We start from the raw sequence: 228,895 nt of genomic DNA on the forward strand, positions 1-228,895 counted from the left end.
CAGCCATCCAGGTCTGCTGATAGTTTACTTTACCTTGTGATTCCGTCCTCCAGCCAGGCCACATCCCTTTAGGGGTTGTCATAACCATACAGCTAAGGGTAACCTAGAATTCCTCCTTACCTGTAAGGGGTTAAGAAGCTCAAATAACCTGGTTGGCACCTGACCAAAAGGACCAATGGGGAAAAAAGATACTTTCAAATCTGCGCAGGGGGAAGATAAGGCTTTGTTTGGGCTCTTTGTTTGTGTGTTCACTGGGGAAGCAGAGAAGCATCAGGTCAGAAAACTCCTTCTCCTAAAATCATCCTAAAATGAGTCTCAATAGTTCAAAAAGAGTAAGTAAGTAAGGCAAGGCGCGTTAGATTATCTTTTGTTTTTAGCTTGTGAATTTTCCCTGTGCTAAGAGGGAGGTTTATGCTTGTTTTTTTGTAACTTTGAAGTTTTGCCTAGAGCGGAATCCTCTGTGTTTTGAATCTGATTACCCTGTAAAGTTACCTTCCATCCTGATTTTACAGAGGTGCTTCTTTTACTTTTTTTTCTTTATAAAAAAGTTCTGTTTTTTAAGAATCTGGTCTCAAGCCTCCCCAGGAAAGGGGGTGAAGGGGCTTGGGGGGGATATTTTAGGGAAACAGGAACTCCAAGTGGTTCTTTTCCTGAATCTTTGTCTAACTCACTTGGTGGTGGCAGCAGTACCCATCCAAGGACAAGATAGGATTTGTGCCTTGGGGAAGTTTTTAACCTGAGCTGGTAGAAATAAGCTTAAGGGGTCTTTCATGCGGGTCCCCACATCTGTACTTCAGAGTTCAGAGTGGGGAGGGAACCCTGACAGGGGGGAATAAGAGTCCAACTCAAAAAAGAGTCCACTGCCTCAGAGCAGATCTTTGGTCTGAATCCTGACCCCTTAGTACTTCTAGACCTTGTATCTGGGTCCTCCATGCAGGACCCCGCCTCCCATCCCCTTCCCTTGGTGAGCCTGTAGGGACCCAGTCCCTGCCTCCACCCTGGATCCAGCCCAGGGACCCAGCAAGTGGGTTTTCTGCCTCATCAGCCCTCTTTCTTCTTCCCTCAGCTACTTCCTGAACCAGCCCAGCTTGGGTGCAGGGGCTCGCCTTGTCTGCATCCTGCCCTGGGGCCAGGCTCGTGGTCTCAGCCGCTGCCACAGCCAGGGGTGCTGGAACCGTTTTTATAGTGGGGGTGCTGAGAGACTTGAAACCAAACTGTTAATGATGGAAACCATTTCAAGCCAGGGGGTGCGGCAGCAAAGCATGAAAACCAAACTAACAGCAGTAGAGCCCAGCACCATGCCTCCTGTCCCACCAGCAGCCTGGCCATCGTCCTGCACCCGCTGTGTGCAGGAGCCTGACAGCAGCTGGGCTCCCCTCTGGGAGCTGAGGGGTAGAGGCCTGATGCCCTCCCAGGGCTGGGGTCCTCTGAGCTGGGCTTCTCCCTGGTAAGCATCTCCTCCAAACCTGGCATCAGTCACAGGTGTGCAGGGCGGGGCTGCCCGATCCCATGGCTGCTCTTTAACCCCTTCCTACCTGCTGTGGGGTGTCTGTACCGCATCAGACCCTCCCACTCCAGCAAGAGTCAAACAGTGCTCAGCGAAAGTTTGTTTGCACACATGCAAAGTGAATATGTAAATCATATGTTGCATCCGATGAAGTGAGCTGTAGCTCACGAAAGCTCATGCTCAAATAAATTGGTTAGTCTCTAAGGTGCCACAAGTCCTCCTTTTCTTTTTGTGAATACAGACTAACACGGCTGCTACTCTGAAACATGTAAATCACAGGCAGTGACTCATTCCTCTATAGAAAGAAGGGCTCCATCTGGCAGCAAATTTACGTACAATGAATAATTTGAGCAACTATGCAGGTAGGCGTAGCTATTCCTGAAAGAGTCCACGTGCGGACAAGCCCTCTTACTGATGTTGCTTATTCCTGTATGGGAAGGAGAATAAGTTGTACTGGTATAAGGCAGCTTTATACCAGTATAACTGTATCCACACATGGGATTGTACTGGTATAACTATATGAAATCGCTTCCCTAGCCAACATAGTTATACTAGTACAAAATCTGTCTGGGCCAGCCTAAGACAATCTCTTTGAAGTCATGCAGGAGGGTTTAACCCTATATCTTCTCTTATTTTTCATTGGCAGCAATGGATCTACAGTATTTTACACTAGCTGAGGATCTGGCCCACTGTGTGTAGCAACTATGGCTAAGATACAAAGTCTGAGGAACTTAGTTTGAAAGCCATTTAGTTTGACCTTTTAGAAAGGTCATGTGTGAAAGAGGGTTGTAGTTGTAGCTCCCTGGCTCCTGGTATTGACTTACAGCAGGACTTCCTTCACCAATAGATAGAGTTAACAAAAGGACTCCAGCCTCTCTTCCTACAGGCTAATGGTACCCTACATTATTCCTTCAGCAGTGAGCTATTTCTGCCCACAGTGCAAGGGTAAAAAGAATGGCATTTGGGGAGAAAATTAGGGTCAGGCTTTCCAATGTCACTGAAGGTTAGAGCAGGTGATCACGATGGATAGGTTAAACAAGGCTTTCATGAAGTAGTAGATGGTCAGTTTATTGTCCTTGGAAACATCTGTTACCGATGGACTATAGCAAAAAAGAGGTGTCTGGGAAAAGAACTAAGTTCTAATAAGGGGCATGGGAGTGTCTATTTGCTTTGAAATAAAAAAACAATAAGAAAGTAAAGAACCCAAATAGCACTCACTAGTGCAGAACAGCCAGCATGTGTTCATCACTAACAGCCCTGGCCATGTTTGGGCAGCTCAGGAGATGCCGCACTAAGAGCAGTTTTCCCTCTGCCTTACCTGAGGCCCAGCATGAGTTCTGTCTACCATCGACTTGGGGCAGCGAGCCCTTGGCTCCAGAATTCACTTCCATCGGTTGAAGAGAGACCACATTTGTTGATTAGTAATGCTCCTCTTTTCTGAGCCAATCCATGGACAAATGACTGGAGGGGGAGAACTGGGTGCATGTAAAGGAGACAGGGATGATGTTTGTTACATTCCTTAGCTGTGTTACCCAGGGTTTTCAGAACCCAAAGCAGTGGTAACTTAACTGTTTCACTCCAGGCAGTGTCAGGAATAAATCAGTGGGAACACAGCGCTTCTGGCTGATGAAAAATTGTTACAAGTAAGCAAGCTCTTACCTAAAAACTACAATTTATTAGATTTAAGCACACTAGAACATAAGCAATAGGTTCAGAACACCCCAAATCATTACCTAGAATTTGAGATGGTGTTGAGTAGTTCACAGCAGGGCCGCGATGGCCGGTCACTTCCCTGCTGGGGAGTATGGTTTCAGAAAAGTCTCTCAGGATCCTTTCAGAGAACTGCTCCAAAGTACACTCTATTGTCTAGCCTTTTTATAATTAATTTTTACAAAACATACAGCTCATAAGGACACATCATAATGTCATCACCTCTCCTGACTTCAATAAACTACTTATCAACAAACATTCCTAACAATAAGAACGGGGAGTACTTGTGGCACCTTAGAGACTAACAAATTTATTTGGGCATAAGCTTTCGTGGGCGAAAACCCACTTCATCAGATGCATGGAGTGGAAAATATAGTAGGAAGATTATATATATATATATATATATATATATATACACACACACACACACAGAACATGAAAAGATGGGGGTTGCCATACCAACTCTAATGAGACAAATCCATTAAGGTGGTCTATTATCAGCAGGAGAAAAAAACTTTTGTCGTGATAATCAGGGTGGCCCATTTCAAACAGTTGACAGGAAGGTGTGAGTAACAGTAGAGGAAAAAATTAGCACAGGGAAATAGTTCACAAAACTATTTCCCCATGGTTCCCCTCCTACTGTTACACCTTCTTTTAACATCACTGTTAAAAACCTGTGCCTTATTTCTAAGTGTTTCCTAAGCTAGATCAGAAAGCAGCTCTTTCAGAAAGGCCAGTCTGGATTTGAAGACATCAAGAGATGGCAAATCCACCATTTACCTTTGGCATTGGTTCCAATCACCATCACTGTTAAAAACCCGTGACTTATTTCTAAGTGTTTCCAAAGCTAGACCAAACCAAGATCAAGCCTGTCTTGTGCCATAATAAAGCCTGTTCCCTAAACATTCCCTGTGCAGGAATTTGCACACTTAAGTTTATTGTCTTAAAGGAGCCCTGCAAAGGATTTTTAAAAAGCTGGGTTTGTGCCTCTTTGATGGATAAAGGGGTGGTGTCAAATAAAAGATAAGGGATGTGTAGGTGAGGGCTTTGCTTGTTTTTTGTTATGTTAGAAATACCACCTTTGGACTGCACTTTGCTGAAGGGGTCTCTGAGGGTGTGTCTGGCAAGCCCTGATACCTCAGGCCATGTCTACATTGGGGTTTAGCACTGGTCTAGAAATAGACTGTAGCATACCCCCCTTTCCCCGCAACACTGGTGCAAGTTACTATTCATACTAGTGCAGCACATTTATGCTAGGGATTAGCACCATCCTGGAGTCTGCCTGCACCCTGCCGGTTAAGAGAAAATGGTTAAGGAATGCTTTAGAGGGGGATTTTTTAAAAAAAGTGTTATTGGGACTATTTTTGTATCCTTCCACCAAGGGCCATATTTACATGATTTACAACTGTTAGGAAAATCTGCAGCAGCTACAGGGTGGAGGCTCAGCTCCCAGAATATTGGACTACAGAAAGGCGCTGGTACTGTGCTGAGAGGGATCCATAAAAGCCTGCTAATGAAAGCCAGTAACAAAAGCTTGAAGGCCCTTCTGGGGCTAGAAATGTGCTGGGTCCCCAGCAGGACACTGAGGACCTCCCCTTTCTGGAGCTAAGAAGATCTCAGTTCCTAGTTCTGTGAGGTCACCAGGTAACAGAGTCCAAAAGCCATGACAGTCTGGTTTCTATACAAGCCATTACTGGCCTGGGGTTGTTTGGCCTGACCTGGCTTTTGAGCAGGGGGGATTTGTGCGGGGCGGGGGCAGGAGGGAGGAGAAGAGGGAATTCCACGTAAGGAAAGTGGAACATTTTCGCAGGCAGGTCTTCAAGCAGCAGCAGCGGTTTTGCAGCTGCTCAGAGGTTTGGAATCTTCCAAGCATGAAAAATAAATGTGTTACTTGGCGATCAACTCCCAGTACGGGGTATACAACCTCATCTGTCTTCTCTTCTCTCTTGTCCCTTTGCTTCCTGTCCTTTCCATGGCTGCCCTTGCAATAGAGTAACTCCTCACTTAAAGTCGTCCCAGTTAATGTTGTTTTGTTGTTAACGTTGCTGATCAATTAGGGAACATGCCCATTTAAAGTTGCGTAATGCTCCCTTATAAGGTCATTTGGCAGCCGCCTTCTTTGTCCACTGCTTGCAGGAACAGCAGCTGTTGGAGCTGCTGGTGGGGGCTTGGAACCAGGATGGACCATCTGAGGAGAACCCTCCCCCCCCCCCAAGACATTCTTGTTAAACCCTGGATTTGTGCTGGAAATGGCCCACCTTGATTATCATACACATTGTAAGGAGAGTGATCACTTTAGATAAGCTATTACCAGCAGGAGAATGGGATGGGGAGAGGTATTTTTATACACACAAAGCATGAAAAAAGATCTTCTACACTTTCCACGGTATGCATCCGATGAAGTGAGCTGTAGCTCACGAAAGCTCATGCTCAAATAAATTGGTTAGTCTGTAAGGTGCCACAAGTACTCCTTTTCTTTTTGCGAATACAGACTAACACGGCTGTTACTCTGAAACCTGTCATTATGCAAGGCACTGCATTTAGCCGTATGGAGTGGAAATCTATCAACTGCATGAAAAAACTTGTACAGATACAGACAGACATCATCTTCCTTTCCAAATGCAAACAGATGGACATCGTACCAAAAGGACTGAAGGTAAAAAATCCATTACAATCTACATACCACACAGACTATGCTGACAGCTTGTGCCAAACGCTCTCAAAGAAACTGCGGAACCACCTGATCAACATCCTCTACAGCAAACAGGGAAAGATTAAGAATGAGCTCTCAAAAATGCATACTCTCATAAAAAACCAACCTTCCACACAAACTTCCTCGTGGCTGGACTATACTAAAACTAGACAAGCCATTTACAACGCACACTTTGCTTCTCTACAAAAGAAAAAGGACACTAAACTTTCTAAACTACTACATGCTACAAGGGGACACAGCAATGGTTCCCTCAACCTACCCAGCAATATTGTTAACCTATGCAACTATACTCTTAGCCCAGCAGAAGCAGCTGTCCTATCTCAGGGCCTCTCCTTCTGCCCCTCCACCCCCACAAACATGATACAGTTCTGTGGTGACCTAGAATCCTATTTTTGACGTCTCCGACTCAAGGAATATTTCCAACATACCTCTGAACAACATACTAATCCACAGAGACCTCCCTACCAACGCTACAAAGAGAAGGATTCTAGGTGGACTCCTCCTGAAGGTCGAAACAGCAGACTGGACTTCTACATAGAGTGCTTCCGCCGATGTGCACGGGCTGAAATTGTGGAAAAGCAGCATCACTTGCCCCATAACCTCAGCCATGCGGAACGCAATGCCATCCACAGCCTCAGAAACAACTCTGACGTCATAATCAAAAAGGCTGACAAAGGAGGTGCTGTTGTCATCATGAATAGGTCGGAATATGAACAAGAGGCTGCTCGGCAGCTCTCCAACACCACTTTCTACAAGCCATTACCCTCTGATCCCACTGAGAGTTACCAAAAGAAACTACAGCATTTGCTCAAGAAACTCCCTGAAAAAACACAAGATCAAATCCGCACAGACACACCCCTGGAACTCCGACCTGGGATATTCTATCTACTACCTAAGATCCATAAACCTGGAAATCCTGGGCGCCCCATCATCTCAGGCATTGGCACCCTGACAGCAGGATTGTCTGGCTATGTAGACTCCCTCCTCAGGCCCTACGCTACCAGCACTCCCAGCTACCTTCGAGACACCACTGACTTCCTGAGGAAACTACAATCCATCGGTGATCTTCCTGATAACACCATCCTGGCCACTATGGATGTAGAAGCCCTCTACACCAACATTCCACACAAAGATGGACTACGAGCCGTCAAGAACACTATCCCCGATAATGTCACGGCTAACCTGGTGGCTGAACTTTGTGACTTTGTCCTTACCCATAACTATTTTACATTTGGGGACAATGTATACGTTCAAATCAGCGGCACTGCTATGGATACCCGCATGGCTCCACAGTATGCCAACATTTTTATGGCTGACTTAGAACAACGCTTCCTCAGCTCTCGTCCTCTAATGCCCCTACTCTACTTGCGCTATATTGATGACATCTTCATCATCTGGACCCATGGAAAAGAAGCTCTTGAGGAATTCCACCATGATTTCAACAATTTCCATCCCACCATCAACCTCAGCCTGGTCCAGTCCACACAAGAGATCCACTTCCTGGACACTACAGTGCAAATAAACAATGGTCACATAAACACCACCCTATACCAGAAACCTACTGACCGCTATTCCTACCTACATGCCTCCAGCTTTCACCCTGACCGCACCACACGATCCATTGTCTACAGCCAAGCTCTGCGATACAACCGCATTTGCTCCAACCCCTCAGACAGAGACAAACACCTACAAGATCTCTGTCAAGCTTTCTTACAACTACAATACCCACCTGCGGAAGTGAAGAAACAGATTGATAGGGCCAGAAGAGTACCCAGAAGTCACCTACTACAGGACAGGCCTAACAAAGAAAATAACAGAACGCCACTAGCCATCACCTTCAGCCCCCAACTAAAACCTCTCCAACGCATTATTAAGGATCTACAACCTATCCTGAAGGATGACCCAACACTCTCACAAACCTTGGGAGACAGGCCAGTCCTTGCCTACAGACAGCCCCCCAACCTGAAGCAAATATTCACCAGCAACCACATACCACACAACAGAACCACTAACCCAGGAACCTATCCTTGCAACAAAGCCTGTTGCCAACTGTGCCCACATATCTATTCAGGGGACACCATCATAGGGCCTAATCACATCAGCCACACTATCAGAGGCTCATTCACCTGCACATCCACCAATGTGATATACGCCATCATGGGCCAGCAATGCCCCTCTGCCATGTACATTGGCCAAACTGGACAGTCTCTACGTAAAAGAATCAATGGACACAAATCAGATGTCAAGAATTATAACATTCATAAACCAGTCGGAGAACTTCAATCTCTCTGGTCACGTGATTACAGACATGAAAGTTGCGATATTACAACAAAAAACCTTCAAATCCAGACTCCAGCGAGAGACTGTTGAATTGGAATTCATTTGCAAATTGGATACAATTAACTTAGGCTTGAATAGAGACTGGGAGTGGCTAAGTCATTATGCAAGGTAACCTATTTCCCCTTGTTTTTTCCTACCCCCCTCCCCCAGACGTTCTTGTTAAACCCTGGATTTGTGCTGGAAATGGCCCACCTTGATTATCATACACATTGTAAGGAGAGTGATCACTTTAGATAAGCTAAAAGAAAAGGAGTACTTGTGGCACCTTAGAGACTAACCAATTTATTTGAGCATGAGCTTTCGTGAGCTACAGCTCACTTCATCGGATGCCTTTAGATAAGCTATTACCAGCAGGAGAGTGGGTTTGTGTGTGTTGGGGGGGGGAGAAAACCTGGATTTGTGCTGGTAATGTCCCAAGTTGATTATCATACACATTGTAAGGAGAGTGATCACTTTAGATAAGTTTCAGAGTAACAGCCCTGAAACAAACAAAAACAAACAATTTAATACTGGTACACAGCAATGATGATGGTTTCAGAGTAGCAGCCGTGTTAGTCTGTATTCGCAAAAAGAAAAGGAGTACTTGTGGCACCTTAGAGACTAACCAATTTATTTGAGCATAAGCTTTCCTGAGCTACAGCTCACTTCATCGGATGCATACTGTGGAAAGTGTAGAAGATCTTTTTATACACACAAAGCATGAAAAAATACCTCCTCCCACCCCACTCTCCTGCTGGTAATAGCTTATCTAAAGTGATCACTCTCCTTACAATGTGTATGATAATCAACTTGGGACATTTCCAGCACAAATCCAGGTCCCCCCCCAAACCCACTCTCCTGTTGGTAATAGCTTATCTAAAGTGACCACTCTCCTTACAATGTGATAAGCTATTACCAGCAGGAGAGTGGGGTGGAGGGAGGTATTTTTTCATGCTTTGTGTGTATAAAAAGATCTTCTGCACTTTCCACAGTATGCATCCAATGAAGTGAGCTGTAGCTCACGAAAGCTTATGCTCAAATAAATTGGTTCGTCTCTAAGGTGCCACAAGTACTCCTTTTCTTTTTGCGAATACAGACTAACACGGCTGTTACTCTGAAACCATCATCATTGCTGTGTACCAGTATTAAATTGTTTGTTTAAAACTTATACTGTGTGTGTATATATACACAGCCTTTGTCTGGTGAAAAAAATTTCACTGGAACCTAAACCCCCCCCCCCATTTACATTAATTCTTATGGGGAAATTGGATTCACTTAACATCGTTTCGCTTAAAGTTGCATTTTTCAGGAACATAACTACAATGGTAAGCGAGGAATTACTGTATAAACCCATCTGCATGTTAGGCATGGGATCCCACTGATGTCCCATACAATACAAACCACACTGTCAATGCTTAGAACTGACTCACCTTGACCAACCAGGTGAAAAGGCCCTGGGGCCTGCAGGAATCAGAGCAGCAATAAAAGAGACAGACAAAGCCTCAAACCCAATAACAAGTATTTTATTTCAATTACAATAAGCGCCACAATGAATGTTGAAAAAACAGTTACAAAAAAATCCCTCCTTTAACATATAAATAGTAAAAATCCCTAAAAGTCCTTCCCTTTGTCTAAAGTATGATGGTGCCCCTTGCTGGAGGAAAACAGACTGGAACCCGTTACTGTCAGCAGTTTCCTGTTAAAATCTAGGAGGGAATATTGAGCAGCCCACAGTCTCTATAGGCTCTTTCCAGGCCAGCTCCCTTGATGTCTTGGAAGCACAGACTGAAGGGACTGGCTTCCTTTGCTCAAATGGAGGCTGTGCTCTGAAAGCTCACAGTCCTGACCTCCCTGTTCCCTTTCAGCTCTTTGAGTTGACAGCACATCTTGAAGCGATCATCGGGTTCCGGTACTCCAGTAACCCATCCCAGATTGGTTTAACTGTGAGACTAGACTGCCTGGGAGGAGCACACAGGGTTCCATGATAGACAGCAGAAGAAATCATCCCAAGGCTGGCACTGGGTGAGATGTTAGGACTCTGCCTAACAAATCTGCTGTGTGAAAGGCCTCAAGCCACCTAGTTAGCCACAGAGCTCTCCCAGCACTGAGCCCCGCTCCGTGGGCTCACCTTGGGTAGTTTGCTTAGGAAAATCCTCCCTGCTCTGCACTGGAAGCTGTGAGGAAAGAAAGGGGCAGACATGGAAAAAAATTCCCCTAGCAATGCAGAAGAGCCACATGCAATGCTGGACAACTTATCTGGCCACGGTGCCCAAGCCCACAGGCTCACATGCAGATAGCAGGTAGTGTTGTGGCAATCCTGTGGCTAGGAGACTGCCAGACAGGAATTTAACAGAAGCCCATGGGGTGGGCCTGAAACGAGGCCATGGCTTTTAGGGAAGAGACAGGAACACAGCAGGAGTTACTCTGCATTCATGATCTGAAATCTGGACAAATGCATTGCCTAAGAGCAGACGAGGCTCTTCATAGCTAAGCCTACTCTTGGTCGCTCATGGCCTATTTTCAGCGCTGTGAAGCACCTGCCCCTCATGCTGAATGAAATGGGTACGGTGGGTTCTTGGTTCCTCTAACTATCAGGCCACAGGCTTCTAGGCTCATTAGGCATACTTGAAAGAAAACCTGCCCCACTTGCCCCAGCAAGACCATCAGATCTGTGCCTCTGCCCATCCAGAATGACTCTTCCAGCCCCTGCCAGATCTCCATTTAGAAGGGGGTGGGGACTAGCTCTTCCATCTCCCAGACAGCTGAGAGACATCCAGCCTCTACAGTCCTACAATGTGCTTAACCTTTCCCAGCTTGCAGGGCACTGGGGTTCTCTTGCATGTAGCAATGACTATGGTGAGCCTGGCTAATACCTGCAACACAGTAAGTAGGCCAACCTGTGACCCAGCCTTCTCAGTATCAGAATCAATTGAGGACTCCAGCTCCACAGTGCTCACACCAATGGCTACTTTCCAACGTCTTGCTTATGGGAAAGGAGGCATTTCAACTTGGAAGAATCCAAGGAAGCGGCAATGAATGGGACTGGATGGAAATAAGAAGAAAGGGAGTGAGATGAAGTAAGTCAGACAGACTTGAACAAACTGTTTTCCCTGGGGGCCATGGCACCAAGAGCTCCCCCATCACCTTCCTTCCATAGCTCTTGGAGTTTTAATGCTTTTTGGATTCCCTTTTTCCCATTCAAGATTGGGATTTGTGCAGACTCTGAGCCCGGAAATGTGGGCTGAACTCCATGCTGGAGCAAACGTGCATATACTCAGGCTGTTGTGCCAGTTCAGAGGGAGGAGGCTGCTTTCACAGCTGAAACTGAACATTTGTAAGGCCCTGGAAGGGCTCTAGGCTGGATTTGTCATTGGGCACTACCCAGGGTGGTGCATAGCCAACATCCACCCCTCTCTGAGGTTACTGATTCCCACCCTTTTTTCCTATGGATTGCCACTGTGCACAGAAGAGGTAAGACTGGCAGTCCACCAGGCAGTCGAGATGCGGGGGGAGGGGGGGATTTTGTGGCTGGGATGGTAGAGGAATGCCCAAGGAACCACCACATTCCACATGATCTCCACCAGCCCAGGGACCATGGGGTCCTGTGGTTACAACTATGCCCTTATGGAGCTGCTCAGAGGGGATGCTAGCAGTATTGTTAAATAACTGGCCAGCTGTTTACACAGGAGAGAGGCCTCAGCTGTCACAGGACCGTGAGCTGTCTGAACAGAGCCGTTTCCCCAGCCTGCCAGCCAAACAGCAAAACCCAAGGAGACTTACATCTGTACCTGACCAAAGCTACACTGTGCAAGGCGGGTTTCAGCAGTAATAATGATGACATGCAGAAGGTTGGTCTATGCTTGGGCTGTTCTAAAGCAGTAAGACAAAGAGAGAGCTCATAATTTAATAATCTAGTGCAGCCGGCTGCCTTCCTCTCCCTTTGTATCCAGAAGTTAAAGATGGCCCAAGAAGGTTTAAAGTTACAATGCAGCTTTCACTATACCCAAGTACAGCTGCCTGGAGACAAGTTAGGTGGTGGTTGGGATCCCAGTGTATCCAAGTCACAGCGTGCTGCTCTTAGCTTGCTGCAGGGGGCAGGAGAAGAGAGAGGAAACACCTTGTCACCAACTCAAGACAGATGGAAAGTTTATAGAATGAATGAATCTCTCTTTGGTTTCCTGTTCTGAGAGACTTTTTGTAATGGACCTTGTACATCAGCAGAGCTTAATATTGCTTCCAAGACCTGCAAGCATTTGCCTGCAAATAAAGCTCTAGAGATATGTTCAGGGCCTGTCACCCAACGATAAGTGCATGCGCCTCTCTCATGGCACTTACCCTCACCGTCTTCTACAGCTGCTCAATTCCAGCTAGCTACAGCTGGCTATTGCCGTCCTGGCTCTGAACAGACTCTTCCAACTGTGCACTGGACCAGTGTCCACAACGGACTAGAAGGGCAGTTCTTCAATCTTGTTAGCGACCCCAGGGGTTCAATAAGAATCCTGGTCTCCAGGGCTGCAAAGTTAATTTGTTGCCTCAGTGACACCCTTCGGTCTCCTGTGTTTCAGTGGAATGGTCTCTGCTGAAATTCTCATATCTAGTTGCACTACTTTTTAAAAAAAGTAATAAATATACTAATCCTTTTGCTTAAGAAAAAAAGGCTTTTAAATGCATTTTCCCTGAACTTTTCCAGTGTATTTCATAATGTTCAAAAATATTTTCCCAAAAATATATTTTAAAATATTTTACACACACACACACACACACATATATATATATGTATATATATATATGCACATGTGTCTCTGGAGAGATTAGCGTATGTTGGACATATTTCGATACACAGTCAAACCAGTTATCACTTTCATCAGTGGGTCTCCCTTTATCAATTAGAAAAAGTCTTCAAGCCTGTGACAGGACAGGGGCTTAACTGTGTATGTGTAAATATGGGTCAAGGCATACAGACACATGCATATATACACACACCCTATGCAAGGTTTTAAAAAAAAAAAGACATTTCACAAGTGAGTGAGATTAAGAAAGGTTTTCACAGTAGATAGAATCGCAGATGATACCTAGAGCTCAGGGATCCATTCCTGCTGAGAGCTTGACAGTTCGTTGAAAGAAGAAACTGCCCTTTGAGCAGAGAGCCTGGGAAATTCAATTCTTGATGAAGGAACAATAAACCAAAAGTTGGTTTCCACTATTTCCTGGTCCTTTTCTTTTCACCATACTTCACACTTCTTCTGGGGGTTCATTGGGGAGCCGGGAGGACAGTGGAAGTGCTCAGAGAACTCTTTGGAGTTGGAGATGGTACCAATGACTCGGAAACGTGATGGACTGTGGGGGTCAGTGATGAGTCCTTCGTGGGAGCTCTCCGGGGTGCGAACCGAACACCAGACCTGCAAATGCAAGGGAATAGGAGTTAGCTCAAGGGCTTCATTATAGCTGAAAAGTGTCTCTGTCCCAGCTATCATGACATATGGAAATCACAGATCTTCTTAAATAGGAGGAGTTTATTATAGGAAACAACAACTATTGATACAAACAAGTTTCCATGAAGCTTGAGTACCAACTTGGTCTCCCTTGTTTACAAGCAACCACACACTGGATCCACACATTGCACACACATCTGGAGGATGAATAGTGTATTGTAAGTAACCTTATCATTACACCAGCAAAGGGGCTTCACCCAGAGACTTCAGCAACCTGAAGTTGTTCTATCTGCAGGAGTGTATATCTTACTTTGCTGCAAAATGAGCATTATACTTGTCAAAATGCATCAAACAGCTGGCTTGTCGAGTCTGTTATCTTGCCTTTTACCAGATGCTTTATAGCAGGGGCGGCCAATCTGTGGCTCCGGAGCCACATGTGGCTCTTCAGAAGTTTTAAGATGCGGCTCCTTGTCTAGGCACCGACTCCGGGGCTGGAGCTACCAGCGCCAACTTTCCATTGTGCCAAGGGGTGCTCACTGCTCAACCCCTGGCTCTGCCACGGGCCCTGCCCCCACTCCACCCCTTCCTACCCCCTCCTTTGTGCCTGCCATACCCTCACTCTTTCCCCTCTTCCTCGAGCCTCCTGCATGCCATGAAACAGCTGATTGGGAGGTGCGGGGAGGTAGGGGGAGGCACTGATCGGTGGGGCTGCCAGTGGGTGGGAGGCGCTGGGAGTGGGTGTGGGGGGAGTTGATGGGGGGCTGCTGATGTATTACTGTGGCTCTTTGGCAATGTACACTGGTAAATTCTGGCTTGTTTTCAGGCTCAGGTTGGCCACCCCTACTTTATAGGAAGGCAGGCTTTCCACACTGACTGTAATGCATCTCTCTCTTCACAATACATCAAGACTAATATTTGCTGCACTCCTCTGCCATTTGAGGGGTCAGGAATCAGGGCCTGCAGCACAGCCAGTCTCTGGGCAACCTAATGAGTGCAGCTGACCTGTAGGAAATTGCTTAATTGGCTATGCCACCTGATTGGCTGGAGAAGTCAGCAGATTGGCTCGTAAGCCTAACAGCAGCAGCAGTTCAGTGGTTGCTCAAAGCACTGGCCCATGACTGAGATAGCTCATGCTCCTTCCTTCCCTGACTCCAGGTAATCCAGTTTTGACCCTCAGCTTTGGTTCCTGACTCCTGCTCTGACACTAAGCTCTGACCTCTGGTTCATGATTCCTACTGTGACCCTCGGTCTGATTGCGCACATCTCAGTCACTCATGTGGGGACTCAGTTCAGGAAAAGGAATGCCCTAGACCTTTGAAGGGGGTTTGGGAGGAGGTGAAGATGGGAGGGGCACTACCACCCTACAAAGTGGAGTCTGCTGTAAATTGCATTCCTGCTAACCCAGCAGCTGGAGCCACTGCTATTCCCCAGCTCACACAGTGCACCTGGAGACAGAACAAAGGGTTGTGGGATGGCAGAGACTCACCTGGGCGAATCCCACAAAGAAGAGCTGGTTGTTGGAGAGGCCAAGTGTCGGCAAAGCCTCCTCATTCCCATTCTTCTTCACCCAATTTTGATAAGCCTGTAGGCAGGAGAGAACAGAGGCTAACCTGCATCAGTAGAAGTACATAGTGGATGGAGTTAGAGGATGAGAGACACTCCCACTGCCTTGTGGGGGTACAAAATGCTGGTCCAGCTAGCCATGGGGGCATTAACCCTTAATGGACTAAACCAGTCCAGTCTCCATGGCATATGCTGGCAGGGAGGGAAATGTCAGCATTGCAGGAGTCTCCCCTGTGCCCATTTTCCATTTGGTCACAGAAAGCCAGAGACAAATCTAAGACAGCCTTAGGGGCTGTGAAGGGAAGAGAAAGCACAAAATAAACCCACCACTAGAGCTGAGTAAATAATTGACTTTTGGTTCAGGGGCTGACATGAAAAATCTAAAACAAAAATCTTTTCGGGTTGAATGAAATGTATCATTGAACTCTAAAGAATTTCCCCCCTAAATTTTTTGTTGTGGCTAGTTTTTGGGGATTATTTACCTTTAAAAAAAAATCTAGCTAAATTTCAACATGAAGCATCAGTCAAACTGCTTTGTTTAGAAAACGCTGAAATGAACCGATTTGACTCTTTCATTTGTTTTCAGCTGAAACTATTTGCCAAATTTGAACCAAATCTGTGAATAATTTTGGTTGACCCAAAACTGTATTTTTTGGCAAATAAATGATTAAACCAAAAAGTTTTTCCTAGCTGTACCCGTGACACCCAGGATTATGTCTGGCCTACAGGAAACAAATCAGAATGGGGATCCATTGAGGTAGTGTGACATGTCAGAGTTACACAGGGAGAAACTTGTATCCAGTCAAGGCAGACTCATCACCTCCTACCACATTTGCTACATTTGCCATTGCCAATGGGAGAATCTGGAGAGGAGTTAAAGCCTCTTCCAGTTAAAATGGTCAGGTTCTTCCTTCCCCTGAATCTCCTTCAAAAGCCCTCTCCTGCACATCCACCCTCTATGGGCTGTAGATTGTCAGGTCTACAATTTCCTGGTCCAAGGACAGCAGATCCCAAATCCAAGAGTCACCTGAAGACTTATATATGGTCATGGCCCACCCCCTTCCACAGATAGGACAGTGCCTAGAAAAGGAGCTCAGAATTTTACACTTTCTTAGAGCAATTCACCTTGCCATCACTGTACTACCAGGAATCTCTCTCCAGCTATAGCATCAGGAGAAAGTCTAGGACTACAAAAGGATCCACACAGCCATGGCTACAAAGAGAGATATCAGACTGTGCCTGTACTAGACTCCTACCCGATACGCAGCTTTGAGGCCCCCATTGTCAGCAATGTTCTCTCCCAGCGTGTGTTTGCCATTCACTGCCTCGCCGTTCACAGTGTAGCTGCTGTACTGTTCCACCATGCACTCAGTCTGCTGCTTGAAGGCCTCCACAGAGGAGTTCTTCCACCAAGGGCGCAGATTTCCATCTTTATCATACTCCCGCCCTGCAGAGGAGCAGACCAAGTGAAACACTGGAACTAGAAGATACTTCATCTGAGACGGCCTTTGGCAGAACCAAGCCTGTGTGTGTGGTGGGGGTGTTGTTTGAGATTAGAGCACACAATCTGGGGGCTTGGAGATGCGGTGAGTATACTAGCAATGGCATGGCCTCTTCAGAGAGGAGAAGCGAGTTCTGAGACCTCCTGAACTTATTGATCGTTATTTTATTGCACCACCATAAATTCCACAGGAAGAGATTGCGAACAGCTCTCTGTCCAGTGCAACAGATCATCACAAAATGCTTTTGGCGTTAGTAAGACACGCTCTTGTGACAGAGCGCAGGGTGCAAACAGCTGAGCCTGCATTCTGATCACTTGAATAATAATTAGTTCCCCAGTAGGAAGCTGATGGGGTAATTACGCAACCAGGCTGCCTGGCTGAACCAATTACCCTATCAGCCCTGGGCGATAAGTGGCGGTACAGCAAGGGGAAGGAAGGGGAGAGGGAGGAACAGGGCTAGTTGAGTCTTGCCAGACAGAGGTTCGGAACAAGGAGTCCTTGGTGACCCTCAGGCCCTGGTGAGAGGGCCAAAAGCCAGTTGAATATTGAAAACAGGCTGTTGCACAAGGACTGTTGTGAAATTGGTGCAGGAACACAAAATAAAAAGGCATGGTGAAGGCACAATCAAAGGAGTCAGTGTAGTTTCTGTGGGGAGAAGCTAGGAGAAGGGTCACACCCCATGACAGCCTGACTGTCCCATTTTAAGGCTTTCACCATTAATGAGCCACATGTAGGTTTCCTCATTCTGGCAGAAAAGCAGCAAAGAAAAATTCCTCTTGCCTTCTTTCAGCTAGTTAGATTTTTCCACCTCAGAGACTGGGCAGAGTCTCAGATGTCAAACATATTTAGTCATTCTGGGCCAGATCTGTACCTGGTGTAGCTCCATGCAGGTCACTGGAGTTACACGAGGGATGGCTCTGGCCCATTCTCACAAGATCCGCTTTGAGAAGGCTCTTTGATACAGGGGCCACCCGAGTTTAGTTTTGACTCCTGGCACTGGAAGCCTTTCAACAAAGAGGAGAACAGAGCTCCATCAGGAAGAGGAAGAGGGAGAGAAAGCAACAGGAAATAAGGTGTCTTCAGGTTGCCCACCTTGGTCATCAAAGGCATGAGTCAGCTCGTGGCCCACAACGACGCCAATGCCACCAAAGTTCAGTGCCCTGTGTGAGAAGGACAAAGAGCATTAGGATTCGTGCTTCACTAAGGCCATTGCCTACTAATGTCTGCACATAGGCCCTGTGACTCTACCCACCGGAGCATTAGGGTAGGGGAATTGGACTAGGAGGCGGCTTTCACTTGGACTATGAGCTGCTCCTCATTACCCCACTTTTTTGCTCTTCTTGCCTTGGTTTCCCCCGCGGACAGAAAGAGTCCTAAGGAGACACCGAGCCCCAGGCATGTTGAAATTGTTACATCTTTCTATTAACGCCAATTGCAAAATTAATCTGCTGCACTGCCAACCTCCATTAAACAGCTCTATGGTGTTTTCTGTAAATGACTGAAGTGCAGAGGGAAATCTGAACCTATTTTTAAAAAGTCCCCTTCATGTTCCACTGGGGGCAGCAGACAGTTCCAGCAATGGGACCTAGGAGAAGCTATGAAATCCGACGAAGTGGGTATGCATCCGACGAAGTGGTTATTCACCCATGAAAGCTTATGCTCTAATATGTCTGTTAGTCTATAAGGTGCCACAGGACTCTTTGCCACTTTTATGAAATATAGAGTTGATCACAGAGCCCCTCAGGCCGTTGGACACCCAGACACAAGGATAAATGTTCTGTGGCTTCTCTAGGCCCCAAATGAGCCACTTTGCAGCTAGCCAGGCATGTTTATTTCCATGATACCATTAGACACAAGACTGTATGAGCCCATAATGTTGCATGTCTAGCAGGTGCCAGCATAGAAGAACTAAGAAAGTGAAGGTGTGGCCTCATCCAGACTGGGAATCTCTGGGGATGGTGCCTTTCCTCAATTTTGCTGGGTTTCCCTCCATCTTGCACAGACCTGTCACTAGGCCACCTTCTATTGGTCTGTCCTACTGTTCTATTGGACCTGGCCAGAGAGATGCCTTACCTGTTAATGGGGAGGGCGGCACATGACGGGGAGGGGTCAAAAATGGTTGCGAATCCCTCACTGTCTCCTTAGGCAAGAGGTCTGACAAAAGGGGGAACCTTAGACTAACTCGGGGGGAAAGATCCAGATCCTGTGCTGAAAGAGCACACATCCACCAATGTCCCTGGCAAAGCTGGCAGCTGTTTGTGCACTGGCATCAAGATCCACGGAGTCTCCTAGCACGAGTCTGGCAGAGCCAGTGCAATCTCTCTGAGCCCCAGCATTCCTCCCCTGGCTGTTTTCTAGCCCCCAGCTCAGGAAAGGACTCTCTTTAGCTACTGATGATTGCAGACCAGGATACAGAGCTGTGTGAGGCACCCACCACCTTCCAACTGGGCTGCTGCCAACAGAGTCCCCACTCCCCATCCCCCTCCAGCTTAGGGAGGAGGGTGGAGTGGGGGAAGAACACTGGGAGAGGGGGGCAGCAGATGAGCAAGAGGATGTTCATACTTGGGGGAGGTGCGGGTGTAGAAAGGAGCCTGCAGGATCCCGGCTGGGAACACAATCTCATTCTTGGTGGGGGAGTAGTAGGCGTTCACTGTTGGAGGGGTCATACTCCACCTGCAGGAGACAAAGGGGATTCTCATTACAGCCAGGCTGGAAGGTGCATACCCCTCTCACGTTGGGAGATTGGCACAAGGCACAGGTATTTCCTGGCCTCCCCCACAGTTCCCTGAAGCTTCCTAGGATACCTAGCAACTACAGGAACATATATGGCAATCAGGGCCATGGGCAAGGACTGCAGGATTCACTGTCGCAGACCAAGGAACAGGTCAGAGACAAAGAACCACCGAGTCTTCAGCCAATGAAGAAAGCTGCAAAAATACGGATGCCTGAAGAAAGTGTAATACTCCTACTGTCCACGAGAGGGAACCAGAGCACTAAAGTATTTTGACCAGATGGGGATACAGATGTCAGCCAGTCACATAACACACACCTCCCTCCTAGTATAACTCTTGGGTGGGGAGGTCTGAGCAGGGAGTTCCTTGCTGGGCAGGCTTGTTGCATCATCTCTCCCAGGTCCTTGCCTGCTCACTTCTTTTGAGAAAACAGGAAAGATATTTACAAAAGACTGTAAAGCTTCTGGAGCAGGCACAGTCTTTGTTCTACATTTGTACAGCACCTAGCACAATGCCTGGGGTTCCTAGGTGCTCCCAAAATACAAATAAATTAATAATAATTATTCCTGCACTCTCCCTGCTCTCAATGATATCTCCAACAAACATGGAGGGGAGATATGCATGTGTCTGTAGGTTAGGGTTGGTTGAGTATGCTGGTTTTGCTGAGGAAATAGGGTTTTAACTGTATTATGCAGCTCAGAGATTTTGTAAAGACTATGTAGGCACAAGGTGAAGAGAAGGTGACTCACCTTGTGCACTAACTGAGGTTCTTCGAGATGTGTGTCCTGGTGGGTGCTCCACTTCTGAGGGCAGTGTGTCCCGGGGCTGTCAGTCGGAGATTTTGTCAGCAGTGTCTGGCTGGGGTGCGAGTGCGCAGTAACTGTCTCATGGCGGCACCGATGCCTCTTCTGGCACGCGCATGCCCTGACCCCCCCTCAGTTCCTGCTCTACCGTGGAGCTGATTCTTACTCCAAAGCAGATGGGAGGATGGTGGGTAGTGGAGCACCCACAGGGACAGACATCTCGAAGAACCTCAGTCACTGCACAAGGTGAGTCACCTTCTCTTCTTCATCCAGTGGCGTCCCTGTGGGTGCTCCACTCCAGGTGAATGTAGAGCAGTGCCCTCACGTGGATGGAAGGGGCTTCGGAGTTGATTGCGTAGCTACTGCTAGGACTGTGCAGCCTAATTCAGCATCTGCTCTCGAGCTAAGCATGATTGCGTAATGGTCGGTGACAGTGTGTTCGAACGCCCACATAGCTGCTCTGAATACGTCAAGGACGAGCATGTTGTGCAGGAATGCTTCCAACCTGGTATTCTATGATTCTATGAAAAACCATCTACTTAAATCCAAGCTTAAACTAACTATTAACAATAGAAGTACTATCCTAAATATCTAATCTAATCTAAATCTAATTTTTTTGCTACAGGTAGGGACACTGCTAACGGACTCCATCTAAAGCCAAGGATGGCGTCAGCACCACCACAAGACAGCCACTGTGCACGTGCGCCCCAACCAGACACTGCTAACAAAGTCTCCGATGGCCGGTGCCGGGACGCACTGCCCCTGAAGTGGAGCACCCACAGGGACACCACTTGATGAAGAAGAGAGACCTCAGCTGAGTTCCCAAGGCTCTAATGGATGTAAATCAGACCTTAGCATTATGCTTGATTTTTGCGGTCTGGAGAAGAGAGGTATTCTAGAGGCTGCTCAGAGCTCTGTGCACCATTGGGGTGAGGAGCAGTTTGTGAGTAGTATCAATAGCAGCCCATGGGAGAGCAGAAGTACTCCTAGGTGTTCCAGTTAGCAAACGGACCAGCTATACACGTGTTCTGAGCACAATCACTGAAACTACGGAAAGGGATGGATTTTTGTTTAGCTATCAGCGGTTCTGGAACTGGATGCCGTAGAGATTTTAGTCCCTAGATCAATGTGCTGTAGCATCATTATGGAAGAAGCCAAACCTAGTTACTGGTCAGACGGTGGCTAAGTTACACAGCACTGGGTCCCCAGGTTGTGTAAATGTGTTGAAACTAATTGTATAATCTAGGGCCTAGAGTATGTCCCCACGTCTCAGAGGAGACTCCCCCAACCCCTAGCAGGGAAAGGCAGGGCAGGGGAGGACTTACTGGTCCCGATTTGGAGGTTTCCGTAGTTGGTCAGCGGCCACTTGGGCAGAGAAGTTATAAAATTGCATGACGTTCTCGAAGTAGAGACTGGAGACAGCTTCATACTGCAAAACCCAAACCCATCAGTCCTGGAGAGAGAGCCACCAGTGTGACCCGAGACCAGTATCCCCCGCTGTTACTGTCTGCACCCTGCAGCTGTCTGGCTAGGGGCTCATACAGTGCCCATCACTACAGTATCTGAGTGCATCGCAGAGTGGCATCTGTACCTTGCACACAGGTCTCAAAGGTTTGCAATGGGCAGCTGTTCTTCTGTCTCTAGGCATCTAACATACAGTGTCCCTCAGGGCTCAGTCTCACCCCGTTCGTAGGAATGCTGACATTTGGCCATAAGACAGCACGAGGACACACTGCAGACTCCAGGGCTGTCCATAGACAGATAACACCCAGCTCCACTCTCTTCCCAGCAAGCCCTGACCAAAGAGTTCGCTCATGGACTGTGGGGACGACCTAGACCAGTAGTTCTCAACCTATTTATATGCGGCCCAGAAAGTGTTAGCTGGGCTGCAGGTTGAGAAACACTGTGCCCCCCACCCATAAACCCCTATGCTCAGTGCCCTCAGACCCCTCCATAGAATGAGCCAGGAGTGGAGAACTGGGTAGGGGGCAGGGATCCGGACCCTGGCGCGTGGTGACCATGACCCCCGCTGTGGGAGTGGGTGGGGGGCTGCTAGGACCCTGACCACTGGACCCCACCATTGGGGGTGTGTGTGTGGCAGCCAGCTGCCTGGACCCTGAGCCCCGCCGTTCAGCAAAGGGGCTGGGAGTGCGGACCCCTGAGCCTGCCACGTGGAAGGGGAGCCAGCAGCCCGCCGGGTGGGAGGGGAGCCAGGAGTCTTGACCCTGAGCCCCATTGCGCGGCAGTGGAGTTGGGAGCCTGAGCCCCATTGCAGGGGGCTGGGTGGCAGCCTGGCTGCCCAGGCCCTGAGTCCCAATGCGGGCGGAGAGAGGAGGGGAGGCAGCCAGGACCCTGACCCGGACCCTGCTGGGACCCTGTGCCGTGCCATGCAGGGTCGGCAGGGCAGCCCAGCTGGGAGCTGGCAACCCGGAGCCCGCTGCCTGGCAGGACAGCTGGGACCTGGCAGCCAGGAGCCTGCTAGTAGCCTGGAGCTCACAGCACACAGCCTTTAGCACACAGCTGAGCTGGGCCGCAGCTGTGTGCTAACTGGGTCGCGGTTTGAGAACCGCTGACCTAGAGAGATGTGTCACAGCTTGCTCAGCCCCAACCCAAATAAGACTGAGATGGTGCTTATCACGTCCAGAACTGGCTAGAACCACAGTGATTTCCAGTGACAGAGCTAAAAGGCAGGGAGAGGGGCAATCGCCTTGTGGTGTGTGTGTGATGCCTTTCTACGAATATTATGCACTTGACAAAAGGTGGATGACATGAATTTTCATACAGGGCTGGGGAACGAACCCACCCTGCACTCATCTGGCCGGGGCAGCTTCTGTCACCCTGGGCTGGGCCCAGCTCCCAGCTCCAGGCGCTGTGACATGGCTCATCAAGCTGCTTGGCACTGCGACCCTGGAACCAGGTTGCAATGCCACTCAGTCAGATTTGGCCCAGCCTCCCGCCCATCATTACAGAGGTGTGGCTGGGCCAAACCTGAATGGTGCTGCACCCCCTTGCACCAGGTCGCAGCGCCAGGAGTGGGGAGCTGGGCCCAGTCCCAAGGGACTGAAGCTGCAGGTAGGGTTGCCAACTTTTTATTGGCAGAAAAACAAACACCCTTGCCCCACGCCCTGCCCCGCCCCTTCTCTGAGGCCATGCCCCCCGCTCACTCCATCTCCCCTCCCTCAGTCGCTTGCTCTCCCCCAACCTCGCTCATTTTCACCGGCTGGGGCAGGGTGTGAGAAGGGTGAGAGCTCCGGCTACGGACTATGGGGTGGGACTGGGGATGAGGGGTTTGGGGTGCAAGAGGGGGCTCCAGGCTAGGGCATGGGATTGGGGTGCAGGAGGGGGTGATGGTTTCGGCTGGGGGTGCAGACTCTAGGGTGGGGCCAGAGATGAGGGGATGCAGGAGAGGGCTCCAGGCTGGGGCAGTGGGTTGGGTGTGGGAGGGGGTATGGGCTCTGGGCTGGGGCTAGTAATGAAGGGTTCAGAGTGCGGGAGGGGGATATGGACTGGGGCAGGGGGGTGAGGAGTCCGGTTGGGGGTTGGGCTCTGGGGTGGTGCTGGGGTTTGGGATGCAGGAGGGGGTTTGGGGTGTGGACTCCGGGCGGTGCTTACCTCAGGTGGCTCCCGGAAAGCTGCCAGCATCTTCCTCTGGCTCCTAGGCAGAGGTACGACCATGTGGCTCTGGGCGCTGCAGGCGCCGCCCCCTCAGCTCCCATTGGCTGTGATTCCTGGCCAATGGGAGCTGCTGAACTGGTGCTGGGAGTGGGAGCAACGCGCAGAGCCCTCATGGCTATCCCTCTGCCTAGGAGCCAGAGAAAGATGCTGGCAGCTTCCCAGGAGTTGAGCAGAGCCAGGTAGGGAGCCAGCCTGCTCTGCCAACCGGACTTTCAATGGCCCAGTCAGCAGTGCTGACCAGAGCTGCCAGGGTCCCTTTTCGACCAGATGTTCCGGTCGAAAACTGGACAGCTGGCAAGCCTAGCTGCAGGATTGGCTCACTCCCCAGCTGCACCCCTGCCGGGGCCTCCCTCCACAGTGGGCTGGGATTAGTGTGGTGGGCTGGGGCAGAGGATGCAGCTGTGGATGGCTGGTGCCCCCGCAGCGGGGCCAGGAGGAGGAGGCGGGAGTGCACCCATTGACTAGGGAGGCTGCATCTGCCGCTCAGTCCACTGGATGGCACTGTTTAGAAGGTGAACTGCGTGCATACCAGTCTGTTCAGTTTACTGTAAGTAGCGAGCTGCACCTTGGGTAGTTCTGTGAGATTTTTAGGCTTAGGCTGCTGCAGCCGAGAAAGCACCATGAGCTGTTGGCTGTGCAGCTCAGGCTGGTCAGAAAGGCAAAATGGTCAATTAACTTGTGTACTGGGGAACCAGGAGGTTCTTCTCAGGAGTGAGGATGGTTTTAAAAAACTAAAAGCCAATAGACATAACAAAGGTGTCATTGTCCTGTCTGGTGGAGCCTGCCAATGACCCATCAGTCCTTGGATTGCAAAATCTGGCTTCACCACTGGTGACATCTACAGAAGGCATTATCCTGCCAGGCTCTCAGTTGCTCAGAATTCTCTCCAGGATACTCAGCTTATAGCAGTGACCAAAAATACCCAGCGTGCTACAGGTTTCCCTATCAGCCATGTAGCCAACCAACAATCCTTGTGCTGGTCACCTTGGGCTGGGCTGCTGCAATGCACTTTTACTGGGGTGGACACTGAACCCAGCATGTCACCACCCACATGCTGGCTGCCAGTACTACCCTGGGTTGATTGCAAGCTCCTTGTGTATAGGCCACAATAAACAAGGACACAGCTGCACTCAGGAGAGCTGTTCGCACAAAACCCTGGAATGTGCTGCTGACAGAGAGGAGGTGGAGTCTCATGGCCTTCAGAATGGAGGTTAAGCTGCACCATTTCACAAAGGAGTTTCCCGGTTAACCAGGTGAGAAGTCCTCTCCACAGGGCACAGGAAGTGGAGAAGAGTTTCTCCTTTTAGAAGGAACCCAGTCTTAAATTCATCAAGTGCCCAGATACTGCAGTGATGGGGGTCATAAACACATGCAACAATAATAAGAGAGACTTTGGCAATATTAAGTTTCTTGGCCGCAGATCAATTGGTTTAGGACACATTTTGAATCATGGAGGTTTAATTTTGAGGCTGGTCTATTTGTAAGGGCTACTGTATCAGAATTTCACATGGGGCAGAAGTTTCCCCAGTGGATTCTTACAGTAGGGGGCAAGAGAGGAGCAGTAGAGGAAACTCAGACATGGGAGTGTGTAGCCAGTCAACTCACATCATGGAACACCTTGTCCAGCTCCTTGGGATCCAGGATAAACTTGGGGTAGCCAATCATGTCATAGATTGCATCTGCCTGGGTTGAAGTTGGAAAGAGAGAAGAGTAACTTATAAGGGTTGCACAAGGCTGTTCCTCTGATCTGTGCACATCCTGTGGGTTTGTTCAGGGTAGGTGGGGAAAGAGTCCAGCGTGACCACAGGGCTCTAATTCCAAGGGCTATCATACATGGTAATCTCAAGGTCCTTACTTTCCATCCAGATCTGTGTCACTTCCCACAACTCACTTTTATTGCTGAAAATTATTTGCATCAGATATGCAGGCTCCTGGAACCATGGCCACGGAGAGGGGGGTTTACATGGATGGAAGGGATCCCACAGCATTTTTAACTTTCTTGCATGAATAATCGGTGTCCCCCTCATTTTGAGTCTTTTCTATGTGTCACCTACTGGAGCCTAGCCTTGTTAGGCAGAGAGGTCTACACACGTTTATGGGATCACAAATCTTGGGTTATTGGGATTTACAATTTACGGTGTTTAGACTATCATGGCCCTGGACCCCCGCAGGCTAGCAAGGCAACAGCCAAGGATGGGTAATAAATACTGAAAACAAATTAATGTGAGAGCTCCCCAGCTCTGAGGAGGCAAAAGGAAAATGCCAAGATCTGCTTGAAACCAGTTGGAATCTCATGGTGGAAATGCTAGGGGCTGTACAGAGCTCCCCCAAGGCACAGAGTGAGGGGAGACTGTGCCTTGCTTAAACACCACTAGCCTTCTCCTTGGCAGATTTCCTCGTCTCTTCATCCATCCACTGCAGAGTAGCCAGGCTTTCCTCAAAGGCAGTTTTAATCTCTGTAATCATTTCCTCGGCCTAGACAAAATAAGAGGTCTTGTGTCAGCTGGAAGCCCAAATATTTACCCTGCTCTACAGGATCAAAGACTAAGTAAAAGTCTCTTGAAATAGCTGTGGGGAGATAGAACAACCTCCACCAGACCCAGCTGTAGACAGGATGTGAAGGGCCCAGATGGTTGGGGTGCTGTCCAGAATTCACTCCTAAAAATATGACCTACTTTGAAACTGGTAGATTGCAACAATGAACTAGTGGCTTGGTTCTTGTTTGGGACCCACACGGAGAAGCAAACGCCCCCCACAGCAGAGCTGCTGCTGATGGGAGAATGCCGCTGCAGGAGACAAGAAGGTCAAGCTGGCCCAAGTGCCATTAGGCGCAATGGGGGCTGGTGTACGTGTGTGTTGGGCTCTGCCAAAAGAAGGACAAACGTAGGTCAGAAAAAGAAAGTGGGTTTTGATCATCTAGCCAGGAGGCTGTCAGGATGAGGGGAGTTAAGTAGGTCACTGAGAGCATAAGGGACATTATGGAGGGAGCCTTAAGTCTGCAGCCTCTCCAGCTTTGGTGAGATCTGCTCCTAGAGCATGGCCTGTAGCCCTGCAGCATGTAATGACAATCCGGCATGTCCATTTGGGACAATGTCCTCAGTCTGCTGCACTGGATAGTCTGGGGATGAGATAGATGGTCCCTTTCCAAACAGAAGAACTGCCAGTTCTCCCAAGAAATGGCATGGAGCAGTGGGTAGGGCACAGGATTAGGAGCCAGAGGATCTAGGTTCTGCTCCAGCTCTGCTGCTAACTCACTGTGTGACCTTGGACCAGTCATGTCCCTCTGTACCTCAGTTTCCCCATCTAGGAAATGGCAAGAGCTCCCTGTGAAGTGATATAGAAATACTAGGGATTTCTCTTCTCCCCATTATACAGGTTTGGTGGTGGCAGTCGTTGGCAGCAGTTAGTTACTGGAGCTGTGACTGATTCGGGGCACAACACCAACCCTTTTCCTCCATCCCCAGACACAGATTTTCCAGAGGCATTTATGGGGTCCACACTGTGCTGTTGTTTGAAGCTTTAAACACCATGTTGGGGAGTTTCACTTTCACATGCAAGGTGACTCGAGAGACAGTAAATCCATCTGGCTCTAGAGTCACTCCTCACTGGCCTGTGAGCCAGCCCAGTAATCCAGTAGGAGGTGGGGACGTACTATTTTCTTGCTGTCCTCTGCAAACGTGGCTTTAACAAACATGGCTCCCAGCGCAAAGCCCAGGCTGTTGTCTGTGTCGCTGACGCAGAACTTCCAGCGTGGCAGACAGGTCTGTGGGGGGAGAAGAGCAATGATTAAACCAGTTACTCCTGCAGCCTGCCAGACACAGGTCTTGCAGAGAGGTCTCTAACACAGGGCTGGGAGCAGTGGGTTAAACAGGAGAGGGTGCTTTCAGTGCACCAGCTACGGAGCAGGAGCTGGGGGTCCTGCTTAGCCAAACCAGGGAAGGAGAGGCACAGAAGGGGGGGCTCTGTGTGTGTGGGGGGATTGTGTGGGGACAGAAGGGCACTTGTGCGTGTGTGTGGGGAAAGAATACTGCTTAGCCAAGGCAGGAAGCCAGGCCTGCTGACAGCAATTCTGGGTCCCAGGGCAGAATAGTCAATGGGCCCCCTCGCACACACAAGCCGCGCCTGCGCGGACGGGGTCCACCTGAATTTTGGGTGGTGCCCAGAGAACTGCCAGCTCTGCTGATGGGTGCGCTCTTCCAGCATGGCCAGGGCTCCCACATGCCTGCCCGGTAGGGCTGCCAACGGTCTAATCGCGCAAACCCAAAGACCATTGCCCTGCCCCCTGCCCCTTCCCTTCCCTGAGACCACGCTTCGGCCCACCCCTTCTCTGAGGCCCTGCCCCCAGCTCACTCCATCCCCCTCCCTCCGTCGCTCACTCTCCCCCACCCTCACTCACTTTCACCAGGCTGGGGCAGGGGGTTGGTGTGTGGGCTCTGGAAGGGAGTTGGGTGCAGGAGGGGGTGTGGGGTGCAGGCTCTAGACTGGGTCAGGGAGTGAGGGGGTTGGCGCTTACCTTGGGTGGCTCCCGAAAGCGACTGGCACACCCCTCTGGCAGCAGCTCCCAGGGGGTCCTCCGTGCACTGCTGCCTGCAGGCTCTGCCTCCACAGCTCCCATTGGCCGCGGTTCTCAGCCAATGGGAGCTGCAGCGTCGGCGCTCAGGGCGGGGGCAGCGTGCAGAGACCCCCCCTCCCCAGGGACATCAGCTACTTCTGGGAGCGGTGCGGAGTGAGGGTGGGTAGGAAGCAGGTTTAAATCGCTCGGGACCCTGGGCAATTGCCCCCTTTGTCCCCCACTGTCGGCGGGCCTGCAGGAAGCAGAGGGGATCTCGCCTCCCACTCTCCCTTACTTTAGCCATGAGAGTTTCAGAGAGACACTCCCATCACTCAAGCCTGCTAAGGCCTCTCTTTTGCGCCCCTGAGATGGTCATTTCTATGCCCTGCTGTCCCATTCCTTCCTCCCACCCTCCCACCATGGGACTGGGTGAGTGCCTGCCCCCCAGGACCACATGAGGCCCAGAGACTCCCCAGTCCTGCCATCTCCTTCCCCTCCACGGTGCAGATAAAACCAGCCTCACGCCTTGTCCGAGTGCTTCAGAGGCTGCTCTTATCTCAGCATGATAAGAGCAGTCACCCAGGTGATCCTGGATGGATTTGCAGTTCAGCCAGGCTTGGCCAGACTGCAAAATAACTCCTCCCTCTTCCAGGCATCTGGTCCTAACCGCTTGCCTGGGAAGAAGTCAGGGCTCCAGGGACTGTGAGTGGGCTGGGAAGTCAGTTCACAGGCTGGTTGGAGGAGGGAGCGATCCTGCTTCACTCTTACAGTGGTATTCGGCAGCTCTGTGGTGCAACCTCCCCCACTTCACAAAGAGCTCAGTGCAGTGGGTGGGGACACTATATCTTTGGACAGCTGGATCCATTGTGAAACGACTGAGGTGGCCTCCGCCAGTCTTTAGTGAGGAGGCAGAGGCAAGGCAAGTGACTGCATGGGGCCAGGCACCCCACCCAAACTCTGCAACTCTTGGGCCAGCACTCTCTACAGCCAGCAGCAGGGAACTGCCCTGTGCCAGGCCTTCCCACAGCGGGGAAGAAATGGAGGAATTTCTGCCCTTTCCTCCATGCAAACAGCTTGCGGCCCGGCCAAATTAGAAGGGCAGCCCCATGTAAACGGAAAGCCCATGTCTCCTCCTACGTATGGATGAAGCTGTGGAGCACCTCCATCACCGTGGGAAGTGGGAGCCCTTTGGAGCGACCTGCTAGGCTGAAGGAGAGCAGCCTGGAAGATTTTAAGCTAGGAGGCACGGTGATTTGGGGGTGGGGACAGAAGACTGTCTTGGGTAGTGACGCATGTTTTGTTATGTAGTTTCTCTCCCATCTCCCCCTTGTTCCCCCACAGACTCGCCTTCTTGGTCCCATACATGACTTCCATGAACTTCTCCTCTGCATCCTGGAAACGCTGGTCCAGGAAGGAGCTGGTTTTTCTCACCAGGTTCCAGATCATGTAGCTGTTCAGAAGGCTTCAATGGAAGAGAGAATAAAAAGATTTTCTACAAAACATGGAAGTTACCAACTATTCTATGGAGTCAAGCCCCCCCGACCTTTGTTGTTCTGCTCTACAAGGGGGTCAGCCATTTGGTCCCTGTGACAGGGTGCTGGGAATCAGCCACTGACCCACTAGCTCTCTGGTCACTGTTTAATCAGTCAGGCCCACTGCGAGGGCCTGATTAAGGAGAGGAGTTCCCCATTACCAGATCAGACTGGGGGAGAGAAGCTAATGAGCTAATTAGCCCATGAACAAGGAGACTGGATAAAAAACACAGGAAGGAAGTGCAAGGAGAGGAGAAGCAGAAGAAATAGCGGCTAGCAGGGCCTGACCAAGGGGAGTTCTCTGGAAGGAGGGACCAGTTCCCCGCCCCCAGCTTCTGGAGAAGGGGTTAGAAAGTTGAGATATGGTGTATAAAAGTGTTGAGATACTGCTTTGTATGGATGGAGGAATTAAAACACTGCAAATAAACTACACAGGGGTGTTTGCGAGGAAGAAGGTCTTTGCATCGGCAGTCAGATGTTTGGCTGCATGTGTGTTCTCTCTGTGTGCCATTCCACCTCTGCGCAGACAGATTCTGTGACCTTGCACGCAGACAGAGAGAGCTGGACATCTGCCCACAGCCTGGCTTTTGCTAACTTTGCTTTATATCAGCAAAGCTTGCCCACTACTTTAGTTCAGGCCTCATACCAGACCTCTTAAACAAGGGCTTATGTCTTAGGCTCTCTTTCTACTACAGCAAAAGAAAGAGGGTGGGAGCACTCGATGCCCTGGCACAGTATCTGGTGCCCTAAGGGGGGATTCTGCTCTTACTTACAGTGTCCCAAAGTGTCCCAAAACCTTTCCGGCCCCCCTCCCACAAACATGGCCTCCTGATGCAAACGGCACAGAACACTGGTAGCACTGTGCACGGCTGCACTTGGACTCCTGGGTTCCAAGGCCACCTCTGGCTGGCCAAGGCCTGGTCTACACTACCAAGTTAGGTCGACTCAGCTATGTGAAAAATCCACACCCATGAGCGACATAGTTAAGCCGACCCAAATCCTGGTGTAAACAGTGCTAGGCCAACAGAAGAGGTGAATTACTCATGCCAGTTGGAGAACCCCTGCTGCTGCTGTAGGTAGCGTCTACACTGAAGCACTACAGCGGTGTAGCTGTGTCACTGTAGCATTTCAAGTGTGGATAAACCCAGCATCCCTGAGGGAGTGGCTAGGGTATGGCATGATACTTAAGGCTGTGTCATAGAATCATAGAACATCAGGGTTGGAAGGGACCTTGGGAGGTCATCTAGTCCAAGCCCCTGCCCCAATATTTGCCCCAGATCCCTAAATGGCCCCCTCAAGGGTTGAACTCACAACCCTGGGTTTAGCAGGCCAATGCTCAAACCACTGAGCTCTCCCTACCACTTATGTCAGCAAAACTTAAGTCACTCAGGGGGATGAATATTCCACCCCCACCGAGAGACATACATTATGCCGGCATAGCACTAGTGTTCACATTGCTATGTCAGCAGGAGAGCTTCTCCTGCCAACATAGCTACTGCTGCTCGTTGGGGGTGGATTAATTATGTCGATAGGAGAGCTCTCTCCCGTCGGCACCGAGCAGCTACACGGGAGACCTGAGAGCAGTGTAACTCTGCCACTGTAAACTCTCTAGTGTAGACACAGCCTAAGGCTACAGGAGAGCCTCTCCTGATGACATAGCTTCTGCAGCTTGCGGAGGGTTTTTTTTAATGCCAACGGGAGAGAGCTCCCTGTTGGCATACAGCCTCTTCACAGACACGCTGCAGCTGTATTCGTACAGCTGGGCTGCTGCAGCACCGTATGCATAGACATACCCCGAATGGCACCTTGCTCCGTAAGCCCCCTCTGATGTGGGAGAGATGTGATTGGTGGAGAGGTTATTGCCATCTCTTGCAGGGTATAACAGTATCGTACCCTAAGTGTTTCTTGGTATGTGGACTGGATCCTGCACGATGTTTCCTATACCTGCATTGCCATTCAGAGGTAAGAGCTCTCACCATCTGTCCGTGGCTTGGATGAGGCTGGAGACCTGCTCCAAGTACTCTTTGGCATAGACCACCACTGGCTCGGATTCATTGAGTTCCACCGGGTAGAACACAGTGGTGAGGAAAGGCATCCAATTGATAGCTGGCGCCAGGTTCTGGAAGAGAGGCAGAGGTAAAGAACTATATATTGCCCACCCAATGAGACACAGCGCACAGGAGGCAGGGCTAAGTTACCTGGACAGACTGTTAGCCCAAGGGCCAGTCTGCAGGGCAGCTATGATCCCTGGCTATATGTGTCCTTTAAATACACCTTCACTCCAAAGGCATGAATTAAAGCACGTGTTTTACCTTTAGCTTCACTGATGTGTGTCTGAAGCCAGGCGTGTGAGGGAGGAAACAGCTGTTGTGTCAGGTCAACCATGGATGGATCTTATTTTGAGAACATGTCTTGCAGTTGGGGTCAGATGGACTAGGCTGCTCCAGGGTCTTTAGCTATGGTCCGAGGACTCCTCCAAGAGGAACCTGAACTGGTAGGCAGTTTCAGTGAGGAATAGACCATAGCTCGCTGCCACTGCATGCAAGATAGATGTTTTTATAACGGATTGCTGTTGTTCTAAATTACTGATGACTTAAATTGGTCCTGTATGTCCAGGATCAGCCAGCTGCCTTCCCTTTTTATGCAGAGATGCAAGCTATTATCCCTCAAGAGTGAGGAAAACACGTCCCCCTCAATCTAATGTCAGACTGGAGAGAGGTTACCAGTGGAGTTCCTCAGGGATTGGTTTTGGGACCAATCTTATTTAATCTTTTTATTACTGACCTCGGCAAAAGTGGGAGTGTGCTAATAAAATCTGCGGATGATACAAAGCTGGGAGGTATTGCTAATTTAGAGAAGGACCGGGATATCATACAGGAGGATCTGGATGACTTTGTAAACTGGAGTAATAGTAATAGGATGAAATTTAATAGTGAGAAGTGTAAGGTCATGCATTTAGGGATTAATAACAAGAATTTTAGTTATAAGCTGGGGATGCATCAATTAGAAGTAACAGAGGAGGAGAAGGACCTTGATGTATTGGTTGACCACAGGATGACTATGAGCCATCAATGTGATATGGCTGTGAAAAAAGCTAATCCGGTCTTGGGATGCATCAGGCGAGGTATTTCCAGTAGAGATAAGGAGGTGTTAGTACTGTTATACAAGGCACTGGTGAGACCTCACCTGGAATACTGTGTGCAGTTCTGGTCTCCCATGTTTAAGAAGGATGAATTCAAACTGCAACAGGTACAGAGAAGGGCTACTCGGATGATCCGAGGAATGGAAAACCTGTCTTATGAAAGGAGACTCAAGGAGCTTGGCTTGTTTAGCCTAACCCAAAGAAGGTTGAGGGAAGATATGATTGCTCTCTATAAATATATCAGAGGGATAAATACCGGAGAGGGAGAGGAATTATTTAAGCTCCGTACCAATGTGGACACAAGAACAAATGGATATAAACTGGCCATTGGGAAGTTTAGACTTGAAATTTGATGAAGGTTTCTAACCATCAGAGGAGTGAAGTTCTGGAATAGCCCTTCCAAGCAGTGCAGTGGGGGCAAAAGACCTATCTGGCTTCAAGATTAAACTCGATAAGTTTATGGAGGAGATAGTATGATGGGATAACATGATGTTGGCAATTAATTGATCTTTAACTATTCATGGTAAATAGGCCCAATGGCCTGTGATGGGATGTTAGATGGGGTGGGATCTGAGTTTCTACAGAGAATTCTTTCCTGGGTATCTGGCTGGTGAATCTTGCCCACAAGCTCAGGGTTCAGCTGATTGCCATATTTGGGGTCGGGAAGGAATTTTCCTTCAGGGCAGATTGGAAGAGGCCCTGGAGGTTTTTAGCCTTCCTCTGTAGCATGGGGCACGGGTCACTTGCTGGAGGATTCTCTGCTCCTTGACGTCTTTAAACCATGATTTGAGGACTTCAATAGCTCAGACATAGGTGAGAGGTTTATTACAGGAGTGGGTGGGTGAGATTCTGTGGCCTGCCTTGTGCAGGAGGTCAGACTAGATGATCATAATGGTCCCTTCTGACCTTAATATCTATGAATCTATAATGGGTTAATCAGAATTTGCAGTTGAGTTCCCTTGACAACTCCTGCTTCTAGAGGTTGAAGGGGACAGAATTATTTCCTGTCTTGACCTCTCAAAGGAAAAAAAAAAAGATGTAATAAATCCAGAATGGTGCAAATGGAGTGCTCAAAGTGGAAAGTGGAGTAAACTTATTCCCACTCCTCTAGGAATAACAACAATTGTAATGATGCCCCCAGCTGCACCATTAGTAGGGATTGAACCAGGGACCTCTTAATCTCAGCAATCAAGCCTCTACAACTTGAGTTAAAGGAGCATCTCTTTTAGCTCAACAGCAGACACATAAACTTTTAGAGTGGATGAGCCCCTGGCGGGGACAGAGTCACACTGTGTTAGTGAGGGCTGCAGAGCTCCTACACTCCTCTGTAGCATTTTTTGTCTGTTGATCTCAAAACATTTATAAAGGAAGGTCAGTATTATTATCTCACTTGTACAGATGGTGACACTGAGGCACAAAGGTCATGCAATGGGTCATTGACCACACTGGGAATGGAACTCAGGTCTCCTGTCTCCTTGGTCTCTGGGCCTCACTGTCTCTCAGAGCAGCTTGTGGCTGCTGGAGGAATCCCAACACCCTCACTTTTATGTACCCAGCTGTTAGTAACAAAAGCTTGAAACCAAATCTTGTATGTCGGTATACTTCTACTTCCCAGCAGATGCTGGCAGAGAGAAATAACATCTGCAAATGGGGATACTGACCTGTGAGGCTGCAAAGTGCTAGACAGTAATCCCACCTAGCTCCTAGCTCCCTTGGCATGGGAGAGGTATGAAACCTGTAGTTTTACTGGAGAAGAGTGCCACGCCCAGCTTGGTGCATTCACTGTGTTGATACACAGCGTCTCATCAGGCTTTCAGGCGAAGGATTCAGGGACCCAGCAAATACCAGCCACCAAGAAGTTAGTCTTGGGATGCCATGGAGATGTTGATCGTCCAGCAGCACCCGATTATCACAGGTGATCCTTGTCACACGTGCGCAAAACTGTGCAAACAGCTGCCTCTCAACTGAACCAGTGGCAGATGGCTGGGTTAACGGCAGAAAAAGCGCAAGGCAAGAGGCTATGTGTAAACAGTGTGCAATGCTGGCAGCATGTCACCAGGTCACCTGCTGCAGATCAGAGGAAAAATATGCCCACAGAGCAAGAGAGTCAAAGATGGAGTCCTTCATCAGCCCAGAATAGCCAGACTGCAGCACATTCCAGCTACGGCTCCTACCCCACCCCCAGCACACTCCAGTACTGGGGACTGCATAGGGCCAGTCTCCTAGCCCTTCACCATCAGGGAACCTGCCACTTTGAAGACTTCAAACACAGGGGTGATTTGAGTGGAGTGCTGGTAAGAGACTACAGGTCTGGTCCTCTAGGCAGCAAGCTCAGATTCATTCTCCAAAGAGAGAATTCTACCAGGCGAAGTTTAGGCCTAGAGGAGCAGGAGCAAGGTAACAGCAGGCTCTCCAGAGTCATGGGGGTTTGATATATTTAGCCAGGCCCTCAGCATGGAGAGGCTTTGAGAGAAAACTCTTGCTGTTCACGCAGTAAAGCAGAGATCAGTTAGTTAGATCTTGATGGGGCAGCAGGGGTCGGGAGCAGCAGTCTGCTGGGCAATAGATCACAGCACCCTGGCCCAACATTTCAAACACAGGTGCCTACGGTTAGGTTTCCAAGTTCAACCTGAGCTTCCAGAACATGTTGCTTGGTTCCCAGAAGGGCTCAGTGCTTTTTTGTGAATTGAGGTGGGTTTTTTTTTTTTTTAAACTTTCTCAGCCTTGGGCATGAGCTGGGTCAGTGAGACCAGTGTGCTGACACCAGAGTCTCTGAAAAGTCTCAGATCCAGGGTTATGGGCTGACACCAGAGCATTGCTAGGCATGGGAAGGCAAGGAGGTGGTGGGCCTAGCAGTCACATTTGCTTCTGGACATAGACGGGTTCACACGAACATGATCTATAGGTTGGTTTCTGAACCATTATAGAAGAGAAGCTGTTAGTGTGGTTCCCGGCTTGCACGGTGCATGTTCTGCAGTGTTTCTCGCCCCAGCACAGTAGGAACACTTTGGTATTGGCAAAGCGTATCCCATTGCCAATGGCAGGCTACCAGCATCAAGATCTAAATGTAGCTGGCCCCCCCCATTCCCCAGCGAAGCCCTTCCACCTCCACTACTGCCAAGGACCTGCCTCTGCCTCTCACACAGAGCGCGTGTGTGCCGCTGCGGCCTTCACCTTGAGCTCTCCGGCTGTCACTCTGTGGTAGATCACTTCCTCATCCCTACGCTTCTCCTGAGGGATGGTGATGTTGGCTAGTGCTGTCTCAAAGTCCAAGATCTGCTGCATCTGCTGCCGGGTGGCCTCCTCATCTGCCCCTCCCAGGAGCATGCCCAGCTGCACCATGTAATTCAGGTACCCAGTAAGTACCTAGACGCCCGGGAGAAGAAGATAAGGTGATTGGCCCTGCTGTTAGTTGCTGCTCCTGGCTGGGAATGAGAAATGAGGGAAAGGCCTGAATTCATTCCCCAGGGCTCAGCCTGAAACCAGTCACCTGTAGCAGCCCTGCTAGGACAGAGACAACAGGCCAGCTGGGTACTGAGCAATGGAGAGACTCTCTTCCCTGCCTATGTTTAATCTATTATCCACACCAGGCTAGAAATAAACCCTCCCTGCATAACTCCTGTCCCATCCCCCAGTTCCAGCTCCCGTTGAGATGACTCTTCTGGCTCAGAGGGCTACTTTTTGTCTCCTCCACAATGCATAGCTGCTAGCTTGTTTTCCTCTCCCTTTTAATTTAAGATCCACTAGTTCATGAGGATGGAGCATGGAGGTAGAGCAGCAGCCACAGTTAGGGAAGTTATATGGCTGAGCAGTGAGGTCAGCAGTTAGAATCCCATCTCCTCTAAAATGCCAGCATTGTGTCCCATCTTGCCCCTGGAGCTGGCCACCCTCCACCCATGGGGAAGGATGGGTCACTGATGGTGGCTCCTGGGCTGAGAGTGAAGGTGAATAATATGCACAAATTTCAGAGTAGCAGCCGTGTTAGTCTGTATCCGCAAAAAGAACAGGAGGACTTGTGGCACCTTAGAGACTAACCAATTTATTAGAGCATAAGCTTTCGTGAGCTACAGCTCACTTGATTGGATGCATTCAGTGGAAATGAAGTGAGCTGTAGCTCATGAAAGCTTATGCTCAAATAAATTGGTTAGTCTCTAAGGTGCCACTGGTCCTCCCTTTCAATATGCACAAAGACTTTCTGGTGCTCAAACAGATGTATCTTGCAGAGCATAGGTGTTAAGTAGTCCTTAACTGCTATACTGAGTCCATGCTTCAAGGAAGACCATGAGAGGAGATGGACGCTTACCTTCTCGTTCTCCGTTTTGTTCAGGTAATAATCTCTGGAAGGTAACCCGAGTCCTGACTGGTCTACCTGAAAAATAAACAGAGCAGGAGTGAACAGGTGCACAGCATGGAGAAAGAGAAGAGTGTGGCTAAGGTACGAGCAAAACCCCTGTAGCCAAGTGACTTGGCTCTCACTACAGGGGGGCACTATTTCACCCCAGAGAAACAAGACCATGCAAAGTGAGGAAAGGACCCTCTCTCAGGAATGAGGCTGTTGCACTCACCTGGATGACGTTGCTGTTGGAGTTCTTGGAGTCAGCACTCACGTAGATGGAGAAGAAGGGTGAGGTGTGGTAGTGTGCCGTAACCTCCTGCAGGGTCTCGTTGAAGTTATCTTTGTCCCAGGCGCCCGTGATATTCCAGCCACCAAGCTGGGAAAGGAGAATCCCAGACAGATGGGTGAGACAGGGCCCTAGATGTGCAGAGGAGGGGTCTTGTTTCCTGTGAAGGAGATGGTGCAAGGGACTGGTTGCACCACCTAGAGCTGAGCAAAGAAAGGAGACAAACTCTTGGGAGCATGGATCGAACACTGACTGTCAACTGGATTTTTAGTGGCCAGATTGCTGCTTTCTGCCTTGAGGAGTCTATAGCCTGACTCCTCTCCTGCTCCTGCCTTCCTATTCAAAGCAGCAGGTCTTGAAAAATGAACAAAGGTACAGTCTACATTTCTCCAAAGATGGGACATACTGAGGCAGTGCTTAAAGTGCTGTGGTCACGGACATGCGAAAACAATTCTGAATAGCCAGCAGTTGCTGAGGGGTGCACGATGTCAGTAATGCCTGGGGACCCCTCCCTCTGATTAAATGCTTCCCTCCTTGCCTGCCTCCCAAGGAAGAGCAGCCAATCACAGCTGATTGAACCATGTTGAGCTCTTCCCTGCTCCCTCAACAGCTGACATTTGTTCTCATGGACGAGGATGGGGGTGCAAAAAGAGCCCAGCAGCTCAGGGCAGCTCCCCGCTTCTACCTCCATCCCTCCTGTGAACAACAGACTGGCTCCTCTGCTCCTGGCCCCCAAACTGCACCCAGCCTGGGAAGGGGCAAAGGGGGTGAAGAGCTGCTGGGGGAGCTGAGGTGAGGCTGTAGGGGACAACTGATGTAGAGGCAGAACTGATGGTGGGTCTGGAGGAGGCAGAATGGCTGTGGGGGCTGCAGAGCACAGGGTTGATTTGGGGCAAGGGGATGGGCAGATATTGATGATTGACCCCCTGGGTTTTTCAGACCACTTTAAGCACGGCAATCAGGTAGCCAGGGTCCAAAGTTTTTCTTGACTCTCAGTAGTTATGCAGGGTGAGATTTTCCAAAGCACTCTGCGTTGGCCATCAATGGTAGACCTCCCTTTCACTTTAATGGGAACAGAGATAGAACAGTGCTGCTGCGTTTGAAAATCCACACTTGGGCATAGATGTTCTCAGAATCATATTATCTATTGAATTTAGAAGCCAACATTGTCACGTGGAAGGTTAATAAAGAAGCTGGATCTTGATTTAATGTAGCTCCTACAGAAAAGTGACATTCTGGGCATTTTTTACTGCCTCCTGCTTGCTCCACCACATAAGTTTGTCTCAGAGCAATGCTGATCTCACTGAGGTTTCAGATACTAACATTTAACTAGAAGAGAGTTTGCTAGATCAAGCCAGTGGGAGAAACATTTTCAAGCTTCCAAAGGGAGTTTTACAAAGCATATAAAGTACTGGCAAGTGACCTTTGAGCTAGTGGAAGGGAAGTTTGGGATGTTAAGGTGTACTGATTGGAAACTGGCAGTAATCTTTTGGTATTTGGTTAAATACAGAGTAACTTGGCATTTGTTTGATGGGCTGCCTTAGTGCCTTAGGCCATTTGGTCTTCATTGCATATTCGCCATCCAGTAATGGAAGCTTCATGGAGAGACCAGACCTCATTCAATCTCAGTTGCACAGCTGGCTTCTGGAGGCTCTGAAAGCAAGAGTGGAAGAACTACCGCACAGTGTGTATTGGACCCCATCCACATGAACAAGGTTTAGAGCTTTATTTGTACCCCTGGCCTGTGGGAGGTGCTGGAGCAGGAAGAGCTAGGCAACTAGGCAGGTAAGAGCAGCCTTTTCTTTCTAATTAGTGAAAGACACTCGCTCCCCTGCCCTGCCAGCTTTATGGATCGATGCCATCCGCAGACCACTCAGTACGGCACCCACTTCAGTTTTGCCAGGAAGAGTCCATGTCCTAGGTGGATACATGTCCTGTTGGACAGTGTCCTGAGGAGAAAGGTGGGGATGAGTCTCCCTCTTCAGACCCATTGCTGACTTGAACACTGAAGGTACTGGGTGAGATTTTCAAAGGCACAAATGGCAGCTAGGTGTCTAACTCCCACGGCCAGTCAATGCGGGATAGGCACCTAAGTGCCTTTGAAAATCTCCCTCACCATTTGCACCCTTGCATGGCTCAGCCTACCTGCTGTAACATCTACCAAAGCCATGGAAGATGCAAATATCCTGAACTGAGGTTACTCTAGGGTAGCCCTTTAGGAGGTGATCTCCCCGAGGGTGGAATGGCCCACATAGGCCATCTGGACACTAGGAGTAGTCCATGCCCATGATACAGAGAGGTAAGACAGACATTCCTGTTCCAGGCCATTTACCCTGTACTGCACAATTATTAGAGATGCAAACCGACTGTCTTGCAGTTTACAACCAGAATGGGACTTAACATGGAGATTCTGGCAGAGAGAGTGTCTGGGAGCCGCGGTGGGAACCTGCAGCGATGCCAGTCCCAGCCATCAGTGCTGTGGGAACTGGTGTATGAATGGTGGAACCCCCAGCCTCTTCAGACACTTTGAGTGGAGAGGGATTACCTTCTCAATCAGCTCCATCAGTGGTTTGGCCTTCAGCTCCTCGATCTTGGTCTCGTTCATGCAGGACTGGTAATAGCGCTGGGCCTTGCGCTCGGCCTCGCTGGACACGTTTGATGTGGTGTTTTCTGTAAGACAAGCCAGGTATGGGGCTAGGAAGACTCCATCTGAGCCAGAGGAGGGATGCCGATGATTCCCGGTCACCCCAAGCATTGCTGTTTAGGAGGGACAGCCTGTACTTGGTAAGAAAAGCAGTGCTTAACTAGTAATGAAAGAGGAGCCGGGGCTCAAGCAATTTTTTTACATTCATAAGTGATCCAGCAAGCCCAGAGATGCTGGGGCTCTGAACTGCCAGGCCCAGAGGTTAGGGTTGCCAACTTTCTAATCACACAAAGCCGACCCCCTGCCCTGCCCCTTCTCCAAGACCCTGCTCCCCCATCCATACCCCCCCCCATCACTCGCTCTCTCCCACCCTCACTCACTTTCACTGGGATGGGGGTTGCAGTGCGGGGAGAGGGGAGGTGAGGGCTCCAGCTGGGGGTGTGGAATCTGGAGTGGGGTTGAGGATGGGGGGTTTGGGGTGCAGGAAGTTGGGGTGCGGGAGGGGGGTGAGGGCTCTGGGATGGGGCTGGAGATGAGGGGCTTGGGTTGCAGGAGGGGGCTCAGGGCTGGGGCAGGGCGTTGGGGTGCGGGAGAGGGTGCAGGGTCCCGGGAAGCGGCCACCAGGTCCCTGCAGCCCCTATGTGCATGTGCAGCCAGGGAGGCTCCGCGTGCTGCCCTCGTGCCCACATGCGCCGCCCCCTCAGTTCCCATTGGTCACAGTTCCTGGCCAATGGGAGCTGTGGAGCTGGCACTGGGGCGGGGGCAGTGCGTGGAGCCTCCCTGGGCACTCATGCACATAGGGGCCGTAAGGACCTGGCGGCCACTTCCGGGAGCTGTGTGGAGCTAGGGCAGGCAGGGAACCTGCCTTAGCCCCGGGCAAACCATTGCGCAGCGACTGGACTTTTAACTGCCTGGTCATCAGTGCTGACTGGAGCCGCCAGGTTCCCTTTTCAGCCAGGTGTTCTGGTCAAAAACCGGATGCCTGGCAACCCTACCAGAGAGGTGCCAGGACTATGTACTGCCAGGGGCAGAGGTGCCAGGGCTGTGAACTGCCAGGCCCACAGCTGCCAGGACTCAGCCCTGAACAAATTAAGCCCAGAAGAAAGGTAGCATCCCCACACTGTGTCTCTCTGAAGAGCTCTCCCAGATCAATGAAAGTATTTCCCTCTCCCTCAATATCCCCATTTATAGCTTTCAAGTGCTGGCAGGGCCACAGTTCTCCAGGAAGGCTCTCTGTTTTCCAAAGGTCATCTCTGATTTGGAGTCCCCAATCTTCCACCTCCTCCAGCTTCAGAGACTGATCCTTGAGAAACAATCCCCCATTGCTCCCATAGGCCTTGCCTACACTGAGCGTTTTTGAAGTCCCTCCACTCCCTTGCTCTAGCCCCAGTGGGAAACCCCCACTGCCTTATAATGATCATTCTGGGGGGAAACACCACGGGGGTAGATACTCAGGACTGCCAGCCAAAGTAACAGACCTCCTCTGCAGCCGGCAGTCCTATATGCTGTCCTCAGCAGTCCCTCCTGCTGAGAGTCACAGGGACTGGAGCAGCCAGATTAAACAACAGAGATTATTCCAATAACCCAGGATGAGAGGGAAACTGCTCCCATAAGCCTGTTCTCATCTCGGTTTCTAGGCAGCTAGTCACATACACAGCTGAAGCCCATACACTGCTGGGTGCAATTGTTTCCCTTATGGAACTCAGCATCCAGAGACGAGGAAGAGGTGGGGCAGCGAAGAGGATGCTAGCCAGACAATAGGGCAGATGTAATCAAGTCAGGGAGTCCCCATCATTCAGCGGCTGGGCTTGGCACACATGCATCCCACATGCAACCCCAGCAGTACTTCCGGTGACTCCCTGGCCTGTAGACAGCAGTCTGCTAGGTGAGCCTCCCCTGCAAACACCAGTAGGGGCTGGGCTAAGGCCTGTATCAGCTGGAAGGTGCTTTTTGCATAACAGAGAGTGAGCAAGATGCTGCTTGTAAAGGGAGCAGCAAGAAATAGTTTAGAAGGCCCTTCTGGATGGTAACCTGCTGGCTCCGACAGAAGGGAGGGCAGAAGGACACCTGACACTGAAGTCACCACTTGTCTACTGGAGATGGAGATGCCCAGTGTTCAAATCTCTTAAAAGGCCCCCTCACTAGACTCATCCATAGAAAAGGCAATGTAGATGGCAATATCTTACACAGAAATAATACTGGGGTGACTTCCTACTCAATTACCTCTACGCTGGGCCCCAGCTCCAGATCTATCTAAACATGGCACTGCGGGCTGTTCTGGCATGATCCACCATGAGCTACGCAGCTGCACTGAAGAGGAACTCAAGTGTGATGTCCCCCTGAGAACTCCTATCAGCGTCAGAGGGGAGAACAGGTGACCTGTGATGGAAACCTGCTTGACTGGAGAGGGTGGGAGGAAAGCACTCTGACTGAGCAATGGGGAGTCACTTGGAAGGGTTCTCTGGCTCCAGGGGTGAAAGCCGCTCCCAATCGTGCTCTCCCTGGCGGAAGAGAGCACGGGAAAGTGGATTTCCCCAGCCTGTGCTAACCCTGCTACTCAGCACAGCAGGCAACGGTGTGAATCATGGATGTGCCGACGTGCGTTAAGCAATAGCTGCATCGGAACCTGCTTACACTTAACACAAGCCTGGCCCGCACTGAAGAAGGCCTTCGTCCGCTGGAGCTGGAAGAACAGGAGGCATGTGGCAGGTCTACAGAGGTGTGGGGCAGAGGGAGTTATCAAAGCTGTGACAGTGACAGATCTCTCCCTGAGGGCTGAGAAGGAAGTCAGGGAGACAGTAGCCGAACACTTGCACATCTGTGTGCTACAAAAACCAAACACAACCCACTTGTGTGAGCTGGAGAAAGCCAGAATCTGGGAAAGGCTCTCAGAGCCCAGGGAACGAAGTGCCTCCATTGCCATGGGAACCGTTCCCCAGCACCAGGCCCACGCCAGCTCCTTTGCCTGGGAAGTGGCAGTTGAGGGAGCAAAAGCTCCATGCAGGAGCCCTTTGTTGTGTTGTTTCATCTGCTACTGGAGATGCACCAGGGCATTTGAAGTTCAGCAATTCCAACCTGCCAAAATGGGGTGCTCATTTGTGTCTCCGGCTGCCTGGTCCCGCCTCCACACACTGCAGTGGCGGGGCTCGCCCTTTGGAGAAGCCAGACCAGGAAAGCAAAACAAAAGGCCTTTCCCAGAAGCCCTTGAAAGTTCTGCAGATGGGCTGGCTCCCGTTGCTGAACTGACTGTAAGCGCGCTGTGTTCCTGGGGCTAGGTTTCTTGTTAGCTCTCATTTATTTGCATAATAAGATCCCCAAGTCTGCAAGCAGCTCCCTGAAAGACAGATAATAAACTCTCCTTCAGGCCAGAGCAAGATACTTAGGACAGGCCTTAAAAAGGAAGCCATAAAAGGGTAGGTCTGCTCTGAGCAGCCATCCACTAGTCAAAGAGACATGCACCCACACACTTTCTCTCAGATTTAGGACCTACAGTCTGGGCAGCTTTATAACCAATTGGAATCCACCAGGGAACATCCTTTGAATAATCCAACCTCTCAACTATGAAAGATTTTAAAATTAAATGGACAAAGCACTAGAACACACCCTACAGGGAACAATTTTGCAGTGGTCTTTCTGGACTGGATGGATGGCATGGCCCAATAGATGTTTGCTGTTTCTAGCTTCTACAATCTGTTAAGGTTCCCTCCCTAGAACTCCACCACTCTGTCAACCTAAATCCGACATCTGGGGGAAAAAAAACGCACAGGCAGGTCCTACTGAATACAGGACTGCAGCCTGCAAAGCAGTGATGCTGTCCACTATGATCTCTACATCCTTTTCAAACATCAGAACTTGAGATCCTACTGCAATGCTGTGGCAAAAAGCACTAATAGAATCCTTGCCTGTATCAACAACCCAGTGAGTCAGAGCTGGGAGGTAATTTTACCTCTCTATACAGCATTTGTGAGACCAATAATTGAATGCTGCATCCAGTTCTGGTGTCTACGTTTTAAAAAGGATATTGAAAAGTTGGGAGAGGATATAGAGCAGAACCACAAAAATGATTAGAAAGCTGGATACAATGCCTTACAGGGAGAGATGGAAGGAGCTCCATCTGTTTAGCTTATCAAAAAGAAGTGACTAGGTATGAACAGCTTCACAAGAAGAAAACACCAGCAACGAAGGGCTTTTTAATCTAGCGGAGAAAGGCAGAACAAGAACAAATGACTGTAAATTAAATCCAGACATATTCAAATAAGAAATAAGGCACACACATTTAACAAGAAGGGTGATTAACCACTAGAACCAACTCCCAAGGGGAGTGGTGGATTCTCCAATTTAAATCTGCAAATCAAGACTGGATCCATTCTGGGAGATGCTTTAGTCAAACCCAAATTATTACTCATTACAGGGGCAACTGAGTGGAATTCTCTGGCTTGTGTGATGCAGGAAGTCAGACTAGCTGATCTAATGGTCCCTTCTGGCCTGAAATCTATGAAAATAACTCCACTGGCCATAGTGCAGGCAGCCCACAAGAAAGGCTGATGTAAGACAGAGTCCATTTAGCTTCAAATTCTTTTAGAAATTGCCTCACACCCACCCTTCCTAAGGTAGGACAGACAATCAGCAATGAGGACAGTTAGGGGTGGGGGAGAAAATGTATCAAAAAGGATATGAACAACGGAGAATGTAAATGATTTAAATGCCCCCCAGCCCTCCTTTCAGGCAAAGAGGAGATTTTTTGTGTTGTAATTAAGTGAAGCATTTAGTTTAAGAACTAATCTAGAAAATAAAGATAGTGAGAACAAGAAGGCTGTAGAGCAATACTGTCAAGGTTCCTTCCCCACTCTGAACTCTAGGGTACAGATGTGGGGACCTCCATGAAGGACCCCCTGAGCTTATTCTTACCAGCTTAGGTTAAAACTTCCCCAAGGTACAAACTTTTACCTTTTGTCCTTGGACCTTATGCTGCCACCACCAAAGTGTTACACAAAGAACAGGGAAAGAGCCCACTTGGAGACGTCTTTCCCTGCAAAATCCCCCAAGCCCTACACCCCCTTTCCTAGGGAAGGCTTGATAAAAATCCTCACCAATTTGTATAGGTGAACACAGACCCAAACCCTTGGATCTTAAGAACAATGAAAAAGCAATCAGGTTCTTAACAGAAGAATTTTAATTAAAGACAAGGTAAAAGAATCACCTCTGTAATCAGGATGGTAAATACCTTACAGGGTAATCAGATTCAAAACACAGAGAAGCCCTCTAGGCAAAACCTTAAGTTACAAAAAGACACAAAAACAGGAATATATATTCCATTCAGCACAGCTTATTTACCAGCCATTTAAACAAAACAGAAATCTAATGCAATCTAACTAGATTACTTACTAAGTTCTAAGACTCCATTCCTTTTCTGTTCCCGGCAAAAGCATCACACATGGACAGACCCTCCCCCCCAGATTTTAAAGTATCTTGTCTCCTCACTGGTCATTTTGGTCAGGTGCCAGTGAGGTTATTTTAGTTTCTTAACCCTTTACAGGTAAAAGGACTTTGCCTCTGGCCAGGAGGGATTTTATAGCACTGTATACAGAAAGGTGGTTACCCTTCCCTTTATATTTATGACAAATATAAATAAGAATAATGATTAACAACTATAATAACAGAATCCTCACCCTGTAAGGCTATGTTTACTTGCAATATATGATTCAATCACTAGATGGCTCTGTGTGATGCAAAATGTTTCAAACAGGGAGCAAAAGGCAGTGGTAAATAACAGAGATCAAGCTGGAACCCATTAATAAATGCATCCCATCTAAGATGAATTGTGGCTACATTCTATATATTCTTAGGGCTCTATCCAGCAGAGAAGAACTCACATCGCTTTGTGCATGCCACAGCCTGTAACAGTCATGGAATCAGTGGGTTTGTATGTATGGATACAACAAAAATAAAACCAAATAGAATAAACTGCTGTGGATTACTGGAACTCTGTGGGAATGGAGTAACCCCTTGCTCCTACCTTCCCCCTTTCCGAAGGAGTTGCCTTCCGCAACCTAGCTAAACTTTGAGATGCTCGTTTGAGCTGTGCAGCACCTGCCCCCTGTAGGCACCAGGCATGGCTAGTAGCCTCAGCTGGGATGGATTTCTTAGTGGCTAATCCCAGTGACAGAAGACTGACAATTAGGTTCCCAAGCTAGCTCTGCCTTCCTGCTGCCTATTCTGAACTGGTTTCCTTGCTACCTAAAATTTACCCTCAAGCCACCCCGATGGTCCCAGTCATAACAGTTTGTGATCTGGGGGGCATTTCTTGCCAAGCCCGCAGAAGCTATGGAACATAGACTGTGTAGGTCTAGAGCAGCAGTTTTGGGACAGCAATGGGAGTCTTGTCTCCAGCACATGTGTTTGTTATTAGCACTGACGGTTTCATTTAACATTAGCAGGTTGGATTTCTCCGATGGCTGCAACCGCCCTGAAATGTTATAACTAATGTTTTGCTCTGTTGTGTAACTGAATTTTGTTTTAAATTAGAGATCTGCAGTGATTACACAAACCCCAGATGCTACCTGGAACCTGCCTGCATGTTTTTACTATCTCAGGTCCCTTTAAATTAAAAAAACAATCCTATGCAGAACTGCTCTGCTTGATGCTATATCCCTTTTCAGTCCACTTGGTATGTGGCATATCCACTGTGACCCTGACACTAAGTGCAAAATGTACCATGCAGTCTGCAATGGATCAGAGACGAGAGGAACACAGACCTGTACCACATCTCTCCAATGAAGCAAGAACTTCCTCACTATCCTCCTACAGATAATTATCGTCAGAACCAGCCTGGTTCTTTGAGTCAATAGCATTGATAAGGACCCATTTGTTTGCTCAAAGTCTGCACAAACACTGCCCTGAGGGCTGCAGCTGTACAGATGCAATTTTCCCACTTCTCCTTTCACATGCTGAGAGCATGCAGAGATCAGCATGGATCTATGATAAAGCCCATGGAAGCCATCAGCACCCAGCTGCAGGTAGCTCTCTTGTGTCTGGTTGAAAGTCACTTCCCTGTTTTTCTTTGGCAGCCTTACTCTTAGCACAACCCCTTGGCTCAGAAAGCTGCACCTGGCAAGGAGGCGTTGTACAGATTAGAAATCAACAGCAAAGTCATGGGCAGTCACAAAGGCTTGACTTTCTCTGCTGGTGGGACCTTTAAGCCAGCTCAGGTTCATGCCAGGTAGAGCCACATTATGTGGATACATGCCACCAAAAGCCAGCACTCCATATCCCCCAGCCCCAATAGGGCTTGGCTGCAAATGTAACCTCATGATTGGTTAGACATTAGGAAAAACTGTCAGGGTGATTAAGCACTGGAATAAATTGCCCAGGGAGGTTCTGGAATCTGGAGATTTTTAAGAGCAGGCTGGACAAACACCTGTCAGGGATGGTCTAGATAATACTTAGTCCTGCCATGAGGCAGGGCACTGGACCAGATGACCTCTCAAGGTCACTTCCAGTTCTACAATTCTATGATGGGAGCCTAGAATGGGGGCTATTCTTTGGGACAGATGCCAGCTTTGCTGTCACCAGGGGCAACAGAGATGAACCTCTTCTCTCCTTGAGCCAATTGTACTGCCTCAGCAGGGACATGTGTTTCTTGCATATAGTCACTGTGGTTTGCACTCATTAACCCAGTGGTTCTCAACCAGGGATACACGTATCCCTGGGGTACGCAGAACCCTTCCAGGGGGTACATAAACTCAACTAGATATCTGCCTAGTTTTACAACAGGATACGTAAAAACCACTAGGGAAGTCAGGAAAAACTAAAATGTCATACAGACAATGACTTGTTTATACTGCTCTATGTACTATACACTGAAATATAGGTATAATATTTATACTCCAATTGATTTCTTTGATAATTATATGGTAAAAATGAGAAAGTCAGCAATTTTTCAGTAATAGTGTACTAAGACACTTTTATATTTTATGTCTGATTTTTAAACAAGTAGTTTTTAAGTGAGGTGAAACTTGGGATATGCAAGACAAAGCAGACTCCTGAAAGGGGTACAATAGACTGGAAAGGTTAAGAGCCACTGCATTAACCCACCCATTAAATCACGGGGCTGGCTAGACTAAGCTTGTGCAGCTCACCGCTGAGATTTTGTGCTTGTTTAGTCGTTTATTATAACATCCCCTGTCCGCACCTAACCTTCCTCTCTGCATTTCCCTTAGGAATTCCCCATCTCCCTCTCACTGCAAGTTATCCCTATCCTTGGGCAAGAAGTTTTCATCATAGAAAGAGGGGGATGCTGCAAAGCCCACTCTGTTCCAGAATCAGAGAAATGAGGGCTACAGGGAAGCATGAATTACTCTTTCCTGTCCACTACCCACTTTATTAACGGGGTCAAGATTCTGCTCTTGGTCAAACTGGCTAGCGAGTCACTCTGGGGAAGCTTGCAGGGAGTTTTAGAGCAGGAGGAGAGAACATTTGAGCAAGACCACTTCTGGGTTTGCTGCTGCAAGTGATAAAAGTTCCTCTACTATAATGTGGACCTTGTGACCATGTCTGCAGGATCCATGCTAGGCTGGAGGTCCCAGGAGGAAGGCAGAGTTATCATTCTCAGTCTGCAGAGACATGTAAGAGAGGCCCTTTCCCCAGCCAAAAACCTGGCAGCAATTCTCCTCCATTCTCCAAGCCACCTCTGTGGACTGGTGGAGCGAGTGAGGCTGTTGCAAAAAGGGCTGTAGGACAGGAGTAACTCCCAACTGAGCACAGGAGAACCTCTACTCCTGACACCGACAGCACCTTCTCTGCAGGAGATGTGCTGGGGCAAGCCAAAGTAGGGTGCAGGTGGCCAGAGAAAAGGGGAGACGGCCAGAGTGGATTTGTGCCCTGTCGTTCTATGCTCCTACAAAGAAAGCTGCATGTGGTATTGAAGTAGCAGCACAAGTTGGGGCAGCCCCAGGGCCACATGACCTGTCCCCAAATCCTGTATAGGGGAGACACAAGCAGCCTCCCCTCTGAACCTGCACCAGCATCAGCCATAGTGAGCACTGGGCATTAGCCTGAAGAGACTCTAGTTTTATATGCTGGGAGTTCAATCCAAGATACCTGACTACGGGAGAGGGATAGCTCAGTGGTTTGAGCATTGGCCTGTTAAACCCAGGGTTGTGAGCTCAATCCTTGAGGGGGCCATTTGGGATTTGGGGCAAAAATTGGGGATTGGTCCTGCTTTGAGCAGGGGGTTGGACTAGATGACCTCCTGAGGTGCCTTCCAACCCTGGTATTCTAGTGATTCTAATGACTAGCCTGTGCTGGGGGCAGGTCCTGTCTCAGACTAGCTCAATAAACAAAACACGGTTTGATATTAGGGTTTGCAAATAATGATTGAGGGAGGGATAGTCCAGAGTTAGTGATTTTCCTAGATGTCCAAGGAGCAAGTGTCTCAGCCATGAGGGCCCTGCAGCCATTGCTACCTTCTCAGCTACCCCAGCAAAACTGAGTCTGTATCACTGTGTAGTAAAGTTGCCTGCTAGAGCTGAATGTGGGACCTGAAGTGGGGCAGAACCGCAGCTGTGTCTCAGAACTGCAGGCCTCACACCCCACCTACGTGCCCACATGAAAATGGGTTTGTGGCTGGTCAGCTGGGGCAAACCCATCAAACACTGGACTCTTGTGTGTGTGTGTGTGTGAGCACAAGCTAGGCCTGGAATCCAGAGAGGAGCCCTAGAATGCCCCACAACAGGGGCTCAGGCTAACGGAGAGTGGGCTTCCTACCGGGCCACTGAATTTCAACACTGCTTCGGGTAAGAGACAATGACCTCCGTCCTGGCCAGATACCAAGGGGCTTCCTTAGCCAGGAGTGTCTGGAATCAAGGACAGAAGATCCTGGCCTGGATTGTTATTCCCCTCAAAACAAGTTGGCAATTCCACATTTGGCTCCCGCCTGGGTTAATGAAACAAAGAGGCTCTCTCCGCAGTGAGGGGGCGGGGCCTCAAACTCACTCTGCAAACTCTCCTCTACCCTAGACAAAGCAATGAACACAAAAGACAAAAATCCTGGGGGCGTAAAGAAAAATAAACACTGGAAAGATCTGGTTTCCTGGCTGAGCCCACAGACGCCACATCTGAGCTGCTGGATCACATCCTGCCCTGGCTGGAACTGGCACCGGAGAGAGGCTAACCCCTCTGCAGGCTGCTGGCACACAGCACGTGGCGAGCACTCCCTTAGTGTGCAGACAGGGAGGTGCCCGAGTTCCAAGGGTTAGATCAGAGGACAAAGCCCTGGCAGAATTACAGAGAGCTGCACAGGGGGAGCGCCATGTTTTATGGGATCCTCCGTAGCCCCTTGCTCTTCAACACTCCCATCAGGGGGCTGGAGGAAGCTCCCCTGCAGATTGGCACCCCCACTGCTTCAGAGTTTCTTCCACCAGCACAGGATTCTCAGTTCCCCAGAGACACTCCCATCTCTCTCTTGGGCAACTTGTCTCACTCACCCAGGTTCACAACAGACAGGACTTTTCTACTCAGTAAGGGCAATCTCTCTCATCACACCATGTCCTCAGTGCTGCAGTGTGCAAAGCCACTCATGCTGGATCCACTTAATTTAAAAGAGTGAGGGCTGGCAGTTGAGCTTTCTTAGTGAGGGGTCCGCAGGTCTGAAATAGCTTGGATATTTGGATCTTCAGGGCATGCTGCACAGTGCATCTATACTATATCTATGCCTCCAGGAACCTTGGGACATGTTGCAAACTTCTGTGCTGGGTGGGTTAGATCTGTGGGGGGCGGCGGGCAGGGGAGAGGAAGCTGTGTATTTTCTAAAAGATTCAGATCTCTTGGGTCTTGGTGTCAGGGGGAAGACAGTATACTGCTGGTTAATTTTAATTCTGTTATGTGTCAGGGCACCTAGTTCTTTGAATAGGGGCTACTTTTATTATTATTATGGATAAGCTTTTGTCATGGTAAAATTAGGCAAAATTCACTGATCAGCCATGGTAAAAATGTACAAAAATCAGGATATGATCAGAGCAACCAAAAATCTCCGCTGAGCGTGGAGGCATTGACACTGACTGACCTACAGGCGAGATGGCCCGCCGAGGTGAGTCAGAGGGCGGAGGTGGTGCTCCCTCCCTGAGCCCCACTGCCAGGGGCTGAGACTGAAGAACTCACGGACATCTGTTAAAGTCATGGAATCTGTGACCTCTGTGACCAAATCATAGAATATTAGGATTGGAAGAGACTTCAGGAGATCATCTAGTCCAATCCCCTGCTCACAGCAGGACCAACACCAACTAAATCATATCAGGAGGGCTCTGTCAAGTCGGGCCTTAAAAACCTCTAAGGATGGAGATTCTACCACCTCCCTAGGTAACGCATTCCAGTGCTTCGCCACCCTTCTAGTGAAATAGTGTTTCCTAATATCTAACCTAAACCTCCCTCACTACAACTTGAGACCATTACTCCTCGTTCTGTCATCTGCCACCACTGAGAACAGCCTAGCTGCATTGTCTTTGGAACCCCCCTTCAGGAAGTTGAAGGCTGCTATCAAATCCCCCCTCAGTCTTCTCTTCTGCAGACTAAATAACCACAGTTCCCTCAGCCTCTCCTTGTAAGTCATGTGCCCCAGACCCCTAATAATTTTTGTTGCCCTCTGCTGGACTCTCTTCAATTTGTCCACATCTCTTCTGTAGTGGGGGGGACCAAAACTGGACACCATACTCCAGGTGTGGCCTCACCTGTGCTAAATAGAGGGGAATAATCACTTCTCTCGATCTGCTGGCAATGCTCCTGCTAATGTTCTTAATTATTGTGGAAACCCAGCAGGAGCAAAAACCCAAGCCACTGCCCTCTTATCAACTGGCAGATAGCATCGCAATCATCCTCCCCTAACCCCCCACTTTTGGAAGTAAAAGATCCAGGAGCCATTTGAATGCAAGGCAGAGTTTGCTTCTGGCAAAGTTAGCACTGGGAAATGATGCTGCAGGGCTGGTCCCACCCAGCTGCAGAACATGCACTTTCGAGAGGTGGGAAGAGATTGTTTGGCAGCGCTTGCTTGGTTCCTGGCCCATCTTACAGCATGGGAGAGCACTACCCAGTTACTACAGTTCTCTTGAGGCAATGTTGTAACCTTCACCTCTCTCAGAAGGAGTAGGATCTTTATTGGGACCAGCCTATCCAGGTTCATGGAGATGGCAAGTCAGCACCCCAAGAGTCACAAGGAAGGATCAGCCGAGGGGCATCGCCCCAGTCCCTGGATTCCTGCTGCTTTTCCGCTTCTGCTTGTGAATGGCCACCTTGCCTCACGGGTGGTACATAAGAAGACAGACACTCACCTAGAAGGTGCTTCATGATGGCCTGGTTGTGCTCCCAGAGGTTGTTGAAGGTGCCCCAGCGCGAGTGGCCATCGGGCACGGGGTTTCCCTTCATCCACCCACCACAGGCATATTTGAAGAAATCCTCACAGGGGCTCACTGTCCGGTCCAAAGAGCTCAGGATGGAGCTGGTCACGGAGATGCAGGCTTCCGTCAGACATGACTTGGACGGCCCTGGAAGGGAAGGGGCAGAACATCAGACCACAAGTCACCCTGGAGGCATCCGAAGTTTGTCCTGCTGCCTTGGGTTGAAAACAGAGTTCGCTGGAAAGGCTTCGGCATCAAGGTGGGGCAGAGTCTGAGACAAACCCAATGGGACAAGACACTTCCGGTGTCTGGGCACATGTACAATTGGACCTTTTGGCTACTTCTCTTGGCAAGTGAGTCTCATTCCTCATTTCCTCCCTCCTTTAGTTAGGGTCTCAGATCCCTTAAAAAAAGGGAGTCGGGGCTCCCAAACTATCATACAGCAGCTCACTGAAGGGGCAAGCAATGCAGGATGACAGGGCTTAAAGTCCCTCTTATTTTACCATGGTGCCACTTCCCACCAATGCCAGGGACAATCTGGCTGACTAGAGCCAGGGGAACGTTGTCCCTAAATTCACATGGGTGGAAGAGTTCACAAGTTCTTTACACATCTTGAACTAGGTCTGCAAAGCAGCCTTTATTTCCCTCTGTCCCACCCAGAGGAGTGCAGTGCTAGTCAAAGAGTTGCCTGATGCCCCAGAGAACAGAATCCTCCTTTCAGCCATATTTGTCAGCATCTCTCAGCCCTGCCCCAGAAAGGCCCTTGCTGCAGGGGAAGGTGTTTTAGCCTTCATCCCCATTTCAAATCCGAGGCCTCTGAGTCTTATAGCAAGGATGCCGATTGTTGCAATGGATTTTGTGATCTGACCTGCCCATGAGGAGCTCAGCTGTAACCCCTGGCTCACTTCTGTAGCAGCTGCCATCAGTGCTCTTCACACAGTCACCCTACAGCTACCATACATAGATCTCATGCAAATGAAGGACTTACTATCTCTGTACTGGAATCCCAGGGCTAAGACACAGGCCAAGAGGCTGAGTGCTAGAACCACGATCAGGACCAGGAGATGCTTCTCAATGTGAGTGCGTTCTGTCCAGCAACTCCTGCTGTTCCCAGAGCCACGGAAATTTACCTAGGAAGGGAAAAGGAAGAATCAGTCCAATTACTCTCCCACACCGATGACAGGAATGTCTACACCTTCCCACGAGGTCAATATCCCTTGAACTGGGGCTACCAAGAAAAACATCCCCCCTCATATTTTTCTGTTTCTATAGAATTGTATTTTAGGTGATACTGTTCAGATCCTGCCCCCCCCAGAAGACGTGCCAGTGATGGAAGGTAACTGGGGTAGTTTATTTAAAATAGTCTGAAAACTCATCGCTTATTTCTAATGCCACAGGGACTGTGCTACATGCAGACAGTGCTGCACTGAGATTGCTATGAACAAGTCTCTATCAGGTCAGCAAAGCTCCAGATTCTTTGGGGAGTGTTGATAGAAGGAGGGGGAAGAGCCCATGTAAAGGAACTCGAAAGAACTCTGCACTAACCAGAAATCCTAACAGGAAGGGAGGCACAATCAGAGGAAATGCACCCAGAACACTGGAAATTGGAATATTTCAAGACGTTGGCAAGTCTAGAGCCATCATCACCTGTTCCCAGTCAGACATGTGTTTGGGTAGTTTTCATCAGCTGGGTGAGGAGGAGCTTGGCTGGCACTTGGAAACTTCAGGCCCAGCTCCCTTGCCCAGCAGGTGCTCCAAGCCAGAGATGGATGCACTTGTGTGTTTTGTTACCTCCATGCTGTTACCTAAACATTTCCATTTGACTGGAAGTCAGATAAAGGAAACACTGGAGAATAGGATGCACAGGATGGCTTTGCAGAGCTCCCTGCTGGTTCATGAGTAACTGATTAGGCAAATCCCTTTACTTCAATGCAATGGAAGGCTTTATCCTAATGTGGGCCACATAAGACTATAGGGACAGGGTATTTATGGTGCTGCAGCACTGAATAAAAAATCCTGGAGCCCAGAGATGGAAGAGACCTATTAGGGCAACAGTGTTCCCAGGCAGTACTGTTCCCTATAGTACTTCTTCTGTTGTCACCCCTAGTCCGGGTGGAAGGTTGATCTAGTGGCTTGATGCTCAAGACATGGGTTCAATTCCTACTGCTTAATACATTTGCAAAAAAATATCCAGAGTGAGTAAATCCAGGGTTTTGATTTCACACCAGTGCAAACTATTTCCACGTCACCTGCCCGGGACTGAGCTCTGCTGGTGGGCGTAGGGGTAGTGCCATAGGGATCACTACAGCTCTGCTAACGTATGCCAGCTGAGGAGCTGACCCACCGAGCTTAACTGTGGAACAGAGTTTTTTTTAAAAATCCCCTGTTGATTTTCTTGACAGTACCACCTACCCCAGAGGGGAAGGATGATCCAGCGATTAGAGTGCTGGCCGGGGGGGGGGGGGGGCAGGTTCAACTCCCTGTTTTGTCACAGGCTTTCTGTGTCACCTTGGCTAAATCATTTAGGCCAGGGCATGTCTACACTACGTGCAAAGGTGACCTCTTAACTCAGATGAGCTAACTGGGGTTAAAATACACACTAACTTGGCAGCTGGAGTTCGATCTCAGGCTGCCCTATAGGTTTTAACTGGAGCTGCTAACACACATTAAAAGCAGAGATGCTGCATCTTCACTGCTATTTTAACCTGAGCTGGCTAACCCGAGTTAATAACATTCCTTTTTTTTTTGGTGTAGACATGCCCTTAGTCTCTCTGTGCCTCCATTTCCCATCTGTACAATGGGGATAATAGTCCTGCCCACACAGGTGTGGGAGGATAAATAAAAGGTGGCGAGATGCACAGATGCTGTGGTAACAGAGGCCATAGAGGCATCTAAAACAGGCACTGAGAGTAATTGTCTTGGGCTGTCATTTCCTATGCATGACTGTGTTGGGGGAAATATAGGCTTATTCTTTGGGGCTCCCCTTGGATTGGCCACCCCTCAAACAGCCACATCAGTGGGGCTCTGGTCCATCTGCTCCTAAAGCCCAGTTTCAGGTGGTTTGCCTCTTTAAGAGACGCCCCTGCCTCTCCTCCAGCAGCTGAGACCTGCCACACCTGCACAACTGTGGCCCAGCTGCCCAGCTTGGGTGTGGGAAATCTGCTCCTCCAGGGCCCTGCCTCTCCATGCCAGTAGCCACTGCACCATCACTATGCCAGCTGGCACTCCTCCAGACAGTTCGGGGTGGGAAGCACCTAGGGCAGCGAAATACCGTCTAGTGGGCTTAACATTTGCCCTGCCCTGCAACATCTACCCAAGGTGGCAACTCTGGCAGCACCCTCCAGCTGCAGAAACCATCAGGAGGCAACAGGAAATGCAGGTGAGGCAGTAGCTGCTCTGACACTGAGAGGACCCGTTTCCTCTGGCCGTTGAAGGAGCAGTGTTTGCAAGACCTGAGGACTGCAGCCCAGCGGGGAGCAAAGGGGCTTTCCCTGGGGAAGGGAAGGCTGAGTCTTCAGTGTTTAAGGTCAGAAGGAACCACCACATCATCTAGTCTGACCTCCTGCATGTCACCACCAGCCATCTTACACCCAGCCCAACCACAGGAATCAGACCCCTGTATTACAGCCCTGCAGACTGCAGGCTGCTCAAACACACGGCTCTCCTTGGGCTTGTCGGTCTGAATCAAGTCTGTTGACCACTCAGTGAGTCTGAGACAGACTCTCCTGGCCTGCCGGAGGAAAGGCAAGGCCTCAATATGAACGGAGGGAGGGAGGGAGGCAGGCAGGGGAGAAGAGAATGGCATTCCCTTGGAATTGACCAAGTCCATGTTGGACTCAGAGCAACAAGACTGTTGATGGTTTTGAGTAGGGAGGTTTATTGCCAAGTTGTCTGTTTGCTCCAGCTACGGCCACCTGGCTCCTGACCAATGGCACCTTTGCTTTAGCACTAGACCAAGCGACAACACACTGCATTTGTGAGAGCAGGAATGGGTTACAGACTACGCTTCCCATCCCACAAGCTGGGTCTGAATTCACTGTCTTAAGCAAGGTATGGAAATAACAGATCTCAGTCCTAGAGGACTACATCCTGTGAGGCAACCTCATAGGTTTGCTAACACAGCACGGAGAGCTGCAAAGGAACTGGCTCAATCACAATTCTGACTTGCCCCTTAAGTACGACAAAGGTTGTTGCAGAAAAGGTCGATATCCCTAGCTATGCATGAGGTGCTTGTGGAGAATGATAGAATCATAGAAAATTAGGGTTAGAAGAGACCTCAGGAGGTCATCTAGTGCAACCCACTGCTCAAAGCAGGACCAACACCAACTAAATCATCCCAGCCAAGGCTTTGTCAAACCAGGCCTTAAAAACCTCTAAGGAAGGAGATTCCACCACCTTCCTAGATAACCCATTCCAGTGCTTCACCACCCTCCTAGTGAAATAGTGTTTCCTAATATCCAACCCCCACCGCAAGTTGAGACCATTGCTTCTTGTTCTGCCATCTGCCAACACTGAGAATAGCCTAGCTCCATCCTCTTTGGAAGCCCCCTTCAGGTAGTTGAAGGCTGCCCCTCATTCTTCTCTTCTGCACACTAAATAACCCCAGTTCCCTCAGCCTCTCCTTGTAAGTCATGTGCCCCAGCCCCCTAATAATTTTCATTGCCCTGCACTGGACTCTCTCCAATTTGTCCACATCCCTTCTGTACTGGACACAAAGAGCCAGAAAGGGAAGCCAAACAATCAAGCTTCATGGCTCAAGCTGGGTAAAATGCAACAATAGCCGACAGTGTAAATGGTGAAAAAGCATGTTAGTGGTTGAATCCCAAGAGCGTTCAGTTCTGACCTGACTCTGTTCCCATTTGGCAAGTCTTCCATTGACTTCAGGGGAATGCTGAGCACTCTTGAGGTCCTGACTCAGGTTTTGGAAGCTGAAAATTTCACTCCAAGGTGAAAAGAACAGGAGTACTTGTGGCACCTTAGAGACTAACAAATTTATTTGAGCATAAGCTTTCATGGGCTACAGCCCACTTCATCAGATTCATGCATTGGAAAATACAGTAGGAAGATTAGGACATAATCATAGGGCCTAATCACATCAGCCACACTATCAGAGGCTCGTTCACCTGCACATCTACCAATGTGATATACGCCATCATGTGCCAGCAATGCCCCTCTGCCATGTACATTGGCCAAACCGGACAGTCTCTACGTAAAAGAATCAATGGACACAAATCAGATGCCAAGAATTATAACATTCATAAACCAGTCGGAGAACACTTCAATCTCTCTGGTCACTCGATTACAGACCTAAAAGTCGCAATATTTCAACAAAAAAAACTTCAAAACCAGACTGCAAAGAGAGACTGCTGAATTGGTATTAATTTGCAAACTGGATACAATTAGCTTAGGCTTGAATAGAGACTGGGAGTGGATGGGTCATTACACAAAGTAAAACTATTTCCCTATGTTCCCCCTTCCTCCCCCCCCCCCCCACTGTTCCTCAGACGTTCTTGTCAACTGCTGGAAATGGCCCATCTTGATTACCACTACAAAAGGGGTTTTTTCTCTCCTGCTGGTAATAGCTCATCTTAACTGACCACTCTCATTATAGTGTGCATGGTAACACCCACTGTTTCATGTTCTCTGTGTATATAAAATCGTCCTACTGTATTTTCCACAGCATGCATCCGATGAGGTGGGCTGTAGCCCACGAAAGCTTATGCTCAAATAAATTTGTTAGTCTCTAAGGCACCACAAGTATTCCTGTTCTTTTTGCGGATACAGACTAACATGGCTGCTACTCAGACTCCAAGGTGAGTTTAGTAGTAAGGAGAAGGGCATCCTCTAGCAAATATGGCTCCCCCAGGGTCCCTCTGAGAACTTTGCTATCTCAAATATTTCAGGATGCATACAACATGGAGGCATTTGTTGCAATGCCATCGTTAGGGTTGAGCACAGTTTTGCACTTGAAGCAGGAATTCAATCTCTGTGTGGTGTATTCTCCCCCAGCATAGAGCACTTAGGCCTGGTCCACACTACAAAATTAGGTTGACTCAGCTGCATTGCTCAGGGGCGTGAAAAATCCAACCCCCTGAGCAACATAGTTAAGCCGACCTAACCTCCGGTGTAGACAGCGCTAGGTTGAGAGAAAAATTTTTCAGTCCACATAGCTACTGCCTCTCGGGGAGGTGGATTAACTACAGCGACGGGAGACGCCCTCCCGTTAGCATAGGCAGCAGCCTCCTCTACACTGAAGTGCTGGCACTGTGGAGCTGTGGCGTTTCAGGTGTAGACAGGCTCTGACTGAGCACAGAATGAGTCTGGTAATGAGTCAGAGCTAAATAAACAAACTGAGTCCTACAAGAAATTTAGCATCTCACAGCTTCTTATGGGACGGGCATAGGTAATTCACCTCTCCAAGAGGCGATAGCTAGGTGGATGGAAGAATTCTTCTGTAAATCTAGCACTGTCTACACATAGCCTTAGGTCAGCTTAACTCTGTTGGTCAGGGGCATGGATTTTTCACACCTCTGAGCGACATCGCCGGGTCAACCTAATTTTCTAGAATAGGCCAGCCCTGCAGCAGTCTTCTTTGTCCCAAGTGATCTTAACAATGGATTAGCACAGACACTTCAAGCTTTCCATATAATTAAACTAAATTCAAACCTTGCGCATAGGCTATATTGTAAGAAATTAGGTTGTAATTAAGCTATTTAACTATTGTATCTAATTCTTCTGATTATGTAGTCTCCAGACAGGCTTAAGTGGTGCCACTGTGATAGAGGTAACTGAGCCAATCACCCCCTTTCCTCTCCAGCTAATTTGCATCCAATAAACCCTATTGGTTGTAATGACTCTCTGGTGTGGTGACAGGACATGTGTCAGGAGTTCTTACTGGTACATATTTTGGCCTCACTGTCACTGCTCTTTTAAGGATTGTGGCAGTACACTTTACTGGGCACAGGTGTCTGCCTCAGATCTACTGGGAATTGAGTCAGCACTGCCAGGGAGACTGAGGCAGGAGTGTAGCAGGAGCCCTTAAAGTACAAAGCCAATGGGACTCAGAGACTGGGCTTGCCCTGACCCCTCTTCACATAGCACCAGCCTCACTAACACAGACCATCAGTCACTGGCAAATTAAGGACCAAATTCCCAAGTATATTCCGGTTGGGGTGTTGCTCTGGCTCGTCAGGGGTAAACCCCAGTAAACTGGCTAGTGTGTGCTGGCTACTCAGTACTGCTTTTGTGCACTGCTGAATCTGCTCTTAGTTCTATCATTTAAAAACTATTAAGGTTGGCAGTATGTAATGTTAGTCGATCAGAAATGGCACATGGCAGACCTCCTGTTGGTTTTCTGTTCAGTGTTAATGTATGACATTTTTAATAATAATAATAAAAAAAAGGAAATTCCCAGACCACAAAACCCAAGAACCACGTTAAGATGGGATGAAGGCTGAGTGTGTGCATTCTATGTAGTGTATTTACATTGTCAGTTCTTTTTGTTCTGTATTTGTACTAGCGTGACCAGACAGCAAGTGTGAAAAATCGGGACGGGGTGGGGGTGGAGGGGTAATGGGTCCCTATATAAGAAAAAGCCTTGAATATTGGGACTGTCCCCATAAAATCGGGACATCTGGTCACCCTAATTTGTACAGCTCCAAGCCCCATGGAGTCCTGGTCTGTGGCTGGGGCTGCTAAGCGCCACCGCAACACAATAACTAATTGAGTGTATGTATCAGTAACTGAAGGGTAAAACACATTACAGGGATGTTATAAGTAACTCAACTCAAGCTAAAGAAAATATTAATTAAAGCTACACTTAAAAGAAATCTAAACTCAACTTTCATTCAGGATTTCTAATACTTGTTGTTAGCATAATTACACAATCCCTCTAACATTCTTACCCTAAATTGATGTACTGTCAAATTTAACTCCACCGTGTGTGTGTGTGTGGCTAGTCTCTGCAGCCATGCAGTGCTGTGTGTAGGAGTTAGGAATGGAGAATTGCTGCACTGGAACAGAGCAGTGTCCAGTCTCCACCTGTGGATAAGGTTATTGATCACCTTAGCATTTTGCATACCAAGTGACACAAGGATTGTAACCACAGCCCTGCAAGAGGCTCTCCCCCCCCCCCCCCCCCCCAACAGATTTTGACCACCAAGGAAGAGACATTACAAGCAAAAAAAAGTTTGAGGCACACCAACTCCTGCATCATTTAATCAAAGCAGCCATGTGATTTTATTGTGGCAAGCCCTGTCCTCCTTTCCCTCTCCACCTCCTCTCTTAGCTTGGACTGAGAGCCCATCAGGGCAGGGGCCCTTGTAAAATGCCATGCATGTTCATGGTACTGGAATATGCTGGCTTTTAGCCAAGTGTCTGAGGCGCTGGACTCCAGCCAGATCTGATTATTCCAAGAGAAGAATATCTTCCTGTTGTTCAGCTAAGAGTTGGGAGAGGACAGGGAAGGAAGCAGGTGAAAGATATGCAAGTTCTCTGGAAAACTGGCCTTTAGCTACAGAGCCCCTTACTCAGAGCAGAGTTAGAGGCATGTTGTATCTTTGATGTGCATTAGTGTGTCTCCTCAGTTAGATAGGACATTCCCTTTCCAGTCAGACAGGAGCTGGCCACAGGTGAAATATCTTTGCACTGACCTATTGTACAGCTGAGCTCCTGCTAAGCAGTCAGGCCATTGTCCTCTGCAGTCTGCATGCCTCAGAGATGCAGCAAGGAATAAACTTCAGAGTGTGGACAACAAAAGTTATGCACCTCTGACTCAGCACTGTCTCGCAGTTGATGTGCACAGCACAGATACTGTAGATAACAGTAGCAAGACACCCAAGGTTACAGCTCCTGGCAGCAGATGAACGTCAGCTCGCTTTCTGCCCTGGAGCCTGGCAGCTGCAGAAATTCACTGGCACAATGGGATGTTTAAGTCCCTACACAGTCACTTTTCAAAGAGTTTCTCCATTCTTCATTGTTTTGGAGGAACTAGACCGAGATTAGAGTAATCTCCTTTCAGGAAGGGGTAAAGATTAAGATGCAGCAATATCTCATGGCCCACCCCCACCTATTAACAGGAACAAACTCTGCAGGCAAGGGCCTGAGATGGTGCATGGGAACAAGGGAGCTGCATTCAGAGGGATGGGCAGGAGAAAAGGTCAGACAACACTAGTACCCAAGGAGCAGTGCCAGCCACTGATGAGGGTGAAGGGTCAGAGAAACACCGCTGAAGCAGAACACAACAGAGGCCAATAAAAGGTAACAGGAACAGCCACACATAATGCATCAGTGAAACCTAGCACAATAATAGCAAGAAGCACAGCGATGCCATTGTAGACTGCAATCTCAACAGAGATTACACAAGCTATGCAAGGCCTGGTTAACCCTTGGCCAGAGACTGAGATGCCCAAGTGCTACAGGAAGTGTCATTGGCTACCATCTTGGCTGACACACCAGGATTGAACCAGGGACCTCCAGAATTAGAGGCCTAAATGTCTACAGTTTGAGCTAAAAGGCCAGGCTCTAGGGACTGTAATAGACTCTGAACCTCTGAGGATCAGGCATGGGTGGGAGGGGGGACATGGCAGACTCTTCTCCTGGAGCTAGTGCTCACCTAGGGCCCCTCACAGTGCTAGGGGATGCTGTACTGCAGGAGGGCTCTCACAAGAGATGTGAAAAGTGAGGCACTGGCTCATTTATTTTCAGTGAACACTTCTACTATTGGAACACTCAAAGGCCTCAGTCAGGATCAAGGCCCCATTGTGCTCCGTGATGTACAGAGAGACAAATACAATTCCTGTTGTGGAGGGCTTACAATCTTGAGGATCAGATATTAACTCTGGTATCATGGACTAATTACAAATGGGAAGTTACCAGCGCTGGGCTATTTGCTGGAAAAATGTTGCCAATTAATTGAGCCTCTTCCCCATTCGCAGGTAACTTGCAAGCAGACCAATTTTTACAAGTTTTTGTTCAATTGACACTTTACAGAAATATACTGGAGCTCAGCCTGTGTGGACAGAAAAATATTTGCTGCTGATTATCTGTAGGGCATGAAGTCACATTAGGTTATTTCTTCTCTCTGTCTGAATGACAAACTAATGGAAGGGATGTGGGGAGAAATCCAAGATGGTGGCACTTACAGCTTTTGTTCTGTCTCTGTACAGCCCCTAGCACTATAGAATCCTAGGCCATGACTGGGGCTCCTCAGTGATACAATAATACAAGCAAGAAATAATTACAATCTCTGGTGCAAACACATTTGAGGATATTCATGAGACTTAATCTTTCTTTGGTTGTTTGCAAGAAAGTCTAAAGTGCCAATAAGGATTGTGTATACAGTTAACATTACTGATCCAGATTTCTGGCTGGCTTCGGTGGAGCTGTGCCAGTTTACACTTGATGGGGATCTGGACCAGTGTTTTTATTTAAAAAACATCCACACCTTTTTGTTGTATTTGTCAAGTGCTAGTAACTTTCTGCCACTTTAAATTCTCCCACTGGAAGTTTCTGTTGGATACAGAATACTTTTCCTCCTGTTCTAAGTAATGCTATGCTAAGTTTGATGACTGCTGCGTTCCACTCCAGAGGTGGGTGCCCTTTTGGATGAAGATATTTCTGAATTGTGTGGATGTTAAAAAAATGTGAAGAAAATTTTGCCATGGACTTGGATGAGAGCAGGATTGGATTTTACAGGCTGGAAAATACTTTGGGATGCAAAGAGCTACCTAAAAACAAGATCAAGAGAAGAGCTGACAAGGCATCCCAGGGTATGTCTACACTGGAATAAAAGACCCGCAGCACAGCCGCGGCTGGCCTGGGTCAGTCAACCCCCTCTTCTCATGGGATCCTGGAGCCCAGGCTCTAACCCGAGCCCAAATGTCTGCACAGCAATTTTACGGCCCTGCAGCCTGAGCTCTGCACGCACAAGTCAGCTGACCCAGGCCAGCACAGGTGTTTAATTGCAGCATAAATGCACCCACAGAGGCTAAGGAATTCCTTTCCCTTGTACTACAGCACTTTCCTTGTCTTAGTATTCCAGTTCTCTTCCTATCTCCTTTGATAGGATGGGTCATTTTTAAAAGTGACAAATAGTTGTCCCCAGGCATTGTAACCTGGCCACATCTGTTCTGAATCAGAGAAAAATTTACTATTATATTCCTTGGAATATTATTATATTGCTTAAAGTACTACGGGGGGGTTGGGAGCATCTGGCTATCTGCAGTTCTTACAGAGTCCAGCTGTGCAGGTCTCTCACATGGTGTGCTCAGTTGCTCCTGATTGTCACTAATTAGTGCTGTATTTTCACGGTGCTAGTAGCTACGTCCTCTTTAACTGGAAGTTAGTAGTACATGAAAATGCTCTGTAGTCTCTGCCACCACTATGTGCCGACTGAACTGAGTTACTGCACAGGTAAGTGGCCCAGAATAGTGTTGTAGAAACCAGGCAAGGTAATAACAAACTTCATCAGAACTTTATTTTTAAAGTGGAAACCTCTTTACCAAGCTGCTGCCGCAAACTTGGTAGCTCTCACTCCCCTCCCTCCCCACTTCCTGTTCCTGTCCTTTCAGACTCCCAATAGCCAGTGCTCCCAGTTCTAATAACTACAAGCAGCATCTAAACACCACATTCCCTCCTCTCTTAAGAAACTCTCCCAATTAAAATAAACATTGTTCTAACCACAGGAACAAATATGAAACAAGACACTATATTGTTGGCAGAAATATTATACTGAAAACACTGTAGATACTACATAACATAGTCTCTAGTCCAGACAGGTGGTCGTCTGGGTCGGACAGGCTGTCTCTCAAGCCCCGGTTCCAGTGCAGTGTCTTGTTGTGTTGATACTATGGTGAAGTCATCCAATGCAGACTGGGTATTGGCATAATCTCCTCTTGGTGCATAGGCAGGTGCAAGATAAAAAGCATTCCATACGCGCCCATCAGAAAGTCGATAGGTGTAAGGTCCCTTCTTCTCTATGATTTTAAGAGGAGCTGTGAATTTATGGTCCCCTTCGTGTAAAATTCCACGTTTTCATATTCTAATGAAGAAACTGCACTCCAAAGTGAGCTGTAGCTCACGAAAGCTCATGCTCAAATAAATTGGTTAGTCTCTAAGGTGCCACAAGTACTCCTTTTCTTTTCACTCAAACTTTGGTTTCTTAGCACCCCACCGCTTGTCTGTGAAAGCCTTATACTTTACTTGGTTCTGTTCAACTGTTTTTCTCACATCATCCTCGGTTGAGGCATCAGGTCGTGCCTTTAACAATCCAGCAACGTTCAGTTTAGTATTCATCTGTTTCCCATGCAGTAACTCTCCGGGTGATCTTTGCGTTATGGCATGTCGTGTAGCCCAGTATGCTTGCAAGAAATCAGTAGTGAAGGTTATCCACAATCGCCCTTCCAGTTTAGCCATTTGCAAACTCTCTTTCAAACTTCTGTTAAACCATTCGATTTCCCCATTGGCTTGAGGGAAATATAGGGATGACCTTCTGTGTAAAATGTTCCCCTCTGCTAGAAAAGTTTCAAACTCCAGGGAAGTAATTTGACTACCATTATCTGAAACCAGTTTTTGGGGTTACCTTCCCTGCTAAAAACTGAAGAGAGGAACTTAATTACTGTAGCAAAAGAGATTTGCAATGTAAACGCTACCTCGGGCCATTTACTGAAATAGTCTATTGAAGTGATGGCATAACAGCAGTCAATTGGAGCAGTATGAAAGGGTCCTTACAATGTCAATTGCCACTTTTCCCCATGCAGATTCAGGAAGAGGAACAGGCTGTAATGGAGGGATACATGTCACTGCTGTCTTATCATGCATTTGGCAAGTGACATGGGATTTTATGAGTGCTTCAGTTTGAGAGTCCATCCCTGGCCACCAATACAGATCCTGTAGTCGTTGTTTGGTTCTGACAATTCCTTGATGAGTATCGTGTGCAAGGTGTGAGTTTTGACTGTAATTCTTCTGGCACAAGGAGCCGTTGTGTATCTCATAGCACACAGCCATCAAGCAAAGAAAGTTTGTCCCAAACTCTAAAATAAGGCAGCAAAACTTGGTCAAGATTTTTAGGTTACTGGGCCATCTCTTTGTTAGAAATTCCCGTAGTTTTTGTTGAATTGGACATGCAGAACAAGCAGCTTGAAATTGTTCTTTTGTAACTGCAGTGAGAGCGTTGTAATAAGTGTAACCACTACACCCTCATCCTCCGGTGGACCATCTGGTGAAGGCAAAGGCAGGCGAGAAAGGCAATCGGTGACCACATTTTGGTTTCCAGGCTTATATTCCAGTTCATAATTGAAAGAGAGTAGTCTTGCAGACCACCTAGCAATACGATATCCTGCTCTTCCCAGTCCTTTCATGGTGAGCAACATAGTCAAAGGGCTGTGGTCTGTGCGCAACTTGAACGTGCAGCCCCCACAGGTAAGTTCTCCATTTTTCCGTAGCCCAGACACAAGCAAGTGCTTCTTTTTCGACTGTAAAATATTTCCTCTCAGCATTACTTAGTGTCCTTGAAGCAAATGCAACAGTCCTCTCTGTGTTGTCCTCATGAAGTTGTGTGAGGACAGCCCCAAGTCCACAATCAGAAGCATCAGTAGTTACAATTGTTGGCAATGCAGGACTGAATAGTGCAAGTACTAGACTATCCAATCAAGTATTTCACCGTTTCGAAACTAGCTTGTTCATCCGTTAGCCACGCTAACGTTGAACTTCTCCATAGTAATTCTCGTAACGGTTCAATGAAAGAAGCATAATTGGGAATGAATTTTGTATACCAGGAGGTAAGACCCAAGAAAGAACGTAAAGTTTGCAAATCTGTTGGAGGAGGAGCATTTAAAATTGCCAGGATATGATCTGGATCAGGTTTTAGTCCAGCCTGTGAAATTGTATGCCCCAAAAAGGAGAGCTCAGTTTGTCTAAATTTGCATTTGGACCTATTGAGCTTGAGACCTGCTTTGCTGATGCAGTTTAGTACAGACTGCAGGTTATTGTCATACTCCTCAGAAGTATTTCCAAACACGATAATATCATCCAGATAGCACTGAACTCCATGTTGATTCTTCAGAATCAATGACATCATTGTTTGGAAGGCACCTGGGGCAGATGCGAGACCGTATGGAACATGTTTAAAACTAAATAGTCCCTCATGTGTAATAAATGCTGTGAGGTCTCCACTATCTTCATGCAACATAACCTGGTAGTATGCTGTCATAAATATAAAGGGAAGGGAAAGCACCTTTCTGTATACAGTGCTATAAAATCCTCTTACCTGTAAAGGGTTAAGAAACTCAAGTAACCTAGCTGGCACCTGACCAATAAGGAGACAAGATACTTTCAAATCTGGGGGTGGGCGGGGAGAAGGCTTTGTCTGTCTATCTGTGTGATGCCTCTGCCCGGGGACAGATCAAGAAAGCAAGCAATTCAACTCCTATAGTGTTAGTAAGTAATCCAGCTATAAAATGCGTTAGATTTTGCTTTTGTTTTTGACTTGTGAAATTCGCTATACTGGAGGGAATGTGCATTCCTGTTTTTGTGTCTTTTTGTAACTTAAGGTTTTGCCTAGAGGGATTCTCTACGTTTTGAATCTGACTGCCTGTGAGATTATCTTCCATTCTAATTTCACAGAGGTGCTCCTTTTACCTTTTTTCTGTCTAAAAAAGTTCTCGTTCTTTTAAGAGCCTGACTGATCTCTCTATGATCCTAAGACCCAGGGATCTGGGTCTGTGAATTACTTTGTAATCAGTTGGTTAGGATATTATTCTCAAGCCTCCGCAGGAAAGGGGGTGTAAGGCTTGGAGGAATAGGAACTCCAAGTGGTCCTTTCCCTGATTCTTTGTTAAATCACTTGGTGGTGGCAGCGTACCCCCCAAGGACAAAAAGTTTGTGCCTTGGGGAAGTTTAACCCTAAGCTGGTAGAAATAAGCTTAGGGGGTCTTTCATGCGGGTACCCACATCTGTACCCTAGAGTTCAGAGTGGGGAGGGAACCCTGACATATGTGCTCTGCAAATCAAGAGTAGAAAACATCTTTGCTCCACGGAGTTCTGCAAATACTTTTTCTATGTGAGGAAGAGGATGGCTATCAATCACAATAGCTTTATTTGGCTCCCTTAAGTCCACACAAAGGTGAATATCGCCACCCTTCTTCTGCGTCACTACTGTAGGTGAAACCCATTCTGAGGAGTAAATCTCTTCAATAATGTCCTTTTGAACAAGTTTTCTAAGTTCCTCTGAAACAGCTTCCCTGACTGAAAATGGTAAGCGCCGTAACTTCTGTCATACAGGCATCACATTATTGCACATTTTAACTTTATGCAGAAATCCATAAGCACAGCCGAGTCTCTCCTCAACCTGGTGTTGGGTCCCAGCTGAAACTGGTGTGTATACCACAAGAGTGCTTTGCTGAGGAAGATCAATTCGTCCATTAACTACCCTGCGATTTAAAGAAGCCAATAAATCTCTGCCAAGGATAGGAGTGCCTTTGTGGACAATGACAGGTTTCAGAGTAACAGCCGTGTTAGTCTGTATTCGCAAAAAGAAAAGGAGGACTTGTGGCACCTTAGAGACTAACCAATTTATTAGAGCATAAGCTTTCGTGAGCTACAGCTCACTTCTTCAGATGCATATCGTGGAAACTGCAGCAGGCTTTATATATACACAGAGAATATCTGTGGACAATATTTGTGGACAATGTAGAACTCTGCAGTGACACAGCAATCACCAAAAGTAACTATTGGTGGCAGGCAGCCATGTACTGGAATATGGTTTTTCAAATAGCACACCAAGTGAAGTTTGGGTTCAGTAAGAAGCACATCTTTAAAGTAATGCAAATAGATGGAATCAGGTCGTATAGATACTGCTGAGCCAGTGTCCAACATTAGCTAACTAGAGTGTGATTTGCCTGAGGGTATGGCGGAAATGTTTACAGTGCACTTTATTTGTTCTGGAATATGTGCAGTAGTGATTTTGTCCACGCTCAGCACAGTAACATCTGGTATTGTAACTGCATGCACCTGTTGATTGAACTGGCTGCTGCGACATACTTTAGCAAAATGCCCAATCTTTTTGCAATGATTGCACTGAGCTACTTTTGCCTGACATCCTGTGTAGCTTGCAAGGTGTTGTGGGGATCCACAGTGAAAGCATGCTTTTACTGTATTTTGAATTTGCTGATCTGGTCAATTTTCTTCTTGTAATCGTTTGTCTGCAGCGATAGTGAACTTTTCTGCAAAAGGAGTCACAGCCTGGACTCTGCCTCCTATATCCATGCTCATTATTTTGGCTTCAGCTGTAGCTGACTCAATCTGAGTAGCAATGGTTACACTAGAAGAAGCAATAAGTTGTGGTTCTAGAAGTAAACTTTCTCTTACATGAAGCATGGTTGTTTTCTCAATGAGCTGGTCTCTAATCATCTCATCTGTCATATTCCCAAAGTCACAAGTTACCATCAGACTCCTCAGGGAAGTAATATACTGCATTATAGTCTCTCCTGTTTTCTGCTCACGCTGGCAAAATCTGTAGCGATTAGCTACCACATTCACTTTTGGCACAAAGAAGTTCTTTAATGCAGTGAGTGCAGTCTCATATTTATCATCTGCAAGGGGAAAAGTGTAAAATATGTGCTGCCCTTCTGCTCCAAGGCAGTGGATTAGCAGAACACGCTTTCTTTCTTCAGAAATCTCTATAGCACTGATTGCAAGCAGAAAAGTCTCAAACATATGGATCCAGGCAGTAAAAGTAACTGGAGGCTCACCTGGGCTTTGCAGAAAGGGTGCAGGTGGGTTTAGAGGCAGAAGATCCATCCTCATCACCAAAATGTTGTAGCAACCAGGCAAGGTACTAACAAACTTCAAAAGGACTTTATTTTTCAAGTGGAAACTTCTTTACCAAGCTGCTGCTGCACCCTTGGTAGCTCTCATTCCACCTCTTCAACTGCCCCCCCCCCCCCCGCTTCCTGTTTCCTGTCCTTTCAGACTCCCAACAGCCAGTGCTCCCAGTTCTAACAATTACAAGCAGCATCTAAACACCACAAATAGGCAATCAAACCAGTACGTCCACAACATAATGTTTATGCTGCAGCTAATGTAAACCTTTGGCATAGATTTGAATAAAGCTGTTTCCAGCAGATCTGCCTTCAACTAGCTCCTAAAGACAGACTTTATGGCTGTTTAGATGCAGGAACCCTGTCACACCCAAGCTTGTAAGGCACAATACAGTTTAAGATGATTTACTGTGTGGAGACTGAGCAATTTTTCCATACCATGTTGAACTCCTGGAACTGACAGAAATTCCTGCCTTTTACCATCTGCACACATCAGAAGGGAGACAAGTTGTGACTGTCTCTCCACTGAGCCTCAAGCTTAACTTAGAGATGCTGTTTTACATACTCAGAGGCAGCGATTCTTAACTTCACACAGAACCAGCATGGTCTTTTTGAGGCTTGATTGCCACAGTACCTCTGAATTAGTTGGTCCCTGTGAAATGTTGGCTCCACATCCTTGGTAAGTGGTTCTGATCCAAACTCCGAGGGATCACACTAGCTACCGAGAATGACTGGAGGCATCCTGGGGTAGCTTGTGCATGCGGCTGCAGGGAAATTAGAACCTTAACTTATTAATTTTATTCCTACCTGTGTACCATTAATTCAGACAAAGGATGGTTCTGAGTGTTGCTGCACTCACTCTGGGAACACGTGCCTCCTCTGTGCACCAGAATCTGCACACACTTGTGTATACAACATTTTTCTAAGCAGCATGCAACTCCTTGGCAATAGGCCCAGCCCAGTGCGGCTCTCCTAAAGATGGATAGGTCTATTTCTCTAAGTGCCTTCTGAAAAAATGATCTCTTCCCTGATAACATCCTCCATTCTTGACAGGCTAGAACACACACAGGGCAGCCCCAAAGCCAGTCCCTTCCAGCTGTTTAACAGCATGCACCACTCCAACACATCCACTTTGAATGAAGAAGAATCCTGCGTCCAGCTGACCCTACCGAGGAAAACTGAGGCTGGCTGTATGAAATGGCTGCAGTTAGAACGGGCTGGGGCACTGAGAGGAAGGATGACCCAATGATTTGGGTGCTAGTTTAGTTCCTGCTCAGCCCTAGATTTTCTGTGTGACCTTCTGTGACATTATCTGATTAAAATATGACCACACAGATCATTGTTGCAACCACTGTTATATATTTGCAACAAATCTTGTACAAAATGTGGCATGTAAAATGTCTATGAAAAGGTTATTGGCTGGTTATGATTACGCTATTGGTTATGAATATTGGCTCTATACCTGGATTTCAAATGTTTGCTCCTGGGGTAATGCCCACAAGGTAGTTAGCCAGCACATCTTTGAGGGACTATTCAAATTAAGTAGCTCATCAAGAAACACTTAACGGACAACGGACCATGTGAGATGCCCATCTACACTGAATGGACTGTCCCGCAAAGATGCTTTTTGAGGTATAGGTAATGGCTTCTGCAGTGTCCAGACCTTCATGCGTGGATATGTGACTTGCCCATGTGACTCCAAACACTATCTTGTCACCTGTAATTTTCCACTAGTGTGCTGAGGGCTTTGTTTGAAACAATGGGTTCCCTCCACATGGCAGGAGATATAAAAGTCCGTGGAAACCCCTCCATTTTGCCTCTTTTCTGCTCCAGCCTCTGGACTATGAATTTATACTAAGGGGGCATTCTAACCACTGGACTGAGGACCTTCCAATGATTTAGAAGCAGCCAGAGACTTGACTTAAGCCAGCAGTTTATCCAATCACTGCTACAAGCCTGAACCAAGAACTTTGCAGTTATTGTATGTATTTGATTCCTTTAACCAGTTTTAACTCTCACGTTTGTTTCTTTCTTTCTATGAATAAACTTTTAGATTTTAGCTACTAAAGGATTGGCATCAGCATGATTTTGGGGTAAGATCTAAGTTATATATTAACCTGTGTGTGTGGCTGGCCCTTTGGGATCAGGAGAACCTTTTATTTGATGAGACAGGTTGAAAAGAACCACTCCCTTTAAATCCAGTGGTGGTGATATAAGAACTGGAATAATGAAACTGCTTTTGTGATTTCCTGTTAGCCCATGTGGTGAAACAGAAGTTTACTTTTGTTGCTGACTTGGTATATTTTATGGAAGAAATAACCACCAATCTTGGAGTTTATCTGCCCTATTTCTCAGCAGTTTGTCCTGAATTTGGCATCCTCAGTTGTGATCCCCTGAGGCATGGTTACACCTTAGCTCTCTGTATTGCCCCACCGCACAGGGGTGTGCAAGGTGTGACAAAGTTCCAAGCCTGTATTGGTGGGTTCTGTACTTCCGGGTGGATTCAGTGACCTCAGAAATTCACTAAGGCTCCAATGTGACCTTTCTTTCACAATGTAATGGCAAGAGTCTCAGCCTATTGACAGGTTTCAGAGTAGCAGCTGTGTTAGTCTGTATCCGCAAAAAGAAAAGGAGGACTTGTGGCACCTTAGAGACTAACAAATTTATTTGAGCATAAGCTTTCGTGAGCTACAGCTCACTTCATCAGATGCATTCAGTGGAAAATACACTGGGGAGATTTATATACGCAAAGAACATGAAACAATGGGTTTTACCATACACACTGTAACGAGAGTGATCAGGTAAGGTGAGCTATTACCAGCAGGAGAGCGAGGGGGAAAAAGCATTTTGTAGTGATAATCAAGGTGGGCCATTTCCAGCAGTTGACAAGAACGTCTTTCCACTGAATGCATCCGATGAAGTGAGCTGTAGCTCACGACAGCTTATGCTCAAATAAATTTGTTAGTCTCTAAGGTGCCTCAAATCCTCCTTTTCTTTTTACAGCCAATTGAGTTACTTTCATCACAGGCCAGTATGGGAGCTGGGAAGGGGAAATACCCCACAGTCTTTGTTGCTCCGTAGAGCTCAGAAGGCACAGTTTGGACCTCCTGACTGGACCGAGTCCTGCTTCCCTTCTCCAGGGGATCTCTGCAGAGCATGGGGCGGGGCTGGGGAAGAACCCGGGTCCACCCTCTATTCCGGGTTCCAGCCCAGGGACCCTAATGGTAGCAGCTGTTGGTGGATTTCCCTTCACCACTGCAGCTGCTTTGATTCCCTGGGCCACTTCCCCTGTGGTCCCCTTTTCCTAGCTTCACCCTCACCTCCAGCTCCTTTCACCTAGACTCCCCCAAAGGGGCTGGAAAGGAGAGCTTTTAAGCGATATGAGCGAGACCTTGCTTGGTTCCAGCTGTCTCCATTACCTAACAGCCTTAACTGACACTTTGCCAATTAATTGGGGTCAGGTGCTGGCATTAGCCAAACGACCTTAACTGGTTAATTGGCATCAGGTGTCTTGACTGGCCTGCAGTAGCCTTTGTTCAGCTATCCAGGGGACAGGGACCTGCTCATTCTGAGGCTGATATAGCTGCCTTCTACTACTCTCTCATCCTTCCGGTCTGAGTCTCTCACAGAGGATAAACATATTCAACACTGGGAGGTGCTCTGATACTACAGTGGTGGGAGTCATAAATCCCTTTGATAGACAGGGCTGACACCTGCAAGAAGGACCATGGTCAGAACTGGTCCTCCAGCATCACAGCACCCTTGTACCGGCTGCAGCATCAGTTCAGGGCTGACGCAGAGCCCTGCACACTGAATCACCACAGCACTTCCTGCAGCACCCGGACTCTGCTGGACTCGGAAATGCCCCACTAGCCCCTGGCAGCAGCCAGGTTCTGTAAGTGTCACACTTGCAGCGCAACTCAGACCTGTATTGTCTGTTCACTGCTCCTTTGCTGAAGGAGATTCAGGGCTTGGAGTGAAGAGGGGTAGTGTATCGAGTGGTGGAGTTCAGCAAAATCCCATCGGGCCCAGCCTGGGAAACAGGGCAGATGTAAGAGGGGTTTGTTTGACAGTTTCAGACCTTGGTATGTAGTTGCTGACTCTGTTTATTTCAAGGGATCAGGAAGGTCAGCGAGGACAGCATCACAGGGCAAGCTAAAAGGGAGACCGTACTGGGTTCACTCAGGCAAACGCAGGACTTTTTCCTTCTTTGGAAAGTTCCTTTAGACCTGTAACAGGTCATTAGCATTAATGCCTTGTTTTCACAACTTTTCAGGCCAGAAGGGACTGATCTGATCGTCTAGTCTAACCTCCTGCAGAGCCCAGGCTGTAGAATGTCACCGAGTGATTCTGTGTTGTACTGTGACCTGTGGTTGGGCTAGAGTATCTCTATAGTAACAACATCCAGCCATGAGTCAAAGTCTCCCAGTGCCAGAGGATTTACCGCATCCCTTGGCAAGTTATGCTGATGGTTAATTACCTTCACTGTTAAAAATTTACATCTGATTTCAGTGTGAACTTTGCTGGCTTCTACTTTTAGTCACTGGATATTAGTATGCCTTTCTCTGTGTGGTTAGAGAGCCCTCCAGCATCAGAAACCTCCTTGGTGCCTGTAGACAGCGATCAGGCAGGATGAAACTATATTTACTGTGGGGCTAATCTCGTCCTTCCATTAGCCAGGGACCCAGCAGATGGTGTGGAGTTAACTGAGGGTAGGTGGGACAGCTCAGGAGGGCGAGCTGGCACAAAGCACACACTCTGCTGCTCATCTCACCATGGACTAGGCTCTGCTCTGCCCCTCACTGCACTTCAGCTGGGCTGCACCAGGCACCTGTCAGGTCAAAGCTTCAGCCCTAGGGGGTGTGTATTGTGCACAGACAGGGCAGACTGATAAGAGTTTCTAGGAGTTCTCACATCACCACTCCTCTGGCTTGCCTGCCTCACAGCCTCTCCCTAGGGGGCCTGGCAGGGCAGCCCTATTTGTGACACCAGACATTGGTGGAGTCACACCCAGGCTAGAGTTAGCCCCCAAGTGTTTGTGTTGAAGTCACTGTGTCTAAGGCTCCCGACTGCTGACAGACACAGCCCTGGGACAATGGGGCTGGGCCGGAGGTGATTGCTTAGGATGGAGAATTCAAGAGAATATCTGCCAGGGCAAATCCCAAAAGCAAAAACTGCCTGTAAAAAGGTTTCAGAGTAGCAGCCGTATTAGTCTGTATTCGTAAACTTAAAAAACAGACTCCAATGAGAGACTGCTGAATTGGAATTAATTTGCAAACTGGATACAATTAGCTTAGGCTTGAATAGAGACTGGGAGTGGATGGGTCATTACACAAAGTAAAACTGTTTCCCCCTCTCCCCCCTCCCCCCCCGTTCCTCAGACGTTCTTGTCAACTGCTGGAAATGGCCCACCTTGATTATCACTACAAAAGGTCCCCTGCCCCACTCTCCTGCTGGTAATAGCTCACCTTTCCTGATCACTCTGGTTACAGTGTGTATGGTAACACCCATTGTTTCATGTTCTCTATGTATATAAATCTCCCCACTGTATTTTCCACTGAATGCATCCGGTGAAGTGAGCTGTAGCTCACGAAAGCTTATGCTCCAATAAATTTGTTAGTCTCTAAGGTGCCACAAGTACTCCTTTTCTTTTTGCCTGTTGAAAGTGTTACTGGTTCAGACATTTCCTGGGCTCAGATTCAGTGAGTCCCCGCATGTCTCTAGCCTGGGCTATCTCAGGTACAGAGCTCTAACCCACCTGACCAGGTCTCTGCAGAGCAGAAGACCAGGCTCCGCCTGCAGCCAAGTTTAAACAGACAGGCACTTTCCCTAGCTGTGCTGCAGCCCTGCGAGAGCAGGCCAGGTGCATGCACAGTCAGGAAGCAGCCTAGATAGAGAAGCACGGTGAATGGGGCTTCCATGGTCACAAGGTAGAGGGGAACAGAGGAGGGTACAGCGGGCCCATTCTGACTTGCTACATCACTGGAGGAGAGAGTTCCTTTCTATCAGCAAGGCACAAGTTCCCTGCACATCCCCCTTGCTCACGGTATGGTGGCAGGACAATCACTGGGGGAGAGAGAGGGCTGTGTTTGGAATGACCTTACAGTCACATTGCTTGCAAAGTGGAGTATCACGGACTGGATAGCCTACCTGGATTCCATTAGGGTAAACTTCCCCTTCCCCGATTGAGTCCATCAGATCTTCCTCATCCAGCGTCGCCCGCTTGTAGGTGGACATCTGAAACGTCAAATGGAGAACAGATTCTCTTAGCATCTCCATGGCAAGGAACATTTAAAGGCATCAGCCAGACAGACACTGCTTTGTGAACAGGGCAACTCAGACATCAGCTCAGCCCTTGCAGGCTGGATCTTCATCTCCTGTGATCTTTGCTCAGACTAAGAAGCTGGTGATTCCAGAGCCATCTGTCCAAGTGTTACCAGGTAAGTCTCTGAACAAGGTTAATCAGGGCAACCTCCCCTTTCTCCCTGGATCAGCTCCACAGATCCTTCCAAGAGAGTCGAAGTGGAATGGCACCTGAGGCAGCAAGAGAGGCTTTGGCTGGGACATCTGCCCAGCCAGGTTGTAAGTCCTCCTTTGTGCTGAATCCAAGTGACTGAGATATAAAGTTATTGAACAATTATAATCTGAAGAAATGCAAAAAAGGCACGAGAAAGGCAGCCCACCCACAGGCCAAACCACCCGCCCCCATGTCTCCTCTGAAGCCTTCCTCTGAGCCTTAAGTAAACTTTCTCTTTCAATGGGAAGAAAGACTCCTGTGCAGAGAGGGGCTGCCGAGCTCAGCCTGGGAACATCAGACATGCACGTTTCAAAACACAGAATCAGGGAGCAAGTCAGAGAACAGGAAGTAAAATAAAGTCTGCCTGCGTTTGTAAAGCTGCATTCCACAGCAGGAGCCAACGGATTGTTCAAAACTTTCAGAGGCCAGCCTCCTTTCCTCATTGTTGGCTCCACCGGGCCTCAACTCCATCTCTATCCTGCCTTATCCTTCCTGCTTATCTAACACACCAGAGCTGCTCTCCAGTGAGGAGAACAAGGGACAGGCAGAGGGGATGGTCAGAGAAGCAGATGGTTCTTGCAGCCATCATCATCCAAATGATATACCAAGAAATAATCATTTCATTCACATGCTGTACCTTTCCATGTAGTCAAATGTGCTGAGTGTGCCATGCCAGCCTGGAGCTTGCACCTGTGCCTAGGGTGACTAGATGTCCTAGCTGGCTCGATTGTCCCAGCTTTGAGGGACCACCCCCAGAGGGTCTGAAACTGGGGCAATGCACTGGATTCCACTGAACCAGCCAGGAGGGCATCCTTCCACTTCTGCCCAACTTCTCCAACTCCACCACTACTGCCTACCTTTGCAACTGTTGTCTACCAAATCTAGCTGCTACCCAAGCAGCATCCAGTCCACTCGCCAAGCCACCCCTGCCTTTGCCCCAAGCCTTCCTAAATGCAGTAAGGTGTGCCCTGTCTTCAGCTTTAGAGGTCAAATCCTGGTGCCCTAATCTAGGCTCCCTCATTTAAATTCTTGCCCCATATAGTCCCCATCCATACATCTATTTAGAGGCCTCCAGACTGTTGCAGTCTCTGAATGGCTCTAAGTTGGCCCTGCCAGAATTAGCAATGTGTTCAGCCCCAAACCCTGGATCTGAGCATATTCAGTATCTAGGCTTTACAGTTCAGGTTTATCTCTAGCCTGACCCCCCCTTTTGAGGGGACTGGAAATGCATCATGACTGAGGTCACAGCAAGTAAGGGGCAGGCAAGCCAACAACTTATTACTGGATGCTTATTGTGGGAAATCAGGGTATGAACCACAGGGTATGTGGAATGACTAGGATGGGATCTTTTGTAAGGACACCACAACCTCAGCTCAGGTTTAGGAGCCTGCACAGGAATTTGTGGAAACTGAGTCCCTGTGCACAAGGGCAGAGCACAGTTGTTTCACTCCAACAAGATGCCATGCAAAACTCTAGAGTCCTGAGTGAGGTCTTTGGGTTTGTTCAGGCTCCAGGCATGACTGAGAGGCCTGAGTGCATGAACCATGGGAGACAAAGGGTGCCTTATGCCTTCTTTGCATTCCTCCTACGTGGGCCTATCTACAGGTCAGCACAGCCTCAAGCATATGTTAGAGCAGCCCTGAGGCTGCTCCAATTTAGCTCTGCTTCCCCAAGAACCAGACAATATCTGTAGCACTGTGTGTTCTGCCCATGCCTCCTTCTCACCCTTGGCCTGCCCCAAAGGTGCCCCTTATGCTAGAGCCTGGAACAAGGGCAGATCTATGGCAGTGGGAGAGTCCCCTTGGAGGATGTTTCCAGCCCCTTTACTCCACCAGAGCCATGAAAAGAGGCCTTAGCAGGATCAGGAATCTACCTCAGAGGGTGCAAGGAAAAAACCCAGCTCCCTCCAGAAGGCCCCAAGGCCATGTGCTGAAACCCCCACTGGCCTGCCCCCCGCTACCCCAGGTTGTATTTCCACACAAGTCTAATTGAAAGTCTGATTCCCTCTACAGTGTTCTCACCTCTTCCCCCCACGCAGATACTCAGGGTGAAGTTGCTCAGGCCCCAGAGCACGGGTGGGGAAGGGGAGATTGTGCTCCACAGCAGCACAGAAGGCCTGAGTCTCCACTGCCCATAGGTAAGTATTCCATCTGCTTGGGCCAAAGGAGGGTGAAATGCTACCTTCCAATTTGTTATGGTTTCACCTGCCGTTTGGCCAGCTGTCTCCAGGAGCTGTAAGGCACAGGTCAATCGAACTCACTGACCCCTCCCGGCCCTCGACCCATGGCCCTGGCAACACAGGTGTGTTGGCACTAGACTGCCAAGTAGGGTTGCCAACAGTCTAATGGCACAAACCCAAATATCCTTGTCCCACCCCCTGCTCTGCCCCTTCCCTGACACCCCTCCCCATTCACTCAAACCCCCCTCCCTCCATCATTCACTCCCCCGCACCCTCACTCGCTTTCACCAGGCTCAGGCAGGAGGTTGGGGTGCAGGCTCTGGGAGGAAGTTTGGGTGCGGGAGGGGGTGAGGGAGTTTGGGTGCAGGCTCTGGGCTGGGGGTTGGGAGCGGGTGAGGAGTGCAGGCCCTGGCTGGGCGGCACTTGCTTTTGGGATCCACCCAAGGTAACCAGCACATCCCTCTGGCAGCAGCTCCTAGGCAGGGGGCCAAGGGGTCTTCGCACGCCACTGCCCCTGCCTGCAGGCAATGCCCCTGCAATGGGAGCTATGGAATCGGTGTTCAGGGCGAAGCAGCACACGGAGACCCCCTGCCCCCCAGGGGCTGCAGAGACGTGCCAGCAGCTTGTGGGCACGGCAAGGAGCCAAGGCAAGTAGGGAGCCTGCCTTAGCCCCGCTGTGCTGCTGGACTGTTAACGCCTAAAATCTCCCGGTTTGGCTGCAATAGCCTCTGGGAGATAGAGCATGATTTCAGGAGACTCCTGGTGAAACCGGGAGAGCTGGCAACCCTACTGCCAAACCAGCGCACTGTTCCACTCGCCTTGTGCTGCAGCAATGCCACAAACACCCAAGCTCCAAGACTCTCCTCAGCCTGTAAAGCCCTATTACCACTGGGTACTGAGTAGCCCTCTTGGTTGGGGAACTGAAATACATTTCCCCAGTGCAGGAAGGAATCACAGCCAATTGCACAAACAGTGCTACTGGGATACAGCTCTAGCAGCTAAGGGGTTAACCAAGAAATCTAGTCTGACAACAATCTACTGGTCATGTTTTGAAACACTTCTTCCTCCCTTTCCACATGTCTCACAAACACTCTCCTTCTATATTAAACAGAACATTCAAACACAAGCCCTGCCACAGCTGACCTTGCTCATTCTTTCTAACAAGCAGCTGCTGCCACTTAGCCTCTTGAAATATCCTGCAGGATACTGCACCTGGGTTTTAATTCCTCAGTCAGGGACTGGTGCTCTCCCAACAGCATTCCGCATTCAAAACACTGATAAACAGAGGCCCCTGCAAGGTCACATACATTTATGAATTGGCTAATACAAATCTAGAGTAATATACTCCTACATTTCAACTGTGTCAGTTACAACTGTGAAGTTAATTGAATCCACCTATCTGAAACTCTGTGAATACTACCAGAATCAGGGTATAGGAGGGAAATGTTTAGAGATCAAAGGAAAACACAGCTGGAAATGAAGCTGGGGATATTCCAGGTTTCTGATTTACGATACAAGAATGTTTCAGGGTAAGCAGGCCAAACCCACCAAACAGCATGATGGAATCATCTGGACTGTGGACGCTTCTTGCTGCCACAGATCCGAAGTCTGCAAGCTGGCCTATGAGGGCTGACTCTTACGGACCTCCAGTGAAGTCAAGAGGGGTCAGCCCTCGGCAGAGCTTGCAGAACTGGAGCTATAGAGGGGAAATCCTCAACTAGCTGCTTTGAATTGCAGAGTTGAATCAGAAGGCATCAGTTACACGCTCCTGACTCTTGAATACATCTTTGCACCCTGTTTCAGCATTCAAATACTGTCTCTGAAATGGAGTGAGCCGATCACTTAGAACAAACAGTGTGTGATGGAGTGTGCAGGCCTTCTCTGCTCCCTGCTGGAGACATTGCTGCCCTGACACACCCACCCAAAGGAGGAGTGTCACCTGCGAAAGAGGAGTGGGCAGTGAGGTTAGATCACCGAGCATCATCATCTAGACAAGCCACGCAGGGTAGAAAGGCTACAGCTGCAGGAGGGGTTCCGGGCTGCGGCTGAGGGGTTTGGGATGCAGGAGGGAGCTCTGGGCTGGGATTGAGGGGTTTGGCGTGCAGGAGGGGGCTCTGGGCTGGAGCAGGGGGTTGGTCTGCGGGGTGGTGTGAGGGCTCTGACTGCGGGTGCAGGCTCTGGGTGGGGTTGGGGATGAGGGGGTTGGGGTGCAGGAGGACACTCCAGGCTGGTGCTGGTGCTTGGGGCAGGGGCAGTGCACGGAGTTCCTGGCTGCCCCTACGCATAGGAGCCGGAGTGGGGATATGCTGCTGCTTCTGGGAGCCGTGCAGAGCCACGGCAGGTAGGGAGCCTGCCTTAGCCTCGCTGCGCTGCTAACCGGACTTTATACGGCCCGGTCAGCAGGATTCACCAGAACCCTCAGGGTTGGTTGAAAACCAGATGCTTGGCACCCTAGAGCTGCGTGAAGCTGGGACAGGAGAGGAGGGGCCTGGGGCCTTCAGTTAAACCATGTGGCAAGCTGTTTATTTGGTCGTGGCTGCCATTTTTTAATTGAGTTTCAATTAATTGTTACTGGACTCGAAGGGGCTCCCTGCTCAGGACACCTTGCTCCTGGGCAGCTTTGACACAGTGCTTCTCTTCCATGCTACCTTTCATCCAGTTTTACAGATAGGGAAACTGAAGCATGGAGGCTAAGTGACTCGCTGGAGGTCACAGATTGGGGCCCTGGCCCACTCCCATTGAAGTCAGGGTAGGTTTTGTCACCAAATTTCGTAGGAGCAGTTTGGGGTCATAAATCAATGTCAAAGCAAGAGTTAGGACCTAGGTTTCCCAGCCCTATGTGCTAAAGACCCCAAATGGCTGCCTCTGTCTTTATAGCTTAGAGCTCCATTTCAGTATTGGGTCTTTGTGTAGCCACAGAGGAACCACTAGAATTATAATGATATGACTTTAAATTATGGACGGAAGAGGAAGGCTGTTCTTGGGGTTAATACATGGGGCTCAGGAGATCCAAGTCTCTACCACATGCTCTCTGTATGATCTTGGGCAAGTCACTTAGTCTCTCTGGGGCCCAGTTCCCCATCGGTGAAATGGTAGTAATGAAACTTTCTGTCTCCCACCCTCAGCCTACATTGTCTGTTCAGACTGTAAGCACTGCAGGCAGGGACTGTCTCTGTTCTGTGTCTGTACAGTGCCTAGCACAACGGGGTACCAATCCACGGCTGGGGCTCCTAGGCACTGCCAAAATACTTAGGCACGGTGCTTAGCACAACAGGCCCCATCTCAGCAGGCACTTCTGCAATATTGCTTCCAAATCATGATCTTGCAGGTAGCTAAAATTCCTGGCATTTAATCAAGAGTGACATTTGCATGTTGGCATGAAATGAGTAGTGCTGTGAGGAATGACCTACATAGATACCACAAGCTAGCTAGCCTGTAGCTGAGGAGTTCGAACCCAGATGCAGTATACATACATTGCCAGTAGCTATTTACTGAGGTGGAACTGAATCAATTATAGGGAACTACGAGAGAGATTAGAGGCATGTATGTAAAATTATTAAGGGTTTGTCTTTCTGGGGAAACTGACTGGAAGAAGTGGTATAATTCGAACACTATGGCTAGGCCAGTACAAAGCCCACGTGGACACTCTATTCTGGAATAAAAGTGAATTTTTATGTAGTTAAGATGAGTAATTATGCCAGAATAAAGTGTCTTTTATTCGGCTATGCCAGCGTAGCTATATGCTATGCCACTGTGGCTCCAGCAGTACGTTTCCCTGCATACACAAGCCCTACAGCTGAATGAAATAAGCGCTGCCAGCAGATCGAGGGACGTGATTATTCCCCACCTATTCGGCACTGGTGAGGCCACATCTGAAGTACTGCGTCCAGTTTTGGGCCCCCCCACCACAGGAACCCGAGTTTCTAATCTGCCAGTGGATGCTCCCTGCCCAGCTCTGCCCAGGCCCTGACCCCACTCCACCCCTTCCCCCAATGCCCCACCCCACCTGCTTCTTTCCACCCCTGCCCCTCCTCTTCCTGCCCTCGCCTTGCCTCTTCCCCGCCCAGTTCCATCCCCTCCCCTGAGTGCGCTGTGCCCTCGCTCCTCCCCTCTTCCCCCAGCACCTCCTGACGTGAAACAGCTGATCCATGGTAGGTGGCAGCGCTGGGAGGTAGAGGGAGATGCTGATCAGTAGGAGCCATTGGCAGGCAGGAGATGCTGAGAGGAGGGCTGCTGGTGGGTGCTCAGCACCTGCCATTTTTTTCCCCATGGGTGCTCTAGCCCTGGAGCACCCACGGAGTCGGAACCTCTGCCCCCCCCCCCCCAACAGAAAGGATGTGGATAAATTGGAGAGTCCAGCGCAGGGCAACGAAAATGATCAGGGGGCTGGGGCACATGACTTACGAGGAGAGGCTGAGAGAACTGGGCTTGTTTAGTCTCCAGAAGAGAAGAGTGGGGGTGGGATTTGATAGCTGCTTTCAACTACCTGAAGGGCGGTTCAAAAGAGGATGGAGCTCGGCTGTTCTCAGTGGTGACAGATGACAGAACAAGGAGCAATGGTCTCAGGTTGCAGTGTGGGAGGTCTGGGTTGGATATTAGGAAACATTATTTCACTAGGAGGGTGGTGAAGCACTGGAATGGGTTCCCTAGGGAGATGGTGGAATCTCCATCCTTAGAGGTTTTTAAGGCCTGGTTTGACAAAGCCCTGGCTGGGATGATTTAGTTGGTGTTGGTCCTGCTTTGAGCAGGGGGTTGCACTAGATGACCTCATGAGATCTCTTCCAACCTTAATCTTCTATGATTCTATGAAATCACTGGGGTTTTTAAAGCCTAAAAGGCTGTTTCTTTCATAGTAGGGAATCCTTGTGCTTTTGGGAGGGCTTGGAGTTAAGCATTAACAATGGTCTCTGCATAGGCTGCTGTCTGGAAAGTAGCACCCACTCAACATCTAGGAGGAATTCCCTGTCAGCCATGTGCTAGAATGGATCCATTAGATCAGATGGAGCCCATGGAACTTTCATGATGAAATTAAATATATGCTGAACAGTCACAGCCCTTTTCATGTGCCCTTGGGGTCACTTCCGTTCTCCGGTTGGGGACACGAGGGTATTTTGGGGTTGTTCCATTCTGGGTAGTGCAAACAGGCGGGGTTGGCTGGATTCATCCCTGTGTGAGTGCTGGGATGGGGAGAAAGGGAGAGGCTCAAACTGCCTTCTATTCTGGGGCTGCTGGAGCAAGTTTGGCCCACAGCAAAGGCTGCAGCAACCCCCTCCCACCAAAAAAAAGTTGTGCTCCTGTTTCAAAGGGACTCTGCAGGGGTGGAGAATTGTCAGGGTGGCCGATATGTCCTAGTTACACCCCATCCTGCTCCTTTTCGCTCCAGCTCGCTCTCTACAACCAGGGCTTCTGAGGAGGGAGCATAGGATCAGCTCTGCCCTGGGCAAAGAGGCCTCGTGGGACAGGGTTATTCCTGGGGAGGGGGGGATAGGAGCTTTACCCTCCTGAACCATGATAATTGGGTCCTAGTGTCCTATCTTCACTGTGAATTCTCACTCAGTTACAACAGGCTAAGCCTCCCACATGGCTATATCATCATTCCATACCATCGACTGAGCTATGGGGTAACAGAGTGGTACAGCCCGGCAGCTGGATAGGGCCTACTCTTTGCTTCCCTGCTCCGTGAGGAGTCTCTCACACCTGTGCCAAGTACTCGCCATAGCAAGCTCTTTGGGGCACAGGCTGTCTTTTTGTTCTGGGTTTGTACCAAGCCCAGTGCAATGGGGTCTTGATCCATGATTCTGGCTCCTTGGTGCTACCACAATACAAGTCAATTATTATTACTAATAGGAATGGGAGCATTTCCTCACTTTGCACAGATGTCAATGACAATGCAAGGTGAGGGCAGTGAAGACTCTGGCTGGTTCAGGATCCTTGCTCTGAGGAGCATACGGTCATAGATGGTGCAAGTCAAATGAGACATGATCTGTAGCACACTCCCAGCCTTAGGCCAAAATCTGCAGAAGTGCCCAATGATTTTGTGGGCATTGATTTTTGAGAGCCCCATGGGAGATGCTATAGGCTTTATGTCTAGAGGTGCTGAACACCTACAGCTCCTGTTGGCTTTCATCAGAAATGCTGCTTCCCAGCCCCTCTGAAAAGCTGGGTCCAAGAGGGGCTTACATTAAGCCCTCATAACACAAGGCATCCCAAATCAGTGGCCACTTTTGGTCCCCAGGAGTGCATTGTTGTGTCTCTTACTCCAGGATCCAGTCACTAACCATGCATATTACACCCCAGCTTGGCACTCTGCAACTGAAGTTATGTTGGGCCCATTGTAGCTGGGGCCAAATTGGGAGAGACGCTGTTGACTCCATCAACCAAAATATCTTCAGGCTGATGTGAGACTCCCCTGAGCATCTACCCAGAAAATTACAATTGGAGAAAGTCAGAGATGGGAAGATCTGGTCATCAATTTGCCCTTCTCCCGACACTTTTCCAGCCACTACATTTATCTAAGCATGATGTCCTCTCCAATTCTTTGGCATAACTGATGAAAAAGCAAATATGACCCCTCCAACCCTGCTGTAGCTCAATCAGAGGACCTGTTTCTTCTCTCTTCCAAGCCAATTAATCCCTCTTTCCTGCACTCTGCCTTGCAGCCATTTGTGATCCCCGCCCTCGAGAGAGAGCAAGCGGAAACCTCTCCCATTCTGACAGGTTTCAGAGTAGCAGCTGTGTTAGTCTGTATCTGCACAAAGAAAAGGAGGACTTGTGGCCCCTTAGAGACTAACACATTTATTTGAGCGTAAGCTTTCGTGAGCTACAGCTCACTTCATCAGATGCATCAAAGCTTATGCTTATGCTCAAATAAATTGGTTAGTCTCTAAAGTGCCAAAAAAACAACGCTGACACTTCTACAAAGCTGTTTTTTCCTTGGAGTGGCAGAAAGGCACTTTCCATTACAAACAGAAACCTAATGCTCGGTTTCCCCTCCCTCTGCATAACGGTTGAGAGAGGCAATTCAGTTCAGCTACATTATTTTATCGTCAGTGCCTATCAGAATCTTGAGGCACATCTCCAGCAAAACTGCTAAACAGGACAGTTGTAGCAAAGAGGCTCAGCGAAGCCCTTTCGCCCACACTCAAAAAATCAACCAGCTACATTCTGCCTCCTCCATACACAGCCAATAGCATGGTCTGCTGGACAGGGCACGGCATGGGGCCTCAGAGACTTAGCTCCTAAATGGCTCTGCCAATAACCTACTGTGTGACCTTGGACAAGTCAATTCGTGCCTTCATTTCCCATTTGCCCAGGGATGGGTAAACTTTTTGGCCCAAGGCCCACATCTGGGTGGGAAAATTGCATGCAGGGCCACGAATGTAGGGCTGGGGCAGGGGTTGGGGTGCGGGAGGGAGTGCAGGAAGGGGCTCAGGGCAAGGGGTTGGGGTGGAGGAGGAGGTGCGGAGTGCAGGAGGGGACTCAGGGCACAGGGTTGGGTGCAGAAGGGTGTGGGGTGCAGGAGGGGGCTCAAGGCCAGCAGTTAGGGTGCAGGAGGAGGTGCAGAGTGCAGGAGGGGACTCAAGGCCAGGGTGCAGGAGGAGGTGCAGAGTGCAGGAGGGGACTCAAGGCATGGGGTTGGGTGCAGCAGGGGGCTCAAGGGAGGGAGTTAGGGAGCTCAGGGCAGGGGGTTGGGGTGCAGCAGGGGGTTAGGAGGCTTAGGGCAGGGGGTTGGGATGCAGGAGGGGTTCGGGGTGTAGGCTCTGGGCTGTAGCTGCTTACCTCGAGCGGCTGCGGCGTGCAGCGGGGCTAAGGCAGGCTCCCTCCCTGCCTGCCCTGGCCCTGTGCCACTCCCAGAAGTGGCCAGCATTTCCAGCAGTGGCTCCTGGGGGTGGGTGGGGCAGGCAGCTCCACCACACGCTACGCTTGCCTGCTGGTACCATCCTGGAAGCTGCATTGGCCGTGGTTCCCTGTTCCTGGCCAATGGGAGCTACGGGGGGCGGTGCCTGCAGGTGAGAGCAACGCATGGAGCCCCTGCTCCCCCTCACTCCCAGGGGCCGCAGGCATGTGGTGTCAGCCGCTTCCGGGAGTGGCATGGGGCCAGAGCAGGTTGCCCCATGTGGCTTAATCAACCTTGTGGGGCTTGTGATGACCCCACATAGGTACCCGTGGCCAGTTAAGATGAACGGCATAAAGACCATTGCATTGGTGGACTCCAGGACTGCCATCACGCTGGTGTCAGGGAAACCAGTGGAATAGGACCAGCTGTCTCGGGCCAAACACACAGGGATAACCTGTGTACATGGCACTGTCAACTACTATCTGACCATCCCTGTACAAATTGAAGTTCAGGGGAGTACCATGAGGGTGACGGTGGGGATGGTCCCTAAACTCCCATATCCAGTCCTCATAGGATGAGACTTCCCAGGGTTTGGGAATCTACTTTCGGTGAGTGAGTCCGAGGAGGGTAATGACCCCAGGAGTGATACTGTGGCCCCAGTATGTAGCCCTCTCCCATTTTTCTCTGAATTTGCCCAGGACTTGTTCTCTGCAACTGGGAAGCCCTGGAAAACTAGGCGAGAAAGGTGGGCGGACAAAAGGTTGGGAACCAGGCTCTTGGCTAGGAACCACTAGGCTGTGCTCATAGGGAGGCAATCTCGTCCCACGGGCAGGGGGGCAACTCAGGTTGAAGACGAGCGAGAAGCTGGACCCAGTTCTGCTGATTCCAACCCTGGAGAGGAAACAGAAATAGGTCCCCTTGATTTAGAGCATATTGGGCCCTCATTTAGAAATTCTGGGCAACACCAAGCCAATGATCCGCTGAATGGGGTTCCAGTGGAGGGGAAACACAAAGACCCAGGGCCATACTTCGTGATAAGAAGGGACCTATTATAAAGAGTAGTCCAAATGCAAGAGCAAGAAGTGGAGCAGCAGCGCTGTGCTTGTTGTGCACCAGAGAGCAGTGTTGGACGTAGCTCACAGCCATTTGTTTGGAGGACATCTAGGGATAGAAAAAACCCTTGACTGAATCCTACGAAGGTTCTTTTGGCCAAGAGTTTATATGGAGGTCTGACGATATTGTGCCTCCTGCCCAGAATGCTAATTACACGGCCTATGACCACACTTAAGGGCTCCTCTAGTACCTCAGCCAATTATTGAAGTCCCATTTGAGAGGATAGCCACGGACCTGATAGGCCCACTGAAGAAGTGGGCCTGAGGCCATCAGTGTGTGCTCATTGTTCTGAACTATGTCACCCGTACATAACACGATGTCCAAGACCACAGCGAAGGAATTAATTCAAATTTTCTCTAGAGTAGGGATACCCACAGAGATCTTAATGGATCAAGGAACCCTCATCATCTCAAAATTGATGAAGGACCTGTGTGCGATGCTCCACATACAGGCCCTATGAACGTCAGTCTACCATGCACAGACTGACGGCCTCGTTGAACACTTTAATAGGACACTGAAGAACATAAGAAAAGTGGTGAGCCGGGAAGGGAAGAATTGGGATACCTTTCTACCTTACCTGATGTTTGCCATAAGGTAAGTTCCCCAAATGTCCACGGGGTTCTCCCCCTTTGAGCTGCTATTTGGTCACCATCCCCATGGCATACTGGACATTGCCAAGGAGGACAAGAACAGCCTAATCAGGGGAGAAACATCATTGAACATGTGATGCAGATGCAGGACAGGGTAGCCCAAGTCACTCCCATCGTGCAGGAACACATGGAGAAAGCACAAGAGGCTCAAGAGACCTATTACAATGGCTGAGCAAAGGTGTGATCGGGTAATGGTGCTGGTGCCCACAGCTGAAAGCAAGCTCCTGGCCAGATGGCAGGGGCCATAGGAAGTAATTGAAGCCACTGGGGAGGTAGACTATAAGGTATGACAGCCTGATCGCCAGAAGCTGGAGCAGTTCTACCATGTCAACCTGTTAAACCCTGGCAGGACGGAGGAGCTCATGTGGTCACCCTAGAGACACCATCCTTAGAAAATAAACCACAGGGGCAAGTGAGAATATCCCCTGAATTGACCCCTGAACAACTGGCAGAAGCCACCAATATAACTGAACGAAATCACGATGTGTTCTTGGAGAAGCCAGGCAGAACCACTGAAGCTCATCATCATATCATCATGGACCCCAGAGTAAAGGTCAATGTTAAGCCATACTGGATCCCAGAGGCGAAAAGAGGCGATCAGGACCGAAGTTAAGAGGATGCTGGAGCTAGTAGTCATTGCGGAGTCCCATACTCAGTGATCCAGTCCAATCGTTCTGGTACCTAAGCTGATGGCACCATGAGATTCTGCAATGATTTCCAGAAATTAAATGAGGTGTCCCAGTTTGATGCCTATCTGATACCTCGGATAGACGAGCTAATCCACCATTGGGAAAAGCACGATTCCTGTCCACCCTCGACCTGACCAAAGGTTATTGGCAAACTCCTCTGGCCAAGGAAGCCAAGGAAAAGACTGTCCTTTTTTTAAATGAGAAGGATTGTACCAATATACTGTCCTCCCTTTTGGATTACACGGGGCTCCTGCAACCTTCCAGCGGCTCATGGATAAGCTGTTATGTCCACATGCCAAACATGCAGCTGCTTACCTCGATGATGTAGTCATACATAGCCCAGACTGGGAGAAGCACCTAGAAAAGGCGGAAGCAGTACTGGATACCCTGAGGGATGCGGGTCTCACTGCAAATCCCTCCAAATGTGCAATAGCGCTAGTTGAAGCCAAATACCTCGGATACATCATGGGAAGGGGTGTAGTGAAGCCCCAACTGACTAAATTAGAAGCAATACAAAGTTGGCCCCGACCAATGTGGAAGAAACAGGTCAGAGCTTTTCTGGGGATAGTAGGGCGATTCATTCCCCACTTTGCTACCAGAGCATACCCGTTGACGGACCTGATAAAAGCCCGAGGCCCAGACATAGTGAAATGGACCAGCGCAGCTGAAGAAGCCTTTACAGATCTGAGGACTGCCCTCTATAGTAATCCAGTACTAGTAGCGTCAGACTTTGAAAAAGAGTTTTTACTACAACTGGATGCCTCCGAGGTCAGATTGGGAGCCGTACTTTCTCAAATGCTAGGAGAGGAAGAACATCCAATCCTATTCCTTAGTAGGAAACTCCTGCCCAGAGAAAAAGGTATGCCATGGTAGAGAAGAAATGCCTTGCTGTAAAGTGGGCCATGGAAACCCTACGCTACTACCTACTCGGATGGAGATTTACCCTCATTACTGACCATGCCTCCCTAAAATGGACGCACCGGAACAAGGAATGAAATGCAAGGGTAACAAGATGGTTCCTGTCGTTGCAGCCCTTCCACTTCCGAGTGCAACACAGAGCAAGGATCAAGCCTGGCAGTGATGATGGTCTATCAAGGGTACATTGTTTCTTATCCCAAGTAGCCCAACCCCATGGTGTTAAGCGGGGGGAGGGATATGTGACAAAGTCAGGCCAGACGGCTGCAGGAGGGTCTGGGAAAACACGTATGTTAGCCCTAGACTGCTAAAGGCCCTTTTTCCTACAAGCTGGGAAGGGGTTACTTCAGTCAATTAGGGACACCTGAGTTAAGGGCTGCCTGAAACCTGTTAAAACCTCTCTCCTGGTGAGAGACAGCGTGGGAGAGGACAAACGGCTGCAAGGCTGGAGGCAGCAGGGAGATAGGCTTCTCCAGTGAGAGAAACTGCGCTCCTCCACACCGGGGAAACACCCAAAACCTGATGAAGTGAGCTGTAGCTCATGAAAGCTTATGCTCAAATAAATCGGTTAGTCTCTAAGGTGCCACAAGTCCTCCTATTCTTTTTGCGAATACAGACTAACACGGCTGCTACTCTGAAACCCAAAACCCAGTGCCTGTTTAGGGGAAGGACTGACACCCTGGGGCCAGCGACAGGACAACACCTGACCCCGTGAGGAGGCCAGGGAAAGGTATTCCCCTTTTGTTTCAGTGCATTATAGACTTTTCCCCTTTGTTTGGCAGAGGAGCACTCCTCAGGCCTGCCCTGAGGCCTACCGGGCAGGCTCTGAGAAACGAACTCCGAAGAGGAAAGACAGACACGCTCCAGAGTGGGGGGCTGATTTACCCCAGGCCCTGTCCCTGCCAGAGGAGGGGGAGCTAAGTCCAGCAAGGCAGAAGGGGTGCCTAGACCATCCTCATCGACGTCACGGTCTCCCTTGAGAACAGGATGCCGGCCTTCTGTGAAGCCCGAGCTTGTAAGCTGGAAAAATACGCCCCCCTGGCCGACACCCTGAGAGCGAAGGGCTACGAGGTGCAGATGGACACCCTTATCATCGAAGCCCTGGGAGCTTGGGACCCCTGCAACGAGCATGTGCTGCAGACCTGTGGGATCGGTCGATGCTACGCATGGCTCATAGAATCATAGAATATCAGGGTTGGAAGGGACCTCAGGAGGTCATCTAGTCCAACCCCCTGCTCAAAGCTGGACCAATCCCCAACTAAATCATTCCAGCCAGGGCTTTGTCAAGCCTGACCTTAAAAACCTCAAAGGAAGGAGATTCCACCACCTCCCTAGGTAACGCATTCTAGTGTTTCACCACCCTCCTAGTGAAAAAGTTTTTCCTAATATCCAACCTAAACCTCCCCCACTGTAACTTGAGACCAATACTCCTTGTTCTGTCATCAGCTACCACTGAGAACAGTCTAGATCCATCCTCTTTGGAACCCCCTTTCAGGTAGTTGAAAGCAGCTATCAAATCCCCTCTCATTCTTCTCTTCCGCAGACTAAACAATCCCAGTTCCCTCAGCCTCTCCTCATAAGTCATGTGTTCCGGTCCCCTAAACATTTTTGTTGCCCTCCGCTGGACTCTTTCCAATTTTTCCACATCCTTCTTGTAGTGTGGGGCCCAAAAGTGGACACGGTACTCCAGATGAGGCCTCACCAATGTCGAATAGAGGGGGACGATCACATCCCTCGATCTGCTGGCAATGCCCCTACATATACATCCCAAAATGCCATTGGCCTTCTTGGCAACAAGGGCACATTGTTGACTCATATCCAGCTTCTCGTCCACTGTAACCCCTAGGTCCTTTTCTGCAGAACTGCTGCTGAGCCATTCCGTCCCTATTCTGTAGCTGTGCATAGGATTCTTCCGTCCTAAGTGCAGGACTCTGCACTTGTCCTTGTTGAACCTCATCAGATTTCTTTTGACCCAATCCTCTAATTTGTCTGGGGCCCTCTGTATCCTATCCCTACCCTCCAGCGTATCTACCTCTCCTCCCAGTTTAGGGTCATCTGCAAACTTGCTGAGGGTGCAATCCACACCATTCTCCAGATCATTTATGAAGATACTGAACAAAACCGTCCCCAGGACCGACCCTTGGGGCACTCCACTTGATACCGGCTGCCAACTAGACATGGAGCCATTGATCACTACCCGTTGAGCCCAACAATCTAGCCAACTTTCTATCCACCTTATAGTCCATTTAACCAGCCCATACTTCTTTAACTTGCTGGCAAGAATACTGTGGGAGACCATATCAAAAGCTTTGCTAAATTCAAGGAACAACACGTCCACTGCTTTCCCTTCATCCACAGAGCAAACAAAAATGTTTAGGGGACTGGAACACATGACTTATGAGGAGAGGCTGAGGGAACTGGGATTGTTTAGTCTACGGAAGAGAAGAATGAGGGGGGATTTGATAGCTGCTTTCAACTACCTGAAAGGGAGTTCCAAAGAGGATGGATCTAGACTGTTCTCAGAAGCAGCAGATGACAGAACGAGGAGTAATGGTCTCAAGTTGCAGTGGGGGAGATTTAGGTTGGATATTAGGAAAAACTTTTTCACTAGGAGGGTGGTGAAACACTGGAATGCATTACTTAGGGAGGTGGTGGAATCTCCTTCCTTAGAAGTTTTTAAGGTCAGGCTTGACAAAGCCCTGGCTGGGATGATTTAGTTGGGGATCGGTCCTGCTTTGAGCAGGGGGTTGGACTAGATGACCTCCTGAGGTCCCTTCCAACCCTGATATTCTATGATTTTATGATTCTAACTGAAACCATAAACTCACTGAACATTAAATCCCACCAAATGAGGGTAAATCCATCCTCATCATCATTATACTCCACACCTGTACATAGCCATTATATGAACAACATACCCTCATATTTCAATGTCTGTACTTTGACCGGTTAACCTTTTACCCCCAATCGGCGAGACTGCAGATTATTTATTCCTTACACCATCTGATCCTAAACCGAACTTTTGCACCCCTTGATAATCTGTACCTTATTCCCTGATAACCAGAAACTTCTACGCTTAAACTCTGTACCATTTTTTTTAACATCATCTTAATAAAAGTATTAAATCTGTTAACACACACACACACATCTGTATGCATCATGTTTTGGTTCTATCAACAACGTAAGTCCAGACTCTGTTAGCAGGCAGGCCCCGAAGACAGTAGCTTTGCTTGTGTAGATGGACTCTGACTCAGCGACTGGTCACATCCCCTCAGCCAGGCAACACAATAGCAGGAACCTCTATTTCAGAATTCTTGAGGAATGACAATTGAAATCTACGTGTGCTGAAAACCCACACATTCCAAAGATCTCGAGTCTCGGGGCCAGTTTCCTGTAGACTTGCTGTGTGCTCCAGGATATATTGTATGGAAGCAAATGAAATGAAAGCTAAGTTCTGTGTTCCGTGTTGCAGAATCCCTTCCGCATGTCCAGTAAATCACTGCACTTCTGAGTCTGGAGGGAGACTGAAACAACATAGCCAATACAGTGCTGGATCTCAATGCACAGATAAGGCCTAATTATGATATGGCATAAACACAGTTAACCTCTTCGCCTCTGATCATTAGGGCAGACTGTATGGTCAGTTTCCAAAGGACATTCACTGTCTGATCTGAATAGAAGAACAACATGCATTTTATCTCCATTTCCAACACCAATATAGGTCTCCCATCCAAACCTAAGCCATACCAAAACCCACTTAGCCAATGAGGACAGACACCAAATGGGGGTGGAGAGTGAAAAGGACTAGAAGCACCTCTCCAAGCAGAGTTTTGAAGAGCACTGGCTGCTCCTTTCCAGACAGGCAGGTTTATTCAGGCTTAAGATGGCAGACAGCATAGTCTAATGGCTAGGGCATGGGACCTAGAGTTGAGGAACCTGGGTGCTGGTCCCAGCTCAGCCACTGACTTCCTGGGTGATCTTGGACACGTGGCGTCCTCTCCCATCCTGTGTGTGTCTTGCCAATTTAGACTGTAAACTGTCAGGACAAGGGCCGTTTCTGCAGCAGCCAGCAAAATGGGGTCTTGTTTGTGTGCCTCAGGTGCTACTGTAGTAAAAAGGAGGGAAACCTCTTCAGCAGGAGCTAACTTCTCATTCTAAGTAAGGGTCCCTATGTCCTTCGCAGTACATCACAAGTAATGCAGCAGAAACCCCTGAATGATGTAGCAGTGATCAGTCCTATAAAACCAAGGACTAAGATACACTTTCTACTGGCTCCTTATCAACTAACACAGCTTTAGAGCACTCCTGAACCAGCACTGACCTCTGCCCCAGGTCTTGTACAATCAGTACTGCAGTCCTTTCTCCCTCCTTTGTCATTTATTCATTTTATATTAGATCAGTTTTATATTGCCACTATATTTTCAATGTGCTGGGGATTTTTGTACTGGCAACACAACTGCATGGTCCAAGTCCTCGGGAGGGAGTTAAAGGGATTGGGAGCTGGACAGAAGGCATTTGAGGGCTTTGTTCTGCGGGAAGGGATTCAATTCCTCTTTCCTTTTCAGCTTTGGAGCAGGAGTGGAAGTAGGGGGCTTTGATCTTCGGGTTTAGTGGGCAGGTGGCAGACAGTGGTGGTGGCCTGTGACATACAGGAACTCACTGATTATCTGGTCCCCACTTGATAGATCCTGCTCTGTATACTGCCACTCCTCATCTGCCTCATCCCCAGCAGCATCCCTCAATTTACCTCTGTCCCTCACAAACCTGCCATCCTCATTCCTAGGCTGTGAATTATTGACAAGAGAAATGCTGACTCAGGGGAGCCGGGGTTACAGAATGGAATCTCAATAGACAAGTGAGCTCCCCAAGTTAACCTCCCTGCAAGTTCCAATTTCTAAAGATGGGCCAGTTCAGAGTAAGAACCCTTTCCCCTTTAGAGCACACGTCACTAGAGGATGCAGCATCTCAGCTCTCTGGACAACAGCTCAGATGTGGTTCTCAAACTTCATTGCACCACGACCGCTTCTGACAACAAAAATTACTACACGACCCCAGGAGGAGGGACTGAAGCATGAGCCTGCCCAGGCCCTGACATTTTAGGCAGGGGTGAGGCAGGGGACGGAAACCAAAGTTCAAGCCCCACCACCCCAGATGGCCCAACAGGGGGACCAAAGCTGCAACCCAAGGGCTTTAGCCACAGGCAGGGGGCCTGCAAGCTGAACCCCATCACCTAGGGCTGAAGCATGAGCCCTGCCACCCAGGGCTGAAGCCCTGGGGCTTGGACTTCAGCCCCAGCCCTGGGTGGTGGGGCTCACGCTTCGGGCTTGGGCCCTGGGCGGTGGGGTTTGGGTCCTGGCCCCAAGCGGTGGGGCTCGGGCTTTGGCTTAGGCCCTGGAACCCAGCAAGTCTAACACCAGCCCTGGCGACCCCATTAAAATGTCCCGACCCACAGTTTGAGAGCCCCTGGATTAGATGATCATAAAGATCCTTTCTGGCCTGGATCTATGACAGCAAGCGACGTGGTTTAGGATCCTCCAGAATGGTTGACACATCTCCTGTTCGTCTCACTACACACGGATGTCATGGCTGCAAAAGAGGAATTATCTGTGACTGCAGAATTTTTAAAATTCTGAAGCCTGAGCAAGGAAATATAGAAATTGGAGTTTGGGTGGATAGGCAGGTGGGTGCATGGGGATAGAGGAAGAGAGATACAGATAGAACATATATGATGCAGACAAGAGAGCTAGGCAACTAAAGATAAAAAAAAAAGGAAAGAGAATCTGCCCCACTGGGGTCTCGATCGCTGATACTCTGTGACTCCTCCACGAATTTCCAGTGGAAGATACAGCTGAAGTGGCACCAACTCTCTATCCTGTTGGCGCTTGGGATCTGTGAATCATTGCCTCAGCCAGCCAGCTACCTGGGGACTTTGCCAGCTCCCCGCCTCAAGTTCTCTGAAGTGGAAAGGTGAGTGGGTATTTGTCATCCATTAATTCAAACTAGCCCTGTCAGCAGCTGTTGCAAGAGACAGAAGCAATTATGCTGGTCGAAGGGTCATGCAGCGAACAGCGCCGGGGAGGGATGTGCTGCCGTCACATCGCTGGGCCTACTTGCAACTCCTACAAGTGAGCTTTCATAACCAGCCTACAAAATAATTAGCATTCTTGGCTCTGGATTCTGCTTTGTTACATTCTGTTACATATTATTATTATTCCTTTGTGCCCTGCATCTTTTGGCTCCTGTTCAGCTACACAATTGCACAATTAATAATTGGGACAATACTTCCAGATAATGAAAGACATCAGAGACCTGTTTTTAATTAGCCAGAGGCATGCATGCTATTGCGTGCCTATATTTGTATATGTATTTCTCCCCACAAGCCATGCCAGATGACTTCATATGCAAATGGCCAATTAGGTGCCCTTGTGCAATGCACAACCATGGGAGGTGGGTGTGCAGTCGCAGGAAGCGTGCAGGTATTATTTCCTCCAAACCTTGGGCCATTTTCTTTAAAAATTTGCCTCCCGGGGACTTGAATTTAAACAAACTAGGGAATTGTATTTCTGAGCCACCAACTCAGAAACAAGCTGCAACAGCAGCTGTCAGCAACTGTTTTATTTCAGAATCTAAATACATAATTCATTTAGTTTAAGTGGCAGTAGAAAGGTGAGGAAGGAAACAGCTGGTTTGACAACTGACCCCTTGCATTCCTGACACGGAAGAGATGAACTCCATCACAAGCTGACAAAGTTCCTTCTGTTCTGTGAGAGCAGGGGTGCCACATGTACAGTACAAAGAGGACTGCAGCTTCCCATCCTCCATGCAACGACAGGGCAAGGCGGACAAGGATGATTTACTGTAGTGCGAGTTCAGATGGAGCCCAGCTAGGTCTTCCATGTCAAGTTGAAATACATGTTGAGCAGAGTCCTTGCTGTTTGAATACACTAGGTAATACACTCCATCGCTAGCTGAAGAACATTGTATGTTAGATCTCCAGGGAGAAAATAATCTACCAAAATGCAACAACATGTAGATAATACCACAAAACTTTCTACAACATCCTGTTCTCTATTAAATTAAATTAATAAGCTTAGTCTATAAACATAAATGAACCTTTCTCAAATCCTGCGATGTCAAATCACACCAGCCTCAGTGGAGCCAGGACTAACACAATAATAGTTATACTTAAGGCTATGATTGTCACGGAGGTCACAGAACTCACGGAATCCATGATTTCCAGAGACCTCCATGACTTCAGCCCGCGACAGTTGGGAGCTGCAGGGACTCCCTCTCTCCCCCAGAACTCCAAGCCACTGCAGGTGGCGGGGGGATCCCAGAGCTTCCAGCGGGGGTACCCTGCAGCTCCAGGCTGCCATGGGCAGCGGGGCCCCTGGAGCTCTGAGCTATGAATAGACCCCAGAGCTCCCAGCCACCACAGGCTGTGGGGAACCCTGGAACTGCGAACCCCCATGGTTGGTGGGGCCCCCAGAGCTACGAGCAGGGGCCCCGCAGCTGCCCGCCTGCCAGAGGTATGGGGACTCTGCAGCTCCCCATTTTGTCACACATATTTTTAGTAAAAGTCACAGACAAGTCACTGGCAATAAAGAAAAAATCATGGAAGCCTGTGACTTGTCCGTGACTTTTACTAAAAATATCCATGACAATCTTAGCCTTAGTTATACTGCTATTTTTACATTATGCTTTTTAATCAGTAGGTCTCAAAGCCCTTTACAAAAGACATCAGTAGCATTATCGCACATTACAGATTGGGAAACTGAAGCACAGAGATGCTATCTGACTTGTTCAACACATAGCAGGCTAGTGGAGAAGAAACTAAGGTTTCCCCGAGTCCTAGGCTAGTGCACTATTCACTAGGCAATACCGCCTTCCTAGAGCTCTGCTTCTTCAAGTATTAAACATGCAGGACTTTAATGGTTTTACTCAAGATCTCTCCCTGCTGATAGTTCTAGTAGCAAGTCTCTTATGTGTCTTATGGCACGGCAACACAAAAGACTATTAAAGACTAAAGGTTTGTTTACAACTGAACTGCTTAACTTTAAAAAATAAAAAAAAGACTTCTAATTTATTTTCTCTTCCTATTGATCTTCTGCATCCAATAAAATAACTCACATATGCAGAGTTCAGCAGCAACGTGAGTGCATTAATGTTATTGAATTTGCAGACAAACATGCATGTAAAACCAATCAATACAAATGAGGTTTAAAAAAAGAAAATCAACGGCAGGATTTAGTCGCTGGTCAGTCCTGCCAACAAGCCGTTTCGTGCCGTTAGTAAGGGAGATTTAAGCACCTGATGTATTTGCAAACGACTGCAGGGACAGTGGTCAGTCTCCTGGTCAGTTACTAAACACCAGGCATCACAGACTTCAGTGACCAGTGCAATAGCTGCAGACTGCGCCTTACAGGGCACACATGCAGCAGTTTCATTTACATCAACGGCTGAACTAGCCTGTGACCCAGAAGCTGTGGAAACTATTTCATGGATTGCGGATGGGCGAGTGGAATCAAATTTGACAAGCAACTTCCAAGTGAAGGCATTGAGCGCACTGCCCGGCAGGTTGAAGGCCAGTGAGATGATCACCAGTTCTGGGTAACAGGCAAACACTCAGCAACCCAGACTGCTCAAGTGTGGCTCCTGGACATACCTTTCCATCCATCAACCAGGTGAACTCCCACGTGTCACAGAAGGGGCTCTCCCTTTCCCCAAAGCTTGGTGCTGCATCCCTTCCACTTCTACTTTCCGACAGGGATAAGGGATGGGTCAAACAACTTGGATATCATAGGTGGGGAGTACTCAGCGCTGGACCGCCTTTGCTCCCATTGAAATCAATGCGAATGTTCACATAGTGGAAGAAGAGCTAGGGCAATAGTGAGCACTTCTGACAATCCCAACCTCACTGTAACAGATTTATTTGCCCAGACAAACTCTTTAAGCCCAAACATTGGCTAACATTTCTGCCTATAGCCATGCACGATCAGGCTCAGACTGCAAGCTCAGGGGGGCCTTGATGCTCAGTGCATGGACCAGAGCCTTCCAAAAATAACCCAAGTGGATACAGAAAGAGGTGGTAATTCATAGGTAATCCTAGGGTTGCCAGATGTCCGTTTTTTGACCGGAACACCTAGTCGAAAAGGGACCCGTGTGGCTTCGGTCAGCACTGCTGACTGAGCCGTTAAAAGTCTGGTCAGCAGCACAGTGGGGTTAAGTGAGGCTCCCTGCCTGCTGTGGCTCCACGCAGCTCCTGGAAGCAGCGGCATGTCCCCTCTCTGGCTCCTACAGCTCCGATTGGCCGGGAACCGCGGCCAATGGGAGCTGCGGGGGCGGCATCTGTGGATGGGGCAGTGCGCAGAGCTGCTTGGCTGTGCCTCCACATAGGAGCTGGAGGGGGGACATAGCTCAAGCAGTTCCCAGAAGCAGTGGCAAGTGCCACCCAGAGTCTGCACCCCGATCCCATCCCGTGTCCCAACCCCATGCTGTGATCCACCTCCCACCCTCCAAATGCTTCAATCCCAAACCAGAGCACCCTCCTGCACCCCAAACCCCTAATCTCCAACCCCACCCCAGAGGCAGCACCCCCAGTCAGAGCCCTCACATCTAAAACCCCTGCTCCAGCCCTGATCCTCTTCCTGCCCTCCGGACCTCTTGGTCTCAGCCCAGAGTACACTCCTACACCCCAAACCCCTCATCCCCAGCCCCACTCTAAAGCCCGCACCCTTGGCTGGACCCCTCAGCCTCCACTGCACCCTCCTGAGCCAGCCCAGTGAAAGTGAGCGAGTGACAGAGGGAGGAGGGATGGAGTGAGTAGGGACAGGGCCTCAGAGAAGGGGTGGGACAGGGCCTTGGAGGAGGGGCAGGGCAGCGGGCGGGGCAAGGGTGTTCGGTTTTGTGCGAGTAGAAAGTTGGCACCGTAGGCGATTCTCTTGCCTGTTTCAGCATCGAACCAATGCCCAGCATGCTAGCAGAGGTTGTGTTGCTGCAGGAGCTATCTTCTGGACGAGTAGGTTTGAGATGAAGTCTGTAAGAACGTGCCTTTTTACGGCTGTCGAAGAAGCGACTGAGAGCCGCCCATTTTGCTGAAGCAAAAACAAAAGGCCCCATTTGCAGCAAAGGTACAGCTGCATGAAACTGGGTGGTGTCAAGTCTGCACCGTGTTTGTTGAATCATCTCTGTCTTTTTCTGGTTTCGATTAATGCCCGCTGGCATTTGTGTTCAAATTAACCCCAAAACTTCAAGCAATAACAACTCTGCAGAGGAGCTTGAGGAAAGTTCCCCATGAAGGCAATGGGGAAAGAGCACACTGTAAGGATATCTGCACTTTGAGCTGGAGATGTCATTTCAACTCAGGTACACATAAACTTGCTAGCTTTGATCAATGCACTAAAAACAGAAGTGCAGCTACAGTGTTATGGGTGGCAGCATAGGCTAGTATGACCCTGCACCCGAGGTACTTCCTCGGGCTATTACCTTCCCTGCCGCACTGGCTACACTGATATTTTTAGTGCTCTGACTCAGACTTTAAGGCCAGAAGTGGTTCAGGACTATTTAGAAAAGCTGGACGTGCACAAGTCCATGGGGCCGGATGCGCTGCATCCGAGAGTGCAAAAGGAATTGGCAGATGTGATTGCAGAGCCATTGGCCGTTACCTTTGAAAACTCTTGGCGAACCGGGGAAGTCCCGGACGACTGGAAAAAGGCTAATGTAGTGCCCATCTTTAAAAAAGAGAAGGAGGAGGATCCTGGGAACTACAGGCCAGTCAGCCTCACCTCAGTCCCTGGAAAAATCATGGAGCAAATCCTCAAGGAATCAATTCTGAAGCACTCAGAGGAGAGGAAAGTGATCAGGAAAAGACAGCATGGATTCACCAAGGACAAGTCATGCCTGACTAATCTAATTGCCTTCTGTGACGAGATAACTGGCTCTGTGGATGAAGGGAAAGCAGTGGACGTGTTGTTCCTTGAATTTAGCAAAGCTTTTGACACGGCCTCCCACAGTATTCCTGCCAGTTGAAGAAGTTTGGGCTGGTTAAATGGACTATAAGGTGGATAGAAAACTGGCTAGATTGTCGGGCTCAACGGGTAGTGATCAATAGTTCCATGTCTAGTTGGCAGCCGGTATCAAGAGGAGTGCCCCAAGGGTCGGTCCTGGGGACGGTTTTGTTCAATATCTTCATTAATGATCCGGAGGATGGTGTGGATTGCACCCTCAGCAAGTTTGCAGATGACCCTAAACTGGGAGGAGAGGTAGATACACTGGAGGGTACGGATAGGATACAGAGGGCCCTAGACAAATTAGAGGATTGGGCCAAAAGAAATCTGATGAGGTTCAACAAGGACAAGTGCAGAGTCCTGCACTTAGGATGGAAGAACCCAATGCACAGCTACAGACTAGGGACCGAATGGCTAGGCCGCAGTTCTGCAGAAAAGGATGTAAGGGTTACAGTGGATGAGAAGCTGGATATGAGTCAACAGTGTGCCCTTGTTGCCAAGAAGCCCAATGACATTTTGGGATGTATAAGTAGGGGCATTGCCAGCAGATCAAGGGACATGATCGTTCCCCTCTATTCAACATTGGTGAGGCCTCATCTGGAGTACTGTGTCCACTTTTGGGCCCCACACTACAAGAAGGATGTGGAAAAATTGGAAAGAGTCCAGTGGAGGGCAACAAAAATGATTAGGGGACTGGAACACATGATTTATGAGGAGAGGCTGGGATTGTTTAGTCTGCGGAAAAGAATGAGTGGGGATTTGATAACTGTTTTCAACTACCTGAAAGGGGGTTCCAAAGAGAATGGATCTAGACTGTTCTCAGTGGTAGGGGATGACAGAACAAGGAGTAATGGTCTCAAGTTGCAGTGGGGGAGGTTTAGGTTGGATATTAGGAAAAACTTTTTCACTAGGGGGGTGGTGAAACACTGGAATGCGTTACCTAGGGACGTGGTGGAATCTCCTTCCTTAGAAGTTTTTAAGGTCAGGCTTGACAAAGCCCTGGCTGGGATGATTTAGTTGGGGATTGGTCCTGCTTTTGAGCAGGGGGTTGGACTAGATGACCTCCTGAGGTCCCTTCCAACCCTGATATTCTATGATTCTATGACCATCATGATCATCTAGTCTGACTCCTGCATAGAACCCCATCTACCCACCTCTGTAACAGACCCATAACCTCTGGCTGAGATACTGAAATCCTCAAACCATGATTTAAAGACTTCAAGTTATAGAGTATTCCCCATTTACAATAGTTTATGGTGATCAGTTAGACCCTGAGCATGTGGGCAAGACCCACCAGCCAGACACCTGGGAAAGAATTCTCTCTAGTAACTTAGTGCCCTCCTCACCTAGTGTCCCATCTCCAGCTGTTGGAGATATTTGCTAATAGCAGTTATGGATGGGCCATATGCCATTGTAGGCAAGCTCATCATACTGTCCCCTCCATAAGCTTACCAAGTTCAGCCTTGAAACAAATTAGGTTTTTTGACCTTATTATTCCCCCTAGGAAGGCTGTTCCAGACCCTCACTCCTCTGATGGTTAGAAACCTTCATTTAATTTCAAGCCTAAGCTTCTTGATGACCAGTTTATAACCATTTGTTCTTGTGCCAACACTGGCCCTTAACTTAAATAACTCCTCTCCTTCCTTGGTGTTTATCCCTCTGATGTATTCATGGAAAGCAATTCTCTCCTCAGCCTTCGTTTGTTAGGCTAAAACAAGCCGAGCTCCTTAAGCCTCCTTAGTATGGTAGGTTTCTCCATTCCTCTGATCTTCCTAATAGCGCTTCTCTGCCCCTGTTCCAGTTTGAATTCATGTTTCTTAAACATGGAAGACCTGCACTGCAAACAGCATTCCAGATGAGGTCTCACCAGATATCAAAATGGTAATAATACGTCCCTATCGCTACTGGAAATACCTCTCCTGATGCAAGCTAGGACTGCATTAGCCTATTTCACAGCTGCATCACATTGGTGGCTCATAGTTATCCTATGATTGATACACCCAGGTCTTTCTCCTCCTCTGTCATTTTCAACTGATATGTCCCCAGCTTATAACAAAAATTCTTGTTGTTAGTCCCTAAGAGCATGACCTCGTACTTTGCACTATTAAATTTCATCCCATTTCTATTACTCCAGTTTTCAAGGTCATCCAGATCTTCTTATTTGATATTCTGGTCCTCCTCCGTATTGGCTATACGTACCAACTGTGTGCCATTTGCAAATCTTATTAGCATGCTCCCACTTTTTGTGCCACGGTCATTAATAAAAATGTTAAATAAGATTGGTCCCAAGACTGATCTTTGAGGAACTCCACTAGTAACTTGCCTTCAGCCTGACAGTTCACCTTTCAGTATGACCCATTGCAGTCTTACCTTTAACCAGGTCTTTACTCACCTATTAATCCCCATCTTCTCCAGTTTAACTAATAATTTCTCATGTGCAACTCTATCAAATGATTTACTGAAATCCAGATAGATTATACCTACTGCATTTCCTCTGTCACGAAAATCAGTTCTCTTCTCAAAGAAAGAGATCAGACTGGCCTAGCACGATCTACCTTTTGTAAAACCATGATGTATTTTATCCCAGGTATAGGTATTTTATTTACTCTCTCACAATACCTTGCATATAACTGAGGTCAAACTAACAGGCCAGCGGTTTCCTGGATCACTTTTCTTCACCATTCTTAAATATAGGCACTATATTTGCAATTCTCCAGTCATAGGGTACAACCCCCAAGCTTACAGGTTCATTAAAAATCCTTGCTATTGGGCTTGCAATTTCATGTTCCAGTCCAAGCAAGCTGTTTGAGTTTCGTTTCCACCTCCAATGTGGTAATTCTACTCCCATATTGTCATTTCCATTAACCACCTGCCACTGTCCTTAAGCTCCTCACTTATGGACAAGGATAGCTCAGTGGTTTGAGCATTGGCCTGCTAAACCCAGGGTTGTGAGTTCAATCCTTGAGCAGGGGGTTGGACTAGATGACCTCCTGAGGTCGCTTCCAACCCTGGTATTCTATGATGATACCCCTATTAAAAACTGAGGCAAAATATTTATTAAGGTGTTGGGCCAGGCCTAGATTATCTTTAATCTCCACCCCATCCTCAATGCATAGCAGTCCCACTTCTTCTTTCCATGTTTTCTTTTCATTTATACGGCTGAGGAACCTTTTACTCTCGTTTTTAATCTCCTGTGCAAGTTCCAGCTCTGCTTGGCTTTTGGAAGTTCTCACTTTTTCCATACACTTTCTGAATGCAAGAGGTAGCTTTCTTTGCTGATCCATTCCTTGTAGGCTTTCTGCGTTCTTAAAATAACCTCTAAGATGCTTGTTCATCCAGTTTGGGCTGCAACCCTTCCCTACGAATTGTTTGCCCTTGCTTGGGATATCGGGTTCAGGTATTTTTTGTAACTTTGATTTAAAGTAATTCCAAGCCTCCCATACATTCAGATCCATAGCATTTGTCCTCGCGTCTGTATCTGGGAAGTTAAAGTCTCCCATAATCACACAATTCCTGGTAGTGTTTATTTCATTAAAATATTAAAGAGGTCTCTATCCATATCCAAATCAGATCCTGGGGGTCTATAGCAGATCCCAAGCACTATCTCTGTGGAGCCTCTGTTACCATTCTTCCCCAAACTGAATTTTATCCAAATAGATTCCATTGTATCCATTCCATCATTTCCTTAGTCCACTGTGCCTTTAATATACAATGCTACTCCACCACCCTTACCTTTACTTCTGTCCTTCCTGATCAGCACATACCCTTCAATATCTTTGCCTGCGTCATGACTACTGTTCCACCAGGTTTCTGTTATCCCTGTTATATTGGGTTTCACTTCCTGCACCAGGAGTTTTAAGTTCTAGTTCCTCCGTTTTGTTACCCAGGCTCTTTGCACTGGTGAACAGACAACTTCATTCTTTCTGCTTGGCCTTACCCAGATTCCTCACCCGCTTAGGTACAGTTATTTTACTGCCAGTATCGCCTACCTGACCATTCCTGTCAAGTGATCTTGGGATTTTCTCCTACCTCTGTTGTTCCTTTCGCCATTGCTGTAACCCCTCTCACTTGATTTTCCTCCTCCTCAACATTAGGATCAGGCATGGAGATTACATGAGCATCTTCCAACCATCTCCCCCAAATTCCTAGTTTAAAGCTCTTTTAAATTAGCTGTACCAGCCTCCACCACAGCCTCCCTACTTAGGTGGAGTCCATCCCAAGAGAGCAGCCCTCTGTCTGTGAATACCTCCCTGGGGTCAACATCCCAAAGCCCTCCTTGTAGCACCACTGCCTGAGCCATCTGATGATTATCATAATCTTGTCCTGCCTTCGTTCCCTCTTCTAGGGGCAGGCAGAATCCCACTGACGATCACCTGAGCTTCCATTTCTTTAAGCATCTTCCCAAGCCTGGCATAGTTTCCCTTGATGTGTCCCAGCGAGAATTTAGCAGTATCATTTGTTCCCACATGAAGGACAATCAGTTGATTCTTTCCTGCTCCCTTTAGGTTCCTTTTCAGTCTCAGGTTCACATCTAATATCTTAGCTCCTGGCAGACAGCACACCTTTCTGTTCTCCAGATCAGCTCTGGGTTTCACGCCAGACTGTTTTTCTTAGTAGGGAGTCTCCAATCATGAAGATTTTCCTGGTGTTGGTGTGATTCTCCAGCCTTCCCTCTTCTCTTCTCAGCAAGTTAAAGAAGTATGGGCTGGATGAATGGACTATAAGGTGGATAGAAATCTAGCTACATCAATGGCTCCATGTCTAGTTGGCAGTTGGTATCAAGCAGAGTGCCTCAAGGGTCACTCCTGGGCCAGTTTTGTTCAACATAGAATCATAGAATATCAGGGTTGGAAGGGACCCCAGAAGGTCATCTAGTCCAACCCCCTGCTTAAAGCAGGACCAATTCCCAGTTAAATCATCCCAGCCAGGGCTTTGTCAAGCCTGACCTTAAAAACCTCTAAGGAAGGAGATTCTACCACCTCTCTAGGTAACGCATTCCAGTGTTTCACCACCCTCTTAGTGAAAAAGTTTTTCCTAATATCCAATCTAAACCTCCCCCACTGCAACTTGAGACCATTACTCCTCGTTCTGTCATCTGCTACCATTGAGAACAGTCTAGATCCATCCTCTTTGGAACCCCCTTTCAGGTAGTTGAAAGCAGCTATCAAATCCCCCCTCATTCTTCTCTTCTGCAGGCTAAACAATCCCAGCTCCCTCAGCCTCTCCTCATAAGTCATGTGTTCTAGACCCCTAATCATTTTTGTTGCCCTTCACTGGACTCTCTCCAATTTATCCACATCCTTCTTGTAGTGTGGGGCCCAAAACTGGACACAGTACTCCAGATGAGGCCTCACCAATGTCCAATAGAGGGGAACGATCACGTCCCTCGATCTGCTCGCTATGCCCCTACTTATACATCCCAAAATGCCATTGGCCTTCTTGGCAACAAGGGCACACTGCTGACTCATATCCAGCTTCTCGTCCACTGTCACCCCTAGGTCCATCAATGGCTCCATGTCTAGTTGGCAGCCGGTATCAAGTGGAGTGCCCCAAGGGTCGGTCCTGGGGCCGGTTTTGTTCAATATCTTCATAAATGATCTGGAGGATGGTGTGGATTGCACTCTCAGCAAATTTGCGGATGATACTAAACTGGGAGGAGTGGTAGATACGCTGGAGGGGAGGGATATGATACAGAAGGACCTAGACAAATTGGAGGACTGGGCCAAAAGAAATCTGATGAGGTTCAATAAGGGTAAGTGCAGGGTCCTGCACTTAGGACGGAAGAACCCAATGCACAGCTACAGACTAGGGACCGAATGGCTAGGCAGCAGTTCTGCGGAAAAGGACCTAGGGGTGACAGTTGACGAGAAGCTGGATATGAGTCAGCAGTGTACCCTTGTTGCCAAGAAGGCCAATGGCATTTTGGGATGTATAAGTAGGGGCATAGCGAGCAGATCGAGGGACGTGATCGTTCCCCTCTATTCGACATTGGTGAGGCCTCATCTGGAGTACTGTGTCCAGTTTTGAGCAGGGGGTTGGACTAGATGACCTTCTGGCGTCCCTTCCAACCCTGATATTCTATGATTCTAGGATTCCTTTTCCGCAGAACTGCTGCCTAGCCATTCGGTCCCTAGTCTGTAGCGGTGCATTGGATTCTTCCATCCTAAGTGCAGGACCCTGCACTTATCCTTATTGAACCTCATCAGATTTCTTTTGGCCCAATCCTCCAATTTGTCTAGGTCCTTCTGTATCCTATCCCTCCCCTCCAGCGTATCTACCACTCCTCCCAGTTTAGTATCATCCACAAATTTGCTGAGAGTGCAATCCACACCATCCTCCAGATCACTTATGAAGATATTGAACAAAACCGGCCCCAGGACCGACCCTTGGGGCACTCCACTTAATACCGGCTGCCAACTAGACATGGAGCCATTGATCACTACCCGTTGAGCCCGACAATCTAGCCAGCTTTCTACCCACCTTATAGTGCATTCATCCAGCCCATACTTCCCTAACTTGCTGACAAGAATACTGTGGGAGACCGTGTCAAAAGCTTTGCTAAAGTCAAGAAACAATACATCCACTGCTTTCCCTTCATCCACAGAACCAGTAATCTCATCATAAAAGGCGATTAGATTAGTCAGGCATGACCTTCCCTTGGTGAATCCATGCGGGCTGTTCCTGATCACTTTCCTCTCATGCAAGTGCTTCAGGATTGATTCTTTGAGGACCTGCTCCATGATTTTTCCAGGGACTGAAGTGAGGCTGACTGGCCTGTAGTTCCCAGGATCCTCCTTCTTCCCTTTTTTAAAGATTGGCACTACATTAGCCTTTTTCCAGTCATCCGGGACTTCCCCGGTTCGCCACGAGTTTTCAAAGATAATGGCCAATGGCTCTGCAATCACAGCCGCCAATTCCTTCAGCACTCTCGGATGCAACTCGTCCGGCCCCATGGACTTGTGCACGTCCAGCTTTTCTAAATAGTCCCTAACCACCTCTATCTCCACAGAGGGCTGGCCATCTCTTCCCCATTTTGTGATGCCCAGCGCAGCAGTCTGGGAGCTGACCTTGTTCGTGAAGACAGAGGCAAAGAAAGCATTGAGTACATTAGCTTTTTCCACATCCTCTGTCACTAGGTTGCCTCCCTCATTCAGTAAGGGGCCCACACTTTCCTTGGCTTTCTTCTTGTTGCCAACATACCTGAAGAAACCCTTCTTGCTAGCTGCAGCTCCAGGTGCGATTTGGCCCTCCTGGTTTCATTCCTACATGCCCGAGCAATATTTTTATACTCTTCCCTGGTCATATGTCCAACCTTCCACTTCTTGTAAGCTTCTTTTTTATATTTAAGATCCGCTAGGATTTCACCATTAAGCCAAGCTGGTCGCCTGCCATATTTACTATTCTTTCGACTCATTGGGATGGTTTGTCCATCTTTATCAATGATATGGATGATTGGATTAATTGCACCCTCAGCAAGTTTGCAGATGACACTAAGATGGGAGGAGTAGTAGATATGCTGGAGGGTAGGGATAGGATACAGAGCGACCTAGACAAATTGGAGGATTGGGCCAAAAGAAATCTGATGAGGTTCAACAAGGACAAGTGCAGAGTCCTGCACTTAGGACGGAAGAATCCCATGTACCGCTACAGACTAGGGACCGAATGGCTCGGCAGCAGTTCTGCAGAAAAGGACCTAGGAGTTACAATGGACGAGAAGCTGGATATGAGTGAGCAGTGTGTCCTTGTTGCCAAGAAGGCTAATGGCATTTTGGGATGTATAAGTAGGAGCACTGCCAGCAGATCGAGGGACGTAATCGTTCCCCTCTATTCGACATTGGAGAGGCCTCATCTGGAGTACTGTGACCCGTTTTGGAACCCCACGCTACAAGAAGGATGTGGAACAATTGGAACGAGTCCAGCAAAGGGCAACAAAAATGATTAAGGGGCTGGAGCATATCATTTATGAGGAGAGGCTGAGGGAACTGGGATTGTTTAGTCTGCAGAAGAGAAGAATGAGAGGGGATTTGATAGCTGCTTTCAACTACCTGAAAGGGGGTTCCAAAGAGGATGGATCTAGACTGTTCTCAGTGGTAGCAGATGACAGAACAAGGAATAATGGTCTCAGGTTGCAGTGGGGGAGGTTTAGGTTGGATATTAGGAAAAACTTTTTCACTAGGAGGGTGGTGAAGCACTGGAATGTGTTATCTAGGGAGGTGGTGGACTCTCCTTCCTTAGAGGTTTTTAAGGCCTGGCTTGACAAGCCCTGGCTGGGATGATTTAATTGGGGATTGGTCCTGCTTTGAGCAGGGGGTTGGACTAGATGACTTCCCGTGGTCCCTTCCAACCCTGATATTCTATGATTCCCTCCCAGAGTTTATGTCTGCTGCCCTAGCACATAAGGTCCCTATTGCTCCTATTTAAAGAGCAAACCCCTGCTGGAGACCTAAGCAAGGGCAGTTAGTATCTGTCTGGAGTTGCCTCCCTTTGTCCAGCCATCAGAACCTGAGTCTCCTGCTTGTGTATTGCCATGGACCTTCTCTCCTGCAGCCCTGGCTGAGAGAGGCTTTGCACAAATCAGCTTCAGCGATCTCATTTCAAGGCCCTAAGAACTTCAGTGTGACCCATCTCTGCCATGTTCACTCATGAACCCGCCCTGCCCTGGTACTGCTTTTCATTACAGTCCTGGCCTCCCTTGACCCCATTTGCTTTACAGGGCATCCCTGTATTGTATTCCCTGCACCGTTGTATTCCTACTGTGATGTTTGCAACATTTCCCTGTGGGCTGGTTTCCTTTCTCATCCATCATCTTAACGACCCTCCTGGGAGGATGTGTCATGTCCCTTTAAATCTGTGCCAGGGAGCTGGGCATGACAGCAGCACAGGGCCCCAGATCCATTTAGCCTCCTCACATCCCTTGACTTCAATGGAAATTAGGAGCCTACATACCTTTGTGGATCTGGGCCAGGATGACTATCCCCTTTAGGAGGGGGCAGGGTTCAGTGCAGCTGACTGATTACCTGCTGTCCAACTGGGCTTCAGGGAAGGCGCTTGGACCTTATAAAAGGGGAAGCAGCTGCAGACGGGGATTTGCAGATGCCTGCAAGCATAGCAGGGAGCAAGAAGGCTCCTAAGTCAACAGGGGGAAGACACCAATGGCCTGTGGAAAGGCCAAATTCCAGGCAAGAGGTGATGGGAGATCGACTGTCAGGGAGGAGGGACTGAGCTAGGCCCTGATGAAAAAGGAGTGAAGGCTGTAGTTTGAGTTCTCTTTTGAAAGACGCTGTGCAGGACTTAATAATTGGATCCCAGAAGGGGAGTGTTTTGAATTATCTGGACTGTGTGGCCCCGAGTAAAGGGGAAACTAAGGCAGGCTCCAGCAGAGCCACACTAGCCTGAAGGTGGCGCTACAGGGCATGCATGCCCTTTGATAGAAAGGTTCTAAGCTCTCCAGGGAAGCAGAGCGAAGGACAGAGCGGCTTAGGGCTAATACTGTTTTCCTTATTCTAACAGAGTTCCTAGTTCAGTGATAGAAGAAAGCAGCTCTTCATGTGATTCTTTACCATTGTCCTGGCATAGATGTAAGAAGCAGGGGACATACTCTCCCAGATGCAGATTCCCCTCCCCTGGCACAAGGGGCAGGAGATGCCTTGAACTTTGCCTTGTGGAGCTTCCTGATCATCACTTCATGGAGCAATGGGGAGAGCTGCTCCCCTTGCAGGCCCCTAAGCTAGCAGATCTCCTGCTGGGCTGTAAGGAGAGCACATGCCACCTTCCCCATAGTAACCCTTCCTCTGCCACTGGCAGACACACTCTCTCCTGGAGGGGAGGCTGTGGCTGCTAATGCCTCTTAAGGCAGCAAATCCAGTTTCTTGCCAGAAATCAGTAAGGTGTAAAGGGGAGCAAAGTCCAAGAGCAGTCACTACCAGAGCCATCCCTAGGGTACGGCGAATCAGGGCGACTGCTCTGGGCCCCACTGGCCAGCGCGACTGGCTGGTGTGCATGGGCGGTGCGTGAACCCAGCCCCACCCCTTCTGCATGTCCCAGAACCCATGGCCCCCCACCACTGCCACTGGCCCCCGCCCCAGGCTGGCTAGTGCCCGCACCCCCACCCCCCAAGTGCCAGAAGGGAGAGCGGCATAGCCCAGCCCCCTGGAGCCCAGCAGCACTGCTGAAGCAGGGCCCTGGGGTGGCAGAGTGCGGACAGGGCCACACCTGGCTGTCTGGAGAAGCACTGCCTCCCTCAGCCTTTCTTATCCGCCGCCCAGCAGGGTGGGTTCCAGAAGTGACGGATTCGTCACTTCTGCCCCAGGCTCCGTACCCTGCCCCCAGGAATGGCCCTGGTCACTGCCCCTCCCAGAAAGAGAGGGAGTTGAGAAGTAGGGCTAGACCCAGGGTCTCCAACTCCCAGCTGGCTACCCTAACTACTGGACTACAGTGTCAGGCTCACATTCACTCGCTTTGGCCCAGTAATTAGTTAAACATTTAGTCACAGTGGAAGAATCATTGGGCCAGAGAGAGGGAGAATGGGTCTGTAGTCAATCACTAGGGCACCCACCTAGGGGGCAGCAGACCCTGGGTCCAGGCCCCCGGTCCAATTGCTCGTTCATTATTTATCCAGAGTGGGACAGCTTCAGCAGGAGAGAGTGAGGGAGCCCCACAGCAGAATATCCCAGAACCCAGTAGTTCTGAGCTTGCACCTGAGAGGACTGGGAGACCTCTATTCAAACGCCTTCTCTCCCTCAGACAGAACGGGGAACTGAATCCGAGGCTCCCACATTTCCTTCCTTAGAAGTTTTCAAGGTCAGGCTTGACAAAGCCCTGGCTGAGATGATTTAGTTGGGGATCGGTCCTGCTTTGAGCAGGGGGTTGGATTAGATGACCTCCTGAGGTCCCTTCCAACCCCGATATTCTATGATTCTATGATATGAAATCAGTCTTTGGAAATAGTTATTTAATGTAGCTCTAATACTCTCTTCCTCTTCGGGTTTCCTTTGAAATATTGAAAGGCCAAAGGGGAGCAGCTTCCCTACCACAGGCTCTCTGCTGCTCTGTGGCATCAGAGGGGGGCAGAACAGAGGACTGCAGCGAGAGGTCAGGCTAAAGAATGACGAGGTCACAGTCCTTGCTCCCAGGCAAAGACAGTTTCCCTCCTGTTTACTGTTGCACAATATCCTTGCCTGATGGCAGTAATTGACAACATGGAAGAGTAAAGTAAGGAGATATTTTTAGCTTCTCTTAATGCAATTTAGCAGGTGGAAAAAAGGAAGGAACCATGTGGCAGCCAGCTCTCCTCAGACCACCAAGTGCCTGCAGACCACAGTTTGAGAACTGCTGTGATAGGAAAGAAGAGCAATCAGTCTAAGACACATTGCTTTCCACTTAATGACAGGTTTCAGAGGAGCAGCCGTGTTAGTCTGTATTTGCAAAAAGAAAAGGAGGACTTGTGGCACCTTAGAGATAAATTGGTTAGTCTCTAAGGTGCCACTAGTACTCCTTTTCTTTTTTCCAGTTCATGACATTCTGCAGAATAAGATCCACCCTGCAGTTTCAGCTGGATACAGTCCCCTTTGTTTTCGTTCCTAACAGTGGACTATTCGCTGCCATGCCGGGCCCCAGAGGAGGCTGCCTTTCAGCAGTACATGAAGCGGCTTATTAGTGTCTTTCCTTTCCTGGAAGAGCTGCCGTTTCACAGAGTAGCAATTCGTGGGTAAATGGTTTTTGGTGTGCATTGGGTTTCTTTAGGACAAGTGGAACTATAGAAATCCAAGATTACTACTCCCATTGTCATCACTCCCAAATTATAAAACCATCCCATTCCAGTACTGGGGAGCCCTAGCCTAAAGCCAATGGGACAAATTCATCCCAGATGTAACTGCACTGACTTCACTAGAATAACATCAAGGATAAGCCACCCTGGAGCCACTTTTACAGGCTCTGAGCCTTGGTTTACACTACAAACTTATGTCTGTATAACCACATTGCTCAGGGGTTTGAACAAGCAATGCAGTTATACCGACCTAACTTCCGGTGTACACAGTACTATGTTAACAGAGGGCTTCTCCCATCTACATAGCTACCGCTTCTGGGAGAGATGGCGTACCTCCGCTGGTGAGAGAAGCCCCCTTGACTCTCATAGATCTACGCTTTAATGTCCACTCTGCTAGAGAATCTGCCTGCCATAGCGGGACACCTTGGACATGCAGTCAGTACAAGGGGAGCTGCCTTTGTTTAATTCTGCTCAGAGGACTCTTACGCACCAGAGCATGTTAAAACTGGGCAGCTGTTTTTCTGGTTGTTTCCACTGCAGTTGCGGATACATGCAGATAAGCTCACGCTTTCTCAAAGGGCTGCTTCCCCTTTCTCCTGTGGGGGAGTTACACTTCTGCCTTTCTGATGCTGGGCTGTTAGAATCATAGAATATCAGGGTTGGAAGGGACCCCAGAAGGTCATCTAGTCCAACCCCCTGCTCAAAGCAGGACCAATTCCCAGTTAAATCATCCCAGCCAGGGCTTTGTCAAGCCTGACCTTAAAAACCTCTAAGGAAGGAGATTCTACCACCTCCCTAGGTAACGCATTCCAGTGTTTCACCACCCTCTTAGTGAAAAAGTTTTTCCTAATATCCAATCTAAACCTTCCCCACTTAGTCTGCAAGTAGCATCTCAAAAGACCACCATTGTACAGTGTCACTGGAACTATGGGAAGTGAGAAGCCACAGCTGATGCACACTGACACATGGCTTCAGCAATTAGTGAATGGGGTGAAAACTAAGGCAAAGACAGGGTGGGCATTTCCTTGAGGTTTAAAAATACCCTTCCTAAAGGGCTAATCCTGCTCTTCCTCCTGCAGTGTCCAGACCCGCCCCGGAACCCAAGTGGTCCATTTTGCCTGCTCATCCATCTGGCTCCAAGGAGTTCTGGTATCTCTCTGCATTGGCATTTGTTACACACTCACCGCTGTGTTATCAGAGCACCAAACTGGGCTTATGCATCCCAAGCACAAGTACCCCAGAATGAGCCATTTCATTAAAGCACCCCATTGAATAAATGACACTGACTGGGTCCCTCAAATGCCACTTTTGGGGGACACCTAAAAGAAAGTGACCAACGCACCCATCTGGAAGGAGACCCCCTAGCGATGCCTTCCCTGATGGAAGACCGATCAACAGGTTCTTACAGATACCTGTACACTCCCACTGACTTCACTGGCAGCACGATTTGGCCCTAAATCCCTGTTCTAAATCTGCCCAGAGCAGCTGGCTGCCTGTTGGATGATCCCTCCCAAAGCAAGTCTTGATCCATTTCCTAGCCCCTGGTGGTGTCATGTGCCTTAGCATCAGATCCCATAATCCTCACATGTGCAAAACTCCCATTGACCAGCAGCTGCTTCATTCCCATCCTTCCCACATTCCATTATTATTAACTTGGTTTATTTTGGTGGTGTCTAGGGACCAACCAAAGCCAGGGCGCCGTTGTTCTAGGCACTGCACAAACCTGCCCTGAAGAGTTCACAATCTCCATAGACGAGGCAGGCAAAGGGCAGGGGAAAGGGGTGGACATACAAGCAGTGACATAGCCCAGCACATGCCATTCAGTGACAGGGAGATTTGCCAGCAAGAGGGATGTGTGTGCTCAGCCCCATCCTTCCAATCAGATGATAATCCCACCATATAACTGCACCATGGAGTCTCAGCAAATGAAACCAACCAGACTGGACAATGCCAGGCCCCCTGGAGGAAACCCCTTTCACCAGACAGAAGCAACTACACTGCTAACCCAGCGTCCCCTAGGCACCAGACCCTCTTCCCCAGACGATTTTTTTAAAAGGTTAAAAACAAGAACAATTCCGTGAAGTCAGAAGCTGACTTACCTCTTGCCAATTCAGCCTGGAGGCAGCGGCAACGGCCTGAGATGATTCTTTCAGATGGAAAAGAGTCCCAGGAGACTCTTTAAAAGAACTCTCGTGGAATATTGGGGGAAGCACCAGACCTCAGAGGACTGTGCAGCTTGTATATGCGAGCCCCTGCTGAAGCTTGTGTTAACAGAGCCCAGCCCACACACTGTCAAGGTGCAGCTGCGTGAGAGCGTACGCAGGAGAGGTTCCCTTTCACTGAATCACTTCCTCTGCTAATGATTGCCTGATATCCTCTGAAGCAGAGAGAGGATGCTGGGGGTTGGGCTGTCGAGATTGCACTTGTTTGTAAATGTTCTTCCCTTTTGGATGGTTCTGTGCATGTTACACAGGAGCTGTGTCTGTGAGAACCCAGTACAGAGCTCAGAGCCTTCAGCACCTGGCAGGATCTCATTCTCCAGGGTGCAAAGTAAACAATATGCACTTTCCAGCTGTCTGAACAATCATACTGTAAAGTGGACTTTAAAGTGGATCCAGTGGCTAGAGTGTGCTTGGGCTTTCAGAAAGCCTTTGACAAGTGGAGTTCCCTCACCAAAGGTTCTTATGCAAAATAAGTTGTCATGGGATAAGAACGCAGGTCCTCATGGACCAGTAACTGGTTAAAAGATAGAAAACAAAGGGTAGGAATAAATGGTTAGTTTTCAGTGGAGAAAAATAAATAGTGGGATCACCCCAAGGCTCTATGCTATTCAACATAGTCATAAATTATCTGGAAAAAGGGTGGCAAAATTTGCAGATGATACAAAATTACTGAAAATAGTTAAGCCCAAAGCTAACTGTGAAGAGTTACAAAGGGATCTCACTGAACTAGGTGACTGAGCAACCAAATGGCAGATGAAATTCAATGAATCAATTAAAACAGATCATTTTAAAAGGCCAGGCAGCACAACGGCTAAGGCGGCTTCCCGCCTGCTCCGCTTCTGGAAGCGGCCAGCATGTCCCTGCAGCCCCTGGGGGGAACACAGGGAGGGACACGTCTCCACATGCTACCCCCGCCCTGAGCTGTGGCCAATGGGAGCTGCGGGGTGGTGCCTGCAGACAGCAGCGCATGGTGACCCCTCCGGCCCCGTCTAGGAGCTGCTGCCAGAGGGGCGTGTGGGTTGCTTTCGGGAGCCACCCGAGGTACGCACTGTACCCCTCACTCTCTCCCACACCTCAAACCCCTACCCCAGCCCAGACCCTGCGTGCAAACTCCCTCCTAGAGCCTGACACCCACACCCCCTCCTGCACCCCAACCCCCCAACCCAGAGCTTGCGCCCGAACTCCCTCCCAGAGCCCGACCCCTCCCCCCTCCCAAACTCCCTCCCAGAGCCTTAGGCAGGTGGGGAGGGAGGCGGGACTTGGACCTGTTCTGGGCACCACCAAAAATTACACAAACCTGCTGCCCCTGAACACAGCCAACCAGTGGAACTCATTGCCAGGGGATGCTGTGAAGGCCAAAAGTATAACTAGGTTAAAAAAAAAAGAAATAGAGAAGTTCATGGAGGTTAGGTCCATCAATGGCTATTAGCTAGTGACACAATCCCATGCTCCGGGTGTCCCTAAACCGCTAGTTGCCAGAAGCTGATACTGGACAACAGGGGATGGATCCCTTGATAACTGCCCTGTTCTGTTCATTCCCTCTGAAGCACCTGGCACTGACCATTGTTGGAAGACAGGACACGGGGCTAGATGGGCCATTGGTTTTTCCCAGTATAGCCGTTCTTACGTAAGGGGAAGAAATGGATTGTGCCACTTTTTGCTTCTTTATGGCATATAAAAGCTCCTTGGAAGACTGAAACAAACCAATTGTTTGTTTTTTGGTCTCCATGAAGAAAATGGAAAATCAGGTCTTGTTTAGCCTAGAAGAATCTGTGGTAGCTAGAGAACTAGTGAAATATGTTGTTTTGTTCATATCTATTTAACTCCAATGTCTAATTAACACATAGGATAAATTCCGTATCTGCCATTGTTATTTGCAATGGTGTTGTAGCCATGTTTCTCCCAGGATAGGAGAGATACAAAGTGGGTGAGGTAACTTTTGTTATTGGACAAGCTTCTGTTGGTGAAAGAGACAAACTTTTGAGCTCCACAAAGCTCTTCTACAGGTCTGGAAAAGGTAACCCAGTGTATCACAGCTAAATACAAGGTGGGAGACATTGTTAAGCATCAGGGTTCAGAGTAGCAGCCATGTTAGTCTGTATCTGCAAAAAGAAAAGGAGTACTTGTGGCACCTTATAAACTAAAATTTATTTGAGCATAAGCTTTCGTGGTCTACAGCTCACTTCATCGGATGCATACAATGGAAAATACAGTAGGACGATTTTAAATACACAGAGAACATGAAACAATGGGTGTTACCATTCACACTATAATGAGAGTGGTCAGTTAAGGTGAGCTATTACCAGCAGGAGAGAAAAAAACCTTTTGTAGTGATAATCAAGATGGGCCATTTCCAGCAGTTGACAAGAACATGTGAGGAACAGTGTGTGTGTGTGTGTGGGGGGGGGGAGAATAAACATGGGGAAATAGTTTTACTTTGTGTAATGACACATCCACTCCTAGTCTTTATTGAAGCCTAATTTAATGGTGTCCAGTTTGCAAATTAATTCCAATTCAGCAGTCTCTCATTGGAGTCTGTTTCTGAAGTTGTTGTTTTTCCTCCCTTCTCTCCTGCTGGTTATAGCTCACCTTACCTGATCACTCTCGTTACAGTGTGTATGGTAACACCCATTGTTTCATGTTCTCTGTGTATATAAAATCTCCCCACTGTATTTTCCACTGCATTCATCCGATGAAGTGGGCTGTAGCTCACGAAAGCTCATGCTCAAATAAATTTGTTAGTCTCTAAGGTGCCACAAGTACTCCTTTTCTTTTTGAGGAGTCTGGTTGTCGCAGTTTGCCTTGTTATGAAGGAGGTCAGGCTAGCTGATCACAGTGGTCCCTTCTGGTCTCAGAACTATGGAATTTTGGGTCCCCATGCCCAACCTGAGACCATGAAAAGCTGGCCCCTTTAACATATCTTGATTTCAATGAGCGTTAGGACCCTAAAGACCTCCGAAGATCTGAGCCTTGGGCTGTGTCTCCAGAAACCCCACAGAACTTCTGCTCAGATTCCAGTCAGATTCACCAGCCTGGGCCTCTCCTCTGAAGTTTCCCCGAGAGCTGTGTAGAGCATGGAGTGGCTAAAAGCAGAGGGAAATGCTGACCTTGTGGTGTTTACACATTGTTATTTCTCCTACCACCTTCTCCTCCTGGCTAGAGCACTGCGATCTTGGCACACCTTTGGCTGCCTGCAGCGCCCACATGTTTACAATCATGTGTATGTAGCAAGTGTATGAGGTGGATCCAAAACATTCCCTGGAGCAGGTGATGAGCAAATGATTCCATTCTTAAAAACAGCAAAACATGTGGGAGCTGGTTCGTTCAGCAAACCCAGGATTTCTAAAACACAGAGCATGCGGCATACGGTCACCCTAGACCAGTACTCTGCCATGCTTTCAAGGCCAGAGCCTGCTCTCAGTTACACAGTAGAAAATCTGGAGTGACTCTGCCAAAGCCTATGGAGTTATTCTGAATCCAACCCCATATGGGAGTCAGCAAGGAAGAATGGTCTGGTAAGTTAAAGCACTGGAGTCCAGCTTGGATTTCAGACTCCCTGCAAGACATGAGGCAAGTCACTTAACATCTCTGGGCCTCAGTTCTTCAGCTGTAAATGGGGATCACAATATCCTTTTCTCCCACCCCTTTGGCTTGTCTATTTATAGTCCATGAGCTCTTCAGGGCAGGGGCTGCCTCACTCTGGGTTTGTGACCCACCCCCCCACCACACACACACACACACACACAAAATGGAACCCTGATCTTTAGTTGGGACCTCTAGGTGCTGCTGAGATACAAATAAGATTCTGCCCTTGGTGTGCTGGAAACCAGTGCAGAATGGGGGGGTATTAGAGTCTGATTCTGCTATCAGCTCTAAACCTGCACTGGTGCAAAGTGGTTGATAAAGGCCCTATCAGCGTGCAACCACCATTGATTTCCATGAAGTTACTCCTGATTTACAAGGACATAAATGGGAAGAAAAATCAACCCTGTGACTTTGCATTCATTCATTTTTAACTATGCAGCACTTTCCCTGGTTTTGCAGCTATACATCAAATTCCAAAGTCATTCTACTTCCCTCTCCCATCTTGGGATCCTACATCCAAATACCACAATTATGTGGGTGTTTGTGCATGCGGCCACACTTTCACTTCTCCTCCCAACCTCAGTTTACTCATCTGTACGAGTTTGTGGGGCACATGCATTGTGGGGCTCAAATTATTAATGTTTGAAGAGCACTTTGAGAGCCACTAATGAAAGAGGATAAATAGAGGGCTATTACTGTACTGTAATAACAATGTAAAGCAAATACCACCTTGATTTCTTTAGTGCCCAAAACTATTCTTGGTTTATAGATTTGTGCCTTTAGTCTTCCGTTTGTTCTAGGCTCTGGTAGCCTTGGCTTAATCATCTCTTCTTCCTATCTCATGAACCTCCCAAATCTTCTACCCCAAATCTTTTCTAACCCCACACTTGCCCTTCCTCCTAGCCATTCACTTCTTTTTAAAATTTAACTAGAGCCCGTCCTTTTCCCTTTTGCTTACCATTAGCCCTGCATTAACAAAGGAAGCTATATTTAAATGAAAGTACTGCACTGAACTTCTCTCTCCTTTAGTGGGCTTGCTCTGGCTGAGCAAAGAACTGATAAGTAATCCAGGATAGGGAGGAGTGGAAGGAAAATGAATTATGTGAGGCAGTCATGCACTAGGGAAACACGTTTGTGGCACCCCAACTGGAGTGGGGTGCTCAGACCTGCTTAAGTGTGCGCCTATGTTGCCTCTTAGTGGCTGCAATCCACAGTCTATATACCTTAATATTACCACCACTCAAATAAAATCTCCTTTAGCATAAGTGCTAGAGCAGCGATTCTCAAACTGGGGTTCAGGACCCCTCAGGGGGTTGAGAAGTTATTACATGGGGGGTCGTGAGCTGTCAGCCTCCACCCCAAACCCTGCTTTGCCTCCAGTATTTATAATGGTGATAAATATATTTAAAAGCATTTTTAATTTTAAGGGGGGGGGGTCACACTCCATGGCTTGCTATGTGAAAGGGGCCACCAGTACAAAAGTTTGAGAACCACTGTGCTAGACGTTTGTGCTCTGGAAGAAAAGCCTCTGAGTTCTATGTATGCTGCTGTATATGACCCAGTTAGCTAGTGAGCAGTGTCTGTTGTTTGAAACCACTGATTTAGTAAAGGAATGGACTATGGACCAAGTTAAGCAAGTATGAACTAGAAAAGGGGTCTCAAACACGTGGCCCAGGCGCCGACTCCACCGGCAGCCAAGCTCCCCTCACCCCTCCCTGCCCGAGGGTGCCACGTCCCTGCTCCTCTGCCTACCTCCCAGTGCTTCCTGCCACCACACAGCTGTTTGGTAGTGCTCAGGACTTTCCAGGAGGGAGGGGGAGGAGTGGGGACACGGGTGTGCTCAGGGGAGGAGGTGGAGAAGAGGCGGGGCCGGGGCGCGGGCGGGGATTCATGGACTAGATGAGCAGTCAGAGGTATGAAGTTCAACATGTATGATTCTTTGCTGTGAGTAGTTGGGAAGAATGTTTGTTAAAAGTGGCAACATATTTTGTATGAATAGTTACTTTAAAAAGTTCCTGCCATTACAGCTATGTTGATAGACTGTTACTGTAGATCATCATCAGTGTTACTTGACCACATAATAAAATATAAACACCTGTAACTATTCCTTAAAACCCCTCTTCACATTACAGTTTTAAAAAAGTTAATACATTGACTTTTAATAGCATAGAATCATAGAATATCAGGGTTGGAAGGGACCCCAGAAGGTCATCTAGTCCAACCCCCTGCTCAAAGCAGGACCAATCCCCAATTAAATCATCCCAGCCAGGGCTTGTCAAGCCAGGCCTTAAAAACCTCTAAGGAAGGAGAGTCCACCACCTCCCTAGATAACACATTCCAGTGCTTCACCACCCTCCTAGTGAAAAAGTTTTTCCTAATATCCAACCTAAACCTCCCCCACTGCAACTTGAGACCATTACTCCTCGTTCTGTCATCTGCTACCATTGAGAACAGTCTAGAGCCATCCTCTTTGGAACCCCCTTTCAGGTAGTTGAAAGCAGCTATCAAATCCCCCCTCATTCTTCTCTTCTGCAGGCTAAACAATCCCAGCTCCCTCAGCCTCTCCTCATAACTCATGTGTTCCAGTCCCCTAATCATTTTTGTTGCCCTTCGCTGGACTCTCTCCAATTTATCCACATCCTTCTTGAAGTGTGGGGCCCAAAACTGGACACAGTACTCCAGATGAGGCCTCACCAATGTCGAATAGAGGGGAACGATCACGTCCCTCGATCTGCTCGCTATGCCCCTACTTATACATCCCAAAATGCCATTGGCCTTCTTGGCAACAAGGGCACACTGCTGACTCATATCCAGCTTCTCGTCCACTGTCACCCCTAGGTCCTTTTCCGCAGAACTGCTGCCTAGCCATTCGGTCCCTAGTCTGTAGCTGTGCATTGGGTTCTTCTGTCCTAAGTGCAGGACCCTGCACTTATCCTTATTGAACCTCATCAGATTTCTTTTGGCCCAATCCTCCAATTTGTCTAGGTCTTTCTGTATCCTATCCCTCCCCTCCAGCGTATCTACCACTCCTCCCAGTTTAGTATCATCCGCAAATTTGCTGAGAGTGCAATCCACACCATCCTCCAGATCATTTTATGAAGATATTGAACAAAACCGGCCCCAGGACCGACCCTTGGGGTACTCCACTTGATACTGGCTGCCAACTAGATATGGAGCCATTGATCACTACCTGTTGAGCCCGACAATCTAGCCAGCTTTCTACCCACCTTGTAGTGCATTCATCCAGCCCATACTTCCTTAACTTGCTGACAAGAATACTGTGGGAGACCGTGTCAAAAGCTTTGCTAAAGTCAAGAAACAATACATCCACTGCTTTCCCTTCATCCACAGAACCAGTAATCTCATCATAAAAGGTAATTAGATTAGTCAGGCATGACCTTCCCTTGGTGAATCCATGCTGGCTGTTCCTGATCACTTTCCTCTCATGCAAGTGCTTCAGGATTGATTCTTTGAGGACCTGCTCCATGATTTTTCCAGGGACTGAGGTGAGGCTGACTGGCCTGTAGTTCCCAGGATACTATATTACTCTTCATTTTTTAACTATACTTTTATATCGTTGTATGAAAAGGTGTCAGTGATGCAGCCCTCGGGCCAACGTACTAGTCCTCATGTGGCCCTCATGGTGATTTGAGTTCGAGATCCCTGAACTAGAAGATCAAAGGCCAAGAACAAACATTTGTGCTGGACAACATTCCATGGGAGGGTCTATGTGAGCAGAGAAAGCTCAGTCCCCATCCCATGAGAGAGTAACCAATGTCACAGGACCAGCGGGCCTGCTTCTCACCCCGCGTCAGAGTTAGTCCATTGATTTCAGAGGAGCCGCTCTGCACTTGCACCAGGGAAGTGAAAGCAAACTCAGGCCCCGAGCATCCAAGTTTCTTTCTCTACTTAGAACTGGGGTGGGAGGCTGCAGGCAATTAAAACATAGTTCCAGTTAGCTTTTTAAAGTCCTACAGCCCTGGCTGTTTTGCCAAACACAGAGTCCTAAAAAGTCTGATAATCTCCATGGCTCCCCATTTGTGGGGGCCCTGCCACACGTCAGCCCAGCTTATGAAACAATGTGCAAATGTCATTTATTGGGAGTTTGCTGATGTTGGAACAGCCTGTTCCGCCCTGGTTCTGCTGGGAAACATGAGCAATTTAATTATCAACTGGAAACATGGGCCTGAGGAAGCCAGGAAGCCCAGCCGACTCCACCCCCATCTTCCAAATGAGCCATTAGGGCCCTGGCTTTCTCATCCTCCCAATGCTTGTTCAATCAGCCTGGATTGTTGCATTGGGAAGCTTATTCCAACTAAGCCACTTAAATGCTTCAGCTTCCTTAGAGACGGGGGACAAATATTGCTTTCTCTTGTACCCACTACATTCCTGCTGAGCTACCAGCAGAAGCTTGGATCTTAAAAGATCGTCATCTCCCCAACATAGTGGAAGAGGGAGTGTGGTCCAGTGGTTAGAATGGGCAATGGGTGAGTCAGGACTCCTGGGTTCCATTCTTGGCACTGTCACCGAGTCGCTGCGTGAACTTTGGCAAGTCACTTAACTGCTCAGTGCCTCAGTTTACTCATCTGTACGAGTTGAGGGGGGGAGGGAAGTGTGTTGTGAGGCTTAAATTACGAAATGTTAGAAGAGCACTTTGAGAGCCACTGATGAAAGATCAATAAATAGGGGACTATTATTGTACTGTAATAACAGGGTAAAGCAAATACCACCTTGATTTCTTTAGTGCCCCAAACTATTCTTGGTTTATAGAATTCGGCGTTTAGTCTTCTGTTTGATCTAGGCTCTGGTAGCCTTGGCTTAATCATCTCTTCTTCCTATCTCATGAACCTCCCAAATCTTCTCTCCCAAAGGACCCAGAGTGGTGTGACTCTTTAGTGAGCTACAACTCACCCTCTAGTCCCTGCCCCATTTGAGTTGCCATCTGCTGAACCTTTCCATCAACACAAGCACTGTCAACCATTTAGCTAACGGGATTCAGAACAATGTAGTGACTTCCAGTTGCCCTCAGTTAACGTAGCCCTTCTGCAGGGTGCAGATCATCCCCCACCACAACCAGGATGGGTTATTTGTTCAGATCAAACAGCTGCTGACAGATTCACAGTCTTGGCTATCAAAATCCCCATTGCTTAATGTTAAATGTTTGTAGCTTAGAAGGGCTATCAAGGGGTGTGTCAACAAACTGCATCACCAACAGCCTGTTTATTCCTTTGGGGCTCACTGCTGAGCGCCTCCCATCAGTCTCTGCTGTTTTCACTTTACACATCTCCTCTGTCCCAGCCGGATAATTTGGATAAGGAGCTTCTCTGCTTGCATATTACAGAGGCACTCAGATGTTTCAGTGATGAGGGCTATGAAAACCTACACTCAAAACCTGCTTTAAAGAGCTAAAACCTGAGATCCTGACACAGTTCCTGACTAGGCCAGACTCCTATCAACATCAGATAGAGCTGTGCTTGAGTAAACAACATCGCACCTGTAACACAGACTGAACCTGGGGACCTCGGAATCTAAAAGCATGAGCCTCTGCTAACTACCGCTGCAGCAGACTTATCAACCTCTCCATGGGACCCAGCCACCACTTGACAGCGAAGGAAAGTTTCAGTGCAGTTTAGGCTACACACTGCAAGCCTCATGCTTGGAGTGAAATTCACACTTACAAGAAAATTGTTCCCGGGGGGGGGGGGAGGGGTAGGAATACCTTTGCTCTCAGAAGCCTTCAGTATACCACAGACCCCTCTATTGGGTACGCTAATGTAGTATGTGCTGTTTCAACTTATGTTCACTGCCTCTTGTTAATTCCTCCCCAATGTCCTATTAGTTAGGTCCTATCCCTTTAGTGATTCTTGTTCTGTTCCATGGCGCACACACACATGGAGAAGTTAGATAAAACATAGAATACTCTTACTAGAAGGTTGTAACATAACACTACTGTATTTCTTACAATTCAGAAGAACCACCACCAAGAACCCAAAACACAGGGAGAGAAAAAACAGACTGCTCCCTAAGGGACCACAGCACAACTCATCCCACTTTTCAGGCTTTTTTCAGACTGACTGTTGCAGTGCTCCCAGACACTTCTCCACAGAGTCACCTAGCCTACAAACAGGACCAGAACCTCACCCCCATCCCGCCTCCCCGCATTCTTAAAGCGATAGCTTTCTATGCCAACACAGACCTCAATATACCATAATGCTGTAACTAGTTACATGTCTAGGTATTTCCCGCTCTTCTCTGATTCATGGCCTCAGCCTCCTTCCACGCAGACTGTGGCTCCTCAGCTTAGTCCCCTGCTGACCTCTTTCCAGTTTTAAGGTCAGCATGGTTGCCAAATGCTGCTGCTGAACATGCGCTCCCTAGCTGAGAGCTTCTGGGTGGGCTGCACTGAGTTCAGGTCTGGGTGAGATGAGGCAGCCATCCAGCCCCTGTTTTGGAAGGTTGATGGCTTTGTGTGTGTCCCTCTCCTTAATCCAAGGCACTAAGATTTTGCATTTTCCTATCATCTCTGTGCTCACAGGCAGCCTCACAGCACTGACTTTACTCTCAGGGCTCTGATTCAGCCTGCTCTGGGCTCAGTGTAAAACCTGAGACAGATTCCTTGAAGGGCAGAATCCTCAGTGTTTATTCCAAAGTCCTGCTCAGGAATCTGGAACAGAGAAGTCCAGCCAAGACATTACAAGTGGCTATAACATGGAGAGTGGAGTTTATGGTGGGATACATGGGAAGGTCCTAGATGATGGAGAGCACCTCCGTGCAAAACATGGGCTGTTCAGGCTCCCAAGTGGCACAGATATTGGCCAGATGACGTCTCTTAAGATATTCCTAATGCACCCCTCACCATGCTATCTGGACACCCCATCAGGTTGCCCTAGCAGTCACTTTCTCTTCATTCCCTCCTGTTCCCAAAAGGGGCCACTGCTAGATGTCACCTCGCCCCAGATCCCACTTGCTACTTTGGACCCGCCACTGCCTGAAGTTTCTTGGCCTCTAGATGTTCTTACCACATGGGAATCTGCCCGTGCTCGGTTAGCCTTTAAGGTGCCACGGGACTCCTTGTTGTTTTTGTGGCTACAGATAAACACGGCTACACCCTGATGCTTGTCCATGCTGTCACCTGCTCCCAGCCACCCCTGCACACTCCCCCCGACAGACCCACGCCGCTCCTGCGTAGCGCAGAAGCACAGAATTACCTCAGCCCTGTCGTGCCTGTTCCCGGAGCCCTCGTCCTCCTCCCCTCCGGCCTCCCACACGGCCCATCAACCCCGGCACCCCGGCGCCCCCTCCGGCCCATCAACCCCCGCACCCCGGCGCCCCCTCCGGCCTCCCACACGGCCCATCTACCCCCGCACCCCGGCGCCCCCACACGGCCCATCTACCCCCGCACCCCGGCGCCCCCACACGGCCCATCTACCCCCGCACCCCGGCGCCCCCACACGGCCCATCAACCCCGGCGCCCCCACACGGCCCATCAACCCCGGCGCCCCCACACGGCCCATCAACCCCGGCGCCCCCACACGGCCCATCAACCCCGGCGCCCCCACACGGCCCATCAACCCCGGCGCCCCCACACGGCCCATCAACCCCGGCGCCCCCACACGGCCCATCAACCCCGGCGCCCCCACACGGCCCATCAACCCCGGCGCCCCCACACGGCCCATCAACCCCGGCGCCCCCACACGGCCCATCTACCCCGGCGCCCCCACACGGCCCATCTACCCCGGCGCCCCCACACGGCCCATCTACCCCGGCGCCCCCTCCGGCCCATCTACCCCGGCGCCCCCTCCGGCCCATCTACCCCCGCACCCCGGCGCCCCCACACGGCCCATCAACCCCGGCGCCCCCACACGGCCCATCAACCCCGGCGCCCCCACACGGCCCATCAACCCCGGCGCCCCCACACGGCCCATCAACCCCCGCACCCCGGCGCCCCCTCCGGCCCATCTACCCCCGCACCCCGGCGCCCCCTCCGGCCCATCTACCCCCGCACCCCGGCGCCCCCTCCGGCCCATCTACCCCCGCACCCCGGCGCCCCCTCCGGCCTGTCACATGGCGCTGCGAGCGTCCGCAGCCCAGCGGCCCCCGCGGGCCGAGCCCGGGGTCAATGCCCGCAACCGCCCGCGAGCCGCCACTCACCATGTCGAGCCTGCAGCCGCTCTCTTCCCGGCAGCGGGGGGTGGGCTGGGCTGGGCTCGGCGCCGCGCTGGACGGGGCCGGGGCCGGTCGGGCTCCGGGGCGGGGGCGAGTCCGGGCTCGGGCCGGGCTGCGGGCTCTGGGCTCGGGCTGGCCGGGGTCCGGGCTCGGGGCTGGGCTCTGGGCTCAGGCTGGCCGGGGTCCGGGCGCGGGGCTCTGGGCTCGGGCTGGGCTGGCCTGGCTCGGGGCTGGGGCGGGGCGGGACTGGCCGGGGTCCGGGCTCCGCACTGGCCGGGCTCGGGGCGGGCTCTGGGCGGGACTGGCCGGGGTCCGGGCTCGGGGGCGGGGCGGGCTCTGGGCTGGGGCGGGACTGGCCGGGGTCCGGGCTCCGCACTGGCCGGGGTCCGGGTTCGGGGCTGGGCGGGACTGGCCGGGCTCGGGGCTGGGGCGGGACCGGCCGGGGTCCGGGCTCCGCACTGGCCGGGGTCCGGGTTCGGGGCTGGGCGGGACTGGCCGGGCTCGGGGCTGGGGCGGGACTGGCCGGGCTCGGGGCGGGACTGGCCGGGGTCCGGGTTCGGGGCTGGGCGGGACTGGCCGGGGTCCGGGCTCCGCACTGGCCGGGGTCCGGGTTCGGGGCTGGGCGGGACTGGCCGGGCTCGGGGCTGGGGCGGGACTGGCCGGGGTCCGGGCTTCGCACTGGCCGGGCTCGGGGCGGGACTGGCCGGGGTCCGCACTGGCCGGGGTCCGGGCTCGGGGCGGGGCTGGCCGGGGTCCGGGCTTCGCACTGGCCGGGCTCGGGGCCGGCTCGGGGCGGGGCTGGCCGGGGTCCGGGCTCGGGGCTGGGACGGGGCGGGACTGGCCGGGGTCCGGGCTGGGGCTGGGGCGGGCTCGGGGCGGGACTGGCCGGGGTCCGGGCTCGGGGCTGGGGCGGGACTGGCCGGGGTCCGGGCTCGGGCTGGGGCGGGGCGGGCTCGGGGCGGGACTGGCCGGGGTCCGGGCTCGGGGCTGGGGCGGGACTGGCCGGGGTCCGGGCTCGGGCTGGGGCTGGGGCTGGGGCGGGGCGGGGCGGGCTCGGGGCGGGACTGGCCGGGGTCCGGGGTCCGGGCTCGGGGCTGGGGCGGGACTGGCCGGGGTCCGGGCTCGGGCTGGGGCTGGGGCTGGGGCGGGGCGGGGCGGGCTCGGGGCGGGACTGGCCGGGGTCCGGGGTCCGGGCTCGGGGCTGGGGCGGGACTGGCCGGGGTCCGGGCTCGGGCTGGGGCGGGCTGGGGCTGGCCGGGGTCCGGGCTGGGGCTGGGCGGGGCGGGCTCGGGGCGGGACTGGCCGGGGTCCGGGCTCGGGCTGGGGCGGGCTGGGGCTGGCCGGGGTCCGGGCTGGGGCTGGGCGGGGCGGGCTCGGGGCGGGACTGGCCGGGGTCCGGGCTCGGGGCTGGGGCGGGACTGGCCGGGGTCCGGGCTCGGGCTGGGGCTGGGGCTGGGGCGGGGCGGGGCGGGCTCGGGGCGGGACTGGCCGGGGTCCGGGGTCCGGGCTCGGGGCTGGGGCGGGACTGGCCGGGGTCCGGGCTCGGGCTGGGGCGGGACTGGCCGGGGTCCGGGCTCGGGCTGGGGCGGGCTGGGGCTGGCCGGGGTCCGGGCTCCGCGGGGCGAGCGCTCGGCGCGGTCCCCTTCGGGCGCAGGAGCTCGGCCCGCCGGAGAGGCGGCGGCGCTGGCCAATAGGGCCGCTGCTGAGGGCGGTACCTGGTCGGAGCAGCCAATCAGGCAGCGGGGGGTTGGGCTTCCTGCCTCGGGCTTCTCGCTGCCGACGCTGCCCGGCAGAGGCCGGAGGTGGGCGCCTGCTCCCGGGTCAGGGCGGCCGGGGGCCCCGAGGGGAGCAGCCCCGCCCCGCTCCCCCCTCCGGTGCTCGCTCTGCCCCACCTCACTGTCGGGCGGGGCGGGGGGCAGGGGCAGGCTCTGGGAGGGAGTTTGGGTGCGGGAGGGGGCTGGGGCAGGGGGTTGGGGTGCGGGAGGGGGGCAGGGGCAGGCTCTGGGAGGGAGTTTGGGTGCGGGAGGGGGCTGGGGCAGGGGGTTGGGGTGCGGGAGGGGGGCAGGGGCAGGCTCTGGGAGGGAGTTTGGGTGCGGGAGGGGGCAGGGGCAGGGGGTTGGGGCGTGGGAGGGGACAGGGGCAGGCTCTGGGAGGGAGTTTGGGTGCGGGAGGGGGGCAGGGGCAGGGGGTTGGGGCGTGGGAGGGGGCAGGGGAAGGCTCTGGGAGGGAGTTCGGGTGCAGGAGAGCACTCACAGCTGGGAGTTGGGGTACAGGAGGGGGCTGTGGCAGCAGGTTGGGGTGCAGGCTCTGGCCGGGCAGTGCTTATCTTGGGTGGCTCCCAGAAGCAGAGGCAAGGTCTGGCAGCAGCTCCTAGGTTCACGGGCTGCTAGGCAGCTCTGCACACTTCCCCTGCCTCCAGGCACCACCCCACAGCTCCCATTGGCCATGATTCCCCATTCCCAGCCAATGGGAGCTGTGGAGTTGGCACTCAGGGCGGGGACAGTGCGTAGAGACCCCCTGGTGGCCCTGCACCTCAGGGCCGCTGTTGGGCATGCTAGCCACTTCCGGCAGCAGCACGGAGCCAGGGCAGGTAGGGAGCCTGCCTTAGCCCTCCTGCGCCACTGGACTTTTAGCAGCCACAATCTCCTGGATTGCCTTCAGTAGCCTCCGGGAGATCAAGCCCAATTCTGGGAGACTCCTGGCCAAACTGGGAGGGTTGGCACCCCTACCTCCGGCTGGGGGTATGGGTTCTGGGGTGGGGCCAGGGATGAGGGGTTTTTGGATGCAGGAGAAGGCTCAGGGCTGGGGTTGGGGTGCAGGAGGGGGTTGGGGTCTGGGGTCCTGTCGGCGCTTACCATGACTCCGAGGAAGTGACCACCAGGTCCTTGCAGCCCCTAGGCACAGGGATGGCCTGCCCTCACGCCCCCAGGTGCCACCCACACAGCTCCCATTGGTCGTGGTTCCCTGCCAATGGGAGCTGTGCAGCCGGTGCTCAGGGCGATGGCAGCGCGTGGAGCCTCCCTTGCCACCCATGCGCCTAGGGGCTGCACAGACCTGGTGGCTGCTTCTGGGAGCTGTGTGAAGCTGGGCAGGCAGGGAGCCTGCCTGAGCCATGGGCCCCTGCTGCGCTGCTGACTGGATTTTAACGGCCCGGTCGGCAGTGCTGGCCAGAGCCACCAGTCTTCCTTCTTCGACTGGGCGTTCCGGTCAAAAACCAGATGCCGGCAACCCTACCCTGGATCAGAGCCACACATGGAGACAGTGCTGGCGCTGCTGGAAAATTCACCCAGTGGCATGGGAGGGGGTGCCAAGAGCCATTGAACCACGCTGTAACCCCTCTATGTGATGGAGCCCACTTCAAGCCATGGGGTGCTCCTGCACCCCTAGTTCCAGCACCCCGCCTGTGCCTAGGGCTTGGCCTCACCTGTCGGCCTGATTCCCTTTGACTTTGTGCCTTGGGTCCCTGTTTACACCTCGGGAGGGGCTGGCTCGTCCCCGGTCCCCAAAGGCTGCACAGTCAGGCCCAGAGTCTCTTCCCAGTCATAGCTTTATTTTCCAAACAGGAGAATGGCATAAAACAATTCCTGAGCCCCCCTGGGCTACAGCTCCCCCAGGGGCTCCCCTTTATCTCTCTTGGCACCCCCTGCCTCGGGGCCTTTGTCAGGGTTCTTCCTTGTCCTGAACCCAAAGCAGACTTTTCGCTGAACAGCGGCTCCCAGGGCTTGCTGCCTTGAGACTTTCCCTCCAGCTGATTTTGATTGCCTCCCTTCCCAGGGGACTCAGACTTACCCCTGCTCCTCCTCCTTACCCATAGCCTGGATTTTTATGGAAAACAGCTATCTCCGCCTCACCCACATCGAATTCATGACCAGGGCTGGCTGGCTACCCTGTTCTACACCCATACACAGCAGGTGAAATGCCACCACTCGTGTGAGCAGAGCCCTGCTCGGAGAACATTTCCCATGCCCTTTGCATGGATCTCAGTGGTGGTGCAGGGCAAGGCAACCAAGAATCTGGGTCATTGTGTCTTCAAACCTGACAAGCTCCTCTGTATTTGGACCCCACACCTCACTTGCCACCAGGTGCTTGTCTGTCCTGTTCTGGTCAGGCCTCTTTCTGTACTCTGCTGGGACACTGCATGTTGTCATGGAAGAACTCTCGCTTCATGTTGCAGCTTGATAGCACTCGTTGGTGTATTCTTACATTTTTGTGCTCCATACAATTTAACAAAGCTTTCCCCCTGACAAACAGCCCCTTTCCATGATAGAACATTAACAGAGCAAAGATTGGAGACTAGTTTTTAACAAAATGGACCAATTGTTACCATTTTTGCAGCATGGAAAATTGTTGGTGGAGGGAAGTGCCCTCAAGAACCCTTTAGAGTTTCAAGGAGCTCATCCCCAACCTTTGGATGGGGCCAGCTGTCTGGATAATTTAAGAGAAACAATTCTGTAAACACTGATATGTAACTTTTACTCCTTAAAAATTAGCCATAATTTGCCTTAAAAGCAAAGGCAGAAAATCAGAAACAATCCATGCCAGAAAATGGAAATCCTAGCGATCCCCAGATTCTTGATACATTGACCATGGCGATGCTCAAATGCTTTATTGTGCCAATAACAACTATAGTGCTGAGCTCTTATGTGGGTCTGTTTGGCCATAGATCGCTCAGCGCCTGATCCAGCAAAGAGCTGAGACCTCTCAAAGCCCAGTGACCTCAGTGCCCTATATAAATAGGTATTGTTACCATTCCCATTTTTCAGATCAGGAAAGTGAGGGTCAGTGAGGACTTTGTCGGGGTTGGGTCCCAAGATGTCCCAGCTCATATAGCAAGTCAGATAGAGACCCAGGAATTGAACCCAGGTCCCTGGATTTCTAGTCCTGCACCTGGTCCAAACTACATCCCAACACAACTGAAAATGAGGAATCTGCCCAAGGGAGTGTCATGCTTGTTATTGCAAAGCCAATGGCTAGACACCTCGATCCTTCCACAGGACAACCACTAAGTGGGACAGTCTGAGACCCCAGGCTGATGGCTGGCCACTGTTCAGGCTCAGGGAAGGAGAGGACTTTCCAAGATTGAGAAACTCTATTGGGATAGCCAGCTATGCCTGGGGGAGCCAAGTCACCTCCTGTTTCCACTGCACTCAGCGGTCTCCCCTTGTGAGATGGCTCATGCTTCATTGCTGCTTCCCACCCCATTTGTACTGGGGTAATAGGGTGCAGCACCTTATGGCAATTCAGTGTAGTGCGTTTTAGCTTCACTGATCAGGAGGATGTGATGACTTTTTTTAAACTGGACTCTGTGCCATACAGTGGCCATTATGCCAGGGGCTGGATTGTTTCCTTGGTCACAGGAGGTGCATCAGGAGTTGACCTTGGTGTGAGAGCAGAACGAGGGCTATATCTACCTCCAGTGTCTCTGAGCACCTCACAGCTTTTAATGTATTCACCCTCACCACACCCAGGGCTGGCCTTAGGGAAATGGCGCCTTGGGCAAATGCGTATTTTGGCACCTTCTTTGAGTTTGCGAACAGCAGTGTGCGGCCCAGGGCGGGGACCAGCTCCTGGCCCCAGAGCCTGGCCGAGCTGCAGAGGGAGCCTTGACTCCCCCGGCCATACAGCCCCGACCGCCTAGCAGAAGGAGAGCGGGTGTGCAGCCACCGCCCATGCCTGCAGGAAGGGGGAACCCTGGGGCTGGCCTGCTGGCTCTGCAGGGGCGAGCCCTACTGTCTTCCCTTCCTCACTATGCTGGCAGCTCTGAGCGGCATCATCTGCCCCCTGCCTGGCCAGGGGCTACAGTCCTGGGCTAACCAGCACTCACCGCCACTCTGGTGGCCCAGGTCAGCTAGCTTGCAGCACTTAGACAACACCCCGCTAACCACAGCGCCCTGGGCAGTTGCCCATGTCACCCACCATCAGACTGGCCCTGACCACACCCCTATGAGACAGGGAAGGGCTATTATCCCCTGATGGGGAACCAAGGCACAGGGAGTCTAAGTCATTTGCCCAAGCTCACACAAGAAGTCTGTGGCAGAGCAGGGAATTGAACCCAGTACTCCTGTGTCCCAGGCTAGTACTCTAACCACTGTTAGGGCACTTTCCTTATGTTATGTCTCTCCCCAATATTTTCTTCTGTCTGTGCTTTCTCCTTTGCCATTTTGTTTACAGAGGCAATGTGCACACTGTGCTCTCTCCTGACGATTGTACTCTGTCCTTTAGTTGGTTGGTTTCCCTTAATCTAAAATAAAAGCAGTTTAGACTGGAAGTATCTGATTGCTCACTGTGCATGGAGAAAAAAAAAAGAAATGATCTGGAGGATGGCGTGGATTGCACCCTCAGCAAGTGTGCAGATGACACTAAACTGGGAGGAGTGGTAGATACGCTGGAGGGTAGGGATAGGATACAGAGGGACCTAGACAAATTAGAGGATTGGGCCAAAAGAAATCTGATGAGGTTCAACAAGGACAAGTGCAGAGTCCTGCATTTAGGACTGAAGTAGGGTAACCAGATGTCCAGATTTTATAGGGACAGTCCTGATTTTGGGGGGCTTTGTCTTATATAGGTGCCTATTACCCCCACCCTCTCTCCCGATTTTTCACACTTGCTGACTGGTCACCCTAGATGGAAGAATCCCATGCACTGCTACAGACTAGGGACCGAATGGCTCAGCAGCAGTTCTGCAGAAAAGGATCTAGGGGTTACAGTGGACGAGAAGCTGGATATGAGTCAGCAGTGTGCCTTTGTTGCCAAGAAGGCCAATGGCATTTTGGGATGTATATGTAGGGGCATTGCCAGCAGATGGAGGAACGTGATCGTTCCCCTCTATTCGACATTGGTGAGGCCTCATCTGGAGTACTGCGTCCAGTTTTGGGCCCCACACTACAAGAAGGATGTGGAAAAATTGGAAAGCGTCCAGCGGAGGGCAACAAAAATGAGCAGGGGGCTGGAACACATGACTTATGAGGAAAGGCTGAGGGAACTGGGATTATTTAGTCTGGAGAAGGGGAAAACTACAGTGACCTGGCAGAGGGCCAAACCATGATGAGGAAGCAGTCGAGTCCTGAAAGAGAGAAACAGAGAGAGAGGCAGAGTGAGCACCTGCAGGAACAGGCCTCAGACTGGCACAGGTTATCCCCAGCCATGGCTACAAGGATGTGCTCATAGAGTGAGGAGAGCACCCCAGGACACTCTCCTAATAGAGATCCACACCTCAAAACTCATACTTGCTCAGATCAATGGGCTCTGCAGCATGCCTGAAAGGCCAAGAAAGCAAGTGGATTCCAAAGTCATGGGCCTTTCATAGAGAATGCCCTGCCGACAGCTCCCTCTTGTTTCGACTGAATCCCTGGGAACCACGAAGATGTGGAGAGAGAGGCATTTTTTAGGTAGGCAGTTCCCGGGCCATTTAATTTATGACTTTTGTAGCCCACTGCTAACACCCTGAACTCCAGCCACCAGTGCAGAGCCCAGAGTCTGTGTTCTTTGCCTTGGTGATATCTTGTGGTAGTGAGTTCTACAGGTTAACTTGCATCATGTATATTATGTGTTCAAGGCAAGAGACTTCACTTAACAAGCAAGCTGCCACATCCTGCACCTTCCCGCTGCAGCTCCCAAGCTGTTCCGAGGTGCAGCCCATTGTGCCATGCACTGCCATCAAGATACGGATCCAGTGCTTAATTTGTAATGAAAGAGGCCCTGGAGCTCTAGCAATATTTTAACTTTTATAACGGACGTGGCAAGCCCAGAGGTGCTGGGGTGCAGCCCTGGCAAGCCCTGCACAAATTAAGCCCTGTATGGATCCTGGCAGCAAAGTCCCTGTATCTGAGAGAGGTAGCTATGAACTTCTCACCACATGCAGGTGAAACGTAAGCCCAGCCTGGTCCCTGCTCCTCTGGTCATCCAGAAACATACTAAACTGGTACTAAACTGGGAGGAGTGGTAGATACGCTGGAGGGCAGGGATAGGATACAGAGGGACCTAGACAAATTGGAGGATTGGGCCAAAAGAAATCTGATGAGGTTCAATAAGGATAAGTGCAGGGTCCTGCACTTAGGACAGAAGAACCCGATGCACAGCTACAGACTAGGGACCGAATGGCTAGGCAGCAGTTCTGCGGAAAAGGACCTAGGGGTGACAGTGGACGAGAAGCTGGATATGAGTCAGCAGTGTGCCCTTGCTGCCAAGAAGGCCAATGGTATTTTGGGATGTATAAGTAGGGGCATAGCGAGCAGATCGAGGGACGTGATCGTCCCCCTCTATTCGACATTGGTGAGGCCTCATCTGGAGTACTGTGTCCAGTTTTGGGCCCCACACAACAAGAAGGATGTGGATAAATTGGAAAGAGTCCAGCGAAGGGCAACAAAAATGATTAGGGGTCTGGAACACATGACTTATGAGGAGAGGCTGAGGGAACTGGGATTGTTTAGTCTGCAGAAGAGAAGAATGAGGGGGGATTTGATAGCTGCTTTCAACTACCTGAGAGGTGGTTCCAGAGAGGATGGTTCTAGACTATTCTCAGTGGTAGAAGAGGACAGGACAAGGAGTAATGGTCTCAAGTTGCAGTGGGGGAGGTTTAGGTTGGATATTAGGAAAAACTTTTTCACTAGGAGGGTGGTGAAACACTGGAATGCGTTACCTAGGGAGATGGTAGAATCTCCTTCCTTAGAAGTTTTTAAGGTCAGGCTTGACAAAGCCCTGGCTGGGATGATTTAATTGGGGATTGGTCCTGCTTTTGAGCAGGGGGTTGGACTAGATGACCTCCTGAGGTCCCTTCCAACCCTGATATTCTATGAAACAGCCAGGAGGCTCCCAGTGTATTCACACACCCTGCACCTGATGGCTAATGCTTCTTTACTCCATAGCTTCTCTCTCATAACCAACTTGATTCTAAACAGTGAACGTGAGAGCTGACTCCCTGAGTAACAGGAAGAAAACTGTCCAGTGCCTAGAAAGGGAGTGTAACCTCCCTCTCTGGCCAGGGTAAAGGCACATGGGACAGCCTCGATGCTAGCTGTATTCAAAGAGAGATGGGCATGTTCTGCTCCCAGTAAGTACAAGAGAGACTTAGGACTGCCGAGTAACAGGTCCTATCTCATTAGCTCTGCTGGAGCCTGCCTGAAGGCCCACAGTCTGTGCCATCAAGGCATCAGGCTCATCACGAGCTGGGCAAAATCTGCCTTTCCTGGCCTTCTCAGGGGATGCTTCCGGCTTTCCTGGACACAGTCCGCTCCCCAAGCTGCTGGGGAGCCAAGGCAGTACAGTGCAAACAGGCATATCACAGCAGCTCCCTGCCTGATGGGCTCTCCCACCATCCTGTAGCATCTCATGCGAGCAGTCCCTGCAGGATCCTTCCCAGACAGCTTCTGTTTCCCTGGTTTGTCCTGTTTCCCTGGTTTGTCCTGAGCAGCACTGGGCCCATAAGGGCTGTATTGGCCCAATGAGGTGTGAGCTAGGCTCCCCAGCAGGCAGGGCCTGTGCACCTCAGAGAGGCTGTGGCATGTGCTCCGCGTGGGGGGACTTTGTACTCAGTCTAGCCCTCAGGAGTGTGGGTGGTTGGGGGTCTAGCAGCATTTTCTCCTGGTCCCAGCACGGGTTGGAACAGTCTCAATGGGGCATGGACTCAACCCCGTAACTCCTTCCACCCTTCTCCCAGTGCAGGCGCCCACCCTGGCCCACTATAATTTTGACCTCACATGGCTTTCCTAGTTCACCTGGCCCTTTGCTGGGCACACAGCAGCAGAAGCTCAAAGAGGCTCCTCTAATGCCCAGGGCTGTCATGGACAAGACAGAAGAGGCCAGTTTTCCTGGCTTCTCTTCTCCAGACAGGAAAGGGGAGCAGGGACTGGGCTGGGAGAGTTGTACTCTTCTCCAAAGTTGCGGGCATGCCTATAAGAGGGAGCCAAAGCGCGCAGGGCACCGACGGCCAGCTGCAGGCAGTGCTTGCTCTCCTAGCAGGCAGGCATGTAAGGTGAGGCAGTGGAAAATCAAACTAAGAGCCTGACGTTGCTGTGTGTGCATTAGCCAGGGATGGGCCCAGGGACTTTGCCTGCCACTGGAGTTCAGAGCTTGTCTGAGGTTTGATGAGCTCTGGCTGACATGAGTCAACAGTGTGCCCTTGTTGCCAAGAAGGCTAGTGGCATTTTGGGCTGTATAAGTAGGGGCATTGCCAGCAGATCGAGAGACGTGATCGTTCCCCTCTATTCGGCATTGGTGAGGCCTCATCTGGAGTACTGTGTCCAGTTTTGGGCCCCACACTACAAGAAGGATGTGGAAAAATTGGAAAGAGTCCAGCGGAGGGCAACAAAAATGATTAGGGGGCTGGAGCACATAAGGTGAATCTAAGGGAACTGGGATTATTTAGTCTGCAGAAGAGAAGAGTCTGCAGAAATGAGGGGGGATTTGATAGTTGCTTTCAACTACCTGAAAGGGGGTTCCAAAGAGGATGGATCTAGACTGTTCTGCAGATGACAGAACATGGAGTAATGGTCTCAGGTTGCAGTGGGGGAGGTCTAGGTTGGATATTAGGAAAAACTTTTTCACTAGGAGGGTGGTGAAGCACTGGAATGCGTTACCTAGGGAGGTGGTGGAATCTACTTCCTTCGAGGTTTTTAAGACCCGGCTTGACAAAGCCCTGGCTGGGATGATTTAGTTGGGGATTGGTCCTGCTTTGAGCAGGGGGTTGGACTAGATGACCTCCTGAGGTCCCTTCCAACCCTGATATTCTGTGTTTCTATGATCTCTCTTCCTGCACTATCCCTTGTGCTCTCCTCAGCCGTTTGCATTTTGGGTATGGGGGGGCTGGTACCGTAACAGCCACCACCCGCAACAGGAAAGCGGGACCTAGAGCCCTGGTCCTTTGGATCTAAAACTAAAGGCCTCTATTACGAGAACTGGAGAAGAAACTCTGGGTGGTGGGGCGTATAATAAACCCCCTTTCCTCTCTGCAAGCCCAGCCCCTAGAACACTATTGCTCCCTCCTTTGAGCATATAAAGCCAGTACATTACAATAATCCCAGCCCAAGTAGAGGCAGAAATTTGGAGTCACAGCCAGGTTTTATGCAAACTCCTGCCCAGTTTTCCAGACTCCACCTTGTTCGGCCATGGTGGAACCGCAGCCAGTAGCATCAAAGCTGTCCTTATGGTGCTGGGTTTGCCCTTTCCCCACACAAACTGGGCTCTTCTTTCACTGGAACAGGATTCTTCCTTTGCTGCTGCTTGAGCCCCAGGCAGCTCTAGGCAGTGATTTGGTGCTGCCATGGGTGGGTCAGGTGTGTGCATATTGTGGGGTCACCTACATAGAAGATCCTTTCTGCTGCACACATGACCTGGGCTTCATGCAGGTCCCTCCACCCAGCATGACTAGGGTTACTGGAACATTCTGCTAAATCTTTTCTGATTGGTGTGAATTTAATGTTGGTGGCAAGTGGTGTATTAAAAACTGTGTTAACATGACAAGCTATCCCTTTAAATTTTAAGGTGTTTTCCTGGTCCTGCTTGCAGACTAGAGGGCTCTGTAGGGAGGAGTGCACTCTGGGTCTTTCAGGATTAGTCTGAAAAGAGCCAGCCTAGAGCAAGCTAGGCTAAGTTGTGCCTTGCTGCCTTGGTGAGCAAGTTGCTTTGTCCCCCCCTGTTTTTCTTTCTTGGATTGTAAGAAATAAAGCAGTGTTATACTGCAACTTTCCAGTCAGAGTATTGATTTTCTGGAATCTTATTCCTCTGTGTGCAGGCTATGCACATAATAAAGAGAACTGAGTATGAGGATGGGGATTATTTAAAAAAGAAGAGAGAGCAGGTGATAAGTGAGGTTCTGGGCTGGTGGCCTCTAGTTATCTCCCACAACAGGCACTCTATAGCCCAGCAGGGCAAAGTTCCGCCATTCTGCCCCTGCCCCATACACCTCACCCCTGATCTGGAGGGATCACCTCAAAACAGCAAGAGGGGTTCATTCGCCATGGCTCATTCAATGCTTTCTTTGTTCCTCAGCTGAGTCTTCTAGAGAGGGGCCCACCAGCGCCAGTTTTGCTGGAGGGGTCTGGGATGTGGTCACCACTGCGGGGCAGGATTAAACCTAGCAACAAAGACCGTCACTAACAGCCCCAGAGCCAGCTTATCCTCCCTTAGAGATGGTATATTAGCCCAATAAAGGGGGTGAGTGATGACTCCACTCTCCACCCCACTCTACAACTTCTGAAAGTCACTAAGGCAACTCCATACTATCCCTTGTTTGAGGGTCTTGCAAGGCCAGCCAGAAAGGCCAGCCCTGGCTTATCTGCATCTGATGGTCCCATCCTGAGCATTCCAGCAACAGCACAGTGCTCAATATACTTAGGAGCTTTAAGTCCTTTGGGCAGGGACTGTCTTTTTGTTCTGTGTCAGTGCAGAGCCTCGCACAATGGGGCCCGGGCCATGGCTGGGGCTCCTCTGTGCTGTGATAATAAATAAATCATAATAATGAAACTGTTGGGGAAATAAAGGGCTTGTGTATGGCTGATGGAGGTTCTGCTATCCAAGGAGCAAGGCAAGGATTGTGTCTAGTTAAAGACACCCTTTACAGATTGCATGCCTGGCTCTTGCATTTTGCTGGGGTGAGGCACTGCTGATTTGCTCATCCAACCCTGCTAATCTCACTCTGACAGCATTACTATCCTTCCATGGTACCAGCCAGTCTCCACATAGCTCTCCCCACAGCACACAAAAACTGGTGGCTGTAGTGGGGAGCTCCCAGGAGCTGGCATGGGGTAGAGGGAAGCATGTGATTATTCCAGAGGTTGGCTAAAAGGCAAATCCCTGGACCATGGAGTTGGGGGTGTGGGATGGGTGCTCCTGGGGGAATTTTGTGCCACTGCACGTGCACAGAATTCATGTCCCCTGCAGATTTCTTAGCTTCCCCGCAGAAAAATGACTTTCTGGCAGGGAAGCAAAGGGAAGCTGCAAGAGTAGTCATGTACCACTCCCTAGCAACACAAGTACATCATTTCAGGAACCAGGAGTGGAGAGGTAAATCACCGCGGGGCTAGGGACAGCCTGACCAGTGGTTCCTACCCTGAGTCGGGATCAGCTACTAGTCCTGGCTGGGCTGGAGGCTGGAGAGGATGGGACTTTCTCTTCTCCTGCAAGGAATGACTGGGGATGTGTCAGGACCCCCCCCCCGCAGAAACCTTCCACAGCTGCAGGCAGCTCAGCATCCTCCCCTGCTTCCTGCCGCCATTGCTCCTCAGTTGTGAGGGGAGGGGTCACTGTACAGGGAGCTGCTCCCCCATCCCCCCAACCCTCATGCTTTGGACATCCCAAACCCAGACACCCCTGCCAAGCCTCACCTGGTACATCCAGAACTGCCCTTAGCCCTCCCCATACCTGAACCCCCCCCACTGAACCTCAACACCTGCATCTGGAGCCCCCCTGCACCCAGGCCCCTGCCTCCGGACCCTCACCCCTGCACCCAGACCAGCCCCCACTGAGCTCCCTGCACTCAAACCCCCACCCTGATGCCCCACCTCCTGCACCAGCCTGAGCCCCCACATCCAGACTCCCACGCCACTGACCCCCAACTAGATGCACCCAGACCCCCACCCCACCAAGCCCCACTCCCCCAGCACCCAGACCCTGCACCTGCGTCTCCCCCACCTACACCATTCTGCTAAGCTCCAACCACCTACACCTCGAAGCCCCTGCAGAGTAATCATCAATTGATCCATCCCCTGTCCCTCATTCCCAGCTTCTGGCAAACTGAGGCTAGGGACACCGTCCCTACCAATCCTGGCTAATAGCCATTGATGCACCTCTCCTCCATGAATTTATCTAGTTCTTTTTTGAACCCTGTTATGGTCTTGGCCTTCACAACATCCTCTGGCAAGGAGTTCCACAGGTTGACTGCGTGTTGTGTGAAAAATACTTCCTTTTATTTGTTTTAAACCTGCTGCCTATTAATTTCATTTGGTGACCCCCTAGTTCTTGTGTTATGAGAAGTAGTAAACAACACTTCCTTATCTACTTTCTCTATACCAGTCATGATTTTAAAAAGAAAAGGAGTACTTCTGGCACCTTAGAGACTCACCAATTTATTTGAGCATAAGCTTTCGTGAGCTACAGCTCACTTCATCGGATGCATACTGTGGAAACTGCAGAAGACGTTATATACACAGAGACCATGAAACAATACCCCCTCCCACCCCACTCTCCTGCTGGTAATAGCTTATCTAAAGTGATCACTCTCCTTACAATATGTATGATAATCAAGTTGGGCCATTTCCAGCACAAATCCAGGTTTTCTCACCCTCCGCCCCCCGCCACAAACTCACTCTTCTGCTAGTAATAGCCCATCCAAAGTGACCACTCTCTTTACAATGTGTATGTAAGCAGTGTCAGGATGAGCTCCACCCTGACATCTGGTGGTGAGGTGTGGCAAGTTGTGGAAAAGAACTTCAGGGGCCGATCTCATTTGCATAGGCACACCCACCACGCCTAGAATGAGACCATAGCTGCCCAAATGGTCACTTTGGCTGCTGTGGGATCCCCAGTGTCTCTGTTATTGGGGCAGGAAGAATAAATTGTTATTACCCTGATTATGGGAACTGTGCTTGGAACTGCACGTGGCCTTTTGTTATGATGGAGGGATTCACCATCAACTAAGTAGCACTCGCTAGGCAAGGGTCATGGGTTCCAAAACTGTGTGACTGGAGAGAAGCTGGGGACAAGTATTAATACTTGGTGGCATGGGCCCCTTGGTGAGGGCCTTACATGCTAATTGCACTTCCTCCTCTCTCCACTGTGGAATATCAGCGCTAATTTTGATTTCATTAGAAGTCTAGTTATAGGCTGCTGAGCTCACTTTGGGCTGACAGTCTACCAGCACTGGGGCTCCCCTATTATAAGCTGAATTCACCTAAGAGCTGAAATCACTGAGTGTTGTGTTAAGTAGTGGGGGAGCCTGAAGATATATTGTGGAGCAGTTCAATGAGGCGCAGTGTGTGGATGGCAGGAGCGGCTTGTGGGCCGTGGAGCTGAGCGAAGGAGTTCGTGGGGCGGCTGGCGGAGCGGAGCGCAGCTGAGCGAAGGAGTTTGTGGGGCGGCTGGCGGAGCGGAGCGCAGCTGAGAGAAGGAGTTTGTGGGGCGGCTGGCGGAGTGGAGCGCCGCTATGGAGCTATGGGGCGGTCAGCTTCAGATCATGTAAGGTGCCTCTTACCCCTGTCCCATTTCCACCCAGGTTGGGAGGTAAAGCTCCGCAGATAAACTTTCGAACTCTGGGGCTGCCCTGACCAGGGACAGAGACTTTTGGGGCATTGGACTTTTGGGACTTTGGGTGATTTGGGGTTGCTGGACTCAAGAACCAAAGGGAAAAGGGCATGCCCCAATTTGCCTGGGGTGGGTTTTTTTTGCTCATGGGTTGTGTTACGAATCCTGTTGGTGGTGTTTCCCCAACATAATGCCACATTGTTTCTCTCTGTTATTAAAAGACTTTTGCTACACTCAGACTATGTGCTTGGGAGAGGGGAAGGATTGCCTCTTGGAGGCGCCCAGCGGGGGTGGTATAGATTTGTCCCAGGTCACTGGGTGGGGGCTCGAGCCGGTTTGCATTGTGTTATTGGAATGGATCCCCTAGATACTGAACCCGGCCCTTGTTGCTGCCAACTCTGACGGGCAGAAGGGTTACATGTATGATAATCAAGGTGGGCCATTTCCAGCACAAATCCAGGTTTTCTCACCCCCACCCCCTTTCCAAAAACCACACACACAAACTCACTCTCCTGCTGGTAATAGCTTATCCAAAGTGACCGCTCTCCTTACAATGGGTATGAAAATCAAGGTGGGCCATTTCCAGCAGAAATCCAGGTTTTCTCACCCCCCCGCCCCACACAAACTCACTCTCCTGCTGGTAAAAGCTTATCCAAAGTGACCACTCTCCCTACAATGTGCATGATAATCGAGGTGGGCCATTTCAAGCACAAATGCTTCTCTACAAAAGAAAAAGGATACTAAACTTTCTAAACTACTACATGCTACAAGGGGCCACAGCAATGGTTCCCTCAACCCACCCAGCAATATTGTTAACCTATCCAACTATACTCTCAGCCCAGCAGAAGCAGCTGTCCTATCTCGGGGCCTCTCCTTCTGCCCCTCCACCCCCACAAACATGATACAGTTCTGTGGTGACCTAGAATCCTATTTTCGACGTCTCTGACTCAAGGAATATTTCCAAAATACCTCTGAACAACATACTAATCCACAGAGGCCTCCCTACCAACATTACAAAAAGAAGGATTCTAGGTGGACTCCTCCTGAAGGTCGAGACAGCAGACTGGACTTCTACATAGAGTGCTTCCGCCGACGTGCACGGGCTGAAATTGTGGAAAAGCAGCATCACTTGCCCCATAACCTCAGCCGTGCAGAACACAGGGCCATCCACAGCCTCAGAAACAACTCTGACATCATAATCAAAAAGGCTGACAAAGGGGGTGCTGTTGTCATCATGAATAGGTCGGAATATGAACAAGAGGCTGCTCGGCAGCTCTCCAACACGAGTTTCTACAAGCCATTACCCTCTGATCCCACTGAGAGTTACCAAAAGCAACTACAGCATTTGCTCAAGAAACTCCCTGAAAAAGCACAAGAACAAATCCGCACAGACACACCCCTGGAACCCCGACCTGGGATATTCTATCTACTACCCAAGATCCATAAACCGGGAAATCCTGGGCGCCCCATCATCTCAGGCATTGGCACCCTGACAGCAGGATTGTCTGGCTATGTAGACTCCCTCCTCAGGCTCTACGCTTCCAGCACTCCCAGCTACCTTCGAGACACCATTGACTTCCTGAGGAAACTACAATCCATCGGTGATCTTCCTGATAACACCATCCTGGCCACTATGGATGTAGAAGCCCTCTACACCAACATTCCACACAAAGATGGACTACAAGCCGTCAAGAACACTATCCCCGATAATGTCACGGCTAACCTGGTGGCTGAACTTTGTGACTTTGTCCTTACCCATAACTATTTCATATTTGGGGACAATGTATACCTTCAGATCAGCGGCACTGCTATGGGTACCCGCATGGCCCCACAGTATGCCAACATTTTTATGGCTGACTTAGAACAACGCTTCCTCAGCTCTCGTCCCCTAACGCCCCTACTCTACTTGCGCTATATTGATGACATCTTCACCATCTGGACCCATGGAAAAGAAGCCCTTGAGGAATTCCACCATGATTTCAACAATTTCCATCCCACCATCAACCTCAGCCTGGTCCAGTCCACACAAGAGATCCACTTCCTGGACACTACAGTGCAAATAAACAATGGTCACATAAACACCACCCTATACCAGAAACCTACTGACCGCTATTCCTACCTACATGCCTCCAGCTTTCACCCTGACCGCACCACACGATCCATTGTCTACAGCCAAGCTCTGCGATACAACCGCATTTGCTCCAACCCCTCAGACAGAGACAAACACCTACAAGATCTCTGTCAAGCTTTCTTACAACTACAATACCCACCTGCGGAAGTGAAGAAACAGATTGATAGAGCCAGAAGAGTTCCCAGAAGTCACCTACTATAGGACAGGCCTAACAAAGAAAATAATAGAACACCACTAGCCGTCACCTTCAGCCCCCAACTAAAACCTCTCCAGCGCATTATTAAGGATCTACAACCTATCCTGAAGGACGACCCAACACTCTCACAGATCTTGGGAGACAGGCCAGTCCTCGCCTACAGACAGCCCCCCAACCTGAAGCAAATACTCACCAGCAACCACACACCACACAACAGAACCACTAACCCAGGAACATATCCTTGCAACAAAGCCCGTTGCCAACTGTGCCCACAGATCTATTCAGGGGACACCATCACAGGGCCTAATAACATCAGCCACACTACCAGAGGCTCGTTCACCTGCACATCCACCAATGTGATCTATGCCATCATGTGCCAGCAATGCCCCTCTGCCATGTACATTGGCCAAACTGGACAGTCTCTACGTAAAAGAATCAATGGACACAAATCAGATGTCAAGAATTATAACATTCATAAACCAGTCGGAGAACACTTCAATCTCTCTGGTCACGCAATTACAGACATGAAGGTCGCTATCTTACAACAAAAAAACTTCAAATCCAGACTCCAGCGAGAAACTGCTGAATTGGAATTCATTTGCAAATTGGATACTATTAATTTAGGCTTAAATAGAGAATGGGAGTGGCTAAGTCATTATGCAAGGTAGCCTATTTCCCCTTGTTTTTTCCTCCTCCTCACCCCCCGACGTTTTGGTTAAACTTGGATTTATGCTGGAAATGGCCCACCTTGATTATCATACACATTGTAAGGAGAGTGGTCAGTTTGGATGAGCTATTACCAGCAGAAGAGTGAGTTTGTGTGTAGGGGGGAGGGGGGGGAGGGTGAGAAAACCTGGATTTGTGCTGGAAATGGCCCAACTTGATTATCATACACATTGTAAGGAGAGTGATCACTTTAGATAAGCTATTACCAGCAGGAGAGTGGGGTGGGAGGAGGTATTGTTTCATGGTCTCTGTGTATATAATGTCTTCTGCAGTTTCCACAGTATGCATCCGATGAAGTGAGCTGTAGCTCACGAAAGCTTATGCTCAAATAAATCGGTTAGTCTCTAAGGTGCCACAAGTCCTCCTTTTCTTTTTGCGAATACAGACTAACACGGCTGTTACTCTGAAACCAGTCATGATTTTATAGACCTCAATCGTATCTCCCCTTTGCTGTCTCTTTTCCAAGCTGAAAAGTCCCAGTCTTATTAATCTCTCCTCATATGGAAGCTGTTCCATACCCCTAATCTTTTTTCTTTTTGGCCCTTTTCTGAACCTTTTCTAATTCCAATATATCTTTTTTGAGATGAGAGGAGATACCTAGACCCCCCACTGAGCTGCCTGCACCCAGATTGTCCCACACAGAATCCTCTCACCCCACACCTGGACCCCTCCTTATTGAGCCCCTCCGCACTTGGATCCTGCCTGTCCCACATCTGGTGCAGAGGGGCAGGGCCCCAGGGTGTTTCTGGGGCAGGCCCAGGCCTTGTACTGTGTTAGGGTCAGGTGCAGCCTCACCGCTGAGTCTGTGTCCTGGGGTGGGGGGGCTGCAGGGTGATCTCCCACCTTTGTGCAGCCAGTGGCCTGTGCTCCCCACTGCCATGCTGGAGCCTCTGTGTTCTGGGGCTGTACAGTTCAGAAAGGAGGGATCTATGGTAGCACAAATTCTTGGGGTTACCTGGTGGCCCTTTGTCCTGGACATCAGCTCCCCGCAGGTGGAGATGGTGATCTCTACTGACAGGCAGGATATCTGTTGGGGTACTCTGCTGGAGATTGTCTGGGTCTGCGGATGTAGTGACAGGTGATACCCCTAGATACCCAGGCATGATATCTATGCCTTTGCCAGGTGACCCACAGAAGTAGCACTGATTGGTGTTGTCCATCTGCCCCTCCCCGGCCGCGTGCTTTCAGAATTTGACCAAGTGTTTGCCTCCATGGGGTGGGGTGGGCAGCAGCAGAGCCAGGGCTGCTGCTGATAATGTTCTGCGTGTGGGTCCAAGGGTCTGAGAGCTTTTCACAAACACACTGCAGGAAGCCCCTCTGGGATGGGTCATTACCCCTTCTATAGGTGGGGAAACTGAGGCACCCACAGGGAATGTGACTTCCCCAAAGTCACACAGTGAATCAGTGGTCAAGTCAAGAATAGAGCTCAGGCGTCCTGACTCCCAGGCCTGTCCCTTTTCCATATGACCAGCCTTCCTCCTTCTTTCCACTGCAGGAAAGGAGCCCCAGAAGTCCTGCTCCCTGTTTGCTTCTTGGACTGGGGTGAAGCTGCAGGGAGCCTGCAGCCAGTGTGGGGCCACTTTGCTGTGAATGAGATTCCTGGCCTTGACAATGTAGATCCTGGACTTGTCCATCTTGTGACCATCAGAGTTTTCTCTGAGCTTCAAAAAATGGTACGTTCCTTCCATACAGTTCTATAGCAATCAGGCCACCTACATCGGTAACGTCATTCTGGGATCTGGGGACCTTGAGGGGCAGCAGCCCCACCTTTCAGCGGTACAGCAATGGCCTAAATCCAGAGGAGATTCATAAGCACAAGGAGTTGGGAAGTCCCAGATCAGGCAGCTACCTCGCACATACTCATACATATGGGCTTAGGAATCCCAAAGAGGCCTGAGAGCGCCTCCTTGGTATTGCTGGGACATGCATGGGGGAGGGTTGCTAGAGAACAATCTAAGGCACATTCCTATTCCCAGGGCTGAACACATTGCCTCAGCAGCTCTCCTCCCTCTGCTAGCCTGGTGGCGCAGAGCTGGCATCCAGAGCAGACTACTGCGGGCATTTAAATTATCGCTCTGATCGTTTTTGTCATTCACCCAGATACCACAATGACAGACACACAGAGAAACCATTAAATAAATACAGCTCAGATGGTTTGCATCGGGAGTGTTGTGCTTCTGGGATCATGTTTAACCTTGCCATGCTGGCGTTTTCACAGCTGTGCATTTACTGGCAATGCCCCTCCACAATATACGGGAACTTTCTCCAGTCTCCAGCAGCCCTACCTCTTACCATAGCATATGGGCAACCAGTGAGGTCCTTGCTCTCTGATACTAGGAGTGTGCGCTAGAGTTTAGAGCAGCACACAAAGAATCGTAACTCCTGGATTTTATTACCAGCTTGCAATTGACTCATTCTGAGCACATTGCTACCCGGATCTGTGCCTCAGTTTCCCCAACTGCAAAATGAAGGGTGAGAATACTGAATTCTAGGAAGTTGTCGGGCTTCATTAACGAACACTTCTAAGGTAACTGTTGGGTGAATATGGGATCTAGACAAGTCCAAAGTGGCTTTAATAACAATTCTTTTACAACTTCTGATAAGAACTGGTGTAGGATCATGTGTAATGTTTACATATTGTGATAAAGTTCCTCCTCTACCTAGTTAGGTCCTGCGCTTATTGGCGGAATTTGGTCGCCTCAGAGATTCACAGAGATTGACTTTCGTGGCTCAAATCTGCCGTTCACTCAGATAACCTCATCGCTGGCCAGCATGGGGAAAAAAGAGTAAGAACAATCCTCGCAGTCTCTGCTGATCCACCATGTGGGTCGGGGAACAGCCTAGAGACCTTCACCTCCGGTGGACCCTCCTGTGTGGGATCAGGAGTTGGGAGGTTTGAGGGGAACCCGGGATCTCCTTCTACCCCAGGTTCCAGCTCAGGACTCTGTGGAATGCAGCTGTCTAGAATGTCTCCTGGAACAGCTCTGTGACAGCTACAACTCCCTGGGCTACTTCCCCATGGCCTCCTCCCAGCCCCTTCTTTATCCTCAGTAAAGAACCTTCCTCCTGATGTCTGTTAATGCTTGTACTCCTCAGTCCTCCAGCAGCATGTCCTCTCACTCCCAGCTCCTTACACACTCCTCACTAACTGGAGTGAGAGCCTTTTTAAACCCAGGTGCCCTGATTAGCCTGCCTTAATTGATTCTAGCAGCTTCTTGATTGGCTGCAGGTGTTCTAATCAGCCTGTCTGCCTTAATTGTTTCCAGAAAGTTCCTGATCGTTCTGGAACCTTCCTGTTACCTTACCCAGGGAAAAGGGACTTACTTAACCTGGGGCTAATATATCTGCCTTCGATCACTCTCCTGTGACTGTGGGGCCTATTTCCAATCCTCCATCCTTCACACATCTGGGCGGAGTTCCTCTGGGCGGCGTCCACCGACTCCCTTGAAGCCTTCGAGGAGCGGTGGGCGCTGTCTGGGGTTCTCTGCTCGGTGACCCCGTCCGGTTCCCTCCGCCTGACCCTTTGACTGAGGGGCAGAGCGAGAGACGCCAGCCCCAGCCGTTGCCGCTGTGGATACCATCATTCCTGTCATCTAGGAGGGGTCTTATAATACATGGGTGTCTACCCCCCCCTCCCTAACCTGCCCACCCCGCAGCCGTGCCCATCTTACCGGGCACTCTCAGGAGGGGGAGGATCGGTGACACTGGGCGCGGCACTGGGTAACTCGAGGGGGTGGAAGACCACGAGTGTCGAGGAAGCCCCCCCGCTCTAGGCCACCAGGTAACTCAGGAGGGTGGAAGACCACGAGTGTCGAGGAAGCCCCCCCGCTCTGGGCCCAGGCTAGCCTGAACACTTCTCCCTCCTGAAAGCTGCTGTGTTATACCTTCTGATTGCGTTGTTTTGTTGCATAGTTGTTTTGTTTCCTTTGGTAATTCTGTAAGCGTTACCAATAAACTTTCTTTTTGTTTTAAAAAAAAAAAAAAAAAAAAACCTTCCTGTTACCTTACCCAGGGAAAAGGGACTTACTTAACCTGGGGCTAATATATCTGCCTTCGATCACTCTCCTGTGACTGTGGGGCCTATTTCCAATCCTCCATCCTTCACACATCTGGGCGGAGTTCCTCTGGGCGGCGTCCACCGACTCCCTTGAAGCCTTCGAGGAGCGGTGGGCGCTGTCTGGGGTTCTCTGCTCGGTGACCCCGTCCGGTTCCCTCCGTCTGACCCTTTGATTGAGGGGAAGAGCGAGAGACGCCAGCCCCAGCCGTTGCCGCTGTGGATACCATCATTCCTGTCATCTAGGACGGGTCCTATAATACATGGGTGTCTACCCCCCCCTCCCTAAACCGCCCACCCCACAGCCGTGCCCATCTTACCGGGCACTCTTAGGAGAGGGAGGATCGGTGACACTGGGCGCGGCACTGGGTAACTCGAGGGGGTGGAAGACCACGAGTGTCGAGGAAGCCCCCCCGCTCTAGGCCACCAGGTAACTCAGGAGGGTGGAAGACCACGAGTGTCGAGGAAGCCCCCCCGCTCTGGGCCCAGGCTAGCCTGAACACTTCTCCCTCCTGAAAGCTGCCGTGTTATACCTTCTGTTTGTGTTGTTTTGTTGCATAGTTGTTTTGTTTCCTTTGGTAATTCTGTAAGTGTTACCAATAAACTTTCTTTCTGTTTAAAAAAAAAAACAAAAAAAAAAACCTTCCTGTTACCTTACGCAGGGAAAAGGGACTTACTTAACCTGGGGCTAATATATCTGCCTTCGATCACTCTCCTGTGACTGTGGGGCCTATTTCCAATCCTCCATCCTTCACACATCTGGGCAGAGTTCCTCTGGGCGGTGTCTACTGACTCCCTTGACACCTTTGAGGAGAAGTGGGCACTGTCTCGGGTTCTCTGCTTGGTGTCCCCATCTGGTTCCCTTCGTTTGACCCTTTGACCACACTTCTGTCCCTGTTATTTCATTAGTTGTCCCCAGGATTTATTTGGTGTCCAGGTCTTGTGGATCCCCCTTTTAGGCTGCGGGGGGAACCTTTAGCAGTGGGCGAGGCTTCTCCCTCCCACTTCCCAGATCCCAATAGGATCACTCTCCTGTAGCCATCTGGCCCGACCCTGTCACAATATTAAATATTTTGTTTTGGTTGTAAGCACTGAGGGCTGTGTTTCCAGAACCCTCTTAGCTTATGCCGGGAACGTGTTGATGCAAAACGCAGAATCTGGCTACTTTATGGGTAAAGTGCCAAATCAGGAGATCTGGGTGGGTTCCCAGCTCTGCTCTGAATGCCTTTTGTGACCGTGGGAAAATTGCGTAGGCCGGGATTATCAAATGAGCGAGCAGGTTGGGTGCTGAGTCCTTTGAAAATCTGTCCCATTGTGAGCTGCTGGGTGTCGAGCACACTGCAGAGCTAGGGCTTGTCATAGTGCCTATAAATGGGAACAGAAGACTTAAACATTGTCTCTGAGCTCTTGGAAACCTTTTCTCCATAATATCGCTGAGCCTCAGCTCAATGGGGCTACTACAGCTTCCCTTTTCTGACCTCTTGGCTGCTTAGCTTTTCAGCTCATAGGGGCAGAGATTGTCTCTCACTGTCTGTTTGTGCAGTGCCTAGCACAACGGAGCCCTGACTTTCAATGGGGCTTGACAATAAATACCAATATGATTATAATAGAATAATAATATGATAAATAACAATGACTTAGATTCTCAGCTCTGTGATGCAGGATCTGTCTTCCTTCTGTTTGTACAGTGCCTGGCACAGTGCAGCCTTGCTCTGTGGCCTGGGTCCCTAGGTGTTACTGCACTAAGGAATAACAATTAATAGTTGTGGGCCCAGTCAATCTTACTCCAGCAGGCACATCGCTAATAACACCATCCCATTATGGTGGCACAAAGCCCCCAGCCCTGCTTATGGTAGGCTGGCAATCCTGGCCTGACTGTATTTCCTGAGACTAAGTGCACAAAGCAAGAGGGAGAAAGTGCAATCCATGCTTGTGAACTCTAGAGGGTGCTTAGAGGAGAGCGGAGAGGAATAAGGAGTGGGAAAGTTGTGGTTAATAGCTGGCCTGAATCAGGAACCTCGTTTAATCATCCTGGATTTTTGACCCTTGCAGCTGCAGAAAAGCAGGTTTATTTCTAGATGAAACCTCCCATTACTGGCCCTGGGCCCCGTGTTGTCAGTGTCACCAGTTCTGCTCTGGCTGCACAGAGCAGTGACTCCCGTCAGCAGGGGACACAGAGGTGCCCTGACCTCCAATGCAGATGGAAGTGTGTTTGCAGCGCGTTGTGCTCCTGTCCTTCTGCACTGGCTGGCGTGGGGAGGAACCTGCAGCCCAGAGCCTTTGGGGAGGTGATGTCCAGGTGGTGCGTGGGCAAAGGGATTGTGCAGCTGCTCCTGCCCCCAGGGGTGCTGCTCAGAGAGGCTCAAACATCTTGGTGACCTTGGGCTGACCCTTTGGAGCACTGGGGCTGCCTCACCTCCAGCACTGACTCCACAGGGGCAGAGCCCCGCTCTTGGCAGCCAAGTGCAGCGTCCGTGAAAGCGCGACCCTGTTGCAAGGCACAAGGTTCTGGATGGAGCCCGGGGGCTGGATTCACTGGCCAAGGCTGCCGTCTGCTGCCAACAAACCGTATTTCCAATCAACTGCAGTAATGGGGCGGAGGTGGGAGAAGTCCATCTAGAGTGGTACCCAGCCTCCTGCAGCCTGACCTCAGAGCACCGGGGGAGCTGGGCCAGTAGCTTGACCCCTGCAGCCTGACCTCAGAGCACCGGGGGAGCTGGGCCAGTAGCTTGACCCCTGCAGCCTGACCTCAGAGCACCGGGGGAGCTGGGCCAGTAGCTTGACCCCTGCAGCATGACATCAGAGCACTGTGGCCCATCCAGTTTGACATCCTGCCCCAGCCCCCTAGATTCAGACCACTGGCGAACGCATTGTGGTACCCAGCTGCAGCAGCGGCTGGAAACTCCAGAACAAGATGGTGTCCTCGCCTTCTCCCTCGCACATACTAGGACGTTTAACAAACAATAACGCCCCATTTAAAAGGCATTTGACTGTGAAGGGATTTGTTGCTGGGGACAAAAAGAACGAGGAGTCCTTGTGGCACCTTAGAGACTAACAAATTTATTTAGGCATAAGCTTTCGTGGTGTAAAACCCACTTCATCAGAGGCATGGAGTGGAAAATACAGTAGGAAGATATATATATATATATATATATATATACACAGAGAACATGAAAAGATGGGGGTTGCCATACCAACTCTAATGGGACGTGTCCTAACATCACGCTTTGGGCAAACACATCAAAACTGCGAGGCAGAGCCCTTGGCCTTGGCATTCGCTAGCACCTGGAATCAAGACGAACAGTGAAGCTGGAGCACAGCCCTGTGCCCTGCAGCATCTCTGAGGTGCATGCAGCAGCTTGACGTGAGGCACCAGAGAGTGAGAAGATGCTCTGGGGTCTGGAGGCCTGGCCTCACCAGTGCATGAGCTGGGGAGTTTGGGCTCAGCTGTCATTCGGCACCAGAGAAAGTGGCTGAATTGTCCAACGAGTTCCATGTGCTGGTCCTTTCAAAGCTCTCTGGTTAGGGCACTAGGCTAGGGCATGAGAGACTCAAGCTCCCTGCTCTGCCAGTTTCCCGGAGTGACCTTGGGCAAGTCCCTTAGCTTCTGTGGGTCTCAGTTCCCATGTTCCAGGGTGGATCACAGCCCTGCCTCTGGGGGGAGGTGGAGGTGAGGATAGATGCACTAAAGATGGTGATGGGTGCCCTATAAGTACATTGTGTAGACAGGCTATTTGGCTATGGAAGGGCTGGACACCCCAGTACCAGCTGGGAAGTTCCCAGGACTTTCTGGGTCCTATTCACCCCTGACCTCGGTGGTGTTTACACCAGCGATGGCCCTGTCTCTGGCTGTGATTTGAATAGTGTTTGCAAGGGTCTCAGCTTGGCATCACAACCCCCTGGGAGTTTCAAGTAGATGCCAGGAAACTGTGGTCACTCTGCCCTTCCTACATAGAAGGGGAGCCCAACTAGATGGGAGGGGGACCCTGGCTGCAGCTCTGGGTTCTAGGCTGTCAGGCCTGCTTGTTGGAGTGGTGGCTGAAGCCGAATGTAGGGTTGGGACTGGGTGGAGGGCACTGCTGAAAGCAGGGTCTGGGAATAGGCCGTGGGCCGGATCAGGATCAGAGTCAGAGTCTGGAAGCAGGCTGAAGGTCGAAGCTGGGTTGGAGTCAGTCCAAAAGTCTGGGGGTCAGGAGGCGATATCAGGTAGGGCACAGACAAGACTGATGCAGACTGGAAGAAAGTTTGGGCAGGAAAGGACAGACCGAGAGTGGCTGGCAGCCTAGTGAGGCAGCAGGAGGGCTCTTAGCTGAGTGGGGCAGTTGCACAGACTAACTTGCAGCTCTGGCTTGGAGGTTAAAATACCTGGGCCCTGGAGTCATGTGACTTGGGCCCTGCCCAGGGACAGGCTGAGGGTTGTCACTGCAGGCTGTGGGTGGGTCACTGCGCCTAGGGTCACATTGCAGGAACAGGTGCCCTTCCATCCACTTCTAATGGCCCTTCCCCTCAGCGTAAGGGGAGGAGCTACCAGATCCTGGTGTCAGCTAAGCACAGGGGACAATTAATGACAAAAGAGGACCAGGAGTGAGATCACAGGTTTGAAAGCAGGGAACCACAGGGAGACACTGAGCAAAGAACCCCAGACAGTGCCCACTGCTCCTCGAAGGCATCTAGGGAGCCAGTGGATGTGGCCAGAGGAACTCTGTCCGGAGAGATGAATTCAGGAGGGACCTGAAGTAGGCCCTGTACCCTCCTGGTGCATCATAGAATATCAGAGTTGGAAGGGACCTCAGGAGGTTCTAGTCCAACCCCCTGCTCAAAGCAGGACCAATCCGCAACTAAATCATCCCAGCCAGGGCTTTGTCAAGCCTGACCTTGAAAACCTCAAAGGAAGGAGATTCCACCACCTCCCTAGGTAACGCCTTCCAGTGTTTCACCACCCTCCTAGTGAAAAAGTTTTTCCCTAATATCCAACCTAAACCTCCCCCACTGCAACTTGAGACCATTACTCCTTGTTCTGTCATCTGCTGCCACTGAGAACAGTCTAGATCCATCCTCTTTGGAACCCCCTTTCAGGTAGTTGGAAGCAGCTATCAAATCCCCCCTCATTCTTCTCTTCCGCAGACTAAACAATCCCAGTTCCCTCAGCCTCTCCTCATAACTCATGTGTTCCAGTCCCCTAATCATTTTTGTTGCCCTCTGCTGGACTCTTTCCAATTTTTCCATATCCTTCTTATAGTGTGGGGCCCAAAACTGGACACAGTACTCCAGATGAGGCCTCACCAATGTCGAATAGAGGGCAACGATCACGTCCCTCGATCTGCTGGCAGTGCTCCTACTTATACATCCCAAAATGCCATTGGCCTTCTTGGCAACAAGGGCACACTGTTGACTCATGTCCAGCTTCTCATCCACTGTAACCCCTAGGTCCTTTTCTGCAGAACTGCTGCCGAGCCATTCGGTCCCTAGTCTGTAGCGGTGCATGGGATTCTTCCGTTCTGAGTGCAGGACTCTGCACTTGCCCTTGTTGAACCTCATCAGATTTCTTTTGGCCCAGTCCTCTAATTTGTCTAGGTCCCTCGGTATCCTATCCCTACCCTCCAATGTATCTACCTCTCCTCCCAGTTTAGTGTCATCTGCAATCTTGCTGAGGGTGCAATCCACACCATCCTCCAGATCATTAATGAAGATATTGAACAAAACTGTCCCCAGTACCGACCCTTGGGGCACTCCGCTTGATACCGGCTGCCAACTAGACATGGAGCCATTGATCACTACCCATTGAGCCCGATGATCTAGCCAGCTTTCTATCCACCTTATAGTCCATTCATCCAGCCCATACTTCCTTAACTTGCTGGCAAGAATACTGTGGGAGATCGTATCAAAAGCTTTGCTAAAGTCAAGGAATAACACATCCACTGCTTTCCCCTCATCCACAGAGCCAGTTATCTTGTCATAGAAGGCAAGTAGATTAGTCAGGCATGACTTGCCCTTGCTGAATCCATGCTTACTGTTCCTGATCACTTTCCTCTCCTCTAATTGCTTCAGAATTGATTCTTTGAAGACCTGCTCCATGATTTTTTCCAGGGACTGAAGTGAGGTTGACTGGCCTGTAGTTCCCCAGATCCTTCTTCTTCCCTTTTTTAGAGATGGGCACTACATGAGCCTTTTTCCAGTCGTCCGGGACCTTTCCCCCGATCGCCATGAGTTTTCAAAGTTAATGGCCAATGGCTCTGCAATCACATCCGCCAACTCCTTTAGCACCCTCAGATGCAGCGCATCAAGCCCCATGGACTTGTGCTCGTCCAGCTTTTCTAAATAGTCCCGAACCACTTCTTTCTCCACAGAGGGCTGGTCACCTCCTCCCCATGCTGTGCTGCCCAGTGCAGTAGTCTGGGAGCTGACCTTGTTCGTGAAGACAGAGGCAAAAAAAGCATTGAGTACATTAGCTTTTTCCACATCCTCTGTCAGTAGGTTGCCTCCCTCATTCAGTAAGGGGTCCACACTTTCCTTGGCTTTCTTCTTGTTGCTATCATACCTGAAGAAACCCTTCTTGTTACTCTTAACATCTCTTGTTAGCTCCAACTCCAGGTGTGATTTGGTCTTCCTGATTTCACTCCTGCATCCCCGAGCAATATTTTTATACTCCTCCCTGGTCATTTGTCCAAATTTCCACTTCTTGTAAGCTTCTTTTTTGTGTTTAAGATCAGCAAAGATTTCACTGTTCAGGCAAGCTGGTCACCTGCCATATTTACAATTCTTTCTACACATCGGGATGGTTTGTTCCTGTAACCTCAATAAGGATTCTTTAAAAATAGAGCCAGCTCTCCTGGACTCCTTTCCCCCTCATGTTGTTCTCCCAGGGGATCCTGCCCATCAGTTACCTGACGGAGTCACAGTCTGCTTTTCTGAAGTCCAGGGTCCGTCTTCTGCTGCTCTCCTTTCTTCCTTGTATCAGGATCCTGAACTCAACCCTCTCATGGTCACTGCTGCCCAGGCTCCCATCCACTTTTGCTTCCCCTACTAATTCTTCCTGGTTTGTGAGCAGCAGGTCAAGAAGAGCTCTGCCCCTAGTTGGTTCCTCCAGCACTTGCACCAGGAAATTGTCCCCTACGCTTTCCAAAAACTTCCTGGATTGTCTGTGCACCGTTGTATTGCTCTCCCACCAGATATCAGGGTGATTGAAGTCTCCCATGAGAACAAGGGCCTGCGATCTAGTAACTTCTGTTAGTTGCTGGAAGAAAGCCTCGTCCACCTCATCCCCCTGGTCCGGTGGTCGATAGTAGATGCCCACCACGACTTCACCCTTTTTGCTCACTCTTCTAAACTTAATCCAGAGACTCTCAGGTTTTTCTGCAGTTTCATACCAGAGCTCTGAGCAGTCATACTGCTCCCTTACATACAGTGCAACTCCCCCACCTTTTCTGCCCTGCCTGAACAGTTTATATCCATCCATGACAGTACTCCAGTCATGTGAGTTATCCCACCAAGTCTCTGTTATTCCAATCACATCATAATTCCTTGACTGTGCCAGGACTTCCAGTTCTCCCTGCTTGTTTCCAAGGCTTCGTGCATTTGTGTATAAGCACTTGAGATAACTCGCTGATCATCCCTCTTTCTCAGTATGAGGCAGGAGCCCTCCCCTCTCGTGCTCTCCTGCTCGCGCTTCCTCCTGGTATCCCACTTCCCCACTTACCTCAGGGCTTCGGTCTCCTTCCCCCGATGAACCTAGTTTAAAGCCCTGCTCACTAGATTAGCTAGCCTGCTTGCGATGGTGCTCTTCCCTCTCTCTGCCTAGCAATTCTTCTTCTTGGAACACCATCCCATGGTCAAAGAATCCAAAGCCTTCTCTCCGACACCACCTGCGTAGCCATTCGTTGACTTCCACGATTCGACGGTCTCTGCCCCGGCCTTTTCCTTCCACGGGGAGGATGGACGAGAACACCACTTGCGCCTCAAACTCCTTTATCCTTCTTCCCAGAGCCACGGAGTCCACAGTGATCCACTCAAGGTCGTTCTTGGCAGTATCATTGGTGCCCACGTGGAGAAGCAGGAAGGGGTAGCGATCTGAGGGCTTGATGAATCTCGGCAGTCTCTCTGTCGCATCATGAATCCTAGCTCCTGGCAAACAGCAGACTTCTCGGTTTTCCCGGTTGGGGCAGCAGATAGATGACTCAGTCCCCCTAAGGAGGGACTCCCCGACGACCACCACCCGCCTCCTTCTCTTGGGAAGGGGGAGGGATAGCTCAGTGGTTTGAGCATTGGCCTGCTAAACCCAGGGTTGTGAGTTCAATCCTTGAGGGGGCCATTTGGGATCTGGGGCAAAAATTGGGGATTGGTCCTGCTTTGAGCAGGGGGTTGGACTAGATGACCTCCTGAGTTCCCTTCCAACCCTGATATTCTATGATATTCTAACCCCCATCCCTAGGACAGTGCATCTCATGCCTTCCAATTGGTGGAGCCTTCTTCTGCTCCCTTCCCTCCGATGTATCATCTAGTCCACTCTCCGCATTAGTACTTGTGGAGAGAACATGAAAACAGTTGCATCCCCGGCCATTAGGCCAGAGTTCTTGACCCAGCTGACCCTGGCAGAGCAGGTGAGCCACTGTAGCTGAGTGAGCAGTCTGGTCTGGCTGCAGGTTTGCCTCACACCCTGGGAAAAGGGTGGCGGCGGGGGAAGAGGCATGGCTTGGAAGAGGTAAGAGACAACCTTAGTCCATATGGTTCTCTCTGGGGAGCCCTGCTATAAAAACCCCTGATGGCCAGCAGAGGGCAGCAGCTGTCCAGCCAGGGAGGAATGTACCCCTGCAATTCCCGCTGAAGACAGCCAGGCAGATGTGCGTAGAGCCCAGCTGTGCTGGCCAGGCGGTGGGCAGCATGATATGGCCTGGCCAGCTAGTGTGCGACTCTGACTCTTGAAGACCCCCTCCTTTCTCATGTTCTGCCGGTGACTCCCTGCTGGGCTCTGCAAGGTTGTTTGACATAGCTGAGGTTTCAGAGCCATACAACGCTGGTGTGGCTCAGTACAGAAAAGTGACAAGTGGCCAGAACACGGCAGGACCAGATCAAGCCTGACTGCTCCAGGGAAGCATGCCAATTCACTCCCATGCCAGCAGTGCCACACGCTGCCTTCCCCGAAAACCATCCCAGATGTGCTGCTTCGACTAATACCTACCTCTTCTCTAGCTTGACTTTCATGAGTAGATCTCAAAGCACTTTTCAAAAGGAGGTTGGCGTCATTATCCGCATTTTACAGATGGGGAAACAGAGCCACAGAAAGGGGATGTGACTTGCCCAAGGTCAGCCAGCAGGCCTGTGGCAGAGCTGGGAATAGTTCAAATGCAGTGCTCTAACCACTAGGCATCTCTGCACTAGCAACAGCTATACTAAGTGTCAGCACTGCAGGGTCTGTTCTGGCAGTGGGATTGGACCTTAGCAATGTGATGGGGGTGTATAAAGCCCGCACGAGAACTGAAGGGCTTAAAGAGCAACTCTGGGCCCAGATGACCCCCATCCAGCCATACCTGCAGAGCATGCTTTGGATGGAGGGGGAACTTAAAAAGTAGCCAGACAGCTCAGAAGGGGGCCGACAAGGCAGGGAGAAGGACCTGTTCTGGGAGCTCCTGAGAAGGGACACTGCAGAAGCCTCTCTTGGAGAAGAGGTGGTGGGCCCAGACAGGCTGAAGGGGCAGTTAGTACCTTTTGCTATTACCTTCTTGCTACAGACTGCAAAACTTGGACAAGAGAGTGGGTGGTAGGAAGTGAGCAGAGTGAGCTGCAGCAGAGGATAAGCAAACAGAGGGAGTTTGCCTGGGGGGAGTTCCCACAGAGTTTTTGCCTTTCAGGCTTCTGTGAGCAATAAATACAACATCTGAAGAGGCTCTTAGAAGGAAGATAATATGGATAGTGAGCGATCAGCTGTTGTGATCTGCACAGGATGTGCCATGTTTGTCTTTCTCCCAGAGGATAGAAGCGATTTCATCTGTACGAAGTGCAAGCTGGTCTCCATACTGGAAGAGAAGGTTAAAGGATTAGAGACCCAAGTATCAACCCTGCGTTGCATCAGAGAAAAAGAAGACTTTCTGGATAGAAGTCAGCGTTTGGTACTGCAGGAACAGCATGCTGAAGAATCTGAGAGGGCAGTGCAGAACGGGGAAGAAAATTGGCAGCATGTGACCTCCAGAAGAAGAAAGAGGCGAACCCATGTACCCCCAATGCAGATAGAGGTAAGGAACCGTTTTCAGGCTCTCTGCACAGGTACTATGGTGGAGGATGGTTTGGAAGAGCCCTCTGAGGGAAGAGATCAGGAGACCCCATCAACCAGAAGGCATAGGATGCATTCTCCTAGGAATGGGGGTTCCATGACCACCACTCCCAAGAGGAGGAGACGGGTGGTGGTGGTCAGGGATTCCCTCCTAAGGGAGATTGAGTCATCCATCTGCTATCCAGACTGGGAAACTCGAGACGTGTGCTGCTTGCCTGGCGCTAGAATTCAGGATGTGATGGAGTGTCTGCCAAGTCTGATCAAGCCCTCGGACCGGTACCTCTTCCTGCTTCTCCATTTTGGCACCAATGATACTGCCAAGAATGACCTTGAGCGGGTCACTGCAGACTATGTGGATCTGGGAAGAAGGATAAAGGAGTTTGAGGCGCAAGTCATGTTGTCGTCCATTTTCCCCATTGAAGGAAAAGGCCCAGATAGGGATCATCGAATTGTGGAAGTAAATGCGTGGTTATGCAGATGGTGTCGGAGAGAGGGCTTTGGATTCTTCGACCATGGAATGTTGTTCCTGGAAGAAGGATTGCTAGGAAGAGATGGGATCCACTTAACGAAGAGAGGGAAGAGCATCTTTGCAGGCAGGCTGGCTAACCTAGTGAGGAGGGCTTTAAACTAGATTTGCCGGGGGATGGAGACCTAAGCCCTGAGGTAAGTGGGGTAGTGGGATACCTGGAGGAAACACAAGGAGGAGTGTGCAACAGGGGAGGCCTCCTGATTCCTACTGAGAAATCAGGGCAATCAGCTAGTTATCTTAGGTGCATGTACACGAATGCAAGAAGCCTGGGAAACAAGCAGGGAGAACTGGAAGTCCTGGCACAGTCAAGGAACTATGATGTGATTGGAATAACCGAGACTTGGTGGGGTAACTCATATGACTGGAGCACTGCCATGGATGGATATAAACTGTTCAGGAAGGACAGGCTGGGGGAAAAGGTGGGGGAGTTGCACTGTATGTAAGGGAGCAGTATGACTGCTCAGAGCTCCAGTATGAAACTGGAGAAAAGCCTGTTGAGAGTCTTTGGGTTAAGTTTAGAGGCGAGAGCAACAAGGGTGATGTCGTGGTGGGCGTCTGCTATCGACCACCAGACCAGGAGGATGAGGTGGGCGAGGCTTTCTTTGGACAACTAAGAGAAGTTTCCAGGTTGCAGGCCCTGGTTCTTCAATCACCTTGACGTCTTCTGCGATAGCAATACAGCGGTGCACAGACAATCCAGGAAGTTTCTGGAGAGTGCTGGGGACAACTTCTTGGTGCAAGTGCTGGAGGAACCGACTAGGGGCAGAGCTCTTCTTGACCTGCTGCTCACAAACTGGGAAGAATTGGTAGGGGAAGTAGAAGTGGATGCGAACCTGGGCAGCAGTGACCACGAGATGGTCAAGTTCAAGATCCTGCCGAAAGGAAGAAAGGAGAGCAGCAGAATATGGACCCTGGACTTCAGAAAAGCAGACTTTGACTCTCTCAGGGAACTGATGGGCAGGATCCCCTGGGAGGCTAATCTGAGGGGGAAAGGAGTCCAGGAGAGCTGGCTGTATTTTAAAGAAACCTTATTGAGGGCGCAGGAACATACTATCCCAATGTGCAGAAAGAATAGCAAATATGGCAGGCGACCAGCTTGGCTTAACAGATAAATCTTTGGTGAGCTTAAACACAAAAAGGAAGCTTACAAGAAGTGGAAACGTGGACATATGTCTAGGGAGGAGTATGAGAATATTGCTCGAGCATGCAGGGGTGTAATCAGGAAGGCCAAAGCACAATTGGAGTTGCAGCTGGCAAGGGATGTGAAGGGTAACAAGAAGGGTTTCTACAGGTACGTTAGCAACAAGAAGGTGGTCAGGGAAAGTGTGGGACCCTGATTGAATGTGGGAGGCAATCTAGTGACAGATGATGTGGAAAAAGCTGAAGTACTCAATGCTTTTTTGCCTCATTTTTCACAGACAAGGTCAGCTCCCAGACTGCTGCACTGGGCAGCACAGTATGGGGAAGAGGTGACCAGCCCTCTGTGGTGAAAAGACAGGTTAAAGACTATTTAGAAAAGCTGGACATGCACAAGTCCATAGGGCTGGATGCACTGCATCCGAGAGTGCGGAGGGAGTTGGCTGATGTGATTGCAGAGCCATTGGCCATTATCTTTGAAAACTCGTGGCAATTGGGGGAGGTCACAGACGACTGGAAAAAAGCAAATATAGTGTCCATCTTTAAAAAAGGGAAGAAGGAGAATTCGGGGAACTACAGAATGTTCAGCCTCACCTCAGTCCCTGTAAAGTCATGGAGCAGGTCCTCAAGGAATCCATTTTAAAGTACGTGGAGGAGAGGAAGGTGATCAGGAACAGTCAACATGGATTCCCCAAGGGCAAGTCATGCCTGACCAAATTGATTGCCTTCTATGATGAGATAACTGGCTCTGTGGATATCGGGAAAACAGTGGATGTGATATACCTTGAGTTTAGCAAGGTACTGTCTCCCACAGTATTCTTGCCAGCAAGTTAAAGAAGTATGGGCTGGATGAATGGACTATAAGGTGGATAGAAAGCTGGCTAGATTGTCAGGCTCAACAGGTAGTGATCAACGGCTCAATGTCTAGTTGGCAGCCGGTATCATGTGGAGTGTATCCGTTATCAAGGGGTCGGTCCTGGGGCCGGTTTTGTTTAACATCTTCATTAATGATCTGGAGGATGGTGTGGATTGCACCCTCAGCAAATTTGCTGATGACACTAAGCTGGCGGGAGAGGTAGATACTCTGGAGTGTGAGGATAGGGTCCAGAGTGACCTAGACAAACTGGAGGATTGGGCCAAAAGAAATCTGATGAGGTTCAACAAGGACAAATGCAGAGTACTGCACTTAGGGCAGAAGAATCCCATGCACGGCTACAGGCTGGGGACCAACTGGCTAAGCTGCAGTTCAGCAGAAAAGGACCTGGGGATTACAGTGGATGAGAAGCTGGATATGAGTCAACAGTGTGCCCTTGTTGCCAAGAAGGCTAATGGCATATTGGGCCGCATTAGTAGGAGCATTGCCAGCAGATCGAGGGAAGCGAGTATTCCCCTCTATTCGGCACTGGTGAGGCCACATCTGGAGTATTGCGTCCAGCTTATACTGGAAAGGATGTGGACAAATTGGAGAGAATCCAGTGGAGGGCAAGAAAAATGATTAGGGGGCTGGAGCACATGACTTACGAGGAGAGGCTGAGGGAACTGGGCTTGTTTAGTCTGCAGAAGACAAGCGTGAGGGGGGATTTGATAGCAGCTTTCAACTACCTGAATGGGGGTTCCAAAGAGGATGGAGCTCGGCTCTTCTCAGTGGTGGCAGATGACAGCAAAAGGAGTAATGGTCTCAAGTTGCAGTGGGGGAAGTCTAGGTTGGATACTTGGGAACAACATTTCACTAGGAGGGTGGTGAAACACTGGAATGCGTTACCTAGGGAGGTGGTGGAATCTCCTTCCTTAGAGGTTTTTAAGGTCAGGCTTTACAAAGCCCTGGCTGGGATGATTCAGTTGGGGATTGGTCCTGCTTTGAGCAGGGGTTGGACTGGATGACCTCCTGAGGTCTCTTCCAACCCTGATATTCTATGATTCTAAGTGGCCCAGGGAGGACAGCCTTAAGATGCTCCTGAGTGCTAGTCCTTTGGTCACCCTCACAGGGCCTGGCTGGAGCCTGGAGGTATGGCAGGGCCTGGGCTCCCCTTCCAACCCCCTTTACACTAAGAGGGGGCTGACCACCTGACAACTCCCAACAAGGGCCAACCATCACAAGGAACAAGACATTCTTCTTCTTCTCTTAAGTTGTTCAAACTTTGAGGCGTCTCTTGTTTTACCTCTGTCAATTTTTCAAATCATTGCCTGTTAGAGTAAATCAAAAATTTTTACACTAAATGATTGTCGCTTTTTTTCTTAATTGAAAAGTGGTCTCTTTTGCAAAAAAAAAATGTATGTTATTGAAATTTTCTACTTTTCTCTAAATTTTTTGCATATTAACTGATACTTTTAATCAATATGTGTATAAGGATTGTTTTCCAAATCAATATTGACATTTTTAGTTCACGGAAAAACTAGCTTTTGGAAAAAGCAAAACATGTTGATGTTGTTTAGGGATAGCTAATAAGACAGAAAATATCATATTGCCTCCGTATAAATCCATGGTACGCCCAAATCTTGAATATTGTGTGCAGATGTGGTCGCCCCATCTCAAAAAAGATATATTGGAATTGGAAAAGGTTCAGAAAAGGGCAACAAAAATGATGAGGGGTATGAAATAGCTCCCATATGAGGAATAATTAATAAGACTGGGACTTGTCAGCCTGGAGAAGAGATGACTAAGGGGGGAAATGAAAGAGGTCTATAAAATGACTGATGTGGAGAAAGTAAATAAGGAAGTGTTATTTACTGTTTCTCATAACACAAGAACAAGGGGTCATCAAATGAAATGAATAGGCAGCAGGTTTAAAACAAACAAAAAGAAGTATGTTAGGGGGCTTATTCCTTCACCCACTCACTTCCCTGGTCCTTCTCGCATGAACAGAGAGCAACAATACCCGAAGTCCGAAGGTGCAAACAATTCGATGTTTATTGGGGTGAACTTCCAGCAAGCTTAAATACAAGTTCCTTTTTTCCTTATTTTCGAATCCCAACTTACTTCCTGTTTGCCCCTAATTTATATAGTAATATTCTTAGCTATACCTTAACCAATCATTCTACTAAAATTTAACTAACCAATCCTAACATGGATTAGCTAACCAATTATATCCCACCACCTTAATTAGTTTACACCCAGCAAAATTAATTATACAGCAGACAGAAGCAATCACAGAACCAGACACAGACCATGCCAATAAACAATAGCAAAGTGGGAACTATAATGACAAAACAATACAGAAGTGAGGATTTCACAACTACATCTGTAAAGACATAAGAGTTTCCCAGCTGTGTCTATTGATAAGTGAGTTCTTACCAGACAGAAAACTATCAACCTCAATTTCCTTTTACAGCTTCTAGGCACTTCCCTTTCTCTGGAGGTGATAGGCACTATAAGGACAGGATTAAATTCCTAACAGCCCAATAGCACCTTATTTCAATGTGACTAGTTTGGAATGTGAGGATGTGACCATTCACTTCCCAGCTTATGGCTGTCTCTGTCGCTTAGCCAAAGGCCTTAGCCTAAGAACAGGGCCTCAGACTGTCACAGTGAGAGAAGGCCCTTACACTGGCAGACAGTGATTTTGATTCTTTCTTTTATACCTCTAACTAGCCAAGTGATAGGAATACACCTAAATTCTTAGAGTCTAGGCCTTTACAGGCAGGCCTGAATATCTATATCCTAACACTCCACCCCTTTTTTTTCTTTTTCTTTTGGGATCCTCCTGCCCAGGTATCCCTGGAAAAGCATAGGACATATGGCGACACATTTCCTGATAGGGCCAGGCATCGAGGTGGAAGGTGTCGATGCTCCATCTGTCCCACTGCCCCTTGTGTAGTACCATGCCCTGCACCTTCTCTCGTACGGGCATACTACACCTATTCCAATTAGTGTTCCAGACTTCCCAGTGTAGTGGGCCCGAGAAGGTTGGGTCCGGGTTGTCTAGTACACATAGGTGGGGGGGGGCTTACTACATTACTTATAAGTTATAATTAGTGGCTGTTCTCTAGGGGGTTGTGCCCCCCGTGATCGTTTCCATATGCAATGTAACACACATATAGTTAACAATACACCAGCTGCTATGATACTCCACAGCAACACCGAGAGTCCTGACCACTGCAGTATGGTCCAACATCCTGGCCACCACCAAAAACACTGCTTCTCCTCCTTTGATAAGGTTAAAATTTTGCCAGCGCCATCCTGTAGTGTGTATTGTAAGTGTGTCCAACTGTTGTCGCTTGCAGCAAGTTGCTCTTGTAATCTTTGTGTACTTTTGTCCATATTGTGTGTCCATTGAATATCCACAGTGAAATTTGGTATTGTCCAAACCAATTCAACTACTTGGTACGGCATGGGGTAGTAGGTGCTGGTTCGATTGTTTACAACGATTGAGTCCACTGATCCATTGGTGCACCATAGTCCAGGTGGCAGAGTATAGAAGTTCATAATTTTGTCATACACTGGAAGGATTTTGCCTCCTAGTGTTATATTGCAGGATTGCATACATTCCCAACAGAATACACCGTACCCCATATACATTACCCCTAAATGCCCCCCCTTTGCAATAGGCCATTGATCCTGCTCCTCCATAGTCATAGGAGAGGGGCACATCCATATTCCTCCTCTGGATATACAACTGCTTAATGTGATGACAGTCCAATTTACCCCATTCCATGCCCCCCACCTATTCCCTAGTGGCTCCCAACGTGCTCCCCCTTCCCTACTTACTCCCATAGGGTACAAGGGAACCACCTTATTTGCATTTCCTTCCCATGGTATCATAGTAACAATTACACAAGAACTGTCCCCACAGGTCGGGGATGTTATTTTCCAGGTAGATGGGTATGTTTTTGCAATTGTGGATAAATATGGGCTAGCTTCCCGATTCAATACTGAAGGCCATTGTTCTGACCAAGCATCTCTCATAATATCCATTAACATTATTACCTGAGCATTTTGAATACCTATGCACACGTCTCCCCATGTTAGTCTTCTGAAGCCATCTTCTACCCATGTCACCAGGTCCCCTGCCCAATGAGTTAACTGCAAGTTTACCTCTACTGCTGTCCTCCACCCTGTGGCAATAGTTGCTGTGCCATTAATTCATTAATTTGTTGTTGAAATTTCACATTTTGGCTTACTAATTGTTTGGTTACCCACTCGTCCCCCAGATTCCATGTACCCAGCATAGTGTTCCCAGCTGCCCACAATCCCCTTTTCCGACGACGATTCCAGGTGTGTCCCCTCACCCATGCATTGAATTGTTGTTTCAATCCTTTTATGTACATACTACAATTAGGATGGATTTGGTCCACCCACCATTCCTTGGGGCGTACCACCCATGTAATAGAGTGAAAGGACACGTTAAAAAGTGCTGGCTGCACCTGCTCCCACAATGGCTCCCATACATTTGCTCGTCGGGGAATATTCTTGGCTCCAGGCTGTGGCCACTTTAAATTTGGATTCTTCCAACTTGGCATCCATATCACCTGTAGGGTTACATTCTGTAAAATGGTTAACTCATCGTACACCCAGCGTCCCAAAGGGGATTTTACGCCTAATGTAATATGTACATAACAATCACACCTTTGGGGATTATCTTCCATGGAAGTACCATTGTGGTTACATATGGTAACATCACACCCTAAATGTGGGGCCCTATTTTCCCAAGAGGGTTCATTTGCTCCAGGAGACCAGAGGGTTATATTCTTTGGACCCTCTGTAACAAACCACATAGCTGGGTAACTGTGTTTTTCACTATCGTTAATCATGGCAGCACCCAGGGAGTACCATGCAATATTTCCTGATAAATTTGATATTCTCCACCTGGTTGGGATTCCCCCATCTAATCTATAAACCATATACCGACACTGCCAAATTCCTGTTGGAGTATTAGTGGTACATCTTTCTATGGGGAGATTCTCATAGTCTTCATTAGCTTTATTACCACAGGTTGCATGTGTAGCCGTCCATGTGTTTCCTCCTTTTGACACTTCACATCGTGGGATCTGAATAGAATTTGTAAATGTGACAATTGTGATTAGCACTAGTAATTGTTCCATCCAGGGCCAGGGAATTTTCATCCTTTTCTCCTTTTTGAATTAACCTGTAATACATACATAACAAAATTTACATGTCCCCTTTCCCAATCCCCTGTTTGTACCTTTTTATTTGCGTGCAGTGAACCCACTCCCGTCCTCCATTCTCTGTACCCAGTAATAGCAGACTGGGCCCTAATTGGTCAAGGACAAGATAGGGGCCCTTCCATTTAGGAGCTGGGAATGGATGGTGTTGACCTGGAATCTTGTACATCACTAGATCTCCCACCATGGGTAGATTACGCTCCCCAGGCAGGTCGTACCACGCTCTGACTCTTGCTGCTCCTTGCTCGTCTCGCCAGGCCACCGCCTGCTGTACCTGTTTTACATGGTCAATTAAAGTTAAAATCCATTCTTGTGTTAGGCCGTGTGTAGTGACTTCCCCAGGTACTGGGGTAAGTAGATTTTCCCACCGTTCCATAGGCCTTCCCATGAGAGCTTCATATGGAGAAAATCCTGTGCCCTTTGATTCTCGGGCCCTTATTCTCATTAAGACAAAGGGCAGTAACTGTGACCAGTTTTTTCCTCCAACTTCCACTCCCTTTCTTAGCTCACTTTTAATGGTGCGGTTCATGCGTTCCCCCTGCCCCGCAGCCTGGGGGTGGTAAGCAATGTGGAACAACTGTGTGATTCCAGTGAGGGCTGATAGCTCCCCTAACAGATCTGACCGAAAAGCAGCTCCTTGGTCTGAGTCAATCACCTTTGGGACCCCCCAGCGAGTGAATCCCTCATTTACCAGTATTGCAGCAGTTACCCGGGCAGTTTGATACTTTGTGGGGAAAGCTTCCACCCACCGGCTGAAAGCATCCACTACCACCAACATGAATCGGTTTTTCCTGTGATCTGGTGGTAGGGGTCCTGTGTAATCAATCTGTATCCTTTCCCATGGTCCCCTTGGGGCTTGTCTCATTAATTCTCCCCTTAGCACCTTGTGAGGTGGGCTGTGCCTGGCACAGTCCAAACAACGTTCCAGATGTGATTTTAGATCAGCTGCCATTCCTGGCCACCAGCACAACCTTTTTAAAGTTCCCAGTGCCTCCTCAAACCCGGGGTGTCCCCCTGCCAAGCTTCCATGCACCCAGCTTAAGAAAGCTGCCCGACTTCCCTGAGGGCACAACATGACCGGTCCCTCAGTTGTTAAGACACACCAAATCCCTTCCATTAGTTCCACCTTTGGCACATGCCTGTCCCCAAGTTTCATGATGCCTTCCAGTCCTGGGTCAGATTCCTGCAACTCTCGAATTCGCCCTCCCCGATCTGTATCCACCCCGCTTCTTGTTAACACTGCTACAGGCACACTCTCTTCTGGCTCCCAGGGCCATGGGGGTGCCTCTGTTGCAGCCCGCTTGGCCTCTACATCGGCCAGATTATTCCCTTTGCTTAGGGGTCCTGTTTTCTTGTGTGCCTTTACCTTCACCACATTGATCCGTGTAAAACAGTGACTCAGCTCCTCCACTCGCTTCCACCAGGTAGCATGCTTGATTGTGGAGCCGTCTGTCGCCCTGAAATGATTATCTGCCCACCATCTCAGCATTAATGTGGCACCATGAAATACATAATCTGAATCTACCACCACCCAACATTCTGCCTCAAATTTGGGATCCACTTCATTTAAAGCTGTTAGCAAGGCTGCCAGTTCTGCCTCCTGAGCTGACTTTGCTTCTAGTGAGAAACCAATGGTGCTGACTGTCTCATTGCCTCTGATTCCCACAACAGCTAAGCCTGCAGTTTTCCGTCCCCCTTGATAGCTACAACTTCCATCCAAAAACCATACCAGTGTCCCCTCCTTTACCTGATTGGGATTAGCTGCCCGAAACACCTGATGTTGGGTTTTACCTGGGCTGGCTTCACATTGGTGCGGGGTGCCAGCCAGATGTAATCCAGCTACCCAGACTATGGGTTCCTTTAACACCTCTGCTTTAATGTTTTCTGCCTGTAGAGCCAGCAACCATTTAGCAATACGCTGCCCACTCACTTGTCCCTGTAAAATAGTGTGCATGTTTAACAGCCGCAGGGGGTCATGATGAGATCGGATTATTACTTTCTGCATTCCCGTAAGGTATTTAAATTTCCCTACCCCCCAGTAGGAGCACAACAGCACCTTTTCACACCATCCATACTTCAATTCCACAGCACTCAAAAGTCGAGAGGCAAAGGCCACAGGTCGGTCCTTTGCTCCATACTCCTGTGTTAATGCACAACCAATGGTAGTGTCCGATACCAAAGGGTACAGATAAAAGAATTTCTCCCCATCTGGGGAGGCCAGCACTGGAGCACTGGCCAGGTTTTCCTTTAGCACTCTCACTGCCTCAGTACACTCTTCTGACCATTCCCAAGTTGAGGCTCGGGTTAGGTCAAATAGAGGCTGGGCTATTTCTGCATAATTGGCCACAAAATCCCTGCAAAATCCAGTTAGACCCAGAAAACTTTGCAAGCTTTTAACATCCGTAGGCAGTGGCAGGGACTGGATCAGTTGCACCCGTCCCTTATCGATTTCCCTTCCCATCTGAGACACTTCCACTCCTAAGTAGGTCACTCTTGTCTGTCCCATCTGAGCCTTTTTCCCATTGACCTTCAATCCTGCTCTTGCCAAAGCTTGCAAGACCTGCTCAGTTAGTTCCCTGTCTTCTTCCTCTGTCCCTGACATTAGCAACAGGTCGTCTACATATTGTATGCACCTTGCTGAATCCACCCCCTCCAGAGCCTGTCTCATGTATCTGTGAAAAATTGCAGGGGAGTCCCTATATCCCTGGGGTAGGACTGTCCAGCAGAATTGTCTGCCCTCCCATGTGAATGCAGTTTTATACTGACACGAGGTAGCTAGTGGCAGAGACCAAAATCCATTAGCTATGTCCAAAACAGTGAAAATTCGGAATTGGGGTCCAATACGGGCCAACATTTCAGGATACGCTGCCACCACTGAGGCTGGCGAATTGGCCAGAGCATTTAGTGCCCTGTAATCCACAGTGAGGCGCCAGGTACCATTTGGCTTCCTCACAGGCCACACAGCAGCATTACAAGGGGATGCAACTGCCCGAATCAGTCCCCTCTGTTCCAACTCCTCAATAGTTGCCCCCACCTCTGCCAATGCCTCCCGAGGAATAGGGTACTGTTTCTGTGGGGGAGGGTCCCCTCCCTCCATCAGTACCTCCATGCTGCCCCTCCCACAATCCAGGTTATCCTTAGCCCACACAGGGATGTGTTCCCACCCAGCCGGGGGGGTGGGAGGGCATGTGCCGCCTTAATGGTCATAGTGGCTATCCCCATGGGAATGGTATAGCCCTGACTGTCCTGCGTTTGCCCCAGTAAACACACCCAATTGGCTAAATCCAGTACGAGTCCCAGTTTGTGTAAATCTCCTGCCCCCAACAGATTAAGCATATCATTACAACCCCACATAATCTCCCCTTCCCCCCAGATTCCTTTGATTTGTCCCCTCCTCAGGGTTAACTGTGTCTCCCCTCCTGTTGCCCCTACAATTGTCACAGTCCCTTCTGAGGGTCTCCCCTGCCCCCATGTGGTTAAACTGATGGCTGCTCCAGTGTCTATCAAAAAATCCCTCATGGGACTCCCTTCGATTGCCCCCTGGAGCGTGGGGCGACCAGATGCATCCCGTCCTAAACTGAGAACATGGACAGGACGCCTCCCAGGGCACCCCTAAGTTGCAGTACCCACCTCTGTCCCTCCCACTGGTTCATGGGGGGACCGGGGGTCCTGGCACTGAACACATTCCTGTCTCCATGCAAAATTGTATGTCTGGCATTTCAGGCAGTCCCAGTCCCTTGGCCTCCGGGACCACTTTCCCCCTGATCTGGTAAGATCGTGGGTAGTCAGTTTAGCCTGCAGTCTCTGGATCTCTTGCTCTATAGCTGCCCGCTCATCCCTGACTACCCTCCCAAAGCCACGAACTCTCCCTCTACCTCCTCCTCTCCAGGCTGACCCACTCCTTTCCACCTTGTATTGATCCCCCGCAGTAATAGCATGGACTGGCTCTTCCCCCTGATGCATCTGCCTCCACACATCTGCCTGTTCCAGAAACTGGGGTAGCTGATTGGGAGCAAGTTCAGGGTGCTGCAACCTTAAATGCCCCACGAACTGCGGATTGCTCAGCTCTAACCATTTCTCCAGCAATTCCACACCCCTGCCCTGCTCCACACCCCCACCAGGTCCCGGTGCCCCTGTCTGGGGCATCACCCATGGACCGTCCAGGGGATCCACCCAGCACCGTGCCCAGGCCTGTATGCGATTAAGTGTATCCCGCCCTGTTTCCCCAGGGACTCGCTTCATCTTATTCATCCCCGCAGTACGAGAGTACACCCCAAACAAGGGTTTTGCCACCTGTCCGGGAATTAGAAATGGGTGTGCCACTCCTGCCACATCGATTCCCAAGGTACCTCGTCCCAAAAGACTACGCCATAAGATCACCTGGTCCTCCCGAGTTAGACCCTCCATCTCTCTGCCCACCTCCACTAGCCACAGCACAAACTGATCCCAATCATCCCGGGGTACCTTTCCCAAGCGGCCCAGTACTGCCTCCCGGTCCTTCAGGGACAAGGGGCGGATTTCTGCCTGTTCTACTACCTGTGGGGCATGGTCCCCCCACCCCGCAACCGGGGCCACTATTCCTGCCTCCTGCAGTTCCTCCCGGGTAGCCTCTCTCGCAGGGGCTGTAACTGTAGATCGCCGGCTTACAACGTCCCCTGGCAGTGGTGGGTACAGTGTTATTTCAGGGTAGGGTGGTGGAGGTGTCTCCTTCAGTTCCATTAGTGGGGCGGATGGTTTGAGGTCCCCAAATCCATTGCCCCCATGTTTACAATAATACAATTCCTCCTCTAAGTCTCCTACTCTCCCCAGCAGTTCGTCCCTCTCTCTCCGGATTGCCTCACAAGACTCCTCTGTCCGTGCAGCATCCCGTGCCTTCAAATCCGCTACCTCTACTGCTAACACAGATTTTTCTGTTAAAATCTGTTGCTGATCCACAATCCCCTCCAAATCCTTAATGTGTTGGAGGAGATCAGCTTCCCTTTTTACCCAGTATGCCATCCCAGCACACAAACCTTGTAATACCATTCCCTTTTTCCTACACTCCTTTCCCTTGGGGTCTCCCAAAACCTCTCCCATCTCCTTCTCAATCTCATCCCAGGTGAACCCCTGCACCTGGTATGGGCCCTGATTCTTCCTTATCCATTTGTTCAAAAATTCCGTTACCCCAGCTTGCCAGAACCCGCAACTACCATCACGAGAGTTCGCCATACCCCCTCCAAGCAGCTGCGCGGACTGTTGGGGAGGGGGACTTACAGGCTGCCACTCACCTATCCAATGCGATGTATCCGAGTCCCGGCACCAAGATGTTAGGGGGCTTATTCCTTCACCCACTCACTTCCCTGGTCCTTCTCGCATGAACAGAGAGCAACAATACCCGAAGTCCGAAGGTGCAAACAATTCGATGTTTATTGGGGTGAACTTCCAGCAAGCTTAAATACAAGTTCCTTTTTTCCTTATTTTCGAATCCCAACTTACTTCCTGTTTGCCCCTAATTTATATAGTAATATTCTTAGCTATACCTTAACCAATCATTCTACTAAAATTTAACTAACCAATCCTAACATGGATTAGCTAACCAATTATATCCCACCACCTTAATTAGTTTACACCCAGCAAAATTAATTATACAGCAGACAGAAGCAATCACAGAACCAGACACAGACCATGCCAATAAACAATAGCAAAGTGGGAACTATAATGACAAAACAATACAGAAGTGAGGATTTCACAACTACATCTGTAAAGACATAAGAGTTTCCCAGCTGTGTCTATTGATAAGTGAGTTCTTACCAGACAGAAAACTATCAACCTCAATTTCCTTTTACAGCTTCTAGGCACTTCCCTTTCTCTGGAGGTGATAGGCACTATAAGGACAGGATTAAATTCCTAACAGCCCAATAGCACCTTATTTCAATGTGACTAGTTTGGAATGTGAGGATGTGACCATTCACTTCCCAGCTTATGGCTGTCTCTGTCGCTTAGCCAAAGGCCTTAGCCTAAGAACAGGGCCTCAGACTGTCACAGTGAGAGAAGGCCCTTACACTGGCAGACAGTGATTTTGATTCTTTCTTTTATACCTCTAACTAGCCAAGTGATAGGAATACACCTAAATTCTTAGAGTATAGGCCTTTACAGACAGGCCTGAATATCTATATCCTAACAAAGTATTTTTCACACAACGCACAGTCAACCTCTGGAACTCCTTGCCAGAGGATGTATTGAAGGCCAAGACTATAACAGGTCAAAAAAGAACTAGATAAATTCATGGAGGATAGGTCCATCAATGGCTATAAGCCAGGATGGGCAGGGAAGGTGTCCCTAGCCTCTGTTTGCTAGAAGCTGGGTATGGGCGGCAGGGAATGGATCACTTGATGATTATTCTGTTCATTCCCTCTGGGGCACCTGGCATTGGCCACTGTTGGAAGACAGGATACTGGGCTAGATGGACCCTTGCTCTGACCCAGTATGGCCATTCTTATGTTCTTATGTTTTTGAAGACAATTTCCATGCCAATTTTGATTGAAAATGTCACAGAAAAGTTAATGGAAAACGGGCCCATTTCAAACACCCCCAGCCCCAGCCAGGTGAAAATGAGTGAGTGAGGGTGGGGAGAGCAAGCGACAGAGAGAGGGGTGATGGAGTGATCTGGGGCTGGGGCCTCAGAAAAGGGGCAGGGCAGGGTTTTGGAGGAGGGGCAGCGCAAGGGTGTTCGGCTTTGTGCAAGTAGACAGCCCTACATGGGATTTGATCCCAGTCTGCAGGGCTCCTGGCTGGCAGCAAGTCCCAGCACGACCAGGCAACCTTGGCAGAGCTATAGTCAACACATCATGCATCTGGAAAGACCAGTCACTGCAGAAAGTGGCACGTATGGTAGGGATGACTGTCAGCTCCTACAGACCTACTATTTAAACCTCGAGGGAGTATCAAGAAATTGGTTGTGCAACAAGGCAGATCCTGCCTTGTTCCTGCTTCCTCCTTCCTGGTTCCTGTGTCCTTGCCCTGCCCTCGGGTTCCTGGTTAGTGATTCCAGCTGAACCATGGGCTCCAATTCCTGGCTATTGACCCTGGCTTGACCCTTGGCTCCAGATGCTGGCTACCAACTGGCTTAACTGGCTTAATTCCTCAGGCCCTGATGCCTATGCATCTACCCTCTGGATCTGACTACGCACACCCCTATCCCTGACAGTTTTCACAGAGCCCCCTGACCCCCTGCGGCCAGCAGCCAGTGGAGACATGTAGGGAGCAGGCATTCCATTGCCTAGCCAGATCCTGCAGTGCCCCAATCAGAGCAATTCAATGGAGACTACTGAAAATTCAGGGGTTTTTTTACCCAGTGACATATATTGTTTCTGTTGTACCCTGGGACCTGTCCCACTGATCACGCCAAAGTGGGATTGGTAATTCATTCTCTGACCAGTAAGGTGCAGGATGGGGCTTTCTGCTTACTCAGAACTGCCTGGCCCTAAGCGATGGGAACAGCTTCCTATAAGCCTTTTCCTCCTGGCCTGCCTCCCATGCAAACATCTGATGCTGCTCTGGCAAGCATGGGCCAGCCACCTCGTACACCATGCACGTCTGGCAGCTTGTGGCTGACACCGAGTGGCACAAGGGGACCCAGTTGTATTAGTTCCGGGGAAGTGGGGGATGGCACTGGGAAGAGGGCAGGGATGAGATGGCCTGGGTGGAAGCCCACACAGGCCTGGATACCTTCACTGATCTAGCCGACCGCCTTGACAAGCGGAGGGAGGAATAAAGGGGCGTTACATGGCCGCCTCGCCCACATCTTGCACTAACACCCTTGAGCTCAGCCCCTGGATCCAGGCAGGTTGATGTGGCTGGCCAATATTTGACCACCAAGGAGAAGGAGCAACATGAGCACCATAACCTGTGCTTCTTCTGTGGAAAGTCAGAGCATGCACTCGTTTCGTGCTCATCACAGACCCTGGCCAGGAAAGGCTCGGGAAACGATCAAGCCTGGGCTTTGTGGGGATGGCCGGCCTGGTTGCAACCATGAGACTACACCTGGTGCTGACCTCCCAAGACTTGAGAGGGCCCTGTCTGGGCTCCCCGGGGCCCTGCTGCATCTTCTGGTTCCAATTAAGCTCTGCATCCTCTGTGAAATTCAACAGCTGCCACAGCAGTGGGCACTTATTGATTAGGGGGCTGCCAACAACTTCACAAATTATGAGACAGCTCAAGGTCAGTAAATCCCTGTCCAGCAAACCTCCATAGAAGACATCATGGAAACCAGAGTCAGGACTGTCAATCTGTGAAGAAGCAGGGCATAAACCCCAAACTGGTTGTGTTTTGTAATTAGATCTCACCAACCAAGTAACAAGTGTGAACTCCCCAAGCACTAAAACAGCTTTACCATGGAGTTACAGACAGTCCCCTTGGGCACTCCGGGCTATCTTGCCACCCAAACAAGTCTTCCTTGGTGATAGATGGTTCCTTACACCAAAAAATCACATCAATAATTAGGTTACTCCCTGTCCCAAAGAACTAGTCATTTACCCCAGGTCAAGTGCACCCTAGATCTTTCACCAAATACAACACTTGTAGCAAATCCCATAATAAACTAATGAAAGGTTTATTAACCTGGAAAAAGATCTGCAAGTTATTTACAAGGTTAAAGCAGGTAAACATGCACACACAAGATACAGTCTTAGGTTCCAAAAGATAGTACAGGCTATAATATGCAAGCTTTATATGTCCTTTACGGCTAACCCAAGCTAATCAGCTGGGGACCCCTTGCTTATGCTTAGAAATCTCTTCCCCCCACAGCCGAGTTCAAACAGAATAGAGATACAATTTCTTTTTAACAGGGATTTTTATTCCCTACCCCCAGCATTTAAGCTGTGATGGGACGAGAGCTTGTGCAGGTCCTCTTTTTGCGGGAGGGGAGGGAAGGAAGAAATCAACAAAGTCCTTTGTCCACTGGTATGGGGAGACTTCGGCAAACCAGTAAAGTGCCTGAAACCACTATGGCTTATTGCTAAAAGCAGCCAAGTCAGCAGGCTTAGCTTAACCAAGGCTGGGGGGGGGGGGGTTGGGTGCCACAGAGAGGGCAGCTTGACCCCGTGTCCTTCCTGATAAGAATTATGTTGAAGTTGCTGATACATGCATCTTAGCCCTGGTCTACACTAGGACTTTAGGTTGAATTTAGCAGCGTTAAATCGATGTAAACCTGCACTCGTCCACACAATGAAGCCCTTTATTTCGACTTAAAGGGCTCTTAAAATCGATTTCCTTACTCCACCCCTGACAAGTGGATTAGCGCTTAAATCGATGTTGCCGGCTCGAATTTGGGATACTGTGGACACAATTCGATGGTATTGGCCTCCGGGAGCTATCCCAGAGTGCTCCATTATGACCGCTCTGGACAGCACTCTCAACTCAGATGCACTGGCCAAGTAGACAGGAAAAGAACCGCGAACTTTTGAATCTCATTTCCTGTTTGGCCAGCGTGGCAAGCTGCAGGTGACCATGCAGAGCTCATCAGCACAGGTGACCATGATGGAGTCCCAGAATCGCAAAAGAGCTCCAGCATGGACCGAACGGGAGGTACGGGATCTGATTGCTGTTTGGGGAGAGGAATCCGTGCTATCAGAACTCCGTTCCAGTTTTCAAAATGCCAAAACCTTTGTGAAAATCTCCCAGGGCATGAAGGACAGAGGCCATAACAGGGACCCGAAGCAGTGCCGCGTGAAACTGAAGGAGCTGAGGCAAGCCTACCAGAAAACCAGAGGGGCGAACAGCCGCTCTGGGTCAGAGCCCCAAACATGCCGCTTCTATGATGAGCTGCATGCCATTTTAGGGGGTTCAGCCACCACTACCCCAGCCGTGTTGTTTGACTCCTTCAATGGAGATGGAGGCAATACGGAAGCAGGTTTTGGGGACGAAGAAGATGATGATAGCTCACAGCAAGCAAGCGGAGAAACCGGTTTTCCCGACAGCCAGGAACTGTTTCTCACCCTAGACCTGGAGCCATTACCCCCCAAACCCACCCAAGGCTGCCTTCTGGACCCAGCAGGCGGAGAAGGGACCTCTGGTGAGTGTACCTTTTTAAAATACTATACATGGTTTAAAAGCAAGCATGTGAAAGGATTACTTTGCCCTGGCATTTGCGGTTCTCCTAGATGTAGTCCTAAAGTCTTTGCAAAAGGTTTCTGGGGAGGGCAGCCTTATTGCGTCCATCATGGTAGGACACTTTACCACTCCAGGCCAGTAACACGTACTTGGGAATCACTGTAGAACAAAGCATTGCAGTGTATGTTTGCTGGCATTCAAACAACATCCGTTCTTTATCTCTCTGTGTTATCCTCAGGAGAGTGAGATATAATTCATGGTCACCTGGTTGAAATAGAGTGCTTTTCTTCAGGGGACACTCAGAGGAGCCCATTCCTGCTGGGCTGTTTGCCTGTGGCTAAACAGAAATGTTCCCCGCTGTTAGCCACAGGGAGGGGGGAAGGTTGAGGGGGTAGTCACGCGGTGGGAGGAGGCAAAATGCGACCTTGTAACGAAAGCACATGTGCTATGTATGTAATGTTAACAGCAAGGTTTACCCTGAAAGAGTGTAGCCACTGTTTTATAAAATGTGTCTTTTTAAATACCGCTGTCCCTTTTTTTTCTCCACCAGCTGCATGTGTTTCAATGATCACAGGATCTTCTCCTTCCCAGAGGCTAGTGAAGCTTAGAAAGAAAAAAAAACGCACTCACGATGAAATATTCTCCGAGCTCATGCTGTCCTCCCGCACTGACAGAGCGCAGACAAATGCGTGGAGGCAAATAATGTCAGAGTGCAGGAAAGCACAAAATGATCAGGAGGAGTAAGTGGCGGGCTGAAGAGAGTAAGTGGCGGGCTGAAGAGAGTGCTGAAGCTCATATGTGGCGGCAGCATGATGAGAGGAGGCAGGATTCAATGCTGAGGCTGCTGCAGGACCAAACCAGTATGCTCCAGTGTATGGTTGAGCTGCAGCAAAGGCAGCTGGAGCACAGACTGCCACTGCAGCCCCTCTGTAACCAACCGCCCTCCTCCCCAAGTTCCATAGCCTCCACACCCAGATGCCCAAGAACGCGGTGGGGGGGCCTCCGGCCAACCAGCCACTCCACCACAGAGGATTGCCCAAAAAAAAGAAGGCTGTCATTCAATAAATTTTAAAGTTGTAAACTTTTAAAGTGCTGTGCTTAAAGTACTGTGTGGCATTTTCCTTCCCTCCTCCACCACCCCTCCTGGGCTACCTTGGTAGTCATCCCCCTATTTGTGTGATGAATGAACAAAGAATGCATGAATGTGAAGCAACAATGACTTTATTGCCTCTGCAAGCGGTGATTGAAGGGAGGAGGGGCGGGTGGTTAGCTTACAGGGAAGTAGAGTGAACCAAGGGGTGGGGGGTTTCATCAAGGAGAAACAAACAGAACTTTCACACCGTAGCCTGGCCAGTCATGAAACTGGTTTTCAAAGCTTCTCTGATGCGTACCGCACCCTCCTGTGCTCTTCTAACCGCCCTGGTGTCTGGCTGCACGTAACCAGCAGCTAGGCGATTTGCCTCAGCCTCCCACCCCGCCATAAACGTCTCCCCCTTACTCTCACAGATATTGTGGAGCACACAGCAAGCAGTAATAACAGTGGGAATATTGGTTTCGCTGAGGTCTAAGCGAGTCAGTAAACTGCGCCAGCGCGCCTTTAAATGTCCAAATGCACATTCTACCACCATTCTGCACTTGCTCAGCCTGTAGTTGAACAGCTCCTGACTACTGTCCAGGCTGCCTGTGTACGGCTTCATGAGCCATGGCATTAAGGGGTAGGCTGGGTCCCCAAGGATACATATAGGCATTGCAACATCCCCAACAGTTATTTTCTGGTCTGGGAATAAAGTCCCTTCCTGCAGCTTTTGAAACAGACCAGAGTTCCTGAAGATGCGAGCATCATGCACCTTTCCCGGCCATCCCACGTTGATGTTGGTGAAACGTCCCTTGTGATCCACCAGAGCTTGCAGCACTATTGAAAAGTACCCCTTGCGGTTTATGTACTCGGCGGCTTGGTGCTCCGGTGCCAAGATAGGGATATGGGTTCCGTCTATGGCCCCACCACAGTTAGGGAATCCCATTGCAGCAAAGTCATCCACTATGACCTGCACATTTCCCAGGGTCACTACCCTTGATATCAGCAGATCTTTGATTGCGTGGGCTACTTGCATCACAGCAGCCCCCACAGTAGATTTGCCCACTCCAAATTGATTCCCAACTGACCGGTAGCTGTCTGGCGTTGCAAGCTTCCACAGGGCTATCGCCACTCGCTTCTCAACTGTGAGGGCTGCTCTCATCCTGGTATTCATGCGCTTCAGGGCAGGGGAAAGCAAGTCACAAAGTTCCATGAAAGTGCCCTTACTCATGCGAAAGTTTCGCAGTCACTGGGAATCGTCCCAGACCTGCAACACTATGCGGTCCCACCAGTCTGTGCTTGTTTCCCGAGCCCAGAATCGGCGTTCCACAGCATGAACCTGCCCCATTAGCACCATGATGCATGCATTGGCAGGGCCCATGCTTTCAGAGAAATCTGTGTCCATGTCCTGATCACTCACGTGACCGCGCTGACATCGCCTCCTCGCCCGGTATCACTCTGCCAGGTTCTGGTGCTGCATATACTGCTGGATAATGCGTGTGGTGTTTAATGTGCTCTTAAATGCCAAAGTGAGCTGAGCGGCCTCCATGCTTGCCTTGGTATGGCATCCGCACAGAAAAAAGGCGCGGAACGATTGTCTGCCGTTGCTCTGACAGAGGGAGGGGCGACTGACGACACGGCTTACAGGGTTGGCTTCAGGGAGCTAAAATCAACAAAGGGGGTGGCTTTACATCAAGGAGTATTTCAGGCAGGACTTCACGGAGGGTTCCAATAAGAAATGGTGCACCTAAGTTATCGTCCTTATTGGAACAAGGAGGTTAGCCTGGCCTCTGATTGATACATGGCTAGATTTACCTCGCTGCACCTTCTCTGTGAGTGACTACAGTGTGACCTAGAAGAATGAGTCCCCTAGACAGGGGAGGGGGGAAGCAAATGAGTACAAAACAAATCTGGTCTATTTCTTGTTTTGATCCACTCCATCTATCTTTTACATCTTTGGCTGGCAGCAGACGGTGCAGAAGGACTGCATGCCATCCACATCTCATGGCCGCTTGGCAGAAGATGGTACAGTACGACTGCTAGCCATCCTCATCTCTTGCCTGCCTGGCAGAAGATGTTACAATATGACTACTAGCAATCCTCATCTCTTGCCTGCCTAGCAGAAGATGGTACAGTACGACTGCTAGCAGTCCATATCGCCTGCCCGCTCACCATAAGACGGTTCAATAGGACTGACTGCAGGACTAAAGAGAATGACCTGGTCAAGTCACTCCAAATTTAGTCCCTGCGCCCATGTCTGCCCAGGCGCTCCCAGCCGACGTGGCCAGGAGCACCTCGGACATGACGATGACGGCTACCAGTCGTACTGTACCATCTGCTGCCACAAGGCAAGGGGTTGCTGCTACTGTGCAGCAAAGCCGTACCGCATCTGCCAGCACCCAGGAGACATAGGGTGACGGTTACCTGAGCGGGCTCCATGCTTGCCGTGGTATGGTGTCTGCACAGGTAACTCAGGAAAAAAGGTGCGAAACGATTGTCTGCCCTTGCTTTCACGGAGGGAGGGAGGGAACGGGGGCCTGACGATATGTACCCAGAACCACCCGCGACAATGTTTTAGCCCCATCAGGCATTGGGATCTCAACCCAGAATTCCAATGGGCAGCGGAGACTGCGGGAACTGTGGGATAGCTACCCACAGTGCAACGCTCCGGAAGTCGACTCTAGCCTCGGTACTGTGGAAGCGCTCTGCCGAGTTAATGCACTTAATGCACTTAGAGCATTTTCTGTGGGGACACACACACTCGAATATATAAAACCGATTTCTAAAAAACCGACTTCTATAAATTCGACCTTATTCCGTAGTGTAGACATACCCATAGAAGAGCAGGATGTGCCCCAGGAATGTCTATTGGGGCTTGAAGGCTGCAAACTCTGGAAAAACCTACATCTGGTTAATTGATAATCAGAAGGAACCTCTCACTTGACCACTGAAGCTCCCTACTTAACAAGTTTGCTTAAAGGGACATGTCATTCAATTACTAATGTATAAATAAGGGGAAAAAGTTTGAGGTAGGGGGACTGGGAATTGGTCCTGCTTCGAGCAGGGGGTTGGACTAGATGACCTTCTGGGGTCCCTTCCAACCCTGATATTCTATGATTCTATGACTCTTCAGGACTGGACTCTCCCTCTGGATGCATCTTGTGTTTCCCACCGGCAGACGCCGCTGTGCCACTCGAGAGCCACACTCAGCTTTGGTAATTATCAAGGGTTGTGGGTGTTTTACTAACCTGTTGTGGACGTGTGTCTAGGTGCTTGAGACTAAGTACAGTTTAGCTTTAAGTGAAAGCACTCGTGTTGTCCTGTTTGCGCTGCCATCTATCGGTCGGACGGCCGTGTCTCCCCTGATTTATTTCCCGACACCACCTTGCACAGAGAAAAAGTTACCAAGAGCTTTGGGTTGAAAGAACCCCAAAAAACAGAATTTGGAGGCCCCAGCGAGGATTGGTGGAGAGGAAGGAGACGGATGGTACACACAGTTTGTAGTTTGTCCATTGCAATAGGAGGTAAAAGGCGGCGGGGTGGGGTCGCTCCCTACAAGTTCCCGTGTCGCAGTTCGCGAGTTAATTTACGGATACATTCCATTACTGGGACTCAGAACTCAGGCTGATTGCCTACACGAGTGCAGAAATTATGTCCAGAGACAGGGAACCAACTCCAGGACACAGTCCCAAAGATCAGAGCTGCCAAACCTTAACACTCTGCCAATGACACCGTGGAGAAACTGAAGTCCCCCAGATGGACCTGATTCTGACTGGCCATCAGGAAAAGTCCATCTGTCTTACTCGGAGTGGTGAGCACTGTTGTCGTCATGAATAGGTCGGAATATGAACAAGAGGCTGCTCGGCAGCTCTCCAACACGAGTTTCTACAAGCCATTACCCTCTGATCCCACTGAGAGTTACCAAAAGCAACTACAGCATTTGCTCAAGAAACTTCCTGAAAAAGCACAAGATCAAATCCGCACAGACACACCCCTGGAACCCCGACCTGGGATATTCTATCTACTACCCAAGATCCATAAACCTGGAAATCCTGGGCGCCCCATCATCTCAGGCATTGGCACCCTGACAGCAGGATTGTCTGGCTATGTAGACTCCCTCCTCAGGCCCTACGCTACCAGCACTCCCAGCTACCTTCGAGACACCACTGACTTCCTGAGGAAACTACAATCCATCGGTGATCTTCCTGATAACACCATCCTGGCCACTATGGATGTAGAAGCCCTCTACACCAACATTCCACACAAAGATGGACTACAAGCCGTCAAGAACACTATCCCCGATAATGTCACGGCTAACCTGGTGGCTGAACTTTGTGACTTTGTCGTTACCCATAACTACTTCACATTTGGGGACAATGTATACCTTCAGATCAGCGGCACTGCTATGGGTACCCGCATGGCCCCACAGTATGCCAACATTTTTATGGCTGATTTAGAACAACGCTTCCTCAGCTCTCGTCCCCTAAAGCCCCTACTCTACTTGCGCTATATTGATGACATCTTCATCATCTGGACCCATGGAAAAGAAGCCCTTGAGGAATTCCACCATGATTTCAACAATTTCCATCCCACCACCAACCTCAGCCTGGTCCAGTCCACACAAGAGATCCACTTCCTGGACACTACAGTGCTAATAAACAATGGTCACATAAACACCACCCTATACCGGAAACCTACTGACCGCTATTCCTACCTGCATGCCTCCAGCTTTCACCCTGACCACACCACACGATCCATCGTCTACAGCCAAGCTCTGCGATACAACCGCATTTGCTCCAACCCCTCAGACAGAGACAAACACCTACAAGATCTCTGTCAAGCTTTCTTACAACTACAATACCCACCTGCAGAAGTAAAGAAACAGATTGGTAGAGCCAGAAGAGTTCCCAGAAGTTACCTACTACAGGACAGGCCTAACAAAGAAAATAACAGAACGCCACTAGCCGTCACCTTCAGCCCCCAACTAAAACCCCTCCAACGCATTATTAAGGATCTACAACCTATCCTAAAGGATGACCCAACACTCTCACAAATCTTGGGAGACAGGCCAGTCCTTGCCTACAGACAGCCCCGCAACCTGAAGCAAATACTCACCAACAACCACATACCACACCACAGAACCACTAACCCAGGAACTTATCCTTGCAACAAAGCCCGTTGCCAACTGTGCCCACATATCTATTCAGGGGACACCATCACAGGGCCTAATAACATCAGCCACACTATCAGAGGCTCGTTCACCTGCACATCCACCAATGTGATATATGCCATCATGTGCCAGCAATGCCCCTCTGCCATGTACATTGGTCAAACTGGACAGTCTCTACGTAAAAGAATAAATGGACACAAATCAGATGTCAAGAATTATAACATTCATAAACCAGTCGGAGAACACTTCAATCTCTCTGGTCACGCGATCACAGACATGAAGGTCGCTATCTTAAAACAAAAAAACTTCAAATCCAGACTCCAGCGAGAAACTGCTGAATTGGAATTCATTTGCAAATTGGATACTATTAATTTAGGCTTAAATAGAGACTTGGAGTGGCTAAGTCATTATGCAAGGTAGCCTGTTTCCTCTTGTTTTTTCCTACCCCCCCCCCCAGATGTTCTGGTTTAACTTGGATTTTAACTTGAAGAGTGGTCAGTTTGGATGAGCTATTACCAGCAGGAGAGTGAGTTTGTGTGTGTATGGGGGTGGGGGGGATGTGAGAACCTGGATTTATGCAGGAAATAGCCCAGCTTAATTGTCATGCACATTGTGTAAAGAGTTATCACTTTGGATGGGCTATCACCAGCAGGAGAGTGAATTTGTGTGGGGGGGTGGAGGGTGAGAAAACCTGGATTTGTGCTGGAAATCACTTTAGATAAGCTATTACCAGCAGGACAGTGGGGTGGGAATAGGTATTGTTTCATATTCTCTGTGTATATATAAAGCCTGCTGCAGTTTCCACGATATGCATCTGAAGAAGTGAGCTGTAGCTCACGAAAGCTTATGCTCTAATAAATTGGTTAGTCTCTAAGGTGCCACAAGTCCTCCTTTTCTTTTTGCGAATACAGACTAACACGGCTGTTACTCTGAAACTGTATGTGTGTGTATTCTGTTTTGGTGATTGTTAAGAAATGGAGGTTATGTAGGATATTACTGTGTAAGGCTCTTTCACTGGTAAAAGACCCCATAAACCCGCAAAAGATTAAGCCTTGAGTCCACAGGGAAAGGGAGTTTGCACAGAGTCCACAGGGAATGGGTACTTGCCCGGAGCCCATGGAGGAGTAGACCCCAGAGCCCACGGAGGGGTAAAGTTAGGTGCTTTTTGCCCGGAGCCCTAGGAACTGGGGAAAAGGTGGGTGCCCTTGAATGTGTGAGTAACAGAGAATTTTGTGCTGGTAACGAATTCAGTGGAGACACTGCAGGCAGCTGAAGGGCTTTTGAGAGTCTAACACAGGAAAAAGAAAAGGAGTACTTTTGGCACCTTAGAGACTAACCAATTTATTAGAGCATAAGCTTTCGTGAGCTACAGCTCACTTCCTCAGATGCATCTGAGGAAGTGAGCTGTAGCTCACGAAAGCTTATGCTCTAATAAATTGGTTAGTCTCTAAGGTGCCACAAGTACTCCTTTTCTTTTTGCGAATACAGACTAACACGGCTGTTACTCTGAAACCTAACACAGGAAACAATAGCAAAGTACCTGGGCCTTCTGTCAGAAAGGGTCGCTACCTACCTGGTAGAATGACCACCCAGAGCAACAAGAGAGAAAGGGAACAAAGAAAAGGGACCAGGAGGGGTGGGGGCTAGTTGAGGAACTAGCTTGCTAAATTGTTAGTGGGAAAAAGCCTGTGTCCATGGGAAGGGGCGGTTCAGAGAGGAAAGCAGGATCAGGCCCAGACAAGCAGGCAGGCAACAGATAAAGAGAGTGAGAAATTAACTCTGCAGAGGCTGGAGGGAATTAAGCAGTTGAACTTTGTACAAATGTTAACAGTAAAAGCGTTATAGAAAAAGAATTCTTGGTTTCTTTGCAGCCATTCTGAAAAATGGGCCCTTTTCCAAAGGAATGCTTGTAAATAAGCCAGGCAAAAAGACAGTCTGCTTTGAATCATTTGACTGAACAATTTAGTCAAATTTGCCAAAAGAACATAAGGGGTTTCTATTGGAACTTACCTGACCCCAAATATATACCAATGTAATCTATGTATAGCTGCGTAAAAATTAAAGCAGTGTAAGGGATGTGAAGCAGAAGAGTATGCTTGTATCTGTGTGTGTGTGTGTGTGTGTGGATATACTGTGTAAGTGTGTGGAGTGTTTGGGACCAAGGCCGGTGCTCCTGGCTTGTGAAACTCTGTTTTGTGGGTTTAAGATAAATTGTTTTTTGGTTTGGTTTGGTTTAAAATAACACCACTAAAAAGCCATCTGAATCTTTCATTCAAAGTTGCAAAACTGAGAAACACGTTTTGTGCCAGACAAAGGTGACTAGTGTTGTTTGGCTTTGGTATTTAGCATTTAACCCTTAAGGTACCTCAATGCTTTCAATAGCAAATAGCAAACAGTTCAATATTTTTTTTAAAAGACCCAAGTCCTGGCTGCAGCAGGGCAGTCAAACCCAGGAGAATGGGGAGAAATTCTGGATCCTTTTTTTTTTTTTTGGTAACAAAAAAGCAGGTAAGAGCTGTAGTATAAGAAGTTAAAAAAAGACACTGCCCCGCTTGAGCAACAGCAGGGGTGAGGTGCACACACAAAAAAGAAGCAACATTAGAAACACTGAGCCTTAAAGTGGCTCTGAGTAATCAGACTGTCACTTTGAAAAAGGTTTCAGAGCAGCAGCCATGTTAGTCTGTATCCGCAACAAGAAAAGGAGGACTTGTGGCACCTTAGAGACTAACCAATTTATTTGAACATAAGCTTTCGTGAGCTGAATGCATCCGATGAAGTGAGCTGTAGCTCACGAAAGCTCATGCTCAAATAAATTGGTTAGTCTCTAAGGTGCCACAAGTCCTCCTTTTCTTTTTGCGGATACAGACTAACACGGCTGCTACTCTGAGACCTGTAACAAGAGTGATCAGGAAAGGTGAGCTATTACCAGCGGGGGGGAGGGGGGGAACCTTTTGTAGTGATAATCAAGGTGGGCCATTCCAGCACTTTACAAGAACAGTAGGAGGGGAAATAGTTTTACTTTGTGTAATGACCCATCCACTCCCAGTCTCTATTCAAGCCTAAGTTAATTGTATCCAGTTTGCAAATTAATTCCAATTCAGCAGTCTCTTGTTGGAGTCTGTTTTTGAAGTTTTTTTGTTGAAGAATTGCTACTTTTAGGTCTGTAATCGAGTGACCAAAGAGATTGAAGTGTTCTCCAACTGGTTTTTTAATGTTATAATTCTTGACATCTGATTTGTGTCCATTGATTCTTTTATGTAGAGACTGTCTGGTTTGGCCTATGTACATGGCAGAGGGGCATTGCTGGCACATGATGGCATATATCACATTGGTAGATGTGCAGGTGAACGAGCCTCTGGTAGTGTGGCTGATGTGATTAGGCCCTATGATGGTGTCCCCTGAATAGATATGTGGACACAGTGGGCAACGGGCTTTGTTGCAAGGATAGGTTCCTCGGTTAGTGGTTCTGTGGTGTGGTGTGTGGTTGCTGGTGAGTATTTGCTTCAGGTTGGGGGGCTGTCTGTAAGCAAGGACTGGCCTGTCTCCCAAGATCTGTGAGAGTGAGGGATCGTCCTTCAGGATAGGTTGTAGATCCTTGATGGTGCGTTGGAGGGGTTTTAGTTGGGGGCTGAAGGTGACGGCTAGTGACATTGTTATTTTCTTTGTTGGGCCTGTCCTGTAGTAGGTAACTTCTGGGTACTTTTCTGGCTCTGTCAATCTGTTTCTTCACTTCAGCAGGTGGGTATTGTAGTTGTAAGAATGCTTGATAGAGATCTTGTAGGTGTTTGTCTCTGTCTGAGGGGTTGGAGCAAATGCAGTTGCATCGCAGAGCTTGGCTGTAGACAATGGATCATGTGGTGTGGTCAGGGTGAAAGCTGGAGGCGTGTAGGTCGGAATAGCGGTCAGTAGGTTTCCGGTATAGGGTGGTGTTTATATGACCATCGCTTATTAGCACCGTAGTGTCCAGGAAGTGGATCTCGTGTGGACTGGTCCAGGCTGAGGTTGATGGTGGGATGGAAATTGTTGAAATCATGGTGGAATTCCTCAAGGGCTTCTTTTCTATGGGTCCAGATGATGAAGATGTCATCAATATAGCGCAAGTAGAGTAGGGGCGTTAGGGGACGAGAGCTGAGGAAGCGTTGTTCTAAGTCAGCCATAAAAATGTTGGCATACTGTGGGGCCATGCGGGTATCCATAGCAGTGCCACTGATCTGAAGGTATACATTGTCCCCAAATGTGAAGTAGTTATGGGTGAGGACAAAGTCACAAAGTTCAGCCACCAGGTTAGCCGTGACATTATCGGGGATAGTGTTCTTGACGGCTCGTAGTCCATCTTTGCGTGGAATGTTGGTGTAGAGGGCTTCTACATCCATAGTGGCCAGGATGGTGTTTTCAGGAAGATCACTGATGGATTGTAGTTTCCTCAGGAAGTCAGTGGTGTCTTGAAGGTAGCTGGGAGTGCTGGTAGCGTAGGGCCTGAGGAGGGAGTCTACATAGCCAGACAGTCCTGCTGTCAGGGTGCCAATGCCTGAGATGATGGGGCGCCCAGGATTTCCCGGTTTATGGATCTTGGGTAGTAGATAGAATCTCCAAGGTCGGGGTTCCAGGGGTGTGTCTGTGCAGATTTGCTCTTGTGATTTTTCAGGGAGTTTCTTGAGCAGATGGTGTAGTTTCTTTTGGTAACTCTCAGTGGGATCAGAGGGTAATGGCTTGTAGAAAGTGGTGTTGGAGAGCTGCCGAGCAGCCTCTTGTTCATATTCTGACCTATTCATGATGACGACAGCACTTCCTTTGTCAGCCTTTTTGATTATGACGTCAGAGTTGTTTCTGAGGCTGTGGATGGCATTGTGTTCCGCATGGCTGAGGTTATGGGGCAAGTGATGCTGCTTTTCCACAATTTCAGCCATGTACATTGGCGGAAGCACTCTGTGTTGAAGTCCAGTCTGCTGTCTCGACCTTCAGGAGGAGTCCACCTAGAATCCTTCTTTTTCTAGTGTTGATAGGGAGGTCTCTGTGGATTGGTATGTTGTTCAGAGGTGTGTTGGAAATATTCCTTGAGTCGGAGACATCAGAAATAGGATTCTAGGTCACCTCAGAACTGTATCATGTTCATGGGGGTGGAGGGGCAGAAGGAGAGGCCCCAAGATAGGACAGATTCTTCTGCTGGGCTAAGAGTATAGTTGCATAGATTAACAATATTGCTGGGTTGGTTAAGGGAACCACTGTTGTGGCCCCTTGTGGCATGTAGTACTTTAGATAGTTTAGTGTCCTTTTTCTTTTGTAGAGAAGCAAAGTGTGTGTTGTAAATGGTTAAGTAGGTTGTGTTTTCTTTTTCAGTTCTCTGTGTGTTTTGGAAACAGAAGTTGAAAATGAAAAGAAATCAAAACTCAGGTGGAAGTTGATTGTGTCCCCTTTTAAGAGAGGGTCTCTGACCTGCTGATGGCTTTGGATCCAAAAGCAAGCCAGAAAGTGTCTGTGAAAATGCAAATTACCTTACTGATAGAGGAAGGTGGAAAAAGAAGTCAAACCTAAAAAGCCAAGGAAAGTGTGGGCCCCTTACTGAATGAGGGAGGCAACCTAGTGACAGAGGATGTGGAAAAAGCTAATGTACTCAATGCTTTTTTTGCCTCTGTCTTCACTAACAAGGTCAGCTCCCAGACTGCTGCACTGGGCATCACAACATGGGGAGTGGATGGCCAGCCCTCTGTGGAGAAAGAGGTGGTTAGGGACTATTTAGAAAAGCTGGACGTGCACAAGTCCATGGGGCCGGACGAGTTGCATCTGAGAGTGCTAAAGGAATTGGCGGCTGTGATTGCAGAGCCATTGGCCATTATCTTTGAAAACTCGTGGCGAACGGGGGAAGTCCCAGATGACTGGAAAAAGGCTAATGTAGTGCCAATCTTTAAAAAAGGGAAGAAGGAGGATCCTGGGAACTACAGACCAGTCAGCCTCACCTCAGTCCCTGGAAAAATCATGGAGCAGGTCCTCAAAGAATCAATCCTGAAGCACTTAGAGGAGAGGAAAGTGATCAGGAACAGTCAGCATGGATTCTCCAAGGGAAGGTCATGCCTGACTAATCTAATCGCCTTCTATGATGAGATTACTGGTTCTGTGGATGAAGGGAAAGCAGTGGATGTATTGTTTCTTGACTTTAGCAAAGCTTTTGACACGGTCTCCCACAGTATTCTTGTCAGCAAGTTAAAGAAGTATGGGCTGGATGAATGCACTATAAGGTGGGTAGAAAGCTGGCTAGATTGTCGGGCTCAACGGGTAGTGATCAATGGCTCCATGTCTAGTTGGCAGCCGGTGTCAAGTGGAGTGCCCCAGGGGTCGGTCCTGGGGCCGGTTTTGTTCAATATCTTCATAAATGATCTGGAGGATGGTGTGGATTGCACTCTCAGCAAATTTGCGGATGATACTAAACTGGGAGGAGTGGTAGATACGCTGGAGGGCAGGGATAGGATACAGAGGGACCTAGACAAATTGGAGGATTGGGCCAAAAGAAATCTGATGAGGTTCAATAAGGATAAGTGCAGGGTCCTGCACTTAGGAAGGAAGAATCCAATGCACCGTTACAGACTAGGGACCGAATGGCTAGGCAGCAGTTCTGCAGAAAAGGACCTAGTGGTGACAGTGGACGAGAAGCTGGATATGAGTCAGCAGTGTGCCCTTGTTGCCGAGAAGGCCAATGGCATTTTGGGATGTATAAGTAAGGGCATAGCGAGCAGATCGAGGGACGTGATTGTTCCCCTCTATTCGACATTGGTGAGGCCTCATCTGGAGTAGTGTTTCCAGTTTTGGGCCCCACACTACAAGAAGGATGTGGATAAATTGGAGAGAGTCCAGCGAAGGGCAACAAAAATGATTAGGGGTCTGGAACACATGACTTATGAGGAGAGGCTGAGGGAACTGGGATTGTTTAGTCTGCAGAAGGGAAGAATGAGGGGGGATTTGATAGCTGCTTTCAACTACCTGAGAGGTGGTTCCAGAGAGGATGGTTCTAGACTATTCTCAGTGGTAGAAGAGGACAGGACAAGGAGTAATGGTCTCAAGTTGCAGTGGGGGAGGTTTAGGTTGGATATTAGGAAAAGCTTTTTCACTAGGAGGGTGGTAAAACACTGGAATGCGTTACCTAGGGAGGTGGTAGAATCTCCTTCCTTAGAAGTTTTTAAGGTCAGGCTTGACAAAGCCCTGGCTGGGATGATTTAGTTGGGGCTTGGTCCTGCTTTGAGCAGGGGGTTGGACTAGATGACCTTCAGGGGTCCCTTCCAACCCTGATATTCTATTATTCTATGATTCTATGATTCTATGTGAGGGACAGGTTAACCCTAAGTAGGAAAAATATTATTTTTGTGTGTGTATGAGGTGCTGAAATCTGAAGTTTTTAATAGATTTGATGTTAATATTAAGCATTGGGATAAATTTAATGTTAAGAAGAACCCCTGTAACAATAGATAGTGTGAATGATTTTTGAAAAAACCTTTAAGGTCATATGGTAATGATGCTTCTCAGCTATTATCTGTGAATACACTTAAAACTTAGCACAGCAGAAAGAATATTACAAACTTGGTCTGCTGTATAAGAAGAAAAACTGAGGCACACCACCTGATGAATTTAATAACTGAACAGTGGGATAATTTCCCCATAACCCTTAAAAGATAGGAGCCATTGAAACCTAGCCTGCCCATAGAACAAAAACACAGGAAAGTGTGGGGGTAATTCCTCTGTTTTGGCTGCAATACGGTCTTGGGATGCATCAGGCAAGGTATTTGCAGTAGAGATAAGGAGGTGTTAGTACCGTTATACAAGACACTGGTGAGACCTCACCTGGAATACTGTGTGCAGTTCTGGTCTCCCATGTTTAAGAAGGATGAATTCAAACTGGAACAGGTACAGAGAAGGGCTACTAAGATGATCCGAGGAATGGAAAACCTGTCTTATGAAAGGAGACTCAAGGAGCTTGGCTTGTTTAGCCTAACCCAAAGAAGGTTGAGGGGAGATATGATTGCTCTCTATAAATATATCAGAGGGATAAATACCAGGGAGGGAGAGGAATTATTTAAGCTCCGTACCAATGTGGACACAAGAACACATGGATATAAAGTGGCCATCGGGAAGTTTAGACTTGAAATTAGACGAAGGTTTCTAACCATCAGAGGAGTGAAGTTCTGGAACAACCTTCTGAGGGGAGCAGTGGAGGCAAAAGGCCTATCTGGCTTCAAGACTAAGCTTGATAAGTTTATGGAGGGGAAGGTATGATGGGATAGCTGAATTTTGGCAATTAATTCATCTTTGACTATTAGCAGTGAATATACCCAATGGCCTGTGATGGGATGTTAGATGGGGTCGGGAAGGAATTGTCCTCCAGGGCAGATTGGCCATCTCTTTCCTCTTCCTCCACCCACCCCACCCCATCTCTTTGTCCCTGGTCTCTGTGGCTGGCTCTGTCCCCACCTGCCCTCAGCCTCATGCAATATGAATGGGCCCTTTCCACATTTGAAGGGAAGAGGTTTCTTAGCCCATTTTACACCAGGGCTTGAAACCTCCCTCCCAGGCTTTTCAGTCTCTGTTCGGTCAAATGAGCCAGGCTTGATATATTCTGACTGACAGTCCTGTGCTGCACGGTGGTTTATTGGAGCTCCAGCACAGCCGGTGTGTGGCCGCCACGCCCTTGGTTGGTGCAGGGCGGGATTAAGACCTTTAGAGGCCCTGAGCACTGAAAAGATTATGGTGCCCCCCATACGTTATTTAAAATAAAAACAATACTATACCATAAAATACAAGGTTATTTTTCAAAATGACACAAAACTTACACGTATGCTGAAATTAAAATAGCTTCTTTCTAGATTTTCTGATTGCAAAATTCTGGATAAGTTCATCGAAGCTGACTTGACGAAGCATGTCCGCTTCCATACACAATAGAGAAAGTGAATCAAGTCTGTTCTGACACATTGTTCTCTGAGGGTTTTTTATTCTTTCCAGCTGAGAAAAAGAGCGTTCTGCAGAGCAGTTAGTTATCATCAACGCTAGAAACATACATGGTGCGATCGCTACATTGGGAAATACATGTTGTATTCCGTCTTTCAATATTGTGTCATGAAGATCAATGTGACTGAATTTCATTTTTCCTGTTTCATTAAACTTTGCGCCCATATAACAATGGAACTGCCGTACTTCTCTACAGAGATTCATGTTCAAGTCAACAGGGTATGAGTCAACTAGCTTTTGGGAACCTTGTGAATATTGTTCGTCAGATAAGTCCATAGCCTTTAGAAAAGAAAATCTACTTGATACTTCTTTGTACACTTCACCTCTCTTCTTCAAATGAGCTTCAAGTGTATCAATTATAGGGTAGTAAGTAGATACGCAAAATTTATCTCTAGGATTCCATGCTGCTTCTGTTGCCCTGCTATCATTTGCTTGTTTTTTCCTGATTCACTTGCATGACTGGACTTCTTTGTAGTTAGTATCAGGCAAGATATCTTTTGATATGTCTTCAAATCTTTTGAAATCATTCTTCAAAGTGTGTAAGTGGTCTGCTAATGATTGACAGAGGTCTGCACATGTTTTCAAATCCAATTCTTTTTCTTGGAGAGCTTGACTTGTGTGGTCAAAGTGTTTTAAAATTTCATTCATCATGGTCAACATGAATACAAACTCTAGTTCTTGCATCTTGTTTGCGATGTTTTCTGCCTCTCGTATAGTTTCTCCTTTTTGTGATTGGTCTTCAGCTATACTTTCTAATGCATCCACAATCTTTGAGTAGGGCTCCAGAATTGCACTTGTTGCCACTGCATATGCCTCCCAGTGAGTATTAGAAAGAGATTTCAACACACGATCATTGCCCAAATATGTTTCAAGAACTGCCCATTGGTGTGTTGAGGCAGAGAAAAATGTATAAAGTAACTGAACTGTTGAGAAAAAACTTACTGCCACTGGACAACAATCAACAGCACTGAGGCCAACAAGATTGAGAGAGGATGCAGCTCACGGTATGAATATGGCATATTTGTTCTGTTCTAAAAGCTTCTTCGGCATTCCTTGATAACGCCCTGACATTTTGGCAGCGTTGTCATAAGATTGACCTCTGCACTTTGAGAAATCTGTTTTGCAAACTTGGCACAGATAATGCAGTACTTGATTTGCCATTTCTTCACTATCGTGGCTTTTCAAATTGGGGAATGTTATAAATTGTTCAACTGGTTTTCCATCTGTGGGAGACACATATCTCATTTTCAAAAAAAATTCTCAATTTTTCTGGTGCCCCCTGCTTTGCTGGTGCCCTAAGCACGTGCTTAGTCTGCCTATTGGGTAATCCAGCCCTGGGTCCGTGGCTGCAAGAGGCAGAGAGCCCACTGGCCATGGGATCCAGCTCCCCACTCATGGGGGAGCAGTCCTGACTCTAGGCCATTTGCTGCCCAAGGCAAACTGGACAGTGTCTGACCCCACCCCCACAACAGCTGCTGCCACCCGGATCAGTCACTGGATGGTGCCAGCGGTGCTCTCTGCAGTGGAGCAGGGCCCTGGATTTCACATCGGTGGTGGCTGACGGAGAGGACATCACTGCCTCCAACCCAGACTCTGAGCGCTGCACAGGCCTGCCATGCAAGGGGCCATGCGCTTGAATTCTGAGCTCCAGCGGGGGCGGGGGAGTGTGTGACAGCCAAGCTGGCATGGTGCCTGTGGGCATTCCCCAAATATCCTCCCCACTGAGTGAATGCAGAACCCCAGGGAGGGTGGGGTGAGTGTGAAAACTATGCGGGGGTAGAATAAATGAAGGATGGGGGGGCAGAGCCACTCACCCCTGTGCGCAGCTGGCATGGCATAGCCGTGTATACATGGGGCTCCTTGTGGAATGCAAACAGTTAACCCTTTCCATTGCAGCACCTCTATGGCTGAGCTTGGTTGTCCCAGCCCCTCTCATGCACCAAATAATTACCAAGCACCTTCAGATATTGACATGAAAAGGCTCCGCCACGAGGGAGTGCACTGCGTTATGTGTGAACCGACCAAACAGCCATTTGACATACTTAGCAAGCAGAAACGTGTGAAATGCATGGTTGTGTTGTGCACAAAGATGCTTTCTTAAAGGGACACCCCTGCCACTCTGTTCCCACGGACTTTGTGACCTACTTTAAAACCACAAGAATTCATCCGGATCTCGGTTTTGTTTCAGTTTTAGATCCATCCTCATGCCCATATGAAATTCAAAGATCCCCTGGTTTATGCAGGACTTAAGGTGTCTTGTGCACCCCCTGCTGGCAGCGCAACACAAGTTCCTTAGCTGTTCTCAGGGCTGGCTGTTGATTACTGTCCCAGTGCCGCTCTCCCTTTGGGACAGAGGTGAGAATGGCAAACAGCCAGTGCTGGTAAGGAAAGAAAGTTTATTTTTTCAGCTGCCAAGGGAGTGTAATTAACAAGGGAGGATATAGCTCAGATGTCCTAGATATTGCCCCTTTAACTGGTCTCCACTCCCTGTGTCTGCAATTTCATGAAAAAAAGCTGTGGTTTGGTGCATTGCAAATATATTCACATTAATTTTTCGAGCCCTAATGGTGCATCTGATGCTATCTGTTTAGAATTTTATACCTTCTGGCTCTGCCCTATAGATCTGCAGAGGCTTGAGGGGATGTCACTTAATGTGATGTGCTGTTTTCGAGACAGAATTGCCTTCCCCGTATGTCCACGTGGCCTGTCAAACACTTTTCTTCAGTCTGTCTGCTTGTGTCAGCAGCAGGGTATGTTGTGGAGGTTGCTCTGTATTGATTTACCTGAGTTCCCCATGCAGAGGGTTCGGGAGAGGTGCTCGCTCACTGCAGAGGGCCTGGATGTTCTTGCTGTTTTACAAATTGCTAAGTTTGAAGAAAAATGCCTCTCCTTGAAGAAATAAGCATATATATGTCTCTGAGCCCTTTTAAGACCGATGCTATAATAACTAGTCCTGCTATAATGCCTTCCATTTGTAAAGTCACCAGCTATACTGGACAGTTCCAGTTTTTCATATAGTACAGGGATTTCTTTCAGGAGGCTTTCAGAAGACTGCATAGTCCAGTGGAGATCAAAGTTGTTTCTTCCTCTGCTACTTGGCTGAGTCACTTCACTTCCCTTTTCCGCATCTGTTTGCTGTTTAGGATTTGTTGCACTGGTTACACTTAAATTGGTTTTAAACCTGTTTAGTTAAACTGGGGCAAAACCCCATGTGAATCCTTTTATTTCAGTTTAAAAGCAGTTTATTCAGTTTAGCGTCAGCTTAGAATCAAATGTAGAGGAATCCTAAACTAGTTGTCAGTTGATTTAAGGCCTTGTCTACATTGCCAAGTTTACAAAACAGTGGAGGCGTACACACAGCAAAGCCACTTTTGCCAATGGAACGCCTCATTTCAACAACATAATAAAACCACCTCCAAGAGAGTCATAAGGCTTTTTATGCAAAAGTTTTATTGCTAAAGTGCCAGTGTAGACACAGTGCTTGATTTTATTGCTGTAACTGACCTCCGGACGGTGTCCCACAATGCCCATCCTGAGCACTCTGGTCAGCAGTTCCAACTCTACTGCCAAGTAAACAAGCTTCCAGCCTCCCCTTTTAAAGCCCTGGGAATTTTGAAATTCCCCTTCCTGTTTGCTTCGTGTAGAGAACTCCCATTGCATCTTCCGAGGTGACCATGGTGGTTCCATGCAGCAAATGTTCTCTCACTTGGACCAGTACAGAGCTACTGGATCTGCTCAGTATTTGGGGATAGGAGGCTGTCCAGTCCCAGCTGCATTCCAGCTGTAGGAATTTCGATACCTAAGGCCAGATTTCACGCAGCTTGCATGAAAAGGGCTATGACAGGGACATGGTGCAGTGCAAAGCAAAGGTGAAGAAGCTGAGGAATGTGTACCAGAATGTAAGGGAGGCAAACCATTGCTCCGGTGCTGTGCTCCAGGCCTGCCGTTTTATAAGGAGTTGGATGCTATGCTAGGTGGCGACCCCACCTCCACCACGAGCACTGTTGATACTTCAGCCTGGCTGGAGCTGATGGAAACTAGACCTAACCCAGGGAAGGAAGTCATCGATGAAGAGATGGAGGCGGAGGATGTGGAGCCCATGGTGGGCTCGCCTAGTGCTGCGTGCAGTCAGGAGCTCTTCTCCACTCTGCAGGTGTCTAGCTAGTCTCTGCAGTTGCTCTCCAGTGAGCAAGAAGCTGGAGAGGAGACCCATGGTAAGTAGAATCATAGAATATCAGGGTTGGAAGGGACCTCAGGAGGTCGTCTAGTCCAACCCCCTGCTCAAAGCAGGACCAAGCCCCAACTAAATCATCCCAGCCAGGGCTTTGTCAAGCCTGACCTTAAAAACCTCAAAGGAAGGAGATTCCACCACCTCCCTAGGTAACGCGTTCCAGTGTTTCACCACCCTCCTAGTGAAAAAGTTTTTCTTAATATCCAACCTAAACCTCCCCCACTGCAACTTGAGACCATTACTCCTTGTTCTGTCATCAGCTACCACTGAGAACAGTCTAGATCCATCCTCTTTGGAACCCCCTCTCAGGTAGTTGAAAGCAGCTATCAAATCCCCCCTCATTCTTCTCTTCCGCAGACTAAACAATCCCAGTTCCCTCAGCCTCTCCTCATAAGTCATGCGTTCCAGACCCCTAATCATTTTTGTTGCCCTTCGCTGGACTCTTTCCAATTTTTACACATCCTTCTTGTAGTGTGGGGCCCAAAACTGGACACAGTACTGCAGATGAGGCCTCACCAAAGTTGAATAGACGGGAACGATCACATCCCTCGATCTGCTGGCAATGCCCCTACATATACATCCCAAAATGCCATTGGCCTTCTTGGCAACAAGGGCACACTGTTGATTCATATCCAGCTTCTCATCCACTGTAACCCCTAGGTCCTTTTCTTCAGAACTGCTGCCTAGCCATTCGGTCCCTAGTCTGTAGCAGTGCATGGGATTCTTCCGTCCTAAGTGCAGGACTCTGCACTTGTCCTTGTTGAACCTCATCAGATTTCTTTTGGCCCAATCCTCTAATTTGTCTAGGGCCCTCTGTATCCTATTCCTACTGTCCAGCGTATCTACCTCTCCTCCCAGTTTAGTGTCATCTGCTTTGTGAAGTGCAGAGGTGGTTTGAGGGCACAGAAATGTAGGAAGGTGGCTTTGTTGTTGTGTGCTGGGCATTTCCCCGTGCAGCCAAGTAGCACTGCAGAACGGGATGTTGATGCACACCGGGATTTCATGGGAATCCTCTGGAGCGCTGGTTCCTAAACTTGTTCCACCGCTTGTGTGGGGAAAGCCCCTGCTGGGCCAGGCCAGTTTGTTTACCTGCCGCGTCCGCAGGTTTGGCCGATCACGGCTCACGGTGGCCGCGGTTTGCTGCTCCAGGCCAATGGGAGCTGCTGGAAGTGGCGGCCAGTATGTCCCTCGGCCCACGCCGCTTCCAGCAGCTCCCATTGGCCTGGAGCAGCAAACCGCGGCCACTGGGAGCCGCAATGGGCCAAACCTGCGGACGCGGCAGGTAAACAAACTGGCCCAGCCCGCCAGGGGCTTTCCCTGCACAAGCGGTGGAACAAGTTTGGGAACCACTGTTCTAGAGAGATCTCTAGGAAATTTTCCTTGAGGTACTCGCCCATCCTCTGCCAGAGGTTCCTTGGCAGAGCTGCTTTGTTCCTTCCCCCATTGAAGGACACTTTCCTGCGCCATTCTGCAATCACTTGGGCAGGGACCAAAGTGGCACACAGGCGAGCAGCAGAGGGACTGGGGCAGAAGCTGCAAGCATGTAGTAAACACACCCTTGCTCCCCTGCTTTCCCTCAGGAGTGAGATATCTGCCACAATGACCCTCACCTGTGGAAAAGGGTGGGAAAGTTTAGAGTATTACTCCTCACAATAAGTGCCCCATGACCCTTTCACATTGCTTTTCTCCAGTGCACAAAGCCCCCCGCCCCTGGATACACTCACCATGCTTGGGGTGTTTGCTGGCATGTGTGCTTGTGAAGGGTCAGTGAGAAAGTGGTAGGTATGTTACCAGCAGCGTATTTTAGTGCAGTGTTTCAATGCTGTACATGTACTGAACAATTGTAGCTCCCTCTCAAGTTCACTGGCCCAGTATGAGGTTGTTCAAGATAGGGAAGCCTGCCTTGCGACTTTTTACACAACTTTGAGAAACTGGGCCTGAGGCTCCTTTGTATGTTCTGCATTGTGTGTCAGTGTGTTCTCTTCAGACCATGCCCACTCTGACAAAGCTCCAGGGACATCAGCTCATGCTCCCAGCTCCGTCAATGCTGAGACCTCCTGCTGGGGGAGGGGGGGGACAGAGGGAAGATCCTGGCAGGAACCAGGAAGTTCTCCCAACATGTCACAGTTTGTAATCCACAACTTGTAGTTCCCAGGGCTGCTGATGAAGCACACTGGACCTTGGGCTATACCCTTCCCCCACTTATTGAAAGGGCAACCTTGTCCCTTTCCTTAGTCAAAAACCTCTCAGGTTGAATATCACATGCTACCCCCCCTTTTTTCAATGTTTCCAAGAATTTCCTGCTGCACATTGCCCCACAGCAGCACTGGCCAAACCCCAGGTCTCTGCTCCTCTTTCATCAGGCAGCCCACTGTTCCAAATTGAGCCGGACAGGTGCCCTTTGCTGTCTTGTTGAGCACTGAGGAGCTGGTGAACTATCTCTGGGCAGCTCTCCAATCTGGTCCCACTCTGTCTGCCCTTCTCCAATCCAATTAGGTTCATTCATACTCTCCTCATTCATGGTCTCCTCTGTGGTCCCCATGGTCTGGTCAGGCTCTTCCAGGCAGAAGCAGATTTACCGTGAAACAAACCGTGCGGTGGCATGGGGCCCCCAGTGACAGGGGACCCCAAAATGCAGGCCAAATCTGACAAATGACTGAATTTAATAAGCATTGCAAGTCGCAAAGCGGTCCAGGCTTTCTGCATTCTGCAGACTTATTCTGCAAATTGTGCTCTAAACATGTTTTTTTGAGGTAGTCTAGCAAAGGTTTTGCTTCTCCATTTTTTTGCTGTCTCCGCAATAGCATAACAGCAACTAAGAGAAATTGTCATTTGCCAATCAAAGTCTGTCTGCTTGACCAATTATCCAGTTGAACAAAAGCACCCTCCCCCGCACTTTGCTTACACACGACAAATCATGCAGAGTCTGGATGAGCTCTCCCCTGACATCCAGTGGTGAGCTGTGGAAAAAGACTTCAAAAGCTGATCTTGTTTGCGTGGACACACCCACCCTGCCTAGGTGCTCAGCATGATGGGATTGCTTGCCCAAATGATCACTTGTGGCTGGTGTTGGATCCCCAGTCTCCTTGTTATTGCGGCAGGAGTAATAAAGGATTGCTATCCTTTTTGTGTGAACCGAGGGAAGAAGAACTGTACCTCGCATACCCCGATGGAGGGACTCATCCTCAACTGAATATCACTTGCTAGGCAGGGGACATGGGTTCCCGAGCCCAGCGAGTTGAGAGAGTGTGGGTGAGGAAAGTGCTCCTGCCCAAGATACTATTTTGCTCTCTATGGTATAATAGAAGAGCTAATTTAGACTCAATTGACAGTCTTGTTATATGCTGCAGAGCTGAAGTCACTGATGCTTAGGTCTAAGTATTAGACTTACTTTAGGACAGCACCTATTACAAGAGGCTGCCCAGCGTGCCTTAGCAATAAGGCTCTCCAGCTGAGATTTATGTTAAGTGTGAGGGTGGCCCCTGAAGATGTCTTGGTGAGTGGGCAGCTGGTGGAGAGGCATGGCAAGTGGCTAGCAGGGTACCTGGTGGAGAGGTGTGGCTAGCAGGGTGGCTGGTGGAGTGGGCCAGAGCAGAGCCCTGTAGAGGCATGGCAATCAGCCATTGGGGCAATGAGTGAGTACCCGAGCAGTGCAGTGTGTAAGGTGCCTACTTACCCCCCATCCCTGCCTTCCACTCAGGGTGGGAGGTGAACTCTGCGGATGAACCTCTGAACTCTGGGCTGCACTGGCCAAAGACAGCAACTGTGATTAGGGACAGGCACGTTAAAGGGACTTTTGGGTTGCTGGACTTAAGACCCTGAGGGGAAAAGGGCACTTCCCAGCATACTTGGGGGTGGGTCTTTTGCTCATGGTTTGTGTTTATGAGCCCTAGTTGTGGTGTTTTCCCAAATTAATACTGAGTTAATTCCCTCTGTAGTGACTTGATGACTTGATGGTTGTCCTGGGAATTAGCTCTTCAGCTTCTGGAGCACCCTCTGCAGGCCAATGTCCCACTTGCCTCAGGCCCCTGTGTCTCTCCCGGACTCTGGTTCTCCTTATCTGAGGGTTCTCCCCTCTGCAATACCCACACAGTCTCTGGGTCTCCCCTCCCAGGGGAACCCCCACCCTCTATCCCCACCTTGCCTCAGTGGCTACAGCCAGTCACTATCTAGCCCCCACTCACTGGGGCAGACTGCAGTCTGTAAACCACTCATCGTCAGCAAGGAAGGTTTGGACCTGCTGCTTTTGCCTAACCCTGGGCTGCCCCTCTGCAGCCCCAGTACCTGCTTTGGGCCTTCAGCAAGGCCTGCAGCCTGGGGGTTCTCCAGGCAGGAACTCTCCAGCTCCTCTCAAGTACCCTGCTCAGCTCCCAGGCAACCAGGTCCTTCTCTCTCTACAGCTAGAAAGAGTCTGAGTCAGCTCCTGGCTCACTGCCCTTTTATAGGGCCAGGTGTGGCCTGATTAAGGCATGGCCCCAGCTGTGGGTGCTTCCCCAATCAGCCAAGCCTATTGGCTACCCAGGGCTGTTTTAACCCCTTCAGGGATGGAGCGGGTGACCACCCCACTACACCCTCCTTTTATTGAAAGTTTTTGCTACACAGACTCTGTGCTTGTGAGAGAAGTATGATCTCTTAGAGGTGCCCAGGGGGTGGTGTGTGTGGTGGGTTGGATCACAGAAACCCCCTTGGAGGTTGCCAACTGATGTTCCCAGACTACTTCTGCTCCTGCTTTCCTGCCCTGTCAGCTTAGGACTTCAGTGCCCTGCCTGGTTTGGGCAAGACCCTCTAGCCTGCTGCAAACCCAGACCCAGGCCTGAACCACGTCCCCTAACAGCTGTAGGCTTAACTGAAAGCAGCTTACAGAAGTGTTCCTGTCTTTAACACTCAGATGCCCAACTGCCAATGGGATCCAAACCCTAAATAAATCTGTTTTACCCTGTATTAAGCTTGTACAGGGTAAACTCATAAATTATCCGCCCTCTATAACACTAACAGAGAGATATGCACAGCTGTTTCCCCCCATCTCCCAGGTACTAATACATACTCTGGGTTAATTAATAAGTAAAAAGTGATTTTATTAAATACAGAAAATAGGATTTAATTTATTCCAAGTAGTAACAGACAGAACAAAGTGAACTACCAAGCAAAATAAAATAAAACACAGAAGTCTAAGTCTAGTACAGTAATAAAGCCGAATACAGATAAAATCTCACTCTTAGAGGTGTTTCAATAAGTTTCTTTCACAGACTGGACACCTTCCTAGTCTGGGCACAATCCTTTCCCCTGGTACAGCGCTTGTTCCAGCTCAGGTGGTAGCTAGGGGATTCCTCATGATGGCTCCCTCCTTGTTCTGTTCCACCCAATTATATGTGGGAATCCTTTGTCCCTCTCTGGGTTTCCACTCCTAGTTCTCAATGGAAAAGCACCAGGTTAAAGACAGATTCCAGGTCAGGTGACATGATCACATGTCCTGTGAGACCCCAAGACCTTCATTCCTCCCAGCCTGACTCACAGGAAGGCCTGCCTGCAAACAGAGCCATCCACAGTCAATTGTCCTGGCTGCTGGGAGCCATCAAGGTTCCAAACCACCATTAATGGCCCATACTTTGCATAATTACAATAGGCCCTCAGAGTTATATTTTATATTTCTAGTTTCAGGTACAAGAGTGATACATTTATACAAATAGGATGACCACACTCAGTAGATTATAAACTTTGTAATGATACCTTACAAGAGACCTTTTGCATGAAGCATATTCTAGTTACATTATATTCACACTCATTAGCATATTTTTATAAAATCACATAGACTGCAATGTCACAGTGTGTAATTGTCCCAGGTCACTGGGTGGGGGCTCTAGCCAGTTTTGTAATATATTGTTGAAAAGGAACCCCTAGATACTGAACCGGTCTCTCGTTGCTGCTGGCTTCACCTGGCAGAAGGGTTACATATGTAGTGGTTCAAAATCCCGTTTTTACAGAGCCTGATAAAAATGCGGGATTAACTATGTTAAACCTAATTGAGAAGTCCAGAACCAACCCAGGCCCCCCTTGGCTAGGCCCCTGCTCTTTCAGACATTTTTAATCTGCCTAAAATCAAGGTCAGTTTTTTAGCAATAATGAAGCGACACTAAGAGTCTGGCAGTCAAAAAAGCAAAAAAATGAAGGCGAGGCAAGAAGATTAAGCTAAGCAAAAAGACAGTTTGCCATTGTATTTTAAAAAGCTTGAAATATTGAATAGTGGACATTCATCAAAAAGTAGGGGCAAGGAAACATCTGAATTATCTGATCATTTGCCGAGTTGTGGGGATACCACAACAACTGCAAAAGTTAAACAAGTGGACTCTGAAGTGACAATGGAACTACAAAATATTGGTAATTTTGTCAAAGTAAGGGAAGAAACCTACCGAAGACATTGCATTATGGCCAAAATCTGTTTCATTGGCTATGATAGAATATTTCTTAGTAAATAAACCAAAAAACATAGGTAATATGGAAAATTTGAGAAAAGAGTATGAGGTTGCAGGATGAAAGCAATTTAGAGGTCTTCATGAGTCCAATTTTCTGAGGATGAAAAAAAATGGCATGACAGAAATGAGAATTTGGTTGATTTTTTCGGAAACCACTAAGGCAGTCTACTCTTATGATTGCAAATTATTCCCTGACCATAGTAAAGGAAAACAAACATTCATCGGTGGGCACTCTAATTGGAGAAATGTTGCAAGACATATTGCTGATCATGAAACTTCCCATACTCATATTAATGCTACGTGTTAGTTTGTTCCAAGGTGTAAATTATCTGGAAGAATTGATTCTGTGTTATTGGCTCAGGAGTGAAAAGGAGTGTTCTGATTGGAGGAAAGTGCTGAGATGTGTTGTTGCCATGGTCAAACTGCTGTCTTCTTTGGGACTACCTCTAAGAGGACATGATGAGTCATCATTGCCAAATCAAAAAGGTAATTTTTTAACCTGCCTTGAATATCTTAGTGAATTTGACGATTTTCTCAGAGAACAATTGAAAAATTATCAGTATTGTGGCCCCGGAAAGACCAACCTTTTAACACACCAAACCTACGATGAATTCATCACTATAATGGCAGAGTGGCTCAGAAACCAATGCACTGATGTATTAAAGGATGCCAAGTACTATTCCAGAACAGTTGATTCAGCACCAGATGTGAGTCATGTAGACCAATTAGCATCAATTTTAAGATATGTGACCGGGAATGGAGAAGCTGTAGAGTGATTTCTTTGTTTTGTCCTGCTAAAATCCCATACCTTGAATGTCTGGAGACAATGGTTTGGAAATCATTGCAAATTTAGGTTTGGACATCAAAAAATGTCCTGGGCAGAGCTTTGATAAAGCCGCAAATATGGCAGGAAAATATTCAGGTCGACAGGCAAGACTGAACGATGCAAGCCCCTCTGCTTTATTCATACCACGTTCCAGCCATTCCTTAAATTTTATCTGCGACGCTGCTACCGAATCTTGTGAGGGAGCTACACATTTTTTTGACTTTGTTCAAAACGTGTGTGTCCTTTTTCCGGTTTCCACGCACCAGTGGACTATGCTACAATCACACTTGGAGCAGATGAGTGAAAAACATTTGACAGTCAAAAGAATTTGTGACACGAGGTGGTCTGCTCGTGCACATGCTGTTTTGGCTTTGAAAATAAGTTATGATGTGTGACAAAGTTCCTCCTCTGCCTTGGTGGATCTTGTGCTTATTGGCGGATTTGCTCTCCTTGGAGCTTCACGGCAGCCCTCAGCTGGGCCGTTTTTCTGAACCCACAGTCCAGCTCGACTCCTCCTGTGTCTGACCAGGAGTTGGGAGGATTTGGGGGGAACCCGGGCCCACCCTCTACTCCGGGTTCCAGCCCAGGGCCCTGTGGAATGCAGCTGTCTAGAGCAGCTGGGCGACAGCTACAACTCCCTGGGCTACTTCCCCATGGCCTCCTCCCAGCCCCTTCTTTATCCTCACCACAGGACCTTCCTCCTGGTGTCCGATGATGCTTGTACCCCTCAGTCCTCCGACAGTATGGGTTCTCACTCTCAGCTCCTAGTGCCTCTTGCTCCCAGCTCCTTTCACGCGCACCACAAACTGCAGTGAGCTCCTTTTTAAACCCAGGTGCCCTGATTAGCCCGCCTTAATTGATTCTAGCAGCTTCTTGATTGCCTGCCGGTGTTCTAATCAGCCTGTCTGTCTTAATTGTCTCCAGAAGGTTCCTGATTGTTCTGGAATCTTCCCTGTTGGGAAATGGAACGTCCTTTGCTTGCTCCTTAGCTATCTGCTTTCTATTCTTTCCTAAAGCCCCCTGGACTGGATTTTTCTTACTTTTTGAACCTGCCTTAGTTTTCCCCTCCGACCGGGCCAGACGCTTTTTGCTTTGTTTTGATTTTTGTTATTTTTTTCTTCTTGCCGTTTACGTGCTGGTCAGCCTTCAGTTTGCCGCCAGCACCCGCCCCACCCACACCTGCTTTCGGGTGCAGCTATTTGCCTCAGCCGAGCCCCCCGGAGGACGGGGGGGAAGATTGCCGATTTTGCTATCTGGAGGGGGGAGTGGAAACCCCCAGACCCAGCCGTTTTGCTGGCAGCTCAGATTTTACTCCTTATCTTTTACAACATTCTCAGCATGCCGAAAGCCTTGGAACACAGCCAACACAGCTGGAGAAGAAGATTTCAGAAGACAGGAGAAATAACCCAGGGAAGCTACAAATCATAGTGAAGGGGGCTGTAAGACAGTAATTTTCTGAATTATACTCTTGTGTGGGGGAGTTTGACTGTGGTTTACTTGCGTTTGTGGCAGCACAGGGGGTGTGGCGTGGAGCCCCCCTCCCGATCCATCAGTGCCGCTAACTCCCCACCCTTACTACAACTGTCACAGCCCCCCCGCCGTCCGTCCCTGCTGGCAACCTGCCATCTGCCCTCAGATCCAGCTGTTCGCTTTGAACTTTGCCTTCTGGACCGGACATAACAGCCGACCAACCGAGACTCTTTGGACAAACGTGTGTGGGTCTGCACCCCCCCCCCCCGGATTGCTTATCCCACAGCTTGCCCCTATTACCGGACCCCGATTTGTCCCCCCCTCCCAGTCCAACCCCTTTGGCTTCCCCCCGCCCCGCCTGCAGCCCAGCAGGGAGGAGAGGATACTCTGCTTCCCCCTCCCTCCTCCTCCTTCCGGTGTCTCCCCGTCTCTCCCTGCTCACAATGGCAGGGAATGAGAGGGGCAAGGCCCCTCCAACAAAATCAGTTGTCCCTCCCCCACCTCCCCCCCTGCCCGACCCCCAAGGTTCCCCCCCACCACCACTATTGTTAAGATACTTGCCACCCCCCCGCTGGGGCACCGGTAGCAGGAGGCACCAGGGTGATTACTGCTGCTGCTGCACCCACCGCCCTCCCAGATTCTAGGAAACCCCCCCAGCTGGCCGGAAGGGCCAGGGCAGGAAGAAAGGAAAGGGCCCCACTAAAACCACTAAGCCCTCCATGGCAGGGGCTGCCCCCACCGCTGTGGCCTCGTCATCAACCGTGGCGCCCCTCCCTGCGTTTCCCTCCACCAGCTCTGCGATTGTCCCTCCCCCGGCCCCCAGGACGTATGCCTGGGCGGTGACGGGCTCCCCCCTGCCTGTCGCCTTGTCATCTCGCCCCCCCTGCCTCCGCCACCATCACCAGCGGCCGGGGCCCTTTCCCCGCCTTGACCAGGAAGCACGGCGTCCGTTGCCTCCTGGTGCCCGCCTCGCCCCACGTGGAGACATACGTGCAGGCGTTGGCGAAGGTGGCAGGACCCACGGCTATTGTGGTGGCCTCCAAGATGTATGGGAAGGTCGTTTTTTTCTTAGCTTCGGAGGCTGCCGCCCAGGAGGCGGTGGAGAGGGGCCTGGCGGTGTGGGGGGTGTTTGTCCCCCTGGAGCCGCTACAAGACCTGGGCATTCGCCTCGTCCTCACCTCCGTCCCTCCCTTCTTACCCAATGTTGCCCTGTTACCGCTCTCTCCACCCTGGGGAAACTTGTTTCTGTTATCAACCCTCTCCCGTTGGGCTGCAAGGACCCCAACCTCCGTCACGTCCTTTTGTTCCGCCGGCAAGTGCAGCTTCTACCGCCGGCAGGGGCGCGTGACGAAGAGGCGCTCAAGGGGTCTTTCCTAGTCCCCTACGAGGGAGCCCGCTATCCGGTCTTTTACTCCACCGGAGAGGCCCGGTGCTACCTCTGCCGCTCAGCAGGGCATATCTGCAGAGACTGCCCTTTGGCCCGGGGGGGAGGGGCACCCGAAACCCCTGAGACCCGGCAGGACATCGGCCCCGTCGCTGCCGACGCCCCTGGCTGCCCGGCACCTGAACCCAACCCTCCTCCTACTCGACTCATCGCTGGTCCCATCCGGGCCCAAGAGATACCTTCCCTACAACGCCCGGGCGAGCAAGGGACTTCCACCCTTGCTAGTACCAATCCAACAGAGCCTATGGAGGAGGGTGTGGCAAGGATATTGCCAGGTATAGGAGAGGGCCCGCCCCAAGGAGAAACCCCCGCCCCTCATGCTGCCTCACCGCTTCCCCCCCGAACCCCTGAACCATCGCCTCCGCCCCCCGACACGACCCCTGCTAACCAACCCCCAGATGACGCTATGGAGGGCTGGACCCTAGTCCAGGGGAAGCGAGGCAAGCGGAAGGCTCGAGGTCCGCTGCATCCATCCGACGCGGAAGCCCCCCGGAAGACCAGGAAAGGAGGCACTGATATTGAGCCTCCAGCTATGGCCACGAGCGAGATCCATCCGCTGGTGTCGGGAGGGGAAGACGGACTGGCATTGGAGGGCAGAATCCCCCCTCCACGGGAGACCCTCCCCTCCGAGACTTCTGAGGACGCCCCTTCTGCCTGGATACCACCCGAACCCCCGCGGACCCCGAGGCGACCGTTGAGGCGGGCCCTAGAGGAGAGGCCCCCGGGGTGGCAGGAGCTGGCCTCTCCCCCGTGTATGTGGAGAGTGAGGCCCTAGATTTGACCCCGGTCACCCAGGGAGAGGATGATCTACTGCCGGCTGGCCTCGAGCTGGGCAACCTTACCCCAGCCCCCCTTTCCCCATGCTCCCTCCCCCTAATTGCCTTCCCAGGCGAGCACCCTGCAGAAGGTGGTCCACCACCTGATGCCATGGCCGCTAAGACCACCATGGAGCCAGTGCCTAGCATTATTGGGAGCCCCCTCCCTTACCCCTTAACCCTCAACTCTGCTCAGGAGGCACCTTCTTTTAGCTGCTCGCCTCCTGAACCCCAGAGCCTTACCCCTGCCCCTGCCCCCACCCCTGCCCCTGCCCAAGTCCCCTCCTCCTGCAATGCTAATGCCGCCCCTGGGGTTATTTCCTTCCCGCCTTTCGCAGATTCCCCCCAGGGAGCAGTCTTTGTACTTTCTAGCCGTGACCCATTAGGAGTGGCAATTTTTCCCCTGCCATCCCCCTCCACCCCAAGGCGTGAAATGAATTTAATTACCCCAGCCTGTCAGACGCCCCGTCGGTGGTCCGCACCCTGTCTACCCGCCTTAGTGGACCACGAGGCTGTATTAAGAGTCCCATCAGGGAACACCTCGGGAATTGTAACCCCACCCCCCCATGAGCTGCGGCATGCGCTACGGAAGTTCCTAGAGCACTCCCGTGGCACCCGCGATAGGGCACAGCTGGCTCTTCAGCTATGGGGGGACTTTGATCAAATCCTCCAGGCCACAAGGGCCGTTATAAAGGAGGGCAGGGGGCAAGGAGGGCACGGTGCTGCGGCCTACGAGCGAGCCCGCAGCTTCCGACGCGATCTACTCACCCACGGGATGGGTCACGGGTTGCTGTGCAACCCGCCAGGGGCCCTGAACCCCCCCGCCAACACGAGGCTCCCACCCCCCCCAGCCCTCCGCATGACGCCTCTTATTATTGCGACCCTGAATACCAGGGGCTGTAGGATGGCTCTCCGCAGGTCCCAGGTGCTCTCTTAACTTCGGGAAGGGAGGTACTCTGTAGTTTTCCTGCAGGAGACCCATACGGACCCGGCCGCCGAGGACAGGTGGCGGCTGGAGTGGGGGGATGGGGTATACTTTAGCCACTTCGTGACCTGGCAAGCTGGAGTGGCGACCCTGTTCTCCCCCACCCTACGGCCCGAGGTGCTAGGGGTCAATGAGGCCGTGCCAGGCCACCTGCTGCACCTTCGAGTCCGTATGGAGGGGCTCGTGGTTAATCTTGTTAACATCTATGCCCCGCAAATGAGCTCCAGGCGGCCACAATTTTATCAGCGGGTGTCCGACTTTCTCGGCACCTGGATTTGCACGAGTGCCTGGTCCTGGGAGGGGACTTTAACACCACCCTCGAGGAACAGGACCGCTCAGGGGCCGAACCAAGCCCGGCCGCTGCGAATATTCTCCAAGGGATAGTTGACCATCACTCCCGAGTGGACGTCTGGCGTGACCATCACCCAGATGACACCTCCACGTTCACCTTTGTCCGGGTGGAGGCCCATCGGTCACACCACTCTCGGTTGGACCGTATTTATTTATCCCGTTTCCATCTTTCACAGGCCCACTCCTCCGCCATTCGGCTGGCCCCATTCTCCAACCGTCATTTAGTCACTGTAACGGTCTTCCTCCGTGCAGAGAGACCGGGGCCGGCCTATTGGCACTTTAACAACAGCCTGTTGGAGGACGAGAGCTTCGTGACGTCCTTCCAGGAGTTTTGGCTGGCCTGGCGAGAGCAGTGGCATGCCTTTCCCTCGGTGGGGCGATGGTGGGATCTAGGGAAGGTGCGCGCCAAGCTCTTCTGCCGTGACTACACCCGGGGCACCCGCCGACGGCGAAATGCGGCTATAGACCAGTTGGAACGGGAGGTCTTGGAGATGGAGAGGCATCTGGCCACCAGCCCCGAGGACCCGTCCCTCTGCGGAGCGTGCCGGGAGAAGCGGGAGGAGCTCCGGGCCCTCGAGGACCGTCGGGCCCGAGGTGCCTTCGTTCGGTCCAGCATCCGCCTCCTTCGGGAGATGGACCGCGGCTCCCGCTTCTTCTATGCCCTGGAGAAAACAAGGGGGGCCAAGAAACACATCACCTGCCTTCTTGCGGAAGACGGCGCCCCCCTCACGGATCCGGAGGAGATGTGTGGGAGGGCCCGTGACTTCTACACAAGCCTTTTCTCCCCGGACCCGACCGATCCTGGCGCTTGCAGGGTGCTCTGGGAGGAACACCTCGTGGTCAGCGTGGGCGACCGAGACCGGCTAGAGCTGCCTCTCACCCTGGCCGAGTTCTCGGAAGCCCTCCGTCTCGTGCCCACCAATAAATCTCCGGGCATGGACGGGCTGACCGTGGAGTTTTACCGCGCGTTCTGGGACATTCTCGGCCCAGACCTAGTCACCGTCTGGGCTGAGTCCTTGCAGAGCGGGGTCCTCCCTCTGTCATGCAGGTGAGCGGTGCTCGATTTGCTGCCGAAGAAGGGGGACCTCCGCGATCTACGAAACTGGCGTCCCGTCTCACTCCTTAGCACGGATTACAAAATCGTAGCGAAAGCAATCTCGCTGCAGCTAGGGTCCGTGATGGCGGACGTGGTCCACCCAGACCAGACCTATACTGTCCCGGGTCGCAGCATTTTCGACAACCTCTTTCTAGTCCGAGACCTTTTGGAACTCGGGCGGAGAGATGGTCTGTCGTTCGCCCTCCTGTCTCTTGATCAGGAGAAGGCATTCGATAGAGTAGACCATGGGTACCTCCTGAGCACTCTGCAGGCGTTTGGATTCGGACCTCAGTTTGTGAGTTTTCTCCGGGTGCTGTACGCCTCCGCGGAGTGTCTGGTTAGGCTCAACTGGACCCTGACCGAACCGGTCAGCTTCGGGCGAGGGGTGCGGCAGGGGTGTCCCCTCTCAGGCCAGCTGTACGCTCTGGCGATCGAGCCTTTCCTCTGTCTCCTCCGCAGGAGGTTGACGGGGTTGGTGCTGCGGGAGCCGGAGCTGCGACTGGTCCTGTCGGCGTACGCCGATGACGTCCTCCTCGTGGTCCAGGACCCGGGCGACTTGGCGCGAGTGGAGGCATGCCAAGCCATCTTTTCGGCAGCCTCCTCCGCCCGAGTCAACTGGGTCAAGAGCTCTGGCTTGGCGGTGGGGGGCTGGCGGCAGGTAAGCCCCCTCCCACCCGCGCTTCAGACCATCCGGTGGAGTGCCGGCCCTCTGCTCTATCTCGGCGTTTACCTTTCTGCCACGCACCCTTCTCCGCCGGAGAACTGGCAAAATTTGGAAGGCGGCGTGATTGAGCGGATCAGGAAATGGACGAGGCTACTCCGATGTCTCTCCCTTCGGGGGAGAGCACTGGTGCTTAACCAACTAGTCCTGTCCACGCTCTGGTACCGGCTCAACACCCTGGCCCTGGCCCCGGGTTTCCTGACCCACCTCCGGAGATTGATTCTGGAGTTCTTTTGGTCAGGATTGCACTGGGCCCCTGTTGGAGTTCTCCACTTGCCCCTGAAGGAAGGAGGGCAGGGCCTGAAGTGTCTGTACACTCAGGTCCGCGTTTTCCGCCTCCAGGCCCTGCAGAGGCTCCTTTATAGTGCAGGTAGTTCGACGTGGAGCATATTGGCGCATGCCTTTTTACGCCGCTTCCATGGGCTCCGATATGACCGACAGCTCTTTTATCTTTGTCCGAGAGGTTTTCCGCGAGACCTCTCTGGGCTACCGGATTTCTACCAGGACCTCCTCCGGGCCTGGAAACTGTTCTCAACGACCAGGTCCGTGGCGGCCATCGTGGGGGCAGATCTCCTCACGGAGCCCCTGCTACACAACCCCCAACTTTGTGTGCAGGCGGCGGAGTCCCGCACGGTGCGCCAGAGGTTGGTCCTGGCGGGAGTTACGAGGGTCGGGGACCTCCTGGACTACGACCGGGGGGACTGGCTGGATCCCCTGACGCTCGCTCGACGCATGGGGCTCTCCAGCCTTCGCACCCCCCGGCGCGTGCTTCAGGAGGTGGAGGCCGCTTTGACCCCCGCCGCTCGGGCTTATGTTAGCCGAGCCTTGTGCGAGGGCGCGCCCCGCCCATCCCTTACCCCAGGCCCGCCGGACCTTTCCATCGGGCCCCTACCCTGCCGATCCCAACACACCCCTCATCCTTTCACTGCGAGCCGGCTGCATGAACTGCAACCGGTCGGTTTTCAAGTTGCATCACGGCAATATTTCTATACACTCACGCTCCATACCCTTCATGCCCGCACCCTGGTGTCCCGCCCCGATACAAAGTGGCGAGATCTCTTACCACCTTTGGAGGGCGAGCAACCTCGGTGGGCCAGCCTGTACTCCACCTTGGTCCCGAGGCCCGTCGGGGACATCAGTTGGCGGCTCCTTCACGGGGCTGTGAGCACGGGCGTGTTTTTGACACGTTTTACCTCCCTTCCGGAGACTTGCCCTTTTTGCAACGTGAGGGAAACCCTGGCGCACGTCTATTTAGAGTGTGCCAGATTGCAGCCTCTTTTTCGGCTCCTCACAAATATTCTTTTGCGCTTTTGGCTTCATTTTTCCCCCCACCTCTTTATCTATACACTCCCCATCCGTGGCCCCACCAAGTCGCGGGATCTCCTGGTTAGCCTCCTCCTAGCCTTGGCTACAACAGCCATTTATAAGACCAGAGAGCGGAGGTTGGCTCATGAGGCGTCCTGCGATTGCGAGGCCGTTTTCCGGCTCTCAGTACATTCACGTATCCGGGCGGAGTTCCTCTGGGCAGCGTCCACCGACTCCCTTGACACCTTCGAGGAGCGGTGGGCGCTGTCCGGGGTTCTCTGCTCGGTGACCCCGTCCGGTTCTCTCCGTCTGACCCTCTGATTGAGGGAAAGAGCGAGAGCCGCCAATCACAGCCGTTAGTTGCTGTGAATACCATCATTATTGTTTTCTAGGAGGGGTCCTATAATACATGGGTGTACCCCCCCTCCCTCCCAACCACCCACCCCGCAGCCGTGCCCATTTTGTTGGGCACTCTCAGGAGAGGGAGGGTCGGTGACCCTGGGCGCGGCACTAGGTAACTCGAGAGGGTGGAAGACCACGAGTGTCGAGGAAGCCCCCCCGCTCTAGGCCACCAGGTAACTCAGGGGGGTGGAAGACCACGAGTGCCGAGGAAGCCCCCCCGCTCTGGGCCCGGGCTAACCTGAACACCTCTCCCTCCTGAAAGCTGTTGTGTTATACCTCTTGATTGCGTTGTTTTGTTGCTAAGTTTTTCTTTATCCTTTTGTATTCTTTGTAATTGTTACAAATAAATTTCCTTTCTGGTTCAAAAAAAAAAAAAAAAAAAAAAAAAAAAAAATCTTCCCTGTTGGGAAATGGAACGTCCTTTGCTTGCTCCTTAGCTATCTGCTTTCTATTCTTTCCTAAAGCCCCCTGGACTGGATTTTTCTTACTTTTTGAACCTGCCTTAGTTTTCCCCTCCGACCGGGCCAGACGCTTTTTGCTTTGTTTTGATTTTTGTTATTTTTTTCTTCTTGCCGTTTACGTGCTGGTCAGCCTTCAGTTTGCCGCCAGCACCCGCCCCACCCACACCTGCTTTCGGGTGCAGCTATTTGCCTCAGCCGAGCCCCCCGGAGGACGGGGGGGAAGATTGCCGATTTTGCTATCTGGAGGGGGGAGTGGAAACCCCCAGACCCAGCCGTTTTGCTGGCAGCTCAGATTTTACTCCTTATCTTTTACAACATTCTCAGCATGCCGAAAGCCTTGGAACACAGCCAACACAGCTGGAGAAGAAGATTTCAGAAGACAGGAGAAATAACCCAGGGAAGCTACAAATCATAGTGAAGGGGGCTGTAAGACAGTAATTTTCTGAATTATACTCTTGTGTGGGGGAGTTTGACTGTGGTTTACTTGCGTTTGTGGCAGCACAGGGGGTGTGGCGTGGAGCCCCCCTCCCGATCCATCAGTGCCGCTAACTCCCCACCCTTACTACAACTGTCACAGCCCCCCCGCCGTCCGTCCCTGCTGGCAACCTGCCATCTGCCCTCAGATCCAGCTGTTCGCTTTGAACTTTGCCTTCTGGACCGGACATAACAGCCGACCAACCGAGACTCTTTGGACAAACGTGTGTGGGTCTGCACCCCCCCCCCGGATTGCTTATCCCACAGCTTGCCCCTATTACCGGACCCCGATTTGTCCCCCCCTCCCAGTCCAACCCCTTTGGCTTCCCCCCGCCCCGCCTGCAGCCCAGCAGGGAGGAGAGGATACTCTGCTTCCCCCTCCCTCCTCCTCCTTCCGGTGTCTCCCCGTCTCTCCCTGCTCACAATGGCAGGGAATGAGAGGGGCAAGGCCCCTCCAACAAAATCAGTTGTCCCTCCCCCACCTCCCCCCCTGCCCGACCCCCAAGGTTCCCCCCCACCACCACTATTGTTAAGATACTTGCCACCCCCCCGCTGGGGCACCGGTAGCAGGAGGCACCAGGGTGATTACTGCTGCTGCTGCACCCACCGCCCTCCCAGATTCTAGGAAACCCCCCCAGCTGGCCGGAAGGGCCAGGGCAGGAAGAAAGGAAAGGGCCCCACTAAAACCACTAAGCCCTCCATGGCAGGGGCTGCCCCCACCGCTGTGGCCTCGTCATCAACCGTGGCGCCCCTCCCTGCGTTTCCCTCCACCAGCTCTGCGATTGTCCCTCCCCCGGCCCCCAGGACGTATGCCTGGGCGGTGACGGGCTCCCCCCTGCCTGCCGCCTCGTCATCTCGCCCCCCCCGCCTCCGCCACCATCACCAGCGGCCGGGGCCCTTTCCCCGCCTTGACCAGGAGGCACGGCGTCCGTTGCCTCCTGGTGCCCGCCTCGCCCCACGTGGAGACATACGTGCAGGCGTTGGCGAAGGTGGCAGGACCCACGGCTATTGTGGTGGCCTCCAAGATGTATGGGAAGGTCGTTTTTTTCTTAGCTTCGGAGGCTGCCGCCCAGGAGGCGGTGGAGAGGGGCCTGGCGGTGTGGGGGGTGTTTGTCCCCCTCGAGCCGCTACAAGACCTGGGCATTCGCCTCGTCCTCACCTCCGTCCCTCCCTTCTTACCCAATGTTGCCCTGTTACCGCTCTCTCCACCCTGGGGAAACTTGTTTCTGTTATCAACCCTCTCCCGTTGGGCTGCAAGGACCCCAACCTCCGTCACGTCCTTTTGTTCCGCCGGCAAGTGCAGCTTCTACCGCCGGCAGGGGCGCGTGACGAAGAGGCGCTCAAGGGGTCTTTCCTAGTCCCCTACGAGGGAGCCCGCTATCCGGTCTTTTACTCCACCGGAGAGGCCCGGTGCTACCTCTGCCGCTCAGCAGGGCATATCTGCAGAGACTGCCCTTTGGCCCGGGGGGGAGGGGCACCCGAAACCCCTGAGACCCGGCAGGACATCGGCCCCGTCGCTGCCGACGCCCCTGGCTGCCCGGCACCTGAACCCAACCCTCCTCCTACTCGACTCATCGCTGGTCCCATCCGGGCCCAAGAGATACCTTCCCTACAACGCCCGGGCGAGCAAGGGACTTCCACCCTTGCTAGTACCAATCCAACAGAGCCTATGGAGGAGGGTGTGGCAAGGATATTGCCAGGTATAGGAGAGGGCCCGCCCCAAGGAGAAACCCCCGCCCCTCATGCTGCCTCACCGCTTCCCCCCCGAACCCCTGAACCATCGCCTCCGCCCCCCGACACGACCCCTGCTAACCAACCCCCAGATGACGCTATGGAGGGCTGGACCCTAGTCCAGGGGAAGCGAGGCAAGCGGAAGGCTCGAGGTCCGCTGCATCCATCCGACGCGGAAGCCCCCCGGAAGACCAGGAAAGGAGGCACTGATATTGAGCCTCCAGCTATGGCCACGAGCGAGATCCATCCGCTGGTGTCGGGAGGGGAAGACGGACTGGCATTGGAGGGCAGAATCCCCCCTCCACGGGAGACCCTCCCCTCCGAGACTTCTGAGGACGCCCCTTCTGCCTGGATACCACCCGAACCCCCGCGGACCCCGAGGCGACCGTTGAGGCGGGCCCTAGAGGAGAGGCCCCCGGGGTGGCAGGAGCTGGCCTCTCCCCCGTGTATGTGGAGAGTGAGGCCCTAGATTTGACCCCGGTCACCCAGGGAGAGGATGATCTACTGCCGGCTGGCCTCGAGCTGGGCAACCTTACCCCAGCCCCCCTTTCCCCATGCTCCCTCCCCCTAATTGCCTTCCCAGGCGAGCACCCTGCAGAAGGTGGTCCACCACCTGATGCCATGGCCGCTAAGACCACCATGGAGCCAGTGCCTAGCATTATTGGGAGCCCCCTCCCTTACCCCTTAACCCTCAACTCTGCTCAGGAGGCACCTTCTTTTAGCTGCTCGCCTCCTGAACCCCAGAGCCTTACCCCTGCCCCTGCCCCCACCCCTGCCCCTGCCCAAGTCCCCTCCTCCTGCAATGCTAATGCCGCCCCTGGGGTTATTTCCTTCCCGCCTTTCGCAGATTCCCCCCAGGGAGCAGTCTTTGTACTTTCTAGCCGTGACCCATTAGGAGTGGCAATTTTTCCCCTGCCATCCCCCTCCACCCCAAGGCGTGAAATGAATTTAATTACCCCAGCCTGTCAGACGCCCCGTCGGTGGTCCGCACCCTGTCTACCCGCCTTAGTGGACCACGAGGCTGTATTAAGAGTCCCATCAGGGAACACCTCGGGAATTGTAACCCCACCCCCCCATGAGCTGCGGCATGCGCTACGGAAGTTCCTAGAGCACTCCCGTGGCACCCGCGATAGGGCACAGCTGGCTCTTCAGCTATGGGGGGACTTTGATCAAATCCTCCAGGCCACAAGGGCCGTTATAAAGGAGGGCAGGGGGCAAGGAGGGCACGGTGCTGCGGCCTACGAGCGAGCCCGCAGCTTCCGACGCGATCTACTCACCCACGGGATGGGTCACGGGTTGCTGTGCAACCCGCCAGGGGCCCTGAACCCCCCCGCCAACACGAGGCTCCCACCCCCCCCAGCCCTCCGCATGACGCCTCTTATTATTGCGACCCTGAATACCAGGGGCTGTAGGATGGCTCTCCGCAGGTCCCAGGTGCTCTCTTAACTTCGGGAAGGGAGGTACTCTGTAGTTTTCCTGCAGGAGACCCATACGGACCCGGCCGCCGAGGATAGGTGGCGGCTGGAGTGGGGGGACGGGGTATACTTTAGCCACTTCGTGACCTGGCAAGCTGGAGTGGCGACCCTGTTCTCCCCCACCCTACGGCCCGAGGTGCTAGGGGTCAATGAGGCCGTGCCAGGCCACCTGCTGCACCTTCGAGTCCGTATGGAGGGGCTCGTGGTTAATCTTGTTAACATCTATGCCCCGCAAATGAGCTCCAGGCGGCCACAATTTTATCAGCGGGTGTCCGACTTTCTCGGCACCTGGATTTGCACGAGTGCCTGGTCCTGGGAGGGGACTTTAACACCACCCTCGAGGAACAGGACCGCTCAGGGGCCGAACCAAGCCCGGCCGCTGCGAATATTCTCCAAGGGATAGTTGACCATCACTCCCGAGTGGACGTCTGGCGTGACCATCACCCAGATGACACCTCCACGTTCACCTTTGTCCGGGTGGAGGCCCATCGGTCACACCACTCTCGGTTGGACCGTATTTATTTATCCCGTTTCCATCTTTCACAGGCCCACTCCTCCGCCATTCGGCTGGCCCCATTCTCCAACCGTCATTTAGTCACTGTAACGGTCTTCCTCCGTGCAGAGAGACCGGGGCCGGCCTATTGGCACTTTAACAACAGCCTGTTGGAGGACGAGAGCTTCGTGACGTCCTTCCAGGAGTTTTGGCTGGCCTGGCGAGAGCAGTGGCATGCCTTTCCCTCGGTGGGGCGATGGTGGGATCTAGGGAAGGTGCGCGCCAAGCTCTTCTGCCGTGACTACACCCGGGGCACCCGCCGACGGCGAAATGCGGCTATAGACCAGTTGGAACGGGAGGTCTTGGAGATGGAGAGGCATCTGGCCACCAGCCCCGAGGACCCGTCCCTCTGCGGAGCGTGCCGGGAGAAGCGGGAGGAGCTCCGGGCCCTCGAGGACCGTCGGGCCCGAGGTGCCTTCGTTCGGTCCAGCATCCGCCTCCTTCGGGAGATGGACCGCGGCTCCCGCTTCTTCTATGCCCTGGAGAAAACAAGGGGGGCCAAGAAACACATCACCTGCCTTCTTGCGGAAGACGGCGCCCCCCTCACGGATCCGGAGGAGATGTGTGGGAGGGCCCGTGACTTCTACACAAGCCTTTTCTCCCCGGACCCGACCGATCCTGGCGCTTGCAGGGTGCTCTGGGAGGAACACCTCGTGGTCAGCGTGGGCGACCGAGACCGGCTAGAGCTGCCTCTCACCCTGGCCGAGTTCTCGGAAGCCCTCCGTCTCGTGCCCACCAATAAATCTCCGGGCATGGACGGGCTGACCGTGGAGTTTTACCGCGCGTTCTGGGACATTCTCGGCCCAGACCTAGTCACCGTCTGGGCTGAGTCCTTGCAGAGCGGGGTCCTCCCTCTGTCATGCAGGTGAGCGGTGCTCGATTTGCTGCCGAAGAAGGGGGACCTCCGCGATCTACGAAACTGGCGTCCCGTCTCACTCCTTAGCACGGATTACAAAATCGTAGCGAAAGCAATCTCGCTGCAGCTAGGGTCCGTGATGGCGGACGTGGTCCACCCAGACCAGACCTATACTGTCCCGGGTCGCAGCATTTTCGACAACCTCTTTCTAGTCCGAGACCTTTTGGAACTCGGGCGGAGAGATGGTCTGTCGTTCGCCCTCCTGTCTCTTGATCAGGAGAAGGCATTCGATAGAGTAGACCATGGGTACCTCCTGAGCACTCTGCAGGCGTTTGGATTCGGACCTCAGTTTGTGAGTTTTCTCCGGGTGCTGTACGCCTCCGCGGAGTGTCTGGTTAGGCTCAACTGGACCCTGACCGAACCGGTCAGCTTCGGGCGAGGGGTGCGGCAGGGGTGTCCCCTCTCAGGCCAGCTGTACGCTCTGGCGATCGAGCCTTTCCTCTGTCTCCTCCGCAGGAGGTTGACGGGGTTGGTGCTGCGGGAGCCGGAGCTGCGACTGGTCCTGTCGGCGTACGCCGATGACGTCCTCCTCGTGGTCCAGGACCCGGGCGACTTGGCGCGAGTGGAGGCATGCCAAGCCATCTTTTCGGCAGCCTCCTCCGCCCGAGTCAACTGGGTCAAGAGCTCTGGCTTGGCGGTGGGGGGCTGGCGGCAGGTAAGCCCCCTCCCACCCGCGCTTCAGACCATCCGGTGGAGTGCCGGCCCTCTGCTCTATCTCCGGCGTTTACCTTTCTGCCACGCACCCTTCTCCGCCGGAGAACTGGCAAAATTTGGAAGGCGGCGTGATTGAGCGGATCAGGAAATGGACGAGGCTACTCCGATGTCTCTCCCTTCGGGGGAGAGCACTGGTGCTTAACCAACTAGTCCTGTCCACGCTCTGGTACCGGCTCAACACCCTAGCCCCGGCCCCGGGTTTCCTGTCCCACCTCCGGAGATTGATTCTGGAGTTCTTTTGGTCAGGATTGCACTGGGCCCCTGTTGGAGTTCTCCACTTGCCCCTGAAGGAAGGAGGGCAGGGCCTGAAGTGTCTGTACACTCAGGTCCGCGTTTTCGCCTCCAGGCCCTGCAGAGGCTCCTTTATAGTGCAGGTAGTTCGACGTGGAGCATATTGGCGCATGCCTTTTTACGCCGCTTCCATGGGCTCCGATATGACCGACAGCTCTTTTATCTTTGTCCGAGAGGTTTTCCGCGAGACCTCTCTGGGCTACCGGATTTCTACCAGGACCTCCTCCGGGCCTGGAAACTGTTCTCAACGACCAGGTCCGTGGCGGCCATCGTGGGGGCAGATCTCCTCACGGAGCCCCTGCTACACAACCCCCAACTTTGTGTGCAGGCGGCGGAGTCCCGCACGGTGCGCCAGAGGTTGGTCCTGGCGGGAGTTACGAGGGTCGGGGACCTCCTGGACTACGACCGGGGGGACTGGCTGGATCCCCTGACGCTCGCTCGACGCATGGGGCTCTCCAGCCTTCGCACCCCCCGGCGCGTGCTTCAGGAGGTGGAGGCCGCTTTGACCCCCGCCGCTCGGGCTTATGTTAGCCGAGCCTTGTGCGAGGGCGCGCCCCGCCCATCCCTTACCCCAGGCCCGCCGGACCTTTCCATCGGGCCCCTACCCTGCCGATCCCAACACACCCCTCATCCTTTCACTGCGAGCCGGCTGCATGAACTGCAACCGGGTCGGTTTTCAAGTTGCATCACGGAAATATTTATATACACTCACGCTCCATACCCTTCATGCCCGCACCCTGGTGTCCCGCCCCGATACAAAGTGGCGAGATCTCTTACCACCTTTGGAGGGCGAGCAACCTCGGTGGGCCAGCCTGTACTCCACCTTGGTCCCGAGGCCCGTCGGGGACATCAGTTGGCGGCTCCTTCACGGGGCTGTGAGCACGGGCGTGTTTTTGACACGTTTTACCTCCCTTCCGGAGACTTGCCCTTTTTGCAATGTGAGGGAAACCCTGGCGCACGTCTATTTAGAGTGTGCCAGATTGCAGCCTCTTTTTCGGCTCCTCACAAATATTCTTTTGCGCTTTTGGCTTCATTTTTCCCCCCACCTCTTTATCTATACACTCCCCATCCGTGGCCCACCAAGTCGCGGGATCTCCTGGTTAGCCTCCTCCTAGCCTTGGCTACAACAGCCATTTATAAGACCAGAGAGCGGAGGTTGGCTCATGAGGCGTCCTGCGATTGCGAGGCCGTTTTCCGGCTCTCAGTACATTCACGTATCCGGGCGGAGTTCCTCTGGGCAGCGTCCACCGACTCCCTTGACACCTTCGAGGAGCGGTGGGCGCTGTCCGGGGTTCTCTGCTCGGTGACCCCGTCCGGTTTCTCTCCGTCTGACCCTCTGATTGAGGGAAAGAGCGAGAGCCGCCAATCACAGCCGTTAGTTGCTGTGAATACCATCATTATTGTTTTCTAGGAGGGGTCCTATAATACATGGGTGTACCCCCCCTCCCTCCCAACCACCCACCCCGCAGGCCGTGCCCATTTTGTTGGGCACTCTCAGGAGAGGGAGGGTCGGTGACCCTGGGCGCGGCACTAGGTAACTCGAGAGGGTGGAAGACCACGAGTGTCGAGGAAGCCCCCCCGCTCTAGGCCACCAGGTAACTCAGGGGGGTGGAAGACCACGAGTGCCGAGGAAGCCCCCCCGCTCTGGGCCCGGGCTAACCTGAACACCTCTCCCTCCTGAAAGCTGTTGTGTTATACCTCTTGATTGCGTTGTTTTGTTACTAAGTTTTTCTTTCTCCTTTTGTATTCTCTGTAATTGTTACAAATAAATTTCCTTTCTGTTTTAAAAAAAAAAAAAAAAAAAAAAATCTTCCTGTTGGGAAATGGAACGTCCTTTGCTTGCTCCTTAGCTATCTGCTTTCTATTCTTTCCTAAAGCCCCTGGACTGGATTTTTCTTACTTTTTGAACCTGCCTTAGTTTTCCCCTCCGACCGGGCCAGACGCTTTTTGCTTTGTTTTGATTTTTGTTATTTTTTTCTTCTTGCCGTTTACGTGCTGGTCAGCCTTCAGTTTGCCGCCAGCACCCGCCCCACCCACACCTGCTTTCGGGTGCAGCTATTTGCCTCAGCCGAGCCCCCCGGAGGACGGGGGGGAAGATTGCCGATTTTGCTATCTGGAGGGGGGAGTGGAAACCCCAGACCCAGCCGTTTTGCTGGCAGCTCAGATTTTACTCCTTATCTTTACAACATTCTCAGCATGCCGAAAGCCTTGGAACACAGCCAACACAGCTGGAGAAGAAGATTTCAGAAGACAGGAGAAATAACCCAGGGAAGCTACAAATCATAGTGAAGGGGGCTGTAAGACAGTAATTTTCTGAATTATACTCTTGTGTGGGGGAGTTTGACTGTGGTTTACTTGCGTTTGTGGCAGCACAGGGGGTGTGGCGTGGAGCCCCCCTCCCGATCCATCAGTGCCGCTAACTCCCCACCCCTTACTACAACTGTCACAGCCCCCCCGCCGTCCGTCCCTGCTGGCAACCTGCCATCTGCCCTCAGATCCAGCTGTTCGCTTTGAACTTTGCCTTCTGGACCGGACATAACAGCCGACCAACCGAGACTCTTTGGACAAACGTGTGTGGGTCTGCACCCCCCCCCCGGATTGCTTATCCCACAGCTTGCCCCTATTACCGGACCCCGATTTGTCCCCCCCTCCCAGTCCAACCCCTTGGCTTCCCCCCGCCCCGCCTGCAGCCCAGCAGGGAGGAGAGGATACTCTGCTTCCCCCTCCCTCCTCCTCCTTCCGGTGTCTCCCCCGTCTCTCCCTGCTCACAATGGCAGGGAATGAGAGGGGCAAGGCCCCTCCAACAAAATCAGTTGTCCCTCCCCCACCTCCCCCCCTGCCCGACCCCCAAGGTTCCCCCCCACCACCACTATTGTTAAGATACTTGCCACCCCCCCGCTGGGGCACCGGTAGCAGGAGGCACCAGGGTGATTACTGCTGCTGCTGCACCCACCCGCCCTCCCAGATTCTAGGAAACCCCCCCAGCTGGCCGGAAGGGCCAGGGCAGGAAGAAAGGAAAGGGCCCCACTAAAACCACTAAGCCCTCCATGGCAGGGGCTGCCCCACCGCTGTGGCCTCGTCATCAACCGTGGCGCCCCTCCCCTGCGTTTCCCTCCACCAGCTCTGCGATTGTCCCTCCCCCGGCCCCCAGGACGTATGCCTGGGCGGTGACGGGCTCCCCCTGCCTGCCGCCTCGTCATCTCGCCCCCCCCGCCTCCGCCACCATCACCAGCGGCCGGGGCCCTTTCCCCGCCTTGACCAGGAGGCACGGCGTCCGTTGCCTCCTGGTGCCCGCCTCGCCCCACGTGGAGACATACGTGCAGGCGTTGGCGAAGGTGGCAGGACCCACGGCTATTGTGGTGGCCTCCAAGATGTATGGGAAGGTCGTTTTTTTCTTAGCTTCGGAGGCTGCCGCCCAGGAGGCGGTGGAGAGGGGCCTGGCGGTGTGGGGGGTGTTTGTCCCCCTCGAGCCGCTACAAGACCTGGGCATTCGCCTCGTCCTCACCTCCGTCCCTCCCTTCTTACCCAATGTTGCCCTGTTACCGCTCTCTCCACCCTGGGGGAAACTTGTTTCTGTTATCAACCCTCTCCCGTTGGGCTGCAAGGACCCCAACCTCCGTCACGTCCTTTTGTTCCGCCGGCAAGTGCAGCTTCTACCGCCGGCAGGGGCGCGTGACGAAGAGGCGCTCAAGGGGTCTTTCCTAGTCCCCTACGAGGGAGCCCGCTATCCGGTCTTTTACTCCACCGGAGAGGCCCGGTGCTACCTCTGCCGCTCAGCAGGGCATATCTGCAGAGACTGCCCTTTGGCCCGGGGGGGAGGGGCACCCGAAACCCCTGAGACCCCGGCAGGACATCGGCCCCGTCGCTGCCGACGCCCCTGGCTGCCCGGCACCTGAACCCAACCCTCCTCCTACTCGACTCATCGCTGGTCCATCCGGCCCAAGAGATACCTTCCCTACAACGCCCGGGCGAGCAAGGGACTTCCACCCTTGCTAGTACCAATCCAACAGAGCCTATGGAGGAGGGTGTGGCAAGGATATTGCCAGGTATAGGAGAGGGCCCCGCCCCAAGGAGAAACCCCCGCCCCTCATGCTGCCTCACCGCTTCCCCCCCGAACCCCTGAACCATCGCCTCCGCCCCCCGACACGACCCCTGCTAACCAACCCCCAGATGACGCTATGGAGGGCTGGACCCTAGTCCAGGGAAGCGAGGCAAGCGGAAGGCTCGAGGTCCGCTGCATCCATCCGACGCGGAAGCCCCCCGGAAGACCAGGAAAGGAGGCACTGATATTGAGCCTCCAGCTATGGCCACGAGCGAGATCCATCCGCTGGTGTCGGGAGGGAAGACGGACTGGCATTGGAGGGCAGAATCCCCCCTCCACGGGAGACCCTCCCCTCCGAGACTTCTGAGGACGCCCCTTCTGCCTGGATACCACCCGAACCCCCGCGGACCCCGAGGCGACCGTTGAGGCGGGCCCTAGAGGAGAGGGCCCCCGGGGTGGCAGGAGCTGGCCTCTCCCCCGTGTATGTGGAGAGTGAGGCCCTAGATTTGACCCCGGTCACCCAGGGAGAGGATGATCTACTGCCGGCTGGCCTCGAGCTGGGCAACCTTACCCCAGCCCCCCTTTCCCCATGCTCCCTCCCCCTAATTGCCTTCCCAGGCGAGCACCCTGCAGAAGGTGGTCCACCACCTGATGCCATGGCGCTAAGACCACCATGGAGCCAGTGCCTAGCATTATTGGGAGCCCCCTCCCTTACCCCTTAACCCTCAACTCTGCTCAGGAGGCACCTTCTTTTAGCTGCTCGCCTCCTGAACCCCAGAGCCTTACCCCTGCCCCTGCCCCCCACCCCTGCCCCTGCCCAAGTCCCCTCCTCCTGCAATGCTAATGCCGCCCCTGGGTTATTTCCTTCCCGCCTTTCGCAGATTCCCCCCAGGGAGCAGTCTTTGTACTTTCTAGCCGTGACCCATTAGGAGTGGCAATTTTTCCCCTGCCATCCCCCTCCACCCCAAGGCGTGAAATGAATTTAATTACCCCAGCCTGTCAGACGCCCCGTCGGTGGTCCGCACCCTGTCTACCCGCCTTAGTGGACCACGAGGCTGTATTAAGAGTCCCATCAGGGAACACCTCGGGAATTGTAACCCCACCCCCCCATGAGCTGCGGCATGCGCTACGGAAGTTCCTAGAGCACTCCCGTGGCACCCGCGATAGGGCACAGCTGGCTCTTCAGCTATGGGGGGACTTTGATCAAATCCTCCAGGCCACAAGGGCCGTTATAAAGGAGGGCAGGGGGCAAGGAGGGGCACGGTGCTGCGGCCTACGAGCGAGCCCGCAGCTTCCGACGCGATCTACTCACCCACGGGATGGGTCACGGGTTGCTGTGCAACCCGCCAGGGGCCCTGAACCCCCCCCGCCAACACGAGGCTCCCACCCCCCCCAGCCCTCCGCATGACGCCTCTTATTATTGCGACCCTGAATACCAGGGGCTGTAGGATGGCTCTCCGCAGGTCCCAGGTGCTCTCTTAACTTCGGGAAGGGAGGTACTCTGTAGTTTTCCTGCAGGAGACCCATACGGACCCGGCCGCCGAGGATAGGTGGCGGCTGGAGTGGGGGGACGGGGTATACTTTAGCCACTTCGTGACCTGGCAAGCTGGAGTGGCGACCCTGTTCTCCCCCACCCTACGGCCCGAGGTGCTAGGGGTCAATGAGGCCGTGCCAGGCCACCTGCTGCACCTTCGAGTCCGTATGGAGGGGGCTCGTGGTTAATCTTGTTAACATCTATGCCCCGCAAATGAGCTCCAGGCGGCCACAATTTTATCAGCGGGTGTCCGACTTTCTCGGCACCTGGATTTGCACGAAGTGCCTGGTCCTGGGAGGGGACTTTAACACCACCCTCGAGGAACAGGACCGCTCAGGGGCCCGAACCAAGCCCGGCCGCTGCGAATATTCTCCAAGGGATAGTTGACCATCACTCCCGAGTGGACGTCTGGCGTGACCATCACCCAGATGACACCTCCCACGTTCACCTTTGTCCGGGTGGAGGCCCATCGGTCACACCACTCTCGGTTGGACCGTATTTATTTATCCCGTTTCCATCTTTCACAGGCCCACTCCTCCGCCATTCGGCTGGCCCCCATTCTCCAACCGTCATTTAGTCACTGTAACGGTCTTCCTCCGTGCAGAGAGACCGGGGCCGGCCTATTGGCACTTTAACAACAGCCTGTTGGAGGACGAGAGCTTCGTGACGTCCTTCCAGGAGTTTTGGCTGGCCTGGCGAGAGCAGTGGCATGCCTTTCCCTCGGTGGGGCTATGGTGGGATCTAGGGAAGGTGCGCGCCAAGCTCTTCTGCCGTGACTACACCCGGGGCACCCGCCGACGGCGAAATGCGGCTATAGACCAGTTGGAACGGGAGGTCTTGGAGATGGAGAGGCATCTGGCCACCAGCCCCGAGGACCCGTCCCTCTGCGGAGCGTGCCGGGAGAAGCGGGAGGAGCTCCGGGCCCTCGAGGACCGTCGGGCCCGAGGTGCCTTCGTTCGGGTCCAGCATCCGCCTCCTTCGGGAGATGGACCGCGGCTCCCGCTTCTTCTATGCCCTGGAGAAAACAAGGGGGGCCAAGAAACACATCACCTGCCTTCTTGCGGAAGACGGCGCCCCCCTCACGGATCCGGAGGAGATGTGTGGGAGGGCCCGTGACTTCTACACAAGCCTTTTCTCCCCGGACCCGACCGATCCTGGCGCTTGCAGGGTGCTCTGGGAGGAACACCTCGTGGTCAGCGTGGGCGACCGAGACCGGCTAGAGCTGCCTCTCACCCTGGCCGAGTTCTCGGAAGCCCTCCGTCTCGTGCCCACCAATAAATCTCCGGGCATGGACGGGCTGACCGTGGAGTTTTACCGCGCGTTCTGGGACATTCTCGGCCAGACCTAGTCACCGTCTGGGCTGAGTCCTTGCAGAGCGGGGTCCTCCCTCTGTCATGCAGGTGAGCGGTGCTCGATTTGCTGCCGAAGAAGGGGGGACCTCCGCGATCTACGAAACTGGCGTCCCGTCTCACTCCTTAGCACGGATTACAAAATCGTAGCGAAAGCAATCTCGCTGCAGCTAGGGTCCGTGATGGCGGACGTGGTCCACCCAGACCAGACCTATACTGTCCCGGGTCGCAGCATTTTCGACAACCTCTTTCTAGTCCGAGACCTTTTGGAACTCGGGCGGAGAGATGGTCTGTCGTTCGCCCTCCTGTCTCTTGATCAGGAGAAGGCATTCGATAGAGTAGACCATGGGTACCTCCTGAGCACTCTGCAGGCGTTTGGATTCGGACCTCAGTTTGTGAGTTTTCTCCGGGTGCTGTACGCCTCCGCGGAGTGTCTGGTTAGGCTCAACTGGACCCTGACCGAACCGGTCAGCTTCGGGCGAGGGGTGCGGCAGGGGTGTCCCCTCTCAGGCCAGCTGTACGCTCTGGCGATCGAGCCTTTCCTCTGTCTCCTCCGCAGGAGGTTGACGGGGTTGGTGCTGCGGGAGCCGGAGCTGCGACTGGTCCTGTCGGCGTACGCCGATGACGTCCTCCTCGTGGTCCAGGACCCGGGCGACTTGGCGCGAGTGGAGGCATGCCAAGCCATCTTTTCGGCAGCCTCCTCCGCCCGAGTCAACTGGGTCAAGAGCTCTGGCTTGGCGGTGGGGGGCTGGCGGCAGGTAAGCCCCCTCCCACCCGCGCTTCAGACCATCCGGTGGAGTGCCGGCCCTCTGCTCTATCTCGGCGTTTACCTTTCTGCCACGCACCCTTCTCCGCCGGAGAACTGGCAAAATTTGGAAGGCGGCGTGATTGAGCGGATCAGGAAATGGACGAGGCTACTCCGATGTCTCTCCCTTCGGGGGAGAGCACTGGTGCTTAACCAACTAGTCCTGTCCACGCTCTGGTACCGGCTCAACACCCTAGCCCCGGCCCCGGGTTTCCTGTCCCACCTCCGGAGATTGATTCTGGAGTTCTTTTGGTCAGGATTGCACTGGGCCCCTGTTGGAGTTCTCCACTTGCCCCTGAAGGAAGGAGGGCAGGGCCTGAAGTGTCTGTACACTCAGGTCCGCGTTTTCCGCCTCCAGGCCCTGCAGAGGCTCCTTTATAGTGCAGGTAGTTCGACGTGGAGCATATTGGTGCATGCCTTTTTACGCCGCTTCCATGGGCTCCGATATGACCGACAGCTCTTTTATCTTTGTCCGAGAGGTTTTCCGCGGAGACCTCTCTGGGCTACCGGATTTCTACCAGGACCTCCTCCGGGCCTGGAAACTGTTCTCAACGACCAGGTCCGTGGCGGCCATCGTGGGGGCAGATCTCCTCACGGAGCCCCTGCTACACAACCCCCAACTTTGTGTGCAGGCGGCGGAGTCCCGCACGGTGCGCCAGAGGTTGGTCCTGGCGGGAGTTACGAGGGTCGGGGACCTCCTGGACTACGACCGGGGGGACTGGCTGGATCCCCTGACGCTCGCTCGACGCATGGGGCTCTCCAGCCTTCGCACCCCCGGCGCGTGCTTCAGGAGGTGGAGGCCGCTTTGACCCCCGCCGCTCGGGCTTATGTTAGCCGAGCCTTGTGCGAGGCGCGCCCCGCCCATCCCTTACCCCAGGCCCGCCGGACCTTTCCATCGGGCCCCTACCCTGCCGATCCCAACACACCCCTCATCCTTTCACTGCGAGCCGGCTGCATGAACTGCAACCGGTCGGTTTTCAAGTTGCATCACGGAAATATTTATATACACTCACGCTCCATACCCTTCATGCCCGCACCCTGGTGTCCCGCCCCGATACAAAGTGGCGAGATCTCTTACCACCTTTGGAGGGCGAGCAACCTCGGTGGGCCAGCCTGTACTCCACCTTGGTCCCGAGGCCCGTCGGGGACATCAGTTGGCGGCTCCTTCACGGGGCTGTGAGCACGGGCGTGTTTTTGACACGTTTTACCTCCCTTCCGGAGACTTGCCCTTTTTGCAATGTGAGGGAAACCCTGGCGCACGTCTATTTAGAGTGTGCCAGATTGCAGCCTCTTTTTCGGCTCCTCACAAATATTCTTTTGCGCTTTTGGCTTCATTTTTCCCCCACCTCTTTATCTATACACTCCCCATCCGTGGGCCCCACCAAGTCGCGGGATCTCCTGGTTAGCCTCCTCCTAGCCTTGGCTACAACAGCCATTTATAAGACCAGAGAGCGGAGGTTGGCTCATGAGGCGTCCTGCGATTGCGAGGCCGTTTTCCGGCTCTCAGTACATTCACGTATCCGGGCGGAGTTCCTCTGGGCAGCGTCCACCGACTCCCTTGACACCTTCGAGGAGCGGTGGGCGCTGTCCGGGGTTCTCTGCTCGGTGACCCCGTCCGGTTCTCTCCGTCTGACCCTCTGATTGAGGAAAGAGCGAGAGCCGCCAATCACAGCCGTTAGTTGCTGTGAATACCATCATTATTGTTTTCTAGGAGGGGTCCTATAATACATGGGTGTACCCCCCCTCCCTCCCAACCACCCACCCCGCAGCCGTGCCCATTTGTTGGGCACTCTCAGGAGAGGGAGGGTCGGTGACCCTGGGCGCGGCACTAGGTAACTCGAGAGGGTGGAAGACCACGAGTGTCGAGGAAGCCCCCCCGCTCTAGGCCACCAGGTAACTCAGGGGGGTGGAAGACCACGAGTGCCGAGGAAGCCCCCCCGCTCTGGGCCCGGGCTAACCTGAACACCTCTCCCTCCTGAAAGCTGTTGTGTTATACCTCTTGATTGCGTTGTTTTGTTACTAAGTTTTTCTTTCTCCTTTTGTATTCTCTGTAATTGTTACAAATAAATTTCCTTTCTGTTTTAAAAAAAAAAAAAAAAAAAAAAAATCTTCCCTGTTGGGAAATGGAACGTCCTTTGCTTGCTCCTTAGCTATCTGCTTTCTATTCTTTCCTAAAGCCCCCTGGACTGGATTTTTCTTACTTTTTGAACCTGCCTTAGTTTTCCCCTCCGACCGGGCCAGACGCTTTTTGCTTTGTTTTGATTTTTGTTATTTTTTTCTTCTTGCCGTTTACGTGCTGGTCAGCCTTCAGTTTGCCGCCAGCACCCGCCCCACCCACACCTGCTTTCGGGTGCAGCTATTTGCCTCAGCCGAGCCCCCCGGAGGACGGGGGGGAAGATTGCCGATTACTCTGAGATAGCGCGT

General features: G+C 50.6%; 1 protein-coding gene across 6 annotated transcripts; it reads right to left on the reverse strand.

The window, feature by feature from the left end:
• Positions 1–9,754: 9,754 nt before the first annotated feature.
• ECE1 (endothelin converting enzyme 1) lies at positions 9,755–126,701 on the reverse strand. Of its 6 annotated transcripts, none has more exons than XM_073317220.1 (19): positions 126,283–126,701; positions 75,802–75,888; positions 53,823–53,964; positions 52,769–52,981; positions 40,350–40,474; positions 37,748–37,894; positions 37,486–37,551; positions 36,357–36,548; positions 32,017–32,159; positions 29,856–29,970; positions 27,609–27,719; positions 26,333–26,431; positions 25,562–25,639; positions 21,607–21,710; positions 19,309–19,419; positions 17,839–17,906; positions 16,501–16,691; positions 15,168–15,263; positions 9,755–13,648 (listed from the first exon to the last, which is right to left on the reverse strand). In XM_073317220.1, the coding sequence occupies exons 1-19, from the start codon at positions 126,283–126,285 to the stop codon at positions 13,472–13,474; spliced, it is 2,268 nt and encodes a 755-aa protein (XP_073173321.1). In that variant the 5' UTR covers positions 126,286–126,701; the 3' UTR covers positions 9,755–13,471. The 6 variants fall into 6 exon arrangements, 5 of the variants coding, with proteins under 5 accessions (XP_073173321.1, XP_073173322.1, XP_073173319.1 ...); XM_073317221.1 differs by lacking the exon at positions 126,283–126,701 and adding an exon at positions 114,424–114,641; XM_073317218.1 differs by lacking the exon at positions 126,283–126,701 and having other exon boundaries at positions 75,802–75,945.
• Positions 126,702–228,895: the final 102,194 nt, after the last annotated feature.

The sequence above is a fragment of the Lepidochelys kempii genome, chromosome 18, assembly GCF_965140265.1.
Source record: "Lepidochelys kempii isolate rLepKem1 chromosome 18, rLepKem1.hap2, whole genome shotgun sequence".
NCBI classification, from domain to species: Eukaryota; Metazoa; Chordata; order Testudines; family Cheloniidae; genus Lepidochelys; species Lepidochelys kempii.

Excerpts from the sequence above, each read along its gene's own strand:
- ECE1 (XM_073317218.1), bottom strand. The coding sequence starts at position 75,942 with ATGTTCCTTGCCATGGAGATGCTAAGAGAATCTGTTCTCCATTTGACG. Across the intron at positions 32,160-36,356 it reads TGACAGCCGGAGAGCTCAAG|AACCTGGCGCCAGCTATCAA; the intron begins GTGAAGGCCGCA and ends CCTCTCTTCCAG. Across the intron at positions 29,971-32,016 it reads ATCCAAGCCACGGACAGATG|CCTTCTGAACAGCTACATGA; the intron begins GTGAGAGCTCTT and ends CTTCCATTGAAG.